Genomic DNA, 272,491 nt, shown 5'->3' with positions numbered 1-272,491 from the left:
TGCGCTTTAGATTGGGTGGTCACGGGTTCGAACCCCGGCGAATGTATTTTTTCGTTTTTTTAAAAGGTCTTCTTTCCATTTTTCATCCATAAACGTTTATAAGGCCCGGATTCGAATTAGATTCAAACCGTGGCGAATCTTATATCGTTTTTTTTTAAAAGCTTTCTTTCTACTTTCATCCATGAACGTTTATCAGGCGCGTATCCAAGGGGGTGCACCAGAGGCACGCCCCCTAATTGATAAAGAATCTTTGAAATTGACCATGAAATTTTGGAACACACCTGTAGTGCAGCAATTTTGATGAGAAATGCAGTGCACGCTCCCTTTTCTTCCAGTTCCTGGATCCGCTAGCGCCCTTAGACCATCATCATTATCAATATTATCATGAAGAAAACCCCTTCACCCGCGAACTTTTCAAGCTAAAGTACACACTGATTCCAGGTTTTCGAGCACTCCAGGGAATGGTTTGACTATCAGTCGGCGAAGCTTTCTAAATGCAATTGCCCTGTGCATCCGCACTTTCGGCTTCCAAAAGAATCGACTCGAATCTTAATTCAAATCTGCCATTGCCGACATCATTGGCGCCAAAAACTATTTCTTTTGACCCTGTTGACCTCGCTTCTAAAAATTTTGTTTTTAAACCATTCAAACATTTAAATCAACTGCAAACATTTTCAATAAAATCACCGAGCTATATATATACGATATATTAAGAAATATCTATAGTAATATTGTGTTTTACGGTTACCTTGGAACTATTTGCACCCAATTACTCTTCCGCCAGCGTGACCTAGCCACAATCATGGCGCGTTCCCTAAGGCCTGTCTTCAGATTGCCGAATATCTCACGTCAAACATGAACGCCCTGATAGCTCAGCGGTTAGAGCGCTGCGCTTTAGATTGGGTGGTCACGGGTTCGAACCCCGTCGAATGTATTTTTTCGTTTTTTTAAAAGGTCTTCTTTCCATTTTTCATCCATAAACGTTTATAAGGCCCGGATTCGAATTAGATTCAAACCGTGGCGAATCTTATATCGTTTTTTTTTAAAAGCTTTCTTTCTACTTTCATCCATGAACGTTTATCAGGCGCGTATCCAAGGGGGTGCACCAGAGGCACGCCCCCTAATTGATAAAGAATCTTTGAAATTGACCATGAAATTTTGGAACACACCTGTAGTGCAGCAATTTTGATGAGAAATGCAGTGCACGCTCCCTTTTCTTCCAGTTCCTGGATCCGCTAGCGCCCTTAGACCATCATCATTATCAATATTATCATGAAGAAAACCCCTTCACCCGCGAACTTTTCAAGCTAAAGTACACACTGATTCCAGGTTTTCGAGCACTCCAGGGAATGGTTTGACTATCAGTCGGCGAAGCTTTCTAAATGCAATTGCCCTGTGCATCCGCACTTTCGGCTTCCAAAAGAATCGACTCGAATCTTAATTCAAATCTGCCATTGCCGACATCATTGGCGCCAAAAACTATTTCTTTTGACCCTGTTGACCTCGCTTCTAAAAATTTTGTTTTTAAACCATTCAAACATTTAAATCAACTGCAAACATTTTCAATAAAATCACCGAGCTATATATATACGATATATTAAGAAATATCTATAGTAATATTGTGTTTTACGGTTACCTTGGAACTATTTGCACCCAATTACTCTTCCGCCAGCGTGACCTAGCCACAATCATGGCGCGTTCCCTAAGGCCTGTCTTCAGATTGCCGAATATCTCACGTCAAACATGAACGCCCTGATAGCTCAGCGGTTAGAGCGCTGCGCTTTAGATTGGGTGGTCACGGGTTCGAACCCCGTCGAATGTATTTTTTCGTTTTTTTAAAAGGTCTTCTTTCCATTTTTCATCCATAAACGTTTATAAGGCCCGGATTCGAATTAGATTCAAACCGTGGCGAATCTTATATCGTTTTTTTTTAAAAGCTTTCTTTCTACTTTCATCCATGAACGTTTATCAGGCGCGTATCCAAGGGGGTGCACCAGAGGCACGCCCCCTAATTGATAAAGAATCTTTGAAATTGACCATGAAATTTTGGAACACACCTGTAGTGCAGCAATTTTGATGAGAAATGCAGTGCACGCTCCCTTTTCTTCCAGTTCCTGGATCCGCTAGCGCCCTTAGACCATCATCATTATCAATATTATCATGAAGAAAACCCCTTCATCCGCGAACTTTTCAAGCTAAAGTACACACTGATTCCAGGTTTTCGAGCACTCCAGGGAATGGTTTGACTATCAGTCGGCGAAGCTTTCTAAATGCAATTGCCCTGTGCATCCGCACTTTCGGCTTCCAAAAGAATCGACTCGAATCTTAATTCAAATCTGCCATTGCCGACATCATTGGCGCCAAAAACTATTTCTTTTGACCCTGTTGACCTCGCTTCTAAAAATTTTGTTTTTAAACCATTCAAACATTTAAATCAACTGCAAACATTTTCAATAAAATCACCGAGCTATATATATACGATATATTAAGAAATATCTATAGTAATATTGTGTTTTACGGTTACCTTGGAACTATTTGCACCCAATTACTCTTCCGCCAGCGTGACCTAGCCACAATCATGGCGCGTTCCCTAAGGCCTGTCTTCAGATTGCCGAATATCTCACGTCAAACATGAACGCCCTGATAGCTCAGCGGTTAGAGCGCTGCGCTTTAGATTGGGTGGTCACGGGTTCGAACCCCGGCGAATGTATTTTTTCGTTTTTTTAAAAGGTCTTCTTTCCATTTTTCATCCATAAACGTTTATAAGGCCCGGATTCGAATTAGATTCAAACCCTGGCGAATCTTATATCGTTTTTTTTTAAAAGCTTTCTTTCTACTTTCATCCATGAACGTTTATCAGGCGCGTATCCAAGGGGGTGCACCAGAGGCACGTCCCCTAATTGATATAGAATCTTTGAAATTGACCATGAAATTTTGGAACACACCTGTAGTGCAGCAATTTTGATGAGAAATGCAGTGCACGCTCCCTTTTCTTCCAGTTCCTGGATCCGCTAGCGCCCTTAGACCATCATCATTATCAATATTATCATGAAGAAAACCCCTTCACCCGCGAACTTTTCAAGCTAAAGTACACACTGATTCCAGGTTTTCAAGCACTCCAGGGAATGGTTTGACTATCAGTCGGCGAAGCTTTCTAAATGCAATTGCCCTGTGCATCCGCACTTTCGGCTTCCAAAAGAATCGACTCGAATCTTAATTCAAATCTGCCATTGCCGACATCATTGGCGCCAAAAACTATTTCTTTTGACCCTGTTGACCTCGCTTCTAAAAATTTTGTTTTTAAACCATTCAAACATTTAAATCAACTGCAAACATTTTCAATAAAATCACCGAGCTATATATATACGATATATTAAGAAATATCTATAGTAATATTGTGTTTTACGGTTACCTTGGAACTATTTGCACCCAATTACTCTTCCGCCAGCGTGACCTAGCCACAATCATGGCGCGTACCCTAAGGCCTGTCTTCAGATTGCCGAATATCTCACGTCAAACATGAACGCCCTGATAGCAGCGTTCACCATGGTGAACTCAGGGTTTACCATGCTCGCCATCATGATGAATGTAGAACTTACCATGCTCACCATGGTAAAATATTTCACCGTCCGAATTCACCATGGTGAAGTGCCGTCAGTGTGCCATGGTGAAATTGAGACATATTTATCCTAAGGGTAGGGCCCCTAAACCTACACCTAACACTTTCTCAACCCCAAGATTTGACCTGACCCAATTTATGCCTGCCCTTATCAGCCCAGGGACCAGGCCGAATCAGTCCTGGCTGCTCCACCGTGTTGACAACATGATGAGAGTGATGAGACAGTCACAGCCAGGCCGCATCAATCTTCGCCGCATTGCCTAGTTGTTAATATGTCGAGAGAGATGAGACAATCACAGCCAGGCTAAATCAGTCTTGGCTGCTCTGCCAAGTTGTCTACATGGTGAAAGAGATGAGAGACAGTCACAGCCAGGCCAAATCAGTCTTGGCTGCTCTGCCAAGTTGTCTATATGGTGAGAGAGATGAGACAGTCACAGCCAGGCGGCATCAGTCTTCGCCGCACTGCCTAGTTGTTAATATGGTGAGAGAGATGAGACAGTCAAAGCCAGGCCAAATTAGTCTTGGCTGCTCTGCCAAGTTGTCAACATGGTGAGAGAGATGAGGAAGTCACAGCCAGGCCGAATCAGTCCTGGCTGCTCCACCGTGTTGACAACATGATGAGAGAGATGAGGAAGTCACAACCCAAGCAAAATCATGAAGGCCATTGCACGATTTCGTCCGTCTTTTGTCATGGTACAGGCAACTGCAACTGAGATTGATGAAATCTTCAAAGGGTCCTTTAGCTGTGCAAGATAACATTACACTTGCGTTCTACATGGGTGATACAAGACAACTGATTTGGTTGTACCATGGTAATCATCTCACAAGGACGGACAATGGAACAACCAACCTCTGCCAGCTGGTTATCTCAATCAGATGATCTCACGAGACTGGTAGTTACCCATATCTATCTGGCAACTCTTTAAGTACAACTTGATTACTACTTGGGACCACAGTCATCTTACAAGACTGGTGAATCCTCCCAAAGTCCTTTACAGAGGACATGGAGGACAGTCTATAGAGGTTCCTAACGTGACGTCACGAAGTGACGTTTGACGGCCACCTGCCCAATGTATCCTTTACGTCGTGACCACGTGTGACGGCCAATATGGCAGTGCAAAACAAATCGGCAACGTTATCATGTGACGTCAGTGAAGAACCTCTATAGCCATAGGCAACCGTGTATTGCCGCTATAATCTAGGTGATTGTGCCCCTAAACCAACTGACAACTCAAACTTTGGGTAGGTGTAAACTGTGGACGAAAGTGTGGACGAAAGTGTGGACAGCGGCCCTCAAAGTTTGGTGGGCTGGCATTTCTTTGTCTTTCAATATATTTAAAAGAAATTGCAGTATGTTAATGCAGTATGTTAATGGATATAATCTTTTTAATGGGTCAGCGAAAGAAAAAAGAAAAAAAATATTTTGATGGGTGATTTTGATCAATGAGTGGACGGGCTTTTTAGCCCCTTTTTTGAAGGTTTTCGAAGTGGCCTTTGATTTTGTGGACGGGGAAATGCGAGGTCTAGTGTCCAAATGTGGACTAATTATCAAAGAATTTGTTGAAACTGTGATATTTCTAACTAGTCCAAATAATATTCTTTCACAAAAACTACTTTTATTTGAATGACAATGACAATATCATTCAGTTGTAGGCAAAAATAGTTGGCCCTCTCTCAGACCAACTTTCGTTGATCCAAGATGGCGGCACCACTAGAATCCACTCGAATCTTAATTCAAATCTGCCATTGCCGACATCATTGGCGCCAAAAACTATTTCTTTTGACCCTGTTGACCTCGCTTCTAAAAATTTTGTTTTTAAACCATTCAAACATTTAAATCAACTGCAAACATTTTCAATAAAATCACCGAGCTATATATATACGATATATTAAGAAATATCTATAGTAATATTGTGTTATACGGTTACCTTGGAACTATTTGCACCCAATTACTCTTCCGCCAGCGTGACCTAGCCACAATCATGGCGCGTACCCTAAGGCCTGTCTTCAGATTGCCGAATATCTCACGTCCAACATGAACGCCCTGATAGCTCAGCGGTTAGAGCGCTGCGCTTTAGATTGGGTGGTCACGGGTTCGAACCCCGGCGAATGTATTTTTTCGTTTTTTTAAAAGGTCTTCTTTCCATTTTTCATCCATGAACGTTTATCAGGCCCGGATTCGAATTAGATTCAAACCCTGGCGAATCTTATATCGGTTTTTTTTAAAAGCTTTCTTTCTACTTTCATCCATGAACGTTTATCAGGCGCGTATCCAAGGGGGTGCACCAGAGGCACGCCCCCTAATTGATAAAGAATCTTTGAAATTGACCATGAAATTTTGGAACACACCTGTAGTGCAGCAATTTTGATGAGAAATGCAGTGCACGCTCTCTTTTCTTCCAGTTCCTGGATCCGCTAGCGCCCTCAGACCATCATCATTATCAATATTATCATGAAGAAAACCCCTTCACCCGCGAACTTTTCAAGCTAAAGTACACACTGATTCCAGGTTTTCGAGCACTCCAGGGAATGGTTTGACTATCAGTCGGCGAAGCTTTCTAAATGCAATTGCCCTGTGCATCCGCACTTTCGGCTTCCAAAAGAATCGATGAACGTTTATCAGGCGCGTATCCAAGGGGGTGCACCAGAGGCACGCCCCCTAATTGATATAGAATCTTTGAAATTGACCATGAAATTTAGGAAAACACCTGTAGTGCAGCAATTTTGATGAGAAATGCAGTGCACGCTCCCTTTTCTTCCAGTTCCTGGATCCGCTAGCGCTCTTAGACCATCATCATTATTATCATTATCAATATTATCATGAAGAAAACCCCTTCACCCGCGAACTTTTCAAGCTAAAGTACACACTGATTCCAGGTTTTCGAGCACTCCAGGGAATGGTTTGACTATCAGTCGGCGAAGCTTTCTAAATGCAATTGCCCTGTGCATCCGCACTTTTGGCTTCCAAAAGAATCGACTCGAATCTTAATTCAAATCTGCCATTGCCGACATCATTGGCGCCAAAAACTATTTCTTTTGACCCTGTTGACCTCGCTTCTAAAAATTTTGTTTTTAAACCATTCAAACATTTAAATCAACTGCAAACATTTTCAATAAAATCACCGAGCTATATATATACGATATATTAAGAAATATCTATAGTAATATTGTGTTTTACGGTTACCTTGGAACTATTTGCACCCAATTACTCTTCCGCCAGCGTGACCTAGCCACAATCATGGCGCGTACCCTAAGGCCTGTCTTCAGATTGCCGAATATCTCACGTCAAACATGAACGCCCTGATAGCTCAGCGGTTAGAGCGCTGCGCTTTAGATTGGGTGGTCACGGGTTCGAACCCCGGCGAATGTATTTTTTCGTTTTTTTAAAAGGTCTTCTTTCCATTTTTCATCCATGAACGTTTATCAGGCCCGGATTCGAATTAGATTCAAACCCTGGCGAATCTTATATCGTTTTTTTTTAGAAGCTTTCTTTCTACTTTCATCCATGAACGTTTATCAGGCGCGTATCCAAGGGGGTGCACCAGAGGCACGCCCCCTAATTGATAAAGAATCTTTGAAATTGACCATGAAATTTTGGAACACACCTGTAGTGCAGCAATTTTGATGAGAGATGCAGTGCACGCTCCCTTTTCTTCCAGTTCCTGGATCCGCTAGCGCCCTTAGACCATCATCATTATCAATATTATCATGAAGAAAACCCCTTCACCCGCGAACTTTTCAAGCTAAAGTACACACTGATTCCAGGTTTTCGAGCACTCCAGGGAATGGTTTGACTATCAGTCGGCGAAGCTTTCTAAATGCAATTGCCCTGTGCATCCGCACTTTTGGCTTCCAAAAGAATCGACTCGAATCTTAATTCAAATCTGCCATTGCCGACATCATTGGCGCCAAAAACTATTTCTTTTGACCCTGTTGACCTCGCTTCTAAAAATTTTGTTTTTAAACCATTCAAACATTTAAATCAACTGCAAACATTTTCAATAAAATCACCGAGCTATATATATACGATATATTAAGAAATATCTATAGTAATATTGTGTTTTACGGTTACCTTGGAACTATTTGCACCCAATTACTCTTCCGCCAGCGTGACCTAGCCACAATCATGGCGCGTACCCTAAGGCCTGTCTTCAGATTGCCGAATATCTCACGTCAAACATGAACGCCCTGATAGCTCAGCGGTTAGAGCGCTGCGCTTTAGATTGGGTGGTCACGGGTTCGAACCCCGGCGAATGTATTTTTTCGTTTTTTTAAAAGGTCTTCTTTCCATTTTTCATCCATGAACGTTTGTCAGGCCCGGATTCGAATTAGATTCAAACCCTGGCGAATCTCATATCGTTTTTTTTTAAAAGCTTTCTTTCTACTTTCATCCATGAACGTTTATCAGGCGCGTATCCAAGGGGGTGCACCAGAGGCACGCCCCCTAATTGATAAAGAATCTTTGAAATTGACCATGAAATTTTGGAACACACCTGTAGTGCAGCAATTTTGATGAGAAATGCAGTGCACGCTCCCTTTTCTTCCAGTTCCTGGATCCGCTAGCGCCCTTAGACCATCATCATTATTATCATTATCAATATTATTATGAAGAAAACCCCTTCACCCGCGAACTTTTCAAGCTAAAGTACACACTGATTCCAGGTTTTCGAGCACTCCAGGGAATGGTTTGACTATCAGTCGGCGAAGCTTTCTAAATGCAATTGCCCTGTGCATCCGCACTTTTGGCTTCCAAAAGAATCGACTCGAATCTTAATTCAAATCTGCCATTGCCGACATCATTGGCGCCAAAAACTATTTCTTTTGACCCTGTTGACCTCGCTTCTAAAAATTTTGTTTTTAAACCATTCAAACATTTAAATCAACTGCAAACATTTTCAATAAAATCACCGAGCTATATATATACGATATATTAAGAAATATCTATAGTAATATTGTGTTTTACGGTTACCTTGGAACTATTTGCACCCAATTACTCTTCCGCCAGCGTGACCTAGCCACAATCATGGCGCGTACCCTAAGGCCTGTCTTCAGATTGCCGAATATCTCACGTCAAACATGAACGCCCTGATAGTTCAGCGGTTAGAGCGCTGCGCTTTAGATTGGGTGGTCACGGGTTCGAACCCCGGCGAATGTATTTTTTCGTTTTTTTAAAAGGTCTTCTTTCCATTTTTCATCCATGAACGTTTGTCAGGCCCGGATTCGAATTAGATTCAAACCCTGGCGAATCTCATATCGTTTTTTTTTAAAAGCTTTCTTTCTACTTTCATCCATGAACGTTTATCAGGCGCGTATCCAAGGGGGTGCACCAGAGGCACGCCCCCTAATTGATAAAGAATCTTTGAAATTGACCATGAAATTTTGGAACACACCTGTAGTGCAGCAATTGATGAGAAATGCAGTGCACGCTCCCTTTTCTTCCAGTTCCTGGATCCGCTAGCGCCCTTAGACCATCATCATTATTATCATTATCAATATTATTATGAAGAAAACCCCTTCACCCGCGAACTTTTCAAGCTAAAGTACACACTGATTCCAGGTTTTCGAGCACTCCAGGGAATGGTTTGACTATCAGTCGGCGAAGTTTTCTAAATGCAATTGCCCTGTGCATCCGCACTTTCGGCTTCCAAAAGAATCGACTCGAATCTTAATTCAAATCTGCCATTGCCGACATCATTGGCGCCAAAAACTATTTCTTTTGACCCTGTTGACCTCGCTTCTAAAAATTTTGTTTTTAAACCATTCAAACATTTAAATCAACTGCAAACATTTTCAATAAAATCACCGAACTCTATATATACGATATATTAAGAAATATCAGTGCATTCTCCGCAAACAATAGTGGTATATCTACGATTGGTATTAGTGGCTTATAACGTACATATCCCACGATCCAAATCAGGCTGCCCCACCTTTCAGCTGGGGGTGGAACTAAACAGACATTGCGCTACAGTGGGATAATGATGAACTATAGCAACGAAGTATCTTTTAAGTTATGCGTGACGTCAGAGTGACGTCATTTTTGTAAACAAAGGTATCCATCTATTCGCAAAACTAGCCCGTATGAATGTTTTAGATTTGCATTAGGTTTGTAGTAATCATATAGTTTCATGACTCTTCAATTATTCTGATTAATCTTCACGCAAGTTTTTGACAGTTTTAAAGTTGTCAATATTTGCGGCAACCCATTTTACTGGAGAACTATATCAGCTCATCCTCGTTTCTCGTGCTACTTTTTTAGCCACTGCCTCTGCCGCTACTAAAACAGCAGCACAGGCACGTGAAACTTAGAGACCCCCCCCCCCCCCCCTTCGGTTGCCCCCTTGACTGACAAACAAACCCCGACTACACCGACAGCAAATCTAAAAACGATATCATTTTACATTTGGGGGGGGGGATGGAGGTAGTTAGTCGAGGGGGCCTGAGCTGAATTGAAGGGGTAGGGGGCAATTGAGCTATTATATAATTTCTCGCGCCTGTGCGCAGTAGTTTCGAGATCTCGCGGGATACAGAACGTGCGACATTCGATTTATCGGATGTTCATGGTGTTGTAGTATTTCAGTTTTGCTCAATTCCATTGCTATTTACGGTTTGAAGTACCGGTAGGCTATGAAACGTAGACCATGTCACAGTTAGGACCGCATCAAATATCCTGACCATGGAATTTGGTGGTAAGTATAGCCAGATGGTCGCCAAGGTGTTCTTTTTTCGAACTGACTACGGGTACGGCAGCCGTATCCCCAATATGAAATTGATTAATGCCGAATTTTCATCGTTTACTGAACTTGAAATATGAAGATGTAAACTTTTGCAAGATGTATACTCGGAGGTCTCGAACGATCGAGAAGTGCCTGAAACGGACGCCGAAGCGGCACTTTAATCCACAACTGCAGTTTGGCGAGCTGCCGTACGAATAGCCAAACCGTACTATAAAAACCTAAACGGCAGTGACGTAACCGGAGCTGAATGCTTTTGCGCATGCTCAGATCACTGCCGTACGAATAGCCAAAAAATGTTCAGATACGGCTGCCGTACCCGTATCCTCGGCCTTGTTTTTTTGTCACCTAATTGTCCTAAATCGATCTGAGAAAAAAGCATGCATGGCCGTCGCCCAGCCCCGGCCCAGGCCCAGCAGGGCACGTGCCTAGCTAGGCCTACCACCTGTATTGATAAATGAGATGCATCCCCATGCTGCTGCCGTAAATGTATGTAAATGCTTGATGCATGGATATCTTCATCATTATTTGTCATCATTGACATACACATTGATGTAATGGTAGGCCTATAGTCCCCCCCCCCCCCCCCCACCATGCCCACCCCCTAGGCCTAGCCTACCCTGTGTGGCCACGCTTGCCGGGCGGGCAGGCCAGGCCGCCCCCCCCTGGCCCTAACCATAAATTCAAAATTTCACATTCATTGACTTAGACCGGCGTGCCTGCCCTTCTGCCAAAAGAGGTAATTCATGAATTGTGGCCTCAAATATTGTGGCGTTTCAACATTTCCCAGGCCGATTACCCTGTCATCGCATTAATTATTTCCATGTGATGTCTTGTCACAAGTCACCTCATGCACAGTGATTGACCAATTCGAAAATGACATAGAACATGTATCACGTGAACGTTCAGGGGCGTAGCCTGATATCGCAGTGGGGGGAGGGGGGGGGGGGGCTTCGCCTATTTCTTGAGCAACGAAGGCGCTAAGCCCGTGAACATGAGACCGAAATCTGGCAGGTCAGCACTCCCAGTTACGAAGGACTGTATAAGGTCACTCAGGCCTCTCAATTACATGATTCCTACACCGTACAGGATGTCCCCAAATTAGGTCTTTTTTTCTTTTTTTTAAAAAATATGACCCCCCTGAAGCGTTTTTTGACCCCTAACATAACCAAATCTCATCCAAATGGCCCCATTTTAAAGTTTTCCCCCTAAAATTATGATTTTTCAGGTGTATGTGGTGATATCAGTCACTAACTTTGATTTATGACATCGCTGTTCAGGCAAATTGGCGTGATGAAATGTCCCCAAATTAAGCCAAAAAGCAAAAAAACATGTCCCCCAAAATAGGCTAAAAAAATACAGGGTGTAGAGGTCTCCACGTAATTGAAAGGCCTGTCACTCTATCGTACAATGGCCCATTTGGACAGAATCATGGTGTTACAAAACTCAGTAGAAAAGTATTTCGTGTTTGTTAAAATCATAAATCGAGTGTAGCCTGCATGAAGGCTGTATTTTGTCTAGGCTAAGTCATAGTTTTGACTATTATTAGTATTTGTCACTTTATGTGTTTGTTTTTCAGCATCATCCAATGGTAATGATGACAATCCTTCTGGTGAGAATGCAGGGCATTATGCACGAATCAAAGAGTTGGCTGCCTCCTATCGCAGGAGAAAGAGGAAAACCTATCCTAAAAAGAACTTAAAAACCATATGTGAAAGCTCCATCCAGGGACATCAATGGTGCTATAGATGGTCCATCAGTTCCCAGAAGAGAAAGAAAAGGGAAGAAAACCTCAACGACAGGTAGATTGTTTTTGGTTGACAAATGCCTTCACCTCGTCTGAGCCATCAATATTCAATTAGGCTTTATACATGGAAAAATATTGCTGCTAGACTAGTCTTACATTAGTGCAATTAACTGATAATTTCATGTTAATGACAAATGGTTTATGCCTACAAATCCAACCCTATCACTGCTATACCTCGTTAAAATTTCTCACCAATCTTTAAAATCAAACCAGAAAAATTAGTCTTTTCCACCCTTTTTATGTAAGAAATTCCATGGAAGAAATTGCATCTTTTCTGGCGTAATCTGCATTTGGCCTTAATTTCAAAATTGCTTGTTTTTCCAGAGAAACTAAAGGACTTTCCTGAGGAATTGCTACCAAGTAATAATGAAGTAGAAATCGATGCACCTTTCGATTTTCAAGTGTTCCAGCAAGGTTTGTGATTTGTCTTTTAAGGTCTTTTTATTCATCAGCTAGTTGGCTCTATTCCAAGACACAAATCAAGTTGTGTATTTTATAAGGAGTAAGTTTCCGATTTGACCTACCATACTTTTTACGGCTGCAGAGGTCAAACGACGTTAACTGATTCATCTAAATTTTGAATTTTGTGTTGATCAAAAGTCGGGTAATAGTTTGCAAATGATTTATTCTTTTTTAAAGGTTAATTGGGCAACACTGGCTGCTGATTAAGGCAAATAATGGTATTTTCGAATCAACACTTAGGAACTTTTTTTTTCTTTCCCGGTAGTATTTATCAATGCACTTTTAATTTACAGTGAGAGCTGAACCTATGGAGCTTCTGAATGGGATTCGGGCTTCCAATAGTACTGAAGTGCCAGGCACTGAATCTGAATGGAAGAAAAGGCATTTTGTTGCGCATGCTGACCGGAAGCAAAGACAAGAGGAGAGTTGGGAGGAGGTGCGGGAGCCAGTATTGAGGTCAATACTTAGGAAAATGGGAAAACATAGTTCATCATGTGCAGTTTGTGTCTCATGTGCGTCGTCAGCTGTTATCAGGTATGATATATTTATAGGAGATAAATTTGTTTTCAAAGTGTACATGTAACAGGCACTAAAAATAACTGAAGGAACACAGCTCTTTAATCAAAACACAACTTGTTCTCTAGAATGTGATTCAGAGTCTGGAGCTGAAGATAGAAGCTGCAAGAACACCACGGTTTTCCTTGTGCCATGGTCAACCCAGTTTGTTGACCAGGTTTTCCAGCCTTCTGGCCCATCTTCGGGAGTTTTTCAATTTGATTATATACACACTTTCATTCTTTTCAGATTCTTATAAAGTTCATTGGTTTAAATAACATGACATGATTTGAAAGATAGCAATTAACACGACAGTATTAAAGGGGCTTTCTTCATATTAGCAGTTTGTGCAGTTACGATGCATGTCGAGTTCACTGCTATATCGATCAGTTTAAAAGTTTATCATTTTCATTTCAGATGCTTCAAAGAGTCAGGCTTCTCTACGAAAGCGTCTTGAAAAGGAGAGAAAGCAACTTTAGCATTGTGCTACACTGTACAATTCAAAAGCAGACTGTCATGTTTCTGTGGACGAAGTCACGCAAGAGGACTATTTGTTGCCTTGGCATAATCCTGCAGGTTGGCATTCACTTCATATTCATTTACCCACAAACTTCACTTAGTACATGTAACACAAAGTCCAGGACACAAATAACTCCAAGTGGTAATGTCCTGCAGTCATTTTCGATTGTTCAGAGAAATTGATCCAGCTGTTGTTTATCAAGCAATTTGAGGTTTAAAGCCTGGGTCGGCATTTTGCTCTAGGCTTACTGGTACATTGGTCTTCAAGTGATGTAAAGTACATTCTACCTTGTACATTTAACACAATTTGGTTGCAATGTAGCATTGGTTGCAAGTAAAATGTTAAGTTGCGCCTCAATCTTATAGTCACATTTCTGACATATCCAGCATGTATTTTTACCAGCGTTTCGTATGTACATGTAGGAGGGATGGAGCAAGAAACTTTTAGCCTGTAGTCCTAATATTTGTTTCTTCAATTCAGGGAACAAGGGAGAAACATTTGCTTTGAAGAAGAAAATAGTTGATATACATGAACACATGACCAGGTACATCGAGGAATTGCCTGTGCTCATTCAAGAGATGGTATCAACTGTTCTTTTCTTCAAGAAAAAAATCAACACCTTGGAAGACAGAATCAACACCGTGAACAATGAGGCCATCAAAAACCAAGGTAGTGGCCATGCAATTATTTTTACCGAACATTTGTGGAGGTTGATGCATACATGTACATGTACTTGTCTTGCTGTGGCACTACCTCTGAATTAACCTGGGCTGTGGATGCTGATCTGGATCTGATTGCAACTTCGTTCTTTCCCAGCTCAGGTTCAGTTTACTAATACAAATGTACTAACCCCTGCTTTGAATTAATTCAAACCGAATGCCTTTCATTAATCTAACTGGACAGACATAAACTATTGGTTTGCAGATGTATGTGCATTACCTTTGTTGATGACTTCAGAATTTTAATGTCCAGCTCTCCTTCTATTTAAGAAAACCATGGATTGGTGAAGTTGCTGCTGGAATCAAAGGAATTCTACACAGACCTTCTCCTAGAAGCAACAGATGTATTTGAATGTATGGACACTGACATAGAGATCGTGGTGGATTTTGAGGAAGGGGAGGTGCAACCTGGTGGTGAAGAATCAAATTCGGAGGAGGATGCGTCTAGCTCTGAGGAGGAGGATTGTGATGACATTGGCATTGAGTACGTGTAATTAACCCTTTGAAGCCGGATTTATTTCAGAAATCCCGATCTTTTTCGACTTGATTTGGTCTAAGTTTGCCTAAAAGGGTATAGTGTCCCCAAATGTCACTCGAAGCTAACAAAGTATGCCACGAGATGCTAACTTTTTGTAGTGAAAGTTCAAACTTCCAATGCAGTTTATTGGGAAACTACGCCACAAATCAGGTGTTGTGACGACCCTAAAATGACGTCGTTTGGCAAAAAGTGTCAACTGAGGCAAAACTGTTCAGTGAGAGTTTTTTTTGCTCGTCTGGCGCTCAGGAATCTGCCAACTGTTCGACGATACAGCGATGTTCCGGCCCTCGGGACAAACTTAATCATGAGGGGGGTACCTGCTGCTGGTTAATTTTTTTATCTGACCGCAGGGGGCTAGGCTGATGTCCTGCAACTCCCAAAACGACTTAGAATTATTGCCGGACCACTGGGGACCTTGGAAAATGCCTTTTGTGTAATCTGATATATTGTGAATCCACCAATTATGTATAAGCAGATTTGTATTACTGGCTGAATGTGAATTTCAGCAGCAATAAAATGATTCTTGCATCAAAATACATGCACTTGTTTTCATTGTTGCTCACCTTGGGTGAACACAGCTGATACTATCAGGCTGCCTACATGTATAAAGAACCATCAATTTTTGCCGGAAATGAGCAGACAGGTGTCAAAGATGTGTATGGTCAAGTAGCATCTGCCTCATCTTGACTGAGAAAGGTTGTGTATTCAAGTTGCCCTTGTCCTTGTGCCATCCCCTGAAGGCCACGCTTTGAAGTGACTGACCATTGTATTGTCCTGCATGTACACATATACATGTAGCGGGCTCTTGGATTACTGAGAAAAATCAAACTGCTCTGAATGACATCTTCAAAGACCGTACTTCAGTATGCGGTAGGTGTATTCTGGTTGGATGTGACATTGTCTCAAGTAAACCATCATTCTGAATTACATACCATATGCAGCTGCAGTATTTTGGTTAGAAGTGACATTATATCGTACATGTAGGTAAACCCAACTCTTCTGAATGACATTATCAGAGTCATTATTTCCATACGATCAGGCGTATTCAGGTTGAATGTGACATTGTGTCGAATAAAGTAAACCGACCATGCTGGATAATGTCTTCAGAGACGGTATTTCCATACGTTCGGCGTATTCAGGTGGGATGTGACATTTTTTTAAGCATTTTCAATGACATCTTGTGTATTTTCTGGGTGGGTGTGACAAATCCTTAAGTAACCCAAACATTCTGAATGATGTCTTCAAAGGCAGTATTTCCGTATGTGGCAGGTGTATTCTTGTTGGACGTGACGTTGTCTAAGTAAAGTGTTACCTTGCTGTTAGGACACTCCAATATCGTCTGCAATTGAAAGGCGTCCTGGTTGTGGAATTCCACCCAAACCAATTCAGCACCGGTGTCCTTATTAGAGAGGTATCCACCGAGGGAGGCTCCAAGTCCAATGTACATGTAAAGTACGCTGTAATTTGCAATCCTAGCACATGTAGCCAGACTTCTCTATTGATGCCAATTCAAGAGAAACTCAGTATTAAGTGCCGATCTGGATATTGTCTCAAGGTATGAATTCAGGGACCATCTCACAGGTACATGTTTTTTGAAGCAAAAATGACTCAAGTCACTTAGTCTTGGGTGTGACCACACTCAAAAAGACTAAATGACTTACCCGTAGTCTTTTAGGCTTCAAAATACTTTTGAGATGGTCCCTTATAATACATGTAGTCAAGTCGCTGGGAGGTAGCAAAGATAAAGGCAAGACTATATATGTATCTAATAATATGAAAAACGCCACGTTTATTGAATGATACATGTATACAACAGCCACAGATTGTCTGAAAAAACAATAATTCCACAGTACATGTACATGTAACTTACATTTACTTTTAATGAGACCTTTGAAAGATATGATAAGTTTACATTGTACTATATTTGTGCGAATTCAATATTATCCATTATGTAATCTTTCATCAAAAGTGATCATGTGAGTTTATGTCAGAATGAATAATGCGTGGAGGTGAAGAAGGAATACCGAAATACGTGAATTCCACTGAACAAAAAAACACAGGCGGGAGGATTTGCACAAATTCACATCAATTTTTTCAACAATCGAAAGACATGAGGTGCATCACTTCTTGTGCGTTCCGAAACCTAAAATAGAGGAAATTAAAAGAACCACTATTATTCAGATATTAGTATCACACGACATCATATCATTTTCTTCAAGGGTACACTACCAAAATATATGGAATTAAGGCGAAGAAAACAAGCAAATCTCAATTACACTGCATTCATGCTGCAACCTCATACTGGTTTGAGATGCCTTTGAACCAAAGACTTCCACTGCTTTGAAGTGTTCCCAACAATTTTCTCACCAGCGAAGTGTTTTTATTGAATAGAAACCGTTCTGTAATTGCAATACAAAAGCCTTTTGAATGGACAGGTGAGTTTTATGACATCTTTTAATGTATCATCTGAAGGAATTTCAATAAATTGATTGTCAATCCTTCCTTTTGACTCCACAATTCTGATAAACGATAATTATGTGATAAGCTACAGTTGTTCGAATTGGGCACTACCTCTGAGAAACTGCTGCATCAGCCTGACTCACAACCACTACAACATCAACTGCATAGAGCACACAGCCATAATCCTTTCAATCATGATTTACCTAATTTCTCTTTGTAAGAAGAGATGAGAGGAGAAGTTACGTCTTCCGCTTTTACCCATGAGTTGTGGGACGCATCATATCCTTGCCACTTTATGTAATACGTGTTGTTTTTGGGGTCGTAGTTGTCTATTCTCTCAGCTGCGCAATAGTCTCCTGCAAAATAAGTCAATTACATTTCATTCTGATGGCCATGCGACCAAATTGTCCCCCCCCCCCGATTGGATATGAGGATACAGGGGTCAGTTCCTCATTAAACCTTTCAACAACTGAACATTTGGCTAAATGTTTCTTTGTAATCTCATTGCATCATGCACTCCGAGGAGTCCATTATTTCAATGGAAATATCACATAACTGTTTGTTTTTGCTCCGCAAATTAAATTTCTAAATCAGCTTATGGTTGCAAATTTCTATCAAAAATCCTATCCTCCTGATGATGTGATGCAATGATGCCATGAAGACAAGTGCTACATTTTCTATATATCTTATGACCACTGTTATTTCCAACACGGCAACTTGAATCTAATAAAAATTTCTTACCCTTCGCCTTGCTTGCTTTTCCTTTGCTGGCTTTTCTTTTCTGAAAAAAGTGGTACGTGTTTCCATTGATAGTGCTTCTGACATGTACATGTACAATAAGAAAACCGCACGAGTGTCTGATCCGAGTATCCAGATTGCACGAAATGATTTTCAACGGCTTGAAAAGCTCTCGACCTGCGTAGAAAATCATCGAGTGCAATCTGGATACTCGGATCAGACACTCGTGCAGTTTTCTATTTATCATATACGTCTGCCAGATCACTGCACTTAGGGTATATGATAAAAGTGCTTAACGACAGACAAAGTCAAAGCCAACAATGCTGGACAAGATGAAATCGTAAGGATATAAGCTCACCCATGTGAGCCAAGAATAGAAAATGCCCACAACGTTACCATGACAAAAAAGGGAACTATCGACTTTCACACTAGAATTAGAAATTACAATTAGAAAATTAGACAACCAAACCATTGGGTACATGCGTACTGGTTATCAAATTGGATATTGGTGGTGCAATAATAACACACACTCAGGTTTGATAAGAAAGAATTTGAAAATACACTATTATTTCTGGAGGCCAAGGCAAAAATTAGAGAGTACAGTCGTGCTCGAAAGTTTACAAACAATTCAAAGGATGATAACCCTGTCTCTTTCTCTGCAACTACCGAACGCGGGAATAGTATATAGTTTACAGGAAGTCTATCATCACATCTCGTCATCAACTAAAAAACATGCTTCTGTTTCATAAAATTTCATTGTTTTTATGAGCTCTATTTGAAAACAATGCATATTTCAGAGTGTCATAAGTTTACATACACCTACCTTATCTACTAGTTGTTTGGCCTTGAGGTGGGCAAATATGTTATACAATGGCTTTTATCTTGTCTCAACTACCTGTTGACCATCATGATTATGTCATAGCTCAGGTGGCGCCACTGTAGCAGTATAAAAGGGACTGGGTTTCTGCTCAGGTCATTTGCCAGCTTAGAGCCATCATGGGGAAGTCAAAGGAGTACTCTCAAGATCTGATAGAGTCGCCTGTCCACTTGAACCAGTCTGGTACTTCACTAAGAGCCATTTTCAAGCAGCTTGATATGCCACGGGCGTCAGTTCAGACAATAAAGCAGAAGTACAGGGACCCAGGGACAACAGCAACCTTACCAAGGTCAGGAAGAAAGCGCAAGCTGACAGCCAAAGATGAGCCCACATTGGTTAGAAAGGTGCACATTAACCCCGAGACGACCAAGAAACACCTCTGCCAGGAATTAGAAGCTACAGAGACAAATGTGTCACTGTCCACTGTCCAGAAGGTCTTGCATCGTAGTGGACTACGAGGCTGCAGGGCAAGAAAGAAACCTTTACTTCAAAAACGCTACCGGGAAGCAAGGCTGAAGTTTGCGAGAGAACATGTGGGCAAATACAGAGCCTTCTTGAGGAGTGTTCTTTGGTCTGATGAGACTAAAAGCGAAGTCTTCGGCCACAACTACCAGCAGTACGTTTGGCAAAACGGGGGGGGGGGGGGGATCCAAAGAACACCGTTCTGACTGTGAAGCACGGAGGTGGCAGCATTATGCTATGGGGATGTTTTGCTGCGGAACCTTGACAAACATGTTACAGGTTTTCCCATAAAGTCATGATGACAGATTGGACATGACAAGTTAAGTCTGAACAATATCAAGGTCTAAAAAGAATTCGGTGATGGAAACTTGGTCACACACATACCTTAGCTTTGACTGACTTCCTATTGTTCACAGGTTGAGAAGTTGCCTCAGGCCTACTTGCTGGTGCAGCCTGTAAAAGAGAAGGCAAACAAATCTGGGTCAGACGGTCTAGCAAAGAGGTCACATGCCACAATCTGAAGATTATTGTCAGTCACTTTTTAATAGTGGCAGTGTATCTGCTCCTCAATCTTTTGGGTATTATTTGTACCTCTGCATACAACCATTGGCAATGAAATCAGAAAAAAGATTTCAAAGATGGCTGCTATGCAGCCAGAATTTTCGCAAAGATGAAGAAGTTAAAATTTAGAATGGCAATTCCCAATGATGCTAACATTGCACGATAATATATCGCCAGGTCTGCTTTGTATTGATTGTATCCCCATTTTACTATTTCTGTCATGCAGACATGGCGCTTATTTAATTACCCTTTAAAAAGTGGCAGTACTGTACTGTCATCATAATCATTGTGGGTCCACTTTTAATAACCATTCCTGGTCCTCAGTGGTTCAGTTACAATAACAGCGTGCGTGAGGAAGTCACTCATAATTCATTAACTAAATCAATGTACCGGTAGGCTTACATGAAGGCCTGGTGGGCTGCTAAGCTTCTGTAAATGCAGTGCTAGATACCATGGCTATCTACATTTGTACCATACCATCATCTTCTCACGCTGTGGCAGTACAATAGACAGTTTCGAGAAAGACCCTGACCACATGGACCAAACTCCTCGCATGCGTGGAGAGTGTCCAGAACAATACGAGAAGGATTAAAACTTTATTCTCTCCATTGTTTGGTTGCAGAGAGAGGGAAACGGGAAAGAGTCACAGTTGCATCCTTTTTTTTCACAATCCAAATGTCAATTTTGTTTGCACATGTACCAAGTTTGAAGGGAACCTTTTCAGACTTATCAGAGTAAGCCTATGACTGTAATGTATTTGCTGTAGTAAAAGTCCAGATTTCCAAGATTACATAACAACTTGGACAAAACTATAGCCTTGCTATACGATACTCGCATTTTATGATTTTGGCATCGACATTATTCAATTGTGATTGTCGTCACACTGTGGGCTTATAATAAACCGTGAGATGCACTATTACCTACCCATATCGCGATATCACAAGTTTGCATCTCACAGTTTATGTGATTTATAATAGCCCACACTGTCACTGCGTCTGCATGGCCATGGCCATGATGGCCCGTGAGTGTGAGTGTCAGTGAGTGTGCTCACCTAACATAACATAATAATACCAATACTAGTAATAGGCCTACCCATCTCCTATAGTACTGGTGAAACAAGGAAACAAATCAAGATTCCGCTTATTATTAAATGTCAAGGGTCCATAAATAACTTTATACCTCTGTCAGTCTGCACAGCAGCTGCCTGCTGTTCATGCATTTCATTTCAGTTACATTCGATGCATCATGTGCATAGGCCTATGTTATTGACATTGTATGCAGGCTGTACCGAAAGGGGCTGGCTGGTTTGGTTGGCCAAACGCCGCCAATGTCGATTATGTAAAGAAAACTTCACAATAATATTGATACCTGCTAAATCTTCATTAACCATGCTATTACCTGTATCATTATTGTTACTGGTAGAATCCATTTCGTCCCGATGGTAAGCGTTATATTACGACAAATGAATTGGGGCATTTCGCAATCTTGAGACTAGAGGCGCTGATTTCGTCACTTTCGCAATGCATTCGAAGAACCTCCGTTGGCGTCGTGATTACGTTCGGTTGACTCATCACCAAGCGGAATAGGAAAAAGTAGGCCTATCATCCTGAGCTTGGGGGCATTTCCAATCAAACGTGAGGCGGAGAGAGTAAAAAAATCAATGTGCAGCCAAAGGCGTGGTGGTGGTTGGGGTCCGTGGGCGGGCACGTTTATGGGTGGGGATCAGGGGAGGGTAGGCCTACTCTTCCACTATTTTCCTTGTGCTTGCAAGCTGACTCGGGCTGATATCTTCAGAGGACTACAATAACGATTACACTGGACCGGTGTAGAAGTTTAAAATGTCCTAGGATAGAATGTCCGGGAAACAAAGGATTCTATTATGCGCTTCAGTCATGGTCTCGATAGACCAGATAATAGGACCATAAAAATATTATTATTATAGCAGAATACAATAGGGCCGGACACTTTTTCCAGGGGACATTTTCTACTTTTACACCGGCAGTTCGTACTGGTCGGGGCGCACGGTCGGAGCGCATAACGGGGACGTCAAAGGCAGATGTTCGGTAATTCAATCAAAGCATTGCCTGCACTAAAAAGGGTAGGGCCTAAATGCGGGGTCTATGGTAGGGTGGAATCGGAGGGGGGGGGGCGGGCGGGCGGGCGCCCGGGGAGCGGGGACGAGCGGGCAGTGACCATAAATTAAAACAAAAGATCAACAACCTAACCTCCTTCACTATAACGGACTCCTGATTGGCTGTTCATTAATCGTAGAATGCCCACGATATAAAGGCCAGATGTCAATCGTACATATACCACGTTTGTTTGGAGGAGACTACGTTGGAAATATCTATAGTAATATTGTGTTTTACGGTTACCTTGGAACTATTTGCACCCAATTACTCTTCCGCCAGCGTGACCTAGCCACAATCATGGCGCGTACCCTAAGGCCTGTCTTCAGATTGCCGAATATCTCACGTCAAACATGAACGCCCTGATAGCTCAGCGGTTAGAGCGCTGCGCTTTAGATTGGGTGGTCACGGGTTCGAACCCCGGCGAATGTATTTTTTCGTTTTTTCAAAAGGTCTTCTTTCCATTTTTCATCCATGAACGTTTATCAGGCCCGGATTCGAATTAGATTCAAACCCTGGCGAATCTTATATCGTTTTTTTTTTAAAGCTTTCTTTCTACTTTCATCCATGAACGTTTATCAGGCGCGTATCCAAGGGGGTGCACCAGAGGCACGCCCCCTAATTGATAAAGAATCTTTGAAATTGACCATGAAATTTTGGAACACACATGTAGTGCAGCAATTTTGATGAGAAATGCAGTGCACGCTCCCTTTTCTTCCAGTTCCTGGATCCGCTAGCGCCCTTAGACCATCATCATTATCAATATTATCATGAAGAAAACCCCTTCACCCGCGAACTTTTCAAGCTAAAGTACACACTGATTCCAGGTTTTCGAGCACTCCAGGGAATGGTTTGACTATCAGTCGGCGAAGCTTTCTAAATGCAATTGCCCTGTGCATCCGCACTTTTGGCTTCCAAAAGAATCGACTCGAATCTTAATTCAAATCTGCCATTGCCGACATCATTGGCGCCAAAAACTATTTCTTTTGACCCTGTTGACCTCGCTTCTAAAAATTTTGTTTTTAAACCATTCAAACATTTAAATCAACTGCAAACATTTTCAATAAAATCACCGAGCTATATATATACGATATATTAAGAAATATCTATAGTAATATTGTGTTTTACGGTTACCTTGGAACTATTTGCACCCAATTACTCTTCCGCCAGCGTGACCTAGCCACAATCATGGCGCGTACCCTAAGGCCTGTCTTCAGATTGCCGAATATCTCACGTCAAACATGAACGCCCTGATAGCTCAGCGGTTAGAGCGCTGCGCTTTAGATTGGGTGGTCACGGGTTCGAACCCCGGCGAATGTATTTTTTCGTTTTTTTAAAAGGTCTTCTTTCCATTTTTCATCCATGAACGTTTATCAGGCCCGGATTCGAATTAGATTCAAACCCTGGCGAATCTTATATCGTTTTTTTTTAAAGCTTTCTTTCTACTTTCATCCATGAACGTTTATCAGGCGCGTATCCAAGGGGGTGCACCAGAGGCACGCCCCCTAATTGATGAAGAATCTTTGAAATTGACAATGAAATTTTGGAACACACCTGTAGTGCAGCAATTTTGATGAGAAATGCAGTGCACGCTCCCTTTTCTTCCAGTTCCTGGATCCGCTAGCGCCCTTAGACCATCATCATTATCAATATTATCATGAAGAAAACCCCTTCACCCGCGAACTTTTCAAGCTAAAGTACACACTGATTCCAGGTTTTCGAGCACTCCAGGGAATGGTTTGACTATCAGTCGGCGAAGCTTTCTAAATGCAATTGCCCTGTGCATCCGCACTTTCGGCTTCCAAAAGAATCGACTCGAATCTTAATTCAAATCTGCCATTGCCGACATCATTGGCGCCAAAAACTATTTCTTTTGACCCTGTTGACCTCGCTTCTAAAAATTTTGTTTTTAAACCATTCAAACATTTAAATCAACTGCAAACATTTTCAATAAAATCACCGTGCTATATATATACGATATATATAGAAATATCTATAGTAATATTGTGTTTTACGGTTACCATGGAACTATTTGCACCCAATTACTCTTCCGCCAGCGTGACCTAGCCACAATCATGGTGCGTACCCTAAGGCCTGTCTTCAGATTGCCGAATATCTCACGTCAAACATGAACGCCCTGATAGCTCAGCGGTTAGAGCTCTGCGCTTTAGATTGGGTGGTCACGGGTTCGAACCCCGGCGAATGTATTTTTTCGTTTTTTTAAAAGGTCTTCTTTCCATTTTTCATCCATGAACGTTTATCAGGCCCGGATTCGAATTAGATTCAAACCCTGGCGAATCTTATATCGTTTTTTTTTAGAAGCTTTCTTTCTACTTTCATCCATGAACGTTTATCAGGCGCGTATCCAAGGGGGTGCACCAGAGGCACGCCCCCTAATTGATAAAGAATCTTTGAAATTGACCATGAAATTTTGGAACACACCTGTAGTGCAGCAATTTTGATGAGAAATGCAGTGCACGCTCCCTTTTCTTCCAGTTCCTGGATCCGCTAGCGCCCTTAGACCATCATCATTATCAATATTATCATGAAGAAAACCCCTTCACCCGCGAACTTTTCAAGCTAAAGTACACACTGATTCCAGGTTTTCGAGCACTCCAGGGAATGGTTTGACTATCAGTCGGCGAAGCTTTCTAAATGCAATTGCCCTGTGCATCCGCACTTTTGGCTTCCAAAAGAATCGACTCGAATCTTAATTCAAATCTGCCATTGCCGACATCATTGGCGCCAAAAACTATTTCTTTTGACCCTGTTGACCTCGCTTCTAAAAATTTTGTTTTTAAACCATTCAAACATTTAAATCAACTGCAAACATTTTCAATAAAATCACCGAGCTATATATATACGATATATTAAGAAATATCTATAGTAATATTGTGTTTTACGGTTACCTTGGAACTATTTGCACCCAATTACTCTTCCGCCAGCGTGACCTAGCCACAATCATGGCGCGTACCCTAAGGCCTGTCTTCAGATTGCCGAATATCTCACGTCAAACATGAACGCCCTGATAGTTCAGCGGTTAGAGCGCTGCGCTTTAGATTGGGTGGTCACGGGTTCGAACCCCGGCGAATGTATTTTTTCGTTTTTTTAAAAGGTCTTCTTTCCATTTTTCATCCATGAACGTTTGTCAGGCCCGGATTCGAATTAGATTCAAACCCTGGCGAATCTCATATCGTTTTTTTTTAAAAGCTTTCTTTCTACTTTCATCCATGAACGTTTATCAGGCGCGTATCCAAGGGGGTGCACCAGAGGCACGCCCCCTAATTGATAAAGAATCTTTGAAATTGACCATGAAATTTTGGAACACACCTGTAGTGCAGCAATTGATGAGAAATGCAGTGCACGCTCCCTTTTCTTCCAGTTCCTGGATCCGCTAGCGCCCTTAGACCATCATCATTATTATCATTATCAATATTATTATGAAGAAAACCCCTTCACCCGCGAACTTTTCAAGCTAAAGTACACACTGATTCCAGGTTTTCGAGCACTCCAGGGAATGGTTTGACTATCAGTCGGCGAAGTTTTCTAAATGCAATTGCCCTGTGCATCCGCACTTTCGGCTTCCAAAAGAATCGACTCGAATCTTAATTCAAATCTGCCATTGCCGACATCATTGGCGCCAAAAACTATTTCTTTTGACCCTGTTGACCTCGCTTCTAAAAATTTTGTTTTTAAACCATTCAAACATTTAAATCAACTGCAAACATTTTCAATAAAATCACCGAACTCTATATATACGATATATTAAGAAATATCTATAGTAATATTGTGTTTTACGGTTACCTTGGAACTATTTGCACCCAATTACTCTTCCGCCAGCGTGACCTAGCCACAATCATGGCGCGTACCCTAAGGCCTGTCTTCAGATTGCCGAATATCTCACGTCAAACATGAACGCCCTGATAGCTCAGCGGTTAGAGCGCTGCGCTTTAGATTGGGTGGTCACGGGTTCGAACCCCGGCGAATGTATTTTTTCGTTTTTTTAAAAGGTCTTCTTTCCATTTTTCATCCATGAACGTTTATCAGGCCCGGATTCGAATTAGATTCAAACCCTGGCGAATCTTATATCGTTTTTTTTTTAAAGCTTTCTTTCTACTTTCATCCATGAACGTTTATCAGGCGCGTATCCAAGGGGGTGCACCAGAGGCACGCCCCCTAATTGATAAAGAATCTTTGAAATTGACCATGAAATTTTGGAACACACATGTAGTGCAGCAATTTTGATGAGAAATGCAGTGCACGCTCCCTTTTCTTCCAGTTCCTGGATCCGCTAGCGCCCTTAGACCATCATCATTATCAATATTATCATGAAGAAAACCCCTTCACCCGCGAACTTTTCAAGCTAAAGTACACACTGATTCCAGGTTTTCGAGCACTCCAGGGAATGGTTTGACTATCAGTCGGCGAAGCTTTCTAAATGCAATTGCCCTGTGCATCCGCACTTTTGGCTTCCAAAAGAATCGACTCGAATCTTAATTCAAATCTGCCATTGCCGACATCATTGGCGCCAAAAACTATTTCTTTTGACCCTGTTGACCTCGCTTCTAAAAATTTTGTTTTTAAACCATTCAAACATTTAAATCAACTGCAAACATTTTCAATAAAATCACCGAGCTATATATATACGATATATTAAGAAATATCTATAGTAATATTGTGTTTTACGGTTACCTTGGAACTATTTGCACCCAATTACTCTTCCGCCAGCGTGACCTAGCCACAATCATGGCGCGTACCCTAAGGCCTGTCTTCAGATTGCCGAATATCTCACGTCAAACATGAACGCCCTGATAGCTCAGCGGTTAGAGCGCTGCGCTTTAGATTGGGTGGTCACGGGTTCGAACCCCGGCGAATGTATTTTTTCGTTTTTTTAAAAGGTCTTCTTTCCATTTTTCATCCATGAACGTTTATCAGGCCCGGATTCGAATTAGATTCAAACCCTGGCGAATCTTATATCGTTTTTTTTTAAAGCTTTCTTTCTACTTTCATCCATGAACGTTTATCAGGCGCGTATCCAAGGGGGTGCACCAGAGGCACGCCCCCTAATTGATGAAGAATCTTTGAAATTGACAATGAAATTTTGGAACACACCTGTAGTGCAGCAATTTTGATGAGAAATGCAGTGCACGCTCCCTTTTCTTCCAGTTCCTGGATCCGCTAGCGCCCTTAGACCATCATCATTATCAATATTATCATGAAGAAAACCCCTTCACCCGCGAACTTTTCAAGCTAAAGTACACACTGATTCCAGGTTTTCGAGCACTCCAGGGAATGGTTTGACTATCAGTCGGCGAAGCTTTCTAAATGCAATTGCCCTGTGCATCCGCACTTTCGGCTTCCAAAAGAATCGACTCGAATCTTAATTCAAATCTGCCATTGCCGACATCATTGGCGCCAAAAACTATTTCTTTTGACCCTGTTGACCTCGCTTCTAAAAATTTTGTTTTTAAACCATTCAAACATTTAAATCAACTGCAAACATTTTCAATAAAATCACCGTGCTATATATATACGATATATATAGAAATATCTATAGTAATATTGTGTTTTACGGTTACCATGGAACTATTTGCACCCAATTACTCTTCCGCCAGCGTGACCTAGCCACAATCATGGTGCGTACCCTAAGGCCTGTCTTCAGATTGCCGAATATCTCACGTCAAACATGAACGCCCTGATAGCTCAGCGGTTAGAGCTCTGCGCTTTAGATTGGGTGGTCACGGGTTCGAACCCCGGCGAATGTATTTTTTCGTTTTTTTAAAAGGTCTTCTTTCCATTTTTCATCCATGAACGTTTATCAGGCCCGGATTCGAATTAGATTCAAACCCTGGCGAATCTTATATCGTTTTTTTTTAGAAGCTTTCTTTCTACTTTCATCCATGAACGTTTATCAGGCGCGTATCCAAGGGGGTGCACCAGAGGCACGCCCCCTAATTGATAAAGAATCTTTGAAATTGACCATGAAATTTTGGAACACACCTGTAGTGCAGCAATTTTGATGAGAAATGCAGTGCACGCTCCCTTTTCTTCCAGTTCCTGGATCCGCTAGCGCCCTTAGACCATCATCATTATCAATATTATCATGAAGAAAACCCCTTCACCCGCGAACTTTTCAAGCTAAAGTACACACTGATTCCAGGTTTTCGAGCACTCCAGGGAATGGTTTGACTATCAGTCGGCGAAGCTTTCTAAATGCAATTGCCCTGTGCATCCGCACTTTCGGCTTCCAAAAGAATCGACTCGAATCTTAATTCAAATCTGCCATTGCCGACATCATTGGCGACAAAAACTATTTCTTTTGACCCTGTTGACCTCGCTTCTAAAAATTTTGTTTTTAAACCATTCAAACATTTAAATCAACTGCAAACATTTTCAATAAAATCACCGAGCTATATATATACGATATATTAAGAAATATCTATAGTAATATTGTGTTTTACGGTTACCTTGGAACTATTTGCACCCAATTACTCTTCCGCCAGCGTGACCTAGCCACAATCATGGCGCGTACCCTAAGGCCTGTCTTCAGATTGCCAAATATCTCACGTCAAACATGAATGCCCTGATAGCTCAGCGGTTAGAGCGCTGCGCTTTAGATTGGGTGGTCACGGGTTCGAAACCCGGCGAATGTATTTTTTCGTTTTTTTAAAAGGTCTTCTTTCCATTTTTCATCCATGAACGTTTATCAGGCCCGGATTCGAATTAGATTCAAACCCTGGCGAATCTCATATCGTTTTTTTTTAAAAGCTTTCTTTCTACTTTCATCCATGAGCGTTTATCAGGCGCGTATCCAAGGGGATGCACCAGAGGCACGCCCCCTAATTGATAAAGAATCTTTGAAATTGACCATGAAATTTTGGAACACACCTGTAGTGCAGCAATTGATGAGAAATGCAGTGCACGCTCCCTTTTCTTCCAGTTCCTGGATCCGCTAGCGCCCTTAGACCATCATCATTATTATCATTATCAATATTATTATGAAGAAAACCCCTTCACCCGCGAACTTTTCAAGCTAAAGTACACACTGATTCCAGGTTTTCGAGCACTCCAGGGAATGGTTTGACTATCAGTCGGCGAAGTTTTCTAAATGCAATTGCCCTGTGCATCCGCACTTTCGGCTTCCAAAAGAATCGACTCGAATCTTAATTCAAATCTGCCATTGCCGACATCATTGGCGCCAAAAACTATTTCTTTTGACCCTGTTGACCTCGCTTCTAAAAATTTTGTTTTTAAACCATTCAAACATTTAAATCAACTGCAAACATTTTCAATAAAATCACCGAACTCTATATATACGATATATTAAGAAATATCTATAGTAATATTGTGTTTTACGGTTACCTTGGAACTATTTGCACCCAATTACTCTTCCGCCAGCGTGACCTAGCCACAATCATGGCGCGTACCCTAAGGCCTGTCTTCAGATTGCCGAATATCTCACGTCAAACATGAACGCCCTGATAGCTCAGCGGTTAGAGCGCTGCGCTTTAGATTGGGTGGTCACGGGTTCGAACCCCGGCGAATGTATTTTTTCGTTTTTTTAAAAGGTCTTCTTTCCATTTTTCATCCATGAACGTTTATCAGGCCCGGATTCGAATTAGATTCAAACCCTGGCGAATCTTATATCGTTTTTTTTTTAAAGCTTTCTTTCTACTTTCATCCATGAACGTTTATCAGGCGCGTATCCAAGGGGGTGCACCAGAGGCACGCCCCCTAATTGATAAAGAATCTTTGAAATTGACCATGAAATTTTGGAACACACATGTAGTGCAGCAATTTTGATGAGAAATGCAGTGCACGCTCCCTTTTCTTCCAGTTCCTGGATCCGCTAGCGCCCTTAGACCATCATCATTATCAATATTATCATGAAGAAAACCCCTTCACCCGCGAACTTTTCAAGCTAAAGTACACACTGATTCCAGGTTTTCGAGCACTCCAGGGAATGGTTTGACTATCAGTCGGCGAAGCTTTCTAAATGCAATTGCCCTGTGCATCCGCACTTTTGGCTTCCAAAAGAATCGACTCGAATCTTAATTCAAATCTGCCATTGCCGACATCATTGGCGCCAAAAACTATTTCTTTTGACCCTGTTGACCTCGCTTCTAAAAATTTTGTTTTTAAACCATTCAAACATTTAAATCAACTGCAAACATTTTCAATAAAATCACCGAGCTATATATATACGATATATTAAGAAATATCTATAGTAATATTGTGTTTTACGGTTACCTTGGAACTATTTGCACCCAATTACTCTTCCGCCAGCGTGACCTAGCCACAATCATGGCGCGTACCCTAAGGCCTGTCTTCAGATTGCCGAATATCTCACGTCAAACATGAACGCCCTGATAGCTCAGCGGTTAGAGCGCTGCGCTTTAGATTGGGTGGTCACGGGTTCGAACCCCGGCGAATGTATTTTTTCGTTTTTTTAAAAGGTCTTCTTTCCATTTTTCATCCATGAACGTTTATCAGGCCCGGATTCGAATTAGATTCAAACCCTGGCGAATCTTATATCGTTTTTTTTTAAAGCTTTCTTTCTACTTTCATCCATGAACGTTTATCAGGCGCGTATCCAAGGGGGTGCACCAGAGGCACGCCCCCTAATTGATGAAGAATCTTTGAAATTGACAATGAAATTTTGGAACACACCTGTAGTGCAGCAATTTTGATGAGAAATGCAGTGCACGCTCCCTTTTCTTCCAGTTCCTGGATCCGCTAGCGCCCTTAGACCATCATCATTATCAATATTATCATGAAGAAAACCCCTTCACCCGCGAACTTTTCAAGCTAAAGTACACACTGATTCCAGGTTTTCGAGCACTCCAGGGAATGGTTTGACTATCAGTCGGCGAAGCTTTCTAAATGCAATTGCCCTGTGCATCCGCACTTTCGGCTTCCAAAAGAATCGACTCGAATCTTAATTCAAATCTGCCATTGCCGACATCATTGGCGCCAAAAACTATTTCTTTTGACCCTGTTGACCTCGCTTCTAAAAATTTTGTTTTTAAACCATTCAAACATTTAAATCAACTGCAAACATTTTCAATAAAATCACCGTGCTATATATATACGATATATATAGAAATATCTATAGTAATATTGTGTTTTACGGTTACCATGGAACTATTTGCACCCAATTACTCTTCCGCCAGCGTGACCTAGCCACAATCATGGTGCGTACCCTAAGGCCTGTCTTCAGATTGCCGAATATCTCACGTCAAACATGAACGCCCTGATAGCTCAGCGGTTAGAGCTCTGCGCTTCAGATTGGGTGGTCACGGGTTCGAACCCCGGCGAATGTATTTTTTCGTTTTTTTAAAAGGTCTTCTTTCCATTTTTCATCCATGAACGTTTATCAGGCCCGGATTCGAATTAGATTCAAACCCTGGCGAATCTTATATCGTTTTTTTTTAGAAGCTTTCTTTCTACTTTCATCCATGAACGTTTATCAGGCGCGTATCCAAGGGGGTGCACCAGAGGCACGCCCCCTAATTGATAAAGAATCTTTGAAATTGACCATGAAATTTTGGAACACACCTGTAGTGCAGCAATTTTGATGAGAAATGCAGTGCACGCTCCCTTTTCTTCCAGTTCCTGGATCCGCTAGCGCCCTTAGACCATCATCATTATCAATATTATCATGAAGAAAACCCCTTCACCCGCGAACTTTTCAAGCTAAAGTACACACTGATTCCAGGTTTTCGAGCACTCCAGGGAATGGTTTGACTATCAGTCGGCGAAGCTTTCTAAATGCAATTGCCCTGTGCATCCGCACTTTCGGCTTCCAAAAGAATCGACTCGAATCTTAATTCAAATCTGCCATTGCCGACATCATTGGCGACAAAAACTATTTCTTTTGACCCTGTTGACCTCGCTTCTAAAAATTTTGTTTTTAAACCATTCAAACATTTAAATCAACTGCAAACATTTTCAATAAAATCACCGAGCTATATATATACGATATATTAAGAAATATCTATAGTAATATTGTGTTTTACGGTTACCTTGGAACTATTTGCACCCAATTACTCTTCCGCCAGCGTGACCTAGCCACAATCATGGCGCGTACCCTAAGGCCTGTCTTCAGATTGCCAAATATCTCACGTCAAACATGAATGCCCTGATAGCTCAGCGGTTAGAGCGCTGCGCTTTAGATTGGGTGGTCACGGGTTCGAAACCCGGCGAATGTATTTTTTCGTTTTTTTAAAAGGTCTTCTTTCCATTTTTCATCCATGAACGTTTATCAGGCCCGGATTCGAATTAGATTCAAACCCTGGCGAATCTTATATCGTTTTTTTTTAAAAGCTTTCTTTCTACTTTCATCCATGAGCGTTTATCAGGCGCGTATCCAAGGGGATGCACCAGAGGCACGCCCCCTAATTGATATAGAATCTTTGAAATTGACCATGAAATTTTGGAACACACCTGTAGTGCAGCAATTTTGATGAGAAATGCAGTGCACGCTCCTTTTTCTTCCAGTTCCTGGATCCGCTAGCGCTCTTAGACCATCATCATTATTATCATTATCAATATTATCATGAAGAAAACCCCTTCACCCGCGAACTTTTCAAGTTAAAGTACACACTGATTCCAGGTTTTCGAGCACTCCAGGGAATGGTTTGACTATCAGTCGGCGAAGCTTTCTAAATGCAATTGCCCTGTGCATCCGCACTTTCGGCTTCCAAAAAAAACGACTCGAATCTTAATTCAAATCTGCCATTGCCGACATCATTGGCGCCAAAAACTATTTCTTTTGACCCTGTTGACCTCGCTTCTAAAAATTTTGTTTTTAAACCATTCAAACATTTAAATCAACTGCAAACATTTTCAATAAAATCACCGAGCTATATATATACGATATATATAGAAATATCTATAGTAATATTGTGTTATACGGTTACCTTGGAACTATTTGCACCCAATTACTCTTCCGCCAGCGTGACTAGCCACAATCATGGCGCGTACCCTAAGGCCTGTCTTCAGATTGCCGAATATCTCACGTCAAACATGAACGCCCTGATAGCTCAGCGGTTAGAGCGCTGCGCTTTAGATTGGGTGGTCACGGGTTTGAACCCCGGCGGATGTATTTTTTCGTTTTTTTAAAAGGTCTTCTTTCCATTTTTCATCCATGGACGTTTTTCAGGCCCGGATTCGAATTAGATTCAAACCCTGGCGAATCTTATATCGTTTTTTTTAAAAAGCTTTCTTTCTACTTTCATCCATGAACGTTTATCAGGCGCGTATCCAAGGGGGTGCACCAGAGGCACGCCCCCTAATTGATATAGAATCTTTGAAATTGACCATGAAATTTTGGAACACACCTGTAGTGCAGCAATTTTGATGAGAAATGCAGTGCACGCTCCCTTTTCTTCCAGTTCCTGGATCCGCTAGCGCTCTTAGAGCATCATCATTATTATCATTATCAATATTATCATGAAGAAAACCCCTTCACCCGCGAACTTTTCAGGTACGTTGCAGGTCAATTGTCTATGCTGTCACCTTTTAGTGAGGATAATAACTAGTAGTCCCGGCAAATGTGGAAAATGTTGTAAAAAAAATAAAAATAAACATGGCGGATGATTTTATTTTCCCGAAAATTGCAAGTGAATAATCCCTGCAAAGAGCTTAATTCATCTCGAAATTTTCAAAAATTAACACCTTTCTGATAGATTATAGTTGTAAGTATCCTTTGAAACCGTTTATAATGTTTAAAATTGCGTGGAGTTTGTTGTATTTTGCATGTTTGTTTTGGTGTTCCCACCACTGATTTTTATGATTTTGGACATCTGCCATCCGCCAGTGTCGCTCACCTTCACCACTGCCACTGGTCACTGTCAGTTGTGTCAGTCATGACTGTCCTAAGTAGGGCTACCAAGAACAGCATGGCCCCACTGTACATGTTATTGTCAATATTGAGCTTCGGCTTGTAAACGAGCTTGTGCGTCACTGTGTTGGGGTGGGTGTTCATTCAATGATTGCTTTGGTTCATAGTCAAATTTGAAGAAGACGAATCAGTGCCAAAACAAATCAAATGCGCACACTCAGAACACGTCACAAGGCCTAAGCTGACTTTGGACAATGCCTAAGGACACGGTGATCCTTTGTTCAAGGTGAACTGAAACGTATAACTATAACTGGTCAGTGCCAAACGTCTTCGAATTCGTCTATTAACTTCAACCATTTAACTTACCTACTTGTCATGTCAAAAATCAAGAGCAAGCATAGCCATGATTGATGAAGAATGCAAAAGTGAGGTCCTAGAGACCAGTCAACTCAATGAGAATCATGTGGGCAGTGGCAGCGACAACTCTGTTACTCTACTCATGGAGGTATTATTAAGACTACCTCCATGCTCTACTGTCCTCAGTGTATACTTGTCCCAACATCTCATTTGGCCCCATTCAGGCCATTGATTAAAGTTCATTTGTTTTGCTTTCACTCTTTCAGTCATCAGGTGTTTTATGATGGAGACTGACAGAAGCAATAACGTCATCAATGTGTTTGTTACATCCTGTGACAGAGATTTCCATACAGAGAGGCATGTTGTCATCAACGAGGTAACTATGAAGTCAAGGATTGATGGGCGTTGAGGCGCTCAAGCTACAGCGTGACTGTTTTTACTTAATCATTGGAACCAGACGTCTTATTTGAGTGATGGCAACATCAGAATGATATGGTTGATCTACTTGAAAAGCTGTAGGGAATTAGCAGGAAATTGCCCCAAAAATTGGTTGCATTCAAAACCCTGCCATTGCCAAGTATTGAGTAACATGTTTGTCTGCACCATATGTTCCCTGGAAAATTGTGTATTGTTATGTATTATGATACAACACCTGTGGTGCTCAAGCTTTTTAATACCATCCCATTCTTGATTTGCAGGTGATGCCAGTTCTGAAATCTTGGTGTCTTAGTCATGGGAAAGAACTCAACTGTTACGATATAAGATGGGTTGGTATATCCTAATTGTAAAATAAATGCCTTCACACTGTCAATTATGGCTGTTTTTACCCTATGGGCTAACCAACTGGCAGACACCTTTTAGCACCAGGCCATCATGTCAGGTGTATGAAATTGCCTGTTTGTCTAGAAAATGATTGCAACACATGCTGACTACTTGTTGTTTAACGACACCATCTATTGTCTGTTTTAGAGAGATATGGGCATTATCCACAGGAGATTAAAATCATGGCATTGGTGTGTTTTTTAGGGTGGAGGTCAGACGCCAGATCAGGTGGATAATTTGAAGAAGATTCTCGAACAGATGAAGGTGCTTTATTATGAGAAGCAAATGCCGTTCTTTCTCAATGTTACAAGGTTTGTATTGTTTTTTCTGACACACTTTATTCATATAGTTACAGCCAACTGTTTCACCAGGCTGCATTCAAGCTCACATCTATGTTCAGTGTCACAAGCAGAGGGACATTCCCCTATCTGTTGATAAGACAATCCTGTGACTGCTTGTATCTGCATCAGTGATCAAATTAAACCTTATCATCTTCAGTGATATGTTGGAAAAGGTACCGTTATGGGGAGACAGCGACGCCAGGATGAACCAATTCAAGAAGTTCATCAAGTATTTTCACCTGGAACCAGAAGAAGTTGATATTCTTTACAGTGCTTACAGAGAGGACAACCCAAATGGTGAGGCCAGGTCCCCTCTATCTTCCTTGCTGATGAAGAAACGTGGCTGGATTCAAATTTATAATTGAGTTGCTCCTTTGGCTCTGCACACTGGCTCAATTGGAACTTTGCATCATGGATCAAAAATTTTACATTGTGTGTCATTTCCACCTATTTTTGAAAGAGTGTAGTGGTGCTACCGCAGTATTTTCTCAGTATAAACCACTTCACATGAAGTACATGCTCTCGATTTGTTCATCTGTACTCTGTGTTCATCTGTAATTTTACCAACTATTTTGTGTTGAATTTGCAGGTATATTACTGATGAGGGATGATGGTTTCCATGGAGACCTAGATGATGATGTGAAATCATTGTTTATCACTCAGGGACTTATCCAGGATATCTTCCATGAGACATTACCTGGATTCCTCAAATCGAAATACCCTGTGCGTATACCTGTTTATGTAAATGTATCGATAAGTTGAAATTGTACAAAGATATGACTTATTTATTGGGTTCTGGTTTTGATGGCCTATATGTCCATTTGATGAGGAAATGGCGTGAAAATATTTGGTAATTTCACACTGAAAATTTAGCAATTGAAAATCCTTTGTTTGGAATATTTCACCTCAAAAGTATTTAAAATACCTTGATATTTTGATCTTATTGGGTCTTATGAACTATGTGTTAGCTTATCATTCCCAGCACATGATCCATGATTGCATAATATAAGGATTGTAACTACTGGTTTTCAGTTCAGCTACTGATTGAATGCGCCCCCTATTGTTTATTAAAGGATGACAGAATAATTCGGTACGGATGTCAGTACTCTGGCGGTGGGAGAAGGAGACAACATCAGTTGGTGACAATGGATGAAAACTTTACTTCGCAGGTAAATGTTTAGTTTTCAAACTCCTTTATTGTAGATTGAAATGTTAAAGTTTTTATCAGACCTTCTTACAATAGTACAATTGAATAAAAAATGGGTTTTCTTGCAGCTACTGGAATTGTTAAAGAAGAAAATAGGTCTGGAGTTGGGGGCCGGGAGGCCTGTAGAGCCTTTTGAAATTGTCAATCTCATGCAGAAAGATTTCTTAAAAATGAGAAGTCAGATTGTGCGGGGTCGAGAAGACTCTGTCAAGCTGGTAAGTCATTCTTAGTTTTACTAATTGTTGTGTTTTCTTCTTCTTTGTCTGGTGTGTGTTTCTCTTGGGTGCCAGGTGAGGTTATGGCCTTGTGTTGTTCTTTGGCCAATTACATGCAGGAGAAGTCCATCACAAGCTACTCAAATTTCTCAATTAGATAAAACTTTGGATGCGGTGTTTTGCTTACCCTGGTATAAACACAAGGTTCAAAGAATCTCAGTTTTGCATCTTGTCCACTGCCTTAAAATGTGAAAATCTAGCGACTCGATGACCACATGCAAGTGAGATTGAAAATGCTGAAATGAAATACATCTTAAAATGTTATGCTTCTGGTGATTTCCAGATTGAAGACTACATCTTTCAAGAAGAGAAGGATGTTCCGTTGGTGATCCTTGGGGATTCTGGTGCTGGCAAAACATCTCTTATGTCAAAAGCTGCAGAGACAGTTCTGACCAAGGCTGCAAACTCTGAGCTCTCAATGTAAGTCAACAGCATTCAGATCAACATTGAGATTTATCTGCGATGAGCGGTGTCCTGAACATATAAGTAAAATAAGTTAGATTTTTGACTGAGATGTCAAATAGGAACTCATGTTGGATTCCCTACATGTATAACAGTATTGACTTGAGTATTCACAATGACTCTCTCACGGTTAATATTTTCTGTTTCATTGTTCCCTTTAGGCGCGGCGACAAGCCTTGGCAGGTGTTCTATCATTTTGTTGGTGCTGTCCCTGGATCAACCGATCTTGAACAGTCTATCAAACGGTTAATTAAAGAATTCAACATTGTCCAACAGGTAGGGAAAGAAACAAACTAACAGACTTTTTGGACTGGTTCCACATGGAGCACTTTTCCTGCTACACTGGGCTGTAGTGTTTTGTTATATTTCTAGGTTACCCATCCTCTGATTAACTGCTCTTGGTGTTGCTTAACTTCAGTGACCAGGCTGAACGCTCCATCCACAACTCCTAAAAGCAAATTCCTCCACAAAAATAGGTGGTTGGACGTCTCTTGTATTAGTGAGTTTGATACATCATCCCATCATCTGTAAAAAAGTTAGCATATCGACAAACTGTTATAGCACCTCATCACTGTATTTCATTCCATATTCAGGATTCTGCGATGCCAAAGGACTTGACTGCTGTGTGTCAGATGTGTTGTCATTATCTGTCTAATCCTAATTCTCCACCAACCATCGTCTTCATGGATGCAATCAACCAGGTATAGCCATATCTAAATTGAACTTTCCTTGGTTTGGAAAAATAGCTGTCAAAATCTTATTTGTTGATCCTTGACCAATTTAAATCTGCACAATAATCCTATTCCTTGGTTGATTTTTGCTTTGTTTCTTTTCAGTTTACTGTTGGCAAGGACGCCTCAGTGTTAAGCTGGTTGCCACGAAAATTGGCCCCTCAAGTGCGCTGTGTTATCTCAATGATGACTGATTCAAAAGAGTTAGAGTACTTACAGGCGAGAGAAAGCAAGTCTCAGGAACTCCATATTCCAACGCTGTCGTTACAGGCTAGAAGGGTGAGACATGTATATATAGTTCTGGTGTCATACAGGATGCTGCTCTCTTTCTTTATTTGCTTTCATACCTGCACTTAATGATTAGAACAACATCTTCTCCTCTTACCCCAACCCAGATGACTAGTATCTGAGCTGGTATGCAAGGAGAGACAATAGTGAGGACACTTTCTTGTCTGTTGTCTATTTTTAGTAAACTTCAGATGTATTGAGTGTCCCTACATTGCTTTTATCAAACCACAAGTGACCTTTCTTGAGAGGATCCATTCCTTAAATTCTTGAGTGTGTGAATTTCATGCAAGTTTTTATGTGATATGCCATAATTTCCTCCAGGAAATTTCATCAGAACTTCTAGAGAAAAACCATAGGGACATAACCTCATCACAGATGGATCGTCTGCTTGAGAAACAGAGCGCCACCAATCCGTTATGGTTGGCTTTTGCATGTGAGGAGCTCAGTTTGATAGAGGATCACAGTTCCATCAATAATGACATTGATAATCTGGAAGAAGGCCTTACAAAGTAAGTAGTGTGTCCTGATGTAGTTAATTATTATTGCCAATCATTGGCCAGTGTTGAAAAGTTTAACATGAGTGTGAAGTCTATTGCAGGGTTCAGGTGAGCATTACATTTAGGTATCCCTTCACGAAAACCCTTTATGCTAGGCTGACATAAGCCACGTGTCCAGGGACCTCCTGGGGGTGTCTTGTCCCCTTATCACATGAGAAATGAGTGTGGATGGGCACATTGTATGTAGATTGCGATGTTGATGTATTATGGCTTCATTGTTGGCTGAGACTCCAGAGTCTGCAGATTCAACTGACAATTCCAGTTAACTAACCTCAACTAACCTATCTTTATACTGTTTCAGTTTATTAGAAATGGTTTTACAAAGAAAAGAGACAGAGCCAAATGGTAACATGGCAGTTGCAGTTCTTTGCCTGCTGGAGGTGTCATCATCTGGCTTGCTGCAGACGGAATTATGCACAATTCTTAGCGAGGATAAAACACTCATGCCGCCATCACCTTTCGACGAAAAAGGTATTGTAGTTTGATGTTTTGGTTTTTAGTTAGGCTTTGTTTGTCTGGAGTTTGGGATGTCAGGGCAGATATATCCAATAGGTTTAACATGGTTTGATACCTGACTATGAATCATTCATGTCTAATCCGCGGCCTGAAGCCTCACGCCACCTGTGGGTTCGAACCAGGCACATCTTGGCCACTTACCGAGAGTCTGAGCCACAAGTCAACAACAGCTCTTCTTTCCTGGTAGCTGGTAACCCTAATTAGTGGCCTTGAATGCGCACAAGTTGGTGAATGCGGGAAGAAGAACAGGCTAGTCTTAGTTACACCAAAGCTAACATTTGATAAACTGCATTTTCATTGGTTTTTCAGAGGAAACAGAAAAAGCTGAAAAAGAGTCAAGTGAGAAGAAAGGCCAGAAGGATCGAATCCTCAGTGAAGAAAAATGGTCTGCAGTGAACTCCACACTAAAGGCATTCCTCAGACCATATGGAGATAGCAGCGAAGGCAGGATAGACTTCTTCCATCGGGCAATAAGTAAAGCAGTTAGAAAGAGGTAATTGATCGTGTTCCACTTAGGATTATTTTTTCAGCATGGTGTCTTTTGTCATCCCTGTGGTAATCATGAAACGGACTGTCTTCAGTTAGTCTGTAACGGAGGCACTCCTGCAACATATTGGAAGGGGTTTTGCTGATTTCTGTGAACTAGTCGCCTTTGAGGATTGAGTGGACCTTTTTGTGGAGCACCAGCTAGTCTGAAACTAACCGTGGCAAGGTTTTAAGGAATCCAGTACAACTCCTAAAAGTGAAACCAATATGCTTGTAACATACATCTGATAGATGATTCGACACTAAAAAAAATTAAATATTCAAATTCAAGGTACTTCAATATTGGTTCATCCCTGAATGACTCTGAAGAAGAGGGGCTGGTCACCAAGCTATGGTGGCATGGAAAACTCGCTGAATATTTTGAAAAGACTGATAACCTAGAAAGAAAAGTTGAGGTAAGTGATTGCCTCACACTGGATCTTCACTATGAATAGTCACCAGTGCCCAGCCTTGGTATGTTCAAGGCAGCCTTGAGGCCTCCGTGGCTCACTTAGTAGAAGATTTGTATTTGTACACAATAGCAATGCCTGAGGACAAAAGTGTTGACCGGTGAGTAGCAAATGTGACAGTTGTAGCTGATTTGGCCGCATATTGAATAAAGGTTTCAAAAACACTTTAGAGATCAATTTTTGTTCCTCCTACATTTCAGTTGGAAGCTCTGCTGTGGTCTGCCTTGAAAAAATGTGCATTGTGGAAAAGTCTCAAATTTCATCTTTCTTTTCAGGAGCTTCCATATCAACTGACCCAGATCAATGACCCTATCCGTCTCTCAGATTGTCTCACCGATTGGAATGTGTTCGATAGTCTCTACAATGAGGAATACAGTGCTAAGCTTCTGCTCTACTGGAGACAGGTAAGTCAAACATTCCTCTAGTTTTTTTCATTTCACACATATTCGTTCAGTTTTACATTGGAATGTTATGGCAAATGTGCTGGGTCACACCAAAATTTGTCGAATCGAAATGTTTCTTTACCATTAGTCTTCATGTGAAGATGTGGCCAAAACAGGCAATGAATTTTGGACTACTTATCTGTGTATTCAATGAATGTTCCTCTTATTGAGGTTGTGAATCAGCCCTATATCATACTTATATAATTTCTGAAAGAGTTGTTGTCAAGATTTGAGATGGTCTGATATCAGCCCACAGTACAGGTCAGTAGCTTGCATTATACATTCCCTGCTATGCTGATGAGAATACTCGGAGGTTGTTTTAACGCCACTGCCAACTACGAATACATCTCCTTACTCTTTGCAGATGGAAGAAGGCAACCTCGTGTCCAGTTATCGTTTGAGTCTGTCGGAGCTAGAGGCGGAACAAGGTGGTGATCAGGACCTAATGGCACGCAGGCATGAACACGTGGCAAGAGTATTGTAAGTGGAGAATTGGCCTTTCTTTTTTAGGGTGCCCATACCAATCACATTATCCTTACTTCAATTTGTAGAAATTTGACTTTTACTAATGTTTTCTCATAACCTGGGCTGCTGACGTTGATTATTATCTACTATGCTAATGTTGTGGTAGATCTTGCTAGTATGCACGGTCTACCACAACATTAGCTGACGCTGATGCTATAACATTAACTGACAGCTATAACATTAGCTGACGCTATAACATTAGCTGACAGCTATAACATTAGCTGATGCTGACGCTATAACATTAGCTGACAGCTACATGTATAACATTAGCTGACACCTATAACATTAGCTGACGCTGACACTATAACATTAGCTGACAGCTATAACATTAGCTGATGCTGACGCTATTACATTAGCTGACAGCTATAACATTAGCTGACAGCTATAACATTAGCTGACAGCTATAACATTAGCTGACAGCTATAACATTAGCTGACGCTTGTGTACATTTTCAGCCTGCAGGCTGGTCAGTATGTCGATGCATTGGAATTAGCAAACACGGCCATGAAGCTGGAACAAGAAATGGGCAAACGGCCAGAACGTATGGTCGAACTTTACCTTCTCATGTCAGAGATCTATGATGCGGTAAGTATGATTCACTCTCCAGCCTTGCCTGAGCTATTCCTCTATCATTTGCTACTTGCTGCTTGCAGCTCTAACAACTAGAGAACTGCACTGGATTGTAGAAAGAGTTATAAGCTAAAATTGACTTTTCAGTGATGCGCTATTGTGTATTGTGTAATTCAGCTTCTTTATATTGTTGCTTGCTGATATGGTGTCCTCTTGTTTTCCAGAAATTAAAACTGAATGATTTCGTGTCACCAGCTCAGTTACCAGATCTTCGCAAAACAATTTCATTCTGTGAAAAATCTATAGCTTTACGGAGGAACTTGGAGGGGGATTACCACAAGGTGAGAATTCAAGATGGGGTCTCGGATTTTCTCCTGGTTTTCTCCTTCACATTACAAATTTAGTTCTGTTTCATTGTAATGAAGTCCCAAAGTCATGCGGCCATTGAGTCGAGCACTGTTGACAATATGGTGAGGCACTACTCTGATCTGTCCTCAGCATGGCTGATGAAGTCAGAAGTCTTGCATCCTGCTCAGTTTTTTATGTCCGTCCATCCAGTTCCTCCTCTGTTGGTTACCTCTTTGAATGCCTCCCACTGTGCCCTACAGGATTATAATGGCTGTTGTTCCCTTGGCTCTTGTGATGTGCTTGGACCACCTCTGCTTTGGCAACAAAGAGCATGCTGTCACATTGGTGATGTATGTAGTCTAATTCGGAACTCAATCTATTTACAACTATTTTTCAGGCCAAACTAGCCATAGGTTTGATGAAGTTGGCATTTAGTTTGGAGAGTTGGGATGCATGTGGGGCGGACTCAACACTCAACGGTGACGAGGCTCTAAAGCAAGGAAACAAGTACATCGAGAGTGCCTTAGAAATCTTTAAGGCTCTGAATGACCAGGGTCACTATGCAGAGGCACTGATGACGAAGGGTGTTCTGGCTCCTAGGGGCAGCATGGAGCAGTTGAAGGTATGTTGTAAAATACATCTAGTAACACTATTAGAGTCCAGAAAGATTTTTAAAAGAAAGCAATTTTTGACTATTGTTCTTTGGATGGAGGAAGTTTGTAGCCAGGTGTTGTGAAGCCAACCAATTATGATGGTCATCTTGAACTGTACAACACTAGTCTGTAACTGTGCAAGCATTTAGTCCATTTCTGCTCCATGTTTCAGCTTTACCACGAGGCGTTAGACATTTGTATGCAACTCTATGGAGAGCGTCACATCCTGATGTCGAGACTGTACATAAACATTGGGATTGTCTACGAAGACAACAAAAACTATCTTAAATCATATGAATACTTCAAAAAATGGGCTAGAGTCAGTGAAGAGGTGCTCGGACCGAACCATCCAAAAACATTGCGCGCAAAAGGTGTTCTAAACGAAACACGGTACAGAATAATTGCCCAACGGATTGAAGATTCTGGAAATAACATGGACGATAATAGTCTGCAGACTGAGGAGTTGCAGGAATTGGGATTAGAACATTCTGGAGTGGATTTAGATAACACGGGGTTAGTCGCCCTGACACAAATGATGAGTCAGCACAATTTCACAGACAATAACCATGATGATGAGGTGTTTTATGAGACTTACGAAATGGACGATGATGATGACGAGGGTGATGATGAAATCAATGAGGGTGATATTGATGAGGACGACCTCTTGAACTTGGTTGATGAGAGTCACTATCTTGTTGACTGGAATGAGATTGAGACGGACCTTGAACATATTGATAGCAATATACCTGATAATGAAAACCCACAGCAACATGAACCATAAATGAACTAGCAGTATAACTTCTCTAATTCATTTAATTGCTTTATTGTCACAGAATAAAGCCTTGAATCTTGAATAGAGAAGTATCTGAACATTTCCGGGTTTTAAGTTGATAAGTGTTGATAATTTTTAAAGAAAACTTTCAAAAAGTTCCTTTTTTCCAGAGAGATTAAAAAGGGAGTTCCACCTGTTACCTGAATAGTTTTTACATCGTAACATTATTTCTTACAAGTCAGCATGTATAGGTTAGTCTCGTCTCATCTATAGTTGATGTGGGTTATTTTGGTGCTTTGGGTATTTTCAGTCAATGCTTATTCAATCAATTAGAAGAAATAGGTCAGTAGAATTTTCTGATTTGTAATCCACTGTGCATAAATACATTGTGCATGGATGTGGATATAAAATGACAATGCAGTCATTATACAGGAAACAAAAGCTGAATAGTTTCGTGTTTCTTCAAAAGTTGCTCTTGATATTCAATATCAGAAGGGTTTATTTATTTCTTGGTACAAAATTTGTATATTCTTGAACATGAGACCGCATTCCTGTGATAAAAAAGTAAATCATTAAAATAGATTCGATGCTGTGAACCACTTTTCGAGGGTGTTTATTTTTCCAGATAAAGAGCTGTGTATATTTTGCAGTTTGCAACAGTTAGTGGCATGCTGCTAGGGATTGCTCCCAGTTGCTTCTGTGTTCTATCATAGATATTTGCCAAAATACAATGCCAACGTGGTTACCGGCGAGCACCAAAGCAATGTCAGCAAGGTCACCTCCACAGTTCATTGGGTTGGTATTGATTTAATGTGATTTGATATTAAAAAGCTTTGAACTTGACACCAACGTGGTGACAATTTTTTAACAACCCAGCCCCAACATGTAGCCTCTGAGTGTTTTGCTGGAGGAAGAAAAATAAACGTGTTAAACCTTGTCATTGTATATACCTTGTCCTTGACCTTTGCTTGTAAATATTGTTTTGGTCCATTAAATCATGTCAATAATTTATGTAAAATACAGCAACAATTCGACAACAGTTATTTTAAATGAAATCATTGATGATGTTTCTCGCAAGGATGCCGCCATTTCTGTGACTTTGCATCAGCAGGGAAAACAGGGAAAATAGTTACTGTCAGCCAGACAAAAAGCCGGGTGCCCGCCTGGTAGAGACATCACTGAGTTGGCCTGTGTTGTGTACAAATAATTCCATGCATGAGTGGTAATATAATTTTCAACCCTAAAATATCTTGTAAATATTGCTGTAAATAAATCTGGGTGATGTCAGATCATTGAGATATGACAGGTGATCAATGTGCTGGAGACCTCTCTTTCTTACTCCAATGGAGGCATGCAAAATAAAACAAAAATGTTTGATAAATGAGACTGGCTTAGCAGTTGTTTTTGTGCCAAAACCTTTGTCTTTTACCCAGGTGAAATGATGTGAATATGATCTGTTTATCCACTCTGCGGCTCTGTCTTCAAGGGCACATTGAGATTGATTCTCCACCAACAGCAAAAGTGTCCTGATATTGTCAACCAGTCACACAACCCATCGGACTTGAGATCAACCAGAGACACAACTCGTCAGATCATCCAAAGGAACAACCTATGAGATCAGTCAAAGGCACACCTCATCATATCATCCAAAGGAACAACCTATAAGTTCAGCCAAGGCCACAATTCATCAGATCATTCAATGGAACAACCTATGAGATCAGTCAAAGGCACACCTCATCAGATCATCCAAAGGAACAACCTATAAGTTCAGCCAAGGCCACAATTCATCAGATCATTCAAAGGAACAACCTATGAGATCAGTCCAAGGCACACCTCATCAGATCATCCAAAGGAACAACCTTTAAGTTCAGCCAAGGCCACAATTCATCAGATCATTCAAATGAACAACCTATGAGATCAGTCAAAGGCACACCTCATCAGATCATCAAAAGGAACAACCTATTAGATCAGTCAAAGGCACACCTCATCAGATCATCCAAAGGAACAACCTATGAGATCAGTCAAAGGCACACATCATCAGATCATCCAAAGGAACAACCTATGAGATCAGTCAAGGCCACATTCATCAGATCATCCAAAGGAACAACCTTTTGATATCAACCAGAGACAGAACCCTTCAGATCATCAGGTCTTCAATTCAAGAAGGATTGTTCCCCACCATCATCGCTCAGAGCTACATGTTGCCGTGATCTGTCTTCAGGATAGATTGTTCCCCCAACAGGAACAGCGACTTATAACGGATCCTTATACGGTAAGGGACAAAACTCTGTAGGACTAATTTTTTGTACATTGCGATCCGTGTACGTATAAGAATCCGTGATAAGTCATCATTGATCTGAACCTCCCTATCGACATCATCGCCCATCAGACCTAAAATTATCTGTCTTCAAGACGGAACAATCCATCAACAGGTTACCTGTTAAACCCTAATTTCCTCAGGATGTTGCGTTAACATTTCGCCTCAGTATTTCAGAGTTTTTTTCAGAGAAATACACATAGGCCTATGCCTACAACTTCTGTTCAATTCAACACTCGGCACGTGCAGTGCCGTGTGGGACTGACTAGTTATCAAGGATGGCGAAGTCAGCCAGCCCACGTAGAAGCGGGAATGATTGCCAACTGGCAAAGCGAGGGTGGGCGAATTGGGTAAGAATCTTCCTCTCGAGAAATGAGAACAAAGCGCAGCTAGTTGAACATTATTTTGTACTCTGCATTGCTATAGATACAAATGCCTGTGCGGGATCTATATATTCATCTATCCTTTCAAGTTTCAGGACCCTGCCCACAGATCCATTGTCTCTCCCAGCAACATTCTGACTTTGTGATATTGTAACATTCGTAATCTGGGGCCGAATTCCAAACAACTCTTGCAGAAACGTTGGTTGTACCACAAACATCACTCCAATCACCATCACAATGGTAATGAGTAGGGCCTATATCATATATTCCATACGGCTCTTTCAGGATATTTTGTTTTGTGCAAGCCGTGTTTTAGTATCAAATTCATGAATGGTATTTGAATTATACATAATCCATGCATATGCAAACTGTCCAACTTATCATGTTAATCGATGTATCCATCATGTCGAAACTGGTCAAATAGGCTAACACTGTCCTCGAATAAGTAAGTAATCCTCGGTGATGTAAAAGGCGTTATAAAATCTTGGGATACGTGTAGAATCTGAGCCCACGGAGTTCCTAGCCACAGAGGAGAATCACAATACGACTTTATGTCCATTGTCTCTTCGGGCCCTCTTTCAATTGATGTTGGATCATCTTTCACGTGTGCCTTACGACTGGTATTCGAGAATGCGAAGGGACGTCGATACCTGCATGTGCGTGGCTGGTATTAGGAGCAACTGATTTAAGGCAATCGGTGTTGGTAAAGGAGCCACTGAATTGAGGCAATCGGTGCTGGTGCAGAAGCCACTGAATTTAGGCAGCCGAGGCAACTCTCACGTTGCTGTTCTCATTTTGAGCTACAACCAAAGAGCAATCACCAAAGATGACGTCGTGTCGCACAGTCATTAAACACCTTATCGGATTTTCTTTTGGAGTTCTCTCGGCCGTGCTTTTCGGCTTGGGCATGCTGGGCATCAAGAAGTGTGAAGGAATGGGGAATATTGAAAAGACGTTCTTCTGGACGCTGCTTGGGTTTCTGCTCTCAGCAGTGTATTGTGTTATTAAAGGAGAACCTGCACTCGCACTAAGAAACAAGTTTGCCTGGTTTCTTGGAATCAATCGCGTTTTCCCGAATTATTGCGTATATATGGCACTTGGAGTTCTGGGCTTCGGAGATCTGAATGCCATTTACTACACCTCCCCGATTATGGTTGGTATCCTAGCTTACATATTCCTCAAGGAACCGTACGGAATTTTCGATGCACTCATTGCTATTGTTATGTTGATTGGAGTGATGTTAGTCGTTTAGCCAAGTTTCCTGAAAGAGCTTTTTGGAATTAGTGATCAGCATCAGTCCATGAACCACACGATGTTACATCAGAACACATCTCGTAACAAAAGTGTTGGAGTAGACCTCACCACGGTTGATGAAGTCGGGTTCAAACTGCCCCGAATCTGGGCATGCGTGTTAGTGTTTCTTGCTGCATGTGCTGCAGCCCTTTCCTACATCTTTTCCAAGAAGGCGGTAGACGTTTTCGCAGTAACTGTAGTGTGCCAGGCGAATCTAGTGTCGTTTGCTGCTGGTATACCTGTCTTATCCGCCTTAGGACTATGGAGATTCCCGGCTGACGTTACCCCCTGGTTGTGGCTCGGGGCGGGGGCGCTTGCTATAGTTTTAGGTCAGGTAGCCTTTCAGACAGCACTAGAATACGAAAGCGCATCAGTTGTGGCAATGGCCAGAACTATAGAAATACCATTCTCATACATTCTGCAGGTTATATTTCTACATGATGTCCCGAATGCCTTGAACATTTCTGGTGCTCTTTTGGTGACAGCCGCGGTACTCGTTTATACTGGCAGACGACACTTTAAGAATAGAAAGAGCGAAGCCGGACATGCCGGAAGCGAGGAGGAGGATCGTCTTTTGGAAAATGGAGAAACTTAGGCCTAAGCCTAATCCCGTATCCCTAATCGCATGTACAGCGCACTCGAGACTGCGCAACGCATTTAACACCTTCAGCGCCGAACCTACGTGGCCCAAATCCCCCCTCCCCCTGAGCTGGTTATCGAGTCTCATGGACTTCATGAAAGAACTACGCCATCGCCATCTTGGGTCTTTTCAGTTTCGACCTTGCCCTGAAGATGGCGATGGCGTAGTTCTTTCATGAAGACATTTGGTCTTTTCAGTTCCTGCCGTACCCTGAAGATGGCGATGGCGTAGTTCCATCGTGAAGTCCGTGAGACTCCGATAACCAGTTCAAAGAGGGGGGATTTGGGCCACGTCGATCTACGTGGGTCGGCGCTGAATATGTTAACTGATGATCGTCGGGCCAGCGGCCATGAATCCGGCCATGAATTCAATGTCTGGACCATCTGCAGTCAATTCAGCAGATTGGCAGATGATGGAACAAGGTCGAAATGTTCGTATCTAGAACCAATAATAGCCCCAGATCAATGGGATTATAGGACACCGAATACCTCCTGACCACACTCTTGATTCACTGTATATTTTACGATGCATATGTATATACCCAGTGTAAAAGTTCGAAATGTCCTAAGGATAGATTGGCCGAAAGGATTCCACTATGGGCTTTAATCTCAGAGGAATTGACGGTCATGGTCTCTCCCACATACCAAACCATATACCATAATCCGTCAGAATGCAATAGGGCCAAAAACTGGCTCTTGGGTAAATGTTAAACATTCATGATTCCACCTTTTGCTCTTTCTTAGGACAGTGACAATAATCTCCAATTTGTTTGATAACGTTAGCAGAGTTGTTGTACATGTAGTACCAACATAATGCAAGTCATGTGTAACTGAAAGCTTAGCATCTCAATTGTTAGTTTGCGGAACCTCTTTCTCTCCATGTCATTAAGGCAACGTTTCAGGTGCCATGTAATACTGCAAGGCTGTTATCTTAAAATACTAAAAAAAAGAACCTAATTTGCATTACGCTATTTGCAGTCTTTAGAAAATCAATTGAGTAAGGCTTTAGTTTTATTCCGTAAATCCAATTTTCGAAATACAATACGCTTTCAAGATTATTGACTTCTACCTCAAATCTCCTCAGACGGAGCAGATTGCCTTCCGAGACGCAACGCGGGCTAAATACACCACAAAAACAGAAAGGATGCTTCGACGTATAGCACCTTTGGGGCACCCCCTGCAAGGTGCAGCCTTCGCACCCTTTTCTGTCTAGGGATGCTATGAAATAATGTTGAGTTACCATTGATTCAATGATATTGGGATGTCATTACACACACACGATCCGAATCATTTCAATGTCTTGGTACGTAAAATGATATTCCTGGTGGCATCACTGATTAAACAGAGGTTGCGCATCATTTATCAATCCCACTCCGACCTCAACTTTGTGGATGATCTACTCTTATGACAACTTCAATTTAACTGAACTGACGAAGGGATTTACACTGACTCGGATAACGACGTCCTTATACATGTATAAGTCCAATTTGGAATCTGAAATATTATTGTAAAGATAGAAATGGAATCGCTTGATAACTGTGGTTCAACCTCGGAGGTGAAGTCGGAAGGGTGAGCAGCCTCTATTTATCGTTCAATCTTTTTCTTCCCTATAGGCGGATGTCTATGTCCCTTCACCACTTCATATCGATCAGTTCCTACGAGGCCTTGAGGTCAAGATAACTGTTCCCTTCATCCTAGCAGCTGCCCGTCTTCACTGGGTGCTCTGGTCGAAAAAGAAATTGAAACCGACATGTCTAACGCAGCAAGTTGTGTTCCGCCCCTCACCTCACGATCCACACCATCACCATGTAGTCGAGACGAACTAGTTCAGCTGCAGTTTTGACTAAGTCATCTCGTCTGGGCGACAGCCTCCCTGGTAAAGGAGCCGGCTTTCTTTCCCATACTTGAAGGAGACATTCTATAATTGCTCGCCGATCAAGTAGGATTCAAGTCGTATTAGCTCCGAGGATCGCATTGCTGTTAGAATACGAAATCATCAACAGACGCTCTTCGCAATGCGAAAGATCGTTGTGGACATGAAGTTGGTATGACAGATTGTTGTGAAAGAGACTAGCGGATCGTTAGGGCGTGCTTATGATGAATACCGAGACCTGGAGAGATTTGTTGACGTAAATCAGTGTAATGAGTGAGTGATATATCTAGTCACTAAAATTTGCACTACGTTCAACTCAGTTCAAAGGCTCCTGACCAGCATTCCTAAATTCGTGCGAAATAAAATCGTCTTCTTGGTTCAGTTGAAATGCCATGGCAGAAACGTTTTATCGTGAAAACGAGAATACCAACCAAAAACAAGTCAAGAGTTAAAAACCGTTTGAGAAATATGTATATTATCAGCCGCCAGAGAAATAAAAATACATACTAAAATAAAATTGATATCAATAAATTAATAAATAAACATTTAAGTATTTACATGAACGGCATAAGGCGGCGTAATGCAGTCAACATGCATGTATTCTGAAAATACATTCTCACGAACAGACGACAGTATCAACAAAATAACGAACGAACTTCCAGTAAAATGCCGTCACTTACTATTGTGCCATGCTTACAAAAAGTTCGTCACTGGATAAACAATATTCATTAATATTCACAAAATTTAACATTTCTTTGCGATTATCATTTGGCGCCAAAATAAATTACTAGGTCGTGGGCCACATCCAAAAAGGGGCTTACTTTTTTGAATTCGTGACAAGTTGAAAGTTCCCGAAAAATAGTTGCTCTCAAACCAGACATATCAACATTAGCAACCATTTCAACTGCTCTTCACCGAAGAGATAATTTTAGTTCACAAATTGCCTCCTAGGTAGAAGCAGACTCGGCCACCTAGGAGTGAAATGATGAACTGAAATAACTGCTCTTAGCATTGGATATTCGCTGGATCAATAAATTTAAGTTCAAGTCGTTTTCCGTCTCGTAGTAAAGTCCCTTAACCACCCTGCGGGTAACACTGAGAATGGCCGGGGACACTCAGAACCACTGCACATGTACTACAGCGGATAGAATATTCTGCATGACGCTAGAAGTGTTTTCTTTTGATAGTTTACTAATTAATCCGGTGATTGTCTTCGAAGGACCACCTCAACGCTTCTGCTCGCCACAAAGTTGCTTTAGTTCGACGAGTAAGATTAGATGATGACAACAATATTGGAACCCGCAAACTCTATTTCTAATATCACCACATGAAAGGATGTTTATAGATACATTGTGTATTCACAATTCTCTTTATATCGTTATCACGCACACTTACATTCCTGAACAACCATGTCTGAGTATTGTGTCACTTTCAGTAAACCCCACTCGTCGTAATGCAGTAGTGTCAGCGGACTAAGTTTCGTTCCCGTGCAGCATGGCTCGGGGGCGGCGGCCGGATTCACCAGGTGGATTGCGGATTTGATCCCGGCGAACGTATGCGCCGGTTTGTACCGATGTGGGCAAGAACCGTCGCAGTAATAAGCTTGGTAACCCTCCGGTTCTACCACCCAATTGTTCCAGCCGATGTCTCTGAATGATACCCACAGCGGATACCGACAGCACCTTGATTCACCATCGCCCTGCACACAGTCATAGACCTCTGGGCTCCGTTTGACTCGCCCTAAGATCTCCTTTTCCTGTACATAAACGCTCAGGTTCGGCAGCAGCGTCTCGGCTAAGCTATATCCAAATATATCATTGATCATATTGGATCGCATTGAATTAAAGTCGATTATATCACTAATATCCTGCGATTCACAAACAATTTCTAACCCATAATTTTGTTTCGGTTTATCCATCCAAAGTCTCACTGCTGACCTTATATCGAAAGACTCCCAGCCAGTGTCTAACAACGATACAACTTTGGTTGAGACAAGGCGCCTCATTGGCTTACTGCACGCACAGTCTAACGGCACTAAAAACTGATACACTGACACTGATACCGTCCTGTCGAAGTTTGAACTGTCTCGTAAATTCTCGGGCCAAGTCCGATATTTATAAAGATTTAATGTCGCTGAATGTAAATGCAATTCTCTATTGGCAATTTTTGGTTGAGGTACGTCAAGTTGGAAGTAAAATCTGGGCCGCGAACTCCTCCGCCACACGGCATCCATTACTCCAGGTGGCGGCAGACCTGAAATGAACCGGAGAGAAAATGTTAAAAACAGGAAAAGTGGTACAAAAACTTTTATAAGACTTACAACAAGAAGCGATCGATCTGAAATAAAGCTGACACAGAAAGAGTTCATCCACCTTACGATCAAACCACTAAGCTCCCAGCTGACATCTTGCCGAATTAGAAAAGGAAAGTCGATATATTGTATAGTTCAGAAACGAGGCATAGGATTAGGTTCTTGAATGGCCTGACAGAAAAAAAACGGGAAAAATTTGCCGGTCTGCCAAGGATGACTGAACAAAAATTGTTCTTCTAGTCATAGGAGTTTATAGGAGATTGCCAAAAAGTTCTGCAAGATCTTCTTCAAGCTTCTGTCCATTGGGAAAAGAATACCAGCCACGCGGTCAAGTTGAAGTGAGGCCACGAATCAATGTTGTGAATCCTCTACGTGCCCCGCCGATATCTAACTTAACGGATGAGTTGGCCAACTATTCTGGCTGTCACAGTTAATCTTACTAAATTAATTTCCGAACTATGCCTCCTTAATTATGATGTCTGACCTTAACGTGGGTTGACCATTGTCTGACTACCAGAAGAACCCATCAGTTAACATCGAAACACAGGCATCTGCTGATTCGTTTACAGTCCGTTCATAACTGAACTTCTTCCGATCTAATGCCGGCAGATGAAAATGTGCCACTTGAACGCGTATCCCATTGTTCGACTTTATTATCAGGAGGTAAAACAATGAGATAGGCGTTCACGTTGGTGTTTGGGGGATTTGCGAAAACACCCTGGTACAGACTCAGAAAAGGCAACAGATGAACTTTGACATTTCTAAAAATTTGGCTCACCCTGTCAAAAACGGACAACGCATCGCCAAGAACAAGAGACTTGAAGCGAAACACAGGATGAATTCCCAGCCCATATTGCGTTATTTTTGCGTGCGGCGCCCAGCCATTTGGAGATTTTTTGCGTGCAGTGCCGATCATTCTTGAAATGGACTATAAAGAGATGTAGCCTGATAGAGGAGATTGGCTCTACGCCAGAGTACCGCCAACGCTGCCTCGAAAGCAATCAAGTTAATTTGATTTAATCAATTAACAGGATTCTTAGAATGTATCCAAACACTGCAATAGACGTGGATGAATTTTGGGTGATATATTACAATAGAACCATCTGAGACATGTCTGAGAAGCTCCTACCAATACCTATTAGAGGCATCTCATCTTCTTTTAGTAACCACCAACTCACAATGATGAAATCAACCTGGTGGACTGTGAAGTTCTAAATAGAAATGCTTGTATACGTGATATTCTCGCCATAATAAAAGATTATGATTGAATTCATTAGATAGAAACCTCATCATATTATAAGGTACGTCACCACAAACGACTTCTTGCAGTTTGTGTCAGTATTGTATGAGACGCAATTAACTGGAGAGAAGATTTCATTCGTAAAACGCACCTTTTCATCTTTTTTCTTCAACATTGAAAACAGGCATCTAATTATAATCGCTGAACGAGAAAGTTTGGCCTTCTGTAACCGTAAAAGGTGACAACCTTAACTATGGTGTGAAGGTTCAGGCTTCACTATGACTGACAAGTCAAGGTAACATTTCGCTCATTCGGCAAACTGTTTCATTTGACATGCTTGAAGCAAGAGTCCTACGAGTCCCTCGCATACAGTACGACTATTTTGTGACACATTTACGAGGGTGCTTGGCAAGGGCAGGAATTCCTCCAAATTTGTCAAAAATGTATTATAGTCTGATGGGAACGATATCGGTGTCTGATCAAACACAAAACGGTTTTAAGACATGCCAAAGGGTTTTTTCTGACCAACATTAGAACACTGGCAATCATTCCGAAGGAGATATTCGGCGATAAGCTTGAGATTCTATAACTTCATGGTGATACTTCGAGAGAGGGATGAGGATGTGTCTGGCATGCAGTCCTCATGGGTCTACCCGGCTGAGGAGCAAAGATTATGCCTTCTGACAGCGGAGTCAAAATATTGCAATACGGCTGCCTGCCGGGAGTTCTGCTCGTCAAAGGATACTGCGTTGTGGTATGAATGTCGTATCGAGAAGAGCTTGGGAGCATTCCTAAATGCTTATTACTTTTTGATCAAATGACTGTCAGGGTTGCCGAGACTAGACGCCATACCAAAAATTAATTGCAGCATCCAAAAATACGAGACGACCGAAGACCCTATAACGGATGTTATTCCCAGTTGTTGTTTATATTATATTTTCGTGAGTTTTATTTCTGCATTTTTACGTTTTTATTCGGTATTCGATGGGTAGTTTTGACAAGCTGCTGATATTTCGGTAATTAGAAATGTTCAGACTCTGACATCCACGTAATTTCAGCAACAAAACCTAAGATACACATGTTGCAAAATTGAAAAAGAAATTCGGGAAGTGCTTTTGGCCACTTGAGGCAAACGGCTCCGCAGACAAAAATTTGATCTTTGACTTACTTTGGTAGATACATGTAAACACTCAGATTTGATCACATGTTCATAGCAAGTAATGGCAAAAAGATAAAGCAAAACTCAGATTCGATGATTAAGAGCGCCACAGTTACATGTATCTTCACGCCTGGGGATATTGATCAATGTGCCAGTGGCTGGGCTGAACTGTTGATCTCATTGAACCCTGGGAATCAGCGGGTACGCGACAGGCAACGAGAACAACTGCTGTTTACCATGTTTACCACAAAAGCATATTTGGTTACAATATACGGTTGTGAGAACTACAAGAGCATGGGGCGTAAGAGATGACGGACATGTAAGTATAGGGAAGGATGACAAGGGCCAGACGTCGAAGAAGAAAATGCTGTTCTACAACTGTAGCCGATCGACAATGTAAGATTATTTTAAAAGGTCAACGGAATCATGATTCCGGAGTAGGGGGTGGTGGTGGTGTAATTGGGGGATTCATTTATCATTGTAATCGAAGTATATGATATAAAAGTGTTCAAAAAATCTAAATTGGGTGTCGCCGACTCTCTGGAAAATGTTTTGGACCGACAGACACCAAGCCACTGCATCAGAGCGTCTCTAGGTTTGCCCATTCAGTCGTATTCAAACAAAGTACAAGCCCAGAAACCAGGCAGAAACGATGAGAACAAAGCTGCATACGCACCGATAGACAGGAAATATCAAACTCTCTATCGTTGGTACACGAGATCGGTCACCCTGGAAAGGACATCCGAACTACAGTAACCGGAAGTGAACGTAAACGGCGGTACGCCAGTTATCCCTTGGGTGGGGAATTGACTAATTCGTCCATCAGTTATTACGAGAACAGAAGAAGCGTGGCAAAGAAGCGGATTCGGTAGATCATGAGTTTATGATGATGGGAAGTGGAGCCTTCCCCACATGCGCGCGCAAACTCCCCCCCTTTGACTTTGACAGAGCGAGAACAATGCGGGCTTTCTCCTTTCCCTCTTTGACGCACACATGCCAGTTTCCCCGGCCCGGTACCAAAGTATAACTTATGCGCCAACGAGGAATAAGAGAAACAGGTGGTGTCACTCTTGATTAGGTAACATCAACCTGGCTGTTTCTTTGTTGATATTTCAAACAAGAGGCACGCCGCGATAGTCATCATCGATGAGCGTGCATAAGACTAGATTATCTAAATGCAGCGCTTTTTCACCATTGTGGTCGAGTTGACATGTCCTTCCGTTAGAGTGGCAAAGATCGATTGATATAACCAATCTAGTAGGGTGACAGCTGGTCAAGTCCAATAAGGTCTCGCAGTGGATTCCACACGCACCGTCAAACAATCTACGTGAAAGAAATGACAGCTCTGAAAACGTTGCACAAGTAACTTTGTTGCGAAGTTGCAAAAAATGTTACACGTATCTGAAGAAGGTTTCTAGTTTGATGTAACTCGTTTCTGGTCAGAGATGTAACTAGAACAGTCCACTGGTTTCAAAATGAAGCGACGGTTCCTGTGGACAACACGAACGTATAATATAAACCTACATATAAATAGAGCATGTACATGTATGTATTGTAGAAATACAAATCAAATAAACCAAATCAATTAATTTCATTATAATTGATGATTCATAAGGCAATGATTAGCAGCCAAAGGGCAGTTCGAAAATCAATGAAAATTCCATGTTTACTTTCAACTCACAGTCAAATGACAATTACAAGTCAAATATGGCCAAAGTTCAATATCCACTTAACATTCCAACATCGCACTCACTTGAAATAATCGTGTTGAATTAAATTTGCACAAGATGTTGAAACTCTCAATGAGAGCTACGATGACGAAGCATACGTAAATGATTTAGCGCAGGATTTGATGACACCGTAGGCTTTCGTAGGCCTATTCTTTTTACTTCGTTGTATATGTAAATTAGTGAGTTCCGCTTCACTCACTAATAACGATTTTTTGCGTCTCGGTGAATCGTTATTTGTCAATGAGTGATGCGGAAACTCACTATATGTAGTGAAGCATTTGTAAGTTTAAGCTGTGCGTCACTAGTCGCCTGCCTTTTGTACGGCGTAGTACAAAATAGTTTCACGACAGTTGTAATGAATGAACACGTATGTCATTATTTGATTTAGAGGAGTGAAGGCCATAAATCCAATAAAAATATTGAATTAAATGGCTATAAAAAGATTGACTGCTGCATTCTAGGCCTATATTTAGGACAAGGAATGTCAGTGGTCATATGTGTGTTTTGGGGTCGATGGTAAAAACAAATGACACATAAAATATTCTTGGTTAATTGGAATTTCACACTATGGCCGAGTCCAAAACATGCGTCACCTTGTCACTCTCTTCAAAACAAGACTGATACGATAATCCGAATCCAATGCATGCTCTCTTTAGGCTCTTGGCATGCACTTGGTCTAGCCAGTCAATCTACACGCTTTTCGTCCTGTTAATGTAATAAACGTGATAATATGCAGTTCTCGCCGGAATGCTATCTAAAGCCAATCCGCTATGAAATCATTAAAATATTCCACACCTCACGAAAGCTATGATAATTCATTCAATTTAAATCGTTATAGTAAATTTTGTATATTATATTTACCCGAAGCGAGTTAAATAGGCTGATTTATTGTAAAATTTTGAAAAATGTCAAATGTTATATATAATGACAAGTGACATTATGTGCATCATTAGTCCGTTATTATACGGAACTTATCCCATAATGACAATTTTTGAATGGTAAATTTAACTTAAGGTGTCCAGGAATGTGACCCAGCGTAGTTGGCACGAAGCCTTGTTTACTTAACCAGAACATTTGCTTGAGATTTTAATGATGAAGTACATGTAAGTACGCGAAAAAAAGATATCATACACTTTTTATCTTATTTTTTAGGATGTACCGCAGCTAAAAAGTGGTGTTTTGTCATGAGCTATTAGTTTAATTTACCTTGTATTGTCATGAATTTGATCGGACAGGAAACCAGTCTTCGTGTATTGCTGACTGGTACCATAGCCTTTAAAACGAATTTCGTATTGTTGGCATGAAGACATAATATTTACTGTTATGAGCATGATTAGTTCACTCCGACTTCGGGCGGGAACCGCCCAAGGAAAAGCCAGCCATTCATAAAAATATTTAACAAATTATCGGTAATTGATTTACAGCTAACAATTCGATTGCTATAATGTCAACTTATGCGATGATTGGTCAATCGTATGCCGATATTGACAAGGGTGAATCGAGTGTGTGATCAAATCAACATGCTACTTGAATCAGAGTCAATGGTAGAGAACTTAGAAAGCCGTTGCTGGCTAATGAATGGATGAACAAACGTTGCACCAGTAGACATTTCCTTTCTGTAATACAACAAGTGTATACCTTTGGCCAAGGTGATTCGCACACACAGTCAACTATAAAAGGAGGCTGACTCAGTCTTAGTGTGCACCAGAGGTAGAGATTCTCATAGTGCATCACAGGAGTCTTGCCACCCGGCAGCGATTCCCTCCCTTGTAGACTCTCGGCTCTCTTGTTTATCCCTAAATCAGCAATAGACTGGCTACTTTCCCGTCGAAAAGTAGGCGAATTGAGGTCATCAACGCGGGAAGTCTCGTACCCATTCACGAAAGTCACAAAGAACAGTTTTGCTTGATGTAAAGAGGACATGTTCAGTATGTTAGCATTGCTACAGGTGGTGGTGGTCCATGTTTACTCAAGAGAATGTAATGAAATATGTTTCAATTACACTGCACGACCATCGAAAAGTTCCACGTGTGATCAAACTTACTTCGGTCATGTCAGTGTCGCTATAGCGCGGAAGAACACCAAAAGTTATATTTAGCCATTGTTTCCATGTAGTGTTGTCCCAACAACACTCCTTGGCAATCGTCTGATTGAAAAACTAATATTTAACCAAGATTATACGCTTGATAAGAATCTTTCTTTCTTTAATTGTAGATATTTTCGGCAATGTAATATCAATGAATTAAACCTGTTTGCCCTTTGTAAGTGGCATTCACACACTACCAAAGAAATTGAGAATTGATAACGCAATATCGCGCTGTGAAACGTGCGCTGATCTCGAGTGATAAGCGTTTCGACCCTACCCAAAAACCATTAGGCCATACTTGACAACTGTATCACCCCAGTGCTTGAGTGATAGCAGGACAAGGAGCAGCCCCATTGCCCAACCCAATTCCTTTATCAAAAAGCAGCTGCCCAACCAACCGAAACAAAGCCATCAACGACCAGTGAAATGGCCGTCACGTCTCATGTTTAATCAAAAGTTATTTAATTTCTGATAAAGTTATTAGTTTTTTTGAATCGAGGTATGTCATTTGATATAGCAGCTTAAAAGTTTTTTAAATCGCCGCACACGTGCACCTTCAAATATTAAAGAAATATCACGAAGAGTGATAAGCGAGACCGAGCAATCAGTTACATCCATAAGAACGGGTGAATGTGAGAAAACACCCGTGGTATCAGGTTGCAACCTAATTACTACGAATAAGGCATCCTTTTTTCCTTATTTCGAAATGTCACCGGGACATTCAGGGACTCATGAGTGGGTGGGTGTTGCACCTTGATTTTTTTGAAGGGTGATCAGTTTACCCAATGATGCTGAATGGAGCAATCTGTTTTACAGTGATACTACTAATCACGTACATGAATGGAAGAGTTGTGTAAAAATGAATCTATATTTGAGAAGGTGTGGGTGACTTTAGCCAATTCCCAACTAGGTTTTGACTGATTAGTCGAGTCATACGAGAGTATGTCTAATGTCTAATATTCGCCAATGAGCGAAAAAGTGAAACATTAGCGTTTCTTTTAGACAATTGTTTTGCACTTGTGAAACTGAACATAAGATTTAAAGAAAATCAATAATAATACTTTTTGATAAATGTTCCCGCTATATTCGCTTGTATAGAGTAAACCATAAAAAGGTCACCAATCACATCAATATTGGTCTGGCATCAGTGCCTTACCAGACGATTTCCCAACGCGCACCATCTCGTAACCGAATATTTACCAAGTCGGATAGCTGTCAAACGCATATTTACACTATCAATATCACCCCCGCGATTATTAGTTACAATCTTGCTAAGATATTACATGGTGTACACAAACAAGTCTCCATCAATCAAAATTCTGTACAGAAATGTACCCGAGTTATTAAACGACAGTTTATTATTAATAAGCGCAAGCTGGCGGTTTCCCTTTGGTATCAAGACATTTTGATACAGCAGCGCTACTATAAGATGTACGATTCGATGTATGTAATTTCTTTGCTGCTCTATTTAGTGTGTAACACCATTTCTGCTGCGATTCACCTATACATCTTGAAGAACTCACTCATCATACTTCGTAGTCCTTTAACGTCACAGAGAGGAGGACCAACATTTTGAGTGTTCGCCTTAAGATTGTATAGGTCGCCAAGAACAAAGATGGTTACACGAAAACACATTCCACGGTTAGGTAAAGGCGATATTGATTTCAGGTGTCAAACACAGAACCAGAACACAGGACAAGAACTTGATTTCTATCATTATGTTTAAGTCAAGAAAGGCTCTTTGCCAAACAGAATCAATGGCAGTTCAAGTTCTAGACCATATATCAAGATCTCTCGTATCTTATACGGTATATATATGTACGGGTTTCACAAACACATTTTTAAAAGTACTTGTTCATTCTGTCTGTCATTCAGCTGTAATTTATTGGTTTATATACCAACAAGGCATGGCATAATACAACTGTATAATTGGATACAAATATCAGCAATTCAATTTTTCATCAGAAGATCGGCCTATGTATAGCTTCACCAATGATACAATGTAATTATTTTAACACTTAACATTGATGTATACATGCAACATATACACATTAAAGCAATTTCATCTGTCGGACACGAATCACCCGTTCGCATACTACACGTGAAGATGTTCAAAACAGATTGGCTTAAGTGCTCATCTGACAAAAAGAAACCTTGCAAATACGGACTTTAGGAATACGAATGATAGGGCGATAGCATGTCAAAGGCACATGCACCCCTGTACAGGTTTCTGGTAATAGCAGCCAAATTTCAGCAGTAATACACCAACTAGTATTTTTATAGGCCCATATTGTTCAGCGCCAGCAACCGTACATGAATGATGGTTTTGTACTCAATTAATTGTTATTTTCGAAAGGCCACGATAGCAGAAACAATCTCATAGGCAAGCCACCAGATTTCTATGATTATATCAATTTTAAGATTTACGGTCTTGTATCTATATACATGTATAGGCTACTGTAGTTGTAATAAGCCAGCAACCCGATTTCTTGGGTGTATCAATTACCTTTTGGCTGATCGATCGCTTTGATTCTGGTATGTCTACTCCATGAATCGTGGAGCAACGGATCCCGAAAAGAATGGCATGTACGACGCATCTTGACCCTCAATGCTTCCAGACAACGCGGTGGTTACCGAGGCAATAGAGCTGGCGACTGCGCCAGGAATCAACAAGCGTGATCAACAAATCTGACCTAACCGGATTTCTAAAACTGGGTGCTTCCGAAGAATCAGGACTCTTGACAGACACACTTTATTGTGGTTAACAGCTATGCGGAACTGTCCTTGTGAAGCACTGTTATGCGGTGCAGATAGTTATCTCGTTTAGGTATGAAAAGTGAATGATGCTTGTTAAGATATAAGTATTATAAAAGAGGCTATATCAACAGTCGGTTGAGATCAGAGTGACTTTATAATATATGTATATATATAATGTAGACATGTGTAAATTGAATATGAAATGATTAGCTGTCCATAATGTGCGTTCTGTGTCGAATATGTTCGTCTTTGACAGGCCGAGGTATTAATACCTGTGTGTATTGAAAAGTAAAGTGGCCTGCTGTTCTTGTCAAGAGCCCATGACCCACATATCATATAGTACTCAAGGCAGATGATCAGCATAACTCTACCTTAATAAAATATTTTTGGAGAAGGACCAACATTTATAACGTATATAATCGTAAGATACATTGACTTTGGATTGACACTTCCCGCCCGTATTTTTGTTACTGTCTTCACCTTAACGACCCCAATACTTGTTCCTAAATAAACCAAGATTGTACGACAATGGAGCCTGGTTAGTAAGTATATATAATAATTAACAAAGTTGTATATCTTGTGAAGTTAGCCAAAACTGTCAACCAAATAGTATATCATATTTGAGAGGGCGTCTTTAACTCCCCATCGACCGCGTCCAAGAACCCCTCCTAAGTTGCCCTAAGAGCTAATTGTTTTTACCTTACCTTGGTCTGTGAAACTGTGGAAAGTCTTAGCAAAGTACTCCTCCTCTTGGAAAAGTTCATGTATTTTACCTTGCGTTTCCTCTAAGCTTTTCTTATACAGTCTTATCTTCCTCCTTTTCTCAATAATCGTCGTATTAATTCTTGTCACGTCCGGCACGCCGCTGAACCCAAGTTTGAGTAAGATATCGTGTTTGATAGCCTCAATACGTGCCTCCCTAAGCTTTTTGTGATTCACGTGGTGTCTCATGGGTCGGCAGTGACACGGTCTGCTAGTCATTGCGCATATTGTCAACGCTAGAGTCAACATTCCTTGGAGTATGTTCATAATTGGAATGAAGTAGCTCACCATATATACACACTCTGCTATATGTAGTCCATGAGTGGCGACATTGAGAGCGAGAGCGACACTCTCACCAAATGTTAAACTTACAATGGCAATAAAGCTTTGAGTGCACCTTTATAAAGCAATCTAGCTGGCCACTCACTTCTTAGACATTTTGAATTTTGCCTCGGAAAAAATATTTGTCCGGTACGAAGGTCATGTGAATCAAACTGTAATAAAAAATACCCTCGTGGTTGGTATAAGTTCGGGTATTCCCTGACGTCACAAAATCCATTAATAGCCTCAAGAGGAAATCCCACAACGCTCCGTTATAAATGTTTTTCACGAGCAATCACCGCGGCAGTCCTGTAATAAACTGGGGGAAGTCCATAAACAAGCGGCCGATAACCCAGTGCGAGAACCTGTGAGTCACAATGATCAAACTAATGGATGCCACCTAATGCGCGCGTTTATCATCACTGCCACACAAAGTCCTTTTCTATCGGAGCAACAACTGAATATATATTCCATTCTCTACGTGTTCCATCAGTTTCGCTGTCCAAGAGCATTCGGCTGCCGACCTTTCTCTTATCATTCACTGTTTTTATAGGAATCTGTGTATTGATCAAATGCCAGTAAGTTCTGGACTCCGTTGTCGCTGTCCAACTCCTCGACGACCACCTGAGCATAGTCCATCACTTCGAGGACCAATGTTGGGAAATTGTTACTATCGCACAGAACGTTATTGCTTAAAGGGGCGATTCTGCTGAGCACGAGTTGGCTAGCTCAGTCTTGTATCAACACGGTAATGGTCCTTCTGAGATTCAGGCCAGCATTCGCGTAATATTTCATCTGTAGGTAACTCTACAAGGCTAACATTTAATGCCTTCCATCTGTAAAAAAAACATCTCAAATGATAATCCGCATCGAAAAGCTTCTGGTCCCACGAATTGGCATAGATGGACGCAGCTTATCAAAGTTCCTTTCCGTCATACATGTATCTCGAAGCAGTAACATCAGTTATATCACTCTGAGAACGCGGTTAATTGTGATTAAAGTTCATTGATGAATTGGACGTGGCGTTTGTTATAACTTTATATGATTGAACACTTCACCCATTATATAACCAGTCTAGTCCAGTCACCCGAGTTCATCGGTCAGTGATTGTTCATATTACTAATTACCAGGCACGAGTTTAGACAGATGTTTGCAAGGTACTTGTTCTTTATTCATTGATATGTGTGATATATAAACACATAATGTTGGTTATCTTCATGTCATCTTCACATAATGATGTTTACTCAATCGATGGCGATTTTATGCTTGTCTTCATTACAGTGCGTGTCTTCACATCATAGTGCTTATCCTAACATAATAGTTTTCATTATCACAAAAATATTGCTTTGTGCTTATCTGCACATAATGGTGCTTATCTTCACATAATGGTGCTTAGCTCAGCAATTATCCTCACATAATGGTGCTTTTCCTTACACAATTTTGCGTTTTATTCACATAATGGTGCTTATCTTCACATAATGGTGCTATTCTTTGCAATAGTTTTATCCTCACATAATGTGCTTATCCTTACATAATATGTGCTTCGTCTTCATGAATGCCTACTTTGCAATAGGCCTGGATGGATGTTATCCTCACGTAAAAGCGATAAAAACTGAATGTTATCCTGAATTTCTGGTGGTTATCCTCTCGTAGTTACAATTATAATCCTAGTTACTCGTAGAAAGAACTGTTTACCAGACGTTTTTGCAACAACGACTTAAAGAGTTTACATGTACCCCCAAAGAAATCATGCACAGCGTTGCACATCCTAAACATATGATGAATTGGAACCTGCTAAATGCGCACCGTTTAGAAATGTGCCAAAATAATCAGTGGTGATTCTCCATCAGCGACAAATAATCCCTGCGAAGCTTGCACGGCATCTCTGCTAGAATGCAAATAAAGCCAACTCAGCAAGTTGATTAAATCTCGGGGTAACGTTCTTAATCAGCCAGTGTTACGTCTCCAGAGTCCAAGAGGTGATAACTATCTACCGGTGTCGATTGACGCAACCATTCCCCAGATCCGACGTGTTAAGTACAATATCATTAATCAATTTTAAAAGCATCATCCAGCGCTGTGTCCAGGTCGTAGCATCCGTATTAAGAATCAGGTGGACGATGTAATGGTTTAGGCAAGCAAAATGAGCAATGATTCGCCGCGGGGATGATGCATGGCATCAAGGCACCGCATCCGGCAGCCAGAGCGCGTCTCCAAGTTTACTGCTTGCTGTCGCAAGGGAAGCGCAGCCGCGTCTGTGTTCTGCGGCAGATTCGGCCCAGTGTCCTATCTTCCTCTATCTCTGATAAGGGTAATTGCATTCTTGTCAATCTTCGATCGAAATGTTCCTGGAATGACAAGAAGATCGTCTAGGTCCGACAGTCGCCTTCCTGATGACCTGGGCGATACGTTCAAGGTGATTCTATACTTCAAGAAGGCTGATCGACATCGCAAGCAACATCTGCAACGTGTCGAAGCAGTGAGATTTAACCAGCCGTCACACAATGTATAAAGGAAAAATGTGCCAATACCTATACCAGTCTTGCCCTTCTGATTTGATTGGGAAGGAGTTCGTAGCGATGGTGTAATGCTGCTAAATTTCCATTCACAGGTGCAGAGTTTCTTCAGTTGGTTAGCTTATGATCGCTGTCGGATGATATGCAGGTTTCGCAACCCTTACGAAGAGATACGAACTACGAAATGTGAAGTATGTAACTGCATTTCATCGACGATTCAAAAAAATATCCCCGATTTTCCGTACAACAATTAGTATAAAAGATGATTTACGGGTGTCGTGTATATGAATTTGCAAATGGCTTGATGACACCACAGGGTTTGATGACATCGCATACCTTTACGTCGTTCGTATTGTTTGCAATTTTCGCCTCAAGCCTTTGCAGTTCATTTTTACTTTACCATGTTTACCGCAGACTTCGCCGATACCGAATGCGAAGGCTCACTATATAACGGCCCCGCCGGAGTTTGCCAATCAGTCGCTCCACGCAACCCGAGACAACAGTGTAGGATAGACGATCCCATATGGAAGTTCACGTCTATAATCCACGACAGAACCCACCTAGGACATCCCTAGTAATGGCATTGATATCCTGCCAGACAACATCACTTCTAGCGCAGAAATCAATGGTTGGGCCGAATACAAATCAAAAGTAGAGCTCGAGGTTATCTGATGGGGAATAGAAATGATCCGCGACAGTCGTCGAAGATCGCACGTTCCGTATTTTCATGCTTGGCAGACTGCTTCTGGGCTCCTCGATATCAACAACCACGAGGTATCGAAAACAGTGGAGTAGCATTTTGACGATAGGCAGGTTTCACAGCCCTTACGAACGGTCTGATGTTGTTAGTTCCCCACGAACAGCACTCATAAAACGGCTTTCGTACCAATGAGCAATCGGGAATCTTCTCGAACCGCTCGCGCTCGTTCTTGGCTTCCATCATTGTACGATTCGGAGGCGCTGTTAGTTAAATTATTCAAGCATGTATTTTGAGACAAAAATTCAGCAACAATCAGGCAAAGGGACATCCTGAGATTCAGGTTTTTGATACTCCTACTCCTACTTCGTATCGAGAGGCGGAGTACATAGGAAACGGTTCCAGGCTGGCAAAATGACCTATAGTCATTGAACGGGAGATTTTATCTGGTAAACGCCCCCTACTGTCATAATTTGGTACCAGATAAGGTGACGTAGTACTGCTTCCACACTCTTAGTCTTTTGCTTTATTCTTGCTAATGTTATATGCCTTCAATACCATTACTAATATATATATAATAAGGAATTGGCTCGCCTCGTATTATTCTACTGATTTGTGTCGATTGATCATTGACCACAGAGGAGCAAACCAGTCTGTTGATTTATCAGATATCAATTCCCTAATTAGGTTTCGCTATCTCTCATATTGTAAATGATACATAACCGTATAGGATTCTTTCATTGTTATGACAGAATAATATTTGCCTTTCAGTGGGCATCATGCCATGTGACTTTTCGCGGAATGGCAGTAAATGGAATATATCGGTGATGTAGCGGAATGCAACTAAATATGGTAGTAGTGCTATCGCAAGTGTAAGATTGATGAAGTCAGTGCATTGTTGCTCAACATTTCGCCGCTGTAGCGAACTCGGAAGCGTTTATGTCGCTGTTTACCAACTCCGGATGTTACTCCCACAATAGCATTTGATTCAAACAACTGCCATTGATGCCAGACATTATTTGACACCCAGTAATGACTATGGCTAATCAGTTTTCAATCAAGTCTTCGTTGGCGATATATTGCTATTGCCACTAGGTAATTAATTAATTGACCAAATATTGTGTTACCTTTTTGGTCGATCACTGACATCATCTCCAGAAGGGCATTGCAGCCATGTCAATACACCCCGCCCACACTTGCGTCACTGTTGATGGGACCAAACAGCGGAGGCCACCTCGAGCGTATAGACGGTGACACCAAAGTACCGATATGAACAATTCATTAGGCGCGTCCACATCATCGCATGTTGATGTTTAATCTGGAGATGTCCAAACGAACGAAATGGTGAGGTTTAAGAATAACACCACACGTTGGCACACCATTCCCTCCAGCCCACAACATCCTTACCGGACATCACTGGCCATCTTGAGACAAGCAGTCATGTCAGTGATGGTGGCAGCCCTATTACCGTCCATTAACCCCGCGATTATTTAATAATTTTCCTGTCACTCCCCATATATTTTGGGATGTCATTCCTAGCCGATGATGCGCCTGTCGAGAATGACGGAAGCTTCAAAGCTATGGAGTCATCTATGCTGAGGTGAAGTGTGGTGCTTCTTAGTACGATCAATGAAGTACAAAGTGGGTGTGATCTCATACATTGGCCCTCCATTTAAGACAAATCATGAGTAGAGCCAATCTGTCATCGTGAGGCACCCCGATTTTGATTTTTTGATTTCGATATATAGAATTAAACAAGAGAAAAGGCACGATGCTACGACCATAACTTTTAGCTAAGAAAGGCAAAGCAGGACAATTCATCTGAGCACACCCAACGTAACCGAAAACGGATCACTTTCAATCGCTCTGACGACATGTGCGCAAAATTGAACTTGAATTTTAACAAATTTGCATTGTGTAAATACTGATGGTTATAAATTTCAACAATCATGTTGCGTCACGTAGACTCGTTTAAAAGTACCATAAATGCCAAATTTTAGCGAAGTTATGCCACTTGTTGTCCGACTCGTGTTCATCTGACCGTGAGCAATGACCAATGAGGTCTATTTGATTGTCAGCTTTAAAAGCATGAGCATTTTCGTGAATGGGTCAATTTAAATTTGAATAGATGAGTGGTTTGGTAACCTCTCTGACGTAACTTTCTCAATTAGGGGCGTTGAATTTGGCTGTGCTGCTGGTACGACAGACCGGTTTTTTGGAACACAAGCGTTCAGTTGTGTCGACACCAACAAGGCATATGTTCAATGGTCGAAGCGCTGGTTCAATATTAGTAAGTTCAGCCTGATTTCTCCACAACTTTTTATTAACAATTTTGCGACTATTGTTTGATACTGCATGTGTACAATCTTATCTTGTTATTTTCATTCCTTGCAGATACCAGATATGTTGTCCTGTCTAGCACACCTAATGCTACTCAACCACTGCTGCCAAACCAGTTTATCACAAGATACGACGTGAACTCCATCCTGGTGAGTTATTTTTCTCATTCGAAAGAACCATCTCAAAGACTTCCTTGACCACACATACATGTATTCTTTTGAAAGTTGGAACGAGTTTACAATCCCCGATCACACCCCAAAAAAAGGTCATCTGTTGACTAACGAAGCACCACTGTTCAATGGATTTGTAGTTGAATGCGATCAAACTACGTCATTTCCGATCGGGGATTGTAAATTTTAACCTGAAAGTTTCATCTCTGCAGCAGTGGCGGATCCAGAAATTAGGGCACTGTTAGCTCATATACCCTATCTCTTGTAATATATCGTTCTGGAATCAAGGAGATGAGACGATCGGTCATGTCTGCCATGTTTTGATGACGTCACACGCCATGTGCATATGCTCATAACACATTCTATCTTTGAACCAAGTCCAAATATTTATTTCACCTTGTTTTTTTCTGCTTTAAATGAAGAAACATCATCAGCCCCCAAAAATGTTGGCTTTGAAAATGTTTCAGAATTTTGAATTCATGAAAAATTCAAGTCTGAAATATGAAAAAATTACTCAGTCCAAATATTTTTTTACTTTGTTTTTTTTCGGCTCTAAATGAAGAAACATCATCAGCCCCCCAAAAAATTTTGGCTTTGAAATTTGTTTAGAATTTCGAACAAACTGACTGATGAAAAAATTTCTAAGTACAAATATTTTTTTCACTATTTTTTATGCTCAAATTGAACCAACATCACCAAAAACTTCAGTCCCAAAAGTTTTTTGACTTTGAAAATTTTACATGCAGCTTTAGCTGAGAAAAGTGTTGGATTGGCGACACTTGCAGGCCATGGAAGGATATGTGACCTTGTTGCGTGAAACTATAACACTCAACACGCCTGCTTCCCCTTTTCAGATAGCGAGTTAGCCATTTTATCACTTCGATCTATCTACCGTAGCTGTCATGCCAATACTTTTTCTTTCAGAAGCCCCGACGCCCCCTTGAACTTTCAAAAAATGGTTGGGTTTGGTCAAGGGACTGGTATTGGATCTGATATATTATCATTATTGTCACACCTTTTCGCTAAATATGAGGTCTTGTAAACTGCTTGGCATTACTCCTTGTGAGGTGTTACCCATCTTTATTGACGCCTGTCTGTATAAATGGTACATACTTGACACCTATGGCGAAGGATGAGCCAGTTATTTTCGAGTTTGTACTTTGGGTGCATCTCGTTCCTCGGGTTGCATTGCGCCCGCGACCCCATAGGAGTTCCTGGTCTTGTCTCTTCGCCCCCAACCCCGATAAACTCTATGTACCGTGAACGAATGCTCATCAGGTCGACAGTTATTTGACGACGTAAATCCATCCATATTAACTGGCGCTGCGGCTGCGCTCAATAGACTCCGTTGGGGAGTCCGCGCCTGATAGGGTGTACCAGTCCAGCCGGTTATGTACGGTTGGTATGCTCTATGATATGGATCTCCAGCCACCTGTCAGCTAGGGGCAGACCCCAGTGTCTCAACCCTGGGTCTCAGAGGCGGTAACTTCTAGTCAGGCAGCGCGCTATGTCTGGTTAGGCGACATGGGTTACCAGGGCATCCACAGCCAAAATGGTTTGCACATGGAGGTCATCGCGACCGACTTGTGAGGGGGAAGAAGTGATGTCCATGGCGGTTTCAAATTGATCTGACGACCCCCGCGTCTTCTGGACAGGGATGGGTTCATGTGGCCAAATCCTGTCAGCTAAATCCTACCGTTAGCATCGTTCGCGGTACATGGAAACCAAGGGCATTGAACCCTTTTTTGTCTTGGTTTAATTTCTCTGAGGATTTCAATGATGATATATATATTTAGATCCACAGGTATAGTCGGTACATGTGGCGACTCGCCACATGAACATTTTAAAAGTTTTTTTCGAGCATTGTTAAAAGTTATGAGAATAAATTTCTTCTATGGACGTGTTTTTTTTTTTACCAGAATGACAATCAAAAAGTTTGTCACTGGAGAATTTCCCCATCCCCACCCCAGCCCTAGAATAATATACAGACTAAACGAAAAATATGGATGACAGTATCATTGGACTGTACTGGTAATATAGGTCAGTCATGAAAAATATAATATATATTGGACTGTACTGGTAATATAGGTCAGTCACGAAGAATATAATATATTGGACTGTACTGGTAATATAGGTCAGTCACGAAGAATATAATATATTGGACTGTACTGGTAATATAGGTCAGTCACGAAAAATGAAATATATATTGGACTGTACTGGTAATATAGGTCAGTCACGAAAATATCTGAAAGTCTGTCCCCCATTGTTGACGAATATCATATCGTGAGGACTTTATCAATAGTCACGGTCCCTGGCCCCTCCCACATAAAAGTCATTAGCAAGGTCACCGTAGGCAATAGCTTCAGTATTATTATGTATAAACATGTCTTCAACATTATAAACGACCCTATTTTGTGGGGAAACATTTGGTTCTTGCTTGGGTAATGATGTCCATGTCCGATTCTGCGTTTTGTGGACTTGTAAATCAGTCCAGCAGGGACACTGCGTTTTGTGGACATGTAAGTCTGTCCAGCAGTATCAAGTTTCATCCCAGCAATTACCAGTAAGACCTGCACGTGACCTTAAAGTAAATTTATGACAAGCAAACTATAATGCGGACTGCTAATACATGTATAACTATGCAAGGGAAATATGCAAAAAGTAGCTGGAACTGTCTGTCCAGGTCTCGTTTATAAAACCATGGGCGATTTGAAAGACGTCTCCTGAACAAATCGCCCATTGTTGACTGACGCAGCATTCGAATTGTCTCCACTTTTTTCAGGTGAATAATTGCTCTATCTCCTGTGGCCCAAGAAAGAGACCACTTCTGCGTGGGAAGTTACTTCTGCGTGGGAAGTTATCAGTTTGGGGACAAGTTTCCTGGTGGATCGTAGGAACCGGTCTCTGTACCCAGTTGTCCATCCCGCATGAGTTGGAGATAAATATTCAGGATGCTAGATTTGTGGAACACAATTGAGGTAAATGAGATAAATCTCGATAAGCTGGAAATACAGCTGATGATATGAAGCTTCAGGTCCGTCATCATGTGACTGATATTGGGACAAACCCGAGGCAGGTTGACCACTATTGCCTGACAATTCAATTCATTTATTCATCTTGGTGCCAATGAAGCTGTCACAGACATAAACATATGTATAGACATATGCAAAATAAAAGATTAAAAAACCGAAAAACGTCATGAAAAATGCTCTCTATCATTTCTTAAATTGTATATTTCAATGTTACTTCCCTTTCTATTCCAGGCCAGAAGGATCAGGGAACACCATCAGTTCCCAACGGAATTTACCATTTTCTTATTGTAATTTATGCTGTTGGGTTGACTCTAATGAATTCAATCAAAAATTCAATCAAACATTGTGACTCTTTATTTCAAGTGAACCTTTGCAAAAAATGTGCTTATTCCCCATTGGGCTGAAATCAATAGCACTTTGTGTATGTACTCGCTGATCCAGAATATTGCTATTTTATGTTCCGTTTTCAATGTGGTAATTAATTGCCGTTTGGTGATGGTTGTGACGTGATAACGACTGATCTATTTCACAGCACGAGGTACAACAGCAATGGAGTCATTTGTCTGGGTAGTCGTCTCGGTCAAAGCAAAAAAGTGTTTCTATACATTGCATTTTTGTGCCACATTTGATTACTCAAAATGATGCACAGATGCGCCTTATTGACATATTCATTTGTTTTCAAGAGGAATTTGTTGTAGATCAATATCATTGCTCTAGGCTTAGTTTTCTCAAAATATCTACATGACTTTCTTTTTTCTCAAGGCAGGCCTAGTTTAACAGAAGGCCCAGAGAATATTTTAGGTAGGATATTATTGATATTTTAGGCCCATATCAGTTTTGAGAACAATTTCCTCTTGAAGACAATAAACGTCAATATTAAGTCTCTGCACCATTTTGATTGAGCGGTTTTGGAATAAAATATAAGAGAATGCTCCATTGGTGTTAACAGACTATGACATTGTTTTGGTCAGCAATCGGTTCTTGCCACCTTGAGAGCGACCTGTACATTGTTCAATTGATATTATGTCATTACCATTTACCCTTTGCCCCCCCCCCCCCCCTCTCTCACCTCCCCCATCCTTCTATCGACACTGCAACATCCTCCACCCCATCCTGCATCTGATCCTTTGGCCCAGTTGCCCAAGCGGCGTTCGCAGTAACGCTGCGTTATTGTAAATGTGGTTGCGTTATTGTAAACGTAGCGTTATTGTAAAACGTTGCGTTGTTGTAGACGTTACGGTATTAGGCAGGTTTCGCAATCCTTACGAATGAGTCGACTGAACATCGTAGTTCGTCGGGCTTCTGAATCCTGCCTATTATTTTCCAAGTTTTGCAGTATTTTTATATACATGTACTTGCCCAATAAAAATTGCCATGTCACAGCCTTCGTCTCTTGTCTTTCGGTCTCCGAGCGTGGGATTACTCTCGAAAAGTTCGATTTACACACTACACTGTCTCCACGTACAGTAATACACGGTCGGCCTTTCTGATTCCGCATGCAGCCACTTATTCTAAGTTTTGCAGTTAGGTAGAATGTGGTATTTGAAGACTCGAATCTCTGGCCAATAATTACGCGTACATTTGACAAGCGGAAATGTAATGCACTACGGCAAGGGGAAAACGCATTATGAAGCCGCACGTACACCACCTGAAAATGGACCACCAATCTTGGTTCGCGAACCAATACCGCAAAATCGAAAATCCACCAAGCGCGTACACAAGTTATAAAATCCGGCAACAGATGGCGCGCAAACAATAAGCAGAAAGCGCCACTTCGAAAGCGCCGCCTGTCGCCGAACCATCTAACTAGCTAATTGCCGATCCATTCGCGCGTACACCACGACAAAGCCGAGCTTTTAACAAGCCCGGGCAAATTCGCCCGGCAATTTGTATCGGCAATGGATTGCCGAACCAATTTGTCGCGGCAATGTGGTGGTGTACGTGCAATTGGTCCACCAATATTTCGTGGTGTACGCGCAGCTATGGTGATTGCGAAACCTGTCTATTCTTGTCGCTACTGGTACTCCAATGCCATCTTTAACTACAAGCTCGTAGCTTTACCGAACAACCGACAATTAAATCATCTCGAATATGATACATGTATGGTTTGAATAAAATCGAACGAAAGCAATATTATCTAAAATTCATTTTTATTTACATTGAATATTGTCACGGTTCCTACTTGCACTTATATTTACACTATGCTTGGGGCCAGCTCTCTGCACACACCGGACATAGTAGATCAAGCTATTTTACTGTTGCTTTTGAGGAGTTAGGCGTAGGTGAAGATCCGCAGGGCATACCCCTGCCGAGGATTCGCGGCTGACGTAGGCTGATCGGCGCGAGGCTACGATCGGTCCATCGGGATACCTGATCGGACTGTTCAAAATCATGTTTGCAACACACCTAGGAAATCTTGGAAATGTAGGACCCTGGACCTCAAGCTGAAGTGTCGCTAACAATTAGGGTATCGGTCACGATGTCTCCCAAGAGTTGTTCACACTTGTGAGGCGACAACACGCATTAGCAAAATGTTTGTTTTTAGATTATGACGGCCAGCAAAAAGGTGTTCCAAATTCTCAAAACAGGGAGAAATATGTTCCTTTTACAAACGACATCATTTGGTCCAGGGCCTTTAATTTTCGCAAAGGAACAGAGAAAAGACATCTCTGAGGCGAACTTCGGAAACAGAAAAATCCGTAACAGGACGAAACGAATCGAAACAATCGAAACAATGAAACATTGAAACATATTGTGGATATAATCACTATGTACATGTGTCAGAATCTTAATTTTAAAGTGTGTTGAGTGTCCCCGTGCAGCAGTATATCTCAGAGTGCCTAACCCCTTCATTATATATCACAGATATGCCAAGTATTACAGTAATAGAAAACTGTCAAGAGTTCGTCAGAAATGCTGGCAAAAACATTAAATCCATCGCCACAGAAGTTTGTTTATCACAGCTTGATTAGCGGGTTTAAAATTTATATTCAGATTTTTCCCTGCGAAAAGCAGTATGTACGATGCTGTTTATTTGCAAAATGACGCCAAATAGTGGTATTTTGAATACATGAATACAAGAATAAATAAATGCTATAAATATTCTTGATATTCATGATTATCATGTAACAATATTGTTTTGACCTACCCCCTCGAGCTTCCTAAGCATGTTATCTGGTTTGGTCTTCTCCCTGTTTGTATTTTTATCTTTGCGCCATGTTGGCACCAGCCGTATCAGAGTCGGTAACCGTTTGCAGAATGCCATGAAATACTAAGTACCCCCGCGAAGTATGCATTACACTCCAAACGCAGTGGACCAGTTTCGTTCTGTCGCCCGAAGCGATCAGGATGACGAAATGGACTGCCCCTAGATGATGCTCGACTAGTAAGATAGGCCTAAGCAGTTTGATTTAAGAACGGACACTTTTAAAAGAGTGCCGAAAACAGTCTTGCCATACGTATACATCAAACGAATCCATCAACCATGCAATTCCTGAGACTGACTTCGAACAAATAAATCCCAACATAACTCGTACATCTTCATTCGCATCTTCATTATTCCTGATCCTGTTGCGACATTTCTGTCGTCTGCTGCTTACTTCCGGTTCCAGCCACAGCGACATCTTCCGCCATTTTCATATTTGCTAAATTCGGGTTCTCCGTGTCGTACTCGCCTTGACTTTCAATGACAGTCATCACACGCAGTTTCTTCCGCCGTCTGACCTCTTCTGCGTGTGCTTCCTTGGCTCGGAGCTTCTCCTGAAGTTCCCTAAGCTTCTTCTCTTTCTTCTCCGCCATGACATCCACTTTCTGGAGTTGCTCTTCTCCCAACTTCTTCTGGTGCTCGACGAAGTTGTCGAGTGCCGACTGAACTTGAGATTTGTCGAGCTGACTAATGCGCTCTAGCTTTTCCTTTTCGTGTTGCTGAAGGATGAAGATAAATAAACATCAAAATGAGCAAAAGCCTATGTTAAGTGATGTGGCACACAAGGCACCATTAGCTTTTATGCCTTTACATGTACTGTTTTCAGTCCCGGAGTAAATTTTCGTTTCTTTCCAATTGCCCCTTTGTGACCTTAATTAACCTTTACCAGAATCGTGTAACTAAGTCTTGATCTCTCAACTCACCTTCCTCTTTTCTTCAGCCTTCTCCAGCTTGACCTGGATATCCCACTCGGTAAGCTTCTTCTTCTTCTTCTTTCTCTTCTCAAGCTTGGCTAATCTCGGGGGCGGCCGAAGCGCCAGGCGATTACTATTCTCTTCAACAATCTCGAAGCAGACGCCGTTCCCTGCGCGTGTCTGGGGCCGAGTGATGAGGCCTTCCTCTTGGAGTGTTGCTAGAATCCGCTGTTCCTCTTGTCGTTCTTTGTCCTTGGCGCTGAGACGGCGAGGAACCGCCTTTCCGGTTACCCAAAGATCTGGAATGATAGGATAGGAAAATTTGAACGATTTTGTGGGGGGGGGACTTCGATGTTATTTCATACATGTCATGACGTTTTCACGCGTGTTTTCAGCGTGCGCATCCACATCAGAGCTAAAATCCCTTACTGATTATTCTGCAGATTGCTGTGACATAACAAGCCGGGCGAATTTGGACCATCAAGCTTGGTGGGACAAATTCGCTCGGCAATTTGTATCGGCAATGGATTGCCGAACCAATTTGTCGCGGCAATGTGGTGGTGTAAGTGCAATTGGTCCACCAATATTTCGTGGTGTAAGCGCAGCTTATAACGTGATCTTATAATTGAATATCCAGTCAGGAATTTCATTTAGCTTTCAAAGTACATGTGTATCACTGTAAAGGGTTAATCACCGATTTGATGATAATGAATTCCACCCTTACCAATTCATCAATCCAATATTGTCAATGTATCAATAAACACAAAGTAATGTTTGATCGGCTTGCGTCCGCGTGAATATTTTATGGTATATATCGATTTCAACAAATTAGGAATACATAATTAGGGAAATGATTCGAGCCCCTAGTATTACACTCAATTAATCATGCATCGGTGAATTAGCTCCGTTCATGGAGACTAACGCAGTGTAGCTCTGATTTTTCAAGGGAAAACTGAACAAAATGATTGTCAATTTGGCTTAAATGTGCCTATAAACCGCCACTCCCACCAATAACAAAGGAATTATTGGACTATAAGTTTATACAATGCACATGTCAAAAAGTCAATCATGGACTGGGCATCCTCAGGAGTGACGACAACTTGTGTATACTAGGTCCTGTGGCTTAGCATGGTGCGTCTTCCAAGCGTGAAAACAGTAGCGCTCCAGGAAGGGCGCGCTTGGTTAATGGACAAGACAATGGCGAGACATGGCCCCGTGTAAAGGGATCTTAGGTCCCTGGAGAGAAAGTCAAGCGGGAATATCACGGTTGTGATCTGAGGCCATTGCCGGGTTTCGGTAACCTTGAACCTCTCATCGAGCAATACGGTAAAAACTTCAGAGTGAGGGGCTTCAATACTTTGTCCTTGTACTGGCTTTTGCACGCGATTATTGAATGTAGATAGTGCCTCTATGTGAATTAGAGATGACATCCTGGTCATCGCCTCTTTTGTAGACTGGAATGCATAGCTATATAGAACAACCGCGAACAAGAACAAGCATCACAAAACAAGAACACCAGCATGTACATTGGTCTTACCGTCCAGTTCCTTCTCCTTGAATCCACTTTCTACTTGTTGTACAAGAGCAGGATCTGACAGTTCTGTAATATACGTCACTCCATCATCATCACCATGTTCTCCAAGACCAGAATCGTCACTATGTTTTGAGAACTTGGACCCTGCGGATCCCTGCCTCGAGTCACCACCAACCCCACCGTCACCTAAACTTCCCAAAGAATCACTAGAATCGTTTTTAGGCAATGTTTTATCCTGTGTAATGAACGCGTCCGTTGCTTTTAACTCTGATGGCTTCGAGTCTAAGTCCATAGGCTGAATTCGTCCTTTTCCGGAAGCCGGTTTGACTTTAACTGTCGTTGGGACAGTGGAGACTGACTTACTATTTTTGCAACCCATTTTGTTCTATAGTTTCCCGTGTGTCTCTTTCCCTTGTTTATTTTCCTCTTTCACGATTGTCCCTGTCAGCACCTATGGTGGAATTCAGGTCACAGTCTTCAGAAAACGGTGGTGTATTTACAACACTGCGAACTACTGTGCTTCTTGTCTAGTTGTCAAGGGTCTCTAAGGACGCCGGTATACACGTCAGACTTCTCTCCGCCGGAGACGACCGAGTGTCACTCGTATATTTCCGAGGCTAACCAGCTAGTGGTTGAGAGCTGTGTTTATGTTGCTATACAATAGGCCTAGTATTGAATAGGGACAATGCTAATCTAACTAGGCCTTATCCAAAGTATTGCGCATGCTCAGTTTTATTCAGGTTGAGAGAAATATGCCTGATTAATCTCGCAGGCGCGCATTATGATTTCAACTTATCACCAGATTTCAGAGAACGCTCAAGCATCAATGATGTAGACTTGCTGGGTAGTCCATCTCGTCATCCTCAGCCTATATATATATTTATGGGGGAGGTGCATGCAATGGAGGGGGGCAACTGCATGCAAAACCAGCTCGTACCCGATAAATGTGTTTTTAAGCAGAGTTGTAACCCTTTTGATGAAAAAGTGAAATGGCAGGACCATTTTGATATGGGCACAATCTTAAGTATAGCACCTTTTAAACTGCTGCAAACCACAATAACCGCTCTGAACAACCTCAACCTGCGGTATCAACTGAATCTGGTGAGCAAAAGTTCATGATGCTCATTTCCGGGAAATTGCCACTGTCTCGGGAGTGTAATTCAAACGCGCGGCACGAAGATTTCAGTTATACTAACCGTCACGAGACGGCAGCATGGGTCAAGTTGCCCCGGTGACGTCAACAAATGGCAAGTCCCGGAAGAGAACTGATTTTGCTAGCAGTATACATTGTATACACATAAACTATCATGGTTGTGAACAGTACGTAAATGGCTGGGACGACCAGTGTGTCAGAACTTTTGGCTGCCAGTGATTTACAATCGAAAGGTGAGTCTTGTACGTTTATGTAACTGAAATAGGGCTGGCCCTAGTAGGGAGAGTTATGGAAATACTCAAATAGGACAGGCCAGGACTGGCTCAAATCTCCTGCTGTACATGTCTCTGTGTACAGGGCCTGTCACTACTGTCAGTATGAGTATCACATACATGCATAACATCAACATGTCATGATGAACTGTCTATCTATGCTGCTATACTGATGTAGACCTATAAAGTATCCACTCATGTAGGCCTAGGTTGTTGTGTGTATTCATGTATATTATTGGTATTACTCCATAGAATTCGTAACATAGACTAGGCCTACATAATGATAATCATAAATTGGCACACCTGGACATTTGGAAAGGGGGTGCAACCTAAACCCAAAACTCCAATGGTGTGATTTCAGAAATGAGGGGGTCCGGCTGCAAAGATTTCGTTCTGCGTTCATGATGGATATCAAGTTTTGAGAAGTGAAAAATATCTGTGGGCAGATGATGGCAACTGGTACGCCACCAGAAATCTCACTGACGAAGTTGTTTTGTTGCGGTAATACTGGCAATACATTTATAATGAACATTGTCCTAGCGTTATTCATTTGTAGAAATCTATATGTTTTTACAACAATGCCTGCAAGTTGCCTAGGTTCAGTACTGTGACGTCAACATCATCAACAAGTGAGCTAACATTGGTACAGATCAATACGCTGGTCGATGGACAAAGAATGCCTTTAGTAACGTAGCATGGAGTCTATTGTGAAGGCATCGCTCATTGATTTATGCTTTGGCCATTGCCTCTGCTCTCTCATGTCTCCTGCAAGGATTGAAATATGCTGATCTGGAAGAGTTATCCAATGGGTTTCTTTCTATCCCCGTCTTACGTTCTCAATGAATTGCGTGCATAAACCTCCATCATAAGTGCTAGCTGTTTTATCATCTGATTGAGCTGAAGGAACTGACTGTTTGCTGTTACTCTAGTGTGGAGACATCCAGACTAGCCAGGGTTTTATGATAGGTCATTTTGAAGATTGACGTGATGAAAAACAACCTCGGTGGTCAAGATGGTGCGCAGATAGTAAGATCATCGACAGTTTTTTCGTCTATGTGAGCAATTTTTGTTGCTTACGCAGTTGCCATGTCAGCCTAAGCTGGCGACAAGCAATTTTTCTCGCTTCAAATCAAATCAGTGTTCTTGCCTGAGACCTCCAACATGACAAATGTTTGCACTATGGTTTACATTGGTTTGTGTGCATTTCTCCATTGAGTATACAATTGTTTGCACAAAACGTATATATTCTCTGCAATGTCTGAAGCTTTCAGGACATAAAAAACTAGTCTATCCATGGTAAATATTGAAAGATCTCATATAAATGCCACATTTTTCTGGCTCCCAAGAAAGTACGCAGTTGGATTCCTTCTCTCCTTGGCTTTGTAGTTGAATAAGCAGGAGCCTGGTAGGCCAGATTAAGTTTCACCAAGTGGGTTATGAGTGTCTCTGCCAGGCCTACATCATGGGCACTCACTATTCAGGCTTGTCAGAAGAATCATTTTATCACATGGATTTTCTCCGAATTATCAGTGTGCTTTAAAAAAACTACCCCAGTGTTGATCGTGTACTGCCAAGAGCGGTATCCCGTGGGTCGATTTTTGCTATCGTTTATTGATAATTCATTGCTACATGTACTGATCAGTTGATCAGGTCTCGATGAAGCTGAATCGATTTTGGATGAGTATCTGATGAAATGCCTTGGGTACATTTTCTGATTGTCTGTCATTATTTGTCGATCAGATACTGAATGTATTGTGGTGCATATCAGTGCTGTGTCTTTTTAGTGTAAATTGTGTTCTGGTAAATAACCGTTAGATGATCTTGCCTGGTGATTCCAAGTAGCATTTAAGACCTAGTGTGAATTATTCACCTCCTTTATTGATTAATGCCATGTTTTCCTGGCACATTTTCTCCCTATAGGCAGTGTTGAGTGAAACAATGAGAGTATGAACTATAAAAGTATGTTATAGATTTTGGCATAATGAAACACCCCATGGCGACAAACACGCCTCACCCCCACATACGGTTTTGGTTGTGACATAAAGCATGTTGAAGCTTCTCCAACCTCCTCGTGTCAGAGCTTCTTGGCCTTGTTGTTGGAAAGCATGTTAGCTCCAGGTAACATCATGGGGTCATCAACACGGCAAGAAAAAGACCAAATGACATTCGATTGAATCCGAATGCAGTCAAAATATTCCTCATGTAAATAGTAACTAATCGGTATTCATGTAGACTACTCCAGATTCAGCGTGAACCATTATCGGAGCTGGTTCTGCCAGGTCTAATCCATCCTGACCATTTGAGTCACCCCATTTTCCTATTTTGACCCAGTTTTCCATCTATCTCGTTACAGGGTCCAGATGCATTGACATTCCACTGATGAAGTAACACGGTGAGATAGGGACCAATGTACCTCATTCCACGAACAACCATTCCAGTTGGATAATAATGCTACGAACACCACCTAATGCCGGCCGAATTTAATCAGGAGACCGGCTCGGACTTGACGTCAACGATGTCATCCACGATCAGGTCAAATGGCCCAGCGATATCAGAACCTGCCGTCAGGGCAACAAAAGACGAAATTGAGGAGGAAGGTGACCCGCCACAGCAGCGGGAGAGGAGAATTACGGCGTATGATCGCCTGTCGCATGACCTTTCAAATGATCAAAAATGTCTAAAAGAGATAACTTTGGGGAAACGAATAGGATTTTATCGGATTCGAGGTGAATTGGGCAGTGGCAATTTCTCCCAAGTCCGCATGGCTGTGCATGCACTTACCAAAGGTAAGACTGAATGTTCTTTTCTTGTCTCCAATTTCTCTTTAGTCATTTATAGGTTGGTTACCTTCAAAAACAGAGAGGTGAATCAAATTATATATGCCCGTGTGAGCACGTCCTAAGCTTTTCTCAGACTAATTTTGGATGAGAGTGAAAATGCACTCCCAACATACTATCATTGGTCTGTGTGTATGATCAGTCTCACTTTGGCTAAATATATTAACGGTATGAATAATCTCACCAACTATGATGATTATTCAATGTTTGTGTGCAGGTAGGTTTATAAAAAGCTCTTGGTCAGTTAATAGTACATGAATTATAAAATGAGACTGTTCAAACAGACTTGCTTAGGTCACTAGTGACAACAGCCTAAACAGTGGGGGAAAATTAGCCATCAGTCACAAAGGTCAGAAAGCCATTGAAACATAATCATGATGTAGATTATAAATTTTGTGTAGGTCTGTGTAAAGAGGGATTTGGCTATATGCTTTTAAAACAATAGTATATTCGTAGGTCATTATTGATAATTTGAATACATAATACTCTAATAGTAGAACCATTCATTTAGAGTGCCAGCCCAGCATTTTCTCAATGCACTCAAAAAGAAGAGAAATTCAATCCAGTAAAGTTCTCAAATTCTCATCCCTTGGATGTCAATTTGATCATCACCATTGGAAACGACAAACATCTGATGATTTCACATGGCAATTTTGGGAAGGCAAATTAACGTTTGCTTTCATTTTCCCTCTGTTCAATCACGCATAGGAATTGAGAAACAAGACATTCTCTTGGGAAATTGATCGGGTTTTAACGTCAGAATATCTGTTTACCATCAGTGTAATTTAATCGCATTATTGACATTTAATGCCTGCTTTTACCGAATTTTGACAGATATTGATATATCACTATCAGATGTTAAAGATTGAGCAACTTTATCATGAAATTTTTTAGAGGCATTTAACACTCTGTCCTTTTCTATTTTACAGAACATAAAAGTGTCCTTTTCTATTTTACATAACAGTGTCCTGTTCTATATACAGAACAACTGTCCTCTATTTTACAGAACAACTGTCCTCTATTTTACAGAACGATTGTCCTTCTCTATTTTACAGAACAACTGTCCTCTATTTTACAGAACAACTGTCCTTCTCTATTTTACAGAAAAGGTTGCAATCAAGATTTTGGACAAAACAAAACTGGACCAGAAGACGCAGCGTCTTCTTTCTCGTGAGATCTCAAGCATGGAGCGATTACGCCATCCAAACATAATCCGTTTATACGAAGTCGTAGAGACGCTTGCTAAATTACACATAGTCATGGAGTATGCCTCGGGAGGGGAACTCTTCACCAAAATATCCAACGAAGGCAAAATGTCGGAAAAGGACGCCAAACCTATATTTGCTCAAGTTGTAGCAGCCTTAGAACATATGGTAGGTGCTTTCTTTCTTAATTCCCTTCTTGCCCCTCTGCCTTATTTCAGATGTTTTGTAAACATTTTTCAATGGGTTTTTTGTACACCATGTCCGCTTGATGATGGTGTGAGGCCTTAGCCATGCAAAGGCAATCAATGCGATCATTTCCACAGTGTTCTTGTTAGGAAGCCTGGAATGTTCTGCAGACAAATGAAGCTAGTATTATCCTTTAATGTCCTCATCGTGGTCTCACTAAACACGCATTCTGCTAACTAACTGAGGGACTAATTAGTGAAGTCAACAAGAATGCTTTGCAAGTCATGATATCGAATCTCTGCAGCAATCCAGTCCAGGCAATAATCGATCAACACCACAAAAAAGTGGAAGGTCTTATCCATTTGAATTAAGGAACAAGGGTGATTACACATGCAAACACCTTCCTGTCAGCAGGTCTTATACATGATAAACCTCCATTTTCAAACACCTCTGTCAGCAGGACATCCTCTTGATTAAGGACACTGATTTTGGTCCCAAATTGGTCGGTCAATTCCATTCAATTTGACGTCTCTGGTCAGGACAACTGCCTGATGAAGGACAACATATGTCAGTCCCAAGGGTGTCACTAATAGAGAGGTTCTGCTGTCTTTGCAACCCCAACACTAATGGTATGTGTTATATTGATGTGGTGTTTCTATGGAAACTGAATCTGTTTATTGATGAACATGAAACGGTTGGTTGCAGAACCTAGGCTGCTGCCTCTCAGTGCTTAGATGGAGATGTGAGACTGCCTGCTAGGAGATCCACTGTGAATGTGGCATGCAGTATACAGTTCATTCATCAGTCTTGTCACACATTTCAGGCACATCCCCCTTATATATTAACTTGGCAGTTGCGTGGCAAGAAACAAAATGTATAGTATTTATGAGACAGGTTTCAGTATTGAAAAGCCTGTTGTTGCAACACTGAGGTTCTATCCATGCCATCAGACTCATTTGTGGATTGCACCACTAGACTAGAGATATCCTCATGCCACAGTGGTTAGGCAAGCCATGATGTCAGGGCCGGTACAAAACTATAGAGGGACATTCCCTTATCAACACCCCTTCTAAATTATCAACATGAGTCAGTAGTTTCATGCCATTCCCATGGAAACTGATTTCAAGCTTCTGTGACCAAGTTTTGCTGATTACCCGAGTGTTTACTTCCGCGTGTCATGTCCTCCTTTGATTGCCAAGGTTATATCAAAGCACCGAATCGATCTGGGCACGGGATACAAAAAGATTCATCAACAGTGTCTTTGATTATTCATTGATCATATTCTCCATGAACTTCTTTAGGCGGACTGCAACCGAAGATCTCTGGAAGCGGATGCATGAGGAAGGACGCTCCTATTTATCAAGTACTCGTATGGGTTTTAAGTTGGCTTGGTTGACGTCTCATGCAACTATAAATCAGTTTTGAAATATAATTTCCTCATGGCTCATCATTGCCTACATAGAAAACTGCTCATTAGGAAACTGAAAAATTACAAGGGAACATGATATCATGACTGAATATACAGTCTCCTACTACAGGACCTCAGGCAGGCGTGAGAGATGAGAAGGCAATTTGATATGGCCCTAAGCGATTGTGGTATAATTTTATAGCAGTTCTGTCAATAAGTTTGTGAAATAAGACACACCAGTATCAAATTGCTGGAGGTACATTTTATAGTATACCAGTGTGAGGTGTTGTATATGCAAATGTATACCAAAAAAGTGTGTGTGAAAAATTTAGTTTGTTATACATGCTGGCGAGGGAATCTATATAAAATGCAGGGTACAAGGATGCGCTACACATGTAATTGAGAGTGGGCCCATCTCTGCCTGTCTTACACTGTTGTTAGGCTTCTGTGGTTGCTCTAAGAGGCCGACCAGAGTGGATAAGCCATGATGAAACATCGACTGCACTGGTCGGCAATTAGTGGTAATTTTATGGAAGAAGGAGAAGGTGAATGTCATGCACCTGGGAGATAAGTGGTAGAGTGGTGCTCTAGCGGTGTTTGGCGGATGAAGGGCTTACAGAATAAGCTGTAATCCACGCCAAGTAATGTCATGGGGCAGGTGATTACAGAAGCTCTCAGCTTTGCTGCAGTGGCAAGAAAGGGCGAATCAGAGTGGGCAACTCTGCATAAGGACTATAAGGTACTTCAGGGCACTAATCGAATTTGTCTTGAGGAATATTCTCCCCTGATCAGTGCACTGACAGTTATTCTCAAAGTAACCATCGTGCCCAATTTGCGGTGACCAATCTTCTGCACTCATCAGCTGCTTGATTTTCATGGTCACATAAAAAGCAGCTGCCCTCAGCTGAATTGAAGTGATACAAGATACATTTCCTGTAGCAATCTTTGCTAAAAAAATCAATTTTTGTTAAGTTTTGAGAAATGTGCACAGCCATTTTGCTAAAAGATATGAAATCAAAGAGCCGAATTTGTCTCATTTCTCAACAGTATGATGCCAAGAGCAAGATTCACATTTCACTCCGGACTCCTGACTTGTCAACTCTCACATCTTTCTCTCGGTGAAATAAAAGGAAATATGTACTAAACTTGTATGAACGGGTGTGTGGTGGTTTTCGTCTGGAAAATCATGACGGCCATTTAACATCCATTATGTACTGGTAGGAGGAAGTTTCTTGGTTAGTGGTCTTGTTCCTGTGCATTCCTATTAGTTACCACTAGCACCTATAATGAGACATGGTGTGACCAGTTGTAAAATGATAATAATGCACATAATATTATAACTCTACTAGCAGACTAGGGCAACCAGGTCTTGCTGTGCCATGATATTCTATGGTAATGAGAAATTGGTCAATAACAATTAAGCTGAGATCTAATGTGATTTGATTACATCCTAGTCATCATCAAGTATCTCTTTGTGATGAAAAATCTCTATGTTGATTGTCACAATAATTATCTGTGATTGATTTAGCACTGTCAGCCCGTGTTGTGGTGCTAATGATTCAAAATCATTGGGGTGCGATATGATCGTTGGTATGACAACCAGTCCTACTCCACAGGTGATTATATAGAATGCAATGGATGACAGGCATGACAGGGGGTAAATAATAAGGACATTTTGAGAAAATACAAAAAGTATGATGTAAATGGAGTCTGACATATCAAGAGGCTTTTTTTGGAATGAAAATGCAACTATTGGACACGCGTTGTCTGTAAAGCTTAGCAATGTCAATACTGACTGACACACAATGCTAGTGATGAAACTATAGGCGCTTATACATATCCAGCAATATATATTTCCAACTTGGTGCTGAGGCATTATTGATATTACAGTATTTATGCCTCACTTTGTCTCTCAAAAGGCCTCTCGGCAAAAAGGATATAAAGTATAAAAAACATATCAGGTGATGTTGTTTTTTATCCACAACCAATAATTTCAATTGATTAATGGTTGTCTACCTGTCTACGAACTCATCTTGAAGTCCATGGTTAGCATCAATCTGCGCTCAACTCCTTTGAGTTAGCACCTCTTTCAACAGAAGTATGAACAATATTTCTGGATTTAGTATCTGGTTACGCATCATGCGCATGCCAGACTCTGTTACAGTAGTCATTCATGTGCATGCCAGTTGAAAAATGCCGAAATTTTGGTTCAACTTCTGGTGCTGCATGGTCATGATTGCTGAAGTCAAAATGGTTGATTCAACAGTTCTTCCTCGCCCATGTTGCACAATGCTGTTATATCCAGTCGAATCAATGAGTATTCAGGCAATGTTTGATGAAATGGCCTCCTCTGCATCTCCCGAGGTAGCCTGTCTGTCCACTGATATACTTTATCCTGTCTGTCATAGCACTTGTCTTGAATAATGCATGAACCTCTCCCGGCCTGTATTGGCAATCACTAACATGGTTGCTAATATTGTGTTGGAATGTTGATTTGTGATTTTATTTAGAGCCCATTTAGAGCCCAGGACTCCATTCCCTTGAGGAGGAACATCCCGTGAGCAGTCAGAATGTTTTTCAACGTTTGTTTTGCCATTAAATGATCCCATCTTTTTGATACACTCGTCTCCCACCTTTTCAGTGCACATGCAACAATTTCTACCACTTTTTGTTTAAAAACTTAAGTGTCATTTGTAAAGGTATCAAGTGGCTGTAACCTAATCTCAGTTATCTTCTCATCTTGAAACTCAAACATCTCTTCCTTTCTCTCTTTCCAGCATGATCACCACATCATACACCGAGATCTGAAAGCAGAAAATGTGTTTTACGCCGCACCAACCATGATCAAAGTTGGTGACTTTGGATTCAGTACATTCAGTCGAGCCGATCAGACATTGAATACATTTTGTGGATCTCCACCGTATGCTGCGCCAGAACTTTTTAAGGATGAAAGCTATTATGGAGTGTATGTAGATATATGGGCATTAGGAATTTTACTCTACTTTATGGTCAGTGGAATTATGCCTTTTCGTGCCGAAACTGTTGCCAAACTTAAAAAGTGTATTTTAGAGGGGACCTACACAATACCGTCCTTTGTCTCAGACTCCGGCCAATTTCTTATTCGCAGTATGTTGAAACCGGCACCTCTGGACCGGTTTAGTATACAGGAAATAAAAGCCTCTGAATGGTTGCAGGGGGAAGAGTTTCCTGCCGCTTTAGAACCATATGAACTGAACCCGACGATGGCTAATAACAATGTAAAACACGACGAGGTTGAAGCGCGGAAAGTTTTGACCACTTTGGGGATTAGTGATGATTTGATAAAACAAACCCAGGGACGGGATTCAAGAAGCAGTGTGACCGGAACGTATCGAATAATTCTTCATCGGATACAAAAACGGAATGCGAATTTTGCAGACGCAGTTGTGGAGGACGATCAAAATCCAATTCAGAATAGTACGCTGCGCAGGCGCGGGAAAGAGAATGTGACACCAGTCTTGGAGAAACGCCAGTCAAAATTCTGCACAATTTTATAGCGCTAGTGCTGTGTACATAGATTCTGTATATTACCTTTGACAATCCTGAATGTGTTAAAAACGCCTGTTTATTGTAAAATCACTTCACATTTAGAAATGAGCAGGCCAAATGGTCTCTTGATGATGAGATGCAATTTGATCATAAAAATCGAATCACAAACTTCTGTGTGATTGGATCGATCAGACTTCTTGACACAAAGTCATGTTTGGCTGAAATTAAATTTGATCAGAAGCAGGCTATAAGACCTGTGGATTTCTTCAAATACCTGGACGAGAGCGAAACCTTTGAAATTATTGCTAGCCTCCCCTCAAATTGAAGTTGAAATCCTATCCAATTTCTTTGGATTTGAATTGATGGCACATGAACCAGTCAACACACTTGAGGAAACTTTCAGAATCAAAGTGATTTTACAGTAAACCAGTGTTTTTCTGTGTTTAGCCTGTGATCAAAGACTATATTTAATGTCATAATGATAAATGATGAGATACACTTAAATTGCCGCCCAATGCACAAAGACGTATCTGCACCAAAAAATATTCCATCCAAGACAGTTGCCTCATGATCAAAAAAATTATCCTTTTTTCATTCGGCTAAAGTACTTACTTCCTGGATTATGTGTACCCTTTCGCCAGTGAGTTCTCTTACTAAAAATTACCTTTTTTTTCATCTTGACCCTTTTATTTCCTTAAGACACAATCTGTGAAGTAATGCCACAATGCAACAAGAATCGAGATCACAGCGAAATGTCAGCTGGATCAGTGGGACCGGTTTTTAAATCATGGAGAGAAAATGTCTTTGTTTTTACTGTGTCGGTTATAAAAGCTGCTTATATTACCATTTCTGCAGACGCATGATCATTTAAACATTAATCTCCTTTGTGAGAAATATTCGACTACTCTTGCACATTTTGTGAACTTTGGTTAAAAAAAAGCAATGACTGTTTTTTTGGCTACAGCAAAACATTCTGTAAAGGATATGAGGGTAGATCGACTAAAATGATAGCATGTCAAACATGAACTAGTGCACAAGTTAGTACAGCTACAAGTTTGCCAACTGATCACCTTGGTAACCAGTCTTGTCCCTGAATAAGACCCATGCTGCATCCTGTGGGGAGTTTTGTGAACTAAAATCATTGTTTGGGGTGGTTTTAATTGCCTTGTATTTAACAACTTGTGCCTATTAGTCACCAGAAGACCACCAGTTGTACCCCCACATGCCCATAGCTAATGCCTATAGTCCCTCTTTTAACGAGGGGCATCCTTGAGCAGGGGGGGGGGGGGTTAGTCAAGTCCGGGGTTGTCTACTTGGGGGAGGCTACAGGCGATAGATATCATTCCAGTGGATGCGAGCTCATTCTTTTTATAATTTTGTAACCCAGCCATTTTGTACCCCCCCCCCCCCCCCCCCAAGACTCAATATCTAAGACCTTATGTACACTAATTAATGTGATACATTTTTTTTTCATGACGACAGCATATCAAACTGATCACGTGAAGGGTATTTTATGCCTGTGGCTCCGGTGCACTGAAAATGTCACAGAAAATCACTGTGATAGCAAGAGAATCTCACAATAGATGTAATCTCTGACTCCGTAGGTCCTATTACCCGACCCTTAAAGGTGGAGTCCTGATACCCGGTACTTAAAGGAGCAGCATGTTCTGAAGGTCATTGCGATCTGTCGTGGACACCCTCACCGAAAAGCAGTGTGATATCAGTCAGGATTCAGTCAGGTTGCAGTGTTACCTCACATTTTTATGGCAGTGTTGAAATCAGTGGAAAGCAGTCATAGGGAGTGTTTTTCAGTCACGCAATACCAAAGCATACAGTTATACAGCAATCAAAAATAGAGGTTAGGGAGTCATAAGCAGTGGTAAGACAGTCAAAATCAGTGGTAAGGCAGTCAAAAGCAGTGCTCATTTAAATATTTAGGCTGACTGATTTCCACTGCTTTTGACACTGAAAATGACTCCTCACTATGCATCATGCACAGGGCTGGCAGTGGGGTTCAGTGTTAATTTAAATATTTCGCAGCACACTGAATCCACACTGAAACACCACTGATTTTGACTGCCATTTCCAAAACCTCTTGGAGGGAGCAGTCATTTTCAGTGTTAATATGAATAATTTATTTAATGGCATGCAGGCACGAACTGTTACTTTTGCTGTCCTATTTTACTTTTTAGACGGTGTGTTTGCGTCCAATATGGCAGTGATGACGTCATCTGCACAAATAGAGGACATCGCCATTGCATGATGACGTGACACAGTAAAAAGATGACAAATTCACGTCCTTGACCTACGTCATTGCAAACTTTGTCATAATGACAGTGGTCAGATGGGTTACTAGACAATTGAAACGACACATGGCACATAGCTACTGTCAGTGATGTCAGGGATTAAAGCTAGATCAAATTGACATCCAAATAAAGTAACTGCACGCGGCCTGTAGAATAATGATCTACTGATTGATGTGTATTGAGCTCCCATGCAGATAATTTGCAGTGTATGCATACATTACAATTAACACCTATAGGGCCTACAGTAGATGCATGAAGATAAGATACATGCAGATATCTTGCAGTGTATGCATGCATTACAACACCTATAGGGCCTACAGCCTTCTTGATTTGCTGAAAATACAACTTCAGTGTCTGTCCAGATTACCCTTTTTGCATTCATTTGGCTCCTTATGTGTTCCAATTCAAATTGACTAAAACTCCCCTCTTCTCATATTGAAATTCGGGTAAATAGCGAGAAATATGAAGAGCTACCATGATTTCTTGAATGTTTGACTATCAAATTCAAACTTAATACTAGCTTCCTGTCTCAGGTTGCATTATGGGTGATATTTAACACTGAATTTGACTGCAATTACCACTGCTTTACACTGCCATCAAGTCTTAATCTCACCAGTCATAAAGCAGTGGTTTTCAGTCATGTTGAAAATGCCACGGGTTTCGATCAGAGTTGGAGAAGTGGAAATCAGTGGTCTTTCAGTCATAGGCAGTGTTTTTGAAATATGTCGTTCATAATGATATGCAAGTGGCAGTGCTTTGCAGTGGTCTTTCAGTCAAAATCAGTGGTTTTAAAACATTAAGAAAAAATGATATGCCTGAGACAGTCATATGCAGTGGGGGTTTCAGTCAAAAGCAGTGTGATGCAGTCATTTTCAGTGCACTGCCTTTCGGTGAGGGCAGTGAGCAACCTTGGAGGACTCCTCTTTGTCCATGATCAGTGTCACTAAAGCTGGGAGCACACAGAGGGTGAGATTATGTCACGTGTCATCAGAGACTTGGATGACACTGTGCACACATTGCTCGCTGATAAAACATGCCTGTTCCTGCAGATATTTACCTCCCATCACTCAACACGATTACTTACTCCAATGCTGAATATGTGTTCCCAGCTTTAGCAACTTTTTTAGACCAGTAGCATATAATATACATTCAGAGATAAATGAGCTGTCCCTTTATGATGTGGTGTGTTTGAGCACAGGGAGACCGATAAGTATTTCTCATCTCAAATTGTCAACTTTCCAAAAGATTCTGTGTCATTTGATGGAAAAATATCTGGGCCAATATGAACTCAAACAAGAAACCACGGTGTACAAGAACTGACAAGTATTCGCACTTCTTTTGAACAGCAATTTGTATTGTGATGTAAATGGAATTTCATTCTGCTATTATTCAATGTGTTGTGAAACAAAAGATCTTTAAATGTTACTATAAAGTCTAGTCTATTGTGTATATCGTACACTTGGTTAAAATCCTATTCACCTTAACCTGACCAGAGATATGTGAATTTATTTGTGTACAATGTATTTTAATCTTTGTTCAGGTTTTGTTGGATTGGGTGCGCAATCATTTTGCACTGCATTTGTGTAATGTAAGCTACATGTATGTGTACATATTATATAAATAGAGAGATGAATTATACATACACTATCTTTATAAATGATTTGGCCTTATTTTTCTCTTTTTATGAAAGCAATCATTTCCATCTTTATAGGTGGCTTGGAAGCACATAGCAGCATCGTTTTCACGTAGACATTGCCAGCTTGTGCTAGGACTTCTGTGTCACCCTCAGGGTTCCATTGTCTGTGAGGTGATGCTACTCGAAGCCAGTGTCTCCAGCTACACTCTCCGGACTCTTTCCCTGTGGAGTTATAAGGACTCGTAATATTGGAACATCAAAACTTCGGCATTAACTAGGTTTTAGGCATGTTGTCCGGCCTCAGTATAATTGTCCTGGTTGTTAAAGTAGTTCCACCAATGTCCTGGTTGTGAAAGCAGCTCCACCTGTATCCTGGTGGAAAGCGTCACCACAAATGTCCTGGTTGGTATCAATCTCTGGCCCGGTTCCCTTTCTGGTGCATCCCAGAGTTTCATGAGCTACTTGAAGTACAAGAGTTGTCTAAATGGATTGAGTTTGGGTCTGTCTTCAAGTTGACAGTGAGAGATGGAACCTCTACCAAAGGTAGAGAGGTCCCGATATCGTCCCAGCTACATGGGCTGTACCAGGAACAACCAGAGGTACATGAGCTACTTGAAGCACGTCTGTATTCTCTGTGGTCCTGTTGGGCCTGTTTTCAGGAGCAAGGTGAGATAGAAGGTCTATCAAAGGGGAGGAGTCCCGATGTTATCCTCAGGTAACTTAACTTGCTTCTCCTGGCAGATTAGTACTAGTCCCGCTCTATACAGAGAGCAGATGTATCTGTTCATCATCACTAATCTTTATCCGCATTTGAGATTTTGCCACAGATTTTTGAGTCCACTCCAGTTTGGACTCTTGCCCTATGACAGATGTGGGATATTCAGGTCGCCCAGGGACAGATACTTAAGTATAAGGGACCACAACACTTAGCTCTCTCTGACTCTCTCTTCTGGTCCCTCTTATTTAGGTCGTAAACCAGGATTGGCTTGGTGTTAAAACCAGGCTCCTCAGATAGAACATACTCCTTGCCACTTTCAAAGGCACAGACAGGAATGAGATAAACCTTTCATGTTCAGGAAAAAGTCCTTTTATTCAATAAAATAACCTTTCAACTTGCGATACAGATTAGAAATCCCTCATCTCAGCAGTAAAAAGCTTGCAGAATCAAGCAATCCAAAGTCCTGTACTATACATCTTTCACTTGGGTTGACCAATTAGTTTTTGAAGAAATAAACCCAATGAATGTGAAAACTGTGTCAGGCCTTTAAACTCCTAAACTAGATCAAGTGTTTTGCACGTTGTATGCAATACCAGAATAGGTAATAACATTGGCCACTATGCCAGTACACTTAGCGATATATATTTTGAAATCAACGATGCCTTTCTGCATGTCGTGTGTGAAACAACCAACAGTACTTTTCAATGAGTGACACAGAAAAATCCCTTTCAACAAAACCAAAATGTCAAGACAGGTACCGTTAACAACAACATTTCCCTCAAATGACACAATAATTAGTTCTTTTTTTTAAGCAGGAAGGGCAATTTTAGTTAAGAAATTCTCTCATCTGTCTTTATATTAAGCACATTTCCAAGCAGCACACGTTCCCAGTCCAGTCATGATGACATTTAGGATTATACACAGTAAGACTTTCACTTCAACTTTTTAAACTGATGGGTAACATCATAGATTCCAACTGTTGCTTTAGCCTTCTCATCATAGTCTGACCAGTCCTGCAAAGAGAACAAAAAGATGTCTTAATTTTCTCACCAAACTCTTTGTTACAGAGGCAATACACCTGTCAATAAATCATCATAAACTTTTCTCTCCCAAAACAATAGACTTTCCCTCTTTGAACTTCAGATTTTCTCTGTAACAGGAAATAAATCTTATAACTAATTTTTTAATTACCTTTTCTGTCAATGAAATATCTTGAAAGTTCACACCATTATCAAATGAACTATCTGCAGCAAATCCTACACGTGGGGAGAAATCAGTTGGCTCAATACCTCGGCAGTCAAAGGCAACCACTGTCTTGAACTTTCCACTGTCTTCGATGTTGTATGGATGATAGCTCTCAGGAATGATATCTGCAATATAAATTAAGTCAAGACTTTCATTGAAGTTAAGACTGTTACATTGTATCTGCATGTGTGACAATAAGGGCATTCAGTTGGGACTCAAATATTTTGGTTCAGGTTTGGTTTCAAGAGAGTAATGATGGGATAAGTAACACAATGAAGAAACAAAGGGCATGGCATTAACCAAGGTCATATAAAGAGGTTTTTCAAATGCCTTTAGATTAGAACCAAAGTCGAGGTCATATTCCACATTTGTAACTTACCAACTGAATTTTCTCTTAAACATAGCCTACACTTCAGAACCAGACTCGCCTTTCCTCGGCCACCTTTTACTGGAGTGCTCTCCTTAAAGTGTAAAACATGGTACACAAGACAATCAGAAAGTAAAACTGCCCCAACATACAAATTATTGATGTTTATCAGTCCCAAAATGATTTTATTATCTCCTAAATCAGGTTTAAAGGACGACAAAGCAGGATTAGGGCCTACATACCGTCAAAGTCAGGTAGGTAAAATCATGAGTCTCTTCTCCACAGTTGAGGCACTTGAACTAAAATGAAATGGACTTGCAGATTCAAATAAAGTGAAGATATCATTGTATATTTCACGGGTCAATGCGACACTTAATAAGTTGTCCCGGAAGTTGCGACGGTATGTTTAGACAATGGGAGACTGCCAAAATGAGGAAATAGTGAGGATGCAATCATTCCCGATTCCACATTTTAGCAGTCTTCCATTGTCTAAACCATACCGTCGCAACTTCCAGGCCAACTTCTTAAGTGTCGTATTTATCATCACGCTGTCTCTTCCTGCAGAGTACGGTATTAATGTCGGAAAGACAAAAACTCATACTCATACTGTAACGTGATGTGACGTCTTCGTAAACGTTGTTCGCAATCTGATCTTTTATCATAACTTGACCCTACGTTAATTAGAGGAAACACCAGAGAAATGAGAGAAGAACGATTACCCTGCAACGACAAAGCAAACAGGGGTTCTCCTGTCTGAGAGGAGGAATCTACCAACCAAGTACCCAAAAATTAAGTAGACCAAACACCCATGACATTTTCAAAGTTCGCAATGTTTACCTTTATGTACCACCTAAAATCATCCCCTTCTGGATGAAGGTTGGTGATGTTGTCCAGGTCAGCCTTGAACTGTAACCCAATCTTCTGAAAGATCCAAACATGCACATCATTAGATTCTTTGAACGGAAGAAATCCATACTTTGATGGAAAAAATATGTCAAAAAAGTTCCACGTACCACCATCTTGATTAGCCTGGAAAATTCACCCAAATCAATGTTTAAGTTTGGTAAGTAACTTGAGGTATCAACTCTAATTTAGGAATAGATTTAGCTTGAAACAATATTTTAAAGAAATTCGGTCCTTTTAATTTAATTTTGTTCCGCTAATAACCATAAGATGAGGCAAATGTCTTCAACAAGTTGAGGTTAGATAGAACTACCTCAGTGGAGAAATAGATGGCGTTGAGGTGCATGGACAAAATTCTAGCAGCTGCCCCAGGATTTTACTGATAAAATACTTGATAAAATACATTCTCTGTGAAAATCAGGTAATCCGACCCGTTGCAAAGAAAACCATCTAGAGAAGCTCGTTGTGGTTAGGGCAGTTTTCCTGTCGAAGTTCTATGTTTGTGAAAATGAATATGGAAAATAAAATGAAATTCGATAGCACTGCCACCAGCCTGGCCACCAGCAGAGCCAGAGACTCAAGACTGATGAGAGAGCCTGGGAGAGGCAAGTGGTGCAGTCTGACATCAGTCTATTTTAGCATAACATTATGTCAACCGGAGCTATTTAATAAGTACTACGATTTGAATGAAACAACTCAATTTTTCTTTTCACTCTTCAGGTTGACAGGCAGGTAAAACGTAATAAAAAAACAGAAGTGCACATTTTCCCAACATAAGACTAGAGACGAGTCAAGATGGACCTGCTGACACTGAAGATTATTTGCCTCATAGCCGTCTTCTTTGGTTGCCTGGTTTTCGCCTTGCTGCCCCTGAAATTGGTTCCGAAAAAGAAGGAGCATCAAAGTAGAAGATCACGGCGTATTCTTAGTTTCCTGAACTGTACAGCTGGGGGCGTTTTCCTTGGGACATGTTTCATTGGTTTATTTCCAACAGTCCGGGATAAATTTGCCTCAGTTTTGCAAAAGACAACTCTTGATTATCCAATTGCCGAGTTAACAATGATCCTTGGTTATTTCCTCATTATATTCATTGAGCAGTTCACAATTGTGTGTGCACCTGGAGAGGGCCATGTTAATCACGGCAGCGTTCCTCACATGGAAATGGGACAAGTTGAAAACGGTGCTCGTCGACATCCGACTGCACAACAAGGTCACAGAGACGGGCAAAACTTGGTTCAAGATGGCCCAGAGAGTAGTGATGAAGAAGACATCTTTGACAGTCAGGAGCAGCACCCACTGGCGAAGGTATCTGATCCGCCAAGTCATTCCCATGGGCACAGCCATGCCAATATTTTTCAGGGGTCAATTCTGAGAAGTTACATTCTTTTGTTAGCTCTGAGCATACATTCCATATTTGAAGGAATGGCTTTAGGGTTACAGGAAAGTGTGACATCTACGATTCACTTGTTTATCGCCGTGATTGTGCATGAAGTGTTGGTTTCCTTTGCAATGGGCGTTAGTCTTATGAGGTTAGATATCAAAACCAGAACTTTCATACAACTTTCAATATTCTTTTGTATAATGATACCGGCTGGTGTTGGCATTGGTATCGCGGTAGGAAACTTCCAGGGGTTTGCAGGTGGGCTTGCATCTGCCATCCTCCAAGGCCTGGCTGCTGGTACATTCATTTATGTAGTGTTTATGGAAATTTTACCAAAAGAATTAGCAGATCCTGAAGATAACATTACCAAGTGTTTTCTAATATTTATAGGGTTCTCTATCTTTGCAGCCCTGCAATTTATCCATTTTGACAATTGATCTTCCCAAATTTAAACATGGAATGTCTTTGTTTCCCCTTTTTAGAGGCATGAGAATATTGTAGTTTCATGTTCAGAAATGCATTTGAATTGACAACGGGTATTGGCATGACTACTTTTACATGTATTCCAATTTTATCAAAAATATTTGTGATAACTGATACATTCTGGAAAAAAATAACGCATTTAATTAATGCGATCCCAAGTATAGTGCCATAGACATGCTATCTAGGTTGAATTGAATCTTTAGAACCACTCTTGACTTCGATCTGTGAAATCAGAGTATTTGGATATCCTGTGCATAATTGACACAAGTGCAGTCTGTGTTGTAGACTCCAGTTGTGACAATGTCTATCATCTGATGTAACATGACACAGCTGAATAAATACTGAATGATGTGTGTCAAGATTAATCTAATGTGCAGTGCAGTGCATCTCGGATTGATTTTTATGGAGATGGAACAGTGCAGTTCACAATTATTGCCAGGCTGGCAATATTTGTGACGAATTGTTGAAACGTGTGATGTGATTAATGGGTCATAATTCTAAGTCAAATTGTAATCATCTGTTAAGATCAGCTATGTATATTTACAAAGTGTGAAAATATTTTTCAACCGTGGTATTTTGTTTTCATCATCTCCTTTTATTTTGATGACTAAATATTTATTCTGGCACTAAGGAGCCACCGTAAATGTGTTATCTAATTGTACTTTCTTTCGCATTTTTCTTCCATATCTTTTACATTTCAGCAGGGGCACAGCCATACGCGATCTAACTGTTGATCTTGGCTGTGTCCCTGGCCGTTAATTGCACTACTGTTGTAAATTTCATATTTGAATTATGTTGTTGGCCAAATAAACTTACCAGTACATGTACCTATGAACCTATCTTTACATTCCTAATTATATATTTATTCATTTGTTCCTCAAAGTAATTGAAATGTCTCTCTTTAGATTTTCTTCATTAATTTCCATTTGAAGTGTGCCCTACTGGCATAAGTGCCCTTTTTTTGAAAAACAAATAGCTCTTCCCCTTTGAAACAAATCATGTGCTCTGTATTTTCTCTTTACATACTAAATTGTTATTCTGGATAATATTTTTTTGACCTTGGAGTTAAGACACCATGTGCTTGGTGGTGAAATTAAATTCTGCTTCTGTTTTTGTCTGTATACCTTGTCATGTTGATGCTTAGGGAATTATTGCAATATTGATATCAATGGTTGATATTTGTGGAAAATAAATTTTGTATGAAAAAATACCTGTTTTCCTGTTTGTGCAAAATGAGAACTTGAAAATGTGAAAAAAGGAAGAGTTTTACAACCCCCAACAACACCATTGGCAAAAATGCCCGAGTTGGGAGAGGCCCATCACAGCTTCATGTTGGCAAAGACAGTGCCTTGTCTTGGGCAAGAATACTACTCTTGCTGACTATCCATTGAGGGACTACATCCAAGACTTCGGTTGGATATCACCACATATAGCTCTCCAGCCTTTTAATGTCTGGAACAGCCACACTTGAGAGAATAAAGCTCGTTTTTCCACTTCATGCTCTCAATCCCTTGGAAAACGAAGCCGAATGGTTTGGAGCAACCTGACTTTGGACACCACCACCACCTCTCTATCCTGACATTCTGGGTGTGACTTGGCCTTCAAACGTCTTGCACAACCTGGCTAGGAAAAAATGAATCAGGACAGTGGAGGAAACTGGTCCACAAAGGAAACAAGAGCAATCAATAATGACCTGAGCTGTCTTCCAAGAGGTAGATTTTGAGTACCAATCCTATAAAGACAACATTGTCACATGTCATTTTCTACTCTGTCCCTTCTCCAGTGATTGCTCTGCTCTTGGAGAGATTCCCCAGGGAGAGGTCATCTTCAATGGCATTGGGGGATTGTTCTTGCAGCCACTACAGTGATGTGTCAAGAGTGGCAATCCTATGAAGACAACATTATCACAGGTCACCTGTTCCAACTGGACTTCTGCCCTCTCCCTTCGTCAGCACTTGCTCTGTACTTGAAGGTGACAATCTCCAGAGACGGTCCTCTTCCATTGGATGGGGGGGGGGAGGGGGGAGAATATTGCGGCCACTGTGGTTACTTGTCAAGTGGGTTATTGACCTTGCGACTCCAATGTTGGCCAGAGACCAGAGTAAGAGTCCATCCCAGGCTACTCATGTCTATCACTTGGTAGGGTCTTTCGCTTGCCCTGGCAAAGACACCTGGCATGAGAAAACTGTTTTATGTCCGTCTTTCTTAAGGGAACAAAGACAAAACAATACGAACCCAGAACCTGATTATCAGCCAAGCGCTCGAACCACTATGCACTGATCTGCCACACTGACCCTTCAGCTGTATTTCAACAGTACAGGTTGACCCACAAGACTGCCAAAAAATTGATACTCATAGTAACAAGTACCATAAGACCTGAATATCTCAGGCAATGAAAGACTAGGAGTCAACAAACTTAAGCACAACATAACATTTAACAAAGTTTACCATTTATTAATCGTCCATAGCAGAGCATAAAGCTGATGCGTACACTCATGTAATATGGAACATAAATGAAAGAATGGAATATTTGGCAGTGTACATATTAACATGAATGTTTTGGAGAAACTAACTAAGCCTAAATGGTTTGAAAAAATGGTTTTGGTTTTAAAACTGATAAAATATCATGATTCAGTTATTACCTTCATCATACAGGCTATATAACTGGAAGACCTTCAAATAATACAGCTATTTTGTATAACAAATTTATTACAGACCATCCAAATATACTTCTACATTGCAAGTTTTAAGAATTTCATTTCACCTCTGACACTCCTCAGGTAGGTGTCTTTTCTACCTCATAGTTCAGCGGCACTGTTAATGCTTTTACGTGGAACAATGGAATCACCAAGACAACCCAGGCCTAGCTCTTAACTCTGTGAGACCACTTCTTTATATACCACTCCCGTCAGGCCGAATGGAGGCAATGTAACATTCTTGGGAGATGGCATATACCGATTCTGTAATAACAATTTTAGTTCATTTTCAACCTACAACAAGGCAACTAAAGACGCCGCTCAGTAAGCAGATATCATGATTTCACCATGCGATCAAGCTGAATCAATGCTGGAAGCAAAGAAGCCATTTAGGGGATACTTCCCGTCATCTAACAATTTTGTGGACACACGTTTTTCAGAACTTTATCACATGAATGATGAAAAATAAATCCATTAATAAAATCTTTTTCTACAGCTAACAGTGAATGAAAGTGCAAAATGTTCATGTTTTAACAGACTGAGGTCATTCTGAACACGCGACCATGCCATAGTTTGTACAATCGGTAGAATACTGTCCTTGGACTATTCAAAGTAGACAAGTGATATGTCATAGAATTCAGGTCCTGAGCTCATCTCTTTGATATGGTTGTTGATGTGTTTTACAAACTTCATTGTTTCCTTATCGCGATAGACCAGCGCAAGAGCATTTTCGGTTGGATTTACAGTAAGTAACTGAAAAGGAAGAAAACATATTGATCACTTTCTTCCAAAATGCCAACTTATATCCCAATAAATCATCCATCCTATCCTGAACTCACTCACAATGTGAATCCATCCCACTGAAAAAGTCTATTGTAAACTGAAGAGTTTTCTAAAATGTGAAAACGGGAAAATTCCCTTCACTTTGAGAGGTATTCTCGGTGATGGTAACCATGAGGTTACCCTTCACATTGATAGGTAACCTCGGGGTTACACGAAACTTAAAATATATCTGTAAGATATTTTGCAGGCTTTTTTTAATAGGCCATCAAGTTTCTTACCTCTTCATCTTCCCCTCTAGCTATGTAGGAAGTGAAACCACCATACTCCTGCTGCCACCCACGGCAATCACAAAATAGCATAGCATCTAATGCATACTCAGCTCCTTCACTGTCTGTATCGTGTATAAGAGTGTAGCATCCCTGCCTCCATCTCCGCACAGCACCACGACATCGAGGATTCTTCTCTGCTTTACCTGCTATAAAAGGAAAGAAAAGAAGTATGGTGGATGGTATAGTAAAAGTGCTGGGTCCATTGTGCTTACCTGCAGCTAGGGACAGCATGACTGGCAGGTGGCAATAGCAGTGACAGCTCCCACAAAACAAAACGAGTCCCTTATTGAGAATATATGAGAAATTATTACTTCAGCAGCAGCAATTAGACAATTTTAAAAGAAATTTTGACTGTATGACTACAATTTTGACAATTTCCCTCAGATTTTGGACAGTGAACTTACGTTTTGTTGTACCTGTCACTTCCTCTCCCTCATCACTGCTGCCCTTATCCAACTTTCTCCGCTTCACCCTTTTCTTCATTCCCTTTGTCTCCCGGTCGCTGTCCTCCCCATTGGACCCCTCACTCTCGCTATTACTGCTGTCACTGTTGGCCGCAAGCTCATGAAGCGACAGGCCTGTCAGGTTGGAGAGGATCAGAAACATAGCATCGGATTGGAAGAACTCTAAACACTGGTTGAGAATGTCTGGAAGATCAGTCTGGTCAGCAGCAGAATAGTTTCTGGAAAGAATAGGAACAATTCGCGATCAATATTGAAAAAGTCTCATTTAGCAATATGGCAAGAGTAGGATGGGAGGGGGAGGATAAACTTTACAGTACCTTGTTGACGTCCTGTTGCAGTAATACAATGAGTGATACAGATGGCATCCATTCTAAACACTTTCAAAACCACAATGCATCAATTATCCTTGAATGGTAGCAATGAACAAATGAATCATTTACCTTTTATTAGGAGGGCCAAGTTGTTGCCATGATATAGAGCCAGCAGCTAAAGCACGCGCTACTTCTAAGTATTTCTCCTCCCTTAGGAAGCCTTGCAGCTCTATCTCTGATTCCTGTTCAAACTTCTCTTGTATTTCTGACTGGACTTCTATTTCTAAATACACAGGGTTGATCCATTCATATAAAATCTCCTCCTGGATTGTGATTGATAAAACACATTTGATTTTGAATTCAATGATAATAAAACTTTATAATGTAAACTACCAAATTTTCCATTACGATTTATTTTTGGCATATTTCACAAATGAATTAACATAAGCATATATTAAATATATGCCATGTAGTCAAGGATTTGGATCTGTGTTCCACACATGACAGGTTAAGTACCTTTCAGAAATCTACAGTTTTCTCCTTCTTACATAACAATCAAATATCGCCAATATCGTGTTTGTTGAGATGATGGTGTCACACAATGTAGCTGATGCTCTTCTCAACTTTGATAATTGGCATACTTACATCAATTGGTATATAAGGTCTAAGAGGCTTTCGAAGTTCTACAAAAGGTTCTGGCCTTAGTATAGGAGGACCATGAAACCATCCATTTACTGATAACCTCGTCTTGTCTTCAGTCAACACTTCAGCAACCTGATGGAAAGACACTGGATTCACCTCAAAGAAGGCAAAGCTGTTCCATTTTGGGAAAATAGATCGGATAACGTCCTTTGGTAGTCTGTTTTCTAAAAGGAAAATTCATTTGTCAGAGTGGACAGATGACCCGTGTGTATGCTACGTTAGTCTAAAAACAGTCAATTTTGGGACAGTAAGTGGAAATTTTCAAAGAGGCAACTCTCTTACATAATGAACTTACCATCTGTGTTAAATATTTCTAATGCCCCACCGTCACCATCTTTCCAAGGAGGCACTAGATACAGAATGAACGCTATCCGTCGACCTTCAAGTTCATCATCATGGCAGAGTAGAGTATCTGAAGAAGATCAATGCGAGATTGTGATTTCGATAACAGGAAATCGCTCAAAGAAGAGTACAAAAGATGATTTCTCCAAAATATATTGGGAGTTAACACAAATAATGTATTCAAAATCAAGACAAGTTATTAAACATCTTACCAGTATAATCATACTTTGAGCAGGTCATATCAACTTTTTCACTAAACTGGATGCCAGTCACCTCTCTCAGCCAAGCCAGGAAGTCGGAATACAAAAATTTCCTAAGGGCTCTGACATGGGGTGAAGATATCTTTCGCAGATCGTCAGTCTGAAATGGTAATTCTTGGCTAATCATTCATGTCAATGAGCCATTTGGCTCTTATCTTGGGCTTTGCTATGAAATGTCTATCCTCATTCTTTGGCCTGATTGCCAATGAGTGTAAATGGTCAAAATTTCAAATGTTGAAATTTTTTTTAGAATCTAATGTCAGTGACAGCATTTTACAACACAAAGATTCAGAATTTCATTTTAAGACGAAAAGTATCAATAAGAAGTCATTGTTTTCTGTCAGGGGTTTGGTGTGGTCCACTGGCCACTGTCAGACCCTACTCATGCATGACATACTTGACTGATTACATAATTTCTACCAACCTGCTGAAACTTGTACAGGTCATTGTTTTTCTCATAGAATATCTGATCCAGTAATTCATCTTTGAGGCCCTCGAGGAAGCGCTCATCTTTGATAAAGTTGGGAAGCACACAGCATCTAAATGGGTCATTGTAAATAATGGTCTGGGTTTCTGAAACAAAGCAAATCAAAAGAATTATGATTGAACATAGGTAATAGATCTTATTCTGGTCAGTGGATAGATACATTCATATTTAGCAATAATCTTAATTTACCAAAAAGCTTGGTCCTTATTCTACCAGGGGTCAAGTGGTCAAGTGGCAGCTAACATCTTGACCCTTTTGTCAGAAAGATAATCAGAATCAGTTTACAGTAAAGATCGCACTCTCTCAGGTGTTTAGCATAAAGATCCCAAAGACCATAATGCTGTGATGGTGTCATTATCATCCTGGGACAATGCAACTGACAAGGGACCTCAGTTCCTTCAAAGCAAACCTGCAATTATCAAGGTTCCATAGTTAGTATACAAATGAAGACAATTTACCATCAGTGTAGGCACAATTTGCTTGGAAGGATTCTCCCAACTTGTGGATGAATTCCGGTTGGACGTATTGTGGATTGAGTCCAGTCGTAAGTGCCAGTTTGCCCTTCTTCTTTCCTCTGCTAGCACCACTCCTACTTGAACCACTTCCTGACATATCAGCCATCCTTGTGAACTCTTGAATTGGACTGTTTGCAACAAAAACGATGGTTCACGTCTTAACCCAGCAGGACAAAGAATCAGATGTCGGGTGATATAGATTTATACTGTAGGCCTAAGCCAGTGAGGACACACAGATCGGATTGCCTGATTGCAGCACACTATCGAGAAGAATCAAGAAAATGCACCAAGACACCGGGTAGAGTACTATCCATCTGCTAAGCTGCTGAAGTCAAATGAAAGAAGTCATGAACTGTGAACAGCACAACAGGCCAAGTGATGATGATGATGAGATTGACCGAGTTGAAAAATTATGATCTGTCTTCTCTCATGTCTCTCGATCCTCTTCTCTTCTCTCTTCTTTTTCTGTCCTCTTGCTTCAATTTCAAATAACTTGTGGTATGAAGAACCAGGATTTATAGAATGCGTTTAGATTAACACACCAGGATATCATCTAGGTTCAATCAACCAGTCATGCCAGTGTCGTGATTCAAAAAGAATTATGACATGTATGAGTCATGAAATGTACATGATGTGTACTAACGGCGATTTGTTACATCCTCGATGTACACTTCGAGGGGATGTCGGAATTCTTAGGTCTCGTTAGGGAGTTTTTCCCGAATGTACGCGATGATGACGTGCCCGGTCGGCATTTAAACACGGGCCCGACGCACATCCCAAGTTCAGTGTACACATACGTCGGCAAAAACAGTAAAATGCGTAGTTTCTTGTTAGCCGCCTATTGAGTAGCGTTTTAGATTTTCGAAACTTCAAAAACATGTCTTTGCCAAAACAACTGCTAAATCAACACTGGCATACTGTGAAAACTAAAAAATTAATGATTTTTTAGGAACTACGGTTAGGGTTGGCCGCGCATGAAAAAACTCCCCAATGAGACCTTATATAGTGGCGTCACCTGTTATTACTAGAGGAACTCCGAGATCCCACAATGTGTATATCGAGGATGTAACAAATCGCGCCATCTTGACGAATCGAAATGGTAATTTTCTTAGTTTTTTTTATACCCTTTTCAAGTAATTTACATTATAAATATCTTCAGAATAATCTGAATAAAGGCCTTTGTTACGTAAACGGTACCTATTTCAGATTGTCCTTACTAGTTGTTTTTTATTAACAGCATTTTATGCTCTGTATACTTTGTCGTGCAGCATGCATGGCATGGGCATTGCCTTGTTAAGTTGGTTGTCCTTCCTGCAGTCATGGCAGTGGAGGTGTTCATCAGTAATCCCAAGTTCTTAGATGTATTTCCTTTTTTGTTTATTTTCAGTTGCCCTTATCTCTTTTACGGACCGCTGTTAACCACCCTATGGTAAGTAAACAATGATCACTTCTTTGGCAGATGGCAGACCTGGCTTGACCATCATCATGCCATAACATCTTAAGCTCTTTACTTAAACTGAATAGACCACCAAGGCCACTCCACCTGAATAGCTTGCAAGTCCTACCTATAAGTCTGTAGTTTCTGTGATTCCTGCTTTGATAAGCCATCAACTTGAAAAACTGGATATACACATGTACATGTATCGTAACGACGTAAGGATTTGTGAAGGGTACATGTCGGAGTGCAGGCAGTGTTTCTTCTCTCGTACCAACCGTTACCATTTTCAAAAACTCGGTATAGTACAAAGCTACAATGTATCTATTGTTTTGCAGTTGGTTGAGTTGAAGAATGGTGAGACATACAACGGTCATCTTGTCAGCTGTGATAACTGGATGAATATCAATCTCAGGGAAGTCATCTGCACATCAAGAGTAAGTCTGGGTTTACTTTCAAAGAACATGTCACTTTCAAACTTTATTTTTGATGCTCCTCCTTCTAGTTCTTTGTCATTTCAAAAAACATCCCATCCCAGTGTTTGTTAAGTCTTCTTCAATCAAAGGGCAGTATTACAAATCTATACTTTAGACCGGGGTAACTTCATGAGATAGACCAGAAGGAATTGCCCATTAGGCTGTGAGACTCCTCTACACAAATGCAATCTCTCAATACCAGTTCATGCGAAACTTAAGAAACTGCTGCACAGTGTTCCAAGTGGGTGCCACGACTCACATCTGATTGTTTTCTTCACAGGATGGTGACAGGTTTTGGCGAATGCCAGAATGTTATATCCGAGGCAGCACTATCAAATATTTACGTATTCCTGATGAAGTGATAGATATGGTCAAGGAAGAGGCCATTCAAAATAGGGGCCGTGGTGGTCGAGGTGATGGGCGGGGGCGTGGTGGACCAAGGGGTGGCCGCGGTGGACCTGGACGAGGTAAGAAATTTAGACTTTTTTTGAAATATCTATCAAATTGTTATTGTCTTCATCATCAAAACACTATGCCTTCTCTGGTAAAAGTTTTTGACCCTTCAGATCAAAGCAGAAGTGTAGGGTTTGATAGTCTGTATAGTTCTCAATTACCCACAAAGAGAGGTCCACAAGATTTTAGATTCAGGACTGTTCCTTTAATCAAACATTTAAAAGGACCTACACGTGTGAAACTGTCCTAGGCCCTCAAGGAATACAATTGAATATTTTTGAAAATGTGAAGCCTGGAGTAAATTCTGGTGTGCAATTTGGTAAGGAACATTTCAGTTCTTTGACTCGCAACAAGATGGCAGCACTGGTGTTACTAGGTCTTGAAGACCAGACATATTCTAATCTTAGGGAACAACCTTATAAAATTATTAACATGCATAGCTGAAAGCGTGTGATGTTTTAAAAAATCTGTATCTTGACAGTTTGGAAGAGAAATTGAGCAGTAAAAAGTACATGAATAGTTTTCATGACCTGCCCGCCAGTTTTTATCAGAACACCCAGCATTCTCTACTGTTATCTTTATAGACTTGTTGAACAGTGAAATATTGCTGAGATAAATAATCAGCATTTTAAAAGAACTCTTTTGCTCAAGATAACTTCTGCATGTCAGTACTAAGTGGCCATAGATTTGTTGTATTTCACCTTGCTTTTTCGTCAGTATTTTAATATTGTTCCTTTTCTACTTGTTTGATGTGGTTCATCAGTTTTATCCCATGCGCGAGGTCAGCAAAATCCAGACACAAACTCATAATTTCTTGGTTTCAAACAAAAATATCCCCGAAAACCAGCCAAATTTTGTGCGGGGGGGGGGGGGGTTGCCTATAACAGTTTTTTGTTTCGATCATGCCATGGACATTTCTTGTTTGAATGCAGATTGGAAGGTATGCATCCTTCTCCACACATCATATTTCTTCCAGTTTGTTCATGTTATGAATCTCAACCCATAAATTTGTGTCTCAGCCCGGCCATCTGCTTATTTTGTTGCCCCCTTCATGAACCATGCAACTACGGTAGATACGGATCCCCTTCCCTCCTAACTACATCCTAGAGATAAACAGTTGTCAAGCAGTTTGTTCCATCTGACATGTTTAATACTTTTAGTTAGCGGCTAATCAGCTGAACAGTGCCTTCTATTCAGGTGAGGTCTAGCATCTATACCTTAGGGTCTGACTGCATATCCAACTAAACCACAATGTAATATTGCCATACACCATAGCGAGGAAACTTGAAGTGATAGAAACACAAAATCTGATGCCTAAATCTTGGCCCGCTCAATCTTGTCGTAAGGAGTCACGACTCCCCTGTGAGCAGGACCAACTGTCATACAACAATTGACATACGATTGACAGCTACTCTCAGGTCATCAATGCTTCCCGATGGCGGCTCCTTTGATCTCGAACCGTGGCCGTCAAAAATCCATAGAGCAAGCATCGCGGAACCGATAGCTGCCAAACCAATAGCTAATGGGTCAATCAGGAGACCCCTGGCCCTGATGGGTCTTTAGGTTAAAACCTGATATTGGGAGTTTATTGAGGGTTTGAGGGGTATTGCGTTGCCCTGGGATCATTTGGCTTGATAATGACAATTGGAATTTTTCTTTTGATCTTGGACCATGGAGACAAAAATCTATAAAAGTTCTTAATGTAAATTTGATTGATTGACTGCAGTTACGATCAAACTTGAGAGGTCATGCTTGGAGTTACTTTCGTGTCTGTTAAATCTTCTTCTGAAGTAGTCTCGGTGAATTACTCTAAGTGTCATTGATCAGTGTCATCCCTGATCCCATCCAAGTAACGCTTTCCCCCCACCCTCCCACCGAATATATTTCTCAATGCATCAGTTAATATGTGCATCAGTTATCTTCATGCTTTTAGGCTGTCATATTCCATCATGCTGCTGTCTTACTCCTGGAGATGATATATGCCTGGTGTAGAAATGAGCAGACTCGTTTATCATTGTTGAAAAGCGAAAGAAACCTTGTGATATTTTTTATGCATGAATTGTGTAAAACAAATAGTTTTCATTCTTGTTGTTTAGAAAATCTCCGTCTCATGAGACTTTCCCGACCAGACATTTTACCTCGAGAGCAATGTGTAAACTAAGTTGGCTATCAGTCTCTACCACAAGTGCGCCTAAGGCTGAGATTGCATGAACAAGAACTCGATAGTTGGCAGAAGATGATTTATACTTGTATAGCACGTGGTTCTGATGACTAAAGCTGCTTCCATCTCGTTCTAAGTCCTTTTCGTCTATGTTGAGAATCGGGGTACTACAACTCTGTCAGGAACTGCCACAACTTTACGTGCAATTATCTGCGTAAAAAGTCATGGTTATGAATGAAGGTTAGCATAACCTGTAGGTGCTGGCTGGTTGAGTCCAGTACTGACTGCTGCCCATCAGTGCAGTGGAGTTTAGTTGCTCTAGCATAGACCACCAGTTACCACGAATTGCTGCGGTTTTAGCCCGCACCTGCCACTTTTGAGGCCTTGTGCAAATGCTACATTGCAACTAAAGTATTTTCCTCTGTTCTCAACTTTGTCATTTTGTTGAAAAAAATGATAAGAATTATTGAGTATGTGTTGTATTGGCCACTGTAAACACCTGTCAGCTTATTCAACAAGAAAGTGTGTCAAGCCGGAAGTCCTTAAGGACCAAGCATAATCCAATTTACCCGCCGTGGAAATTCAAGCTATGTTTTCCCCGCCTGTCTCCACACAGTAAAGAACTCAAGGAAAAAACTGCTATATTATTGGTATTAACATGATGAAAGAGCTATGTTGTCCCCGAGTGTCTTTGAATATGAAAAGAAATAACAGAAAAAAATGCTACTTTGTGTATTTGAATAAAATCTCTCGCAGGAACATGACAAATATCATCATTTTGAACTGTTTTTGTTGTGGGGGATAGTCGGCCTGCTCAGTGGTTGTTTGTTGTTGTGCTTAGTTGACCGTACATGCACCCATTCTGTGATATTTCAAGTGGAAGGTTGACAAATTTTGTATGATTATGTGAAATGAATGGAAATCCAGCCCATTTCATTAAGCTGGGTAGACTGTCTGTTGAGTGTAGTTCGTATGAAGTTCTGCTTTATTTGCTATGCTCTAATCTGACTGAGTAGCTGAAAATATCCTGATGTGACTGCAACTTGAGCAGAAAGAAAAAGACTACATGTAAAGGTTTTTACCACTTTATAACACCAGTATGACAACTCACCACTACTCTAATGGAAATTCTGTATTTTAATCAATCTGATGCACTGTCTTCTCTTGTCGTTGCAGGTATGTTGGGTGGTGGTGGACGTGGTGGAGGACGAGGGGGTGGCCGAGGAGGACCACCTAACAAACCATTCGGAAAGGGCCGAGGAACGAAATGAGGGCCTAATCAGACTTAAGTGAATAGAAGGAACTATGCATTTAGCGCTTGATATTGAATGTGCTATCACACGTTTTGTGCTGACTGAAAAGATGGATTGGACATTACAAAACATATTGGATATTGTTTAAAATGAAAGAAATGTACACTGGTATGTGTATGAGTGTAAGGCAGGAATGTCTTGTAAGCAAGAAACAAACGTGCACAAATGAGCAAAAGAGTTCAATTACTTTATTAGGAATAAGTCGAATAAAAAAGGCACAGAATGTGAAAATGTATAACAGAGCTCTTTCTGAACTCTCAGTAGTCTTGTTGTGGTTTTGGTTCTCAGTACCGACGAAAGTTATTCTTCTCCCGATTATTATTACTTTGGAGCCAGAAACTATAAACTCTGTTCTTGAAGTGTAGGTGTTGTGGAGCCAAGTGTTTAAAGATCCTCCCAATGGTATGTTTTTCTAGGTGTATTGAAGTAGGATTCTGTAAGCAGTTCTGCAACTTCCGCCAAGACTTGTTTTCTTTAGTCTGATATTTAGATGTTTATAATCATGATGATGGTTTATTGTTACCTGATTTACATTCAAGGTACACAGTCGTTAGGTCATGGTACTGTAACCCCCATTTTGGGGGAGGGGGTTGGGGAATGAACGGATACCAAGTTTTAGAGGCAAAGCAGAACTTCATGTAAGCATAGTTTTATAACTTAATGTGCTCAAAGTGGTAAACTTTTGTAACATTGACTATGTGTATATGGACCTTGAAAAATTTGGATAAAAAAATAAACACAATAACATAAAGTACCTCTTGGCTTAAAATTATTGTTGTCACCCCCCTCGAGTCATCTTGTGCCTTGTTTAAGGCATTTAATGGTTAACACAGATGGTTTGATTTCTAATCAATGTCTCATTGTGAGTTTGTTGATTCCTCTTCTGGCTTCAAGGTGAGACCAAGAGGCGTTATAAAAGGTCTATTATCCTCACTGACAGATTTCATGATATTACGATATCCTGGTCACAAATGATGAAAACTGGCATTAGAGTCGGCGTCAAAGATCAAAGGATCTACCATTACAAATAGAACCAATCATAAATGATTGTGTCATGTTAATTATCGGACTGATTGGCGACTTATCGAACACCGCTCCTTGGTGGAGGTCGTGTAACACATCATTAGAGCATGAATGGTTAGTGACAGGCGTACATTCTAAAGGCAGTTCTGAAATCTTCTGATTCATGTTCAGTCTTTGCAGGTTTAATAATGTTCCTGATTTTTGCTATCTATAGTGTATATCAAAGTAGTTTAAAGTTGTTGGCAACTATAGCTGTGTGAGTCAGTTTTCAGCCAAAGTTTTTGAGACCACATAAGGTTAAGAATGTCCCTACTCAGTTTGGAGAGCTTGCCTTGGTATTCACTCAGTTACCAGGAACGTCCACATCTCATCAGGATGATCTGTAAGTATTTTATTGCATTCACAGCCAAAGAGATTTAAATTCTTTTATGAATTTCGTAGAAGACTAAGAATGAGAGCCTGAAGATCATCCATGAGAAGATTTCAGAACTGCTTGTAGTATAATGGTGAGAAGTGAGGCCAGAGTCAAGCCGTCATGAATAATCATGGGAAGCAGCAAAATCAGGGCAATTATGATGATCTTGGTATTGGGAGAGCACTTCGGGTACAAGTGGGTAAAATTCTGGGTAACCCATGCTTCCCTACATAAACACTTGAACTGAAGGTCATTTGTTGTGGGATGCTGGGCTCTTTTGACCAGGGAGAATTTCCCATATTCGGTGCACTTTGTATAAAGAATTGCTTGGGTATGATAATATTAGTTTATACTTCAGCTGGAAGAATTTTTGCATCTTTATTCCGGGATGCAAATTTCAGTAAATATTCTTATAGGTGTATACTGATTACTTTGCAGATACTTCAGACAGTTCCAAGGAATGGTTTCCAATTAGATCATCAATGGTTATAAACAGGCCATTTTCTTTGAGAACTTGCCGGTGCTGCAGGGCCAACAATTTAGGAGAAACTCGTTAGGACTTTCCTTGGGGAATGCTGCAGGGACGACCACTTTCCTTGGGGTAGGCTCCAGGGGCGAGGACTTTCCATGGGTAGTGCTCCAGGGGTGACGATCGGGGAGAAACGCCTGGAGAACTCCCTAGGGGTCAGCGCCAGGGGGCTCATATTACCAGATGTCAATTGTCAGAGACCTAAGAGGCGTAACTGAGATATGATGAAAGATTAGAGGACAAAGCGCCATTTTGCACCTTTCCATGGCACAAATCTACCCGATATCTAACACGTGTTGAAGCCCCCTTTCCCATTATCACATCTTATTTGAATCAAAGGTCCAACATCAAAGGATAATTTACAACATCAATAGCCTTTAAATCAATCAATAAAAGGACCAATTAAATCCTCTCATTGATCGGAAGTGTCGCATCTCAAATTATCACGATTCCATTCAAAATTCATTAGATTTACGAAGAGTTATAGAGACAAGATTGTAAGGAGAATCCCTTGCATCCCATAATCAATTTCCCTCTGAAGATATTGAGTCAAAAGGCTTGTTCTACTCGAATTCGATGAATTGTTTCTTGATGATGAATGGCGGGTTTGGTCCTGTCTCGGTGACACGCTGACACAGCCAGAAGAAATTGCCCCCCCCCCTTGCCGAAAAGCCTCCCAAGACTGTCTTGTCTTGGTTGTGACTGGTGGTTATTTTCAGGAGGGACGACATTTGTGTTGTCGTCTGCTGTGTTTAATCTCTTCCTGGAGATAACCATGTGCGGAGTAGGCTTATGAGGGAATACATGTGGAAGTTAGAATGGAAGACAAATGAACCTCTGCAATACCCGTCCTCGTAGAAAACTGAATCTCGGCATTGACCATATCACGCAAGAAGCGTCAAAGACGAGACAGGTCTAGGACAGGTACACCCCGGACGCAGTGGAGCGGCTTCGTCCATCGAGGAAGAACGATCAGGATGACGAAATGGACTGCATGAGAGTCTAAGGGCAGGAGTCTGAACTAAAATTGGATTCTATTCGTCTCCTAGCCAAATCCTGACAGTCCTGGGAACTCGTGCCTATCCTACGTTTGCCTTTTCCAACATCATCGCCCGTAAAGAACGCTGTGAGGCAAATGTCAAGCAACATCCATTTTGACATGCGGCCCGATCTCGGATGTCTTCGGGAAGTGGTACAAGTTTGGGAAAGAGCAGTTGGTTTCCTCCCGGCTGCGAGGCTTTAGGGCCTTGGGTGACGCCCATTGCGGGCAACCTCAGGGGCCGCCTTTGATGTCCGTATCTCTGCCGAATTCTGTGCGATATTTCGCCGTTCAATCAAAAACTTAATTAACTTTTCAGATGTTAATACTAAAAGCTTGTCACTGAATGATTATGGAATTATTGGTCAGCGGTTCCGAAAAAACCCTGTTCAAGCGATGCTGGGACGTTACTGAGGCCCAAAGGCAACATCACGGAAACCCATGTGACCAAGGCCCCGTGGACCGGCTTACACTCCGGACGCAGTGGACCGGCCTCATCCTGTCGCCCATGAGAAGGGACGATCAGGTGACGAAATGGACTGCCCCAGGAGCCTCGACCGGCTGCGAATCGTGCGATCCCAATTGATTAGGTATTGCTGTTCAACGAATACGTGAATGCAAGGACAGTGTACAATGAGCTATTTTCACAGTTTTATTCGAATGTGACAGAAAGTCCGTTTAATAGTTCTTCTTCCCCATTGAGCTTGTCTTCTTCGCGCTAGACTCACGAGGCAGTCCATAAGTCATCCTATCAGGGGGAGGGAGGAGGCTGATCCACTACGCTCGGAGTGTACTTCATGCAGGTGCAAAACAATAACTCTCTTTTTCATGGAAAATTGAACATGATAATGGCAATTATTGAAAGGTGTCGGAGTTGTCACTACGTGGTCATCTGAAGTGCGATTGCTGAGGATACTCGTGATGTTAGGCGGATGATGACACTTGAAGGACAATGAAGGTGATAATGTTCCGTCACGGGAGGGGCTACGGGAGCCCTTGGCGGCTGACTACAAGAATGGTCCGAGAGGGGCATCCCCGAAGCGCCACCAGCACGCGTCCGCCGGAAGTTCATTGGCGCGTCCGTGCATGAAGTTTCAGAACAGAGATACCAATATATACTTATAAGAACCTTTCGGTCCAAACCACTGGACAGTTCCCAGTCCCTGGCTGTCATTCTCAAAAGCAGTGATAATATTCAACCTCAATTCCTTAATTCCCTTATCTCGTGGCAGCCATGATTAGAATGATAGGAACGGAGCATAAAAAGTGCGAATCATTAGGTCTTCGTTTGTAAAGATTGTTGGCAAATATAAGTAGACTGTTGGTTGTTTTTGAAACTTAAGGGGTGCGGAACTTTGGTGGTTGCATGAAGGTGTATACTTATACCTTCCGAGTATAAAGTGAATCAGTTCTAGTACCGCCTGGAAGTACCCGGCGGTGCCTTTGATATTGGCCTTTGAGTCACGCCGCTTAAAAGATTGTAAGAACCTAAACATGTATACTTGTAATCAACAGTTCTGTAGGAAAACATTTGGAGTGGCGTTTGGTCAAAGGTTTAGAATGCTTTCTCCACGAGGTGCCATTCTGCGAGGATTTTAGCGCCCAAGTCGCCACCCACTGTCAAAAGAAACGCGCTATATTTATCTAGGTTTAACCAATCAGAGCGCGACCATCGAAATACGCGCTACTGGCACTTTGAATTTGGCCGGCAATAGCGCAAGCTCGCGACTCGTGGTCTCAGTTCGGTAGTGAAACTGCGTATTTCTTAGTAGCCTGGGGCGCAAAGGGAAGTATTTATACAGAATGGATCGGACGACACGAAATCATTCGTCGGACTCGAGGATTAGGATAACGTCCTTATTGATACGGGGTTGTCCGAGTTAGATCATTGGAACTATCGTGGAGTCCTCATCAATGGGACTAGTTACAGTAATTTATGATCATGCACTGGGTTCTACTCAGTATTTTCACTATGTGGTATACTGCAGCAGTGAAGGGACAACCAGGACCAGATTGTGACCATACAACTAACGTAAGTGTCTTTATCCTTTAAGAGTCCGTCTTGTCCCGTCACATATTTTCTATCATGATTCTAAATCTTGTCTACACCTTCTCACTTATAAGTTACGAATTAAATTAACTATCGTATTCAGTTTTCTTGAATGTTTAGGCTGCCAATCACAAACTGTCCTTAGGCTTATCTATTACAAAAAAGTAAAGTCACAGCATAGGAGGACATTTGAATGCAGTGTCGTCTGCCGATAATTTCGATGGTTTTGCCGTTGGGGCGTCAGCGTAAGCTGAGACTATACTAGAGCACAGCGGCAGTGTGAATCTTATACGTTTTGATATGGGAACGTCACCTCACCAACGGTAAAAGACGAGTGGACAACTTTCTCCTAAAAAATGTCCCAGCGCGCCATGTCCGTATGTCAACTCTGCCGTCTGCTTTCATTGCGTTGGTTGGTCTAGTTGTTTTGTTGCCTGTCATGCACATGCCAGAGAGGCATCCAGCGGAGTTGGTGAATGGGCCATCCCTCCTTCCCAAATCGTGAGATAGGACATTAAAACTGCATAAAAAGTCTTCCGGGCTTTACACCTTTTATTTGATAGTTTGACTGAATTGGTTGACGATCAGCCCACCTTGATCTGGAGTAGCTTTGTGTGGAGAACCTCTTGCAATGGTGTGTTGAGTTCAAATAAAGCCAAGTCCTATGCTTTTCACCGTGAAAGCAAATAATGACTTCAAAGGCCATTAGTTAAATACCAATTGATATCCTTGTACAAATCGATTGGACGTTGACAATAATCCCTTTATTATCTGTTTCAAAAGATGATACCAGTTTTATAATTTACGCTAATTTGTTTCCAAATAGTACTTGTACTTGCCCTAGATAGCAGTAATAAGTTGTTATGTTCTTCCCTATTTGTGATTATCTATATTAACCGTTGTCATGCCTAACTTGATGGAAATTAACTCATTGTGTGATAAAGACACACAATATGATGAAAGATTCTTGACTAGTTCAAGAAGAATCTGGATTTTTAAGAAATGATATATATTCAATATTTTCACCTTATTTCCAAATCTCTTCTCATTTCAGCAAAGTTCCTTAAATTCATTCCTATGGAAGATTGACAGGGATCCTCCATCCTATTTTTTCGGCACAATTCATGTTCCTTACACTAAAGTCTGGGATTTCATCCCAGAAAATACCAAACAAGCATTTAAACAATCCGAATATGTGTTCTTTGAACTGGATCTGACGGATCCTTACACAATGTATGCTCTTGCCAAGTGTCAACAGTTACCTCATGGAGAAAATCTATCGAATATTTTACCGAAGGACATCTATCAGCGTTTGAAACGCCATTTGGAATACGTGAAAGACAAGTTGCCGTCGTGGGTGACGGCAGATCAGCGTGGTCGGGGTGTCTACGCAGATTCCCTTTTCAAAGCAATAGCTGGAGATTGGGAGCGTAAACGACCAATTTGGGTGATGCTGATGGTGAATTCTTTAACGGAAATGGACGTTAAATCGCGTGGTATTCCAGTGCTGGACTTATACTTAGCACAGGAAGCGGAACGTATAGGTAAAAAGACTGGTGCTGTGGAACTTGTGGAAGAACAGTGTCTACCTCTCAATGAACTCAACTTTCAGCAAGTAAGTTAGATTCATTCATTGATCTGTAGGACATGCAATATACAAAACAGTGATTAGAGGCCTATCATTGCCTCAAGTAACATCATGTAATTGGTTAGATGGAGTTTAGTCTCCCTTTTATGTAAAAACCTCAGCTCTACATTTCCTTCAGCAATGGAATTTGTACGATACGGTGTATATGATTTCGACTGCAGTTCTTTCTGCCGTCTGGTATTTTGTGTTTCATGTTTCGATAATACTTGAGTACCCTAATGGGGTTTGATGATAAGGTTTGCATGAAAGATTACAAAACCTAGCCTGCAGGTCCACTCAATTTCTTCTCAACTGCAATCTAAAAAAGTTAACCTCTCGATATTATTTGATGAATAGTGTCCTGTGGGTGTCAACATCAAAGGCGAGAGAAGCTCCTCTGGGCTTGGATCAAGTTGGTGGTTGAGTCAACAGGTGAACCATTGTCTCGTCGATGGTCATGTTTTTCGTTTGTCATGGATGGGGTATACTGTCAGACAGATTAAGTATTGGACAAATGATATATTGATAATAATGTCTAAATGATGACTTGAACATACTGAAAAATCAACAAATGGAACCGTTTCACTCGTATCTGCATCTTTCTCTGGATTTTTTTACAAGTTACACCTCAATATTGGTGACAGAGGGTTGATGCAAAGGACTCTCCATCACCTGTACCTTGATCATCCCTGTCACAAGTCCCCATCCCATAGAGGCAGAATTCACAAATGTTGATGATACACAAGTGTTCAACACAATGGCTAATGTGTGCCAGACTCCGCAAACCCGGTTAGAACAGCATTGTTGAAACTGAAAAGTTGCAAGAGAGAAGTTTAGAGGTACAATTGACTATGAGATATTCTAGTGGATTTGATGAGAGACATTTGAAAAGGTGTTTCAGAATCACATGAATACCTTGGATTGTGTTCCTATGGAATGGAGCGGAGTACTGAGTGTAGTCAATAGCTTTTTCCCACTCAGCTTACAATTAGTTACGAACTTACAATACGTTAATTCATATCCAACCAAATTTGCTACAAATGTTTTGTAAATGGCATCTTGTTGTTGATACACTGCTTTTTAGTGTTTAGACAGGTGAGATGGGTGGTATACTAAAGAATGCATTAAACAACAGCAATAATGGTCTTAATGGCCTGTAAACATGCTGATACTTAGTAAACCTTTGATGTTTGGTTAATGCATCCCATTTCTGTCCAAACACCCAGAGGAAAGACAAATCCTGTTAAACCTTAACCCTTGTTACAATGAGTCTGTGAATGACCCCTCTCCTGAAATATTGTTCTGTTTGGTTGGAATATTACTTTGGCAATGTGTGTGTGAGTTGTATTGCAAATCATATGGCAACTCTGACTTGAATTTTCAGAAAGTCGTAGATAGGTGAAAAATAAAGTTGCAGTACCTGGACACACACAGAAGTGTCACCTTGAAAAGCTCTTTGCATTGGACTGATTATTTTGTTTTCCAAAAGGAACAATACCCATGCATTTCAGAAATACTAACAGGAAACATACTTTTTTGAACATTTAGAATACCCTTTTTATATCTCAAGTGCCCCAACTCCACCCCAGATCCCCTTTCTTTGTCAAATAGGCATTTTCTGTTCTGTTCCTCATAGCCCTTTCCCAGAACCACGACCAATGACAAGGGAACCTCGTGCTAACTGCTAAACCCTAAGCTAGTTCAAGTGTGGGGATATTTCCTCCAAATTCTAGAGTGTGCTGTGGATAATTGATTTTCTTTGTAAAATCTGACCGTACATGACTTTCACTCAACCCAACTATTGTCGGCGTCATGTATTTAAATTTATTGAACATGTTCTCGTATACTTGCAAAAGTTTCAACTCGATTTTAGGCACGGCTTTCTGACCAACTTGGGAGCTTTAAACTATTTTCATTATAATCCATTGATATTGTCGGGCTTAACCAAATGTTTACAAAACATGACGTCCAACAACATGACGCTAAGAATTCGAAGTGCATTTATCTTACAAAGGTCTTTGAAATTCCTTCGCTCGGTGTTAAAATGGTGACTGAGACAACAACCTTTTTATGTCCAAATCTGAGGAAATCATGGACTTTAGTGACTTCACATAACTTGTTGCATCTTGAAGATAAGTAACTCTTGAACACCAATATATATTGAATGCCTGACCCAGGTTTCAATTCTTTGCTGGACCTGCTGTGGATGAATTTCATTTTGGGGGTCTCTGTTTCATGATTACATAACTATGAGATACAAATCTTATGACAACGCTTTTGATTTACACCGACTCCTGAGATTCTATTGTACACCATGATGGATCTTCTTCCTTCCTGAAACTGACGTTGTGATCTGCGATAAGACAGGAAGAGGTTGCACAGTTAACTACAACAATACGCGAGCCTGTCCAGACATCGCAGCATGTCAATGTCATTTTCTTCCGACTGCTCCTATATTGATCCAGTTGAAAATTTTTTGTGCCGAATTAAACTTGGGATCAATAGTTTTGGTTAATCGCATATTCCATTTCCAATTCTACTGGTATTGCTTTTGGCACTGAAAACCTCACTAATGTGAATCTTATACATTAAAACGTTTCCGTTTGTCCTACACAGCCCTCTCCCCTGTGAAACAAGTGAGTCCTCAACTCAGCAGGTTGGAGTCGTCTTGTACAGAAAACATGCAGATGACATCAGGTTTCTACAAAATCCCTCCCACTACAATAAGATTGCGGAAAATACCAAAGAATGAGTGATGATCAAAATCACCGCAGGTTCTTTTCAAGAGTGTCGAGCCTGTTGAGTTGGCTATTGAGAGACAGGATTTGGAGGAAGGACAGTCATGATGAGACAGTGTCGGAAGTGACAGCCACTGTCAATGGGTTACCCTTTATACAGGGAACTAACATGATTGATGACTTTCACAAATAGCGGGAGGCCCCTGTGACTGAGATGGCATGGGTATGTTACCAGTTCAGTACTCCCTAAGGAAATTTTGCATGTTTGGTGGAAATATTCCAAATTGATGAACATTTTCAATGTTGTGAATTGAGGATGTTAGGTGTTGAAAATCTGTTCCAAGATCCTACAGTTGCTTCTCAGTAAGTTGAAGGATAGCCATTGCAAGAGTAGAGGATAGTTTTTGTGCAACTCAGGTGGCAGTCCACCTGTCTGTTTAACTAGGAGTGTACTTAGCATCTGCCTGAACGGAGCAGATGCTTTTAACATTGTTAAGATGTCATCCTCTTCTCATGATGTATGTTGCTAATAACCGCTTAACCCAAGGCTTCCTTTGCATGCTCATCAGCGGGATGAGCGGTAAAAGCTTTCTATTAGGTGTGATACTTGGAGTTTGCCGATACTCTAAATAAGTGATAGTAAAGGCAATTTGCAACAATTTCCAGTCAATTCGTAACAAAATCATTGGATTTAGATAACTTCTGCAGATAAAAATCTATATTTCAAAAGTAGGTAATTTGAATTACCAAAAATGCGCTAGAGCCAAGTTCAGTTTTGCGGTGATAGCGGGAAAGCGCTCCGGTGGAATTGATCCTTTATGAACATACAGAAGCGTACCAGGTGTTTCGTCTTTGGCCATCTGGACCTGTTAGATGTCTTGTGTGCCTGCCACATCAGAGGTGTCATCCTTTAGAAGGCTGAAGATCACTTGTTTCCCTCAAGTGATCCTTCAGTATCAGTCAAGTCAATTGGAGCTGTTGTATCCGGCAATCGGTCAAAGACTTCAAAGAAAATGTCAAGCCTTTGGTCCGATTGATGATCAAATAGCTTCTACTGTTTGATCAGTATTCAACAGCAACGTGTGCAGTAAATGTGTTGCTTTCAGGACGTACTTAATGGAGCGTTTTCTTCTTTTTGCTTTTTGTTGTTGTTGTTGCTAAATATGGTAATCCAAGTCCAGAAACTATTCCAAATCAAGCAAAACGAGTAGGTTTATCTGGAAAAGTGAATTAATCAGGAGGTCTTCCATTAAAATTTCAGATCATTCATTCAAACTATCACATCTCATTGTTGGTAATGACAAGTGGGCACCATACACCTATTGATACATTTAGAGTACATATGCGACTTGTGATGACTTCAAACTTCAGTTACTTGTTGATGATACTCATCTGTATGACGAAGTCAATTCTTACCATTTTGTTGGGGAATAAGTCAACCTTAGGCTTGTGAGGTAAATTGCTGATCAAACTTTTCAACTTCGAACTTCAGAACCTCAAGTGCGTGAGCCATTTTCTTAGATATTGCCAAGACAAAGATGACCAAAGCATTGATGTTGATTGACTTTGAAGCATCTGACTGACATCTTCGGAAAGTTTGAGATGCCTCGAGTATCATCTGATCATCTCATTCAGACCATTGTCTGTAGGTTCCTTTGATTGCTCCTGATGTCTCCTTTGATGATCAGTTCCAATGCAAGTATCAGCGTGTACCTGATACCTTCCCCCTCGAATGGACACCTTTTCATTTTCCAACAGCAAAAACGATTTCTCAAAGCGATACGATTGCTGCACGGACATTTGTACAAAGGTTGCTGGAGTCAGATGAACTCCTGTAGGAAGGATATATGAATTCAACTCCTAGGTAGATCGTTGGTTCATACCTTGACGTGTTCCATATATCATTTCGACACCTTGGCCAATCACGGGTAAATATTTGCAATCCATATAAAGTATTGACCTTTGATATATCGACCAGCTCAGAGGGTCTGAGGGGCAAATCGACCATAACATCATCTTTGGCAAGGCCCTTCACGAGTCTTAGCCGTAAAAATGATTGGTGATATGTTCGTAGTTCTGGCAAGTGATCAGCTTCCTTTGATCAAATACTCGCCAGTTTTTGTTGTTGAAAGTACCCAGAGGATGGAATTAGCACATGAAATTGCTGTGGTAAATATCCAATGATACCGGCTCTTTGTGACTAAGGTATAAACTTTAATAGAGTCAAGACACTGCAAATTTCTCTCAGCAGGTTATTCTTTGGCTTAGGTCATTTAAGGTCTACTTTCCTTCGGTGTCTTCAGCACTGAGTGTATGGTGTCTTCCATGTCTTCTGCTGGTGCATAGTAACATCAGCACCACCATGGTTTCAGTAACTGGAAGCATTTCAAAAGCCTGTATGATTGTAAAATTCCGTCGATGATCCCTCAGCAGTTGATTCCCAAGCTTTGACGAAGGCATATGTTTGTGTTGGAACTTGTGTGTAAACGTCGAGTATGTTACTGGTAAAGGAAGAGCTCCTGGTGATGTTTAGCTTATTTCACCCAGTGTCTCCCCTGCTGCGATAATAAGAGAGAAAGATGGTTGTTGGCCCACAAGCAGATGACTGTGTAGATCACAGTTATAAAGAATGCCATTAGCTGAGGAATGCTACTAAAAGCTTCCAATGGAGTCTTTGCATAAACAGACTCCAGAGTATATTGTGGTCAAAATTACTCAACAATTAGCACTTCCGGCAAAGGATGAATGGAGAGATGGGTCAGGGATAGGTGTGCAAGGTCATTTTTAAAAGCATGACATGCAGAACCATGCTAATTGTGATGCTGATTTGGTATCAAGGTCAATTTCATCGTGCATGCTTCTGTTCGATAAGCAAAATTTTGCCCATCTTGCTAATCCAAAAAGCACCAGGCCTCTTTTAAAAACACCATAGTCTTGGACTTGGTTTAGTTATCCCCTTATTTGCTAATACAGTCTGTTGTTGTTCTTGACAAAGTAGGTAATCGTTCAGTTCCTTATTAGTCTGGTGCATGCCAGACCTTCTTTGTACGAGACGTTTTCCAGCACGATGTATGTGGGCAGAAGCAACACTGCGCAAGATTACCTCGCGCAGGGGCTAATGAGCATACTTCCCATTGAGTTTTCCCAGAATGGTGCATATCGCACGAAGCTAGGTGATCACTAAATCCTAAATGCTAGAGGGAGGTTTTTCAAAATGACGTCATGTACTACCCCAACTGCGTTCCTTTTGATACCAGATGAATTTTGTCGTAGTTGCAACTTCTAGCTCATCGATTACTTCCAGGGCTCTCTTGCCTGCCTAATACCATTAGGCCCCGCGTGGTGGCGCTGAGGCGGCCGCTGTAATCAAGAGAATACAATAAAAGACCTATTACTGAAACCACATGTCTGTTGACTGTGCTTTAATACTCTCTCTTAAAGCACATGCCAGTCTCTCTTAAAGCACAGTCAACAGACACCACTATACCCCCTCACACTCAGAAACCACAAACGCCCACCCCTTCCTGCTACCTTGATACAACTGGATTAACATTATTATTACATGTCTAAGCATCCTTAACATACCCCAGCCCCAGTCGAAATATACCTGATGCTTATACAAGAAGGGAACATCAACACCAATACCTCTTCAAAGCATACCATTTGGCTGTAACTAGCAAGGAATTAGATTTTTACATACCATGGTAACAATAAACACGATAACTAGCAACCTGATTAATTGACAGAAAAAATATCTGACCTCTGGTTTCACTTATTAGGCTAGGAAAACAAAGTAATAAGAACAGATAAAAATCAGCAATTCCAATACGTAGTCGATCAAGATGAAGTATCATCCTAACTTGCACACAACGCTTTTTGCTAGAAACTCGCGATGTCACAGCCTTCAACATGCCATATTGGTATTCCTTAATTTTCTGTTCTTTTCACAGCAAAAGTGGCACCTTGCGCTTCTCTATTATACTTCAGTCGGGGCCAACACGAAAAAACGTGATTGTTCCTTTGTCACGCTTTCTCCTGATTGCTCATATCACCTAAAAACATGATTGTCAGTCACGTGACCAGAAATTTGTAAAACCCCAACTACTGACGTCATTCGACAGGGGCACGACTCGTTCCAGATTCCGGGAAACACGAACACGTGAACAGCGCAAGGTCAGATTGTCGATCGTGATTGGCGTTGTCATGACGCTAACCTTCAGCTCTGGCATGGGTCGGCGAATCAGGAAGCTAGGTTTCTTTTTGGAATACGATTGGAGTGTTATAAATCAATTATGCAGATAAATCACGTGGCTACCTCCCAGCGTATGGTTTTTGTACAAGGATGGGGAGGTTTTCTGTAGTTCCAACTTATCAATTAACTCAAAGGCGACAAAATTGACCATGTAGAATTGTGAAAGTCGTGTTCCAGTTCATGTCAACAGTAGATTTTTGGTCAATCCCTCATTGCTAATTCTTTACACTTGGGAAATGGCTGAAAGACATTTTGACGAAAATTGTAGTGTAATTTCAGCCAATTATTGTAAACGTTCAATCAGCAGGAGTGTTCTCGAAAACCTAAGTCCTAACCACTTCAATGATTGTTTCTTTCAAAACTAAGTAAATTTTTCAAGTCTACGCTTTTGTTTCCACGAAATGGACTGAGCAGTGAGGAGGCCTTGATGGTAGGGTCGAAAATTGGTTTGGTTCTTTGTAAATTGACCATGTCAACCTGTTATACCTGCTGGGTGACCATTAGAAATTCTACATGATGATGCAGTCAATTAGAAGCCACTTTACACAAAATGCAATGCTATGATGAGATTGGAATTGGCATTTGAACGAGTACCAATTATCTGTTTTACTATATAGCTGAATTCTTCTTTTGGGTCATGGGGGTTCTTTTCCTGTTATGGTGGAAGACACAAATTCATTTATTTCATCTTCTGAATAGGCATCTATGGTTAAAAACATGTAGTTTTGTAAGCAATTTTTCCATGAAAGGCCATGTTTCTCCAGAAAAGGTCACTAATCTGAGAAGCCTCTGCTCAGTTTAAAGTGATTTGATTTTGAATTTTGTGGAGATGTCTTCAAACGTTTTCAACTTTGTGATATTCCTGCAGCATCATTGCTCAGTCACTCTTTGATCCTTTCAAAACTGGCAAGTAATACCTAATTAGAGACTTTGTACTCTCCCTTCAATGTCACCAAGCCTTTGACCATTACGCTGTCTTGTGCCAGAGTCAAAAGGATCAGACGGCAGTGGACAGGGTGGCACGAGTATAAGACCTTAGATGGTCAGTCTTTGGTCAAACCTAGTTAATGCTGTTAAGAAGATGAAGAGAAAAGTTTGGGACTTCTAAGATTTATGAGCCAACAGGGCAATGGTGGGTCGGATTTCAAATATTCTTAGCATCGATTCTTGAACCAGAAACTTATTGCAAATATAAAAATAATCTATAGTTATGTCTGTATTGGCGACTTCTATGTCCATGGCAGGTATGAAGACCAGTTATAATATTTACTGCCGCTGACCTTGCGAGTGACGTTCCGTTTGAAGCCAAATATAAATATTTACCCTCAGTAGCCCACCAACCTCTCAAACTGTCATTAACTGTCCTCTCAAATCGCAGATAAAGAGTAACCGCTATTCATTGCATTCTGTTGTGGTAATCACCGGCTACAAAGGTCGTAGATTTTGTATTGAATTCCGTGATCATCTTCGCTTGTAACCTATCAAATGTGTCCAGCCCCTGAATGGAGATGCATCCGTATCATGCACTGGGGAGAAATATTTGGAATTTCTCGAGGGTCTCTACTGCTGAAGCAGTTGCATCTTACGTGAGTATTTCAGGAAATGATTAAAATCTACTATAGCAGTAATTTCATAATCAAGTTCCTAAGACGTTTTGCTTCAAATTTTTCAATGGTGATAATTTTTCATTTCTCCCAAACGTCGTTTTGTATGATTTCGAAGAAATGAAGTATGAGGAATCACCATCATGAAACAAGGAGCCTTTATTTCAATGTATGGATAGTCACTCAAAAATCAATTCTTCATGGCCCGACTCGCTTTCATACTTTTTTTCAACTTCTTGGTGGTATTTCGCAAAGGAAGGTGACCACGAGTTGTCACGTCTACATTGAACAACAAAGCCTTTATTTTAATGCATGTGTAGCCCCTCAAAAATACTCTGATTATCAATAACTCTTCATGGACCGACTCCTCTCACTATTCATACACTGTCCAACTTCTTGGTGGTATTTTGCTAGTATGACGACCACAGCTTGTCAGATCTTCATGGAACAGTCCTGCAGTGATCAATCATATTTTCTGCTTATCTCTTCCATTGCTGTATCTTTAGTTTGACCTTCTGATAGACAACCCCAGGAAGTTACCGCACAAGAAGTTGAGAATTGTTCCTTTTCTTGTCAAAGGAAAGCAAACTGTTAAAGAATGTTATAATTGTCGATGAGAGGTTTATTGTTACATGCATATTTCACCCATGTCTCTGAGCTGGCAATGCCTGATGTGGTGAATAGCTGTCACAAACTTTTACTCGTGCTGACAACGGATCTACTGGGACGTAATTGGTGTGAAAAAATGACACGGAAATACCACCTTGAGTGAAAGAAGAAAAAAGATATCAGTTGGGAGTAAAATCTTAGATCTACACACTAATGTCAAGATTTTCTGCAATTTTTTTCAATAATAAAGTTTTAACAACTTAAAAGTTGTTAAGCGAGAGATGGTAATACTTGGAAATGCATATTCCCAACTTGATCATCACTGTGGCACTGATGCTGACAAAATGAATAGATCAGGCATAAGCTATTTGAGTAAAGTCAGTGATTTGTTTCAGCTCATATTACATTGTATCGCACAATCATCTTTGAAAGCCCACAGTCGAATTCTACGTATGGTTTAAAACAAAAAGGTTTATCAGGAATGGTGTACGTATATATCTTCATCTGGTGCTAAAAGATTAAAGAATTCATTCTGGGACTTTGATCCTATTTGTATGAGTTTCGTCAATAACAATTTATTGTTCCGTTACATAGTTGGTGATCCTGATTCATGAGGTCATCAGGGACGCTGCAACGAGCCAAGAGGGACATCCTGATTGTCCACATCAATCAACTAACTTTACCCATCACAGAGCAATAGAAATCAACTGTTATACCCTGCCTCTTGAAAGTTTGCCTTTCTTGTTGCCTTTCTTGTTGAAGTGTCAAAAGTTTTCAAGTTTTGTCTAAAGCGATTCATTACTTTGATGTCGTACTGGTCAAAGCGTTTACCTCCAGCCAGACAATTATCAAGATAAACTTAAGGAAAGATCAAACACACCCAACAAGTAATCAACAGTATCAAAGGCTTGATACAAGTATAACTGAATATTGTTATCTGATCGCCTTGCAGTCAAAGAAAGAGATACCCCATGACAAAGGAGATCGTAAAGTCTATACTTTTAACTCAGATGGATATCAAAGATTTCAACTGCTATGCTGACAAACACATTTCACCTTTGATCCAATTTCAAACTATTAATTGGAAAGCCAATTCTGAGTAGTTTTGAAATCGGAAGTGTTAAGTTTTCCTGCTGGTACATCAATAACATCTTTGACTTTTATCTTCGAAATCAAAGGTGGTACAAAGATCATCGAACAGCAGCAAAGGGAAGTGATTCCATGTGATGATAGTGTCCAACAGATCTTTTAAACCTAAAGTCTGAAGGGTATCAATTTCAAAAGTATTTTCTTGGCTGATGAAGAACTGTATGTCTCTTTACTTTTATACTGCTACAATAACTTGGTCAACTCTTTGCCTGTTTAAATCTTTAGTATGACAAGAGAGCAACATGTTTTTGTTTTTTTACAACCTTGATATTTGATGCAAGGCTTTAACTAGCCAATTAAAATAGGTTCGATCTGCCGCACTCTACATTTAGGGAAGAAGTATTGGTCAAGTCTTCAACAAAATTTACCATGCTAATACGTCATTGTTGAAGAATATATCTTAACTGAGCCGTTTCAAACATCATCTTCTCAAGCTTTGACACTTCAGTACCTGCACTTTTGTCCTGCAGTTCACCTCTCAAAATCTTGACAAGATGTGGGATGATCCAGGTGTCGCTGGAACATTAGATCCTTGTGAACTTGTCAGCTTCATATCAGTTATTGATTGATCGTTATCTAAGATACAGGATACTGTCTCATTCTTTCTCCCCATGTTGCATCTGCCAAAGTGGCCAATCTTAACTGGTAGACGGTCGTTACTCGGAGAGTCCTGTGGACAGTAGAGGAACCATTGTTTGTGACGAATGAGGGATTCGATATTCGATCAATGGTTTACAGATCATCATTTCATCAAAGAGGTGTCTGTAAGAGAAGATGACATAGGTGGGTGGGACATTTGAGTTTATTGGCCTAATTTAGTGTGCGGATGATGGGAGGTTGGAAGCGGCACAGATGATTTAGAAAAGGTAGCACTAAAGTTGTAATCTTTGAACTGGTGCCTTTGCTGATAGACAGAGGAATTGATTAGGTGTAATTTGTAAAATCCCAGTAGACAGTTGAAAAACCTTTTGTTTGTGGCAATGTGAGGATATGATATTTGATCAGATTTGGCGGCTGGTTTAACTCAGATCAACATTAATCAAGAATAGGTGTATTGACAGAGGTGAGGCTCAAGAGTACTCTGCCTATAGATGACTTCACTGCTGCTAAACCCTTACATCGGCTGATAGATTACTTTCTTCCGTATTGCTGCATACCCTTGATAAGACATTATAAACCTAGTTCTGGACATGATGATCACGAGATGTCGGACTTATACTTGTAACAGACCTGTTGATGAAAGTAACAAGAAAAATATAGCTTTGATGTTGCTGTTAAGATATGTACACTTGATAACACTACATATCCCTGTGTGTATGGGATAGGCCTACATGTATTTTTATCATAGATCATTTCTGTTGATAATTTGGCATGTTATGTGGATGTATCATTTGTAAATAGTGCCCAAAGCAAAATAAATAACGAAAATACCAGACTTTCTTCATGAACACAATAATCATAACAAGTCTACTTTGCCAGATGTCAAAACTTGTGTTGTTGTGAAGGCCATGCTAGCCCATCTCCAAAGTCTGAAGAGGGAAGGAAGACGTAATACTCCAAGTAGGCCTGGAAGGTGTGGGCTCACTGCATACACTCAGTTAAAGGGAATATCGTCTGCTCAATACAATTAAATGCCCCTTTACTTCCTGCACCTCAGTTGGTATCAAAGCGAGCATGAATGAAATGGTCCCGAATTGCTTGCTGCACGTGTTGTCAATTCATTATCCAGTACATTTGGTTCATAGTTTACAAAACGTGCTGCTTGGAATCAAAATAAGTAAAAAGATGGTAAACTATCATTAGGAAATTCCTCTGTTGATTTTAAGCTAATTATGTCAGACAGTAATTAGAAAGTCCAAAATCTAAAAAAATTAAAATGTCCCTTTGAAAAGGCATTAACGATGATAACGGAACAAATGTTCTTTGAAAGTCTCATGAACCCCTCCCTGGTTCCACAGACCATGATATAGTTCCGATTGCCGCCAACGAGCGGGCCCCGCTGAGAAACTGTAGATCTTCTTCTTACTTCATTACAGTCTGAGTGCAAATTGTCGATTGTTTGTGTCAGTTTAAATTTTTCCAAAATCTGTATGGATAAATGCTTCGATGTACAGATAATGCACGTATCATTTTAGCAAGTTTATGTTGAATGCATTGATGGTGCCTGAGATCAAAGTGTTGTTGGAGTACCATTGCTTAACTTAACCTCAATTCACTTGCTATATCTATAGAATTCCTAAACAAATAACGGTACTCTCAGCCCATGGATGGTTTGTCCACTTTCCGAGGGGGGAAATGTGTCAAGAGATTCACACGGTCTATGTCAATATATTTATTAATAAATATATAAGAAATACTTGAATTAATTGGATGGTTATGTTACCATTATCATTCCTTACAGAGAGGGAATGGTCTTTTTCGGTATGTCAGGATAGACCAAGCAAATGGACAGGGGTTTTCGAGATAGACACACATGTCTTAGCCGAATTCAGGATATGAGTCGAGATGGGACTTGTTTAATAAATCCTTGCAGTTCAGTCCTTTGTTAAAAAATGAGGCTGACGGTAACAAAATCATGGAGTTGTTGCACAATAGTGTCAAAATTGATCAATTCCTCAATCAATTTTTTTTTCATTTCCTGATTTGTAGTTCGGGGCATACTAGTGTTTACATCTATAGAGCACTATACGGTTGAACATTTCCTGTAAACTGCTGAATGAATAGGGAAGATTTAAGGTGTGTTTGCTAAGGCATTGGGTTTGCCCTCATTGACAGTAGTGTTTACATCCACTTGCTTATCCTGTCAAGAATTCTGAGATATTGACCAAGATTAACACAGCTTGTTAGTATATGTTTTAGAAATAGACGGGTTAAACTCTTTACGGAATAAGGCAACATCATGGAAGTTTCATAACATGAATAATAATTTACCATGAATTTTATTACACACAGAGGTGGTACCGAGAGTGGTCAGGATGACCTTCCCAAATAATTGGGCAAGGTCAGGTCAGTGTCAGTTCGTGTGTCTAACAACTTTTGAACAGATCACACTTATATCAGGATCAATGTGATTCAGACGCCTTCAATTCTCACCAGTAAACCCAGGGAAGCCTATGAAAATGCCTCCTTGGGGGAAATCCGGTCTCACTTTCATGTGAGAACAGCCGATGTCACCACAGTCGTGGCTCCATAACAGATTATGAATTTACACTCAGCTGGTCAAATCAAAAAGCTTGTCTCAAATTCTTCCAGCCAATTTGACGGGCTGAAAGATTTGGTCCCATGTCCAGACAGTCTGTCACATATCGAATAAAACCTGATTAATTAACCATTTAATTTGCATGTATGTTGACTAAAGTTATAAAAGTTCTTTGTGCAGTTAGCGAGAAAAACGGCTTCCGTTTGTAATTTGGCTCAACCATGTGCAAGATCATCATCATTTGGCCGGGTGACTTCTGATCTAACGTTAACAAAAATGTGTACTGTTCTGTAAAAGCCAGTAGTGGGTGGAAGCTTGGAAGCTTGTAACTTATTACAGATAAATGTTTAATGTGGCCCCTTCGAAGGACAACCAAGCAGTAACTTGGCTTAGAGTCGAACCCACGCATTGTAGGCTGTAGCAACAACAACTCGTTTGCGGGTCCTCTAAAAGGGTACAATGACAACTTCCAGTATTCTGATGCGAATATTGACAACTTCCTCTTTTGTGTATTTTCAGGTTCTCTTTGCGTTAAATCAGACGTTATTCCAACATGAATTCCATCGGCTCGGCTCAACCCCAATGTCGTACACAACCGAAGACCTCATAAAACATTATAATTGTGGTGATTTAAATACCGCTATCTTCAACCACGATACTGCTCAAATTCCTAAAATACTCGTGAACATATCATTGCCATCTCAGGACTTAGAAACGGCCAGAAAGATCGATCAGTATTTCCGTGAGGAGTTGATCTATCGGCGGAACAAACGTATGGCTGACCGAGTCAAAGAATTATTGACGTCTTATCCAGACAAAAGCTTCTTATTTGCATTTGGTGCAGGTGAGTCGGTTTTTTCCTCCTCCTTGAGACGCGACAGTGCTCGAATGTACACAATGTTCTACAAAGCCAATCATTTGTTAAGAAAAATGGACTTTTATCATTCATTCATCTATGAACATGTCATGACTATTATGTCTTCAGTATAAAGGATTTAAATCCACCGAAAAAAAAAATTATGAAAGTGCAAAAAAGATGGGAATTGGATAGATTGAAGTACAGCTACAGGGTTTAGTTACATGTATCAAACGAGGGGGATATTTTTACGGAAGCATCTTAACCTGTGGTCCTACCTGTCAGCTCAGACAGACTCTGATATCTTTATAATGTGAAGGAATTCCAGCTTAGAGTGTGGTTTGCGGGCGGGTACAAATTTCTTCTCGTTTCTACGAAGAATGTTGGAGCTTTTCCCATCATCTACTTAGCTTGATTGATAAAAAGGTTTCACGCATTAGCGTTACTTTACTGAGATGAGATAATTTAATAGATAGTTTAACCCCTAGACCGTTAGAGAAAAGTAAGACAAAGCACAGACTCGGAGTATCTTCCAATGCTAACTTGCACGTTTATGTGCATAAGCATCAGTCATGCTGGCACTTCACGAAATAGCCACAAGCAGTTCGGTGTCATTGCCATGCCCATCAATCCAAAGAGGTGTCAGTTTAAACTCTCAGTGACAGTTGTCTATCAAATCTCTGTCCACTCAACTTGATCTTTTTATGACTCCGTTCATTTCTAACCAGGATCCCATTCAGAGTTGATTGACAATGTACCAAGGAATGCAGCTTCAAATTTATGTTATTTTTAAAGAGTCTATTTTCAGCCAGCCTGTTCCAAATGTTACTGAAAATTTTACAAAAATATTCGTTCGAGGTTGTATTTTTTGCACAATTGTCACTCAATCCCTTACATAAACAGGGTGCTTGAGGTTTATTTGGCACCCATAGGTTTATTTTAAACTTTGTGCTAAACGTTGCTGAAAAATTGCTCAAAATCTCGAGAGAAACTTTAATTCATGCCAAACTACTCGTCCTTCTCTCCACCTTTTTCGCACTTTTGGCTCTGTAGGTGCAAAACGCTTTGTCCAACGGTATCCATTTCAACACATTTGGACAAGCGATTATTTGAAGAATGGTATAATTGATAATCCACCTTAACTCAAGCTGAAGATGACCGGTTCCTGGTCCTTTAATTTTGCTGGTCTTCATCACCCATGCTTGACACGGTGACTGATGCTGCTCTAATGTGAAGCACTTGAAGTGCCGACCAAACTCAGTTGTCATAAATATAGCCAAAAAATTAACGAGGCATGTAAAATTAGAGGGGGAGACCTGTCGGGTGTCCTTTGAAAAAATCAACCGTGCGCTTGCTACGGTTATCACCTTCAATTTCGGCAGTTTGATTCAACGCTAGCAATTATTCTATTGTCTATTTTAGTAATGTCTAATGTGGCATATCTGGGCCTGCTGTTTAGACAAACAGGCCTGGTATATTAGCAGAAAATTACAAATATCACCGATAATTTTAATCAGTGGGCTGGAAAAATGCAAGCTTTGTAGTTCCTGGCCTGCCAGTGGTCCGACATCTGCCGTAACTGCTACCTGCAATTTGAGCATGGCACTTATTTCCACCGCAAGATCAAAGTTGAAACCCTTTTGATTTTTGGAATTTTCCCCGCTAAGATCTTAATCAAAAATCTCTTCTGCTTGGTGGTCATGACTGGTGGTTTTACCCTTCGCTGGGTTGCAAGGCCGAGGCGGAAGTGATGGTCCCTTCCCCTATCATTTTCACACATTTCCGGCCACTACCCCTGCCTAGTTTCAACACGTCGTTATTGTCCGATAAACCCTTGATATACCCTGGGTTGGAAAAAATTGCTGAACCATGTGAAAAGGTGCACTTAACTGATAAGAATAATTAACCACAGGAAGTAGCTAAGAGCTAAGACATAGGAACGAGGCTTTGCCTGAAATACAAAAATCACGCCCGTTTTGAGGGCGGGGGGGACGCAGTTATTAGTAGGAACCCCAAACCTGCCTCAGTTGATCCGTCATCTATCAGGCATTAAGTGCAAGCATGAACTTAGTTTAATCAACAGTTCATCTGAACTTAACATATATATACGATTCTATCAGCATTTCTCCCGTGGTTTCATCCATGGTTTTATTCCAAAACGTTATCCGAACGTATCGGGTCAATCGTCTGTGCTGCCATCTGTTGCATTATTGTGCCACTGCAATAACAACGGTGAGCTCTTGGAGTAAGCTAATAGAACGGCTCGTTGGTATGTGGCCCGATATGAGGTCGAGTCATTCGCGCATGTGCTGCTACCTGTTGTATCAATTTTACACTGCGGGGGATCTGGGGAGGAAAGACTTGTGTTTAGATTGACCAGAAACTGGTAAGAATTAACCACAGGAAGAAGCAAAAGTAAAAAAAGACTGAACGGATTAGTCTCGCTGTAGATTCCACCTGTCATTGGCAAACACTATAACAATTGATTCATTTATAAATGATCATTTATATTCGTCAAGCTTTTAGTTTGGGTTTCTTCAGGATGGGTTGTTCCCCTATTGCTGCTGTTTTCAATATGGGGTGTTCCCCATTACGCCATTGCCCAGAGCAAGCACTGATCTGTCTCCTAGATGGTTTGTGCCCCCAATATAGAAAACATCGAGACCGATATTTTTAATTGAAGAAATTTAAATGAGATTTACTCTTGTCTTTTCAGGTCACTTTTTAGGGAATAATACAGTCATAGAACAGCTTGGTGAATACGGGTTTGATGTGAAACATGTCGCTCCAGATGAGAAGATACCAAAATTGTAAGTTACATGTATTTCTTATTCATAGGAAGTGATCACTTGTCAACATATAAACGAACTCAATCATACGCATAACAAAAGTATCTCTTCAGTCCTGTTAGAAAGAGTTTACATTGAACTTGTCACCCTTTTTGTCAACTGTTCCACCATCTTATCCCAATAAGTCTACATCCCGATCCAGGCAGTCTCTTTAGAGCCTGTGAAAGGGACTTTGCAATATCAGAGCAGTGTGTGTCAAGATGGAGTTCTTCAGGTGGCAAATAGGGATTTAGCAATAATGCATTATCAACGACTAATCATCAATTGATAATCCTTTTCAGAAAAATGAAACATCGGTTTCGGCCGCGTCATCGAAAGATGGATGAGATCATTCCAGGAGTGCCATCAAACTTTCCATTACCTTCGATATTGTTGACTGGACAATCAGAGACGAGAGAATCAAGGTTAGTAATGCATCAGCAATTAGCTTTTTATCGCTGGGACCTGCGATAAGTATTGCTGTGCTAAGGAGGTAAAACTGGCAATCGTATTGGGATTGCAGGTCGCCGTGATGACCATTTCTTGTTGCGGACATCTGCGATGACCCCTGCAAATGATTGATGTTTTTACTCCATACCGAACTACCAGCGGTATTGCCTCCGTAAAAGCCTCCGTAAAAGCCTCCGTAAAAGCCTCCGTAAAAGCCTCCGACGCGCGTTGTCTGGAAGCTGAGCAATGTCAATACATTGAGGGTCAAGATGTGGATTACTAACTGCGTGTATCTGTAATAAAGTATTGGATTTGTGACTTATGTCTTCACAAAATGCTGTCTTTAGTTAATCAGTAACGGTGATATTGATCTTATTTCAGAATACGAGAATCTTTTAATTCTCGGCGGAAGAAAAAACGAAAAGAACGTGAACGAGTACGGCAACAGCGACAACAGAGATATCAGTTCAATTTTAATGAACTATGGGTTAGACTTGAACAGACTAGGTAAGCTTTAGAAACCTTCCTCATTAGCCTAACCTTTTCTCGGGAGAATTTGGTTGCTCATTTTATTGGCGCCTGGCCCAGGCAGACCGTGGGATGTCCTGATTTTAGCCTAACCTTTTCTCGGGAGAATTTAGTTGCTCATTTTATTAGCGCCTGGCCCAGGCAGACCGTGGGGTGTCCTGATTTTTCATCGCAAGTGAAGTATTGGGTCTAATGTTTTCATTTGCTCTTTCAGTCCAAATCCACGGCCACAAGAGCAGACGACCCCAAAGGAAACCAAGTCATTTTATCGAGGTTACTTTAGCGCTGCCTCAAGTCATCAAGTGTCGCCTTTATCAGGGTGTTCCGTGGTCATAACGTTGATGTTCCTTGTCAGGTTCTAGTTAGAGAATATTTCTCCAACACTGCCACAACTCATTGGGTTGGATGACTCCAGCCTTACCTCAACTCAGCAACTGAAAGAGGTCAAAGTGATTCAAAATCTCTTGTGTGTCAGATGAATTGTACATTCCATTCTAAGGAATAGGATTAGGTATGGACATATGTGACTTTGGCCAGTTTGGATTTTGCCATAAAATCATGGGACTATTTCATAACCCTGAAGAAAGTGAATTGGAAATTGAAGGATCGATCTGTTTCCATGATTGGCTCATGTTTATGCCTTTCTCTCTATAGATTGTCCTGTTGTCCTCAGTCAGACTGTCTTTTGATTGTTCGATGGTTCTCTGTCAGATTTGTTTTGCCAGTCAGAGACAATCTCCTTCCAGGTGCATCGTGTCAAAAAGCATATTAAATATCTTTTGTTACGATCATCAGTAAAACCATAAAAACAGTACCGTATCGAAAAGCATCAAGAAAGTATTCTGAGAGACCAGATTGATTTTAAGTATTCTGGCGACGCACTTGTGTATTTTTGAAGTTGTAAATAATGTTATAAGGTTGTCTGTAAATATAAGTTATATTTAAAATGAATTCGAATGGACCTGGGGCATTCTTTGTAGAGCATGTCACTGCTCATGGCGATTTACCTATGTTACTTAACTCCGTATTGACACTTCAAAAGTGCTAATCAAGAGGTACTGACCTGGTGTTGCCTGAGGGTGTGAAAATTGTCTTACACTCTCAAAGACGTCAAACATACATGAGGCTGCTGGGCCTGTGAACAACAGGTTGTCTTTAGAGTAGACCTACTAATCTGAACTGTGATTACAAATCAAAATCTTGACGGCTCTTGAATGAAATATAGGATAACGTCGGAGAAAAGTGTGGTATTTTGCATGTCAATAAGAAAACTTCTACCTCAAATGTATGTATGCAGATAGTTTTGGATTGTTGTGGGAGCTTGGGACAGCATAAGGTTTTTGTGGTTTGGGCATCTGTTTTACAACTTTAGTTATTGCTGTATTGATGGCACGGTATTATGATTATAGACAAGAGGATAATCATGCCTGAAATCGTAATCCATAATGCTGAAAAATGAAAACGAAACATAGATATGTGAAACTTGATTAAGACTGACTGTGATGCCTCTAATAAACCCATCTGAATTCCGTTTTTCTTTCGTTAGTGATGAAATAAATTTTGTGATCGAAGTGAGTCTTCCAGACATTTAAATTACAGGTTTTCTTGACCTTGTGATCGGTTTTCAAAGGTAGTATGGAATACCAGGGTTACCAGATCGACTGGGTCACAACATTGTCAATGCATATCATTTTAAACTTTGTTGATCATTTTGATCATTGTCCTCTGTTAAATACTAAGAAATCCTCAAAATAAATGTCTGAATTATGTCTTAGTGTGTTGAAAATGTGTCAGTAACTGCCTTGTCAATGACAGGAAACATTTAATATGGTATCGAACCTATTTGTAAATATCTACTGTATCACAGAGACAAGATTGAAGAACCCTGACTTTTCGGAGACAAAGGCTTCAATGTCATTATTATTTATGATATTGTCATTGGTATTGTTGGAGGTCTAAAATAAAATGTTATGAAATATTAATATCAGCCCTTGTTTGTCTTTATTACTGTAATAGGAGTAGAGTGAGGTAGGCTTCTTTATCTGGCTGGCAAAAAGGCAGACAAACATGACTTCATCTGACTTCACTGACGATCCATGCATCCCAATATTGAATACCTTCCGAGTTTCCCCAACACTGCAGTAGAAGGAGACCCAATTAGGATGACGCAATGGCTGTTAGTGTTATCTCAATTTCAGAAAAATTGTAAATTGGTAACTTTTTTGAAATCATCGACGACTTAGCACATATAAAGTTTAAAGTAGTCGTATTCCAAGTTAGTTTATGTAACCTGAGATCATAATCGTAGGCCTACAAAGATTTTTGCAGATTAGGATGGCGCTGGGTAAGTGGGCGACTGGTCACGTGCTGATAAATTCCCGCTCAAACCTCGCATCAACCGCTACTGCCATACAACGACAAGTTGTAGAACTAATATGAATACCGGGAAACGGTTTCGGGGAATCTGTCTTTTCGCATCCATTTTTGTATCGCAAAGACCTTTCACATCGAGTTCTGGTAAGAAATATGCTTGATGCAAAACATTGTCTGCAATCTCTACAGAAACCTGGCCCTTGGATAGTTCGTCATAAACACAGCAGATATATAGGCCTAGAACTTCCTGGGGCATCTAAAATATTAAAAGCCCGTGGCGTTATCCTTATCCGTACTTATCCGTATTGTTTGGAGATTAAGTGGTTCACGTCCCCCCCCCCCCCCCGACATAAGTCGTCCCCCCGAGATAGTAAGTCGTCCCGCCGATACATTTTTTTCTCGATGTCCTTTCCCAGCCACCGTATACTTGACTATTGATCTTTGAGGTTGTCTGGGGAATTAACATGTCTGGGGCATGTCTGGGGCATTCAGACACGTCAGACCCTTATTTCAAATATTTGGCTCTTTTTACCACTACCAGCCCATTGTTTGAATGTGTTGATGTAAAATGGGTTGTCTGGGGCATTCAGGCCCTTTTAAAGTGTTATGATTCTTTGTGTGGCCCAAGGTTTCTGGGGCATCTTTATTGACTTTAACTCGACAACCATCCCCATAGTTTGAAGATCATAATGTAATGTGTGCCTGGGCATTCAGAGCCTTATTTGATCCTTACCTTAATTAGCCTGACATTGTTTGTGTGTGGTCTTTGTGTTGATGTAATGAGGTTTCCTTGGGCATCTCAGACCCTTATTTGGTCCTTTTAAAACAAACCTACATTGTTTGAAGACTTGTGTCTTGATGAAATGGGGGCATTCAGACATTTCAGACCCTTAAATTTGGTTCTACCAGTCCCATAATTATGAGATCTTTTTTAGATCATTTTGTTATGTTTGGTCCTTAACAACCCCCCATTGTTTGGAGTCTGCGTGTTGATGTCATGGGGTGCCTTTTTGGCATTCAGGGATCCTTATCTGCTCCTTTATTACAGCTGCCTCGTCATACATTGTCTGAAGTCTTGTTTTTTGTTGATGTAACACTAACAGGGTCGCCTGGCATGCCTGGGGCACTCTGACCTATACTTGATCATCTGCCTACCCATTAAATGTTTCTCAATGTTATGGTTGGACCCTTGTTTGTGTTCCCTCTGGTGATTCTTCATATCAGCTGTGCAGATTAGTCAGTTTATGGGCAGTGCAGAAGAACAATCCATCCCTTTAGTACAAGACTTTTTTATTTCCAGATAATATTGCCATTGGAACAGATTTTTGTTCAAGAGTGGGCGAGTGGACTCGACTACCTTCTATTATTGTATTTATTTGGCGTCTTTTTTCAGGTTTTATTTCCCAAGAAAATGTCAGGCACTAACAATCACAAGACTGTGAAGCTACACCATGGCGAAGTTGAAGTTTGTCAACAGTATCAGAAGACATTCAGCTGCAGCAGCTATAATTGTGACAAGTTACACATATGTACAGCATACCTTGCTGGTCAGTGCCAATTTGGCAGCCATTGCAAGCGGTATCATAGTTGCAGAGTATCTCTCAACAGGTCAATCATTGAGCGCCTGCGCCTCGATAGTATAGGCTGCATTGAAAACTTGCGTGAGATCTTTAACCATGTTCTCCCGAAGTTATGTCTGGACTACCAAAATAAAGATGGCTGCAGGCGTGGAGATAGGTGCCATTTTCTTCACATCTGTGGCAAATATGCCAGGGGAAATTGCACCAATATGGCATGCGAGATGTCTCATGAGTACAGAACAGGACCAAATCGGAAACTACTTGACTACCATGCCATTGATGTCAGAGGAGAGGCCTGCCTGCTGAATGCGATTTTGGCTGATGGTCGCTTTTCAAAAGGTGTTGTACGGTGTTCTTGCCTGCAGAGTGAGAGGTATACGTCACAGGATAGCCTCACCTCCGAAGGCGATTATGAAGGGGGGTATCAAGCGAATGACCAGGGGCGTGGTGGGAGAGGTAGAGGGCAAGATAGGGGAAGAGGAAGAGGCTATCGAGGGGGTCAAATGAGAAGCGGAAGCCACACTCGCTTGGATGAAATTGGTCGAGGACAGAGAGGAGGAAGAGACATTAGGGGCGGACCTGGTGATCATAATAGAGGCAGAAGTGGTGGCAGAGGACATCATGATGATTGGAGGGACCCCAGAGGTAGAGGACAACATCAGGGAGGGGACAATAGGAACTGGGAATCAGGTTCTGATCAGGGCAGAGGTGGAAGGGGTCAGCCTCATAGAGGCCAGAGTCACGATGGTAGAGGACGTAGTGGCTACAGAGGGGGCCATAACGATGATAGGAGAGGGATGAATGATAACGACTTCTACAGGGGAAGTAATTTAGACTTGAACTGTCTCAGTAGAGAAGACAGTGGTAGGCGTGGTGACCAGGGCAACCGTGGAAGAGGACAGGGTGGTAGAGGAAGATTGGATCAGAATCGGAGACGCGGACAGGGTGGTGGGCAGGAGTACAATAGAAGCAACTTAGGAAGCGCTACAAACCTTGGTAATTGTGGCGATGAGGACTGCCGTGGGAATAAACAGGGTCGTAGTAGAAAGCGTAGAGGCCGTGGACGCAAGAATCTGAATCAAATCCAAGCCAGTGAAAGGAAATCCGAAGTCTCCAGTGACAGTAATAATGAAGCCTACTCTGGTGATGAGGATGTGGACAGCGAGACAGACCTGTACACGAGTAACATCGATATGCAGAACGTTAAACAGGATATCCGTATCAAGGAAGATGACATGAAGGACCTCAAGGGTCTAATTCAAATGGCCAAAGCGAATGCTTCCAATGCTGGTGCAAGTTCTGACAAGAAGTTGAATATTGATGGAGATGATTCAGAGGTCATGGAAGCCATTATTGGTTATCTGTGCCAGCACGGTGGTTGGGTAAAATTTGCCGAGATGAGGAGAGATCCTGATCTCGAACATGCTTTGTTGCCTTACAAGATGGACTTGCAGGAACATTTGTTTCGTAAGGGGAGTAGCTTCATTTTGAACCAGCATGACAATGGCCATCTTCTCGACGTTGCACCAATTGTAAGCGTTCGTATTTGCTTTAACTACAACTCGGAGACTGGATGTGATAATAGCAAAGAATGTGGTTACCTCAACGTCTGCAAAGATTTCATCGCTGGCACTTGTCCAAAGCAATGTCGGCATAACCCTAAGCGGAATCACCATCTTCAAGAAGGAGGGACCCGAGCATTACTGACGAAACACAAATTGGATAAACTGAAGGCGAATGTCTGCTGCCGTGTCATTGCCTCTACATTACCACGAATATGCTATGATTACAACAACAGTGGCTGCAATCGACCACAGAGTTGCCCATGGCTTCATATTTGTGAGGCCCATTTCTTGGAAGGGAATTGCAGCAAAAAAGGGCCAAACTGCAACAATCATGATATCAAGAATATCAGATGCCAAAAAATACTGAAGAGATATCATCTGGCACAGGAAACCAATGCTTTGCTACGACGTATGGTTCTCCCAGGATGCCCAAGTGAAGCCCAGGCTGATGGTCAAGAGAGAGAGCACTCCACTCCTAGGAAAGATGATACAAAAAGCGGAGTGCGCCCCAAGTCCAAAAGAGATGGTGACCAAAGAAGTGGTGGTAACGATGATGTCTTACATGTAAATAGGGCAGCTGAGGATCAGCTGAAGCAGGATGGCAACAAAGGTGGCAAGGGACGTAAGCGAAGCAACCAAAGAAATGATGCGCCTCTGACAGTGGATCCACAACTCTGTGAGCCATTCTTGCGACGAGCTTGCAAGAAGTCGTGTTCCGATCGACATCATTCATTGCCATATCTCTGGCAGTTCCAGGTGGATGGCAACTGGGAGGACTTTCCAGATGAGTTGAATATTGGTATAGAGATGGAGTTTTGCAGCGTCAACTCTGGCCGGTGGTCTTCCAACATCACTTTCTCTGACAGTGAAAGGTAGGTGAAGTCTTGATTGCCCATCATGATAGATGAAGGGTTGACATTCTTTGCACCGTCCAGGAGCTTGCTTTTGTTTTATGTTGAGCGTATTTTGATAGTGATAAGGGGAGTGACCACAACCCTTATAGCTCAAGGTGGTTTTACCTGAAGGAGCTGTTCACACTGGGACGTGTGGGAGCAGTAAAAGGCCACAGGAGTCTGTCGTGATGTAAACAATAAGATGTAGCGAAGATGTAACAGTTGTGACACTTCCATTGCTTCATCAGATGAATTTTGCCAAGGGTACAGGAGAAGGGTAGGGATAATACTCTCCCTGCAAGAAATTCTGTTGTAAGCCTTTTCTTTTTGGTCATGTACAGGGATGGGGTAGCCTCATGTTGATAGCAGTAAATAACTTATTGAAAGCGCAATTGAGCGAAGTGTGAATTCTCATTATCTCTTTGCAGGTTTGGTTTACCATTCTGTGGAAGAACTGACATCGTCTTCCAAAAGAAACCAATGGAGCTACATTCCTGGCAATACAGTGGTCCAGGCGACCTTACTGAGAATAGTATGAATTGCCCAGTCCGACGACTTTCGACCCTTTCTCACGTACTGGCAGAGTGCTTCAAGACACTGGCAACTGTTTGGAAGTGGTACTACTATCTGGGTGACACCTGGCACAGTAATGAGGTAATTTGAGAGAGAAAACATTCTTTGTGATTAAATAGAAAATATTCCTCTTAATCTTGTTGTTACTATATTTGTAGTATGGTGCCATGCACATGTATTTACAAATGAGCATCTTGAATTTTAGTAGTTTGCAATGTTTGAAAAATCATGCATTTTCTCTTTTAAATCTATTCAAGGAGGATAATAGCAATCAAGCATATGTTGTTGAGCAGCGTTACATCAAGAACGATCCGACCTACACCTTCCGTGATGAGAGGATGTGTTTGAACTTTAATGAGATGGTTTTGAAGCACATTGACACTGGTGCAGTAGTTGGTGTCCGTCGACGCCCAGTTTTTATCTCCAAGGATGATGTTGCTGAAAAGTTGAGGTGAGTGATTAAAAATGTCCAGAGATTTTTAGGCTTAGTACCCTTTATTTCTACTGAACTATGTTAAAAAATATCCTTGCATGATATTTTTCATCTTCATTGAACTCAGTTTAATGGATGCACTTAGTCTTGTGAGACTTAAGAGGGCCTTCAGTAATAGCAACAAAATGTAGGGCTGGGAATTAAATTTCAAAATATTGGCGAAGGAAAGGAGTTGATATTGAGTATTCACTTGCTGAAATGAATTGTGGTACAGGTCAAAGAGATAACCCTGCACAGTCAATCAAGTGATGGCTCTCGAGACCAATTAGACCCTTAAAAGTTTGTCCCTGTTGTACGAATGAGACTCTTTAAAAGACTATTATCATTTCAGGGCAGCAACAGCTAAATTAACCCTCCCACAGCTGCAAGAACAGAAAAGCACCTCGATTTATCCCGACTATTGGAGTGAAATGGATGACGATGCCAGTGTGAAGTTCGTAACACTTGGCCAAGGAAGGGAGTTCGCTGAAATTGAGCAGTCGTTCAAGAGGTCCATGGGAACAGTGGCGGCGATCCAGAGCATTCGTCGTATCCAGAATGCTGATTTGTGGGAAGGCTTCATAACGTAGGTATATAAACAAAATAGAGACATGTGCTTTGCAAGATTTCGATTTTTGGGTAATATTTTGACATCGTATGCCAATCAGATAGAGTGGCGTATATAAGATGTCAGACTAGGTTTATCAGATCTCCTCAGTTGGTGGTCTTTTTTATTACTGGTACAAAAGGGTGACAGAGCAGCAGGTGACAACTGATTTAATAAGGTTTTCTTTCCCCAAGGTTGTTGATACACCTGTGGCTTTCTGTAGCCTCTGAACACTTCCTTTTGCTCTGAAAGCTATTATCATAACTTTGTTTCAAACTTTAAAGATTTCTATCTTCTTTATTTTCAGCCAAAAGAAAGTCATTCAAACTGACAAATCCAAGAAGCTTGATGAGAAATACTATTTCTACATCTGTGAACCAGACATGGTGGATTTCGTTGACAAGTATGGCATCATCACTTCCAGTATCACAGGTAGCGGCAGTCCAGTGCAGGATTTAGGCACAGGATTCTATTTTGCAAAAGATGCTCGACTCCTACACGAAGTTGCAAAGTTTCGTCCTGATGAATGTGTCATGTTTCTTTGTAAGATCTTGATTGGTTCACGCCAGGTTGGCCCTATTGGTGATGCCTATAGCAAGGTGGTCTATGATACTTTCACTACACCTGATGAAGCTGTTATTTTAAAGGTAGAAAACCAGCAATGCTACCCTGAATATGTTATTTGTTATAAAGTGGTGGAGGCAGAGCGCCCGCCGCCTTACTCCCCAACGGTGGCTTCAAATGTTCCTCCAGCCTACACAACGTCTGCTCCACTGGCATACCCTCACCCTGACTACCTTGCTCACATACCACAAGCTAGGTCACAGCCAACTGCCCCCTCTGCCTCTCAGCAGCCAACATTAATTCCGCTACAGAGGTTTGAGGCCTCTGCTGGAATCGGCCAGATGTCCATATCATCCGATAGTTCAGTATCGGATATGTATCAATCTGGCCAATATCGGCCCTATCCTGGTCTGACAGCAGAGCAGGTATATGATCCTCAAATGCAGAGGAGTACTCGACCAAGGCTCTATCCCAAACTCCCTTCTTCAGGGCAGGAAAAAACGAGTTCGAAGGACCAATGCAGTATGCAGTAGAGGTCTACACTATATACACTGTAAGTCGTTGAATGTCACTTCAATCACCTGCTTTATCATTTCAATGTGAAGGAAATGATAGAAAACTAAAAACAAATTGCTCTTCATCAGAATTATCAGCTGCTGTGGTTGAATTTGATACATCCATAACAATTGTTTCCAGGGCAACGATGATTCATGGAATTATTGTTCATTATTGTTGAGGGAAGGTACTTTGTGTTTCCATGACATTTCATGAGAGGCTGTTACTAATATCATCCTTGTCTAGCATGCTTATTCTGAAGCATCGATGCAAAAATTAGAGCAATGATAAACGGGATGTGGCGGGATGCTGGCAATTTCACATTGCACTTCATATTCACGAAGAGGGAATTGTCATGTTGTTGTTTAGTCTTGGATAGTGAGGCTACATTGCATTGATGAGGGTGTGAATGTAGTCATTCATGCCTCTTTTACAGCCCTTTACAAGACAACCCAACGTGTGTCTCCTTGCCGTGTGTAACAGACATGAGAATGAGAACGTTGCTACCAGCATCCAGGAAAATATGCCATTTCAATTCTATCACAAATTTGTAGGAAAGTCAGAATGAGCTTTCTTCACCTCAGGACAAGTTTCGAAATTACTTGTCTTACATGACTACTATTTGTACTCTGTGTGAGCATTGACAGTAATCCTGCACCTGAACCATTCATAAGGCTTTCTTAAGAAATTTATGTTTGGGGGTAACCCTATCTTAGGTTATTAAGGACGGTCAGTTCAGTTCTGTCAGTTTGTATCAAAAGCTGAATATATAGATAAATGTTCAATGGTGTCTTTGAATAAAAGTGACTAGGTTAGGAGATGTTTCACTGGGGTTGATAGGGTTTCAACAAACATAAATATTAGGAATGGTGTATGAGTTGGTGAGGATATTGCATGCACCGTTGCAACATGAGTACATATGTTATGATGCCTATAAAGTCCTAGATGTTTTGACCTCATTCCTGGTATACAGACCAAGGAAAACAGGATTGAAATGATTTGGGATGTGATGGTTGTTGGTCAAGAAAATTGGCCAACCATTGAACATTAGGAGCATTATTTGAGACAATCGGTTGAGTAAGACAACTCGAATATTCTACCTGCTTTGTTGGTTTCTTGGATATGGTTTAATATGTTTTCCAAGATGTATACACCATTGCAGGATCATGTATACATGAATATGGTTAAGGAATTGGTTCATGTTGTTCCAGATAATGTATATAATGTACCGAACATTAAATGTCATACCTGGAGGTTAGTTCTTCAAATAATTATGTTGAGTGGTTTTTGCTTTTAAAGTATATCAATGTGTCTCACTGTTAACCCGGTTATTTGCATGCCTAGTTGTTTGAATCAAAATCAATATCAAACACAAATTACAATGGACTGTCAATATTTGGCTTGTCCGCATTTTAGTTCATATGACGCGAGTGATGGTGCATGGCCTAATGAAATCATTGGGTCGTGACAGAGAAAACAGTTGGATTTTATCTGACTGTAGCTGCATGATGTCCTGAGTGTAAAGTTGCAAAGCCCTCTCAAGGAGGAATATTGCACATTCCAGGTGTCAAATTGAGAATGATTGATGAAGAAGGATTCCTTATATTCTGGCATTAAAACTAATGATTTGCCTTCGTCTTCAGGGGTACTTGTTTGTTACTCAAATCAAGAACATATGCGGCTTTGTAAAAATAAAAGGGTTAACAGTACCTTTGACACCTGCTGTCCAGTTGGCAGTACATGCAATATGAATATTTATCTTTGAGATGTGTTGGAATTATAAATGTTGCTAGCTTAAACCCGTGCTCTGCACGGTGGTTGAGGGAGCTTATATAAAATAAAGTGTCAGTTTCATTTGTGGTGAAGTTGTTAGGAGCGTTTTTTGCGTACCAGTATCTTGCCGGGAATGTGATGGTGTGCGGAAAATGTCATAGATTGATCTACAGTATTTCTTTGAAGACAACGTTCCGTGTTGTGGTTTTGTCCTATCGTAGTCCTTGGTTGCTGTTGTTGTCGACTTTCACATGTATGTTGTTGAATGTCCCAGCACCGGAGAAGGCGACATAGAGTTGGCCATGTGAGAAGACCGGGGCGGGCAGGTATATGCCTAGTCTATTGAATGTTTTTCATTGGGCCTTGCTGATTGTAATTGAGTAGGCAACGCGGGTGAACGGCAAGTTGGCGTCGGACGGCGCAAGTCTAATCCTGGGTATGAGTGCCCTGACTGCTGAAAACAGCTCTGAGGCTGCCTGGCAGGTCAAGTAACTTACATATTTTCCTCATAGATAGCAGCACTTGCTGATGATGGAGGTGGCCCATTCACAGGGCAAAAATCACGAAAAACAGCATATTCTGATGAAAATTTGGTTTCGAAATATAGCGGATCGTCTTCGGGACGTCCAAATACCCCTAAATAACCCTCAACATGGCCAATTCATTCAGTGGTTTCAGAGGAGATAGAGCAAATTACTCTCCAGACGTCTCCAGTAATAATATATAGATTGTGATGTTGTTTATTTGTCAGTATAAAAAAATACCATAGCTAATAATTCTATTGCAATGTAAAAGCTTACCTTGTTTTTTAATGTTTAGCAAATTCCAGCAACTTTGCGTACAAAATAACTGCACTATTTACGTCAACGTTTATTTACCTCTGCCTAATTCCTTCAACTGTCTTTAGGTTGGGCTGGCCTAAGTTGTTTGAAAATTCACCTTGTTGAGAGATGTTTTGGCCTTGTCTGATAATCGATATTACCCCATTCAAATTTGCCTTGTACTTGCTTTAGAAAATGTTGACAATTATTCACTTGATCTGAGATGAATGTATTGAAATTAGTTAATAAATGTTTAGTGTGCTGTGGAAATAGTGTCTTGTTAATTTCTTCCAAAAAGCAGTTATCATAAAGGGCCACACATTAGCACAATCACTTACAAACAGAAAGCAGAATAATCAATGAAAAAGGAACTAAAAAGCAGTGAACTGAATGTGCAGTTATTGCACGTACACCAATACTTCATCACCATGTGATTTTGGGTCGTGTCAAGCCAAGTACTCTTAGTTGATCCAGACTAGAAACTCATATATGGCAGAATCTTCATTGGGAAGCTCGAGTTCTATAAACCAAGCCAAGGGAATGGTCATGCTCCAGTCATACACTGTTGCTGAACTGAATTCGATCTTGAAATTTGGATCCTTGTTGGCCAGTTGAAGGCTGTTTTAGCTGAGCATCAGTATTGGCTCCATCTTCAGTCTCTGTGGTCATGGAAAGAAAAGTCTAAATGCTGATGCCTGAGCTGTCAAATTGCTCACAAGGCTGAAGTTTATCCTTGTTTCTGTAGCATTGAAACCACTGAGAGTAGTCCTCCATTAGACTGGATGCTGGTCCATCGCAGGTTAAAGGAACGTGGGTACACAAAATGTACCACCTGTGAGGCGTTTATATGGTTCACGTTCACATGGAACATGTCACTTCTCACTTTACATTCGTGACATGAAGAACAAGTCATTTCCAATGAGCATAGCAGGCTACATGCGATTCACAATGTGGCTCTTCAACCTCTAGTTGTGCCCAAGTCAAACACACTCCTGAAAAGTGACCCGTGAGCAGGAGTGTGAATCCCTATATCAACCTGAAGGGGGTTTACCACATGCTGGCATCAGAGGCGCACCGCAACGTCCAGGGATTTTTTTAGGTCGACTTTGTTGATGTAATAATACTCTGGTAAGTCTGATAATACTCGGAATGGGATGCTCAACACTGACATTGACAACAGTTTTCAATGGAATTTAACTGACTAATCACTAAAATCCTCTATTGCATCCTTATCATTGTCTAAGAACAATGTTCTGCAACTTATATGCTCCCAAATTCTGGGTGTCCTATTCCAAACATATTTTATAGCTTCAATATCTTGAAGTGTTGGCAAATATTTCAAACTGAATGAAATACATCAGTCATCATTTTCACTCGAATGTGTCAGCAGTACTCTCAATACAGACAACACAAACCTGCAAGTTATGTATAAAATATCATTTTATTCTAGATCAATCTCTGTATACAATGGGAGGATAAAAACTATTACATCTTATCGGATGACCTTCATAACTTTTAGACATTAAATTATGCAGAATAATGCATACCTCTAAGTTCAAAAGCAATGATATAATGGTAGCTGCTTCAAAACTCATTGGAATTATGTGAAAAGTCAAAAGTACTATTTACAAAAGAGTCAATCTCTTGTAGGTTCTCGGTTCACTGTGTGTATGACTTACAATGTATTGGATTTCAGCATCATTCATTAGTTTAGCACAGCATGTTCAATCGATTTTAATTTTTAAAACATCATTTCATTCCGCCTTTTGTAAACCTGTCACAAGACACAATATAATTCTCAATAGAATATGCAGCCAAAAGATTCTAAGTTTTCTATTTATATGTCATTTCATCCTTTATAATCCGTATCATTCAAGGTGATGGTCAACTGAAAATGCAAACCAACACTGAACAAAAAGACCATCAAATCCAAGATTTGAAGAAAAAAATTATAATCATCAAGGTTGTTTCCTGATCTGTTAAGCAGCTCAAAATTACTGAACAGGGATTTTTAAAATCAGCAACACACAAAAACTAAGAAAATGAGTATAAACCAAGAAACGGCTAACAACAAATCAAACACCAGTTATCCCATCTAAAATCAGGAAAAGATAAAAAATCTGTTGAATTTACAGCATGACAGCATGGCATCATAAGACAACAACTACTCATAGCTACAATGCAATATGGCCGACTAACCAACACAGTCAGCCGGACGATGAACAACACAAATTATATAGCGTTACATTTCATGTACAATAATAGAAAGCAAAACTGTACACCTTTGGAAATTGGCAGCACTACTGTAAAAGACAACACTACACATTTATGGTAGGGAGTATAAGGACCAAAAAACAGACATGTGATGAAAATTAGGGAAATATGCAACAAAAAAGAGAAGTGGTGACAGTTCAGCCTTTGACAACGGAATCATGATTCTGATAATTCATTCATGAGCAGACAGAGTCCAACCCATTTAAGCTAAATAACATATATTCTATTCAAGTTGAACCTAACTCTCATGATTCATAATGGCAGTGACTGATAACTAAAACACCTTGATTATAATTTTATGACACTTGATAATGATATACATGAATAAATTAAGTTGTAACTGATGAACTTGGGCAGGGATTTAGATGGAATTTCTTTGTGTATCTGTTATACTCCAAAATGAGTAGGAAAATGGGTGATGGTCTACTATCAGGGGAAAGGATTTGGAGAAGGAGTCTTTTACAACCAACTGGCTGAGTCAAGGAAACCAGTATTCAGTGTTGCAATCAAGGGCTAGCAAAGAAAAGTCACCAAAACCCCTGCTAAAGCTACTATACAAAGTACTGCGATAAGGCATGCAAAGACTTTGTCACAAATAACAAAATATTGCCATATTTTAACATGATCATACAATGTATGTTCTAATTCACATCAAGCAACAGAGTTGATAGATATCTGAACATCATTTACATCTCAATTCAAATTGAAATGGTAAAAAAAGGGCATGAACTTCATCCAATATAGATAGAGGGAGGATACGGAAAGTCTGTCGAGCCTCGTTGATGCCAACATTACATGTTAGATTTTAGTGTGAACAAAGAATTTAGTTCTTGGTAATACAAGGCACATACAATTTATTGGTCAAAAGAATTTTTCCAACATCATGGATGAAAAAATATATGGGCTTTCTTCACCAACAGCTTGATAAAATTGAATCAAGTTTAGTACAGAAGCCAATTCATGGAGAATGAAAACATTTACACATGCTGATGAGGAAATGAGAGATGGACATGAAGGGATCACATTTATTTCGGACACTTTTTCAAATCATCTCCAATCCGAGTGAGAAAGCACGTACCGCGAGATCCTTACCATGGCAGAGTTGGTTGAGTTATGTATGTACAAGATCCTTTGAGGTTGTTGCTGGTGTGCTTCAAGAGATCAACTGAAAAAAAAATGAAAACAGATAGGTCATTTTCTATCTTCGTTTATTTCATCAACACTGGCAGAGGAGTAACAGGCTGTTGCATTGCAACATACATGTATCAATCTATCATTAGAATCAGTGTGCATCAGAATCCGATCTCCTTTCATTATGTATCAATTTCGGGAAATTTCATCATCATTTGCACTTTTAACCATAAAAAGAACAGAAACCAGTGAAAAGAATGGCAACCAGTGACTGAACGCTTGCACTTGAATCAATTTGTCTTTTGCACTGCAGTTGGGCACAATAAATCATTCACTCACCTGTTTAACAGTAGATTTGATAAAGTCTTTCCGGTCCGTCAAGTCATAGTCGGGGAATTTCAGGTATACCTTTGAAATCAGGAAGGAAAAGAACCATTAGCCTGAGCGCCAGAATAGGTCTATCACTATTTAGAAAGTCCAGTGCAATGCTTAACTGAGATCCATGCAGTTAATACTGCCAGGTTACAATATTTAAGGCCTGATAGCATCAGAGCCCATGGCCCTCAAAAGTTTTGGAGGCAGGTAGTTTGACCTTGGAGGCTTCAGGCCCATTACTTTCTTTATGTTTGCAGTGAGGTAAATGACACACCCTACCCTGAAGAAAGTCAACTCTGACACAAACAAACAAAATGACTGACCTGTTTGCACACGGTTTTCATTGTCACTTCTTCTAGGTTGGCACCCTCGAGTATGCTTTTCACCAAGTCTCTGATTTCATCATTCTGTAACATCAATCAGGCTATAGGTAGTTTATTTCATAAACACAATAAATTTCTATACGAGTAATATAATACGGAGGAATTACATGTATGACGACGACTAAAATGTTGTGAAGGCAAGTGCATCAGAATACGTGTCATTGCTTTCATTGCAAATCAACTTCGGGAAATTTGATCATCATTTGCACTAAAATGTTGGGAAGGATTGCAGTGGAAGCTGCCTAAGGAGAAAATCTCTTAACTACATTTTAAAATTTTGCCAAAAAGGGAAGACCACCCCTCATCCCATTCTTTTGAATTCAGATTCATGAACCAGGTACTAAGTTCTCTGTTACACATCCTAATTTTGATAGTTATCATGTAATTTAATTCCCACACTGCAACAGAAATGTCAGAGTAATATTATCTAACCGACACATACCGATGGTGGTCCTTTCTTTGATTTTTTCGATAAGGGTTCATCCTCATCTGAGCTTTCATCACCTGAACTTGCAGCTGAAAAAGCAAAGGTGCCGATTGTCAGAGGGTAAGAGTATGCCGAGGTGAAAATGGATGAAACACACATCTGACTTTATCACGATGGACAAACTACATGTATATACTAGACTCTGCACCAAAGAATATTGTTACGATATCCACTGTCAGTGTCAGCTGACAACACCGTCAAAAGCTCACCACATCATGACAAACACAAACACATTTGTTCTACTGTGAAAGAGACAAAGAACCAGAAGTTTGTGATGTACCTTTCTTTTTCTTAGGAGCTGGCTTCTTTTTTTCTTTCTTAGGTTTGTCCTTCTTTTCTTTTTTCTCCTTCTTGGGTTTGGCTGTGGCAGTTTTTGTTGGTTTCTTTTTCTTTGGCGATTCTAACCGTGGCTTTTTCTTTTTTGGCTGAATAAGAAAATGTGTTGAACTGTGGCATTGGTTCAAAAATGTTTGAGACCAGTGATGCTGCCCACACCCCACAACATACATTTGAATTTTGAAAGGTGTCTTTTAAAAATACCTAAAATTATTTTGTATTTTGTCAGAAGCCGGGCATTCCTAGGATCAGCTGTGTCGTTTTCTGGTGCCGCCTGGTTCAGAGCTCGGTGCCCCAACAAGCTTCTTAGTAAAAAAGCCTTGCTTGTATCAATGAAAATGAATACATGCACAGATAATTTGCTTCATAGAAAGCCTTAAAAGTGTACCTTTTCTACATCGGAGTCATCATCGCCGTCTGACAACCCCTCTGAATTCTCTTCCTCCTCATCCTCCCCACTCTCTGCCTTATTGCTATCTCCCGATACATCATCATCATTATCTGCATCCTCGTCATCATCTTCATCATCATCGTCTTCATCATCCCCTTCACCTTCTCCCTTCTTGCTCTTACGTTTTCTTTTTCTACCCTTCCTGGCACCACCTTTTGTTCGTGCTGAAAAATTTGTCATAAACAATTTAAAGTCTATATCCAAAGCCGTGAAATTTTTGTGTTTTTTCTTCTATTTTGTTAGCATCAGAATCCATTTGTTGCTTTCATAGGTTTCAAATTCGGGAAAATGGGTTCATCATCTGCAACAATCACCATCCATATCTCTATGGTGGACAGCTGACCACTGGCTATGGAATAGAACACCATACACCAGTGACCAGTAAAAAGGCAGCTTTTACATAGGCTTTAGCTTTTCTATGGTGACACAATAGTCAAGATCAACAACCACTCGCCAATTTCACTATGAATCAAAACAACAAAATTAAGTGGGACTCCTGATCCAAAGAATTCTATCTGCCCTGTACTGTGTCTGTAGGTTCCTTCAAAATTTCCCTCTTAAAGCTCCTCCCCACCCCCAAATGACATACTTTTCTTTTGCGGTATAGGTTTCCCACTGTCCTTAGGGTTGAGTAAAAACTGCATGCATCGTTCAGCAATTTCTTCCCTGCTGCCAGTCCTCTCTTGATCCAAAATTCCCGCCACCCGTTTTAGTTCTGTCACTTGGAGCCTGCAACAAGAAGACAAATTTCCTGTGATTTTAATCTAAATTTCCACCCGATGAAACTGAAACGCAAGCATAAGTTCCCAAGAATGTGCTTGGCCTTTTGTAAGTCACTTAGCATTCATGACAGAACTTAAAGACATGTCAGATTTAAACTTTAATCCAAGGCAATGAACGTTTCAATCAGATAAAAAAATGAAGACGCACATGCTCTAATTTGCTACCTCTAAGAAATACTCACTTTGCAAGATTACTTTTTTTCTTGTTAAATTCAGGCGAATCTTCTGAGAATGTGAAACCACAGAATTTCCTTAAATTTCTTTTGACCATTGAAACCTAAAAAGAATTAAGAAAGCACCTTCCTATTAAGAGATTAAAGAGTACACGTTTCATATCCAGAATGGAAATAATAGATTACATTGTTCCTTCTCTCATTCATTGCAAAGGTTGCAAAACCAATGCCTGTGAGAAAAGACTTCATTTGCCAGAAGATTATGTTCTTTTACAAAATTTGGCCCAACCCTTTTCTTTCAGAGAAGTCAGATGAGGCAACAGTTTTGTTTTGTATCAACAGTGATAATGCTCTAATATCAAAAGTGTGCCAAATCACAAGCTAACTTGAACACTTACTGTTCCGGGACGTCCATATATTGTTCTGTGTAAAATTTTACAGTCATCTGAGCTGGTTTTTGAGATGAAATGTTCAACTGAAATAAAACAAAACTCGACATCTTGTATATTTTTAACACTAGACTTATCAATTTCAATTTTCAATTTTCAGCAATAGGCAGAGGATGACATAATTTCACAAGTCATGTAAAGAGATTCCTTCTATAAATAGTACAGGGTCTGCTTTGAATGAAGATCAAAGAAATGGTTGCTCATGGCCTACCTCTTGGAATATCACCAAGTTTCATTCCTGAGCCTTCGGGTACTTCTAATTTTTTGTCTGTAGGAGTGAAGGTACCGGACATGGAAAGGCGTTCAGTTTTTTTTCTCTCTCTCTTTCCCGATACCTCTACAGGTCGTTCCAATAAACCCACTGCAAAAGAAGTTGAGAGTACGGATGTTTTGTATGTACCTAGAAATGTGAATTCTAGTTAACATTTGTGATGAACATCATGTGATTAGCTGAAAAATGCATACAGTGTAGGTCTAAAAAAATTTATCATGGCCACTCATTGATTCAAAGGAAATGAATTTCAATGTTAACCAACAAAAACGTGAGGGATGTTCAAAATAAGTTCCATTTTATCTCTTAAAGCAAGACTCACATGGCGGCTCCTCATCACTGCTGCTCTCTTTGTCCTCCTCAGCATCATCACCATGTGCTTCCTCCTTCTTTGTCGGCGTTGCTTTTACAGGGGTTGACACTTCCTCTTTAGCAGGCTGCTCTACTTCCATTGGAGCCTCTTTAATTTCCTCCTCAGCACCATTTTTTGATTCTTCTTTTTTGACATGTTTAGAATCCTCTTTTTCGACAAGTTTAGATTCTTCTTTTTCTGCTTGTTTTGAGTCCTCCTTTTTTGGCTTCACAACTCCATCAACAGAATGACTTTCACCGTTTCCAGTAGGTTTTTCTTCAGGCGTGACTACAGGAGGTGCAGGTTTATCCTGAAGCAAAAAAACATCCTCATTAGAATGGCAGCATGATAGAATATAGAATGTGGGGGACACTGGCACTGCTAGCCAAGGACTGCATGGTTGCATACCACATGTTTTTTCGTTTGTTATGGTATAGGCCAATTTTTAACCATTAGGTTTGTTTTGCCTGCACAACCACCTCCTGTCCTGAAGAAATGAAGTAAAGCAAGTTAAAACGTCCATTGTCAGGGGGATCGTGAAGGAATGTGATATGCTTTGAGTTTTGGTGAGACGCAAAAAAATAAGTGTACAATACTCGACTCATGCAATACAGGTTAGTGTTATCCCTTTAAAAACAAAGTGTGTTGTGTAAAAGAATTTTAACAGCCAAGTTGACAGCTGCCAACCGAATCAAAACAAATGCACGTGGAAATTACTCCACCTATCGACATTTACACAAATCAGCAACAGCCATGTTTTTGAGAACGCGAACGGCAGATCGGAGGGTTTTTGAGGGGTCTTGTCAGCATATACGAGCATCATACGTCACATCAAAGACATACAAGGTGCGATCCGTTATACATAGATACCATAATATGAAACAAAAGGGGACTCACATGTTCAGTTGTTGAAAAATAGGGTGAAAGAAATGACGAAATCTCCTAAAATCTCCAAAAATAACATCGTCCACGTGTGGACTGAAAGCAACATCACTCGAAATCTACCACATTCAGGGCCGTAATCTTTGTGCGATATTTAGTTCGGACACCATAGATTATTGTAAAACTGTTTTAAAGAGTCAAATATACCTCATTTCCTGGTAAAGCTGGTCTACTTTCCGTATCGGACATCGTCGATTCCCTTCAAAACACCAGCGAAGATCGGCGCGGGAATGAAATAGCCAATCAGAATTGAGCTACTATTTGGCGTAAGGCAATGGCACTGTTTCTCACGGGCAATCCGATTGGGCAAAAATATTTTAAGGCTTGTTTACTATTTTTTGCTGTTTTTGTCAGATATTTCCGGTTTACCAATCAATCAATTGTTGGGCAAAAGTTTTCATACAAGGTGATGTTTTAATAAGTAGTGAGGCAGTTACTGAACGCACAAGAAAACTAAGCTGTCCCTTCTTATTAGATGATCAGCCGCTCACGACTAACTGTTCAATGACAATGTCATGTGTGTACTAACTCAGTACTGTATGTAATTGTTATGTAGGCTAGTGTACATCGGGCATGATGCTGTAGTGTAGGCTAGCGAGGCCTACATCAGTACATGATGTAGTGTGGATCAACTTGATCATCTGTATGACAGTGTGTCGGTGTGAGTGTTTCAACTGATTGTACTATGTCATTGTCATGGCGGATAGGCCTAAATGAATGCATGACTGACATGATAATTGATTACATCATTCATTAATTGTAGGGTAATTGTATGGTTTAAACCATACCACCATTACCATCATACTGTGTGTAGTGTTTACACAGTAAGGCATTATTTCTCAAAAACACATTGCCATTTCTATTTTCAGATTGAAGTTTCACCTTGATGATTTAACATGGTCAGGTGAAAGCTGCAAAGTGAAACTGAGAGTAAGTCAGTTTGGAGGTTGGAGTTTTGAAGAAGCTATGTATGTAGTAAACGGCACTGTAACTCATATTTGCCGACCCTTGGATGAATTCCTTGGCGATACCTACATAATGTTTGCTGAGGAGCGCAACCTTCTTTGAGGGGGGTAATAGACGACAACTCACAACATGTTAAAATACCTCTTGCATTCATGTTCTGATGCAGTGAAGTGTTGGTAGTTGTGATAATGTGACAGTGAGTGCGCTTTAAAGGGGATGCACAATGTCAGTCTGATGTACTGTCACTTGCTTTGACCAGTTTACATGAACGACTGTGTCAGCTATAGTCGCTTGTCTGGTGTGGACTGCAGGCAGGAGCTAATGGTCTAGTGTTGTATTTGCACAGGTTACAAACGTAATAAGTCCTGAATTTGCCTTCTAACGTCCGGATCCTTTATTCTAACACTGCTTCACAAAATTATACACACCAAAGTCATAATTGATAAAATAGTTCGTCGGGATGACGATTCGTGCACGTGATTATAAAATACTCGTAAAATACTCGGGAGACTGGAATAACTCTCTATCGCTCTCTTCTCTCTTTCTCTCTCTCTCTCTCTCTGCCGAGAGCGTGCGGACAGCTGTTTTGTATTCACGCGCAGCTTTGTCTGCACCAATCAGGGGGCAACGTTGATGCGTCTCCATCCAATGAGGAGCCGCATCAATGCTGACGTAATTGATCACGCTGGGGAGAATGGAGGATTAAAAGTAGACCGTGGGAATTTTCACAGGTATCTTATCTGATACCCAATTCCAATAATCTCGCACACTTAATTCCAAGAATTACACATTACAGTGCTACTCATAAGAAAGGTTTTACAATTACTATACAACATCCCGCGGAACTGGTAAAATATTTTACGAAGTTAAAATATTTTTTTTTTTTAAAAACAATTAGAGGAATATGACTTTGGCTTAACACATAGTATTGTTGAATGGGGTACAATCAATGATAATAAGGCTTTAAACGAGGTGTTCATGCAGCGAATGAACTTAAATTACATCATATGGTTCGGGGTTCCCAACAGTGTTCAGCCAGCGGCCGAACTTAGTTACAATATATGTATTTTGTTCCACTTACTAATGAATGACCACTTCATTCATGACAAAGTATGAGCATAAGGTTACAATATAATTATACATTGAATCATTAATCTCATGCTAAACAGCATGTTAAAATATGCAATGATACAATGAAGTTTCAAAACCTTTGCTGGGAATATTGCGAAACTGACTGGACCGGTCGACAAGGCATCTGAAAACTGTGGAAAATAAAGTTTAACTCGAAGAACTTCTGGATGACACGCGTATTTACAAAACCTCAACGAAAAAAAATGTTGTTGTCACAAAAGTATCCAAATTGCTTAAATCATACACTATTGTGTGAGCTGTCTCGAAACAGCAATTGCCACAAGCACTGCTTGGAGACAGAAACCCATCACGAAAATAAATCAGTCCCAAGACTGATGAGAGTTGGCTTTGCTAACATGTAGCCGTACAAACATCCAATAAAATAGAGTATTGATAATAAAATACTCAAACTGGAAAACTGTTCAATAGACAGATTACTGTTGCACAAAACTTCATTGAAGACAAGTAGAAAAAAATATCACATCTATAGCTAATAGATGTTTCTACAATTATCCAACTAACAACTCACTAGCTTTTATAAAAATAGCAATGAGGGTGAAATAATTATTCTCGTAAAGATTTGTTTTGATAAGCAATATAGCAACGTCTTGTTGTAAACACCAAATGACATCATTACCATAACAACGACAACAAGAAACCACTTGAGATGTTTTAAATACAAACCATATTCTCAATAAATTGTCGTCTAATCACTTTTCTCTTGGCTTTTCGCCAAAATATGTGACTTATCATGAATGGTCTTATCTTTGAACATTTTTAACGGGTTGGGACACCCTGTACATCTTATATCCTTGGCACTTAACACAAACTGGACAATGCTGACAACATGTGGTTCAAATTGAGGTGACCACCAATAGCTAAACTGTTTCTGCCCAAAAGGCACAGAGAGCAAGAGTTCTAGGCATCCATTTTTGAAACGCGCCCGTTTCAAAGTGGTGTAATCAAACTCTGAGGGAGATTGCCAAGTGAGCCGAGACAAATCATCCTGTTGCTTAGTGGACAACACAGAGGGAGCAATCATGCCATGGTTACCCTCGGCATGAGACAAATGAATATTGAAATCACAAAGTTCAGCCTGTGAGGCATAGATGTCGCCTCTATAGGTGGTGGATTCATGAGCGGAACCTGTCTCATCAGTGAAATCCAAAGCATAAGCAGCATGCACAGCTTTCTCATCCTGTGCCTTGTCTGCCTTATGAAGCAAGTTTTGCAACTGCTGGAGATGGGCTACATTTTTCTGACCTGTGGCCCTCAAAAATGCTGGTTTCAACCTTGCAAAATTGAAGATATCAGGAATGATGTTTCCCTTCAAATCTGCTATAATATAGTGTGTCCTATCCAAAACCTGGTGTATAACAAATGGGCCAACCCAAAGAGTCTTAAACTTTCTTGTGTTGGCCGTCATCCCTGTAGTGTTGGGTTTATGTAGATAAACCAACTGACCTTCAGCATAGATGGGAGATTTCTGAAGTTTGTTAGCAATCTTGGCATTTTGAGACAGTTGCTGGTGCTCTTGGAGCTGCAGCATACATTTGGACACATTCTGAAATTTCTGTCGCAGATGTTGGACATACTCAGCATGTGACCGTGAGAGACCTAGACATGGTTTGAAATTCAAAGTGGACAAATCAGCTGGTTCACGCAAGAAGAGCAAATAGAAAGGAGAGTAACCTCCCAAGTGAGCACTTGAAAATGAATTGTATGTGTACACTGCTGTGGACACGAATTGAGTCCAAGAAACACCATACTCAAGGAGATTTGCTTTGATGAGGTCGGCAATGGATTTGATTTGCCGTTCAGCCATAAGACTACCATGGTTTTCTACAGAGACAAGCTTCTGTTGAATGCCAAGTGTCGCACACAGTAATTCAACAAGATGACCGGTGAGAGATGCTGCTGCATCTGACACAATTACAGATGGGACGCCAAACAGAGTAATCACCTTCTGGAGAAGGGCTTCACAAACAGTGGGGGCGTCAATTGTCTTTAGCGGGACGGCCACAACAAACCTGGTCATGGCACATGTCACGACTAGCATATGACGGTAACCTGATGGAGATGTGGGCATGGATTTGAAATCCATACTAATGGTCTGGAATGGTTCAAAACTGGCTGGAATGCGTTCATGAAATGTCCGCATAGTATCAGACTTTCCCTTAAGTTGTTGACACCTATCACATGATTGAATATACGAGACAATGCGTTGGAACATAGATGGAAAATAGAAATTTTTCCTAATGGTAAGATAAGTTCTGGTACATCCTCCGTGTCCCAGAAGCAAACCTGAGCCATGATGTTGGCCTATGATGGTATCTATATACTTTTCCGGAACTGCTAATTGAAAACAGAAATTCTCAGAATTGGTGGGAAAGAAAATCCTGAACAGAATGCCATTGAAAGTCAGATACTGCTCAGATTTGATGCTAACGACCCTAGCAGCTTTCTTATCTGCTGGCAAGATATCATGGACTAAGTAATCATAGATGGGTTTAAAATACGGAGATGTCTGTTGTGCGGTACTAAGCTGTTGTGCCTCAATAGGGAGATTGTAATCCCGAATCACCTTGCGTCTGATGATCTTCAATACCTTATTCAGAGATGCCTGATCAGGGACATGCTTGGTATGCATGCTATCAATCCTTGGAACCAATGGTGTGGGTCTAACCAGGAGATCTAAAATATCATCTGAATACTCTTCAACGACAGAAGATGGAGGAAGAGCGGAATCAATGAGCCTAGGTTCATCAGCAACCTTGGTTGATGATTGAGATTTGTCATTCTGTTGGAGAACAAATGGAATCACTGACACTGGTGGTGCCACTGTTGATGTAACAATGGGCACACGTGGAGCTTTTGGAAGTATAGATACTGGTGGCGCATTGTTTTGAATGCCATTAACAAGAGGAGTGTGTGTAGGTGCAACAGACACTGTCTGCTGACAAGGAACATGTGTTCGTGGTTTGGGAATGGGTTTTGGCCTATGCAGAAGAGGCACAGGAATGTTCATTTTCTTTGCATATGACCTGGTAACAATCTTTTCAGGAAGTGGCAGTGTATAAAATGCATGTTCCTGAACAGGGGTTGAAAGAGACTCTAATTCATAAATAACAGGTGATTGTGCCTGGAACGCGATTGGCATAATCCTATCTAACTCAGTATCATCATCTAGAGGAGCACGTGACAAGAAATCAGCTAACACAAGCTCTTTGCCTGGCAGGTACGACAACTGAAAACTATAGGGAGACAGTCGCTCAAGCAGCTTTTGCAACCTAGTGGTCGGTGGCTGCTTCTTTGACTTTACAATCTGAACCAAAGAAGAATGATCAACAAAAGCCTGGAAAGTCCTGTCTTGTAACAAATACTGAAAAGCTGTTACATTGATGAGGAGTCCAAGTAATTCAAGCTCACTAACAGAATAGTTCTTTGCCGCCTTTGGCAAGCGCTTGGAATAGTATGCGATGATGCGTTCTTGCCCATCAGAGTATTGAGCAAGATATGAACCTGTAGCAATACGTGAAGTATCACTATACAATCTGAATTCACCTCTAGTAGTGGGTGCATTCAAGACAGGTGGCTTGATGAGCAAGTCTTTGATAGTATGAAAAGCTATCTCATGATGGGGTTGCCAATGGAAATGCTTAGATTTGCGTGTGAGCTCATGTAAAGGTGTAAGCAATTCCTGCAATCTAGGTAAATATTGACTCAAATATGACACAGCACCGACAAACCTTCGGACCGCTTTCTGACATGTAGGGGTCTTCATATTCCTAATAGACAAACACTTGTCATTCATAGCCGAAATTTGAACAAAACCATCAGGAGAAATGGACAGAACATGACCCAAGTAAACAACTCTAGTCTGAAACAAGCGACATTTCTTAGGAGAAATCTTCAAGCCATTGGCAATCAAAGCCTGGAAAATTTGTTGCAGATGTACAGTATGCTCTTTCTTATCTTTACTGAAGATGAGAATGTCATCATGTACTGCACAGCAAAAGAGATTAGAGTTGGGAATATTAGAAAGGATATCATTGATTTTCTGAGAGAAAATGGACGGAGAAATGGACAAACCCATTGGAAGTCTACGATAGTAAAAAGTTCGACCACCGTTGTAGGCAGATATGCCGGTGTAGGCCTGTGCCCTACGAGACAAAGGTAGACAATGAAAAGCACTTTTCAAATCTATGACACTCAAGACTTTACAATTTGACTGACCGATTCTAGCTAAGATGGTTTTCAAAGGAGTGAAATCTTGATTTGCACAATGAACTCGACTATTTAAAAACCGAAAATCTGTTACAACGCGCTTCTCAGTAGAATCCTTCTTCTTGACAAGCAAAATTGGACTGGAATATGATGTATGTCCTTGATGCAAAATGCCCAACTTGACTAATTTATCAAGTTCCTTATCAATGAGAGGTTTGTTTTCCTCAGCGACCGGATATGGTCGGATATAGAAAGGGGTTTCATCCTTGAGATGGATGTCCACCTCAAAATTGGGACAAGTCCCAACCTCACCTCGAAGACTAAATGCTGGAGCATGGTTTTCCAAAATATCATACACACTGGCCTGTTCTGGCGTAGACAGAATACTATGGTCTAATTTAACATCTCGCCTTAAAATGTCCCTAGCTGACAAATGCGAGTCTTGATCATCAACAGGTGGTTGTGACGGAGCACAGGGTTGATTTTGCTTGAGGCAGCTTGGAGACAAACTTTGAGTGACATGAATAAAATCATCCAAGTTGGTGAAGACAATAGGCTTGTCAGACCGAATATTGACGGGTTTACGAGAATGGTTATAAATACGAATAGGAGCTAAACCGTGTTTCAATTTGACCATCATGGTTGAAGGACAAAACCTAGACAAATGAGACGATGAATTCAATATGAGTGCCGAGTTTTTCATGTGATGGGGCAATTTGCCTTTAACATGAATGACCCTAACCTGACCTGGTCTAATGACAGTATTGACAGTAGGACGTAACCAAGCCTTCTTTGACCTGACCTTGAACGAATTTGTAATGAAATCCAAAGAACCTTTGAGTTCCTTCATGGTAGATGTACCCAAAAGAATATCAGGACCAATGAAATTTTCAGCTATGACACAGTATACATTGAAATGGTTCCCTTGAATAGTAAGTTTAGGCTTAATGGCCTGTTTTGCAAACAAAAATTCTCCATTACCAATACGAAATTTGATTGGTTTAATATCAACCTTGGGCAATTTGGACAAATAGGGGGAGTCCCTTACAGTTTCCAAACCAATCAGAGTCTCAGTGGCTCCTGAATCAAATAAAATGACCAAACCTTGGCCTGTGGGTAAATAACCTTTGGCATAATTCCTAGAAGTGAGCTGAATGTCAGCAGAGGATTCACCAAGATATTCAGAATGTGGATTATACGATGAAGACAAATGATCACTAGAATGTTGATCACCAGAATGCTGAGCAGAAAATAGAGTCGGAGAGGCATCTAAGTGGCAGTTAGTGCTTCTCCTATCTAAAAATTTTGCTGTTGTGGTCCAGAGTACTGATCAAACCTAGACCTGTTATCTGGCTTATAGGATTGGAACGGGTAGGGTTGAGGACATCGAGTGTCCTGACGAAACTGTTGACCATTATCTGATGGCTGATAATGGGACGGAGAAAAGGGTGGCGCTGGAGGCCTTACGGGCATGAAAGTAGGGTTCATCCCACGACTGACCATGTTCTGGTAAGTATAACAGTTTCTCCACACATGATTGGGTTTGTGGCAGAAATAACAGACAATGTTGGAGGTGGCACGACGGGGAGAGTTACCAGAACGAGAAATACCATAGGAACCCTGAGAACGACGACTGTCCCTACATGGGGATCTACTGGATACACGATGACTATAACGATAACGGTCTCTAGCCGGACTACGACTAGGACGTCTAGACTGATGACTCACAGGAGATGGCGAACTTGAACGGTAGTTCGAGCTATATGTACGAGCACCAGTATCAGAGTTGGACTGTGGTTGACTAAAATGAACCTGAGGTTGAGTCCTGACCTCTATAGACAAATCTTGCACTTCTGTGCGAAGAGCAGCAAGTTGCTCAGTGAGCCTGTCAACTGCGCAAGCACTACTGTTAGTGGATGCACTAGCAGTGGCCACATGGACCTGATCAGTGATAAATGATACCTGCTTATTAGCAGTAGTTGGCCTGTCTGGCTCAGAAAAATCTAAATATTGTTGAGCACGTTCAACGAGAACTGCCACGTCTGCATCTGCAGGGGCAGCCATGATGACTGCTGCCTGACAATTGGTAGGCAAAACCTGTAAGAATTTGTCTCGAACCTGGACCTCATTATAATGAATACGCTGGGCTGCTAAGCGTATCTTATTGAGAGTCATTTCGGCTGAATCGCCTGGGGTATGGGAAAGAGAATGAAAATGCTTGACATTGGCAAAATTTGAATGGGTTGGACTGAACCGCTGCATAAACTGTGCTCTGAGATTAGCGATAGTGGGGAAAACTTTTCCCTCTGCCCACAGACGTGCTTTGCCACGAAGTCTAGCCTTGAACAATGTTATGATATGAATCATCTCTGCAGCATTTGCTGGCTCGTGGAGATTGTGGAAGTGAAGGTAGTCCATAAACGATAAGATATGTGCATGACAAATGTCATGGTCGATCACTTCACCATCAAACAAAGGAGGTAGAAAATCGGTGCCCCTGAAAGCAGGTGGTGCTGGATCTGCTGGCCCTTCCATTATTACTGTAAAGGGGTAAAAGTTAGTTATGAAGGAATAAAAAGTCAGGTATTTGGGAAGCAAAAGTTAATTTCTTCTGAAAAGGAAATGCAACATTAAAGGTTGGGTTGGTCTGTTGTCTATCTTGCTGTAACAGGGCAAAGCTAAACAAAGTTCATATTATAGATATACAGTTGTCAAAATCCTCGGGGTCCGGTTCCAGTCAGTTTGCAATAACGAGTGAAAATTTAAGATTAAATGCATTAAATGCTATGAATCGACTGATATTGCAAAGTATTGTACTATACTCTGCCAAAATTGAAATGATGCACAAAAATATTGTCCTATTACTAATTAGTTTATAAAATGTCTTTCAAAACAGTTAATATAAATGACTATCAAAAAGTTTACAAATGTCTCTCAAAAGTTTATAAAATGTCTTTCAAAAAGTTGATAAAATGTCTCTTTTAAAACTGCAACGCTGGATCAGCTGGAGCCTGGAACGGTATCGGATCTCGAGTAGACATCAGGGCGAATTGAAGAGTATTCTGGCTGCTGGGCACATCATCCCGTGAACGTTATAGCACATGTCATGATGTAGAAGTTGAATAGTTCGGTACACACAGAGATAGACGTGTACTATGCGTACTGACGAAGACGGTGTCCGTCAATCGATTAAAAAATGCTGCGCTCACACTCACAGTGATTCATGGCGATCACAGTGATTTATAACGAAAGTGACGATATATAAATATAATGAAATTCGCACTTACGTCACGAACAGTTTAGAAAAAAATTCACGATTTTATAAATATTATATTGACAAACGAACGTCACTATTCTGCCTCCCGATGAAATGAGCGAGTTAGAAATCACGTAGGTGTACACGTAATGTACATAATGGACTGCAGTAGCACTAGCACGTGGCGTGAAAAACGGAGTCCTCGGTTAATAGAATCTGCTCCAAGACTGAAACGCATCCGGACTCACTGTCACGAATTGAAGGTCCTGGGAAGGTCGCCATGTTGTATTTGCACAGGTTACAAACGTAATAAGTCCTGAATTTGCCTTCTAACGTCCGGATCCTTTATTCTAACACTGCTTCACAAAATTATACACACCAAAGTCATAATTGATAAAATAGTTCGTCGGGATGACGATTCGTGCACGTGATTATAAAATACTCGTAAAATACTCGGGAGACTGGAATAACTCTCTATCGCTCTCTTCTCTCTTTCTCTCTCTCTCTCTCTCTGCCGAGAGCGTGCGGACAGCTGTTTTGTATTCACGCGCAGCTTTGTCTGCACCAATCAGGGGGCAACGTTGATGCGTCTCCATCCAATGAGGAGCCGCATCAATGCTGACGTAATTGATCACGCTGGGGAGAATGGAGGATTAAAAGTAGACCGTGGGAATTTTCACAGGTATCTTATCTGATACCCAATTCCAATAATCTCGCACACTTAATTCCAAGAATTACACATTACAGTGCTACTCATAAGAAAGGTTTTACAATTACTATACAACACTAGTTGGTGGTCTCAGTGTGACTTAGTAGATGCACAGTTCAGCCAATCGGACTCCAATAATTTCTCATGAATTTTTTCCTTGCACAATTGTTAATTAATAGTGGTGGTGAGTACAGACGGCTGTCGGTGACTTCAGGTTACTAAATCTGGCCGACCTGCCTATGGTCCCCCTTTAAAATGCCTAAAAAGTGACCCGATTCCTTTTCTTACTCCTTCAGCCTTGCATAATGGCAGTATATTCTGCCAGTAAGAACAGTGTTGATCTTGCGATCGACCCGCTCATCACCTGTCGCCTATGTCTTGCCGAATGTGCATTAATTGACATGTACGAGTTGATCGACTGCCGGTGCCTTTATTGTAGATCAGTAAGTAAGAAAAACTTTTACATTGTCACTTAAATCGGCAGACTGGGTAGTTGGTCAGTACTAACATTATACATCAAGTAAGTATGTGAATCTGGAAAGTGGACATTTTAACTTAAGGCAAAAGTCAGAAGTTGAGGTTAATGTTCCTGTGGTAACCCTGCTGATGGGGTATTAAGTTACTGTCTCAGTATTCCGGTTGTTCGTGACCAAGTAAAGAAATTCTATGTTTTGATGGTTTTGCTGACTACAAGCCATGTACGACAGGATTGCCCACTGCACGTGGTCCTCATACAAGAAATTGGGCAAATGTCGAGGATAACTAAATTGAAGTCACCAAATTATTACTTTACATCTCTTTACTCGGAAGTTTTTTGTACCAAAGACAATTTTCATGTTTTTCTGTTATGAATCATTACCGGTATGTTTTTGTCTGTTTTCTTTTCATGATCAGTGTATGACCCAGTATCTGACCATCCTCATTTCTGAGGGAAACATAATGTCCATCACATGTCCAGATGCTCATTGTAAGAAGCAGGGCCAGTTGGAGGCAGCTGAGGTAACCTGAATTTTAAGACTACGATAGATCTTGAAGAGTTGGATGTCATTTGTTATTGCCACAACCAGTCTGTCATAACATTGAAACCATCATTGCATTCTAGTGGTAAATCAAACGCATCAAGAATGATACCATTGTCTGGAAATCCAGTTTGTTGTAATCCACGTGAGTCCAAAGGATAATGAGCAAAGGGAGACAGACTGAAGCCAAACAGGTCAAGCGTAACAAAACTTTTAGCTACAGAAAATGTTTTATTTTTTAGATCCAGCGTCTGATAGAACCACACATTTATGAAAAATACTGTCGGCTAAAGTATCAAAGAGGTAAGATCTATTTGTGCTCACTGTATGCTGTATATCACTCCCTGGCAACTTGACACCAAGTTTCTAAGTCAAGTCATTTCTAGTCTAGTCATTACTTGTCAAGGTTTTATGGTAAATGATAAGGATTGTAGATGCAATGTCTCCCTCTTGGAAAGTGTTTTGGATTTTAAGGGTTTGAGTTTTCATTTTTTTGTGGTTTTCAGAGGTGGAGAATGATCCGTGTCGGACTTGGTGTCCTGAAGCAGGATGTGAGACTGTTTGCCATGTCTGTCCAGTTCCTGCCAGCTCCAGTGGTGCCTCGGGGGAAGCACCGCCTATCATATCTAAACCTGTCCATTGTCCAACAGTAAGTATCATTTCTGCATTAATTAATGGCATTCTGACACTCTGATTGTTGGATTTGAATGACCAGAGCATTGGCTGGGTCATGTTCAGAAAGTGAGAAAAAGGGCATCCGTGACAACCCAGATCACGAAGTGATAGATTTTTCCATCACCTAAGTTACACTGATGCTGACCGGTGATCTTATAATGAAATAATCACTCTCATTTAGTTTAGATTGTAAGTAGAAAAAGTTAATAAAATGTTGTGCAGGTATGAGGGGTTTATGTGGGTAACATGTTGGTAGCATGGGCTTAAATTACAATCTCTATTGACCTTCCGTAGTAAAACCCACATTTATTGCCAATTCTCTAGATCTAAAAAGTTTAAGTTAACTGTTTTCAGTGTGGTCTTATGTTCTGCTCAATCTGCAAATCAAAGTGGCATGCTGGACAAACCTGTGATGAACATATCCACAGTGGTGCCGCAGATGATCATGGGTAAGGGAAACCTATTTATGGTTAAAAAGATCTATAGTAGTAATCTCAAGAGATTTAAGAACTAGCTAATTCATTGTGTTCTTTTTTCTAAGAACTGTTGACCGCGATATGATCATAAACTTAAAGCTTTGCTTATTTTAGCAAAGGTTAATCTTCGCGTTTGCCTCCCAAATCTGAAAAACCATGAAAATAGAATGGTCTTGAACAGTACAACGTTGACCGTATTTGAACTGTGTTGCTTGCTTTTCCAGTGGTATACCGTTCAACACGAATGATGACTCGGAGATCAAGCGATGTCCACTGTGCCATGTTCCGATTGAGAGAACAGACGGATGTGCACAGATGATGTGTAAACGATGTAAACATGTCTTCTGCTGGTACTGCCTTGCCTCTTTAGATGTAAGTAGGTCACGTTGTACTGATAGTGAATTCAAATAGGGCTGTTGATTCGAATAACCCAAATAACCTGTGATGATTTGTTTGTTGTGTCTAAATACATGTATCCCCTTTTTTGCAGGATGACTTTCTGCTGCGACACTATGATAAAGGACCATGTAAAAACAAATTAGGACACTCTCGAGCGTCTGTGATATGGCACAGGACACAGGTAAGACCACTGCACTATGATGCTTGTGATACGTCTTGATATTTTTTCCTTGATCAGTAAAACTCAAGACAGTATAGGATTTTGAAAAGTTCCCCCCTTTCAAATGTGGCCACATTAGATCTTATTGATGTTTGGCGTAAGGTGTGACAAGGGATAGACAATCAGTGTACAGGAAAAGTCGATTGATGGTTTGGTGCCAAGAGTAGACTTGATGGCTGTTGAGTGCAAGGGTCAGGACAAATCCACAGCACTAAATACATATTTCCCAGATGAACGTAGGAAATGTTGCATGAAATATTCCTCTGAAATAATAGAAATTTATGTGCTGATTTCAGGTCGTTGGAATATTTGCTGGGTTCGGTGTCCTGCTGCTTGTGGCGTCTCCGTTCCTGCTGCTGGCGGCGCCATGCATCCTCTGCTGTAAGTGTAAGTGGAGCAAGTGCTGTGATGATGAAGATGGCGATGCGACAACGTCGTGACAAATTTCAAAATTAGTGCAATTTCGTGTTGGATATTTGCTCGCTTGAAAGTAAGAATGGACCAAGTACAAGGAAGTTATCCTGTGAAGGAAATCTAAAACTGATATCCAAATGTGACAAAATTCGACACGTACTGAGCATGTCTGGTTATTTCAGCGCAAGGAGCCTCATCATTAACAAAGTTGACATCCTGACGCTGTCGCGGTGACATTTTCTCGTGTGTGGATAGAATGAGAGAGACTTGAGATCATCCTAATGTCAATATGACATTATTTGACATTTTGCTGTGTTGATGGATCTATTCCGGTACATTTAGGTGCTGTGTGCTGTAAAACTGCATCAGACCATGCAAAATTTTGTTTGTATTTTATGGCTAAGTTCAAACTGAACATCAGGAACAAAATTTCCAGGGATATTTTGTACCTTTCTTGAAAGTGTTTTGTGTCCATTTATTGAAATATTGAGAAAATGTGTTGCCCTTTTCTTTGTCCATGTTCTGTTGTTGCATTGATGAGGCTTACTCAATCTTGTTCAAAAATCTCTTTATGCTTTTGCCAGGAATTTCCCACATTGTATTCTCAAGTGTTGCATGTAAAGCATCGGTTTATATAAAGAAACTGCTTGACGCTACCTTACAGTTGGATGTTTTGGGGAAAATATTTCAGTTATCATGCTCTTGAATAATGATTTAAAGACAGAGTTTTTACAATGTAGCCTAAAGTTGACAAAATCTGAACAGAAATCTGAAGTGGTGCTTATTGTAGGTAAAATTTACTAGGTGGTAGGCACAGATTTATTTACAATGTAAAAATACTAAGGATTTAACTAAATTGTTCATATTTCATGTCAAATCAAAACATTATGTTGCAAGGCCATGGGGAACCTATAGAGGTTTTTAGTCGTATATTTCTTTACAAAATTTTAATGGTCTTTCCATTACTATCAACACTTTCTATTTTCATAGTGTATTTCTGTATACATGTATGGGGACACGTTTGTGGAAGAGGGTGCCACTCTAACATTCCTATTTTAAATTGTTTTGAAAGAGTTTTTAAAGTTTACTCTTAAGAAGTGCTGAATTACTGGCAGAAGCACACTATGCTTTGTGTTTTGTGTACCATACTTTCAGGGATTTTTCCTTGAATCATTAGCACAGAGAACAGTTGATATTCACTTGTTACGAACAAATTTGCCTCTGTCCTGGCACAAAGAAATGGAGGAATAATTGCATACACAATATGTACATTGAGATTGTTAGTTTACCTCTCAAATCAAAAGTTAACAACCAGGTGGTGTACATCGGTTATGTCACGCTGGTTTTTGAAGTCACGGCAGCACAACCTATCTGTAAATTTTTTACACACAGAATTTCTTTCTTCCTTCAGGAGACATAGACATGAAATTCTGGCTTATGGAATATTTTTATATTTACAATGTTTAGTACACTTGAAAGTGTGTTGCAAATCTAGTCATATGTTGAATATACCCTTATTTCACCAAAATAAGACCAATGATTGATTGCATCATTTGTGTAATGTCTAGTTTTGAATTGAATATTCAGACCTGGTCTTAGATTGGTGAAACTAGAGTAGTCCAAAGGGTAACGGGCTGCATAAGTCCTTTGGTGCTGGGTTTTTAATGCTTGGAAATAATTTTACGTTTCATAAACCCAGACTGATAGGAATGTAGAGTAAACGATGAACACGCTTTTAGAAAAAATTAATATAAATTTTAAGTTTAATTAATATCATAAAAACTGGGATTTTCTTTTAAATAAGCTTGATGTTTATTTCAGAATGATTTGTGTGATCCTTTTTCATGTTGTGTTCAGAGACACTGTATTTTAGTCTATTCGTGCCTCTTCAGTATTACATGTAATGTTTTGTTATACTTTGCCGTAATTATCTGTTTGTTCAATGTATTTGTTCATTATTTATCTCAGTTTAGACAATTTGTTGTCAGATGTGGGTTCGTTGGGCTATGCTAGCATGGTTCAACTGTATATTTCAATAACAGAAACACTGTAATCTTGTGGCGTTGTTTTTCCTTGATGATTAATACATGTATTGCTCTATCAATCAATTGGTTTAGGGTAAAAAAGCACTGTATAAAAGTCATGTTACTTGACATTCTTCTGGAAACCAAGAAAATGATGTTCATTCTTGATATAACTTTGCGTTTGTCCTCTATGCGGAGCTGTCTTCCATTAGCATGTGGATCAGATGTGCAGCTTATTGTTCTCTGAAGTAACAGCTTGATGTGTGGTCATGTCATGCTAAATTGACCAAAGCCAGCTTCGTCAGGCATTCTTGTCTTGCTTGTGGCACAATCCAGCTGCAGATCTGCCATTTTGTTATCACCAAGGAGATGAAGCAAGATATTTGGCAACGTGTCAGCTTTGATTTTGGAAAAGTCGTTACCACAGCTTCTTTATGTCTGTTGTTTCAGGAAAAAGTAGATGTACAGATGTATGCAAGTACCGTACATATACATTCAGCTAAAGAAAAGGTTCAAAAAATGTAGGTCCTACATTGTATTTCATTATCACAATCCTTCCGAATTTAAGTTTGCAACTTTTTGGTGATTTACCACTGCTTTTGTAGCCTTCATGCATGCAAATCTAAACTGCCAGGTTTCAGGCAGCTTTTGTAAAAGGATGTAGTACAATAAATGACACCTTGATGATTATTTTGTGTTGACATGGTCTTTTCTTATAGCAGCCATGTACTGATATGCTCCAACAGTGCAATATGAAAACTGCCCGAGAAGGATTTCTGAGGTGATCATTTTGTGAGGAGTCCTTTGGCCTGGAAGCCCACATCCTGAACTTCTGGGAACACTCGGTACTTATGACAGAGCTTTGTGTCAGTAACATGTGGGAGGGGAGGAGCATACAACTGACCATGTGTATTGGAGGTTGGGAAACCCTCAATTGCACACAGATCGAGACATATTACAAGTGTGAACTGCTACAATGTATGTGTTTTTGATGAGGAATACCGAAGTCTTCATCTCCTGCAGCAGGGCAGATGAACATCTTGCTCCTTTTGCTCATATTCTCTATTCTACATAATACGAGGGATCACAGAATCATTATTATTTTGTGTAGAGAACAGCAATCCAAATGGATATAATGATATATCCTTGATTTATATGCACTGGATGACCAAGTGAGAGAGGTTGGGGTTGCATCAGCCATGTATAATGTAGTTCATTTCCACAGAAGTTTGTGGGAGCTTATTGGTGGGAATGGTCATGCGACCACAAAGTAGTTGTGTTTTACACATGTGATCTGGTGCTTCTGCTGTGATATATATGCGATAGATGTCATGCATGCCTCAAGGAATAGGATATGTACAGCTCATCAACCAATGCTCAGAGACAACTCATCGTACTTCTCTCTGCCTCTTCCCTAACACGATCACTTTGTAGTCTTTAGAAGGGGGAGGGGGGGGGGGGGGGGGGGGGTGAATGGAGACAAAACCAAGTGTATAATTTAACTAACATTTATTACCAAAAAACTTACACAAGAAGTATAACAGGATAAAATTCCAAATGATAAGAGCAGCTTTCTTTAAAAAAGAATCGCAAGTTCCTGCCTCCAGTTCGAAAGTAACAAGAGGTTGGTATCATTTATAATTTATCAAGTATTTTGTTACATTTGCTCGCTATGTGATATTTCAACTATGTCGTGTTCATACTTTCAAGATTGAATACTTATAATCGAAATTCTGTTCACAACAAATTTTAACTGGTCTTGTTTATCTACATACCAATATACTGAAGTTAAGAAGATAACAATCAATCCTATATACATTACATTTCAGACATGATTCAGTGGGCAGAACTAAAAATAGTCTGAAGCACTGAAAATGCCACACCAAGATCAATTCAATACATTAATAAAAATAGATTTATGGAAATTGTCGCAGTCGTAAAAAGCAGTGATAACTGCTCTGCTAAATTCCAAGTAAAAAATCTATAAAATGCCTTTGACTGCACAACCACACGTTACACAAATAAAATCTGGGCCAGACGACGAGCATCTCTTAATGCTGGTTACCGCATCATGTTAAAATGGCCCAACTTTACTGCAACGCAAAAAGCTGCTTGGAGGTCTAAAACCTGGATCATCACATTAAAAGTCATCAACTTGCATTGCACATTTTGCAGAGATTGGTCACAAAAGTGTCCGTTTTAAAAATCAGCATCCAAACAGAATGAACTGTTTTCCCCACTTGTTGACATGACACCAGACTTCTGGTATTCACCCACTCGCTTCTCAAAGAAATTCGTCTTTCCTTCCATTGAGATCTGTTCCATGAATGGGAAAGGATTCTCTGAGCCATACACCTGAAGTGAAACAAATTCTATTTAGTTCTCTTCGTGGCAATGCTTGTGAAAATACACCAAGCTCTAGGCAACTACATATACCTATCATGATTGAGATACCAACCAAGTGCTGTAAACTGCGAAATTCGCAGATTTTGTGGACAATTGTGATTGGAAAATTGAGAATATTCCTATTGAATTAAGACTAAGGAAGATGTAATGAACCAATTTTCTCTTCGGGAAAATAGAACCTACTAACCTTTGGGCATTTGAGCTCACTCAGCCACCTGTCGGCAACGAATTCAATGTATTGCTTCATGAGGTCACAGTTCATGCCAATAAGGGAGCATGGCAGAGCATCAGTGAGGAACTCTTGCTCAATCCTCACAGCATCACGGATGATTTCGGTGACCTTGGCAACTGATGGCTTGTTCACAAGATGGCTGAACATCAGACAGGCAAATTCGCAATGAAGACCCTGAAAACAGCAGATTACATTTTAGCTTATCTCATTAGGATTGCAATTCTTTTTTCAGCACTGTCAATTTTAACTTCAGATTCCGACAATAGGAAAATGAAACAATAGAGGACAACTCGACAGCCAATCTCAGTTTTGAATCCTTGGTCGCCTGGACAGTAGTTATTCTCACCTCGTCTCTGCTAATGAGCTCATTGCTGAATGTCAAACCAGGCATCAGTCCACGCTTCTTGAGCCAGAAGATGGCAGCAAAGGATCCACTGAAGAAGATACCCTCCACAGCAGCGAAGGCAACAACACGTTCTCCAAATGATGCGCTTTCATCATTGATCCACTTGAGGGCCCAGTCAGCTTTCTTCTTGACGCACGGCATAGTCTCAATGGCATTGAAGAGGTAATTCCTGAAAACACAAGTTCCAAAATCAAAATTTGATCATGACAAATTGCTTTACACATCTAAAGCTTATTAGTTATTGAAATGCAACATGTCAGTGCATAGCCAATGCCTTAGAGAATGTATGACTTAACTCAGATCAGATTGATATTTCATTTTCAAAGTGAAGATTTTAAGACCCATTTTCCCCGCCCAAGCTTGCTCTGTTGACAGTTTTGTAGGGAAATCTTACCTCTCATTTGAGTCCTTGATGTAGGTATCTATCAGTAAACTGTACATCTCCGAGTGGATGTTCTCAGTGGCAACCTGATAACCATAGAAACACCGTGCCTCAGTCACTTGCACTTCCTTGCCAAACCTCTCAACCTAAAGACATAACATAAATAATCACAAGTTCAAAGTCAAGAAACACAAACAATGGGGAATCTTCATTATTTTACTTCAACTTACTTCAATTAGTTATTCAAGGAAGGCTCTTTGGTCGGTTTTATTCAAGTACAACAATAACAGGACAGACAGGACAACTAACAAGTTGATGATTTTTTTTCACAGAAAAAGTTTTACTCCCCAGCACCCATCTTGGCCATTAACATTGTTAATCCTTACCAAATTCTCGTTGACAATGCCATCACTTGCAGCGAAGAAGGCAAGCACATGTGAGACAAAGTGTTTCTCTTCAGCCTTGAGACTGTCCCAGTCATTGGCATCCTTGGCCAAATCAACCTCCTCGGCAGTCCAGAAAGAAGCTTCCGCCTTCTTGTACATCGCCCAGATATCAGGGTACTGGATGGGGAACACCACAAATCGCCTGGGGTTGTCTCGGAGAAGGGGTTCATCTTGATAATCAAACTTCTTTGGTTCTGCCTCGACAACTTTGACTGGCTTTTCAAATTTCTTCACAATCTGATTCTGAGGTGAAATACAAGGGCGCATGGTTAAAATCTACATAATAAATTGACGACTTGTAGTTGAAACTAGGGCTAAAATACTGAGGTGTTGCAACGGCCCTTTGCCATCTGCCAGTACCGCCTAGTGTCTGCAAATAAAGATGCCCCACATTTTAACAATACAATCTTGCTACAAAGGCAATAGAACACTTTAAGAAATCATAGACCCAAGCATGGCACAAAGTTCTCAAAAAAACATACTGGCAAGTAAGCAAGTAACACGTGCACATCGGCTATTTATATTTTAGTTCCTGGAAAGTTGAACCCAATGACCTCACACCCAGACAAATGATTGGCCAGTCGCGGCTTCAACGTCACTCCCGCAATTTGTGACGTCACTCCCGCGTTTATTCGAAGGTGTGCATTGTTAACGACTTTTCAAGAGAAAAGTATTAACAGAAATTTGATAAAAACACCCAAGATCTCGACAAGAAACGATAAACTTGTATCCAAGAATCAAATAACGTAATGAAATCGGATAAAAAAAGAACAGAAAAGGGTTGTTTGAGGAATTTCTTGCCGACTGCTTTGTCCAAAAAATGGCTTCCTCAAAACTGAAATTTCGGATTTACCTCGCTCTTTTTTGGCGTGCCATTGATGATATTCTGCGATTGACTTTCTCCAAGCACTTTTACTTGCTTTTTTGGAATCTAAAACGAGAAGTAATAACCAAAACATAAGTAACGGCATGGACAATGGTCAGAAATCAGAATGAAAAATTTGCCGGGATTTCTTTTTGAAAAACTCACATTTTCTCCATTGTTCTTCAGGTTCTTCATCTGTGAAACGTTGTCGTTGTCTTTGTAGGCTTGTGTTGATCTTGGTGAATGTGCAGACAGCATTTTTGTAATTATTGGGATGAGGCTATAATATCTACAATATTTACAGCAGGAACTTGCTCGTCGGATTTTATTGCGGTAACAACAATCCTTTTCAAACGACCAGACTAAATATTCGCGCGAATGGTAACTCAGCCAATCAGAATTTGGCGGCTGTTTTGTAACCTTCGCGACGGACCTACCATTCGTCACTTTCAACTCGTCTGATTAAGGGGGGCCTGGGTAATCAGTCAGCTTACTTTCATAATTAAGATGGGCGTAGATTTGTTTCTAGTACAATTAAACCTGATTAGTAACTTAAGTCTATGTGCTCTTCATAGTTTTTAAGAGTAAATATTGCAGATTACATTCTGATGTAGGTATTTAAGTTACCTATTTCTCCTGACCACCCTTTGAAATTGGTATAACCTGAATACTAAATTTGGTCAGCGGACGGATATCAATTTAAAAAAACAAATACAACAAAATATGACATATAAATCAGTCTGTTTACAAAACAATTATATTTAATACAATCTTTTGTCGATAAAACATGCAGAAAAGGTACATATATAGCCCATTATTGAATTAATTTGAGGGTTTATTTTATCAGAAAATCGCCTTCCTTGTAGTAGTGATGCGGTGTAAACAACATGGCGGACAGTGTGAAAGTGATTGATGATGAATTTGTCAGAAGAATTCATAGTCGTAATGTCTCGGGGAGACTGCATAAAGGTTATTTGATGATGATAAATGAAAGATCAGATCCTGAGCTTTCTAAATATATAAGTTTTCTTTAGTAAAACTTTTTTGCCGTGGTGTTTACTTGGTTTGTGATGCGTGCATTGGCACTGACTGGTACTGGTAGGCCCTTGGGCTTTCGCTGGCTTCAAAATCTGATTATGAAAAACTTAAATGATACAATTACAATACCATTTTTTCCAGGTCATGGGATAACTGCTGCCACAGCATCGATACCTAGCAAGTATCAGACAATCGTGATTGACAATGCGGAGAAGAGAGGGTTCAACTCGAGAGCAAAACGATTCCAGTATGATTCAAATGTTGTAAGTAAGACTATCTAGGCCCCCTAAACGGAAACGATATTGGCTGTCACTGTCAGCAACTATAGGAGTAGAAGTTTGAAAATTATTGTAATGATCAATTATTAATTAAGTACTGACTACTGCTGATAACTCCCAAACTCTTTTTTGACTCCAGAATCAAATGGCCATAACAGGCTAGTATAATTCTTTTGATTGTTAGTTTGTGCTCTTGTGTCTAGAACATATACAACTCTCTGACTTTAGTAAATATACTTAAATTCTTGTGTTCCACTCTCACAGCCAAGAGTATACCGTCATTAAATTAGCAACGTTGATAAATGATGGTCTGTAAAGTGTTTATGGAATATATAGATATTTATTTATGGTGTTTACTTTTCAGGATGACAACCCGGGACCGGGTACATACATGGGTCATGCCACCGTAGAACAAAACAACCCATCTCTCTCAAAGAAGGGTACTGGAGGATTTGCATCCAAGGTACATGTACATGATTTTATTCACCATCATATACATTGGTTATCCTAAGGTCTTTCACTCAAGAGTATTTGCCATTCTAGTATAGGGGATGGAGGATGCTTAAGACAAATTGCTCATTGGGTTTATTTTGATTTCTTGTTTATTGTTTAATCACCGTCGTATCATATCTGCTGGATTTAGGATAACTTTTTGACCTTACCAATCGTTTTACTGAGTTTTGTCATTGCTCTCCAGGATCGCAGACTCACGAAACAAGGAATGAGTTGCAGTCCTGGTGCTGGATCATACCAAGTTCCTCTCGCAATACTGGCACGAAAAGACTTCAACAGGGCAAAAACAACCAGTGTATTTCACCAACCCATTGCTCACAAGGTTGAAAAAACAGATGGGGTTCCTGCACCAAATTCATATGAGGTAAGTCAAAAGTGTTACTTTCACTCTTTGACTTGGATAACGCAATTTCAACTCATTGTCTTTTCAACTTATCCACCACTGTTTTTGTTGCATGTACTAAGTTTGACATCTATAGACAGTGCACTGTAGTACAGCCTTTGCAACCAGACTAACCAGTGAGTTGTCCTGGAGCCACCGTATGTAGAACCATCATGGACAACACTGTACATGCTGACAATATGGACTCCCTTCTCTGTTTCTATTTTCCAGGTTTTGAGAGTGAAACTTGGTCCAACAAATAATGTGACAGCATCAGCAGCTTTCAAGTCTAAATCGAGACGAGAACTGATTAACACAAAAGCTCAAGCCTCGAACCCAGCTCCCTGTGAGTAACCTAGATACTATTGCTAAACTTGTTAAAAAAAATAGGCATACAAAAGACAGTATGAAAGTTTCTGATATTCCAAACATGAATTTTTAACACACAATTGTTAATCAGCTGGAGTTTCATGCTCCTGAGCTGACCTCTTGTCTACCCAGTTTATTTTTAGCCAGCAGTTGTCCTGGCATTTGCACAGTCAGCTGGAGTGCATTGTTGCTGTTATTGTGAATAGGGGTTGCATGGGTGAATAGGGTTATTGTATTGTACTTGGAGTCTGTTGTTCTCCTGGCTTGGCAACTATTTGCCCATGGCACTAGTTCACTCATGGAGTGACTGGCTTGTGTAACTTTCCATTCTCATAGTTCTGGGTTATCCTGAGCTGTTTAGAAACCAAGGTCAATGATGGCACACTGTAGCATTAAAGAAGTTGCTACTGTAGTCAGCATGTATTTATAGCAAGTTGACTATTTGCATTTCAGGGCATTACCAAGTTGACGATTCCATGCTACACGAAAATGTAAAAGTGCCCATGTCCAGCTTTAAATCGAAATCAAAACGACAAATGCAGCCAGATGCTGACCCTGTAAGTAAAATCTTGCAGAACAAACATAGTTTCGAGGCCTTTCAATAGCATGTATGTACACTCTGACCTCTTGTATTGTAGGCCTAATTTGTACTTCTAGTTCTTTAGCCTATTTTACAGAATTTTATGATTTTGACCAGGAAATTTACGTTAATTCTCAATTTTACTGCTGTTGCCCCCCCCTAAAAAGAACTTCTGGAGAATGCTGATCAAGCGCAGGTTCTTTTATGGTGGTGTTATGAAATTTTAATTGTTTCAGGTTCCAGGTCCAGGAGCTTACAGACCAGGAGAACCACAAGAACCTGTGCCAAAATTAGAATACCCGTAAGTGCTTGTCTTTTTCTATGTCGCCCTCTTCTGAGTAGTTTTTGAGGTGTCACTTAAAAAAATGATGGTTTGGTGCCAATTGGCTGTACTTATTAGTGTCAAAGTGGCATTGTGCCTTTGTCTTAGGCCAGGATTGGGGAGTCCATTGGATACTGCTTTTTACTGGGATGTCACAGCCATTGAAATCAAATTTTCTCTTTTTCAGTCGAAAGCATTATCTGTGTATATCAGCCCCAGCAATGCCTCTTCCACCACCCATCCCAGGCCCGGGGCCTGGCAGCTATGAGCTTGTAGACTATGATGGTACACCCAAACATTACATGTCCAGTTCGGTGTTTGTGTCAAATACGAGTCGATGGACAGGAGACGTCAGGAATACGGCTGCCCCAGGGCCATGTATGTATCATTAGTGAAAGTGATATTTCCTTTATCTTCCAAGGTCTGATGTAATGTTAGTAATTGATATCCAGTAATGTTAGTGTAGCAATTTGATGCATTTATCATTATGAGACCAAGGTCAAGATAAACAGGTCACAGCCTGCCAAAAGTTGTGTCCACTAGAAAGTTGTTCATGTTTTTTTCTCAGCATATTACCAGTAAGCTGTTTGGGTTCTTTAAAATTCCTTACTATTTTTAATTTCAGCACATTACAAGCCACACGAAACTGGAAAACAATCTTTTATCTACAACGCACAAGGAAAGTGGATCTGAGAATATTGTGTAAAAGCAGGCATACCGGACTGAAAATCAGCCAATTTAATTCGACTGTTGACAATAAATAGTCAGTAATTGGGTCATATCATTATCAAATATACTTCTTGATCATGTGCTTATCTTCTTGATTGATCAAGAGCACCAATCTTTTGGGTCCATGCATTCCAGGGTGTGAGACCCAGAGGCTACTGGAGACCTTCATAACTCTACATGATGACAAAATTTGCAGGCGATCATCATCTGACCAGTCAACAGCTACAGCAATAATGTCTTTTGGGTGAAGACCACTTTGCAAAGTGGCTGGAGACCATAGTAACTGAAAATGTTGATCTTGTGATTACCAAAATCTTAAATAAAGTGTTGACTTTTACCTTTTTATGTGATTTACCTTTCAAACTCCGTCCAAAGTCATGACTGTGATAACATGTGATTATACCGTTTAAGAATAAAATAAACAACAATGTTGTTTATTTATTTATGTATTTAATTTTCGTTGTATGTATCAGTTTTATGTGACTAATAATGGGACATGAATATGTCTTCTTTGGGTTTATTTATTGAATAAACTCTCTGAGAATAAGGAACACAAATTGTCTCTCATTATACTGTCTTCTGTCGCCTCCCGAGACCTCAAGCCATCCCCGAGCGTCCTCTCTCACCCCTGAATGAGAATGTCCTCTACTGTCTTCTGTCGCCTCCCAAGACCTCAAGCCGTCCCCGAGTGTCATCTCTCACCCCTGAATGAGAATGTCCTCTACTCTCTTCTGTCGCCCCCTGAGACCTCAGGCCATCACCGAGCGTCATCTCTCTCCCCTGAATGAGAATGTCCTCCACTGTCTTCTGTCGCCTCCCAAGACCTCGGGCCATCCCTGAGCGTCATCTCTCCCCCCGTAAATGCGAATGTCCTCTACTGTCTTCGGTCACCTCCCAAGACCTCAAGCCATCCCTGAGCATCATCTCTCTCCCTTGAATGCGAATGTCCTCTACTGTCTTCGGTCACCTCCCAAGACCTCAGGCCATCCCCGAGCGTCATCTCTCTCCCCTGAATGAGAATGTCCTCTACTGTCTTCGGTCACCTCCCAAGACCTCAGGCCATCACCGAGCGTCATCTCTCTCCCCTGAATGAGAATGTCCTCTACTGTCTTCGGTCTCCCAAGACCTCAAGCCATCCCTGAGCATCATCTCTCTCCCTTGAATGCGAATGTCCTCTACTGTCTTCGGTCACCTCCCAAGACCTCAGGCCATCCCCGAGCGTCATCTCCCTCCCCTGAATGAGAATGTCCTCTACTGTCTTCGGTCACCTCCCAAGACCTCAGGCCATCACCGAGCGTCATCTCTCTCCCCTGAATGAGAATGTCCTCTACTGTCTTCGGTCTCCCAAGACCTCAAGCCATCCCTGAGCGTCATCTCTCTCCCCTGAATGCGAATGTCCTCTACTGTCTTTGGTCACCTCCCAAGACCTCAGGCCATCCCCGAGCGTCATCTCTCTCCCCTGAATGCGAATGTCCTCTACTGTCTTCGCTCACCTCCCAAGACCTCAGGCCATCCCCGAGCGTCATCTCTCTCCCCTGAATGAGAATGTCCTCTACTGTCTTCGGTCACCTCCCAAGACCTCAGGCCATCACCGAGCGTCATCTCTCTCCCCTGAATGAGAATGTCCTCTACTGTCTTCGGTCTCCCAAGACCTCAAGCCATCCCTGAGCGTCATCTCTCTCCCCTGAATGCGAATGTCCTCTACTGTCTTTGGTCACCTCCCAAGACCTCAGGCCATCCCCGAGCGTCATCTCTCTCCCCTGAATGCGAATGTCCTCTACTGTCTTCGCTCACCTCCCAAGACCTCAGGCCATCCCCGAGCGTCATCTCTCTCCCCTGAATGAGAATGTCCTCTACTGTCTTCGGTCACCTCCCAAGACCTCAAGCCATCCCCGAGTGTCATCTCTCACCCCTGAATGAGAATGTCCTCTTCTGTGTTCTGTCACCTCCCAACACCTCAAGCCATCCCTGAGCGTCATCTCTCTCCCCTGAATGCGAATGTCCTCTACTGTCTTCGGTCACCCCTATCACCTCAAGCCATCACTGAGCGTCACCTCTCACCCCTGAATGCGAATGTCCTCTACTGTCTTCCGTCACCTCCCGAGACCTCAAGCCATCACTGAGCGTCATCTTCCACCCCTGAATGAGAATGTCCTCTACTGTGTTCTGTCACCTCCCAACACCTCAAGCCATCACTGAGCGTCACCTCTCACCCCTGAATGCGAATGTCCTCTACTGTCTTCGGTCACCCCTATCACCTCAAGCCATCACTGAGCGTCACCTCTCACCCCTAAATGCGAATGTCCTCTACTGTCTTCGGTCACCTCCCGAGACTTCAAGCCATCACTGAGCGTCATCTTCCACCCCTGAATGAGAATGTCCTCTACTGTCTTCGGTCACCTCCCAACACCTCAAGCCATCCCTGAGCGTCATCTCTCACCTTTGAATGCAAATGTCCTCTACTGCCATCGCTCACCTCTCTACACCTCAAGCCATCTCTGAACATCATATTTCACCTCTGAAAGCGTATGTCCTCTACTGTCCTCTGTCATCTTCCGGGACCTCAAGCCGTCCCTGAGCATCATCTCTCACCTTTGAATGCGAATGTCCTCTACTGTCTTCCGTCACCTCTCAACACCTCAAGCCATCCCTATACATCATCTCTCACCCCTGAATGCGAATGTCCTCTACTGTCCTCTGTCACCTCCCGAGACCTCAAGCCATCCCTGAACATCATCTCTCACCCCTGAATGAGAATGTACTCTAATGTCTTCGGTCACCCCCCCCCCCCAACACCTCAAGCCATCCCTGAGGTCATCTCCCGCCTCTGAATGCAAATGACCTCTACAGTGTCCTGTCACCTCCCAACATCTCAAGCCATCTCTGAATGACATCTCACGCCCCAGAATGCAAATGTCCTCCACTGTCTTTGGTAACCTCGAAACACCTTAATCCATCCCTGAGCGTCACCTCCTGTCTCTGAGTGCGAATGTCCTCTACTGTCTTCGGCCACCTCTCCAACACCTCAACACTTCGTAGATCTACGTGGCCCAAATCCCCCCCTCTTTGAGCTGGTTATCGGAGTCTCATGGACTTCATGAAAGAACTACGCCATCGCCATCTTCAGGGCAAAGGAAGAACTGAAAAGACCTAACCACTGTTCCGATGCCGGGAATTTTTAGGGGGTCGGGGTGTTGAAAAAGGGGGTCATTTTTCAACCAAAAAATAAAATATAGTAAAGGAGTGTAGCTAACATAACTTTATTGATTCAAGAAGACCTTGTCTTGGAGACATTACTGCAAAAGACCTTATGCAGCCACCTCTTATACTTTTTTTTTCTGGGGGTCTGAAAAGGGGGTGCCGAGGGGTGGAACATGGTCCTCCCCAGCAGAAGTACAACTTATGGCCACGGTATATAAATCCGTAGGAGCTGAACTGGATGATTCTTTGTGAGGAAGCTGAAGTGACTTGTCCTTTCAGAGTCACTTTAGAGAATCAAGACAAGGCTCCAGCTGGGGCTCATATGGACAGGGGTGGAGTGGGGGATGTTTTTCAGGCATACAATGCAAAGGACAAAGATAGTGACGAAGTAGTAAATTTAAAGAAACTATAACACTGATATTAATTCATATACACCGTATAATTTATATCCATTAACAGTTTACTAACAATAGGCAGCCATCTCATAGAGTAGATGTCAATGAAACTTTCAAGCTTTCTTCTTATACTACATGTACAACATGAGAAGATAAATCTTTGTACAAATCAGTCAACAGATATGTGGTCAGACTACCAAACAACTACCAGTATGAAAAGGAACCCCTATGATGAGAAGAATGCTCTAGCAGCAGGTAATAGCTTTGTATCATAACAGAGGAGATTGTAGTTCTGCATAATAATAACTTTCTAGCAACAGAAAATCACAACAGTTAAAACATGATTACCTCAAAGCTGAAACTGAATTGGAACTGATACAAAGGAAATGTGTGCTTTATACAGATACAAATTAATCCAGATCATTGTGCTAGTCCAATAATATTACACCTCAGAAAAGCCCTCATAATTTCATATTACAGGGCATGTCAGAAAGACTGTCACAACCTAGTATAGCGTATATTGGAGGTGATTTTTTCTTAAAGGCATCCATATTGTCTTAAAGTCACTTAGAAAGACAACAATATATTTTTTCAGTCTATTCTTAACTTAGGTGATCACATTTTGAATCCATGATATAAGAAATGTCACAATGTCACGTCTTGATCACAGATGTTTTTTTGTTCAGTGTCCTAGGCTGGAATCTTACTACGTATTGCTGCAACCTGAAAGACAAACAAGAAAACAAACCTTACATTTTCACATATACATGTATGTACACTGTAAAAGTATAAGAGTGCAATGAGAACCTGCAGTATCCATAGTATTCACTGAAAGATGGTAAGGGATCTTAGAGTTAGACATCAGGCTCATGATCCTAAACATCACTGGGAAAAGTCACAACATGGATATATTGCTGAGAAACTTGAATAGCTGGTGATCGACTCCTGGTCCCCTTCCCGGACAGTAGGCCAAAATGCCTATGGTGCCAAATAGTAGTGACATGCCACAAAATACCCATTACAAATGAATAGATGATTGTAATGCCTACCTCCTTTTCTACAAGTTTCTTCTTGGACATGGCTATCTGTGCCTTATCCTTGTCACCTTTTGCCAACAATGCTCTTGCCTCTTGTACATACTGCTCAGATGACTTTTCAATACAAGCAGCGTATGCTGGATGATAGAAATGGAAATTTTGTCCACATATACAGGAAAAGGCATCAAACTCATAGAGGCTTCAGGTGGACCTGAGGTGAATTAGGGGCCTTACATGTAACTCCGTTGTTAGTTCTGTGCACCTCCCTGCACACGGGTAGAGAAATAACTTTCACGTTTTTATCTCGAACAGGCTTGATTTGAATGAGCTACTTACATTTGTATGCCCCTATCCCCCCTTGTTTCAAGTCTTGTTGAAGCTTTAAAGCCTGATCTTGCAACTGCTGACTCTTGTGTTGAAGTGCTGTTATCTGTGTTGGAGTCAACTGCTTCTGATATGTTATAATCTGTCAAAGAAATGAATAAAAGGATGCTCATGAGGTAGACAATTGGCACGATTTAAGCATTGTATCTTGTAGGATTTGTAGTCCATGATGAGGTAATGACACTGGCATCAGGTTTTAGAGCTAGGGCCACCACGACTCTTAGGTTCTTGTATTAGTTCACTGGCAAAGTGAATCCTCAAATCCATCTAATTACATAGGCTAAAAGTTTTTGGCAACAATTTTACGTTCCTCTTAAGACTAAAAGGTCTTATTTTAGGTTTAACAAAAAGAAGGTTCTCCATCAGACTCACCTTCTTATCGAGCAACTGCTTCTCAAACTTTAAAACGTCAATGCTGCAATTAGAGAAAAAGAATCTACTGCATGTAAAGCATCGCTTTTACCCAAAGTCAGATACCTTCACAAGTCCTTCAAGCTTTTGACATCTAGTCTGGCATACAAAAGCGTAGTAATTCAGCCCTTTCTATCTCCAAGATGGCAATAGTCATCCCCAGACAGCTGGCATGACTAGCCAAGACAGCCAGTATGGAATGCCAAGTCCACTGGTAGATCAGACAGCTAAAAGCACTCTTCAATTCAGTCCCACTCCTGTGCGTCTCCAAACCAAAAACATGAAGATGGATATTGAAAACAATATAATGGACATGGTTTTGTTCAGTAAACAACTACTATCTTACAGGTATTCTTAATCAATTCAAGAACAAATATAAGTTCATGTATGCTGTGATTATCTTTCTAGTACTAAAGGCAGCTGACGCTGTTCATACATGATGTGAATATCTAACTGTCAACAAGCAGCTTGTAAGACTGGTACACAATATCAAACATAAATGAGTATCTAAATATATAAAATATGGCAAGTATATAAAAATATGCCCCTCACGCTTTTAAAAGTTCATATTTGTTATGAGTGCTGCTGTCCTGAATTTAGATATGGTGCTAATATCCAGGCGTTTAATGGTAAGTCCACGTATATCACTCAAAAACTGAAACCGACTAGAGAACTCAAAGATTTTTAATACTGACATTCCAGGTCACAGTCACATACAGAAGTATTCTCATTTTTCTTTATCCAGACAGAAAACACTAAATTTTAAGTAATTAATTTAATGGTGATGTCCATTGTCAGATAACACAATATCTGTGGAAAATAGTCCAAGATCACAGTGAATCCAGTGGGATAGTTCCAGGTCAAGTGGCATTAAGATTAGTCCAGGGTCCCACTTGACTCCACATGTCCTAGGCCCATATTTAGGAAGGTAGGGCCTATAGTCAAAAGGTCTGCACGGAACCATTTCCAAGTGAGGATCTCTTTAGGACACAGAGCAAACTTTAGATGTTGAGGCTCTCCTGCCAAAATATAAAACAAGGAGACCAAATTAGTTTGGTTGTGCCGGAAAGAAGTTCCAGATAGGCAACTACGTTTGGTGCTTGGAAATGGTGTGCGGCGGTGAGGGTGGGTGTTCGGTCTAGAAAATGAAAGGGGCAAACAAACACCGCACAGAAACAACATCGATTTAGCTAAGTTTACACGTACAAAATTTTCTCGTTAACAGGGTTACTCAGTCATGACAAACAACTCTCAAGATGACCTTGTTTGACAAATGCTGAAATCAGGGTTGGCTCTGTAAATTCTTTCCTCCTAGCCACTCTTTAGCCAAGTGGCTGTCACTCATATTGAGTCAGCTCTAGCCATTGCCGATCGTTTGTCCATCGTGGGGCCGACCCAGCCCACAGTAACATGTGCGACAATGGCAGCCCGCCAGTACTGAGACTAGCGAATCAACGAACGATTCGAGGAACCCGTGACCGGAGACTCCATGGCAACGAAGCGAGCGGGAAACTAGCCGATAATGTATGCGTAAGGCGACCAGCAGCGCCACGAAAATCACTGTTAGCGGCAACATGTGGAACTACAATGCAGACGATAGCAACCACGCGTGATAGCGCGGCCGCCCGTAAATATGATAAAGTTTGACTGACTAACGATCGTTCCTTGGTGCATTTGGTGTGGAAGTGGATCTTTTTGATAGACTTTGATCAATTGTCGCACAACACTATTACTCTCTCGCCAAATCATGGCAATTCAAATTGAATTAGCAAAATCTTTAGCCAGACATTGTTTTACATTCGCCACTCATGTGCAGCATGCGCAAGTGGCGAAATAAAAACAGACGCGCCAACGCTGGAAATAGTGGGCCAAATGACAGGTTATGGATTTACAGTAGGCCTAAGACTTTGTCTTTCGAAACCATGTGTCCTCGGCTTATAGTACCATGTTCAAGAAGTGCTTTGCTATTTCTGCAATTGATTTTAGATGCATGCTGATATGGCAACCGACAGAAGACGTAAAGTCAAGACCCTAACTTACCTAGTAGCACCACTATTAGCAGCAGGGGACTGGAAGGAGAACAAAGAAGAATGTAATCAACTTAGCCCAAAAAAACTCTTTCGAAACTTTACACAGGCCAGACCAATAAGCAACTTGCCAATGTAAAAATACATGTAGGAATGATGAACGGACTGGGTACAAATTGCTGAAGAATGCAAAAATGATTTCGATTGATCAATCACGTTCAATGTTTGCATTTTGAAAATAGCGGCACAAAACCTTTTGTTTTGGTGGATTGATCACTGGTACAGGAAAAGCAGCCCAAATCACTGTCATTTGTAACCATACATTGGTGTAATACTTGAACTAATCCACCTTCGAATCTCTGATAGTTTTTTCTTGTTTATCAAGATGTTTCATAAACATGTCATCCGAATAAAGCAAAAGCAACAACACTCACTCGTGATCTTGCTCTGGTCTGTGAAGGCTAACAAGCAAAAGAAAAAACAGCAACAGCTAAATATGACATAGAAGCAAAGGCAACATGCAACGCAACAAAATACATGGTCTCTAATAAAGTGGTCTTCATCACAGTTGTTTGCCAAGCTGTATTTGCAAATGACAATGATCGCTGAGACATCTAAAAAAATTCTTCTGATATACTTCGTAGTTCTGGGTCATAAAACTTCAAAAGATGATACAGACAGATTCCATTGCATTACAACACTAAAACATGGAAGCAAAAGTGCAACATAGTTTGATTAGTAGAAGTAAACTTACCCCTGCAGTCAGAGCTCGATTGAATAGGTCAATAACCAACCACTTCTCCTTTACTTCTTCCTCCTCCTTTGACACGAGAGGCTGTCGTATTCTAACCCTGACCTCTAACCGACCTCCACAAGGCCGTCTGCCATCCATCAGCTGAAATTAGAAAATAAGAGAACTTTCATCCCACTTTACATCTATTCTCAACCACTGCAAATCAGTGTCCCATTTTCTGCCGAAACACCTTATCTTCACGGTGATAACTATATCATTTGCCTGGGAAAGCCAACAATGCAAAGGAAAAGTTGTGAATAAAAGGCCTTGAACACTGTGCCTCATGAAATATAATAAGCAGCTTATTTGGGTATTTCAATCACATACATACATTCTCAGCAGAGGATTTGAGATATTGTTGACTATGTTGGAATAAGGAAATGGAAAAATTATTCTTGCTTACATCTACACACTCATGGATTTCACAGTGGTCTTCTAATGGTTGTAACTTTACACTTGCACTTCCCAAAACTTTGTCGCTCTTCAGAATTCCCCTGAAGAAAAAATACACAATTGTTTACAATGAATATCTGGTAGACCTAACAATATATTAACGTTTTGAAGTCTATAGTGATCCTGTTTCATGTTGCTTCAGGTATAACATGATGAGCACTGCATTTTTGGGACTGCAAAACTTCATTAGAAAGATTTAGGTGTACACGTGAGGTGAGCCTCGAACTTCAGTTCTCCTCCTTCAAGTCCAAGCTGTGGTCTTGAGAGAACACTGTCCTATTACCTGAGGAGACCTACCTTCGATAATAAACTTCAAACTTGAACACTTTCATCTTGATCAGTCGTTGAAATGACCTCGATTTTCTGTTGATTGGTATCTTGAATGACTTTTCATATTCTGAAGAGATTCAAAGAATCTGAGTGAAGCTCAACGCGAAATTACTCAAGAAACTGGTAACAAGAACCCCTAATTTCGAACAATGACTGCACTGAAACAGGTTGGATTGCCCTCATGAAGCAAGGTACAGGACTGCACTCACTCCTTCCTTTGTATTATGATTAACAATGCGAAAACCCTGGTCTTTTTTGTTGATTGCACATAGCAAGACTGAATAAAGTGAACAGCATTCAATAAACCTGACTCTGCATTAGTAAGGCAATGAAAGTATAGAGGGCCTGAAAGAAGACAATAATTTCTCACCTGGACAAGCAGTGCTCTTGACCATTTGAGTTTGACCCTTGGGGCAATCATCCTGAAAGAACAACTTGGATTAGAAATAACATCCACACCAAGTCAGTAGCTGGGCTGAATATTGTTATTCCTCCCGGACAAATCCTACCAAACGAACTGAAAGCTGGCCATGTTAAGTTGGAAGAACACTTAGAGAGGCTCTGGGGGCTAGTAGACTTGAGAACAACATATTAAATATTTACTCATGGCTTTGAAATAAACACTTAATGACTGATTCTAACATGCTTTATCACCCTATTCTTACCGTCGGAAATGGAAATTCATACTTCACATATGTGTCAAGCTGTTCAGGTGTATACCCTGCAATGAATGAAATGCTTTTTGATGATGTCCGTCAGAGAAATGATCAAAAAACAAACTTTGACCGAGAGTGTTTCACCTATCAAAAACCAGGAACAGTACTGAATTCTGATGATGAGTAGTATCATTATCCCAACTCAAACTCCTTTTCAAATGACACAAGCCTCCCCCAAGGATATTTGAAACCATCATAGAGATATTATCAATTACAATGATAATAACTTTCACACTTATATAGCGCTTTTCATGGTGTCTTCCATCTTGCTCAAAGCTTATCCCAGCGAGATTCAAACCAAGGACTTCTTTGGCTTTCAGACTCTGGTAATTTATCTCTTCTCACCACTTAACTTACCTGAAGGAGGGTTATAATGAATTCCACGCACCACAATAAGTTCCAGATCACTGTCACCGAGGTCTGTACAACACCTGGGAGAAAGGAGAACTCAATACAAGAGCAAGTTCAGGCATCAAACGTAAAGCCAAGCTTACTTAGTTACATATAGTAGATAAAGTGCTTTGTATTTTACTTAAGTCATGTCTTGTAATAACCACAAGACCTGCAACCTGCTAGTTGGCCGACTGGCTCTAGTGGTGGACAAAACAATGTTTGGTAACGTCACCGGACATCTATTTTTAAGCTTGAACTTGACAGAAATATTAGTTCTGAGGATGCGGAGGACTGTAGCTAACTCACTTAAATAACTTAAATTCTTTGGTTTCGTAATGAAATCTTGGCACAGGATCACCATGCTTATAAGCATTCTTCAGGGCATCTAAATCTTTGCGGCAGTTTTGTCCAAGTTTGTCAAATCTGTAAATAAAGATAGAGATTATTGACTGTTTCTCTGACATCAGGGACATATACCTTGACTTGAACAATATACAGATTACTACGGTGGTTTGTAAGATGGGAGAGTGCATACTGATACTGTAAACTGCCCACACCTACCTATCTGCTGAACTAATGTCTCCAGTGTGAGTGAAGTGATTAGAATTGCTGCTGTACGTCTGAAATGTAAACGAATTGGTGATATGAACTAAGGGAGACATTTCATTGCCACAGGGAGATTTGTGATTTCACGATTTAGTAAAATTGCAATCGAAGCGCAACCAAAAATTTGAATTCAGGCAAATCTTTTCCGTTTGTAATAGTCTGTATCACAGCATCGATCAGGAGCATATCATGTCATGAAATGCATCAATAAACTCCTCACCCTGATTTGATTGATAAGATCCTGCTCTAACTTTTTAAACATCTCTTCCCGGTCACCAGTCTGCCCAGAATTTGAACAATCATCCGATTCTACAAATTCGTAACTTGACAAACTTTCTTCCTCCATTCCTGGCGGTCTTGGTATCTGGTAACACAATAATGTACACAACATAAGGCATTATTTCCACTGGCAAGACCATGGTCTCTTGCTACCAGCTCCTAAGCAATGGTCTTGTCTAAATACTGGTGACAAATAATAGCCAGGGGAGGGCAATGTCAAAGATTTGCTTGATGCGAGAGCACAGTGCGTTAAAATGATGCTCTTTGTTTACTTACAGTAGAGAACTTGGCCTGGAGATATCAATAACTCTCTCAACGCTGCTAAACGAGTCTGCTATATCATGTACTTACTTTTGACATGTCAACTCGGACCCCATTATGTAAAGACTCTATCATTGGGTCAAAACCCTGAAAAAAGGAACAGACAACAATAGAACATAATAATAATCAAAGTTCAATGGAGAATTCATACATTATTTTTCTGAGATCAAAGAACTAGAAATCAGCTAAAGATTTAGAAGTTCACATTTTTATCTATCACCCAAAATAACTGAATAATGATGGACGGTTTGCCTTAAATTTTAAGGCGGGTAAGTCAGTAAGTCTTAATTTCTCCGATCTCGACAGGTCAGTGACAGTTGACAACTTTGAAGAGAAAAGTATTGTCTCGATGAAGAAGTGACGAACTTGAGGGCTCATTTAATCTTGTGTTTCAGTAGTGTTGGTCAGTTAGGGAAAGCAAACCTAATTTTAAGAATGGCCTTACCTTAGCTTGTTTGAGATATGCCATAGCCTGTTCTTTATCTCCAGCTTGCTTGGCCTTCAGAGCAGCCAGCTTGAATTGCTTCTGTCTGTCCAGTATGAAAGCTAACTGCTGTTGCTGTCGACCCACTGGAATTTCACCTGCCAAGACAAGAATCATACATGTTGCAATATCGATTTGTTATAATTCGCTATTGTCTTTTTTCAAATGCCCTTTTCTCAGTAAGTCACTTGACGATGTGCAACTCATTTGGCTGTACCAGCACACACATCCTCTATATCAAGTGCTAGCTGTCAAAAACTGCCAAATTCTCCACTCACCTGATTTCCGTTTTACAGCTGGTTTTGGTGGAGAAGCAGTGGCTGGCGATGTCTGTCCCCCGCTCCCTGCCGCTGTCCTCATCTGTGGTGCTCCTGGTGACCTCTGTTGGGGGCTGGCTGCTGGGGGTGACATGCTTTGGGCTGGGCTGGAGCCTGTTGGTATGGGGGCGAATCCTAGAAAGTAGTCAGACCAAAACACTCAAAGAGGTGTTAATGCAAAGGTGGAGATTACTATTTATCCAAATAGAAAGTAAAGACCTTACTCAAGTCTACAGATTCTTAATGCTGTAGGCCAGTAATAGGGGTAAGAAGATATAAATGGCCAGTTCACTTGTACCCCGAAACACCTGATGAATCGGTTTGCCAATTAATGCATTTGAAGACAAAGGCTGTTCAAGAAATGTTATATTTTTTGTATACCTGGAGGAGTTGGTAATTCACTGTAATCTACTGGGCGGCCTGCCTTATGAGCTTTAATTGCATCCTCATATTGCTGAAATACAAATAAGGAGATATTCATATTTAAAATCCAGTGAAAATATTTCAGCCATAATCTACAGGAATGAGCCAGCCTGGTTTGTGTGGTATTGGTAGAATGTAGCTCTAACCCTCCAAATTTTAAGAGCCAACCCTTTTCTTCGTGAGCCATATGCTTCAAACATGTGCACATACCTTAGCTATTCTTCCCATTCTTCTCGCTTTGCCTGAATTTCCTTCTTCTTTAGCTTTCTCAACAGTTGACTTGTATTTTTGTAAACGCTGTTGCAGGGCCTCCATCACTGATTGAGGGGCATCAGGGGCACCAAAGAGATCTTTATCAACTGTCAAAAAAAGTATGGTGTTATTTCATTGAAATAGTTTTGTGTTTGTGTGATTGATAATACATTGGGCAACTGGTTTCTTGATGAACCTTATTGTAAAAAAATATCATAGCTGTTTTAGCGGAACTGCAAACTCAATTGAAACATGATTTCTGCAGTTTAGAGCATGATGAAAGACACCAGATGAAAAACCGATTTTCAAGTTTTCAAGATCATGTGATACCACAATAAACTGTGGACACGTGATAAGTTATCTAGTATTAGGCTAGAGCTGTTTACCTGAAGAATCCATTGGCACATCCAATTCTGGCTCAGCAGCTGCAGCCGCTTCTCCATGGCCCTGGTTCCTACTCTTTTCCACTTGAATACTGGGTGCAGATGCAGATGGCGGGGATGGGGGCATCTTAGACAGGTCAATAGGATTACCAGCAGTTGCAGCATCTATCACAGAATCGAATTGCTGAAACAAAAATAGTTTCAATATGATTACTCAATGATTTTTGGTTTTCAAATGAATGAAGATGGATGTGATGAGAGAATATTGACAGACTTGAATAATTACTCAGTCAGATATATAAAGTAAGACTGCAAAATCTTCATATCAAAAAGCTTTCGAGTGATATGAATGGATTAGTATATCATACAAAATCATGTACCTTAGCAGTTTTAAAATATGACCTGGCATGTTCAATGTCTCCAGATTTTTTTGCCTGGAGAGCTGCAAGCTTGTATTGCTCACGTCGCTCTGTCATCACAGCTATACCTGAAATTGAATTGACAGAGAATCAAGCCAGCCACACATGCACTTCTATGGACCTGCTAAGTTAAAGATGTATATCATACTAATTTTAACAAGCATCTTAGGAAAGAGTTGAGACTAACATGGGAGCCGATAATGCCAAAGAGACACATCCTGTCATCTTACGAGTCAAGGACAGACTTTGGTACTCAACCGAGAACTTAACACCTTACAGCCCTACATGTACTTTCTACTTTCTCCATTCCACTCTACAATCACTCATTCTTCTGTTAGGACTTACTTTTCTGTACATCAGGTGATAGTGGTGCTGCTGCTCCCTGGGATGGTGAAACAGGAGGGTCTGGCTGAGTGTATACTCTAACAGGCTCGGAAGGTACTGTGGATAAAACATCACACTACAAAGTTCCAAATTTTGTCAGAGACGGTCATGTATTTTTACCACAAACAAGACTAGATGACAGCTACTTTTTAAAAAGAGAGTTACTTTAGTAGTAAGAGATGAATTAAGTGTGGGACACAATAGAGACGCCACTGACTGAATTGCAAACTTGGTGTAAGAGATTTATTGTGGAGTCAGACTGGATGTTAAGAGTTGGTCATACATGTAGCTTTGAATCAAGTCAGTTTCCTCTGGGTTATTCTGTATTTGAATGTGAGACTCGGGGTGAGCCAGAGTGCTACATATAGCACTCCCAACCTACCTGTTTCCATGGGAGTGGCTGCTGGGCTGTCTTCTTTTTGTTTCCCAACTTGGCCTGCATGAACAACTGGAGGTATCTCTTCCTCAGGAACAGGTTTCCCAGCCTTGGCTTGCCTTATGAGGTCTTTCAATGTCTAGAAGCAAATTTTACACTGATGAAAATAAGACAAGAGGCAGCGACACATTTTAAGCATTGTGAGTTGTTGCCTATCGTAAGCATAAGCAAAACACATCAATCCAAGATAGACCCCCTTGCATCACCTCCTCTCTATTTTCTGCAATGACTCCATTTCGGAACAGCTTACCATTAAAGGTTCTGAGAGCAAACTGCCTCTTCATCCAGTTAGATTGGGCAGCATAGTAAAGTGCAGTTAGGTTTGAGGGCCCATGTTGCCCACAGAACTAAAATACTTTCTTGTATGGGTAGCACATCACTTGCCTTTGCACCTCGGTTCATTCGTCTTGCCTTTGAAGAATTTCCCTCTGTCTGAGCATGGCTGTATGCTCCATTATACATCTCAAGCCTCTCCTCCAGTTCTGCCAGAATTCCTTGCTTCCCAGTTGATGACCTTGGTGATGGGGCCCTTTCCGCTGGGGCTGGTGCTGCCATCTGGTGTGCTTGAGATGGAAGAGAGGTCATCCTTGGAGCAGGGGCAGGAGGTGCCACTTTGCTTGGTGAGGGTTGTGATGACGGTTTTGGGGCTGGCTTTGAGTCCTCATCACTGGAGAGTTGCTGCAACTCTGCCTAGAAAAAGAAGTTTAGCTCCCAGTTACAATGAATCCTGTTATGTAAATAACAACAAACATTACCAAACATTGCAGCTTTCTTCATAGGCCTACCTACTTAGACAATAACAAATTCAGATGCTATCATATACAACAATTGTACTTATTTCCAGTTGTGAAAAATTTTTGAGCAAAACTTTGAAACTTGAATCAATGAATGCATAAACTAAAGACTCATTTATGTTATTGTTGATCTGACGTTTCGTGTCCATGACTCATTGGAGCTGTGGATAGATTAAGTCAGGTGAGGACACAGGCGTGTACAAGTAGAGATTCATTACAGTCACGAGCAAACCTTTGCTTGGAACCTACCAGAAGTTCGTCATCATCTTCAACATCATCATCATCGTCTCCATCCATATTCATGGCTTCGTGGGCCATTTTGTCAATTGCAGCCAAATCAACTCCATCTAGAATGGAAGTGATGTGATTATAACTTTTATCTGACATTTTCATAGGCATTTCATAATTTCATTATGTTAAGCAGTGGTCAGGTCAGCTTTAGACAGGGCACTCAGTAAAGCAGTTTACAAGTCCTAATTGTGAAGATACTATGATATATTGTTGATGTAGAATGTTTTACCATTGTTCCCCGACTTCTTGGTTGATCTTTTCTGCTTTTGTGGAGCTGACATTCCTTGAAGTGCCAGCAGTTCAGCCTCGAGATCTTCATCATCGTCGTCATCATTGCCCATGCCAGGGATCATACCCATCTGAAATAGAACATCATTTACTCCGAGGTCAGGCAATATTATACCATCACTTCGGTCAATGTTGCCATTTTAGTTTCATGTCATGATGCTACTTCCCAAGGAAGAGGCGATAATATGTACGATATTTACAATCGAGTTCAGTAACTCAAATGAAATAGTAGGCTACAGTCCAAGAGCCAAAACAAACCTCAACTTACAACGAACTAAGCACCAATTAATTTCGATTGAGGGGTTAAATATACTTTCACTCCAGCACTGCACCAGCTATCAAAGCTAACCTAAATACTAAAATAAAGGGAAAATGAATTAAGGACTAATTTCTCCAGGGGACTAAATTTACTTTCACACCACCACTGGCACTGAGGTTAATACGTCAAGATCAGAGCCAACTTTCCATGGCCTGTTTTAGATGAAAGAGAAGAATATAAGGTATGTCAACTACCTGGACTAAAAGGTCATCACCCTTTCCAGCTTTAGAGCCTTTATTTTTTTTATTCATCTCTTAGATTAGATTGTAAACAGACAAAATGTGTAGAATTTTATAACCAGGAAGCAGAATATCAACAAATTGATCTCGCGAGATTTTAAACAGATACTGCATGCGCTACGTGCCACATTGTCATGTTACAACAGTGTCAGCGCCATTTTGTTCAAAATAGGGCCATTAGCCAGAAAATAGGAATATTATCAAAGTAAAGATATCGTAAGTTATAGGTTAATTTCCATTTAAATCAAAAAGATGACTCTATTCATAGATCTATATGCGAAATCTGTTATCTTAATCGACAAGTCTACTCAAATTTCTATACTGTAAAAATATCAAAGAACTAATTTTTGTATCGTTGCAACACAACCGTTCATCACGTCAGTTATCAGACAGTAATATTTATTGTATTCATACACAGAAAAACAGAGTTGTAGCACTGCCGAAGCGTTATGTCGAGTGTTCACGTGTGTGAGAGTTTGATAAAACATGGTTGGCGAGGTAGGCGGAGGGTGACAAGCTATTATTATGACAGCAGTTTTTAACCAATTCTAGTGTCTGTTTTGACATAACGGCAAGTCCACGATGTAGAGGACAATTCAGTTATCATCTCATTAGTTTATTAAATCAGTGAACGCTCCTGTTAAATGTGAGAACGGCCAACGAAAGACCAGTTCTTGAGTTTCCCAATGTAGGCCTGATGTTCATCACCATCATATTTCATTCCTGATCATGAGATCATGCATGCATGATTCATCATCAATGACATCATGCATGCATGGACATAACATTCAATGCCAGTGATCCAACATAAAACATTGCTGATAGACGAATTCGAAGAAGTTGGTTTTGGCGCTGACCAGCATGGGCCTTTTCGACAAAGTGAAAGTCAAAGACATGATTGAATTCGAGCCGCAAAAAAAGAAATTTGCACTCTCAGAACCTGTTAGAAGGACTAAGCCGACAATGTCATAAACCACAGTAACCCTTCGTCCCTCAGTATTTATTTACTTTTAGTGTCCTACCCGATTATAAGAAGAAGAAGTTCCTGGTGAAACGCATGACTATAGTCGGCGCCTCAACAAACTTCTTCAAAAAGGTCCATCATTCATTGACATCCTCATTCTTTCTCTGCCTATGAAATTAGTGAAGGCCTGTGACTGTGATTGATGTCATGATTATCATTACAGCCTATGCCAGCTACTACTGTCATGGACACCAGCCATTTCAAGTGATTTTGGAGACAGCTGTTAGTAGTCATGACAGTGAAATATCATTTTTTTCTTGTTTCAGCAAAATTAATTGAGTGCTGGCACTGATCTCAAGAAATTCTTACTAATAAGGGATAACCAGACATCAAGCCAGGCATGTCGCGGGGAAGTTTTGGAGCATATACAAAGGAGGGGTCTGGAGGGTATAACCAGGGATCAGGAGGATATTCCCCATATCAATCTGGTGGACCCCTCACAGGTAAAAACTTTAAAAACCACTGTTGTTAGCAATTTGAAATGTAATCAATTAGTTGATTGTAAAGCATTTGATACCAGAGACATTCGAAACATCTTATTGCAATCCAATATACATTTATGTGTCATGTCTTTTTTGTCAACTTCCAGGTTTAGTTTATACTAAATGAAAAAAACAGGTTGGGGAAACCTTCATATGAGTTAGATTCACACGTCATGAACTTCATGGATCCTGCAGGATCTTCTGAAGTGGTTTAGAATAGATGAGTGATCTTGAATCAAAGTGTCCCAATGACAAGTGTTATATAATATTAATAAGGTTACTTTCAAACAGTACTGTAGTGTTACAGTTCTCCCGCCAAACTCAAGGCCACATTTTGTATAATGCTTTCTCCTGATTGGTCAGTTTCGCTATGTCTCGTCAGGGTATAAAAACCCGCACGCGCTTCCGCGCAGTCCCTTCTTTGTTTTACCAGATCTCTCTCGCTTGTGCACGAGGAGACTGGCGAACGATAAGCACGAATGTCAAGTCAAAGTTTTTCAATAAATTCATGATCACATACTCGGGACACTCGTTTTACCGTGGTTTATTCCATAGAAGGATGCAGGACGTGTCAAGGACCTCGGAAGGCAACCAGTAGTTTCAACTAAGCTACGGAGGATTCAGAATATAACACAAGAATATAATGTCAGAGAGTCAGATATCCAAAGCCTTAAGTTCCAATTGTTTTTGCTTTCAGATCGAGAATCAAACAATGAATTTTCAAGACTGCAGCAGATTGTGAGTTCAAACATCCAGAAAATAACACAAAATGGTATGTACAATGTATGACTTTGACTTTGAAGTACAATAATGAGGAGACACAAGTAGAGAGTCCACATGCGATAAATGCATGCTAGCTTCATAATTTGTTACATGTGCTCACCTATAAGGGAGAGTAATAACAGACTTTGAAGTAATTATAGATTGTTTATCCAACGTCATTTCACTATAAATTGTTATGTCAACTAACCGTTTGGCAGTGACAGTGACCCAACTCTTCATATTTCAGTCGCCAATGTCCAGCGGTTGGTCAACCAACTTGGTACTGCTCAAGACTCTGAACAACTCCGTGATGAATTGTAAGTGTACCACAAAAGGATAACTCGCGTAACCTTCTTCTTCGGGATGTCCTTTTCATAGGAATTTTGTTGCTTTACTTTCTGGTTTAACGTGGATGAAATCAGGATTGGAGAACAGCTACAGTTCTTCTCATCATCCTATTTGGTTTCTTGGGCCAGACTTCGGCCTTTGCCATAAACTGACAAAACATCCAATTAGTGGAACAAGACATCTAAGATGAAACCTTTGGTACTTTTTTATTCAGTTCTATGGATGGGGATCTTTTATCCATCTTTTTTTGAAGGCCTTAAATTTAGCAAATGTTGTGATTGAGAATGATGACGATGTAGAAGATTTTTCAGGTAATGAGGCACACCAAGAGTCACTTGTCATTTTGTGAACTTGGAGGGTCTTCGACTTTCACAATGCCTAAGACTTTTCAAACTCCTCCCTTGCAGACATAAGATAGAACACTACACAAACCAGATCGCAAAAGACACAAGTAGTAATCTGCAAGGAATGATGAAGCTCTCACAGGTGTCCTCACATCAGGAGCAGAGACAACACAAGATTCAGCGAGAACGATTAACGGAAGAGTTCACAACGGCACTCAACAACTTCCAAGCAGCGTTGCGCCATATGGCAGAAAAGGAGAAAGCTAGTGTGCGAAGAGCCAGAGCACATTCTAGTTTGGGACAGGTCAGTTTATTATTTGATGATGGCAGTAGTAGGACAAAGGTAGCGAAAAAGAATGCACAACATTGAAAACATTGATGTCTTGGTTGCAACGCTTCGTCCCATTTAAGCAAAGCAATCTTACTGAGTGTAAAAACGTGTAACAAGGAATAAAGCCCCATTCCATTTAATGCTTACAAAAGGGCTGTTTCTCTGGACCTATGTAGACCGATTCTCATCAGTCTAGATTGCTCTGCCACATAAATGGGTACGAATGGTCCTGTCTTATCGATGTTGTCGAAAATGCATTTGGATGTGGCTCTTATGCTTTAATCTACTTTGCAGGATTCTTTCTTAGAACAAGAAAAACGTGACCACCAATTGATAGACATTGCAAGGTAAGTGAATCTCTTCCGAATGTGGTTGGCAATTATTTTCAAGCATAAACATCATGTAAGAACAATACATATTGGTACACCAGCAGGCTTTGCCCAGCAAATGTCTGGATCTTGTTCATTACATTGCATGGACATAAGTGTACAGTGTACATATACATGTACATGTATATTGAATATGTTTATTATGACAATGGTTTCTTTTATTCTTGATGAAGTCTAGACTTGTTTTTTGTCTCTTCAGCTCTGGTGGCCAAAGTCGCACACAGCAAGTACTTCAGATGGAGGAAGATGTCGATCTAGAGCTTCTTCGGGAAAGAGAGGATGCTATTAAAAAATTAGAGGTTAGGAAAAAATATAACCCTACCCCAAGACTTTTAAACATTTTTAAGCAGACAATATCACGCAACTAAACCCGATTTGGTGGTTTTTATGATTGGTTTTAGAAATTGATATGAAGCGCTTCATTCCCTACGAATGGTGAACAACCTCGTCTTCAGAGTTCTTGACTCGAGTACCGGTAGTGGAAAGTTACTTTTTGTGAAAGACTTACTATTCTAGTTGTAAAACATGCGTCCTTGCTTAGTCTTAGATTGAGTACTTGGGAACAATAAAAGATTGAGGTAACAACTTAGAAGATATGCTGTTGATTATAATGTTTCCCTCATTTATATTTCAGGGTGATATTGTTGGTGTGAATGAGATTTTTAAGGAACTTGGCATGATGGTCCACGAGCAGGGTGAAATGATAGGTATGATTAATCAATATGAAAATGGCCCAACCGATGGCCATGGCTGTTTTGATGATGATGAGCATAATGACGATGATAAACTAACTGATGTTGCCTAAATACGAGATGTACTGCATGTACTACTTCACCCTCTCAAGAAGTGTAGGCCGTCCCAGTCACTGTGGCCTCCACTAGTGCATCCCATTTTGAGCAGGAACCGAGGTGTACCCCTGTATAATTGCTTCTGCCATGAGGGCTAAGTCTAGGTAGATGTATCTTTAATCTAATAGATACACTGGCCTACCGTTTGTTGAGATGGAGGCAGGTTACAGCAGGTTATCACTAACTCATGACATCGTAAGTGTGCTGTTACCTCTAGTGCCAGCATACACTTTTTATAGTAACATGAGACTGCTTTGTCAGCTAATTTATTTTGAATGCAAATTGTTTTTCTCTTATCAGATAGTATAGAAGCCAATGTTGAAAGTGCTGAGATAAATGTCACATCTGGTGTACAGGAACTGAGTCAAGCACGGGACTACCAGGTATGATCATGAGGTTCATCCCCACATCATGTAGTGCTTGAGATCATCTTTCAAATCCTGCCAAAGTTCATTCATACTCTAGAATATCAAACAATTTCCACTTTGGTATTTTCTTAAATTCTTTATGCTCTTTACTCAATACTTCTGGAAAGTTTTGAATTATTTTATTCTGAATTGAGACAATTTGACACCAATGTTTTGGCCAATGGGAATAATATACTGATCTTCTCCATTCATTTGAGTGCATGTTTGTTAGAATAAGAATTTGTGTTGTTGTTTAATAAAACTAGAGTGTGGGCTAGTATAGCTTTCATAGCCATTGTTAGATATTGTGTGATGGTTGCATGCCAGTAAAAGTTACTTTTAGCAATTAAGAAGAAATTAGTAAATAGCTGTATTCAAGGTCTCTATTCAGTACTCATTTTGATGGATACAAACTCTCCTTCAGTTCTCAATTTCTGAATAATTATTTTCTTTTTAATTGTGGGGATTTTATGCTTGTGCGTGAAAGTCCTGCAGAACTTTTCTAGGTTACAGTACCCTTTAGCAGTTTATTCATCATCTTGTGTTGTTTAGGGGCCGTTCATTTTGTACACCCTTGTCGGAAAGTTTATGGACACCAGTTTTTGCACATTTTCTCAAAAACGGCTAATCCTATTGAACCCAAATTTTCACCAATGGTGGAGAATCTTCTTGGCTATCGAATGACGTGATAGTTGATATCAGGACCAATTGCATAACAAAGTTATTACATAATTTTGAGAGGGATCTTTTTTTTACTTTTTTGTTAATCAATTTTTCAAAACCAAATTAACCTACAGTATATATTGCACATAGCTAAGACTTTCTGTGAAAAAAATTTGGATAAATCTCATTTCGGTTTTGAGATATATCGAAATATCAAAATTTTGATATTTTGATAATTTGATATTTTTGGGTTTTTTGCAACTGTATCATTGAGAAGTCATACCCAAATAATGATTGGCACCAATTTAGCACAGCTAGCAACTAATATTGCTGAGAAAAGGTGGATACTTGGTAGTATGAAAATTTTCATATTATAATTTCAAGATGTTCCTTTAGTTGAAAATCAGAAAAAAATCACCATTCATTCAGGGGACATGGGTACTACTAGGATATATCGAAAAATCAGAAAAATCTCAAAATTTTCAGAATCTCAAAATTTTGATATTTTGATATATCATGAAAAGTAAATGATATTTTCAAATACTTTCTTCACAGAAAGTCTTAGCATTGTTATCTGTATGATGCAAGATTTATACTTCGATTTTAAAAAAATCAACCAAAAAGTGAAAAATAGATGCCTCTCAAAATTATGTAATAACTTTGTTATGCAATTGGTCCTGATATCAACTATCACGTCATTCGATAGCCAGGAAGATTCTCCACCATTGGTGAATATTTGGGTTCAATAGGATTAGCCGTTTTTGAGAAAATGTGCAAAAACTGGTGTCCATAAACTTTCCGACAAGGGTGTACATATGCAGATCCGTATGTTTAATTGGGAAATTTTTCATGTACTTAATGAGCAGCCCCTTAGGTGTAGTGTTTCTTTGCATTTTGCCTGGTGCACACAGACAACTGTCTTATAGCCCTTCATGGACGGCCATGGTAGAAAAACCCCAAGTCTCACTAAACTGGGATATGGGCAATTTAAAAAAAAGTTAAAAGTGTTGTATGTGTGCATGTCAGGCATTCATTTTGTGTTGCTTTCCTCATTATGTTTGTCTACCATTCTGTGTTTTTCAGTCGAAAGCTAGAAGAAAGAAATGCATCATCATTCTGATAATCCTAGCTGTGCTTATTGTGATTGGTCTTATTATCGGTTTGTCTGTCGGACTTAAGCATTAGACGATTCTTTATTCTCAGGTATATATCACGGGTTTAATAAGCTGGTTGATGTTAACTGGAGAGACAAGGGTACATGGTGCCACGATAAAAATACAGTCATAAAAAACACTTCGTGGTCATGATTTTTAGGATTTAAACAATTTTATTAAAAGGCAGTGTAGGTTGCATGAGTGTAGAACACCGATATTGAATGCTTACTCCTGTATTGTAGGTGTAGTTAAGTTTAATGTGTAGTCGGTGAAGATTATCATCCTTTTATAATTGGTCTGGACATGTGACCTGTGGTCTTGTGGGTTTTCTGGCCAAAGACCAAAACACCAATCGCTCCTGTGCTCTGCCTACCTGGAATAGTGATATGATAGTACACGTAATATTTTTAGAGAATAGCTTAGTTGAACATGTAGTTCTAAGTCTCATGAATAATATTCTCAAGAGTCGTGAGTTAAAAATGTATTTCCAGTTATGACGGTTTTGGATGAATCTCAATTTTGCTGCCACCCTTCGATTCCCTTGCTACAGTTGTGAGCTTTATTCCGTCAAGACTAGTGCTCTTGTTCATCTACCCTTATGTAGATTTGCTTCAGTTGGAGTCCCCATTCCTGGTCAAACCAGCTATTAACAGTTTGGGCTCATGTCATATCCCCTTCTGATGAACGATTTCCGTGTTAACCCTTAGTCCCATCATCCTGTAAGACTTACCTATTGATATAACTTTCTTATTTTCAGGTGAAATCACGGAAGAAACTGTGTATCATCATAACCATCGCCCTTGTGATTGTGGCGATTATCGGTATCGTTATCTGGCTTACCAACAAATAGATGGTGTGGACGTTTGTTGTGAGATGTATAGAGTGATGCCGGGTGATATGAACAACCCGCTTGATTGTCCTTGATATGAAAACCCTTTAATCATGTTCATTGCCTGGACTAGTTTGTGCTTTGTGGTAAATATCCGTGGAAAGTCATGTACCAAATTTTAATTAAACGTGCACATACGGAATCCACCAATTTACTCCCATCTTCGCAAATGATATGTACATGTATTTGATGTATAGGTCATTAAATTAGATTGCCTTCTGAGAGATTACATGTGTAATGGACATCAGCAGTTGTGGCTTGAGAAACAGACTGATTTGTCTTAGGGGGAGTGACTAAGATGTGTTGCTTTAACTATTAACTGTGGCATTATAAGGACTGCGGATAAGTGCATTCATCCAAAGAGGCAAACATGCAAACCAAATGCATCAAAACCATGAGGCAACTTAGTCCAAGATAAATACTTAAATTTGTTTTGTGTTGATTTTTTTTTTATTGAATTTTAAAGTTTGGCAAAGCTTTTACATGTATAGAGCTTAAATTCTCTGTTTAAATCGTTCGCATGCCTAGTAGGCTAGTATTCTCAATGATGCCATTTGGCATCTTTATCCTCAATGCACCTCAAATGTACAGCATGATGCTGCCTCACGATGTCACAACCAACACCCATGTTAAATGTCAAGGTTTCTTTTGCTGTGTCATTTGCGTTTGACTGTTTCATTATCTCATTTGATGTCCATCTGCCATAAAAGTGTTACGTAGTTGTGTTAGAGAGTTGCAGGCACAGGCAAACACTGTCTGTGGAGTGTGCCATACCTGTATCGCCACGATACACGTAGTTCTCCATTCTGCCAAACCTGATGTTATTCGCTATGATATTCCTGTATATAGTCGTATTCTCTCTTTATTGTATAAGAGTCACTAATATAGATGTACATAATTTAGAATGCCAGTCAATGTCAGATGCGTGAACACTGAAATACCAAAGGATACCCGAACCCTTTACTGTCTTACAAGAAATGAGTAGAAATGTCTGTAAAATACTCGGAAATGAAATCAAAATCTGTGCTTAACTTTTCAGCCTGGCTCGAGCCGACTGTATGTTCCACTCAATAGGTTTCAGATTAAGTATGTCTCTTAGTAGTTGCTCTTCATAAAATACATCGATCGAAGTCAAAATGGGTGATGTTTGATAAAATGGTGCATCATGATGCCTTGAACAAAAATCTAGTTGTCCACCCACCAAGCTTGATAAATATGTGTTACACTCTGGTTGAAAGATCAGTTTCCACAACTGCGGCTAAAGCCCCATACATGTGGCTTTCTAAGGTGTGAGGTTCATTTCCATGTAAGTTAATTGAAAAGGTTGTGAAAGTGGTAACACAAGGACAGTAAACTGTTATTGTAGATTTAAGCCTTTATGGTGGTTAACCTCTGACACTGACTGTATGTAGATATGATAATCTAGTATGCATTGGTGTTTGTGATGCAATATGTTTCCATTTTGTAACCTGGTATCTTTTTGTTATTTCGTTTTATATGGGTGCTTCGTTAAGCCCTTGCAATAATTTTTGTGCTTTTTTAATCTATCTGATAATGAAATCAACTGATTTTGTTTCCACTGAATCCTCTCTCGTTCTTGAGTTGAACCCCCTTCATTAGTGCTATTGATTTAGAGTTGAAGAACTAGTTGTAAAAATGGAATGATGCCTTTGGTTTAACTGTATTACATGAACAGCATTGTTGCGATCTAGCTTGTATATAGTATATGTATTTATGTATATATTGTTCTAGAAGCAGTATAGAGGTTGATAAAATCATGTTGTTTATTGTAGAAAGCGGTATTGTAACGGTGATATCTCCTCCTGCCATTTCTGCCAAATGAATATTAAGGGAGTGTGCCACACCATCCAAATATCATGTCACCTCATAGATTTTTGTAAAGTAATCTGATCTTGGACAGGAACGCTGGTCCTCCACGCGACCAACGGAGTTCAAGATCATTACTTCCCTCTCTCTAGCCTCTTAGTTCAGCCCTAAGCAGTATATCATTTGAACATTGTAGCTGTCAGTTTACATCTTTTATCCTGTTATGTGTTCATGTAAAAATTCTGTTGAATTTGACTTGGTTATGTAACAAGATCAAAGTTTATTACGTTATAAAATGATAGGAAACATCATAAACAAGTGTAATAATATCTAATTTGTTCAAATCTTATCTTTTTGTGTCTTGTTCCGCCTGAGTGGCACTTTCAAAGCCTTTAGTCGCTCCATCCTGGGAAATCATAATCCTCCTTGCTGCTCTGCCTTGAAGTACTCCGTCTCATCTGCACTGAGTTCAATACTCATGATTAGAGACAGTAATGGAGATATGCTGTTGGCCTATTGTAGGTTAGCTAATCTGTAATGGACAACCAACCTCCCATCCTGGCGAGTCCTACTCCTCATTGCTATCTTCTACCTTGGAGACAGAATGTGAAGAAAAACCCAGCAATTGATTTCCAACATCCTGGGGAGTCTGTCTCCTTATTGCCGTCTCTACCCAGGACACAAACTGAGAAGAAAAAAAAACCTGTAGGTGACTGCCCGCATCCCATTCGGGCAGTACTACACCTTATTGCGCTCTCTATCCTGGCTCTCTGCCTCATCTGTACTGATTACAGCACTCCTGTGTGAAGACAGTAATCAAAATAGGGTGGAAAGAGACAGTGGGGCCTATTGATAGGTTCACCCTGTCTCAGTTCTATCCTTCGCCCACAGACAGCGCTTCGAAACTAGCAACTGTTACCTGTTGGATTTCGCATGGTATCCAAATCTTGTCTCAGACAAGAACAGCAAGACCTGTCACAGCAAGAATGTGAGGCCGCTGGAGACTAATGAGGGGCACAGATCCGGCCACCCACCAGCTGACCAATTGTGGTAGTGGTCCTCCGCAACCAGTGGGCCACTGGGTCTCACTCCTTTGCCACCAAAGGCCAACTGATGCTTGCTGTCTGTGACTATACCTCCTGTTTCACCAGCGAAGAAGACAGGCCACAAGTTATGAAAGACACTCAGTCCTTCTACGGCACTAGCCAATCGTTGTGAAACGGGGACTAGACCACTGGGGTTTAACACCTCCTGCCTCACCAGCCACAGGATGTGTGGGACAGAGGACAATTGCTTCGCCAGATACATGATGTCAGGGCATCAGTGGCAGGCAAACAAGCTTTGAAAGACCGGAGAACTGGGCACTATACCTCCTGATTCACCTGATGCAGATTGTAAGAGACACGGCCTGCCTCGCCAGATAGAGGTAGACAGGGGATCAAACTGTGAAAGAGACTACCCCGCCTGCTGCACCAGCCGAAAGGTGCGATAAACAGGGAACTATTCGTCTTGCTACACCAATCCACAGGCTGTGAAAGACAGGGGACTATACGACCTGCTGTGCCAGCCATCGGTTGTGAACGACAGGAGACAAAGTTGTGAAAGACAGGGGCTATTCCTCCTGCTACACCAGCCGCTTGTTGTGAAAGGGAATGGACTATTCAACCTGTTGTGAAAAGCTGGGGTTTATACCTCCTACTCCATCAGCCACATGCTGCAGGAGAGAGGAACAAGTTGTGAACGACAGGAGACTATTACTCCTGCTACACCAGTAGTAAGCCACGCTTTACCACCGGTTCATGTTGTTGTAACAGACCGGGGTTTATTCCGCCACTGGTTGTGAGAGACAAGGTACTATACATCATGCGTCACCAGCCTGAGGTTGTGAGAGAGAACAAGAAGACCAGGTTTTGAAAGAATGGTGTTCCTCCTGTAACACCAGCCGCAATTAGTCAATGACAGGGAACTATTCCTCCGGGTATGCCAGCCATGGTTGTTAAAGAGAGGGGCATATTCCTTCTGCTACGCTGGGGGCTGCTACTGCCCTTCACTCGTTTCATTTGCCACCACAGACCTACTGATGCTTACTGTCTTGGACTGTCCATCCTACTCCACCAGCCACAGGCTGTGGGAGACAGGGGACAAAGTTGTGAACGACGACAGGTGGCTGTTCCTCCTGCTACACAAGTCACAAGTTGTGAAAGACAGGGGACAATATATATGCCTCCTACGACAAACTAGTAAGCCACGATTTGGGAAAGACTAGGACTATTCTTTATGCTACATCAGCCACTGGTTATGAAAGACAGGGTAACACGTTCTGAACGACGGCAGGGGGCTATTGCTCCTATTACACGAGCCACAATTTTGGAAAGGCTGGGACTATTCCTCCTGCTACAACTCCAACAGCCGCTCGGGACTACACCAACGGTTGTGAAAGACGGATTTATACGTCCTGCATTCTCAGCCACAGGTTATTAGAGACAGTGGGTGATATGAATAAAGACTAGCAAATGCTTTTATCTGAAACTCCATGTACATTTACACTAGGCCTTTCTGTACAAAATTGAAGTAAAAGCATTTGCTAGTCTTTATTCATATCACCCAGTGTACTGCTGGACCTCTTGCTACACCAGCCACAGGTTGTAAAGATAGTAACTGCTTTACGTGTCATTGGTTGTGAGAGACAAGGCACTGTACATCATGTGTAACCAGTTTCAGGTTGTGAGAGTTGTAAATGATAGACCGTGTTTCTCCTCCAACACCAGCCGCGATGTGTGAAAGACAGGGAACTATTCTTCCGGCTGCGCCAGCCATGGTTGTTGACGGCAGGAGGGTGTTCCTTCTGCTCCACCAATAGGTTGTGAAAGGCAGGGACCATTTTCCTGCCACACCTCTGGCAAGTTGTGAAAGACATGTATATCTTACTACCTGCATCTGGTGAAGAAGGAGGTATAGTCCCCTGTCTCTACCACCCTGTGGCTGGTATAGCGGGAGGTATGATCCCGGTCTTTCACAACTTGGTCCCTTGTCTCCCACGGCCTGTGACTGATGGGGCAGGAGGGAGGGATAGCTCGAGAGAGTTGTTGTCAGTCTGTCTTTGGTGGCTGACAAGTCGTGCGACGGAGAGTCAGGGTCATTGAAGCCCCATCTGTAGCAGATGGAATATTCCCCTTTCTTTAACAACCATGGCTGACACAGCCGGAGTAGTAGTTTTCTGTCATTCTCACATTGCGGCTGGCGTAGCAGGAGGAACACCTAACTTTCAAAACTTGGTCTCCTGTATATCACAACCTACAGCTTGTGACGCATGATGTATAGTACCTTGTCTCTCACAACCGGTGGCACGTGAAAGCATATGCAGCCCCGACCCTAGTGTCAACAACCGGTGACTGGTGCAATAGGAGATTCAGTTCCCTGTTTCTCATCGACTAAGGCTGATAAAGCAAAAGCCAAACCCCAGTCTGTCACAACCGGTGGTATATAGTCCCGTGTATTTCACAATAAGCGGCTGGTGTAGCAGGAGGAATAGTCCCCCTATCTTTACAACTTGTGGCCTCCTAGTATGTCGCAGGATATGTTGGCCCCTGTCTTTCCCATCTTGTGACTGGTGTAGCAAGAGGAATAGTCCCTTGCCATTCACAACTTGTATTATTCCCCTGTCTCCCACAGCCTGTGGCTGATGAAGTAGGAGGTACTAACCCCAGTCTTTTAAAACAGCTGGAATAGTCCCTTGTCTTGGCGTAGCAGAACAAATAGCCCGTCTTCAAAACTGATGGCTGGAGGAGCAGTAGATAAAGGTTGTGATTGGTGTAGCAAGACGGATAGTCCTTGGTCTTTCACAGCTTGGCCCCGGATCCCGAGTCGCTTACCACCTGTATCTATTGAAACAGGAGTTATAGTCCCCTGTCTCTCTCACCATGCAGCTCGTGAAGCAGGAGGTATAATCTAGGCCTCACAACTTGGTCCCCTGTCGCCCATGGCCTGTGGCTGGAGAAGCAGGACGGATATTCCAAGTGAGTGAGCTTCAGTTAGTGGCAAATGAGACGAGCAAAGGACAACGTGAGGGCAGTGGCAGCCCCCAGTGTTGCAGAAGGAATAATCCCCTGTCTTTAACAACCATGGCTGGTGAAGCAGCTGGATTATCTTTCAAAACTTGATCTCCTGTATCCCTCTCCCAACCTGCAGCTAGTGATCCATGGTGTTCCTTGTCTCTCACAGCCAGTGGCACGTGAAGCATGCAGCACTTGTCGCCACAACATATCGGTGATGTAATAGGAGATTCAGTTCCCCGTCTTTCTATAGCCTGTTGCTGATGAAACTGGGGGTATAAACCCTGGTTTGTCACAACCGGTGGGGTCGTGCCTTGTCTTGAACAACAAGCGGCTGGTGTAGCAGGAGAAATAGTCCCCTGTACCGTCTCTCACAACACGTGGCTGGTGTTAGATCAACTCCGGTCTTACACAACCGGTTTTTAAGTTCTGATTCTGAATAATGTCTTCTTTGATAATCTAGCTTCATTTTACTGTCCTGACTATATCCTGATTGCGGGAGATAACTGAGATGATGATGGATTCTTTAACAGGAAAATAACTAATGTTTTGTTCGTCGAACTGGCAAACTTGTAGTGCTGCCACCTGCCTACAACTAATGAAACTAAACGAATACCGAGAGGTGAAACAGAATAAATAGCCCAAGTCTTTCACAATTTGGTCCCTTGACGTTCACAACCATACTACTAGTGTAGCTGTAGTCTTTGTCTGTCTTAAGCACTTTTTGGGTGGTTTAGCAGGCAAACTATAGTTCTATTTCTTTTATAGCCGTTGGTGTCGTCCCTTGTCTTTGACAACAAGCTCCTGGTGTATGAGGTAGAATAGTCAGTCCCCTGGGTCAGTCTTTCACGATCTATTACTGTTGAGTCTTTCACGATCTATTACGGTTGAAGCGTGTTGCTGGGTGCAGTTCCCTGTCTTTCGCAAATTTTGGTTGGCGGTACATAGTCCCATGTCTTTCACAATTCGTGATTGGTCCCCCGTCTCCTACGCTGGTGAAGGAGGAGGTCTAGTCCCAGACAAAAAGCATCAATGGGCCAATGGTGGCAAATGAGTGGAGCGCGGGGAACGGTGTTGGTCCACTGGTGGCTCTATATATGCCTCCTGTCTGCCCCAGTGGCCACCCATCCTTGCTGTCTGGGGTTGGCCTCTGCTTAAAAGTGATTATTAGTTCGCTTTAGCTTTGGTTATCAGGTGTGACATGGGCTACTCCCCGGTCGGAAATTGGTGTTCATACATTTTCACAGGGGCCGCTGGTCCGACGACAACCAAGGGTTAATGTGGGAAATATGTATATTATATTGTAGCAGTGTTATAATTACAATGTACTATGTAACTGCTGATTGTATCCTATGCGTCCGGGATGCAGCCACTTTTGATTTCTGGGTCGCTCAACCCACTTATACGTCCGCACCGGGCCAAGGCATCGGGCATTAGTTTTGACAAGTGGCAGGCGATCTTTGTTTTGAGAAACATCCTAGGCATTTTAGTATAAGCATGTCTGCAAAGGATTGAGACGACCCTCCCTTGAATTATGTAGAAGTAACAAACCAATATTTGACATATCCTGTCATGCTCCCAAGGGCGCTGCCTCATTCCCTAACATGTCCACTGGTGTATTCTAGTATCATAGATATGATGGGGGATCACCCAATCAGTCTTCTTATTCGTGTCTTCCGTAGAGGACAGTGCCACGCATGGCGGCGGTGAAAGAAGCAAAAAAGTATTGCGTCGACTCAATAGATGTTTTCGTTTTCATGTTTCGCTCGGACGTCTGACAGACATGTCTTCAAAACGTTCTTGGCAAACTGTCTCATGATTGATGAGCCAGTGAACAAGGCGGCTTGGGCAGCGCCTTGGTTGATGAAATCATCAGGTTAGGACACTACGGCCGTGCACACTCACCGGGGGTGGGGACACCGGCGACGGAGTTACGGGACATCGGACTGACGACCAATGCACAATAACCGGGGGTGGGGACACCGGCGTACGGCAGGACCATCGGACTCAATACTAAATAGAAACAAATCGTGCTCGCATGAATGAGCGCATGCCTTAAATGAACACTTTATGGCCTTGGTATCTGTGGCTTGACAAAAACAGCTGGAATATTAAGTGCCAAGGGTACACACATTAAGAAGCGTAAGGTTCTGATAGACAATGTGTCATAAGTCACTGCGAGGTCAGTATCGCCTCCGTCCTACCTTTAGCACGCAGAGACCAGTGAGGGCCGTTTACCGTGTTTGCCAAAGTGATCATCGCCTCATCCCCGAAAGCATCCCAGGGTCATATCTCATTATCATTTCACACTTAACTCGTCTTAATATCAAATAAAGCATTTATTGGCTCAAACAATTGTTTATGAGAGTAAACATTTTGACTAGACGTATTTACATAAATTTGAGGAACAATGACCTGTCAGAGGGCTGAACATGGCGGAACTGGATGAGTATGTCGCCGGTGTAGAAGTAAAAAATATCCTCCAGACAAAGTGTCCTCCCCTATTGTATTCTGACAAATTATGGTATACGGTACTACATGTTCATTGTATAGAGGCCGTGACCGTCAATAGCTCTGAGATGAAAGCACATAACAGAATCATTTGTTGTCCCAGGATATTTCCAACTTCTACACCGGGTGTCGGCGAATTACCCGCATGTGGCGAGCGGAGTTTAAAAGTGTTTACTCCTTGGACTACACACTTGACTCGTCGGCACTGCTGTCTCCATAAAAACTAGACTCGGGCGTATTTCCAGTTGGGGTATGTGGCCGTGGCGGGGAGTAGACAATATGACTCGGCCTATGAGACATCCCCGCCCCACTATCAGTCCCAATACCATTATTATTCTGATACTCAATCACTCGACTCAACAGTCGAATATACTTAATAGTTAATCTCAAAATTTCATTTTTGCTTAGTTTCTTATCCGGTGGATGTGTGGGGACAAGCCTGCGAAGTTCCGCGAAAGCTCCATTCACATTTTGTTGTCGCCATCTTTCGCGACTGTTTGTGAAAATTCGGCGTACTACTTTTCGTCCCGTAGGCTGTCGAAAAGGGACATCACCGGGGTGGCGAGGGCGCATGTGCCTTCCTCTGGAGTCGATGTCAAATGGCCTCATGATTGGCGACGACCCGGGCGAACCGGCGAAATACGTTGGCCGTTGGTCCGGTGGGTATATATAAAGCTGCTGCCATGGCGGGACTTGATTTGACGAAGACGGCCCCGCCATTCTCGATTCGGAATCAGAGTCCTGACCGTCAAATCCTTCTCGTTCACATTCGTTTTCCATGTCCGATTGGCCGCCATCTTCTTGTGGCCCGAACGTGGTCATGTCATCGTCGCCGTCACTGTCCTCATAGTCGGTCGGGTAGGGTGGCTCTGCTTTGCAATCCATTGTGAGGTTCTCAATCTGAAACGAGAAATCGGTGGAACACTGTTTCATAGGACTCTGATTGACTGTCAATACCTCAGAGATTAAAGACACAGAGTAAAATCCTTTGTTACATTTTATCCCAGGACATTTCAAACTTCTACATCGGTCGTGGCTCGCTCGATGGAGACGGAAAAAGCCAACCAACCAAAGGAATCTGTGGACGAAAAAAGACAATTAGCCAACTACTTCATCAAGAGAGGATGAAGTTTCTTCCACCCAAACAGCACACTCCAATTCTAATTCATTTGAATACGTTCATGCACTTGGTTTCGAGTTAATCGGAAAAAAGATAGCATTACATGTGTATATTCATTGAATTTGGTGATAACTGCCACCTTTCCCACAAGAACAACGTGTGAGGTCTAAACGCCAATGGAACCTTAACATTTCTTTATCAAACTAAAGAAGAAAAAAACAAGTTTTTATTTCCCCTGAACTTTAGGTTACCCACGAGAAGATGGTGAATGCTGCGACACACGGGTTCTAACCGCCCCAAAGAACACCCCCTGGTGGTGAAGACAAGGCAAAATGAAGTTGCCCTTGAGGCATAGTTAAAATTTAACAAGAAAATTTAAATTGACAAGAAATTATCTAACATGGACGGGGGGCGCTTTTGAAATATTATTTCATGATTTTCCAGGTCACGTAATAACTAAAGCAGTACAAGTGCTAACATATTGTTAGATCGGGAGGAAAATATTGCCAAAATACATGCTGCGTTTGTTTGGGGCGATTCTGGCAGCAGATGATAACAGTTTCCAAGATGGCGTCTATTGAAGTTTGTCACTAATGATTGAGAGCGATTGTCTCATACGCTAATCGAGCGTCAGTTTTCCTTTTGGATGCAGGGGTTCGAAAGAAAGGATGATGTTTTACCCGAGTATACTGGGAGGAGCTTTTCTGGGGGCTGATGGTTGTGCAGCGGTGGTTGCTGTGAGAGAGGGCTTGCGCATGAATTACGACCTGTTTAGTATGTTGTTCATTAGAAAATGCTCAAATCGGAACCAGGTGATCCGAGGTAGTTTGCGTGGAATTGAAAACAATGACAAAATGTCTTTATTCTTCAACGAAATATGAACTGGTCAAGTTTCACCTAAACATTGTACAACACGCAAGTCCAATATTTCGTCACGAAGATGAGAAATAGAAAATATTGACAAAATATTTCTTAGGAAGAATAAGGTCGTGTCATCATACCCGTATTATTATTTCAACATGATTTGTTGTTTCTGTTTCATTTTCAGGAGTTGTGGCATCACGCCACCTGTTGTCTGGAAGGATTGGGTGGGCGGACCGACATTCCTTGTCCGAGCTTCGCCTCCTTTTATATCAGCTCTCCCTGCTGATGAAGGTCCAGATCGAATTTCCCTTGATTTTTGACAACTAATCTTAGCACCCGCATTTTAGAGGTGTGATGCTAATAAGAAAGTGATGGCAATAAGAATTTCGAAACAAACTAAATGGCAAAATAAACTCGAGAAAAATGACTAAAATGACTTTCGTTTACTATTTTCAATAAAAAAGTTAACCGAGAAATTTACTTCCGTCACCAATTCATTCTGACCCATTTACTCTTTAATAAAACGAGACCCGACAGTTAGTCATCATATTTCTCTTGCTTCTTGAAATTATCATCATAATTAGAAGTTCACGCTTCCGTCTTCTGTAGTTCACAGGTCATCTGGTTCTCCATTTTAAAATGCATCGCTGGAAGCTTGAACGGTTTTAGCGATGTAGGGCGATGTACATTTCTGTATCAAGATATATTTAACCAAATCATGTGTAGCTGTGGAGCTCTGTAACCGATGATGAAGGCAAGGAGTAAGGCTAACTTTAAAGTACTAAGAGTTATAATAGCAGTTTATTGAATCTCTTATATATGTTTTGATTTTGGTCAGTCAATATTCACAAAATAGTGGTCCTTGTCCTTGGCCTTGGCTCACCTTGAAGGTGACACATCCCAAACAAATTCAATTCAATGTTAACGATGTAGATAAAACTATTGAACATACATGCAAGCTATCATAATATGGGGCCTAACTTACCTCTTTGTTGATTAATTCGTATTCCAAGATGTTCAGTCTTCCATTTAGTTTGTGCGAAGAGGTTGTGACAAGGAACAACAGAGCATCACAGGCAGTAATATCCTTTAAAATGTTAAGATTTTGGTCTTCGGTCCGACAAGGGAACACGATAAGGGAACTCTCCAAACTTTTTCGTCTTCGACTTGTCTCGCGCCAAGCCTCAGGCTATCAGTGTTGATCCGAACAGGAGTTAATAGCCCTTCAAGTGCTTCCCGGTTAACACTAATTCTTGTCTTGTTAGTCTCGACACTTATACCGTCAAACCCCTCCTCTCCGGAACACCACGTGACTCTATCATGGACCGACTCACTTCGCTGTATAAAATTATCATAATATTTCAATCAGAATATTATTGCGTGTTTAATGTCGGGAATGATTTTGTGTGCAGAGGTGGGATTAATTGAGCGGGTTAGTTTGATACTCTGCCGCCTTTGTCAATTTAGGAATCACGACGTTGTTGGTCTGGCAAAGGGGGAGGGGGGGGGGGGTGAGAACAGCATCTCATGTTGTTAAAAGCGTGCCATGTCAGAATAAAAATTGAGTTACATGTAGTTGTAAAACTCTGAGTTTCTAAAGCTGATCCTCGGACAAAAACAACTTCATACCATATCAATTGATCTATCTTGTTATTGGCGTTGTTTTGAGATTAAGTGCAATGACGAAACTGATATCATGTGGAAGTCGACATAAATTCATGACTACTACGATCTGGCAACCCTTACTCAATGTTAAGATGGCTGCAGATTATCACCTTTGGTGTCTAGAAGTACAGTTTGGCATTCATGTATATGTAGTGAGCGGTGTGTCATAAAACGCAGGACACTGGATGAAACTGACATTTTTTACAGAGAATAAACTCTTTCCTTATGATAGACTGAATGATGATATTTTACATGGCAACAAAGAAAGCCGGCCAAAACCCGCCAAATGATGTTGAATAGAAACTTTAAAAAACATACTTTGACTTTCGCTTGTTTTTACGAAAAAATTGCGACCAACGTCCAGAGGAGAATGCAGCACAGTCCGGAGAGGAAATGAATGATTGAATGGTGAATCGACGGTGTCGTATGAATAACGTAGCAAGTCAGTCGGAGGCAATCATACACTGGTCCGCTTCCTCTGGAAGAAAGCTAACTCGTTACCAATCATGGCACGATTTCTAAAAATCTAAAATTGTCTCGAGTAATTTCTGGAAGAATTCTCCCATTGAATTGAACGCAGAGAACGCGCGATGGATTATTAAACATATTTTAATAATTGGAATAGAACAATGGTTGAATAGAGCTCGGAGCGAGTGAAGTTAAATTGGGTAATTACTGGTTAGGCTGATCGGGCTGGGAGTTACGTGCTGTGAGATACCGTTACCATGCCCAGGAGGGCCACTCTTTCTTAATGACAATTAAAGTAATCACTGTGCTTTTATCAAAAGAGACAACTGTTTTCGCAGATCTTTTTGATTCAAGCTGTGGTTGGTTCTAAGGACCAAATATAAAAATTTAATTGTATGCTATCAGTGAAAACCACGGACCACTATATTAATACTTCTGAAAGAATACGTTTTATTTTCTCAATTGTATGAAATATACCTCCTACGCCAACCTATGTTAAGACTACGTGTCTACAAGAGAGCTTAGACAATTTAAGATTCTGTTAGGTTAAAAAAGTGATAAGTTATAAAAAAGGCCCATCTTATCTCCAGTGGCTGACTGAAAAGACGTAACCAAGTTCAGAACTGTCATGCTGTGAAGTGACCCGTTTAGTTATGGTGCATGGATATCGACAGATACAACCAATTTCGAAATACTTACCCTGATCGGCCTGATCGACATCCTGTCAACAAATTTGCAACTCTACAAGTATACAAATATCTACATTTGCAGACAACACTAATTATGGTTAGCAGGATGTGATAGGTAAAGACAAAACATTGTGGTTACGGCAGACGAGGAAACGCGTGCGAGGTCCAGCGAGAGCTCGTGCCCTGACTCGGAGCGGATATCCGGGTAGACGGTCCCTCACATCTGCAGCTCATTTCGGTTTCCCTTCAGCATCCGACTGACAGTCCTTCGGTTCAGCTGTGAAAGCTTATCTTGAGAGGTTTCTGTCAAAAGCCTTTACTGGCGATATTGGGACTTCACCAGGTCTTTGTTGCCAAAAACAATAATATTCGTTAGTTCATTGTTTTAGTTGAAAATTAGTTAATAAGTCGATTTTGCTTTCCATGTGTTATAATATTGACTTAGATAACAGTTGTGGTTATAGACAGTCAAGCCTGCGCGAATCGTCAGTGTCATGATCTCCGGTAGGATATCCTGCTTGGCACGTGTATCTAAACAGCTGGATCCTCTCCGATAGAGTCGTTTTCAGATTCAAGCTACACCCAAATATACAAGGACCGTATGGTATCGGTACTAAAATCAAGTGCACACATACTCCATTTTTTCGTCTTTTCGATATTCTCTATGCGTTTTATTTAAGTAAAATTCTGCAAATGTTTCAAGATCGCTAACGCCAGGAAATATGCACGAATGGCTTGACAAAATGTAATCTTGAGAAGAGTAAATCACATTCTCCTCCAAGTAGTCCGAGCCTCCTTGACAAAATGGGCGTCTTTCTTTTGTCTTTCTAAATTCACAGCAGCATTTCATTTTCCAAGATACAAGTATAGTTGAAGAGTTCAATTTATTTAACGGGCTACATCAGCCCACCGAGATGACCGACTCGCTCATTTGACGACATGTGATCGTGGTCGCGTGCCGCGTAAGATAACTCAATACCATCCCTGTTGTGTTCCTGTGCCTCCTAAAAACAAACGCAACCTTGTTTGGATAGCATTCTATCATGTTATCGCTAAGGTCCCCGCTCCAAAACAAAAGAACAAGCGCACGAGATACGCAGGGAACCAGAGGCGAAAAGTGCTGTCAAATTCCAAGTGTCCAGTCTTTAAATCACCGCCGTTCGCGCCTTGTGCCGTATTTTACATATGTTAGCCATCGGAGACGACTGAATCAGCACCAACCCCTAATCAAATGACACCTCATTGCAAACATTCAATCGCATCTATACATGAGATGAGTCTTGAAATCCGAGACATCTTCAATTTGATACTGGTCCCTGCTATTTCGACTCTTTTGTGTCGATCACTAAAATTAAATTAAAGCGCGTCCTTTTCAAAATGTCTGAATAGCACCATGTTCGTAATATTGTTCCCTCGATTTCTAAGTGAACTTCATTCTATATTGTAAACCTTTAACTGATAACCTCCCTTGGCAACTTATTATCATCGTTCTCGTTATTGTTAATAAAACATGTGCCTCTTGAAGGCTTTCACAATTTGCTTGTCAATATTACCTTCTAAAGAGAGGTAATGTGGGAGAGCAATCGCAAAGGTCCCGATTCAAAACTTTCAACCAACGTACAAGATCAACGCACGAAATCTTTAGAAATAAAATCCAATCAGTTACTTCACATTTTGATTGTAAAACTTGAAACACTGGGTGATCGAGGGCTTCCTATTATAAGCGTTGTCAATGCAATATTTGATAAAAACCCGTACGTTGTACTGACATACCATATTCCACGGTGACGTACAAGGTATACCGTATGGTACTTTAAATACATAAATGTACAATATGAAATATTTTGGACAACTTTTCCTTCCACACATGTCCAATGAACTGTAGCGTTGTCACTGTGAAGAAGACATTTTGTAGATGTGCGACACGAGATCGATGGACTATATCTTATGTCATAGATTTTATGAATTACAGATTAGTTTTAACGATAAAATAACTCGGGCCATTTATCTTTCAGTGCGGACAAATTTCGACGGCGATAAAGTGGGCAGCGCAGTAAATCAAGAAGTTGGGAGGAACTCTATGTTTTAATAGTCCTGATCAGAGCATTTGGAAATGGTTTAGGCTACCGTCTGCCACAGGACACCAAGTTATCATCTTAGTTCTGATCAGCGTAATGATATCGAGTAGGTTCTGGTTTGGTTCATCATAAGATACGTCGTCAGAGCAGCGGGATTGGAGTGTGGTCCGCCGCATGACGACATATAGGACACCAAGTGTCTATATTACGTCTCAGTATTGTGTTCGTACATGTTCCAAACATTGTTAATCTCTAGTATCGGTACATGGTTTTAGTCAATAAACCATATCGAGTTGTATTACTTTGAGTGGTTATTTCGTCATGAAACCCAGGTTTAATCCAGATTTCCAGCAGAGATAATCCAGATAGCAACCGTACGATATCAGCTTGCATTTTTGGCTTATCTGTCTATAATTCCTATCTATTTTATCATATTGTTCAGTTCAAAGAGAAAGAATTATCCAATTTATTTAAAAAACCGTCCGATTTAATTGCATGCAACCTTTTTGAAAACAGCTAAATTAAGTTTAGTTCGGTGATGGCTTTCGATCATCAATCTTGTCAAGTTAAACTGGCGAACAACAGTGTGTATCATTCTACCCAGCATTTAGAACAAATTGAAGCTTTTTAAAACTTAACATAATTTTTCAGAGCATACGCTTGGGTGTCATTTTGCACCGCTTCGAGCACCTCCCGGTCTCTATCACGCCGCGGCACCACGGGCCGCACGAGGGGCCACCACCCTTTCACTGTCGGCGCTTTGCCACTCAACCATCCATGACCACAACGAACACGCGTTGCATCTCAAAACTTCAACAATTCGAGCAATTATGATGCAAATGAAAATTTCGAAAAATAATTTAATCAAGGAGAACAATTCATTTCTTGTTAACTAATGATAGGTTGCATCTGAGGAAAAGGCATGGCGGAGAAAGGCGCTAATGATGGCACAGCGTCCACTTTTGTGGCGGATTTTAAACTGCTATAAAGTCAATTTGATAAATGAAATGGTTGACTGTTATCTGAAGCGCCACCGGCGAAAATGTCACAAGTCATTTATGAAGCGATGAGTCGAGTCACCGGGATGACTGCGCCTAAACACTGCCGAACTGAGCCGATAAAGCCTCGACAAAGGAACCCATTCTGACTTGGTCCGCGGACTATTTGACTTCCTTCAACTCATCAAAATGCAAATAGGGCGAAGGCCAAAATTAGAAAACTATTAAGATGTCCCGACGCACAGCGGTAATGTTAACATCGAAACTGGTGCAAAATTACTGATAATTTGGATGATTAACTGATAAGACTGGAATAGTTTTTTTAATTATTAATTTTTTGTTTGTTTTTGAGCTTAACATCTTTGACTTTTCTTGCCAAATTCGGTGTGTCTGCAATTCAACTACTTCAAAGGGCTTGGAAGAGCCGTGTGGTTGATCGGACTACAAAACAAATTGAAAATGAAGATACTGACGCTTGATCAAGCAGTTTGATTCTTTATAAAAGTGTGTATCTGGCTGGAAAAAACTACTTTATATTGATTAATCGATACCTCCGAGTTTCTTTCTCTCGTTAACCACATTGCTCAATTTTAACCAAATGTCTTGAAGTAGTAATGACACTTGGTCAAAACGGAAGAGTAGTGCTTATTATAACAAAAGCTAGATATCGACAACGATTGAATTCGGACTTGTAATGAACCAAAGTCGATTGCAGTGACGTATTGTCTTACCCAATGTATACGACAATATTCCTCGATACTTCAGTCAACATACGAATTCATAGGCGAGGTTCTAACATGGATCTGCATTGAAAGATCGTCGTTCCGGAACAGCTAGTTGTATTTGCCTCCGCTCCCAAGCCGCAAGATGTACATCACTCTTCCTTATCTCCCCCGAACACTCACAAGCTAATCCCGAGACATGGAGTTTTTACGGGGCGACATGTCATCAGGCTCAATGAATAACTGGATGGATTAACTGGTGCTGAGAATAGTGGTACATTCCGTTATTTATTACAGTGACGAGGAGTGTAGGGCGCAAAAATTACAGCTAAGTCTAAGGGCTTAAGAAATTTTAAATATTTATTTTTCATGGACCACAAAAAAGAATACGTGAGATAGGCCCTACAGTATATACAAGTACATGTATATACCACGGATGTAGAGCAAAACATCCATGTTTAAACCGACGAGTGAGTAGTGCGGCCGTTTTTACTCAATGACAGTTGGGATGTAGTCGCCTGGCGTTTATTTGCGAAAGAAATCATAGAGAAGAGGGGCGTAGCACTTGAGGGCGGAAAATCCCAATCTCGCGGCTTTTTCATATCTTAAAAACACACCCATTTTGCAAACATGCTTTACATCTTGAACGATGAAAAGCGGCAAAAATAACTTCAATGGAAGGATAATGATATTATTCTGCTCTTCACTCTCCGACCTCAGTTACCCTTTGTTCGCCAACAATTCCCTCTTCAAATTTGTTGTAGCACAACTCATTGTGTTTCGAGTCATTGTTGAGCCACTCCAACAGTCATCACTTATGTTAATGAGACCGTCTTACGCATGTCTGCGACAGCCTCACTTCCCCTGCGCACCCACCATGTTGCATTTTTGGAACCGGGCGATGAAACCGTCGTCCAAAATTCATCAAGCCCCACCAAAACAAGCATAATTAATCATTAGACTGTTTAAGCATCATAATTAATTAGAAAAATCCCTGTTATAGAATTCCATTGTTGTGTATTACATGGGTTTAACCGCAACACAACTGAATCAACCTTCTCTAGGTTAAGTTTAAATGAAACTAATTTTAGACCTGTGGCGGTACGGTTAATGAAGCAGTTTGTGTTTTCCTGCTCTTATTGTGCTCCCAACACTTTTCCATGACGTCATATCAGTGTCCTCCGGACGGAAGTGTTGTCGCGTATCCTGGCGTACATGTACATGAAGGAAACAGACAGACTTGTAGGATGTACGCTGGTCGTGTGTTTTACTGCTTTCCGTTTCGTTTCAGATGTCGATCTTGGTCGAAGTGGCCTACCAATGCCTGTTCTTAGGCGACAGGTCGTTGTTGCGTCTTTTTCCCCAAGTAGCCACTTTAACTTGCCAAGTCATCTCCGATCCACCTCGTGCAATCGTATGAAGCCACTGCTTTTATATCAGAAGGCGAGGATGACAGGAACCGTCAGAGGAAAACCTTCGGATGTTGAAGGTATCTTCAAGACAAAAGCATCCCTATTTCAGCCACCTATAACAGATGACAATCTAAATTAGATTTAGAATTATGGCTGGTGAACACAAACGAGTAATTATCACACGCCTGGGTCTGGTTGTTCAAAACTGTCCCTCATCTGCTAAGCCTATTAGACTTACAGTAACTTCTTTTGTACAACCAGGCCCTGGAGAGTACATTACACGTTTCATAGTTGGTGTGACCGGGCATGAGAAATTGGCCATTTCAACGACGACACGTCCGCCAATATTTTCATTGAGCACTTCCAGGGCCCGCGATGTACTCACTTATCAACTGTCTTCAGACAAATTGCTCGTGCTCTGTGATAACAATGAAGGTTTCTGAACACGGGTCATCTGGATAAATCAGTTTTAATTACGGGTTGGGGGTCCACGTGAAATTATCACGAATTAGCACCTGCCTGTGTCAAAGGGATGACCCGTCGATACGGTCTTTGGTGGTTTATGGGCACGACCGTCGGGCGCACTGTCCAGAAGTAATTAGGGTACATTGCGCTGACCATTAGACCCAAAAGATACGATTTGGCTATTATGAAACACGTGTTGGGTGGTTTTTACAGTTTCCTAGAGTCAGAGTAATGAGAAATGTAATCAGTAAAGTATTACTTATAGAATTGACCGGAACTATGAAGGTTTTCAGTCAACGTACGATGAATGTTACACCTATCAATCGGAAATAAATTTGGTTTACGTCCCTGGACACAGAGGCAAAACTCAAAGACAGACTCTTTGTCCCTGGTGAAGGAGAATTTGCGATCCGATCACTGACCCAGAATAGGTGGAGTAACCTTTAAACACAAGTTTTGCTTTTGTGTAAGCTTACTTGAATATCCATGACCAGGTGTATTGCTTTCTTGAATTCGATTGACTATTTCTTGCAGTCACACTGTTTGCGCCCGGGTTCGCGCATTTCCCGCCTGCAAGAAAATTAAAAATTGTCACACAGTTGTATTATCTTAAGTAATCAGCAAACAAACCAAGAATGGGCTTCACGAGAAGCCAGTCGCAGCAAATCAAAGGAGCAAGCCAGAGAAGAATTTGATTTGCAATTTTCATTGAAAGAACACGTTTTCTTCCGGAATAACCGCTGACTTTTCAATGGAGGCATCACCATGACTTTTTTACACTTGGGATCCATTACAAGGGTGGCAAGCCACTAATACGTCGCATCAATTCATGGGCACAACAACCCGACCGGGAGTCCGTATGACTGGAATCCTCATAGCGGCGATAGCGTACTCCACGAGTTCGAAGTTAGTCAAACCAAATGCGTGGTCACACTTGATGTCCATGAATTAAAAATCAATCAAAGATTGTAAGAATTGTTTGAAATGGCACGAATTTAAGAATCAATTAAAAGTAATAAACCACCGCCGATTTGGAGATATGATTATACATGTTGTAGATAGTTCGTGTCGGAGCATCTTGTTGTGCTGTTATGCCTAGATAAAGCATTATCAATGTCGTCCATGGTGTCGAATGTTACATTTGCTTATAATATTTCAGACAGTGACCATGTCATATGTCACGACACACTGCAATACTGAAAACGTTACACCAGCGTTATTTTACCGGAATGTTCCAAATAGGTTTGGCATTGAAGAATCACTCATCCAGGACGATAGAGAAAGATATTGTTCTCACCAACCGTGAGAGCCCACACAGTAACCATCAGATTAAAATATCTCTCACTCATACCTCATGAACACATATAGGGCTCCCTGCGTCTAAATTGAGGGCCAACTCACTGGTCGCGTGTTTGGACTAAATTATGCAGAAACATGCTGCGACAATGAGTTCATAAGGGGAGGAAAGCAAGGAGCATGCAAAATAAAAACAAACCTACTGGAAGGTCGTTATTCCAACCAATTGCCCCGCGATAGTAAACCCGTTCTCAGCGCTGCCACTAAGTTGCCAGTCTCTTTCAAGCGCAGTCAATCATGAGTTTCAATTAGCGCTCCCTTGAAGACAATGGAGGGGTGGAGACCGACCCGAGGAAGACTCCATGGCATAGATGCTTCACTGAAGATCAAATTTACCAAATGGAAGATTACGGGTTTCATTACAATATGCCTAATAAATTATTTGATACCAGTTAACCTCACCAATACGTTTCTAGTGAAGCATGGTGTTATTCCTCTCCGGTGCAGTGATTTTTATTATCTCCAGGCAGTAATAGTAGGTAGGACGTTGACCATGGCTTGTGTGGGCTGCGGGCGGCGCCAGGGTTTGTTCCTTGGCACGGGTTTCTCACGAATAGTGAGAAATATTGCAAGTTTATTCATGAAGCACGTCCCAGGAATAGGCTGCACGATGTTGACTGCGACAGTTTAGATGTCTTTAATTGAAACATAAACCTGTTTGGCGGCGGTATAATGTCTCATCCCTCCCAACCATGTCTCGCCGATGATTTATAAACGCCTAATTATCGTGTCCAGCAATGTCGTCAAAGAGAGATAGTATTTCAATATCGGTACAATATCAAAATCTACCAGTTAATTACAGATGTAAAGGCTGCCCTTGTTTCATGTAGGAGTAATATCAGTTGTCTTAGACAATCGAACCCCATGACCACTTGTCACAGCATGGGTGTCCAGCCGTTCGTTTTCATTTCAGAAACATTCGAATACTCCTGTTTTTTCTTATCTGGTCATCTATCAAAAAAAGACAAGATAGTTCAGCTGATATACCTTTCATGGCCACACGCCACCCGACAAAACGTGGGCGCTTTCTGGCTTCGGATGCTGATTTGTTTTGAGAATCAGTTAATTCTCCCACTGTCGTACAGCCAATGATGCTACAACTTTTATCATAATAAGTACATTGCTGCTAAAAGGAAAAAAAATGTTGCTCTCTAGTCCAGTGTAAAAGAAATTATAGTCGTGGCCAGTAATAAACATTGTGGACAATATCTTATATGTAGGAAAGACGAAGCCATTGACCGTCGCTTTTATTTAGGGTGGTCAATTCCACTCGAACAAGGTAACCGTCCACACTCAATAAGGTATATCTCGGCTTCATTAGTATTTGTGCACGTGCTACCCCTACAGCACGGAATGAAAACAGACATTTTAGTCCTGTAATACAACAAGTATACCATTGGTAACAGTAGTAACTGTCCCAGAACGTCGCAACTCCACACGAAAGGAGAATTTTTGGTTGAGTCCCACCCTATTCCTGTTGGACAGCAGGATTTCTCAGGAGTAACAGTCAGATGCGTGATATAGTGGCTTAGAGTCACATAGTTGAATGTAGGTTTCTGGTGTGAACAAGTTCCATCAATGCAAAGTAAGAAATGTATTAGTATTACGGGTTACGCTAGATTTCCTTACATTATATATTCCGATTGCAAGGCAATAACCTCCGAAAGGAGGTAACAGTTCGATCCCGGCTTCTCTCCTGTGTTCGAAAGATAACGAGGAGAGTCCAATTGACTGGAGATCTGCATCTTGAGTTGCCCGAGTGGCGAGTGTCGGCGGTCGCGTTCCTCCAATCGCTTGACAGCCAGGGCGCTTATCGCCACCTTGCAGATCGGATACGGGAAATTAGCGCGGCAATGCGAAGCGGTGACACTGCAGGATCAATAGATGGCAATTTAGTTTTACAGCTTTAAAGGTGGAGTCTGACGATAATGATGTGTCATCGGTCACTCCGAGTTGCCAAGGGTTTTGTGCCGGACCAGTTGATCAGATGATATTTAAGTGATTTATAATGATATTCGAAGTGGAAGTGGAACAAATTCGTATTTAGCCAATGGGTTAAATGAATAAAGACAAATAAATGCTTTTAATGATTGTAACATAATTAGGTCAAATACCTATGTACACGAGTTCAGGCGACAGTCTTGACATTTTGTTGTCGCGATAAAATCTAGATTGCTATATATTCATATCTTATATCATCTATCCTCAGATTTATAAGGTCAGTTTTGCATGAATAAATTCCGGTGTTGTTCCACGACCTCATAACTGGCATGAAAACACGGGTAAGTTATCTATCTTTCCAAACCAAAGACCCCCACACGGTAGAACAAAGCTGGAATTCATGAATGCGAAACTGGCCTTATATGTCCGCGAATAGAGTACACATAATCATACCAGGGTGACCTAGTTACTAGAACAGCAGCTATCCGACAAAGCACATGTATGTTCAAAATTAACAGTTTTTATCTCATCATTTTTAAATGTCAAACGTATGTCAAAGGGCTCACTCTGTTTTGAAGTTCTCCAGCAGATAGGACAATTTCTGTTGGATACGCAGTTGAACCGATCATACGAAGACGGCCAAATATTTCATGGTTGGCAAGATGGGACTTTTTGTCACTGTCGTGCTCCTAGGGATGGTGATTGCAGCGTCATGCAACGGTAAGGGTAAACAGATTGAAAGCAGAGTTGAGTTATGGTCCGCATCTAATGTTGTTTGTCTTGAGGAGAAGAATACCACTTTTACCCATAGTGGCCCTCAAAGGCATACCAATCTTCATAGGCTTGGGAACCTCAGTGAGAGGATTCCTCTGTTAGCCGTACTCTATAAATAAGGACATAGATGTTTTGTTCATGGTCATTACCGGTCAGTGTATGAAAATGGTCAAGACAGCATTTTTCAGTCCCAATGGTGAATTATTTGAAAAAAGAAGCGTTTTCTTCCAAATCCCGCCGAATCTTTACGAAGATATAGAATGTTCTGTAGTTGGCAACATGGAGTGGACCATGGGACCTTTCATCACCCGGTTGTTCTGAAAGGAATGATATCTACTGCTTTATGTGTGGCAAGGTTTTCGATATGTCGTTGGTTGGATAACTTAAGAACCAGAAGCTTTTTCTTCTGAATGGCAAACAACATGAAATCAGTTATCAACAAGCATCATCATTGAAGTTAATTCACTCGATCATCAACAAAAAACATGCGTCGTCGTCGCTTTTTGTAAAATCTTATCGTAAACAAACGAATTTTCACATTTGCTGTTCCTGATAATCTGCTTCAGTTGGGATAGGAACTTTCTTTTTGACCATTCATATCAGTTTCCCGCACTATCACAAACACACTAATCCATTGTCACAGTATTTAGATGCATTGGGGACATGAGTTAAATTCGGTGGTGACAGTAGGGAAAGGTGGCCATTGTTATATATCAGTAACTAGAACAGGTAAGCTGAAAACTATGACGGGACTTCATTTTTTCCACATTGCCTTACATCAGATATTCATAATCGAGCTCGCCTTATCGCTTTTTGCTTCCATCTATCAATAAAACAGTTTGTCCAAACCGAAACAACTTTGGTAAAGACTGCGCATACGAGTGCCACTGTTCCGGCAATCAACCTTGTAATGAAGATGGATCCTGTCCGAATGGATGTGCCGACGGCTGGTCGGGGGAGTACTGTCAAATGGGTAAGTGTTTTTTATTACTTGTATTATAGAGACATTTTGAGTGCAAGACAAATCATGTAATCACCGACCATACGCAATACTTTCTATTCTAAGTGTCTCCCATTCTAAGTGACCATTATGTAACTTCCAGTGTTCAGCAATAACGGACGGCATCCTTTTCAATTCTAATTTCTTAATATTATTGGGTGATAAACCCATTGTCTCTGATCAGGTAACGCTGCTCAAGGAAAGAATGCCACACAAAGTTCAACTATCACCGATTTCCGAGCGTCACTTGCTGTTGATGGTAGAACGAGCCAAGCCCGTCCCCACTGCACTTACACGTATCAATCTGACCAACCATGGTGGATGGTTGATCTCGGAAGAGACTATGTTCTCAGTGGTTTGAGGATATTTACTTGCAGCAGCTGTGGTACGTTCTTCGTAATCATAGCCAATCAAAGCATTTAGAGTCAATCGCAAAATAGCATTCTGTCAGATCAGGTTCATCACAACCGTTTTCGCCGACCAGTTTTCGAACGTTCTTCCGTTCTCTTATCGCATGCAGGGAACATTTATCGAGTGTAGTTTTTTCGTCCAGAGTCGGACAAAATTGTACAGCCGATCATGAAATCGGCGTTATTTCCAAATTTTCACTTTAATGAACTTTGCTAGTACAATAAGTACATGATCTTTCATGTATCAATCAATCAATGTATCACATTTATATAGCGCCCTTATCAGTCCTATATTGGGCCGTTCAAAGGCGTTTAAAAAAATGTCGATCTCTCAAAGCAAAAGGCGTATTTTGATAGTTAATCCCTGGAGGTGAAAGGAGCTGCTGCAAAGCGCTCATTTCCTTACTGTGCATACCCCTGGTATCTAAAGGAACACTATTTTACCACTGTATTATACGCGCCGGTCACCGATCCAAAGGTTGACCGCGCTCAACGTTGCTTAACTTCATTCCCCCCTTCGGACAGAGATGGATCGTCCGCGATCCTACTTAGCACTTCATGCGTCTCAGTACCGAACTACAAATCCAGAGCGTGGGAAGGTCTGCCAGATGTATTGTACGCGCCGGTCACCGATCCAAAGGTTGACCGCGCTCAACGTTGCTTGACTTCCACTCTGGGGCCAACGCGCCAACCACTGGGCCATAAAGGAATTCCCTCATGGCCGGCGGGTTAAGCCGTGCCATATACCTGGGGGTACTGTACAACCACAAACCAGTTAAGACTTTTTGCCAGATAATGTGATTACAGTTTAAACATTACTACAACTATCACCGAATGTTGCTGACCATTTAAAATATTATTCAAGGACATATGGATCCGTGGCTCGCATCCTCTTAAAAACCTACAAAAGGTACTCAATTCAACATCAATACTGTGTTTTAAGGCATTCTAAACACTATCTAATACAATTATACTTTCTTTCACAATTTAAAGGAGGCCCAGGAAGCTTTAAAATCTGGATGAGAAATTCACCAAGTACGGATTCGTCAAGTGGCAACCTCTGCTATCATTACGCTCCTGGTTATATATCATCAGGGGCATCCCCAACAATAACGTGTACCACCCCGGCCGTTGGCAGATATCTGATCATCAAACGGATGGAAACGGACAACTTGGTTTTATGTGAAGTTATCACAGATGCATTCCAGTTCAGAGGTATGTTCATGTTCTCATAAAGATGTATACCTTCTTTTAAATTATTTTAGTTTAAATCTGCTTGCGTCCACATGACCAGAATATATGTCAGTTTAGCATCACCTTACCTAATACCACTCTAACTGTGTTGCACAGGTGAGATACTTTACAAAATTAGTAGTTTACTCTGGACGCAAGAAATTACCAATATCAGAGAAAACCTTTACTGCCTGAAAAAAATGACAGATTTCCTTGTCTTAGCATTCTCTCGTAAGAGTGGTTCTAGAACGCATCTATAAACCCAAATGAGAATAGGTTTCGATTCTACATACCTAATGTCAGAGATGTTTATCTTCTAGCATGCGAAAACAAACGATATGGTCCCAACTGTAACATCCAATGCCAGTGTGCCAATAACATCTCATGCGATGTATCGACAGGGGTGTGTCCTTCCGGCTGCAATGAAAATTACACAGGGCCTTCATGCAATTTGCCCCGGGGAAAAGGTAAGCGTTTCTCTCAGGTTACATGCTTCATTCATGGTATGCCCAACAACAAAAATCGAAATGAAAGTACTTTAATTCTGAGGTAGCATTATAATTTTCCAATACAGTTGTCGCTTTAAAAATCGAATAGAACGTGTTTGACTCTTGACATTTTTTAAAGATTCCCGAAGTCCTGTATCTCTAAACACTATCACAAGTCTGTCATTTGGTAAATTACGACACAGAGCTCATAGATCGAGGACAGACAGCGTCCCAGCGAAACCGTGCTACATATACAGCGGAGAGTGGAACACACACCGAAATACTAAGAATGATCGCCGAGATCCATAGAGTTCACTTACATATCAACCGGTAAAGTATGTACCAAATTGATGCATTCTACACCAATGTTTTATTCTTAACACAGTAGTGCTTCCATTAAGTTTGTTTCTAAATCACCAGGACTACCGATGCTATCAAAGACAGAGTCTACTTCCAATTCTGTCGCCGTCCAATGGCCTAATATCAGACCCCATGACAGTGGCAATGATACATGGTCCGTGTCACGGTATGAGCTGAAATATCACCCAGAAAAATCAACCAACCAGACGAAGACAGTTTCGTTCCCATCACCAAGAGGATTAATCAGTCACAACGTGACTGGTCTGGAACCATTGACAAACTACAGCTACCAGATTGGTGCTGTGTACCGCTCCACCAAGACGGGACAGGTGATAGAAAGCGAGGGGCCTGTCACAACTTTTAAGACGCTGGCGATGATTTGGCCTGGTGGTAAGTGATACATGGACAATAAGAATCAATTTCATGGAGAGCACAAGGAGCGTTTATAAGACTAATGGTCTTCCCCTATTTGAAATATAAGTTACATAATAGCGATTGGCTAATGATACCAAAGGTTCGTTGCTACTTCCCTGTCCCTTGAATCGAAGAGAAGCCCAGCCGAAAAATTTATTTCATTTCGATTTTATCAGCGCAAATTTTCTGCAAAAATTCTAAACGTCTTGATAATTCACCGCCACCTATTTGTTGAAAACCGGCCGCTTGATGAAGACAATTTACGTTGCGAGTTTCATCGCCATCTAGCTGTTGTGAAGACCACTAACACGTCTTAATGGAGACAATTCATGTTTCGAGTTATATTGCCATCTAGTAGTTGTGAAGACAACTACACGTCTTGATGAAGACATTTCACGTTTTGATCATGAGTTTCATCTCCACATCTCGCTTTCGTGAAGACAACTGTATGCCTACGTCTTACTGCAGCATGCCTAACCAACATCATGCTAAATATTCCTTGTATCCGTACATAATATGTTGGCCGACGTGCCAGGAGACCCTTGGTCCATTATCCGTGGCTTCATAAATACGTTTTGGCAACTCCAGTGACAAGTTACGTACATGTATACAGTAAAGACCCACTTCCTCGTTGGATCACTCAAACTCGATCCGGGTGCCAACCAGCTGCATGCCGACGTTTCAATCTAGGTCACCATGTCACAAACACTTCTTTCGACGGGAATATTTCACTTTGGATAAATTTTGCCTATTTAGAGTGGCTCAATTCTTGAGCATGTAAACTGAAAACGATGACAGCCCCTCCCCCCCCCGCACCACCACCACCCACTTTACCCTTTATATGTTTACTTCAATAGGTTGTCCGAAACAAAACAACTTTGGTAAACATTGCGCATATGAGTGCCACTGTTCCGGCAATCAACCTTGTTATGAAGATGGATCCTGTCCGAATGGATGTGCCGACGGCTGGTCAGGGTGGTACTGTCAAAGGGGTACGTGCTTCCCTATTACTAGTGTTCCTGAGAACACGGAGAATTAACCCTATATGTATTGCAAAGTATTAGTTTTCTTCATTCTTGTCGTTATTTACCTTATATTCCATGCTTTTTGCCCTTACTGTCGCAAGTATTCCCAGAAACCAAATATGCCTCTAGGCCTAGCCCGTGAGCAATTTTGTTCCGAATCGGAAACATCACTAAGGACTAACTCAAAGGGGTACAACCTTGCTTTCAATGTTAATCAAAAATCATACACGGCTATCGTTTATCCGTTTTGATATCATTGAGTGGTAATTCCATTGTCTTTCAGGTAATGCTGCTCGAGGAAAGAATGCCACACAAAGTTCGACTGTCGGGTACTTCAGAGCGTCACGTGCTGTTGATGGCGGAAGGAGCCGATCCCTCTTCTACTGCACTTACACCTATACATCAGATAACGCATGGTGGAGAGTTGATCTAGGAAGAGATCACGTTCTCCTAGGCTTGAGTATGATGACTTCATACACCATTGGTACGTTTCCTGCAATCCTAGCCAAACAAAGTATTTACAGGCTATCACAAAGATCATCTAGAAGAGCGCAGGCAAAAAGGCATTTCCAGAAAAACGAAAATGGTTGCAAAATGGACCCATGGTCGAGAAAGCCCATGAAATCTAAAATCGAATTTAATCGAACACTTAAACGATGTTAATCACGTTTATTCTATCATATCTAAATCTGTTAATAGCATGCTTTCTTTCCCATAAAGATGACATAGGACCCCGATCAAAAATCTGGATGAGAGATACACCAAGTACGGATTCGTCAAGTGGTAATCTCTGCTCCCATCTCCCCCATGGCCGCTACGTACGAGGGCCATTACCATGGTTAAGGTGTTCCACCCCGGCTATTGGCAGATATCTGATCATTAAACTCATGGAGAAAGACAACTTGGTTTTATGTGAAGTGGTCATCGATGCGTTCCAGTTCAGAGGTATGTTCGTGTCAATATCATAATTTATAAACTTTTCAATCAATTTCGATTTAAATGCGCTTGTATCGACATTAAACGTAGATAAGTTGAGCCTTTTCTCGCATATAATTCGCAACGCAAGAGATTACCTACTAGACATAATATTTGAAAAAGGTTAAAAAGGATTTGAAAGCTGAGTGCAGAAACGTACCATAAGTACCACGAAACCATTGAGAAAAACCTTGACTGGCTAGAAAAAAGGGCAGATAGCCCGTCTCGTAAGAGTTGTTCTGATACGCATTTGTAAACCCCAATTAGAGTACGTCTCGATTCTTAAATGTCAGAGAAATTTATCTTTCAGAGTGTGATAACAAACGATATGGTCCCAACTGTAACATCCAATGCCAGTGTGCCAATAACGTATCATGCGATGTATCGACAGGGGTGTGTCCTTCCGGTTGTAATGATAATTACACAGGGCCTTCATGCAATCTGCCCCGGGGAAAAGGTAAGGTTTCATGGGGCATGCTCATCAACAAAACCCCAAGTGAAAGTACCCCCAACATGCGATAAATTGATCTTCCCGTACGATTGTCGTTTAAAATCGAATAGAACATCTCTGACTTTGATGATTTCCAAAGCCCACAGTGTCGCACAACAAGATGGACACTGTCACAGCTTTAGTCTGTTTTCTTGTTCCTTCTCTCGACAATTTAAGACATCGAGCTGATTTAGGACCACAACCCCGAGGTTGGACAGCCTCCTAGCATTAAACGTACAACTGGAGGGAACGAAAACCGAACTGATGACGATTCGCAGAGATTTCGTTTAAAGAGGTTTCGGCAGTGAAGTAAACAGTTGATCCATTCTACCACTGGTCTTCAATGTTTTGTTATTTCTCAGATGTAGAAGGATTTACACCTAGTTCCCTTCCTTTTATTTTTCCAGGACTACCTATTGTATCCAAGACGGAATCTACATCAAATTCAATCACCGTCCAATGGCCTTATATAAGACCTCGAGACAGTATCTATAATAAATGGTCCGTGAAACAGTTTGAGCTAAAGTATTACCCAGAAGAGTCAACTAACTCGACGAAGACAGTTCAGTTCCCATCACCAACAAGACTGATTAGTCACACTGTGACTGGTCTCGAACCATTGACAAACTACCACTTCCAGATTGGTGTCAAGTACCGCTCGGTCCCGAATGGACAGGAGATTGAAAGCGAGGGGCCGGTCTCAACCTTTAAGACGCTGGCGGTGTGATTGGGCCTGGTGGTAATATCTGTAGTTGGGAGATAATTAGGAATCAGTTTTACCTCTTTATAATTGTTATTGGTGGTTATGGTAAAGTTCCATGAAATATACTCCATTTAATAGTATCGTAAATACATGTATAATGATTAGTGTAGCCGCCTCCAGCAGGCCCTTTGATTCAATAAATTCAAAGAAGATATGTTATCGTCATCTTGTTTTTGTGAAGCCTTGATGAAGAAAAGTCACGTTTCGAGTTTCATTGTCATCTCGATCTTGTGGAAACGACGAAGACAAGTTATTCACACGTAATGTCGCATTCTGCATCATCTGGTCATGATCAAGTAATATATTCATTGTGGGTACAGCTTATAGTATAGGTCTACGTGCTTGGGGACGTTTTGTACATAAAGAAATATTCAGAGTTTTATCAATATGATTTTGCTCCAGAGACAATAACTAAAGTCGAAGTTTATACCATTTCCTGGTTGGATTGATTTCACGCGATGACACGCATGTTGCAGTCTCAATCTAGGCCACTATGTCATACACTTAAAAACAAATTTGTTAACACTTAATTCTCGAGTGGTCAACACAACCCAGTTGCACAAAATGTAGTAACCACACGTGCATCGTCATTCTGACATTTCGGCTTGCCAAGATAACCTCGCAACAGGAAGTGAAAACAAGCCAGACAAAGCATTCAGCTATCTCTTATTCTCCAACACGGAACGGAAAGACTTTTGAAGAGGGAGAGGGAACATTCTGGAGCAAAATGCGGCAACAAGGGCTTCTGGCGTTGTTCATTCTACTTGTTGCACCTGCCCTTGGTGACATCATACCAGCAGGTAGGTCTGCCTTCTCCCTGATTTCATTCTAAATTCATCATATGAGAGCCTCAGTTTTAGCAGAAAACGACAAGAATATCCTGTCCAGATAAAAAGCCCTGCATGAATAAGCTTGTACAGCTCGATTCTCCGACGACCGTATGGTGGGCCTTGCAACCATTGGTCCTCAATGACTACTCGGTCAAACATGTTTGAAAACAGCTTTTGGCCCTACTCTTCCAACATGAATATTACGTGAGGAAAACAAGACAAGATAATCAACGTTAAATAGCCGACGGGGACAAGGGTGTTGCAGTTATGGAGATGATAATTCTCTAAGAATGTGGTCAATATTAAGTGCCATTTTTGTCACCACTGGGAGAATAAGGTGAACAAAAAGTCACGGCAGTGATCACAATGAGGAAAATGGAAATTGCATCAGGAGAGCCAAGCTTAATGATTCACATAGGCTAGCAACGTCAAACTTTACTGCATTCAAACGAAGATACCTATGGAGAATGTCAATATGTTACCTTGCAGTTGTCACAAAATAGATACTTGTGATGCCTTTTTTCTTCAGTGTTACTCCCATTAGCATAGGTAGTTAGTGTGAGGTTGGGCCATTTCAAAAGTAAAAAAATGGGGGAAGAGTTATCTAACATTGGACATGATAACCATTTCCCGTTATGAGTCACGCAAATCTTAGAAAATGTTGGGAATTCCGAATCTCCAGGAAATCCTGGTAAAGTGATTATAGCAGATTAACCCTTTGATTACAAGGAGCCCTATAATAATTAGAATATCACCATATCAGTTGCCGTAGCTGCCTGTTTTGTCGTAATGGAAGATTTAGGCGCCGGTAGAGATAGTAGAGACACCTATTGGCGACTTAATGTAACATAATTTAGACTCCTAGCCTAGATTCCCTTAAAAAGTTTTCTTTGATTCTAAATTTCAGATTTTGAAGCCATCGATCTGCAAATTCTACCCGATTCCATGATCTTCACAGAGGAGATGAGCAATTTCTGCCTGAACATTACCACCAAGGTTAAGGGAACAGGCGTACGCGTGCTTGAAGGTATTGAATATCTCTGATAGAAAAATGCTTTGAATTCTCAAGAATCCATTTGATCAGTGTTCATGTAAAAATAGCACAAGCGGGTCGGGGGCAAGAAAGAGGGCGGCGACTGAGAATGAATTACAGCTTGTTGTTCGTTTAAAGCACACAGAACTCCTTCCCCCATCGTGACCCTCAAGAGTAGACGGCCATTCACGAATTGACCTGCTCCAGTCCTGGTAATAAACACATCAGAACTTTGTGAATATTAACCCTAAGCTTCAAGATGCCTTTCTCGACAGATTCAAAGCTAATGTCAAAATGTTAGCCATGATGCCAACATGATGATGATGATGATGGTATGGCGTATTTGCATTACATGTTGAACGCGAGTAGCACATTTAATGGGTTGTCATCAGCAAGCAAATGTTTGCCCGTAGCCCGCTCTGAATGAGCACCACTGGGTAGAACAGAGTGAGCCCACTTGGAAAACCTGAGAATCTACTGTCAAATTCTACTTTCCAGGCCACACATTCAAAGGAAGCATGCACATTATCGGCGAAGGTTACACGCAACTGCGAGGTCAGACAGTCAACTTCTCAGTCAGCTACGTTGAGGAAAAAACCAGGACGGGAATAAGGGACGGCACTACTTTCTCCGCCATCGCTACGACCTTCAGTACTTGGTTGGGATCATGGATCTGCTCGCGTGCAAGGCTTTTGTGTGTCGAGATCAACTCAGGGCCCAAGGTTGAAGAGAAAAACAAAGCAGATAACTGGATTTGCAAGGATATCAGAGAGCGAATGAAGTGTCAAACTCAAGGTGAGTTGTCTCAACCGAGAACCGGTTTTGTAAAAAAAACTTTAATCTTTCTCTTTTTGATCACAAACTGGTGACTAGTCGCTGGTCAAAATTAATGCCAAAGGCTGTCTGCGAATCAAGTCAGTTGATATCAGAAGAACTTTGGCCATAGGGTATCTCAGTGGATCCCTTAACCATCTCCACTGAGAACAGCAGAGCGTCAAAGACGAAAAAAGACTACATGTATGTGATGTTTGAATATTGTCTTTCAGCGACAAAGCTTCCAACTTGTAAAGTACCTGCCTTCCCGGAGTTCATCAAGAAACCAACTGATACATACGCCGACATCAACGAGAGTGTAGTATTTGAGTGCGCCATCAAACCGAAGAGAGCTAAGACAATTGAATGGCAAGTCAGTGAACTACGCCACACACCTTGACCCCACACACAAACACAGCCTTATAGGACGACTTTTTTGGGATGAGATTTGACTTCATGGAAAGCATATCTTCACACTGAAGATTCAATTTGAAAATACAAATTATATCATTTTACATTTACCATAGGTTTTTCGAGGGCAATCCAATCAAGCAAGGTGATCCCAACTTCTTGAATGCTTGGTTATACCCTGGAGGTGTCCTCATGCTAAACCCAATCGCCGACCACCACTTCGGCTTCTACAGGTGCGAGGCAACAGACTGGAGTGGAAATGTAATAACAGCAACGGGATTGCTCGAAGACAAGGCACAGGCTTGTGATTACTGTAAGTAAATGTGTACCTCCAGTGGCCAATGGTCAAATGAATAAGTGTAAGCCAGGCTACGACGGTTGCCCAGTTAAAACTGATATGTGTAATTTGGACCTAACCTTCCACCCAACCATCCGCGCGCAGTGGGCAAGGAGGTCGTCTACGTGAGACAACAACCAATATCATGGGTCAAACGAACGCATTTTAGACCAAAACTGCATGTGGCCGTACCCACAGTGGACATTCTCTTGAATGTGAGAAACGATCGAGGTTTAAAGACTCAATGGCGTTAAATGCTTTATCATGAAGCAATCAACAGCAAATGAACCAGCACCCAGAGCTAAATTTATTTCCATTTTACAGTGATGGTAGAGAAACCTCTCAACAGGACACTTAAGGCTGGACGCCCAGTCCTGCTGAACTGTATGGCAGAGGATGCAGATAGCGTCTCCTGGTATCATAAAGGCCAACTAGTAAAAGATGATGCAGGGCATAAACAGCTGACGTACGGTCAGCTCCTCATTCACAGTATCTCTGTAAAGGATGCTGGCGAGTATGAATGTGTGGCGGAGAAAGGCAACCTAGCTTGTTCTGAGAGGTCGACCATTCGGGTATTCAACAATTCGGACGAAGGTAACATTACAAAGGTTATCATTTTCGATCGGTTGTCTCTAGTCGGATAATAGGCGGATCGCCTCTCAAATGAACAGAGCTAGGAAACGCGATGATGTGAGCTTCATCTAACAGCTGACAGGCGCTGTCGGTTGTGAAGCAATCTCTTAAACACTTTAGGTCGTGTATGGCTTGATACTGACATCACTTTTCTCTTTGCAACTGGGCTAAACTATTCCACTTTCACGGAGGCCGTAACAAGGCAAATTAAAGCCTCATCGTTCAAGGAGCTCGTGTTTATCCCAACAAAATTCGTCTTCCGCATTATTTTGATCCTTATAAAATACACTCACACAAATACACTCCTATGTTAAAGTGCTATAATCGTTCACTCAGCCATATTTCTGCAAAGCTGATGTATTTCTCTTCAATTTTTAGTGTGTGGTTTGCCAGTCCTGAACCAGCCGATTCCACTGGACAGCAGCACAAAGCGAACAGGCTTCATCGTCGGAGGCAACGATGCCCCTGAAGGATCATCACCGTGGCAGGCCATGTTATGGTTCGCCGGTACTCCTCCGAAAGATAAGCGAGGCGTAGCCTTGGGTCGGGACTTCTGCGCGGGAGTCCTCATAGACGACCAATGGGTGGTCACTGCCGCCCACTGTATTGCTTCTATGCAAACAGAATATAGCCACAATCTTCAAGCTTCAGAAGTTATGGTTCGCCTTGGAAAAAGATCTCGATTCCACGTCGGGAAGTACGAAAGAAACGTCAGCGTGGTAGAGATAAAGATGAACAACTTTGTAAAACTAACCTTCGACAATGATATCGCTTTACTGAAACTTGCAGAACACGTCGAATTTAGCGACCATATTCGCCCGATTTGTCTGGGAAACGCGTCAATGAACCGACCACATACACAGGCCCTCATCACCGGGTGGGGACGGCTTTCAGAGCACGGCCACCGTCCGACAAACCTTCAACAAGTGACCATTCCTATCCGGAACCGCACCGAATGCCGACAATCAACCACCAGTCCACTGACAGGGAATATGTTCTGTGCTGGTTCAGGCATGCGACGTGGTGCCGATTCATGCAAGGGGGACAGTGGAGGTCCACTGAGTGTCCGCAAGGGAAGCAAGTGGTACCTCCTCGGACTCGTCAGCTGGGGAGAGGGATGTTCCCAGGCTGGTAGATACGGATTCTATACCAAAGTTACTAACTATAAAAACTGGATCCTCCAGCATGCTTTAAAGGTTTAGAGAAAAGAAATAAGAGGTGCTCTGTCAGGAGCTTCAGTTAGTGCTAAATAAACTGTTCGTCATTGTTTACCGTAGCCAATTGGAAATGCTATTCATGCTGCAACTTTTGTAGAACACATCTCATTTTATTAAGTAGCCCGTTTCAGAGCATTGCAAGATATATAGACACCTGAAGTCAGTTATACATATTCAAGGAAAGACATGAAAGGAACGATGTTTTCCACGTAGTTATGAAAAAGTATAATACGATGCATTATTCATCGTTACCAATTATAATCTTATTTCGAACGTTTGTTCCTTGAATGAGGTGAAAATTAGACACCAGCAGAAATCAAGAATTTCTTTGTTTACTGATCCGTTTGGTGTGGTTTATGTCAAAGGACTATTGACTATTGAGAAAACAACAACAACAACAACAACAAACAACACTTCCAAAATTAAAACTCATGTCGTATTCAACGGAATAAGTTGCAAGTGTTGTACAATAGGTCTTGATTAAATATACATCTATAAGAATGGTCACACTGTTTTTTCGACAATTTTATGCAGTAACTCATTTTAAACCCAATATGGATCAATTACTTTAATGCTGGCTGATCACTTCCGTCTACCGTCCTAGGAAAAAGCTGTTCACTTTAGTTCTTTATGGCGTTACTGAATTCTGGTTGCCTTTACTTCCTTGAATAGGGGATTGTCTACCAGTACTGTTTTCACTGCCACATGAAAATCCAATGAATAATAACTTCAGATCCTCCCGAAATTTATGACAGCTCAACATGTACATGTAAAAGTTTATGCCCGGGTTCAAAGTCATAAGCGTGGCGGAGATTTCATATAAAAACCCACGAAGTTTCTTAACGTCCGGGTCCGTCTCAACCAGACGCTGCAAAGTGGTGTCATGGTTCCATATGAAATAGTCAAGCGAGTATGGAGCCAGGGCAATGATAAAAATACCGGAAACTAACAACAACATGGCGGTTATCTGTCCCTCCTTTGCTAACCCTGACCCCAACGAATGCAAAGTGACATCACTTCCTGTTTCACTTGCGGCGTGGCCGAGACTTAACTTCCTTTTATGCCGACGATGCAATATTACAGTTGCAACAATTGAAACATTCAAGCAAATGACAATCAACAGAGGAACAAAAAACACGACACTGAGGACCACAGTCTGTGAGATTTGTTCGTGATTTGGGTTAGGTAGTGCGCACTTCTCCTTTAAGACCAGAGAATCTGGGTTGTAGACACTCAGAAACCACTGACAGTTCACTGTGAGTGAGATCATGACCAGTGCCGCCAAGGCCTTCTTCGCGCGGACTGTGGTGCACATCGTAAGACTCCTGAATGGAAAGACGACGGCAATAAAGCGATCGATCGTCATCAGGACTAAAATCCAGTGCGAATTAGTTAGAGTCACGTGAAAGAAATACATGTATTCCTTGCAGAACCAATGCCCATTCTCCAGGAAGAAGTGTGTGAAAAGCCACCACATGTAACGTTGTAAGTTCAGAAACAGTAACTCTGTGGTGTCGGAGATTGCCAAGATTCTCATGTAAAAACAAGTCGATTGGTCAGCATATTTCGGCTTCCTGAGAATAAGGAAAGACAGCACATTACCAATGATTCCCACAACTATGATGATTGGTGGCAGTATTATATGGATGAATAAGATTGTAGCTTGGAATGGATCATCGTTGTCCGACGCAGGAGTAACCCCACATGTCTCATTCTCTGTTGAGTTGCACGAAGCAGTGTCATTTGGAGTCACAACTGGTACAGAAGACCTCTTTACCATGAATCTTAGTCGGTCTAGGTGATCCATCGTTACCTAAATCGATGTCACGAAGTTCCCTTTACTTGATATACAGAGCGCTCATGAACAACCACTAGTCCTCCAGATTGTCCTAGTAACAGCACGGCAAAGAATTCCGATAGCCGATAGTCCACGTGTTTGCAATATCTTTTGCATTCAGATATTGCAGTCCTCTGTTAAGCAATCGTGTATGGTTGTGGGAAATGGCAACTGTGTTCCTTGCTGAAAAGTGAATAGGGAAACAGTAACTTTACAAGAACTTTGATTAGCAACTAATATGAACGACAACAGCGGGTAGTATGTATGTTAAATTACATTATTACACCAAGACTTTAGGTAAAGTAATCTTGTAAATACAGAGCCGCTTCTCCACTGACAACAGCCCTTTGGATGTCAAAACGAAGACGAATCCATCAGTTCTAAATGAATTCTGCTTGTTGGTCTGGCCACTCGTATTACTTAAACCAACAAATAAACGAACAAAGCCAACTCATTCAGTTTACACAACACCTCATACAATGCAACCAAAGGGAACTTACCACACTTCGCATCTAATTCTATCAAAGTTCTCTCGAATTTTCCACGATCCACGGGAATTTAGGGTGTATTGCAATTCGGTGGTATTTGTGGATCAGGTTATCTTTCTGTCACGAAGTAATACTGTCTGCACGCTTGTTTTGGTATCTAATCACCCTACCTGCACGACTACTCGAACTGTCGTACTTCCCGGTGAAATTAGACATAAAATCAAATATTTGGGACAATATTGACAAGCGGTTATGCGACATTAACCTTATCAGTGTTATGATCGTGATGAAGGCACATATATATCAAATTGTGTTGATGAACACGAGGTGTCAATAATTCTTAGTAGTATATACAGACGTTATGACAGTTATGTATTCAATAGTGAATATAATAGAAGTGGTACGAATTGTCGCGAGCTTGAACTAGTTACATAGACAAGGATGTAGATTCAAATCTGCTATGCCTGCGACATGTATCTGTATAGCCTGTCAAAACTTGACCACCAGCAGTCGCTACAGCCAGAATCATCTGCTGTTATTCGTTACAGCCAGTCACGTCTGCTATGTATTTCAGAGGAAGAAAGCGGACTATTACACCGAATCTTTACACATTATAGCAGAAGGTCAGTTACACCAGTCAGTCTGAAACAGACGTTCTCATTACTAGCCAGCCTAAGCGAGCGACAGCTACTCAATCTCTACCGTAACTAGATATTCCTAAAAGGTGTCTCCACTTCCTTGAGAAGCTGAGACAGATCAATAATACTAACTCTCCAGACACACATGAATAATTCAAAACGCCACTTGGATATTTTATGATCACATGTCTGCCTGGGGTTTGAAATCAATATCAGAGATTGAAGCACTGAAAGGTGGCAGCACGTTCTGACAAAAACCGGACCATTCTGTCAAACGGAACAAATAAGCTTCTATTGTAAGTGCATGTCTTCACATATCTTTACCTATTCTTCTTCTTCTCAATGTCGCCAAGATACTCAGCTTTAAGGTACATTCCGTCTCTTCCATTGACTGAATGACAAATGGATTCTGCCTCCCAGGATTCTGGTATTCTTGCACTCGCTCACTGTAGTATCGATGTTAACATTGTTCTCTGCGCTATGAACGAGTACGCTCGGCCAGCACACAGCTTCATTATTGTGCTCAGTCAGTACATTTAAACCACAAGAATCAATTTTTGGTACCAGACGGATGGCATAGAGACATTTTTCCGTTGATGATAATATGACCAGGCGATGTGCACGAATATATACATGTAACGCGATCGTAGGCTAGCTGAAATATACAGCGTACTATTCCAAACCGGACGGGTTGCGTATGCCTCTAAAATTTAGTAGAAATATGTGTTTTGACTCAAAAGTCAATGATTTTCGTCAAATTTAACAGTTTTTACCCCGTGCATTTCGGACCTATAACAGGCTACCCTATGATACAGAGGAAGCGACAAGATCATAAGGGACGAGGTCATCAGGCCGTGGACCTTGCCTGTCACAATTGTGGCATGATAACGTATAACCCCTTGAACATTTGAAAATAAAATGTGCCTGTGATGTTGTCTGACCAGTGATAGCAACCAGCAGCACAATGAGGTGATATAGTTCAACTGACTTGGGACAGATGGCTGTTGAAACCACATCATACAGCAAATACATCGCCATATCAAATAGTCTTGTGGGATGTTTTTGCCCTACTTTTTCCAATGTGAGATTTTGAAATCGAAACCAAGTCATATGCTTTGGACATCGTTGTTTTTATTACAGGAGCTGATGGGCTCACACTTCTATAGCTTTTCTAGTTCAGAACATAAAGTAACAATAATCATGCAAAATTGGATAGTTGATGGATTGAAGTAGGCCAATCAACACGTTCATCGCAACCCATCTGAAAGTTAACGTCACTGGATCGAGGAATGACTGAGGGCAAAGATGACGGTTGAATGATATGATATACATTCATGTATGTACTCAACGTAATCATATGACTTTAATCGTTCTGAACTATAACCTAGAATATCTGAGCAAATAAGATATTCATTATTTGCAAATGGTTTGAAAGGGTCAACAGAATGATGAAATTGAATTAAAATATCCGAGGAAAAAAATAAGCATTATTCCGAGTGGTTTGAAAGGGTCAACAAAATGATGAAATTGCTCGGCAATCACTTCACGGACTCTCGTTAATATCTAAATACGTGGATGGCCTGACCCCCACATTAACACTGATAGGACTAAATCAATGAAAAATGAGACCAGCCACGATTTATTCCCCCAGGAAGTGACCACCTCCCAATATGCAAAAGCAGTGATATAAGCGCCTTAAACCCAGAGTGACCACCACAAATCTGCCACTATGGCGTATAATATTGATAAATAGCCTAGAATCCATATCTGGTCATTACATAGGATATTTTCAAATTTAGTTGGTCAGCTGTGGCCAGAGATGTTATTGCAATCTCTGATGCGGATAACCAGAAAAGTTTTGTTGATTGGATGTGAGTGTGGCTAGAACAAATGGGAAATAAAATATAAATACGACATAGGACATTGATCATGGCACCACTTAAAACCATCCGGCAGTCATTTTCTATCGCTAATGACCTGCTATCAGGGAGTTCATGGTTGGCAATAGGACAGGATCACCATCATGTTGCTTCTAGAGACAAAAATCTAACTCACTGGTCAATACCGTCAAAGCCTGGTTTAAATTTGAAGCCGAGTTTAAGGTTTTCAGTCCAATTCTGTTTACACGTAATGAATACAAATTTCAACGATGAGTATGTATGCCAAAGTTTCATGGCGTTGCGTGTCAAATACTGCACCAAAGCAGAGTTTATTTCTAACTGCCATCTGGCCATATATAACTAACGTGCATGTACATTAACAAACCTGGGTTTTAGAGGGAATTATGTCACGTAACCGTTAACGAAGAGTCAAATAATTCCTGATTTATCAGAGAGGTTGGGTTGTTCACCTACAACACCACTGGTTCCAATTGGCCTGTTGCCTTTAAGCTAAAGCTCACGAATAATCAAGAGTCAATTCTTTGTCAAATTGATCCTCAAACTGACACATTCAAATTGGCACACCATCAAAGATGGCCGATAGTGTCCCTGGCCGCGACTGATTTAACTTCAAACCTCATTTGTTTGATCATAACTCTGATAGGGACCAGCCAATATAAAAACATGTCACTCAAGCAATACTATATTAGAATACACCATTCCAAAGCAACTTTATCGTTCAGATTTCTTTGGTTGGGATTATAGAGAATTTATAGCAACACAAAAAGTCATGTCACTCTGGAGAGCCTATGAATATCTTGCATATTTTGATGGAGGCTTCTCTAGGAAATGACAGGCAATGACAGGTTTCTTCATCCCTCAAAGGGATCATCTCAAAGCTAGTTTGTGATGCCTCAAGAGCGTGACCTGAACAGTCTTTCATGAATACTATCGCCATTTTGCTCACTGAATGTTTGGGCACGTTAACATATTTTGAAACGCATTCCATTTTTGAAACGTTTTATCTTTCGGCAAAATGTCAACTAGTTCGGGGATTAGGCTGCATGCCTATACACGCAGTGTATACGTACACGTAGGTTTTACATGGTTTGATCGATGTACATTATTGCACTTCAAATGTTTTAAAACTGTTTTAAATCAATGCAGGCCAATATAAAAACTACTTCACTATTCAGAGATTAATTGTGCTCTTAACTTGATGCAAATGCTATTCAATACGAAAAATTTGCCATATAAATTTTATGAAATCTTTATTAAACATAAATTTTGACCATCGATACAGAGTACTGCTAGCGATAATTCTGCTTGATGTCACTCAATGTATCATTAGATTGCTTCTGTTTAGAGTGCGGTACACACACGAACGCCGACCCAACTGTTGGTACTTCGATCTTAGAACTTGAACGTCAGCGGAATACCACCTTTGATACCCCTGTCAACTGATTACCAGGCCACTTATCAAAACTTGTTATACCTCCCATCATGTTCTAGTATGATCATACAAACTGATAAAGTCAAAGGTCCTGATGGAAGAAAATAGCAATTTCAGCTCAAATCTCCACTAATCCTCCACATTCCACTATCAGTGTCATCAGGTTTTTAGTAGGCTATTCCAAATTCCTATTTCGACAAACTTTGTCATAATCATTTCTCACTCATCTGAACAAGCGGCCCGCGCCAGATCGACCACGATTGATTTTGACTTATTTCACAATAATTTGAATTTCATTTCATCGTGGGTAATAATGGGAAAGTGCTTAATCTCTCTGTAGACTTTCAATTCTGATGAACTGATTATGCATTAGACTCGTTATTTCGTCGCGCTGAGTTCTTTTATCTGACATCTGATCGTGATGGAAAAACATGGTGGCAGATATCGTATCTTTACGATCGGTGATCAGTGTGAAGAGAGATCAACAACATGTATAATGATGTGCAAATTTCATGTCAGTTGTTGCTATAACTCTATCATAAACTTTCCGAGATGTTATCAGTAGACTCGAAGTCATACATCAAACATTCAACCATCAGTTCGAGTAGATTCTCCTTTAATGGAATAGAACTTTCGAATGCCTATTCCACTTAGTCAGAGCAGTGCCACGCATGACCTTTTTACCATGCGACCCTTAAAATCAGAATAGGAGGGATTTCACCAGGGGTTTGAAATATCGAGAGGCGGAATGAAGCCAATGTAGAAAGTCGTGTCTTCCTATCTTCAACATAAGGCATTGATTGTTCTTCACTGTTCGCGTAGATGGCAGCTGTGCCATTCTTTGCTATGATTCAGCGCCACACAACCATCCACTATTAGCACATACTCCCGGCCCAAGCATCGGCAAATCAACTACGGTATCAACGCCTCTTCGAACTGAAGATACAACTGGAAGATACTATCTCGAGCCAAAAAGCTAAATCTTGGCAAAGGTTCATTGGAGTTTGGTTCTCTTTGGAAGAAGAAAGAAAACTCTTAACTGTAGCACAAATTTATCGACTGATTTACTGGAAATCAAGTGGTTGTTTACGTTATCACGTTATCCTCTAATGCATCTATGCCATAACACCAAAAGTAGTACTTGGGCAAAATGTCACGCAAATGCAAGGTTTTCAGGTGAAATATTTCTTTGCAATTATTGCATGCTAAGCAGATTGACCTTTTTCGATTTTGGAAGTCTGTAATGCAGGTTGAGTGCTTTGTACTTTTCCCACGCAGACCCCAGGACACATCAAGTTCATATGCTACTTCTCTTTCCCAGTTTTAAGGTGTTGGAGAAGACCAGGTAATGGTGGACATATGCTTCTCAATTCACACCTAGATGAAGTCCTATTTCATGTTGACCATTAGGAAAGTGGCAATCATTGGCCATGTCTGGTCAACATGTAAGGATTCAAGCCATATGGGCTCACTCTATCACTAATGACTCTATGTGCCATTGGAGACAATTAAAGGTCACTCTGAGGTAGGATGATAAATTCCCAAGGAAAATGCCACTTGTCATTCGCAAATCTGGTTAGACCAGTACTATCAGGAACCATCCAACAAAGTCATAACCATGTATCGCGGATTGGTCAGCCAAAGGTAAATTTTTGTGAACAAGGTCAGTGCAAAACTCATCTTTCACAACAACCATCCACAATAATTAGGAGACCCTTTTTATCACTAGGTATGTAATGACTGGCCATAAAGATTGTTCATAACACCTAAACCAGTGAGTCTCCAGATTGGTCAAAGGCCATCCCCTCTAACGGTTACTATCATAATAACCCAACAAACAACTAAAAGATCAGACCAATTTCACATCTAATCAGGACGCCCTAAACAACCCCCAAACGACCATCTATTAGCATAGGAATGACCGGTCATAAAAATGTTCCTCACCCCAAGACTGAAGCCCGAGAACTTGAAATTATTCTAAAGGTCATTAATGCCCTAAGAATACCTCAAATAAGGAATGACCAGTTTTTGGCCAATCGGCTGAAGGAGATAACTAGGTGACTTCTCGTATCTTCCCAGTGACAGATGATACCAAACTAAAAGCATTTGACAATTACTCTGGCTAAGGTTTAATTTGCCGTACAGTTCAGAGTCTGCATACATATATACTAATTTCCGGCCGCGGAATGGCCGTTCATTGTGTTTGGGGTAATTTAAGTGTCATCAGCAGCTACTTGGAGGTCAGGTGTGAAGCCAGAATGTCTAAGAGATGGACGAATTCAATTAAATTACATTTGATCAGAATGCTGGTCAGCGGTGTTTCGGCCAAATGGGAGGATTTATTTGACCAAACCTTCACACGAGCTCCTTGATTGGAGTGAACGAACATTGCTGATGATTCGTCCGCTTAACACTTTACAGGCTCGTAGCTAGTTTCTTACTTGGGGTGAAAGTTTTTTTTTTGGTCGGGGAGGGGGTCGTCAAACATGGTCTACTATACATCATTGTGACGTCTGGGGCATAGTTATTGTAGCCTTCCGCATCTAGCTACGACCACACGATTTGTCTTGCGACTGAAAACGCCAATATAATCCACTGACAGATTCTGGTTTCTTTCCTTGGGTTCGCCTGTATGTGTCAGTAGGCCTACGTCATAACAGCGGTTTCTCGCCAAGCTTGAGGCATACTACGAGCAACGCATAAGCTACATTTGGGTTTTTGAACCATCACAGATGCATCAGCAAAATATATCCCTGCCAAGTATTAATACTAAGCTGCTTATATCAAAATATCAGCATCTTTAGTTTGCATAATTTAGTTTTTCAACAATCACAGTCTTTCAAACCGGCACATTCGAAGCTATCACAAAACCATCAGAAAAAAAGAGATAATAATCTATAGTTGCCTTTCAGATTGAATTTCGTCTGCGTATAAAGTTATCATAGACATTTTCTGCGATGATGACAATTTGTGTGATTGTGGAATAATCTCCACGTTTCAATCTTTGCAAAATAATGAGAGTTATAAAGACCAATTCAAACAGAATTCACTCAAGTTGATAACGTCATTTTGAATTTACAGACAAGGAGTTGATTGACTAATTTGAAGACGTTATCTGGTTTCAATGACGTGGTCATCGTAAAAATCAATGTTCGTAGATGCGTGATTAAAGTGTGACGCCAGAAGTAGTCGATATTCCGGCTGATGTTGCCATCACCAATCTTATATAGTTAAAACGAATCGCGTAAATCAAAGTATCTTTTATATTCTCCTTGCATCCAACGTATCGCTGCAGTTATATGCTAGTAATAAGTGTTGTTGCAGGTACGCTAGTATGTATCACTATAAGGATCAGTGGAACAGTTGTTAGAGCGCTGGAGACTCTTCAAAGGACCACTGCAGTTTCATCGTCGTGCCTTGACACGTATGCTTATTACACCCGATATACTGCCAAATGACTGACTCATTTTGAGCATGCAGGTCCAGGAGTAAACCCGCCTGGGAAGTAAACCGGCGATAACCTTGCATTTCATACAAGACAGTTGAAGTTAGAATGTGAAATTGATCACAGTTGTAACCTTGAAAGCAATGCAGCGGATCATGAGGAGTATTACACGCACCATGGCTTTGATAATGACTGGCCGGATACATAATCATCTAGAGTTAAGCGGGCAGTCTGTGCAATAAAATAAAGCCATATCAAAGCTGAGCTGCGGTGTTCGAGAAATATTGTAGAGGGGTAATATATACGGTATAGACCGTTGAGAACTGTTTACTCCAGGACACTGCTGTGGCCACGGAAATGGGTCAATACTACTTTAGTTTTGCTATGTTATCATGAACCTAGAAAATAGCTTGGCCCGTTGTTAGCCATCATTGTGTTCAATCATCAGGAATGATACACTAGAATCTTTTCATGCCAGCCGTCCTTACTTCGTGACAGTTACGTGTATGCATGTCAGTAGCCTCGAGACCACAAACACACATATATATCAGCAAAACCTATTAGGGGACTGTGGCCACGACAAACTCTAATCGGATCAAGACGCATATATTCAATCATATTCTATCACTATTTTCCAATTGTAGCCGAGTTTAAGTTAGCGGGATGATTGCCCACGACTTCTGCAAATCAAACTTTCATCAGTTCAAGCATCCCCTTTCATTACGTTCAAATCCTATTCATCAGATACCAATAGAATTTGACAGTCAGGATAAAATTCTGCCATTTTACTTATTATCCCACTTTTGATGAAATCGATTAAACTTTGTCAATATCTTCTATTGGAGTCATGAGTTATGATTGTGGCTAAGTTTGGCTACTGCGCACTTAAGATAACGACAGAGCTACTGTCCGTCTGGGGTTAGAATAACTTAGATGATGCTGGGTCAACATCGGTTTGTCATTGACGTGCCCTTTGCGCTTGGCAACTCGGAGATGTAGTATACAGTGTCCCAACTGTTCAAAAAGTCACTAACCTTAACAATACTAGGACAATCGCGCATTTTACCGGTACACATACACCAAGGATACTCCGACATGTAGGCCTAATGTATAGACTAGCCAGCAGCTAGTTGGCACACGATCACCTCAGAATAACTTCATTGAATCAAATTGCACTGTCTCATATGTTCAATATATCATTAAGATTCAGCAGAATAATGTACAACACAAAATTCGGAAATTTATCTTCTTGTATACCAAGTACATGTAGCTGTAAACGGTCAGCCCACCACTCTACTGGAGCGACCACAAGCATGTGTTCACCCTACCATTCAGCCAGGAACTGACCTTGAATACATGGATTACGTTACGTCATTATATAGGGTGCTGGCGTTTTCAATGTCTCGAGCGAGACAATGCTTTTATAAAAGGTTTAACACCTTCATTGTGTCTTGTGAAAAGGCACCGAGTTGAGCTGATCGCATAGGAGAAGACAATGGTTTACAACCAAAGCCATGTTATTGGCTAATTCGGATTAACTGCATGCTACTAGTATGCATATGAAAAGCCCTAGTGACACCCGTTTACCTGGGCTACACTTGGCTATTTCAAGCCAGCAGAGAGCACAGATTAGCATTGGTCGTAGCATCGAATCCACGACCTTTCGACTACACTCTGCCACCAGTCAACTCTGTCGCTGGCTCTTTTCCTACTCAACTCATCATGTTGAAATAAGAAATGACTTGCTCAGTGCTGCACTGTTAGAACCCGGAAGCCAGGAATCCTATTTCGCCAATTCCAATAAAACTTATGGATCATAAAATCTTTGCTGTTTGCTAAAGTCTCCAAAGTTTGTTATTAAAATCTTTATTTTCCTCAAAGGTAAATAGTGCTGTATTGAATTCTGCCAAGCACCAGAATGGATTGCAATTACAGTAGAAACCTCTCATCAAGTCACTGTAGTGGTTTGATGCAGCGTTAAAGGGACACTACCCCAGAGATTGGGTTTTGTCAGAGCCGGGTTAGACATTGCTTGCATATGACTGGTGTAATCATCGTACCGGTCGGCAGATTGTGCGAGTATATCATTAATACTTATCGACACACTTACATCTGTATTGGGCTTTTCAGTGGTTTCTTGAACCTTGCTCAAAGCGCTTTCTGAGAATGTGACTTCAACCCCAAACAATAAAATAAGCCTGAATCAGCTATGGTCAGTTATTGAAAACTTGGAAGGGAATACATTTCTTTGTAGGCCTACTTCCTAGAATCTCACCCCCCCCCTCCAAATTTTAATGTCCCAATCCTCATCAAATCGCCGCGCATAAGGCTTATCTCTATCGTTGGCAATTTTAATCAAAGGCATTCGGACCAACAGCAAGATAATTTTCAATTTTTTTTTCAAAAGATCTCTTATTCCTCAAATGCTATTTGATTTAGGAGTAATCACAGGGAATTACTCTCAATTTGATATGAAATAAATTGTGATATTGGCAATAAATTTTCAAGAGATTAAAACTGATAATGATAGCCATTTATATTTCCGCAGAAGGAAATTTTCCGTAATGCGGTCGAAAATTAATTGCATCATTCACGCTTGGATTTCAGTTCATTTAGGCTAATTAAGATGGTATTTGAGGCTGAGGCGGGATGCTGAGAATAGAATATTAGTTCATGTTGATTTTTAGTGGAATCGGCATGTTCACTGGAGAGAAAATCTTTTAAATTGACCATTAACCCCGTAATGCTCGACCAAGACATTTCAATGTTGGCCTATCATTGCTGGACCAGCAATTGTGATTAATGAAAACTTTTGTAAAACCCATACTCAGATACTGATCCAAAATCAGGATAAATCAGAATAATCGATGAAATTTATTATTTTTCATCACCCACTTTTATATTCGATGAAATCGCTCAAGTCATTTCAATCTTAAATTATTATTGCCTTTTTATCAGCAAAACCTGTATAACGTTTGTGGCAATCCGAAATTTCTTTTACAACTATAACTCAATATTTCGCTGCTTGGAATGTTTGAAGATAGATATTACCACAATTTTAAACACTTTGGAATTATATTCAGAAATATGCCAATGCAACATCAGTTTGAGTAGCCACTGCATCACAACAGCGTACTTACTGCAATTAAAACCACAGCGTTACGCGATTAATTTATGATTTCTTCAACCTGACCTTAACCATAACACACGAACATAGTCATACATAATGCACTACTTTCCTTTAAATAGTTACATTGAAGTACACTATAAATGGTCTTGAAAATGGATAACCATGAGCAGCCTTAAATCAACCCAAACTACTTAACTATTGGTGATTTCTTTCAAAAATCACGTTCTGCGATCTTTAATGGATGGCAATATTTGTTTTTCAAAATTGCTATTAGCACAGTTATCCAAGCTACAACTATTCATATCTCGGTTATAGCCTGTTCATGTCTTCACAAGATATCAACTTTTTCTACAGACTCCATTTATTTGCCTGATCAATATCTGGCACTAAATCAGTTTGCTGTTATGGTGCTCGTTAGCTCAGATAGTAACCATAACTTTTTTGATTTCAGCAAATGTCTTTCTCTTAAAAGAACATCTGCATATGGAAGAATGTAGTACTACCCAGCAACAGCTACTCAGAAGGTCTCAACTTGATGATTACCGAAAAAGTTTTGACGAGTTGTGGGAACTACATTAATGACTCTCAACCCCTCAGAAACTGTTGGTTCGTTCCAAACTTTAGCCTTTCAATTACCCCTATATATCACATATGACATCATATATACAAGTTGGACACCAAATTGCATTATTCATAAGCTTTTAAACAGAAATCTGCTATCACTGCCAATTTTTCTTTGTATATGTATTACTAAATTGATCGCGCCTTTCAGTTATTCAATTACAGTTTTATAGATGTCAGATCTTGTTGGCAAATTTGATGTTAGGTTACCCTCAGGGTGTCAATATCAAATTATCAAAATTTAATTGCTTTGCTTCGAATAGTTCATTTTCATTACGTCTAATACATAGCTTGGGAAAATGCGCCAAACCGCTGATTAATTAGATTACGAACTTGAACCTTAGCTGTAGACAATTTGTGATGTAAACAGAAAAGTGTCACATCTAGAGTGTTTCACTAAACTCGTCATTCTAATTAAATAGAATTAGATTATCTCTGAATAGTTATGAATAAATAGTCATTGTTGATACTCTAGGCGCGAGGTCCGCAGGGTATTCATACATGCTGGCTCCAACTTTTGATATTTGCAATCACCGTCAACATTTCAAGAGGGTTGGTCTCTTATGGATGATACTTCGGGAGGGGGGCACATGCACTATACTCTGTATCAGACTTCGGAGTTTTATTGAACAAAACACTTCAGAAATAATAGTACCATGCGCTTATCATGCAAGGAATGCGCTTCCCTGAATGTGACTTTATTGATTCTTGGTTGTTTGACGTGATCAATCCATGTTCATCTCCGGTATTGAATATACAGCAACACCCAGTCCTCTCATATCGTCCTTGGGCAAGTCACTTTGATAACTAAGTCATCACGGCTTGATTTCTTCAAAGGAAACACAACCAAATTCAGTGTGACCTCTTTGGCCGCCATGCAGCATCAAGAACAGTCGGGCGTAACAGCACATCAGTTTAACTGTTTACCATTGAATCTGAAAAAAGGAGATATACAAAATGAACGATCCTAGTGAACTATACCATCATTTTATTTCATTTCAAATCCGCGTGATATATTTGGAACTAGGTCAGTACTCAACAGCGGCAATTTGAAAGAACCCTTTTGACATTATCTTTCGTCTGGGGAGAATTTCGAATTAATGTGATTTGAATTTTTTATCGCTATTAGAGCCTATTATCACTTTGTTGTGTAATTTCATTTTGAAGAGTGATTAGTCAAATTAGTATTGCGGTGAAAAACATGCAGAGTTTAACTGTCTGAATACTTGTCGCTCGTGATCTAATTAGCCTAAACATAAGCTCATTACATAATGCCAAAGGTTAGATTTTTCAAAACCAGCAACCATGATGGTGTTTGGAGACTGAGATGCGCTGTTACATATCAGACCCAATAATTCAAGCCAAAACGACTGAGTTTTGATGACATGTTTAACATTAGGAAGGAAGCAGGTAACGGGCTTCTATCGTTTAACAAATGAACACGCATGGTATCAGATATTCAAAAATTCTTTCTTCATCAAAGTCTTTCTTAATAATTATTTGTGGTATGAACGTTCGTGCACATTTTATGTCGAAGTCCACTAAGCACGACACGGCTTCTTATCCTAGCACACTGCAATCTATCCCTTAACATTTCCTTCAAAGGAAAAACCATCGCATTTTCCCAGTCAATAAAACAGCTTCAGCACGTTACGAGCAGACGGCAGCACTAGATATCTTGCAAGTTCTCTTGTGATGGCTTTCCCATCATTGATACTCTGACATCGGTTCCCTCGTTCATTGGTAGGTTCCTATGGCTAATTTCTCGAAAAGGACTTGGTCACAATGTTTCATTTTTGTAATGAATTATGTATTCGTCTCGTTTTGACCACATCAGCACTAATGAGACAACCAATCCAGTTCCCTAACGATTGGTATTAAAGATCACAAATAGGACCTCCAAGCTCATTCGTGCAGTCCCCTAAACAATGCCCTCATTTGATACCTGCAAATTCAGCTATCAGACCGTCAGGAGTTAAAATATTCCAAGCCACCTGCATTAAAACAAATAAATGAAAAAAAACGCAACGAACATTGTACAAGTGCCCAGTGCATTTCTTCTTGAGAAACGGGCATGGTAACCATGACAACGGGGTAATCACTGCCTTTGTCCATCTCTGGACTAATCACCTCCGTCGGTGACACTGGAGCGTCCACAGATATGATAACCAGTCGTTAATTCGAGTAAAATTACATATCGGGGCAGATGTGTTGGTTCGAAAATTGCAGATATCGGTGCCATTGATTATTGATAAGTTAGGTTATTTCGTCGTTCGATTGTTCTGAAGGTACGGATCAAGTTTTTAATTGTGCATGGCAAAAACAAGGGTTTTCATTTTATGATGACATGACATTGACATAAGTAAAAAACTTAAGTCCGCCGGGCCAACACCTCGGTTTCTCTATCACCAAGCGACTAAGCGACGAAGCGAGGAATGAATCGAATCCATCGTCTTCGGTGGACCTTAATCACTGGACCACGCCGCTCTCTAAAAAATGTGATTACTGACCAACATTGATTACCGAAATTGAACATGATGTTTGGTGCCAATAATTCAATAGAACCACTCTTTACCAATATTCAATAATGTTCGCTAATGATTCTAATTAGAAAGTCAAATAACGACAGGTCAAGCAAATCAATTCTTTAAAAACATAAATTTTATGAAGAAATTATAATGTCTCCATAACAACATCGAATGGCGAGTTGCCTGGGGACAAAGTCGATAAACAGCAAATTAGTATTTTTAGATAATCTAATCGAAATTAATCCGAAAAATATACACGAGGAGTGTGCTGAAACCACAGGTTGAACCATCAAATGAGTTGATTGGTGGTTTGATTGCATGGTCCATCATTAGTTGACATGGTGAAAGTCTGGAACATAAAACCATCAATTTATGAAGCTTTGATTACACGTAACGTCACAATTTGGCCTACATCAGCAGAGTTTTTGAACGTTAACAGTAAAACTGATTCATGAAAAAACCTAAAGTAGTATATCCAATATTATCCTACGCCACTTCACCTTCATAGTGGCACTATGGACAGGAGACTTTTGCACTGGAGCTGTGATAGGGTCAGCATAGCAGCGCTAATACCTGAGTTACCTTCCATTCAAATCACAGTTACCGCGATTAATCAAAAGCACATTTTTTAGCCAAATCTAAGTCCCTGACAGTTGAGTCGAGTCGAGTTACAGGATAGAGATCATGAACATATTGTCAGTTCCGTGTCATTCTCTTTGTACCATCGACAGTAATCTGTCACAACATGAAGTCGAAAGGAAACGACAGATTTCTCCCCATTAAGGCTGAGATGAAATTCATCGTATAAGTATGTTGAAGAGTGCCTTCCTGCATGAGGTGATGGAAGACAAAGTAGACTCGGTGTGGCGTGGAAGAGGATGAGCTGAGAGAACGAAACTTTGTACTCTACCTCAGCCTTCAGGGTGATCATAATAGTGGTCCTTCAATGAAATGCCTGAACTTCCAAGACAATTCGAAATCTGACTTTAACAAAGGTTTTTCAAGAACTTTCTTTCATCTCTGCAGAAGACACTGGACTCTGGATGATTCTCTTAAGACATGGGTTTTTCAGAAATGTAGAATGAAACCCGAATCTCTTGAAGATGAAGAGGTCTCTATAGCAAAACCAGCGAGGACATTACCGATAAGTGGATGTGACCTTCAAGAAATCGTGAATGTCCCTTAAAGAAGTATGTGATTCAGCATCCTGGACCATTCCCATAGTTCAGCGTTAACTGGTGAAGAAGCCTTTCTGGACATCGGCACTTGAGGACCGTTTAGATATGATATGAAGTGTCACAATAAAGTGCTTTTTAGGATTGGCTTGCTTTTGTGTTGCGAGAACGCTTCTTTACAATGACTTCTGTATCAGACGATGCATGTCTCCCGGTGTAATAGGTAAAATGACTGAATTCTTGTGTGACTTAAACTGAGCTTTTGAAATCACTCAAGTAAAATCTTTCCTAGATCTGTGATCCTGCAATGTAGAATCAAGTTACCTTTCGCTGGAAATGCCGAGTCCGATAGCCAGCACTGTATAATGGGGTCTTGATGATGTCAGTTAAAACCAGATACACGTACCCCTCTTGAGACAATGGAATAAATAATGATACGCAACCACTTCACAATATCCAAAATGTATTTGTCGACTTCAAGTCTGGTTCTGACATTGGCTGAGGCTGCCTGAAAGGTTTCCCCAAGATGCCACACCAAATCGTCTTCAAGTGTAGCTTCGATATTGAAGGCCCTATTACAAGACGTGACATCGCTTAACATATTTGCTATTGCCCTTCCGGCGAACACCCATCTTTGACAACTTCCTGTAATCAGCAGCTCCAAAAAAAGATGTCCACACATTAATGGCGATATACTTAGGGACATATTTAAGACGCCTCTTCACATACAAGCTAAGTTTATTTGTTGGTTTTGTTCCAAATGAAAACTTTCACTCGAGGATATCTTAGTAACAAGCCATGACCGCATTCTAAAAGCTTTCAATAGGATACTATTACGATGCCACTCTGATACATAAAGGTCCTATTAACAAGATTCCCTCAGAATCAGCAACATCCTTCATGACAGGCTTAAGTCACATAATCATCTCATACTTCCTGATGTGATGTCAGTGAAGTTTTAGGAGGGTTCTTTTGCGGAAGGAACTGACATGGTATAGAAAGTGTTGCCTCGATAACAGTAGTTCGATATTTCAGCTCTTGATGCACTGGGCTGTCAACCACAAGTGTCTTAGTCACACGAGAGTCTGGTCGGTGGAGACTTTTCATGGGGCTGAATTGAGAAACTTAAGATTGGCTGTTGTGGGTAACATTTAGCATCCTTCAAGTAATGAGTTTAGTTCAACATATTAAGGAAACGCCAAGTTCCACTTTAGGTGAACTTCACTGAAATCAGGTTAAAAGCCATTTGACCGTCTTCATAAAGCTTATGAGGAAATCTTATCTTTGAATTGCATTTCTAGTTCCACAATTAAATTTGAGCACAATACCAATTCAATTTTGAAAGAAAGGATTATTTTGCTTTTCGGTTGTGCAGATCAACTTTTATTCCACTCATCCATCTTGATATAAATTCAAAATGTCAAAAGTGAAATTCAATTACTTTTCCTTATTGAATAGGAAGTTGAAATTTTGTCTCCTTACTCTGTTACTTGCAATGAATATATGCATGCAACGAGACTAACAGGAATATCACAATAATTGCAATTAGTTGTCTTCTGTATGGTAAGCATATCAGTTTCATCCTTAGTATAAGAATGGGAATTAGGTGTCCTTTACCAAGGAAGCTGGACAATCTCCAATGTCTACTTTTGCGAAAGAAATCTGCCATTGGCAACTTAGGACAGATATATTACAACTTAGAAATTACCAAGTGTCAGTTCCATTAGGTCCTTTAGACCAAATGGAGACTTAACAGGGACAATTTTCTCCCATTTAGAATCAGTAAGTGAGAAACAGAAAACTCCATCACCAAAATTACTGCTTAAATACTTGTTGAACTGGTCGCTAACAATGTGCTTGACATGGCAGTTAATGTGAGATGTTGGACGTGGCACTAAACCAAGAAGTTCACAATCTGAACACTTGTATGTGGGCAGTTAAGCAACTCTTGACCATTTCGAGTAATGGGTTCAATACAGAATTATTGGCTATGCCTGAAGTGGGCTGTAGCCGGGTATACTGGTCAAAGCAAAAAAGAGCTACATAACTCTGGTTTTATCAAGATAGAGTTTAACCAAAGAAACACATTTTGATAGAACTTATTTCATGGCATCAGTAACCTTAATGTATGTAGTCAGAGTAAGTAATCACTGAAAGACTTCATAGCATCCAGAATGGCATTAGCTTTCAAAACAGGGAAACAAAACTTCATTGATACTGCATGATAACAGTACAATCCGAATTTGTTGACCAGGTTGAACTGTTTGTAATGGCATAATTTCTTCGAAAACGCGCATTTCACGAATACATACGCACTGGCCTTTATCCACAACTGTGATTTGAGTCAATGCGAATTCAAAAGCTAAAGCTAACCTGAGGTAATTATTTAGAAACCTAGATTAAAACATTTTTCATAAATCAGTCTTTAGAACTGTCTAATGGAAATTCCAGCTAAGAGCTTGAGGACGGTTTACTCATAGCCGATTTGAGCAATTCAGGCACCAGTATTTATTGGAATGGTATTGCAAAGTTACAGGGGGATCTTAAGATCAGGCCTAGAGAAGAAAGCCAAATTGAACCAATAACCGCTGGTCTCACATTGGTTGAAAGTAATTAAAAGTCAAATACATGTATGACATTTGGAAAGGTTGATAGTTCCATCAGATACAGAATACTGACCAAACTTGTGTTAAACACTAAAAATACATCTAGCAATGATAAACGTAATATAATTGCCAGCCAAACTTTTTAAGACATATATGTCTTTTGTCATTGCCGTGAGGGCCAAACTAATTTGACGACCTCGTAAGTATATTCATGTCGTGAATTGAATAGATTATGAAATGGACTTCCAAGTCAACAAGAATGAGCCAAAAGTTCCTATTGTCACAAAGCTAACTATATGAAACATGCATTCAAACCCTTGCTCACCCGCCGGGCACAGTTGAATTGAAATCGCTTAATAGTCTCGTCTAATTTATCTAATGTATATTCCCGCATAGGGAAACCGACTAATGACAAAAAGGAAAACCTTCCAGTGAAATTCTCAAATGTATTAAAATTAACCACGCTAGATTCAATCCGCTCTTGGCTATTAGATGTCGAACAATACAGCCGTACATTTCGCTAATGTTTTCTATTTTAGAGTTCATATCAATTTTCCTTACCGACCACTTCAAAGAGTGCAGTTTAGTTGAATCGTTTGTGTGAAATTGAAATTGCTAAGGCTTTTAGGTTGTCATGAATACCTAATGATTGGAGTGCTTTTTATTTTGATTGTTGTTGATGAATTAGATTATATTCTATTTGCAAGGATTTATTTCCAAAAAGCTTCTTTTGTTGCTTGCCGTGTTTAAATATTTTCATGAGATGAGCTGAAAAGCTCAATTGGATGAGCGCCGACTTTTTTTCTCTCAAAAACCTTTTTGTTATTTCATCGTGTGCTGACCAATCAACTGCTAGGAGTTAACCATTTAGAATTTGGATAGTCAGCATTGCATCCAGATATTCGACTACTCTCTACAGGTTGTAGAAGTCCTGCATCCACAGTGTATGGCGGAAAGGAGTTGCAATCTCATATTTTAGCAAGACATGATGCAGAATGTTGAAGTATATGAAGCAAAAGAGAATTGATATTGACTAAAAAGATAAGAATTTGTTGATCTAATACTACAATTAAAACCAACCCCGTCGCGTTCAAGCCGGACACCCCCTTCTGTTGCAAGCGACTGCTTAACTTGACAATGGGATTTCTCAAGAAAATGATATTCTAATGGTCATCGCCTGAAGTTGACATGTGGAATTCGTAATCAAATTTCAAGGGGCCCTGGCCACTTCAGGGTAGGATCTATTACACCGGATATGAAAGCTGGATCAATATATGGACATTAGATTTCATATGAGTGATGGGACGTGGATGGTCGATTTTGTTCGGGCACTGGACACTCCCTATGTAGTCATGAATATTTATATGGTATATTAGTCATTTTTCAGTTGATGCCATTACAGACTTGTAGAGTTAACAATCTGATCTGATATGAAATTGGAAAACTTAATTATGCCGCTGGCCTCGGTCAGTTTCATGCTGCCAACCAAACCACCGCCATAACCCCCCCCCTCCCCTTCACACTGTACCTGAAACATGGCAACTAGGATTTTCACCTCAAAATTAGCACTCTTTTCCGTCGATCCAATCAACACTTTAAGCACCGTTAATTTTACAGCTAAATGACAGCAACATTAAATAGGGTTAAATTCTCAATCTGTATAATTCAACACCCGGCGCACTGGGACGAGAGAGACAAAAACCCGAAGAGAGAGTGAAAGAATTTATCTCATGTCCAGACTTTTATCCATTGGTACAAGATATTGACCAGCGGCCAAACACAAAGCCATTATTATCAGAATCTGGTCACCGCTTCTAATCCATCATAGTTGGACTATTCCCAAATGAAAATCACATTTAGAGGATTCAGAAATTCTGTGTAAATACCAGAGGACTCAAGAGCTATTGTAATAACGTGTGATATACGATAACCGGCCATACCGGACATCTCTGGGGACAAGCACAAATGAAACAGCCTTCAAATGACCTCTGGAGCAGTCACCGACGCAGAATTATGATCACCTCGTTTTCGGTTGATCACAACATTTTGTTGAGGGATGTTGTTGATTCGATTTGGTCTTTCGATTTTTTCTCATGCGAGTATTCAGCTGGCTAAGATCTTTGTATCCACATTCATCAATAAGTACAATGTTCAGTCAAACATGCTTCGCTATGAGGTGGAAGTCAATTTTCCTGGGACTTGTACATTTTCCAAATTTGCCTGCTAATCTGTACAATGCTTTTATCGCCCCTCACACACACTCTGCACCCACATGTCAAAATGGCGAAATCATCGGCTTGAAGAAATGGACAACACCTCCGCGGCAGAATTCAATCCATGACACAGCTGTTTATTTGACACTTCATTTCCTAAGCCGCACCAAACAGCGTCAATTGTGATGGTTTTGTTTTAGTTTTGATTGATTGATATTGGATGCCGGTCAGCTTAAACAATTTTCATGTGTCACTCAAGTTCAACCCGCTCCATCCATCTAACTCAACGAATCCCCGAAGGTACACAACAAAACTGCAGAAAATTTAGATATCTTGGTTCGATAAATTGGTCATTTCGAATTACAGCTCGCTCTCTAAGGTGAGCCATGTCCAATCAAGGGTTAGGGAATATTAGTGTTGGCTTCAGAAGTGAACCATTTGCGGAAAGTGCATCTCCAGGGAGAAGGCCGTGTAGTTGCATTATAGTCAGGCGATTCTAAATGCAATTTGATGTTTCAGGTGATAATTGTTGAGCTACAAGTAGAAGCAGCAGACTAAAGAGTCAAACAATATCCCATGTCGGTTGTATCCTGCATTCAAATGACGGCCTCATCACAAAACACCCATATATCGTCGAACCCAAAAACCACATCTCTATCCTCCAGTTTAAATGTGATTATTAAATCTCAATTTTGGCTTTCAATTTCGCACTTCTCATTCTCTGGTGAAATATACCTGCCTGAAGTTAGCTTCTCCTGAAAAATGATCACCAACCAAAAAGCCAGCATGTACACTGATGTACGAACACTGACCAAGTATCTGGCTGTGACTTCTATTAGAATCACCAGCAGTGAGAGGTCCAGTATCCCACATAATTTGCCCACAACAGACCAAATATTCAGCGCTCTAAAGTCGCCAATGTAGTCTGGTCATGACCATGGACATCTATCTCTATTAAACTTATTCCCCCAACAAATCAGATTCGGAGGCCAGTTGCAATGAAATTGACCAATGTGTCAAAACCCAGCGTCCTGGCATCACACACAGAGTGCATGCCATGCAAATTTAAACACAACAATCACATTTAGTGACCAAGGGACATCAATTTGAAGATAAGTAAATTGGCTGGCTTCAATCAATACATGGCTAGAGAATGGTTAAGCTAAGTAAATTACGTTGAATCCCTAATAGCAACAGTGCTTGATGCCTCGCTGCTTTTTTATCTACTACAATTCATCAGTTTAGCTAGAGTGGTTTGTACATTTCAAGATAAACATTTTAGGCAATGTATGTTTCTGTTTTTAAAGGTCAATGCCGGGTTCCAAAGACTACCTGAAAGTACTCTACAAAAATGTTTACAAAAAGCCCAAGCTTTGCCTTTTCGTGAAAAGTCAAACAAGAAAGAGACAGTTTGACAATGAAAACGCTTCCTGTGGTGAATAGCCTAGTGGGGGTACTTTACGGACTGTGTTCTGAACATGATCATGATGATATCTTTATAATCTTTGACCACAACCCATTAGCCCGTCTGGTCTATACACCAAATTTCTCCTCCGAGACATTTGGATCATGAGAAAATTTCTAAAGGTGCTGCGTACAAGGTTAAACTTGAGGCAATGGAGTCAAGGAAAGAAGAAGGAATATATTTTTAAAGGCCGGGTGTACTTTTTTATTTGTACAGGTCACCTTGGCTCCAGTCAGACCAAGGATAAGAAGTTGCCCTGATCCTCATGTTTTCGATCTTGGTTAGAACATGTTATATTAGATATTTTACATCGAACTCAAACATCTCCAAACATGTCCACCTCAAATCTAATTAATTAACTTTTTTTGGTTTCCATAATATTTACATCCACAGGATAAGACCGATCACTAAAAATTCCATTTGGTGAAGCCATTAATCTTTCTGATCATTAAACATGTCAGAGAGACTGTCTAGAATTGACCGCTGGTGTTATTGGCAATGCCGCTATTCGCTTCACTGGCATAGGTCACCATGGTATAAGTATGTCAGGAACGTCAATCCGTTTCCAAATTTGGCCAGTGGTCAGAAGTGCTAGTCGCGATCGCGATGAGTTATGGCCAAACCGTATCTTTTCTGAGCCGATGAACACCAAATAAAGATTAATGGTTAGTTTGAAGGATCTGTGGTGGCCAGATTAGCCTGCTAGGAATCTCAACATTCCATCAAGTTCAATCAACATCTCACATCGCAAGTGAGATTAAAGTTTTCTACTTAGATGATCGCTGAGCCAGTTGACCATGGCTAAGTAGTCTCATAATGGCCATGAAGTGATCACCATTTCAAGGCTATGACCCGCGACTAACCAGTTCAGACAACTAATCACCCTTCTAGGCAAGTCCCTGTCAGGTCAGGAAATTTCCTCTTAACGAGTTCGTCATCCATGAGATATTTGCAAAAACAGAAATAATTTCCAAGGCCAGCAACTATTTTTGAAATAACAAATTTTGAATAAGGCTGAGTTATCATTAACATCGCACGTAAGCAAGCTTTCAACTTAACTTCATCAACTCAAGTTTCAAGCATGATCTTTAGTCTTTAGAGGTTGCCTGTCCATAATGACAGTATGGACAAGATAGAAAATGTCGATCTTCACGTGAAAACCCTCATTGATTCTGAAGTCACTCATGAACATGGTCAGAGCACTTATAAGTCACTCAGCAGAGATATTTAACTATCCCTTTTTTAAACTAGACGACCATTGTAATGATCGTCATAAGGGTCCTATTACTCTATCATAATGACAGGAGACGTGATGGCAAACAACTTCACGTAAAAAAACTCTTTAGCCCTGAAACTCCAAGCAACATGGCCGGGGCACTCCCATGTCCATTAGTGGGCAAATTTCATTTCAGGGACGAGAAGAAATCATGGAATGATTGATGGTACTTGTTAATGACAAGTAGCCTCTCAAGGCCGATCTCCTCTGATACGAAGATTTTTTCTCTGATCTTCGCCAGATCTTGATGAAATCACCAGTGGTCAGATTGAGCTGCATCAATATGATGTGCAAAGACATTAAGATCGCCAAAGGAATCATTGTAATCAAAAGTTTGGTGATTGTCCGAGATTTTTGTTCTGCTCTCTTGAACTAGGTCCAACTGACCAGAAGTCTTAGAGAGGCGTATCAGTGGTGTGGGGCCACTTCGTTGTCTAGACAAGATAAGTTTTAGGCCATATATCCTGCAGGCATCCTATCTCATTTTATAAACGATTTTTGCTGCTTTATATACAAATAGTAATAAGTCAGGTGTCTCTTCCTAAGGTTTAAATCATTCTGCATTTAGTCTGACTACTGCAAAGCATCACTGAGCAGCTCACATCAAAAAGCTATCAGGGAAGCTGGAGAATAAGTATCGATGCTGAAGTCAGTTCATTCAAATGTTTGCAGACGGTGCCACCGGTATGTGGGGTTGGTGTCCTCAAGAACAAGGGGTGTAAAAGGGATAACACGGATTTTTTAACAGCAGAACAGCCCCAATACACTAAAAAACTATTTGAGAACATTGGATCGTTTCCTCAAAGGAGAGCAGGCCAAACGGTTTCTTTTCAATGGACCAACTCAACTTGAAAGACCTGTGCTTTCGTTCCTGAATCACCTTCCATCGGAATTTGCTTGAAAACCCAGCACCTCTGCCCATGGTTCTGTTAGTTGACTTCCAACCACTTTCAGCAATGCTTAGGCAAAAATGAGCACTCTTTTTGACTACACTACTGTTCTGAGCAAGCTTATTTTCCAATGTACCGCTCCATCTTCAATAAATTTACGATAGCTGGGTAAAATATTATAATCAACCAGCAACAGCACAAATATAAATACATGAACACTAGACCACAAATGACAGAGGATAGGTGCCTTCAATCTTATCTCAATCAGCATGTAAGGGTCAATTTATAAGCGATCACCAGTAACTATTCAAAGAAAATAACCTGATGACAAAAGCAATCCATCGCAAAATTGATGATGTGAAAATAAACTTCAAAGAACTTCGAGGTGAAGTTATAGAAATTGATGACAGAGGTTTGGAAAATTCATTTTATACCTGATCATTTTCTTGCATGTCTTGTCACAGCTCGAAGTTAATTCATACAACAAACGATACAACTCTAAGTTTTGAGAGTTTTACGTGGAGTGTTCTTACTACGATGAAACACAAGTGTTCTGACTACAAACGATGGTTCCATGTACATTGAATTTAAGTTACGCACAACAGCTGTGCAACCTATCTTGAACACAAAAAATGGTTTCATGCACATATTGAGTCTAAGTTACACAGTCTGTCAACAGGGCGAACCTCGGTTACTGACCAACACCTGAAACATGTAATTAAAGATGCAGCATGTTCAAGACACAAATGAGAAGTGTAGAATTCGATTCAGTGGACGCAGTCTCGTATGCTGGGCACGTAGGGGGTGATTGAGACTATAGTGACCAATGAGTCACCAGCGGCGATCCTTCACTGATGTTTAAACATGATTAATTTTATCAAGTTCAGGACAGTGAATGTTTAATTCAAATTGGTCGGGTCCTGAATACTGATGAGTATAACTTGGCTCTAAGGAATGAATGAGTTACCTCCAAACTGGACATTTGGGCATGGGAAGATACGAGAAGGTAAATTGGTCTTGGTATCGGTCCATTGGTATCACCACATGCTTCTTGAAGAGAAGGTGCAGATGGAGATTGAGGGGTTTCCGTAACCCGCTAAAGTCTAGATGCTGAGCTCAGTGAAAGACACTCATTCCGATCGATTCCACTGCAATCCTACTTGACCTAGCTAGATGTGCATAATTTCATCCTGGTGGCACTATTGTCTATTGATCAAGCTGCTGATTTTCAGCACTATTAAATATTTCCCACAATCTGCTCTATACTGCAGGCCTCATGCTCACAGTGGTGTGATCAAGTTAGCATGGTACAGACAGAGCTGTTGGCCAAACTGAGCTCTCTCCTCCAGTTGGTCCAACCTTTGCCAGGTGAGGTTGTCCATTTGCTCAAAGTAACCCGAAAGAAAACCCCATGTAGAATTATACGTGCATTTCTATTTACCACGTGTTACAAGGATTTACAGCGCAAGATACTATCACAAAAAGCTACAAACACAACTTTAAAACGTGAAATTGTGTAAAACATACCCCATCATATTTCACTTTGTTCCCTTGTGGTATTAATAAGGTGGAGACAAACACCAGCTCGGTGAAGGCCATTTGAATTTCATACGAAGTGGTCATGGTTTACATTCAATTAGTGGGACCCGCGAGGCCACAATTTCAGTACGTGGCTTCCGCTCTTTGTCGCAGAAAAACTTCCGATTCCCTCGATGGCAATTACACATTTAAAATATAAAGCCTAATTAAGACAAACGTGTTGGCAGACGGCAACAACCAGCTGAGTCACACCAAGCAAACATGTCCACTGACCCAGCTTTCAGAAGTTGAAGTTAAAGCTATCTTAAACTGATCACCCCATAGCATATGAGTGGCCCTCTCATTATGAGGTAGACAACATGGAGGCAAATAAGCAGCGGGCCAAGTTGCCTTTAAGCCGATTTCTCGGTATCGTTAGGAAGTATGCTCTAAATGGCACAATGTGTTGTTGGTCATCACACAGAGGTGTTACTTTACATCATAAAGGTATTATGTCATCAACAGCAACATGCACTATCTTTCGGCCTCCACTAGCTTTCATCTTAGTATCCCTGATATTTGAGAAAGTTCTGTCACCTAATTGGAACAGCCTGCGTATTGTCCGGATACAAACTGAAGTCACTAATTCAAGTCATCACGTTTTTCAGAGCTAGATGTCAAGCTAGAGACCAAAGATAACGCAACGAACGATATCCAGGCATTTCACCGTCTGTCCACTTTTGATGTAGCAGTTGAAGCATGCCACCAAACCATTCGATGACGATTTACCTAATCATTAAAATTGACGAATTTTCCCACCCAAACGCACAGTTTATGAAGGGCTTCACACTACATGGCACAAAGTTCAAATGGCAGAATGAAAATTAAAAGCATCACCACTACCCATGTCAATCAATCAATTAAAGTTTGACAAACTCATTTTAGATGAAGCCAAGCGTCTGACAGAAGTGGCTATATTTCCAATTTTGCAAATCTGTGGAAATGTGAATTTATAGCACAGATGGTGAGCATGGTTGATGATGGACTGCACAAGTTCCTGAGTTTACCAGTGAATGTTTGTGGTGAATTATATCAAAGTAAGATCGATCGCATTTTTGTATTTTATTTGCGGCATCTCGTATCATGTGTTGTATTCTAGCATCACAAGTAATGCAGCCATCAGCAACTTAGCCCCATTTCCAAATGAGTGTTACATATACACCATTTTATTCGAGAGATGATACTGCGTACTCTACACCAACCTTGTTCGCTCACAAGCTTACTGTATCCGTTTGTGTCTAGAAAATTAAAGAAAAAACACCATTTTGCAAGATTGATCAAGTTCTCACGTTTCTATGACTACCAAGTTAAACTGCCCCAGGGCGTTTATGCTGAAGACAAAGTCCATCCATTTCACTTGAAATCAATATAAGTACCGGCTAGTCGGGATCTCCTGGGGCCGATTGTTAAGAGATTATGTATACAGTCCACGTCTTGAGAAAATGACCTGTAGTCATGAGGATTGTTCGATGGGACTGTCCGCCATCTCATGATTTATTACCTTTGAGTATCTGGAATATATGATGGACTTCATTTCAAGTTAGTTGGAAGCATACCTAGAGGAACCTGACGGGGTGGTAGTGGTGGTGGTGATGGTGGTGGTGGTTGTTTGGATGTCACTAGTATCCCCCTATATCATTCCGTATGACACTCATCCACAAAGACAATTGCGTCAACCCATTGCAGGGCAACTATTTCTATCAGGTGAACCTAAGTTTAGAGAAGACATCAAAGCTACACGATAATTCTATGACAGGTTTGTACAAAAACTGTCCGTTCGCTCAAAGCAAGGTTGGAGTGCGATGAACCATTGATAGACATCCTCCTCAGCTTTTGAACTCTGAACAAAACTTGTTAAATCCAATGCGACGGATAAGTCAGATAATTAGAATTTCATAAAGTGAAGGAAACTGCTCATATTGAAATCATGACCAGGTCAAAATAATGGAATCCATTTGAACATTTGAGTTCGAGTCATTGGTGTGAGAATGATGTCCAATATGAATTGACACTCTGTCTCAAAGATATAAGAATTCTCTGTCTGTATTCAAATTATTTCTCTTTGAAAGGATTAAATCTGAATTTCATAATATTTATTTGAATTTTCTAGCATGCATATGATTCGGGCAAGGTCACAGGTTTTGTATCTTGACTCTATTTGCATCCCATACTTCCCGCTGCTATCTGGAAAAACTCTAGAGATCAGAGAGGACATTAACGCTTTCATTTACAGAAATTAAACTAAAGATACGAGTTTCAAATTGATCTCTTAGTTTGAGTACATAATCAGTTATGCTTTACATACAGATGTCCAGGCAATGAGGACACCCCTACAAAATGCTCGGTTGGTGCAGACACTCTCGGTTTGAGAAACCCCACAATACCATAATGGCCATTACCTTGATTTCAACATGACTTATTCAGTCCATTATAATTCATTCTCTCCAATAAAATCATTAGTTTTCATTACTGAACTTGAGCCACTCCCCAGGAAACCCCGGTCACTTCACTTAAATATCGCTTCATCACACAGTGTGAGATTAAACAATAACAATTCTAATACAACTCCTGGGATACGGTCAGAATCCAATAGTTAAACGTTAGCTTTCGTAATTATTGAGTTATGGCTTGAGCCGCTTCTTTATTTCTTTGATGTCAGCTGATATATGAAAGTACATCTTTTCGGCCAAGTTCTCACTGAGATCATGCCATCTTATGTCGAGAGACACAAGGTTCAAGTCCTGCTTAGATAGATCACTGAGGATATTGGTCAAGTTACTTACTTCATCGGAAAATCTTAACTAAACGAACACGTATAAACCTTTCAATCCTAGAATAACAAGATACCAAATAGAGACATGACCATTCTCTCAAAAGATGAATGCAATATTTTTGTCTCCAGCTCCAAAATAATTGTTCAAAGCAGCATCACGACTTCAAAGAGTCGTCATGATTAAAATAGATGATGACAGAAACTGTGCGACTCAAGGGACATATTGTAATAACTCGAGGAAGTGAATGGAGCCCAGGGATTTCCACTGGCGTAAACTGTTAAAATTGGAAATATCCGTTGGGCAGGATGACCAGAGGTTGAAGTCAGAGGTCATCCGGGATGTCCGACTGTGAATAAAACTTATCCGGATCTAGCTTGCTTTAAATTGTACGATTTCACAGCAAGTATATCTGATTTCAGCCACCTCGTGATTTCTAATAGTGAAATCACAAATCTCCAATGGGCAAAGCAGCTTTCTCCTTGGTCAAGATCAATGCGCCGTGAACAATAAAATGGCAGGCCATGAATTTGATTCAGACAAACACCAGTCAAAAGAATTATGATTAATCATTATTTTCAAAATAACAATATCATTAATCAACGATTCCCGAAGTAGTAAAAATAAAGCACATCACATAAGTCTTTATAGTGCTTGGTTACGACTTAGCTACCATTCATAACTAACACAGAGAGCTTTTAAATTTTCATAAATTCTACACAAGGCAAATGAATAAAATATTCCGCCGCGATTTTATTCCAATATTAAAAGAATTATGATAGAATGACTCGATCCGCGATGATTGCAGCGGTAAAATAAACAATGCCGTTAACATCAAACTTCGATCACTCGCAATTCAAAGACGGCATGTTTCTACGATATTAATTTCACTAAGTTGCCACAAATGTCGGCGTAAGCAGCGTATTTAGATGCAGAATCAGGACTGAGCTTTCTGAAATGGCCAAGTCAACAATTGTGGGTGATTACCAACTTGCAAGTTTAATATTTCATTGAAATTGACAAGCTGATTGCAACTCATAAAGTGTACATTAGCACTGCTATTGAGAGTAATTGAAAAAGTGAATGATTCTGGCCAGGATACTGACTGGAGCCAATTGAGTTTGGCTTTAGGATAAAAGTGATTGATGATTTATATTTGTATATTGGTCACTTTATCATGGCGAAGTTAAATCAATTTCTTTTAACACTTTTGTTGGAGAAAATTTTGCCCGGCGTTGCTGTGGTTTTGCGGTTGTGGTCAATACATTAGGTAATACATTAGGATTAAAACCACTTCATTGAGTCTCGAACTGAATAGGTAATGAATATTTTGAGATTGAATCATCACAAGAGCTTTAACTGAAGAAGTTGGTTATTCCAAAGCCAACAGTCGGGATGGAGATATTTTGCTCTCAATTTTTATGCTGAAAGATTTGGAAATGTAGTTTCTAATTGTCAAAGTAAACGAAACTCTCAACCGAATTAGGCAATTCGGAAACGACCAATTTTGTTCAATAAGTGGTCCAGAACAATCCCGTCTGCTTCATATACGTGGAAACTGTCTAATTGTCTTTTATTGCCTTCAGTAACGGGATGGACAATCTGGGCTGCTTTGGTAACCATTGCTAAAAGTGCAAAAGGACAGAAAAGTGACAAAGTTATCTAAAGTTGTATTGCTGATGCCTTGTAGTTTTTTTCTATTTGCAGTGACACGATAGAAGATGGCCCAGTTATTTTCACTGCCCTCATGGAAAACAGAAAATGGGTTTACAGAAAGAAGTTAATGACTCCAAGATGTCATGGTGGACCACACCTCAACCTCAACCTTCACCAACACAGCGACCTTGACTCTGACGAAAATCATACCGAACACCCCTTACATAACAACAGTTGTCGTGACAACTGTCAACACAACCACCATCACCGTGACAACGCATACAACTGAAGAAATAACCGAGACAAGGATTAGCATCCACGCCGTCAACACATCGACTGTTGCCGTCATCCGGACAGATTTACGCAACATGACAGCATCCATTGGGACGCGGACGTTAAACACCATCACCACAACAAGAACTGATATAAGTATTCCAACAGAGCAAGGTGAAAATGTCACCGGTGCAATAAACTTTACCACGATGGTAACCCGGTTGAATGACTCACGATTAGGAATCCAAACTGTGACGATTACGAGAACATTCTCTCATACACGCTCCATCGTTGAGGTGGAGCGGGATCAGATAGAGCATTCAGACACAACTAATACTATTCTTACAAACATCAGGACAGTGATCACACCAATAAACAGCATAGAACCACCGACTCCCTAGCACGAGATATCTGCTAGCTATGGGTAAGGAATGCTGAGTGACTGGACCATGGTAAAGACTAAAGAGAACCAAGGTCAACTTATTATTTCGAGATTGATATGTGTATGCAATGTACAGCAGTATAGACACTGCCGAGAGGACATTTCTTTTAGAATTATTTTTAAGTGTTCATCAAATTCAAAATCGTTATTCTATTTTCAATATGTTTTCATGGTCATACATGTACGTGCTTCAAATGGACATCTAAATATGTGTTATGAACTATATAAGTGAATGTTAATCTACTTATAAAGCAACACGATATATATTTCAAGTATTGGCAACATAAGCAGGAAAATACCATCTCGTCTAAAAATCTTAAGGGGGTCTCATTTATTAATTCGGAGAACACAATGATGTAATATTAGTTGATACAACGTCTAATTATATTGAAATACATTGAATTCCAATGAGAATACTTGAATGATCATCTTTCGCTTGAACATTAACACATGTATAACTGAAACTGCTTTAAAGTTGTTTACGTATCAATTTAAAGGACTCCTGGGATATGTCAAGTATCACAAATCAGCAATCACTGATTAACACATCACCAACTAAGGCTGTTTTAAAGACAGGTTTCCTTCTCATAAATTCTGGCTGGGAATGGCTTTCTGAAAGCTGTCACTATCGAAAATCAGTGCTCAAATATCAAACTAGTCAAATGAATCTTTAGCTCAGTTTCCCTATTTTAGTCACCTGCTTAAGTTCTAATCTTTCACAAGTTGAACTGACAATGCCATTACGTAAACTGCCACCTCGAATCAAAATTCAATCGATGCTCAAATGTCAGTCTAGTCAACTGGGAGACTCAGAATATTGGCAAAGTGATCAAACACACAACAAAATATTGTTGTTACCAGTTCAAGCATAAAGAAGATCCAATTGAAGGCTTGATTAATGAATTACAAATCTTACATGATCGCATTACTAATACATGAAATTGAAGCAGGATTTAAAAGCGCCCCTGGTGAGTAGGTATTGAATGAGAGACCTATAATAAAACAATGGGTTGTTCTCTAAGGCATGTCAGGAATTTGTCAGTAGGGATCTCAAGAGATATATTTGTCATCGCATTTGATGTTGTAGTTTGCGACTCAAATTAATTCTTCAGTGTTTTTGGTGTATTTATAACCATCAAAGATTGGTGCAGATTTTTAACTGTCTGTTCGATAGTGACACCGGTATTAGGCTCATCACCGAGTGCTATTTCTAAGGGATTTGGATGAAGAATTTGAAAAAGGACCTGGCGAATAATGATATAAATAAAACTCACAATAAATAGACTCACACTTTTTTTGATTAAAAAAAAATCTTATGCGGAATTTGTTCGATAAAATTACAACATCCTAAAACACTACTGTACCAACAGCTATAATCACAAGTAACATCACATATCCCAACTAAAACAACTAAACGACGTATAAAAGAGTTGCAAAGCGCTCAATGTATCTTCCTAACCTTTAAGTATTTCTTTTTGAATAACTGCTGCCCTGAAGGTTGAGGTATAACTTCCATTCTACAATCTTTATTTTTGAAACATTGTAATCTCAGACTTTAAATTGAAACACGATCAGTGTTGAGTTTGTTCTTCTTGTTTTTGATCAAGCCAATTTAATTTTAATTGTTTTAGTCATATGACAGCAACATAATCATCTTGAAATTTTACCCTCA

At 40.8% G+C, this 272,491-nt stretch overlaps 22 protein-coding genes and 2 long non-coding RNA genes across 36 annotated transcripts; 13 read left to right on the top strand and 11 right to left on the bottom strand.

Annotated features, from left to right (window-relative positions):
* The first annotated feature begins 13,755 nt into the window (after positions 1–13,755).
* On the top strand, positions 13,756–15,029 carry LOC135487249 (uncharacterized). Its single transcript, XM_064770772.1, has 3 exons — positions 13,756–13,838; positions 14,178–14,366; positions 14,687–15,029. Exons 2-3 carry the CDS (start codon positions 14,234–14,236, stop codon positions 14,908–14,910), a joined length of 357 nt encoding a protein of 118 aa, XP_064626842.1. The 5' UTR covers positions 13,756–13,838; positions 14,178–14,233; the 3' UTR covers positions 14,911–15,029.
* A 1,701-nt stretch (positions 15,030–16,730) lies between these two features.
* LOC135486623 (uncharacterized) lies at positions 16,731–21,529 on the bottom strand. 2 transcript variants are annotated; one of them, XR_010446731.1, is made up of 5 exons: positions 20,300–20,433; positions 19,876–19,944; positions 18,156–18,195; positions 17,618–17,770; positions 16,731–17,097 (listed from the first exon to the last, which is right to left on the bottom strand). XR_010446731.1 is itself a non-coding variant. In XM_064769562.1 (5 exons), the coding sequence occupies exons 1-5, from the start codon at positions 21,526–21,528 to the stop codon at positions 17,075–17,077; spliced, it is 363 nt and encodes a 120-aa protein (XP_064625632.1). In that variant the 5' UTR covers position 21,529; the 3' UTR covers positions 16,731–17,074. The 2 variants fall into 2 exon arrangements, 1 of the variants encoding a protein (XP_064625632.1); XM_064769562.1 differs by lacking the exon at positions 20,300–20,433 and adding an exon at positions 21,451–21,529.
* Positions 21,530–33,767: 12,238 nt separating this feature from the next.
* On the top strand, positions 33,768–45,272 carry LOC135486728 (TPR repeat-containing protein DDB_G0287407-like). 2 transcript variants are annotated; one of them, XM_064769798.1, is made up of 22 exons: positions 33,768–33,880; positions 34,650–34,759; positions 35,082–35,150; positions 35,410–35,516; positions 35,704–35,843; positions 36,136–36,269; positions 36,620–36,715; positions 36,822–36,968; positions 37,312–37,448; positions 37,652–37,766; positions 38,084–38,191; positions 38,327–38,500; positions 38,831–39,018; positions 39,368–39,537; positions 39,892–40,075; positions 40,400–40,523; positions 40,853–40,981; positions 41,385–41,500; positions 42,001–42,130; positions 42,340–42,456; positions 42,861–43,085; positions 43,289–45,272. In XM_064769798.1, exons 2-22 carry the CDS (start codon positions 34,664–34,666, stop codon positions 43,895–43,897), a joined length of 3,315 nt encoding a protein of 1,104 aa, XP_064625868.1. In that variant the 5' UTR covers positions 33,768–33,880; positions 34,650–34,663; the 3' UTR covers positions 43,898–45,272. The 2 variants fall into 2 exon arrangements, with proteins under 2 accessions (XP_064625868.1, XP_064625869.1); XM_064769799.1 differs by lacking the exon at positions 33,768–33,880 and adding an exon at positions 34,193–34,339.
* A 5,608-nt stretch (positions 45,273–50,880) lies between these two features.
* Positions 50,881–62,857, bottom strand: LOC135486238 (transforming growth factor beta-1 proprotein-like). Its single transcript, XM_064768901.1, has 2 exons — positions 62,381–62,857; positions 50,881–52,646 (listed from the first exon to the last, which is right to left on the bottom strand). Exons 1-2 carry the CDS (start codon positions 62,727–62,729, stop codon positions 51,775–51,777), a joined length of 1,221 nt encoding a protein of 406 aa, XP_064624971.1. The 5' UTR covers positions 62,730–62,857; the 3' UTR covers positions 50,881–51,774.
* Positions 62,858–68,189: 5,332 nt separating this feature from the next.
* On the top strand, positions 68,190–69,572 carry LOC135486654 (uncharacterized). Its single transcript, XR_010446736.1, has 3 exons — positions 68,190–68,262; positions 68,367–68,461; positions 69,407–69,572. It is a non-coding gene; the product is annotated as an uncharacterized LOC135486654 (long non-coding RNA).
* Positions 69,573–73,647: 4,075 nt separating this feature from the next.
* On the bottom strand, positions 73,648–77,708 carry LOC135486653 (stathmin domain-containing protein 1-like). The gene is made up of 3 exons (XM_064769630.1): positions 77,171–77,708; positions 75,643–75,932; positions 73,648–75,438 (listed from the first exon to the last, which is right to left on the bottom strand). Exons 1-3 carry the CDS (start codon positions 77,544–77,546, stop codon positions 75,070–75,072), a joined length of 1,035 nt encoding a protein of 344 aa, XP_064625700.1. The 5' UTR covers positions 77,547–77,708; the 3' UTR covers positions 73,648–75,069.
* A 726-nt stretch (positions 77,709–78,434) lies between these two features.
* Positions 78,435–91,722, top strand: LOC135486372 (serine/threonine-protein kinase NIM1-like). Of its 2 annotated transcripts, none has more exons than XM_064769121.1 (4): positions 78,435–78,553; positions 80,946–81,378; positions 82,534–82,802; positions 87,006–91,722. In XM_064769121.1, exons 2-4 carry the CDS (start codon positions 81,060–81,062, stop codon positions 87,762–87,764), a joined length of 1,347 nt encoding a protein of 448 aa, XP_064625191.1. In that variant the 5' UTR covers positions 78,435–78,553; positions 80,946–81,059; the 3' UTR covers positions 87,765–91,722. The 2 variants fall into 2 exon arrangements, with proteins under 2 accessions (XP_064625191.1, XP_064625193.1); XM_064769123.1 differs by having other exon boundaries at positions 78,443–78,562.
* Positions 91,723–92,775: 1,053 nt separating this feature from the next.
* Positions 92,776–95,066, bottom strand: LOC135486356 (CXXC motif containing zinc binding protein-like). The gene is made up of 6 exons (XM_064769081.1): positions 95,042–95,066; positions 94,866–94,949; positions 94,271–94,327; positions 94,041–94,122; positions 93,608–93,786; positions 92,776–93,429 (listed from the first exon to the last, which is right to left on the bottom strand). Exons 1-6 carry the CDS (start codon positions 95,045–95,047, stop codon positions 93,349–93,351), a joined length of 489 nt encoding a protein of 162 aa, XP_064625151.1. The 5' UTR covers positions 95,048–95,066; the 3' UTR covers positions 92,776–93,348.
* Positions 95,067–95,261: 195 nt separating this feature from the next.
* On the top strand, positions 95,262–97,987 carry LOC135486307 (zinc transporter ZIP3-like). Its single transcript, XM_064769003.1, has 2 exons — positions 95,262–95,352; positions 95,652–97,987. The coding sequence occupies exon 2, from the start codon at positions 95,727–95,729 to the stop codon at positions 96,747–96,749; it is 1,023 nt and encodes a 340-aa protein (XP_064625073.1). The 5' UTR covers positions 95,262–95,352; positions 95,652–95,726; the 3' UTR covers positions 96,750–97,987.
* A 1,251-nt stretch (positions 97,988–99,238) lies between these two features.
* On the bottom strand, positions 99,239–104,304 carry LOC135486858 (prolyl 3-hydroxylase OGFOD1-like). Its single transcript, XM_064769971.1, has 9 exons — positions 103,628–104,304; positions 103,107–103,255; positions 102,635–102,782; positions 102,376–102,492; positions 102,024–102,244; positions 101,508–101,701; positions 101,008–101,285; positions 100,553–100,749; positions 99,239–100,244 (listed from the first exon to the last, which is right to left on the bottom strand). Exons 1-9 carry the CDS (start codon positions 103,788–103,790, stop codon positions 100,095–100,097), a joined length of 1,617 nt encoding a protein of 538 aa, XP_064626041.1. The 5' UTR covers positions 103,791–104,304; the 3' UTR covers positions 99,239–100,094.
* A 422-nt stretch (positions 104,305–104,726) lies between these two features.
* On the top strand, positions 104,727–110,273 carry LOC135486999 (U6 snRNA-associated Sm-like protein LSm4). Its single transcript, XM_064770247.1, has 5 exons — positions 104,727–104,783; positions 105,072–105,113; positions 105,458–105,556; positions 105,876–106,062; positions 109,386–110,273. The coding sequence occupies exons 1-5, from the start codon at positions 104,781–104,783 to the stop codon at positions 109,478–109,480; spliced, it is 426 nt and encodes a 141-aa protein (XP_064626317.1). The 5' UTR covers positions 104,727–104,780; the 3' UTR covers positions 109,481–110,273.
* A 3,966-nt stretch (positions 110,274–114,239) lies between these two features.
* Positions 114,240–134,853, top strand: LOC135486998 (metalloprotease TIKI1-like). The gene is made up of 7 exons (XM_064770246.1): positions 114,240–114,560; positions 115,633–116,193; positions 130,276–130,600; positions 133,329–133,422; positions 133,743–133,865; positions 134,272–134,397; positions 134,633–134,853. The coding sequence occupies exons 1-7, from the start codon at positions 114,465–114,467 to the stop codon at positions 134,778–134,780; spliced, it is 1,473 nt and encodes a 490-aa protein (XP_064626316.1). The 5' UTR covers positions 114,240–114,464; the 3' UTR covers positions 134,781–134,853.
* Positions 134,854–136,858: 2,005 nt separating this feature from the next.
* Positions 136,859–146,452, top strand: LOC135486214 (uncharacterized). The gene is made up of 6 exons (XM_064768870.1): positions 136,859–136,935; positions 138,185–140,808; positions 141,258–141,483; positions 141,660–141,853; positions 142,227–142,460; positions 142,789–146,452. The coding sequence occupies exons 2-6, from the start codon at positions 138,203–138,205 to the stop codon at positions 143,576–143,578; spliced, it is 4,050 nt and encodes a 1,349-aa protein (XP_064624940.1). The 5' UTR covers positions 136,859–136,935; positions 138,185–138,202; the 3' UTR covers positions 143,579–146,452.
* Positions 146,453–147,616: 1,164 nt separating this feature from the next.
* LOC135487107 (protein DEK-like) lies at positions 147,617–154,837 on the bottom strand. The gene is made up of 12 exons (XM_064770489.1): positions 154,748–154,837; positions 153,629–153,968; positions 153,247–153,396; positions 152,985–153,061; positions 152,596–152,690; positions 152,221–152,360; positions 151,569–151,795; positions 151,125–151,269; positions 150,800–150,873; positions 150,298–150,381; positions 149,939–150,007; positions 147,617–149,633 (listed from the first exon to the last, which is right to left on the bottom strand). Exons 1-12 carry the CDS (start codon positions 154,787–154,789, stop codon positions 149,622–149,624), a joined length of 1,455 nt encoding a protein of 484 aa, XP_064626559.1. The 5' UTR covers positions 154,790–154,837; the 3' UTR covers positions 147,617–149,621.
* LOC135487108 (E3 ubiquitin-protein ligase RNF144A-like) lies at positions 154,414–170,806 on the top strand. Of its 3 annotated transcripts, none has more exons than XM_064770492.1 (10): positions 154,414–154,504; positions 155,470–155,530; positions 165,186–165,332; positions 165,784–165,888; positions 166,151–166,211; positions 166,415–166,557; positions 166,938–167,032; positions 167,284–167,431; positions 167,550–167,639; positions 167,975–170,806. In XM_064770492.1, exons 3-10 carry the CDS (start codon positions 165,195–165,197, stop codon positions 168,116–168,118), a joined length of 924 nt encoding a protein of 307 aa, XP_064626562.1. In that variant the 5' UTR covers positions 154,414–154,504; positions 155,470–155,530; positions 165,186–165,194; the 3' UTR covers positions 168,119–170,806. The 3 variants fall into 3 exon arrangements, with proteins under 3 accessions (XP_064626562.1, XP_064626560.1, XP_064626561.1); XM_064770490.1 differs by lacking the exon at positions 154,414–154,504 and adding an exon at positions 154,917–155,006; XM_064770491.1 differs by lacking the exon at positions 154,414–154,504 and adding an exon at positions 155,146–155,261.
* Positions 170,807–171,610: 804 nt separating this feature from the next.
* LOC135486108 (ribonucleoside-diphosphate reductase small chain-like) lies at positions 171,611–175,202 on the bottom strand. 2 transcript variants are annotated; one of them, XM_064768636.1, is made up of 7 exons: positions 175,019–175,202; positions 174,842–174,919; positions 173,929–174,225; positions 173,555–173,688; positions 173,101–173,329; positions 172,710–172,928; positions 171,611–172,471 (listed from the first exon to the last, which is right to left on the bottom strand). In XM_064768636.1, the coding sequence occupies exons 1-7, from the start codon at positions 175,109–175,111 to the stop codon at positions 172,316–172,318; spliced, it is 1,206 nt and encodes a 401-aa protein (XP_064624706.1). In that variant the 5' UTR covers positions 175,112–175,202; the 3' UTR covers positions 171,611–172,315. The 2 variants fall into 2 exon arrangements, with proteins under 2 accessions (XP_064624706.1, XP_064624705.1); XM_064768635.1 differs by having other exon boundaries at positions 173,929–174,231; positions 175,019–175,201.
* A 514-nt stretch (positions 175,203–175,716) lies between these two features.
* LOC135486354 (O(6)-methylguanine-induced apoptosis 2-like) lies at positions 175,717–179,615 on the top strand. Its single transcript, XM_064769079.1, has 9 exons — positions 175,717–175,822; positions 176,033–176,154; positions 176,534–176,632; positions 176,867–177,046; positions 177,296–177,410; positions 177,887–177,990; positions 178,250–178,314; positions 178,523–178,713; positions 178,961–179,615. Exons 1-9 carry the CDS (start codon positions 175,741–175,743, stop codon positions 179,026–179,028), a joined length of 1,026 nt encoding a protein of 341 aa, XP_064625149.1. The 5' UTR covers positions 175,717–175,740; the 3' UTR covers positions 179,029–179,615.
* Positions 179,616–182,695: 3,080 nt separating this feature from the next.
* LOC135486381 (coiled-coil and C2 domain-containing protein 1-like) lies at positions 182,696–195,525 on the bottom strand. 5 transcript variants are annotated; one of them, XM_064769138.1, is made up of 28 exons: positions 195,395–195,525; positions 194,823–194,952; positions 194,552–194,649; positions 193,893–194,198; positions 193,455–193,587; positions 193,034–193,129; positions 192,650–192,756; positions 192,273–192,453; positions 191,845–191,993; positions 191,593–191,665; positions 191,173–191,346; positions 190,856–190,992; positions 190,441–190,497; positions 190,031–190,174; positions 189,766–189,824; positions 189,511–189,627; positions 189,169–189,242; positions 188,761–188,816; positions 188,466–188,517; positions 188,063–188,162; positions 187,716–187,806; positions 187,274–187,414; positions 186,954–186,980; positions 186,533–186,561; positions 184,454–184,496; positions 184,034–184,163; positions 183,710–183,834; positions 182,696–183,383 (listed from the first exon to the last, which is right to left on the bottom strand). In XM_064769138.1, exons 1-28 carry the CDS (start codon positions 195,449–195,451, stop codon positions 183,351–183,353), a joined length of 2,919 nt encoding a protein of 972 aa, XP_064625208.1. In that variant the 5' UTR covers positions 195,452–195,525; the 3' UTR covers positions 182,696–183,350. The 5 variants fall into 5 exon arrangements, with proteins under 5 accessions (XP_064625208.1, XP_064625210.1, XP_064625209.1 ...); XM_064769140.1 differs by lacking the exon at positions 183,710–183,834; XM_064769139.1 differs by lacking the exon at positions 186,954–186,980.
* Positions 195,526–195,862: 337 nt separating this feature from the next.
* On the top strand, positions 195,863–205,236 carry LOC135486261 (syntaxin-7-like). Of its 3 annotated transcripts, none has more exons than XM_064768938.1 (11): positions 195,863–195,937; positions 196,730–196,906; positions 197,643–197,717; positions 197,955–198,024; positions 198,463–198,703; positions 199,025–199,077; positions 199,319–199,418; positions 199,754–199,826; positions 200,268–200,350; positions 202,121–202,240; positions 202,949–205,236. In XM_064768938.1, the coding sequence occupies exons 2-10, from the start codon at positions 196,804–196,806 to the stop codon at positions 202,220–202,222; spliced, it is 900 nt and encodes a 299-aa protein (XP_064625008.1). In that variant the 5' UTR covers positions 195,863–195,937; positions 196,730–196,803; the 3' UTR covers positions 202,223–202,240; positions 202,949–205,236. The 3 variants fall into 3 exon arrangements, with proteins under 3 accessions (XP_064625008.1, XP_064625010.1, XP_064625009.1); XM_064768939.1 differs by having other exon boundaries at positions 195,925–196,010; XM_064768940.1 differs by lacking the exon at positions 202,121–202,240.
* A 6,049-nt stretch (positions 205,237–211,285) lies between these two features.
* LOC135486569 (T-cell acute lymphocytic leukemia protein 1 homolog) lies at positions 211,286–214,632 on the bottom strand. Its single transcript, XM_064769447.1, has 2 exons — positions 214,440–214,632; positions 211,286–212,370 (listed from the first exon to the last, which is right to left on the bottom strand). Exon 2 carries the CDS (start codon positions 212,353–212,355, stop codon positions 211,654–211,656), a length of 702 nt encoding a protein of 233 aa, XP_064625517.1. The 5' UTR covers positions 212,356–212,370; positions 214,440–214,632; the 3' UTR covers positions 211,286–211,653.
* Positions 214,633–220,500: 5,868 nt separating this feature from the next.
* On the bottom strand, positions 220,501–223,526 carry LOC135485906 (uncharacterized). Its single transcript, XR_010446653.1, has 3 exons — positions 223,451–223,526; positions 222,428–222,521; positions 220,501–221,599 (listed from the first exon to the last, which is right to left on the bottom strand). It is a non-coding gene; the product is annotated as an uncharacterized LOC135485906 (long non-coding RNA).
* Positions 223,527–225,572: 2,046 nt separating this feature from the next.
* LOC135486235 (uncharacterized) lies at positions 225,573–233,339 on the top strand. Its single transcript, XM_064768895.1, has 12 exons — positions 225,573–225,589; positions 225,827–225,968; positions 226,861–226,995; positions 227,207–227,407; positions 228,426–228,647; positions 228,986–229,132; positions 229,574–229,903; positions 230,785–230,919; positions 231,236–231,436; positions 231,673–231,897; positions 232,238–232,384; positions 232,825–233,339. The coding sequence occupies exons 2-12, from the start codon at positions 225,899–225,901 to the stop codon at positions 233,142–233,144; spliced, it is 2,133 nt and encodes a 710-aa protein (XP_064624965.1). The 5' UTR covers positions 225,573–225,589; positions 225,827–225,898; the 3' UTR covers positions 233,145–233,339.
* Positions 233,340–233,757: 418 nt separating this feature from the next.
* LOC135486055 (uncharacterized) lies at positions 233,758–238,961 on the top strand. Its single transcript, XM_064768538.1, has 7 exons — positions 233,758–233,980; positions 234,918–235,037; positions 235,542–235,838; positions 236,090–236,225; positions 236,384–236,580; positions 236,929–237,198; positions 237,616–238,961. The coding sequence occupies exons 1-7, from the start codon at positions 233,908–233,910 to the stop codon at positions 238,437–238,439; spliced, it is 1,917 nt and encodes a 638-aa protein (XP_064624608.1). The 5' UTR covers positions 233,758–233,907; the 3' UTR covers positions 238,440–238,961.
* Positions 238,962–239,040: 79 nt separating this feature from the next.
* LOC135486056 (G-protein coupled receptor 183-A-like) lies at positions 239,041–240,971 on the bottom strand. The gene is made up of 2 exons (XM_064768539.1): positions 240,792–240,971; positions 239,041–240,474 (listed from the first exon to the last, which is right to left on the bottom strand). The coding sequence occupies exon 2, from the start codon at positions 240,259–240,261 to the stop codon at positions 239,083–239,085; it is 1,179 nt and encodes a 392-aa protein (XP_064624609.1). The 5' UTR covers positions 240,262–240,474; positions 240,792–240,971; the 3' UTR covers positions 239,041–239,082.
* Between the last annotated feature and the right edge of the window lie 31,520 nt (positions 240,972–272,491).

This window comes from Lineus longissimus, chromosome 4, assembly GCF_910592395.1.
Source record: "Lineus longissimus chromosome 4, tnLinLong1.2, whole genome shotgun sequence".
Lineage (NCBI taxonomy): Eukaryota > Metazoa > Nemertea > Pilidiophora > Heteronemertea > Lineidae > Lineus > Lineus longissimus.
Note: the sequence above shows the minus strand (reverse complement) of the source record. Positions and strands in the feature narration are given on the sequence as shown.

Coding starts and splice junctions, on each gene's coding strand:
- LOC135487249 (XM_064770772.1), top strand. CDS start 14,234: ATGACCAGGTACATCGAGGAATTGCCTGTGCTCATTCAAGAGATGGTA. Junction 14,367..14,686: donor TGAGGCCATCAAAAACCAAG/GTAGTGGCCATG, acceptor CTTCTATTTAAG/AAAACCATGGATTGGTGAAG.
- LOC135486623 (XM_064769562.1), bottom strand. CDS start 21,528: ATGCCCCAATTCATTTGTCGTAATATAACGCTTACCATCGGGACGAAA. Junction 18,196..19,875: donor GGAAGTCAGTCAAAGCTAAG/GTATGTGTGTGA, acceptor CACTTTTTTCAG/AAAAGAAAAGCCAGCAAAGG. Junction 17,771..18,155: donor AAAAGCAAGCAAGGCGAAGG/GTAAGAAATTTT, acceptor CTTATTTTGCAG/GAGACTATTGCGCAGCTGAG.
- LOC135486728 (XM_064769798.1), top strand. CDS start 34,664: ATGATGGAGACTGACAGAAGCAATAACGTCATCAATGTGTTTGTTACA. Junction 37,449..37,651: donor GCAAACTCTGAGCTCTCAAT/GTAAGTCAACAG, acceptor TGTTCCCTTTAG/GCGCGGCGACAAGCCTTGGC. Junction 38,192..38,326: donor TCATGGATGCAATCAACCAG/GTATAGCCATAT, acceptor GTTTCTTTTCAG/TTTACTGTTGGCAAGGACGC.
- LOC135486238 (XM_064768901.1), bottom strand. CDS start 62,729: ATGGTGAGCTACTTCATTCCAATTATGAACATACTCCAAGGAATGTTG. Junction 52,647..62,380: donor CCACAGTTTCACAGACCAAG/GTAAGGTAAAAA, acceptor GGTTCATTTCAG/GTCTGCCGCCACCTGGAGTA.
- LOC135486653 (XM_064769630.1), bottom strand. CDS start 77,546: ATGGGTTGCAAAAATAGTAAGTCAGTCTCCACTGTCCCAACGACAGTT. Junction 75,933..77,170: donor CAAGGAGAAGGAACTGGACG/GTAAGACCAATG, acceptor CTATCATTCCAG/ATCTTTGGGTAACCGGAAAG. Junction 75,439..75,642: donor AGGCTGAAGAAAAGAGGAAG/GTGAGTTGAGAG, acceptor TTCATCCTTCAG/CAACACGAAAAGGAAAAGCT.
- LOC135486372 (XM_064769121.1), top strand. CDS start 81,060: ATGCCGGCCGAATTTAATCAGGAGACCGGCTCGGACTTGACGTCAACG. Junction 81,379..82,533: donor TGTGCATGCACTTACCAAAG/GTAAGACTGAAT, acceptor TCTATTTTACAG/AAAAGGTTGCAATCAAGATT. Junction 82,803..87,005: donor TAGCAGCCTTAGAACATATG/GTAGGTGCTTTC, acceptor CTCTCTTTCCAG/CATGATCACCACATCATACA.
- LOC135486356 (XM_064769081.1), bottom strand. Junction 94,328..94,865: donor ATTTTAGGTGGTACATAAAG/GTAAACATTGCG, acceptor ATTTCATTTTAG/TTCAAGTGCCTCAACTGTGG. Junction 93,787..94,040: donor TTTAAGAGAAAATTCAGTTG/GTAAGTTACAAA, acceptor TTTATATTGCAG/ATATCATTCCTGAGAGCTAT.
- LOC135486307 (XM_064769003.1), top strand. CDS start 95,727: ATGGACCTGCTGACACTGAAGATTATTTGCCTCATAGCCGTCTTCTTT.
- LOC135486858 (XM_064769971.1), bottom strand. CDS start 103,790: ATGGCTGATATGTCAGGAAGTGGTTCAAGTAGGAGTGGTGCTAGCAGA. Junction 102,493..102,634: donor CTCAAAGTATGATTATACTG/GTAAGATGTTTA, acceptor GATCTTCTTCAG/ATACTCTACTCTGCCATGAT. Junction 100,750..101,007: donor AGTGACAGGTACAACAAAAC/GTAAGTTCACTG, acceptor TTCCTTTTATAG/CAGGTAAAGCAGAGAAGAAT.
- LOC135486999 (XM_064770247.1), top strand. Junction 105,114..105,457: donor CCGCTGTTAACCACCCTATG/GTAAGTAAACAA, acceptor ATTGTTTTGCAG/TTGGTTGAGTTGAAGAATGG. Junction 105,557..105,875: donor AAGTCATCTGCACATCAAGA/GTAAGTCTGGGT, acceptor TTTTCTTCACAG/GATGGTGACAGGTTTTGGCG.
- LOC135486998 (XM_064770246.1), top strand. CDS start 114,465: ATGATCATGCACTGGGTTCTACTCAGTATTTTCACTATGTGGTATACT. Junction 114,561..115,632: donor ATTGTGACCATACAACTAAC/GTAAGTGTCTTT, acceptor TTCTCATTTCAG/CAAAGTTCCTTAAATTCATT. Junction 133,423..133,742: donor GATGAGAAGATACCAAAATT/GTAAGTTACATG, acceptor AATCCTTTTCAG/AAAAATGAAACATCGGTTTC.
- LOC135486214 (XM_064768870.1), top strand. CDS start 138,203: ATGTCAGGCACTAACAATCACAAGACTGTGAAGCTACACCATGGCGAA. Junction 141,484..141,659: donor ACACCTGGCACAGTAATGAG/GTAATTTGAGAG, acceptor AATCTATTCAAG/GAGGATAATAGCAATCAAGC. Junction 142,461..142,788: donor TTGTGGGAAGGCTTCATAAC/GTAGGTATATAA, acceptor CTTTATTTTCAG/CCAAAAGAAAGTCATTCAAA.
- LOC135487107 (XM_064770489.1), bottom strand. CDS start 154,789: ATGTCCGATACGGAAAGTAGACCAGCTTTACCAGGAAATGAG. Junction 153,397..153,628: donor CAGTGATGAGGAGCCGCCAT/GTGAGTCTTGCT, acceptor CTTCTTTTGCAG/TGGGTTTATTGGAACGACCT. Junction 152,361..152,595: donor AAAAAAAGTAATCTTGCAAA/GTGAGTATTTCT, acceptor TTCTTGTTGCAG/GCTCCAAGTGACAGAACTAA.
- LOC135487108 (XM_064770492.1), top strand. CDS start 165,195: ATGGCAGTATATTCTGCCAGTAAGAACAGTGTTGATCTTGCGATCGAC. Junction 165,889..166,150: donor GCCAGTTGGAGGCAGCTGAG/GTAACCTGAATT, acceptor TTTATTTTTTAG/ATCCAGCGTCTGATAGAACC. Junction 166,212..166,414: donor TCGGCTAAAGTATCAAAGAG/GTAAGATCTATT, acceptor TGTGGTTTTCAG/AGGTGGAGAATGATCCGTGT.
- LOC135486108 (XM_064768635.1), bottom strand. CDS start 175,111: ATGCTGTCTGCACATTCACCAAGATCAACACAAGCCTACAAAGACAAC. Junction 173,330..173,554: donor ATCAAGGACTCAAATGAGAG/GTAAGATTTCCC, acceptor TTGTGTTTTCAG/GAATTACCTCTTCAATGCCA. Junction 172,472..172,709: donor GTGAGCTCAAATGCCCAAAG/GTTAGTAGGTTC, acceptor GTTTCACTTCAG/GTGTATGGCTCAGAGAATCC.
- LOC135486354 (XM_064769079.1), top strand. CDS start 175,741: ATGGCGGACAGTGTGAAAGTGATTGATGATGAATTTGTCAGAAGAATT. Junction 176,155..176,533: donor TCCAGTATGATTCAAATGTT/GTAAGTAAGACT, acceptor TTTACTTTTCAG/GATGACAACCCGGGACCGGG. Junction 178,714..178,960: donor TACGGCTGCCCCAGGGCCAT/GTATGTATCATT, acceptor TTTTAATTTCAG/CACATTACAAGCCACACGAA.
- LOC135486381 (XM_064769138.1), bottom strand. CDS start 195,451: ATGAATAAAAAAAATAAAGGCTCTAAAGCTGGAAAGGGTGATGACCTT. Junction 190,993..191,172: donor AGCTGTAAAACGGAAATCAG/GTGAGTGGAGAA, acceptor TTGTCTTGGCAG/GTGAAATTCCAGTGGGTCGA. Junction 190,175..190,440: donor TCCGAGTTGACATGTCAAAA/GTAAGTACATGA, acceptor TTGTGTTACCAG/ATACCAAGACCGCCAGGAAT.
- LOC135486261 (XM_064768938.1), top strand. CDS start 196,804: ATGTCGCGGGGAAGTTTTGGAGCATATACAAAGGAGGGGTCTGGAGGG. Junction 196,907..197,642: donor ATCTGGTGGACCCCTCACAG/GTAAAAACTTTA, acceptor TTTTGCTTTCAG/ATCGAGAATCAAACAATGAA. Junction 198,704..199,024: donor CACATTCTAGTTTGGGACAG/GTCAGTTTATTA, acceptor TCTACTTTGCAG/GATTCTTTCTTAGAACAAGA.
- LOC135486569 (XM_064769447.1), bottom strand. CDS start 212,355: ATGGATTGCAAAGCAGAGCCACCCTACCCGACCGACTATGAGGACAGT.
- LOC135486235 (XM_064768895.1), top strand. CDS start 225,899: ATGGTTGGCAAGATGGGACTTTTTGTCACTGTCGTGCTCCTAGGGATG. Junction 225,969..226,860: donor GATTGCAGCGTCATGCAACG/GTAAGGGTAAAC, acceptor TCAATAAAACAG/TTTGTCCAAACCGAAACAAC. Junction 231,437..231,672: donor GATGACTTCATACACCATTG/GTACGTTTCCTG, acceptor TTTCCCATAAAG/ATGACATAGGACCCCGATCA.
- LOC135486055 (XM_064768538.1), top strand. CDS start 233,908: ATGCGGCAACAAGGGCTTCTGGCGTTGTTCATTCTACTTGTTGCACCT. Junction 236,581..236,928: donor GGCACAGGCTTGTGATTACT/GTAAGTAAATGT, acceptor TCCATTTTACAG/TGATGGTAGAGAAACCTCTC. Junction 237,199..237,615: donor ATTCAACAATTCGGACGAAG/GTAACATTACAA, acceptor TTCAATTTTTAG/TGTGTGGTTTGCCAGTCCTG.
- LOC135486056 (XM_064768539.1), bottom strand. CDS start 240,261: ATGGATCACCTAGACCGACTAAGATTCATGGTAAAGAGGTCTTCTGTA.